This window comes from Siniperca chuatsi, linkage group LG5, assembly GCF_020085105.1.
Source record: "Siniperca chuatsi isolate FFG_IHB_CAS linkage group LG5, ASM2008510v1, whole genome shotgun sequence".
Taxonomy (NCBI): Eukaryota; Metazoa; Chordata; class Actinopteri; order Centrarchiformes; family Sinipercidae; genus Siniperca; species Siniperca chuatsi.
The window spans coordinates 6,709,880-6,970,749 of NC_058046.1; the positions used below are offsets into that span (position 1 = coordinate 6,709,880).

Consider the following 260,870-nt stretch of genomic DNA (forward strand, 5'->3'; position numbering starts at 1 on the left):
CAAAATACATTTGTAAGGTAAAACGCTGCCCACTTTTCACACAACAAAACTTAAAATTTTGTTGTTGGAAAAATTTTAAAATTTAAAATAGAACTTCATGGATTGCTTGAGAGCAACTAGCGTAGCATCTTTTACTTTGTCTTCTTTAGAAGGCAGATGAGCCTTATATTACTGTGAACAGAGCTCTGGCTGATCCAAAGTATGAGAAAGCAGCATCTTACTGTAAGCTGGAATGATGAGGGAAATGATCAAAGGCAGTCTCACATACCATCATATTCTGGCTTCCTTTCAGCATCATTAAAACTAATGACACAGGAGTGACAATCTTTACTGTCAATCTTGACAATCTTTATCTTACTACCCAAGATGTTTTTTCATGGTGTGTAAATTGTTTCAAGGGTGTTTTTTATTTTTTATTTTTTTAAAGACAAGAAATGTTCCTTATGAAGAAATAAGTTTGCATTTATTGGACAAACCAAACATAGGCAAACTCACACATAGTGTAAAGATGGAACATGTCATGGGGTGAAAAATAAATGAAGGGTTTCATTCCAAAATGTCATACATCCATTTGGAAAAAATACCTGAAAAACAAAGTGCATATCCATTCTCAGAAATGTTATTACTTCAGACAACAGAATTTTACAATTCCCCCAATTGGATCTTTCCTGTCAACCTTATTTTATAGGATTTCAGTGACATTGTTTCCACATGGTGTATATATAATTTTTGGAACAAAGATCTTCAAAAGTATAGATTTATTTATATACTTTATACATTCTTTTCTTGCTGTACATTTAAGTTTCATGCTTTGCTTGAAACTGTGCTTTCAGCATTTATCCTCAATCACATGACAAGAGACAAAAAAAAAAGAACATACAGTATTCAGGATCAATGCTGCATAGTTTCAACTTTGGAATATCAAATATCATTTCTTTGTAAACCAACAGAGTTTAACCATATGTGTATGGGAGATGGAAACTATGAAATCTGTCAGTTGTCAAAACATGTCTAAAAATACACATTTCTCTTAGATGCAAAAATGCTTCACTTATTTGAAACATTTTGGTGATGCAATTTATGGAAGATACTGCACGTCATCTCCGTCTATCATGAGCAGGCAATTTGAGGCATTGGACAAAAGAAATAGCACATGAAAAGTTTAGCAGTTCATATCACCACGTAACATGTCCTTAAAAGCAGTGGAAGTAAACCATTGTAGGATGTATTACAGGAAATAGTTAGGAAATGGGAACAACTGTAACCCATAAAAAGCTGCATCATGTGTTTGACCATTGAGGACAGTTTCAGCACAAATCACACAAACAAAATCCTGACATTTAGCAACAAAACAAAATAGAAGCAATAAATAACAAGGATAAAACAATGAGAAAATCTTGGAAATGTTACTTACAGAGAAATATTAACATAAGTCCATAATACTCCTTTATAAGAATGGTGTTTTGCTGTTCAATCAAACAAAAACAAAAGACAAGCAAATGTACTGATTCACTGCAATCTTATAACAGGTTTTAAGGATGATATAGATTGTTTCACCAATAAAAAGCAAGGACAACATTCTGAACCCAACCCAGCTACCTAACACTTTACAATAAGAACACTTAAAAATGGTTCATGAGGATAGCGGCACATCATTCCCTTGTAGTAACCTCCATTAAGGCAATTGCAGAAAACAAAAAGAGAATTTGTATGTAGCCTACACGCTGAAGCAGAGAAAGGTGGCCGTTAAATTAGTTGTGCTAACAGGGCAGGAAAGTAACTTGTACCAGCTATTTTGACCAATGGATGAAATCATAAAATCACCAGTGATGACTTGCCAAAGTGGCTTTAGGGGGTGACAAAAGCCAACACTGAGGTAGTGGCTGTCAGTTTCACACCAAGACTACGTCCACACTAAAACGGCAATTTTTTAAAAAAAATGCTGTGAAAACGACATGCTTCCACACTGGGATTTTTGTGAAGATCTCCATCCTCACTGAAAAGCCAGGGAAATGGGTAATGCTGGGATCAGATTAAACAATATTGTTGCCTTTCCAAGATGGTCATTGTCAGATTAGGCAATCAGTCATACATTCTTGCTGAGACATGGCAGACTACAGTGCACATTTGACCCAGACGCACAGCATTATGTGCAGATCGGTAAAGTGCCAGGGACCGACTCCCTGTTGCCATCACAAACAACAAATGTTTGCGTATGTAAACACAGTTTTGGGAATGAAAGTGAAACTGGAACAATTCATGGTCACTGGGCAGTGAAGGTGGGCTGTCTTTTTCCTTCCCAGTAAGTAGAAAGAGGGTGAGTGTGTGGGTGAGCAGCAGACATATGTATGCAAAGGGTGACATCACACCCACAGGTATGATTAATTCTATGTAATGCACCTAGCTTGAAGGTGATAGTCAAATGGTTATAGGTTCACAGAAATAAAATAAAGCATAATTTCTCTCTCTTCTCCATGTTTACAGTTGTGTGTGAACGCTCTGTGCACCTATGGGTAAACATCATGGAACACGTCATAAAGGCTGTGAGAATAGGCAAAACAAATTCTGACATGCTAGTGTTTTTTTTTTTTTTTTCCAGAAGTTGTGAGGCGTCCCAGATGCCGAATCGGTTGTCTTCCACTATGACACACCCCATGGGATAAAAAGTGCAACTGTCGTGGCCAAGGCTAATTTTCACTCCTGACGCCATTATACTGTGGTCTAATCTTGGCATATAGCTCATGTTCTTTGTCCTCTTTTTGCCAGCAAACAACAAAACTGCCACACAGCCTACATCTGGTGAGACGGACACAGTCCGGCTACTCTGCTGAGTCTCAGCTGGTTCTGTCCTCTGTTTGACAAATTCAACATTCATACAGGTTAATGACAACCCCTGTATTGAGTGTTCAGCTATATTGAGACTGAAAATGACTGATCACAGAAATGTTCTTCTTAACTTTGCTGCCACACAGCCAGGTTTACATTGTTTTCCAAAAGCTTAGTTTTCCTGGTCCACCCTGAGACGCGCAGCCAGGATTTTAAGACTTCTCCACTCTTCAGAACGTTTTTGAAAAGATCTGTTTTCAGGTAAAGTGTGGCTGGAGGCCAAAACAAAGCGAAGATGTTTTCAAATTTAGCTGGCTTAGTGTGGACGTATTCCAAGAGTGAAAAGGGGGTAGTCATTTCCTTTGTTGGTGATGGGCAAAATTCTTAAGTCAACTCACTCTGAATTCTTCTTCAGTGTTCCTAATTAGAGACACAAGACTAAATGTATTCATTTAAGCCAACAAGTAGGAAAGAAAGAAAAGACAACACTATGGAGTCTCTAAGGAGCAAGTCTTCACTTTTAGCATGCTCGCGATTATTACACCCACCAAACAAACATTCAGACAAAATGGTAACCCTATTTACAGCAGCTGATTCGTGGTGGATCATTTGCAGTGTATCAAATAGAAGAAAATATTAAACCAACATATTCAATTATGTCAAAGTACAAAGAGCCAATTTGTAGCTACACCAATCATCAAATTTTAATGTCACGACTTACTACAGTACATGTGGGTCTCCTCGCCGTTTCTTGGTTGAAATGGAAGTGACAGCAGTAGTGCAGATGGGGAAATCAATCAGAAGGAACATACAGGTACCACAGTCCTTGGTTATTTTTTTTTTTACCTGGGTGTCATTGGTAGCCTTGTGTATTGCGTATGGCTTGGAGATGCTGTTTTATGCACATACAAGTCAAGGAACCAGGAGGTTTTTGAACGACCACGCGCCTCGCTGCTGTTCTGCGGCTCCATTTCCTAATAAAACAGGAGCTTTTATAGTTCTTCATAATCACCGTCATCTCTTTTGATCGATCCTGCTCCTCCGCCCAGAAAGTCCTCCAACTCGTCCACTTCTGTTTTCTTGGTCCTGGATTTCTTTTTCTTTTTTTCATCTACTGCTGCAGCTTCGTCTTTTTCCTTTTTCTTGTTTTTGTGTTTCTTCTTGCTTTTTTCATCCTCCTGTAAAACGGAAGGACACAATATATTGTATTGATATTAGTTTTTTAGACATGTTACTACTACTTATGTAATATGAACAACAACAACTTTACCTCTTTGCTTTTCTTCTTCTTTTTCTTCTTTTCTTTGGAGGAGTGTTTGCTTTCTTTCTCTGAAAGAGGAGCACATACATACAGTAGTACAGATGTACGACTGAAGTGGTCAACAGCTGGTAGATTAATCCCCTTTTAAAATATGTTAAAATCAAGTCTTTTAATGAGTCTAAAAAAACCCATTTGACTAAAACAATATAAAAGTTTAAACTTTACATGTTGTTTATTGAACAGTCAATGATTCAAAACATAAAATATTAAAAAAATGCATTCAAATCCAGGCATCACACTGCCAATGTCATTTTGAATATGTAACTGTGGTTCTATTAATTCTGGATGATCACTAGAGACAGTATGTAATACCTGAATAATCACCATTTCTTTGAGTGAGCGTGATGTTGCGGTTACCTTTCACAGTTTTTTGGCCTAGAGGACAGAATTTTTTTTGTGGAAAAACCCAAGGCACTGCTGTTGCAGTGAACATTATAGACTGGGACCGGAATCAATTGATAGTATAATAGAGTGAGGAAAAAACGATTCACATATCACAACTCTTATCATCTACAATTCTGAATCAATTCGATTCCAAAACACATAGACCAACTTCTGGTTCTAAAAAAAGACATTTAGCCAGTGGTGGTGGCCAGTAAATTACACTTTGACTTCATTATTTACATACAGACAGAAGACTGTATGTTTTCAAATGAACTTTTTTAAAATAAAAAGCTGTGCACGCCCACACACTTTTCTCTGCTTTTTTCCTCTGTTCGGTCAGACAGTGACCTTCATCAAGACCAGTTAGCTGAAATTAGTGCCAACGTTTCTATTTGTTAAATCAAGAATCAATTTAAAATCGAGAATCGATACTGAATAGAGACACCAAGACACGACAACACTGATCGAAATCAAATCGTGAGATTCCCCAAGATTCTCACTCCTACATTTGATTTACTAACTCAGAAAAGCAGATATAATGTTAAGTTACTCATCAGAACAATAGCAACAGCTCATTTGTGGATACTTATGTATACTTAGTATGAATTCTAATCAAAATGTCAATTGAGTTACACAGTTAGAAAGACACATCGACAGATATTTCATGACTTGCCTTCCTGCTCCTCGCTGCTGTCCTTGGCTGCGGGAGCCTCTTCTTGGATGCCGAGGCCAAACAGGTCGGTATCGTCCTTGTGTTTGAAAGAGATCACAGTGGGCTTCAGAGGTTCTGGCACCTTGGCTAACTGCATGTCATCATCAGAGAGGTCAGACAGAAACTCATCTCTGACTGGAAATGTATCCTGGGAAGAACACGGCAGCCAAAAACAAATGTTTTGTTTTTTCCAAAAAAGGCTTCTGACGTGGCAGTGTGACATTTTTCAATTAAAATGTCTACTACTAGCCAATATGTTAGTATTCGGTCTGATTTGTATCATGCTGTGAATTTGACTGAATGACTGACACACACACACACAAAAAAAAAAAACCTGACTCAAATCCAACAATTATGCTAAAAGCTCAGGCTTTCAGCAGTAAAAAGAGTTGTGAACTGAGTTAACCTCACAGTGAATCTGCTGGGATGGTAAATCTGTTCTACTTTACCTTCGCTATTTTTGGTGTGTCTGATGCTTCAGACTCAAAGTCGGGGTCATCCATGACAAACGAGAGCATCTGCTGGGCTACAGGAGCCTCAGGGTCTGTATCGGAGTCGTCAGCTTTGGGTGTGCTTCCCTTCTTCTTGCCTTGGTGTCGGGCTGGCTGCTCTGCTGCTGGAGTTAAAGTGAGGGAGATGGGTGCTGTGGTCTGGCCTCTGGGCTCTGGAGCTTTCGATGCCACCTTTGGTTTTGTGATGTGGATCACAGGCCTGAAACAGAGTGATATGGAATATTTGTTTACCTTTTATAATATATTAGTATTTCTTTTGATATATATTGTATACATTTTTACATGTCTTTCACTTATTTTTTCACGTTCTTAACTCGTCAACTTCTGCTTGAAATGTCCTATTCTAATCTGTATGCTCAATGTCACTTTGATCTTTTGCTGCAGCAGTGGTGAACATTCAAGTTTCTTATCTAAAAATCACAGAAACCACAGGAACTCAGCAACCATTAAGGTTACATTGGCCTTTACAGTGTGATTACGTAAAATTATCTAGCACTTTCTGTGTCAGATCTAAATGATTCACAGCTCAGGCTATGCATTTGCATTGTAATACGCTAAAGTGTACAGTAAATTGTGTTTGGGAGTCTATATAATCTGGGCACTATCCAGTCACAAAGACAGAAATAATCACTAATAATCACTGCATCTTAACATAAGACCCGGTTGTTAATGTGGGGAGTGATTGAAAAGAGCGCAACCTGTAGGTCTGACTGGGCGATTTCTTATCTTGTTTTTCATGTAGACCAGCAATGAAAAAGACAGCTCACACAGTTATGATATCGGGAACAGCAATCAAACACTAATTCCGCAATCTGACAGTAATGGATATCTGTGTCTCTAGAGCCGTAAGCCAAGTAACATTCAGTGAATTTAGTTGATTGGCTAGCTCAGATTCAGTCCTCTCAGACTTAGAGCACCAAGATTTATCAACATTTGTTTTAAGCTCTATTTACAGTGACAAATCTTTCCATTGCTGCTCTGATGGTTGCTATTTTTGTGTCACGAGCCGGTAAAGCAGCAACCATACATACACATACATATATGGCTTTTTAATATGGTGCAGGGCTCAACACTAACTTTTAAAAGTGGTTGCCAGGCTGGCAACTAGGCATCAGCTTTTGGTTGCCAAAACTGAAAATATAGTTGCCATTTTTAGTCACCTTATATTTTGAGTAATTAAGTTACTATGCAGTAATGTTAGCTTTATTACAGTAACTGCTGTCCCTATTTTATATATGTTAAAAACGGCCCGGACGATGAATGGATGGTTAGCGGGTAAATGGCATGGTGGGTGAAGAGCCAAACGGCAGACTTTTTGTATTCGCTGCCAGGCATTCTCAGGCTAGTGTCTCGAAAAGTGCAGCTGCAGGCTACCGGTAAGCAATGCTGTGTCTCTTTGAAGTGTTGTTCTGTTTTTCTTCAGATGTGAGCCGGGTGTGTGCAAGTAGGCGTGGGTGGAGAGAAAAAAAATTCTGGAAAAATCGTCAATCCTGCTTTTGTTTTCGAAGCTTGAAATCGAAAAGTGGTTGCCACTGATGGCAACCAAAGACCAAGAATTTCTCAAAATAGCTGCCAATGGCAATCGTTACTGTTGAACCCTGTGGTGATTCCAATGTTTATTACTTATTTCTTCTGTTTTGATAGGGTTGAAAACATAACTAACATAATAAATGTAGTTAATGTAAATGTTGCCCCAATTTTACTACAGTACGGTTCCCATGCCAAAATATGTCATAAGCCAAAATAGGATTTATTCCTTCCCTAATACTGGCGGAATTCAATCAGCAGAACTTGCAATTAAACGCCTTTACATTTTGAATGTTCCCTTTACAAGCTCTAAAATCCCTGCAGGGGTTGCCAACATGGACATCAACCCTCACTAACACAACATGAATATATTTTAGATTCTATGAACTGCTAAATTCTGGGAGTTCAAGGCCATATCATTCTAAGAAAGGACTTACGTTTTCAGCTCAGGTTCACTGTCCAGGTCTTGTGTGATAGTGGGGGCTGCTAGTACTCCCTCCTCCTCGTCACTGGTCAGAGTGATATCTTTACTGAGGGGCAGGGTCTTAGGTTGGGGAAGACTGGGCTCAGTGTCGTCAGGATCGAGCTCATCCTGGAAGCCAGACACCATGGGGTTTCCTCTTTCTTCACCATCACTGGGACAGAGAAAGAACAGGAAAACTGTCCTTTTACCTTTACTCATTGAGAGAGGATCTACTATTGTGGGCTACTGTGCAGCTCTGCTGGAAGAGCTGGGGTGGTTGAAACCAGAACCTCAGTGACACTGAATGTATATATGCATCTTTTTAAATGCACAGAACTCTGATAAATATAACTCGTATATTTTGTCAGATCAAAAAAGTTTTAAGTAAACACATTTTATTCTAAAAAAGAATTCACATTAAGGTTAATTTCAAAATGTAAAAAAGATAAAAATGTAGGACATCAACAAATAGTAACTTTGGCCAAAAGGATTAACAAGCTAACTCAAAAGTATTCGTAAACATCATACCTGTCGCTGTCCACAGCCGGAGCTGGTGCAGGCTGAGGCACCTTGGTCTTCGAGGGCAGGCTGTCCTCCAGGAAGCTTTTATCCAGTCTCTCATCTGGCACAAAATCATCCACACTCTGAACCTTAGCAGGGCACACTGATGCAGACACTTCCTCTGGGAAAAACATGGAGCCCAATTTATGTGATTAACTATCAAATAAAATACTTTCTTAAAATCTACACTTAAACATTAAAAAGCTCCCATCACAGCACTGCCATGTGTTGCCTTGTTAATAACACAAAAAATCCAATGAAACAGTGAAATCACATGACATTCCAATACCAGCCAGTCCTTTGATCATTTTAAAAGCTCTGCATTTCTCAACTTCTAAGCCTTGAATCTTGTGACTACTTACTATGGACTTGGTACGTTTCAGTTATGGCTGAATAATCCATTCGAAAGCTCATCTAAATATAAAGTTTACTATTTACAATTATACAATTTTGATCAGAAAACAATAACTATTGGCTAACCCCCTAACTGCTTTAGAAGAAATTGTGTCAAAAAACATGGGCAACCACTTTGCTGCAATCTCTCTAACTGGCTGAGTCATGCTGAATCATTTGTGACATTGTAGTAAATGTCCACCACTACTCCTCTCTTATAAAAAGAACCCACTTAACTGTGAATTTACAACAGATAAGAGCTGAGTTAGGGCCTCTGTATGGACCAATCGCAAACCACTGCAACCTATGCACCAATCGCAAACCACTGCAACCTATGCACCAATCGCAAACCACTGCAATTACATGCATGTCTGTCCATCCCTATAGCATGTCTGTCTGTCCTGGGAGAGAGATCCTTCCTCTGCTGCGCTTTCTGAGGTTTCTTCCATATTTCATAATGAGTTTTTCCTCATTCAAATCAAGGGTCTAAGGACAGAGGGTGTCGTATGTTGTTCAGATTGTAAAGCCACTTCAGACAAATTGTGATTTGTGATATTGGGCTATATAAATAAAATTGACTTGATTGGAATTACAATCCAATGATTGGCTCCTGGTCTGTGTGACCAACAGCTGTAATCAGCTGGTGGTCACACAAAACAATATTATTTTGTCCACTGAACAACTCTTGATATTGCTTTATCTACTTCCCATTGGATGACAATGTGGAGGTCCACTATAGGAACTAAGGTTGTCAAAAGTATCGATACTTTTTTGATACCATGTGTTTAAAACGATACGATCTCCGTCAATTATACATTTGAACTTATAAAAAAAAAAAAAAAAAAAAAAAAAAAAAAGGCAGACCAGAGTACTAGGACGGAAGCTAAGCAATGCACTGCTGTGGACCTGGGTAGCAACAAAATGTATTTTAGCCACAAAAAAGAGCCACCTAAAAAAGTGCACACTGTATTTAATATTTAGTTTTTGTGAGTGGGGTCTGGTGGCTTTGAAGAGAGCTTATATGGATGAAACGGCTTCAGTTTCTGTTGGAAAGGCTGTCTGGCAGCAAGGTAAAGCGGCAAAAATATTCTAAATATAGCCTACACTAAGACTGATACTGACTTTTTTAGGTGGCTAAAATACGTTCTGTTGCTGCCCAGATCCACAGCAGTGCATTGCTTGGCTTCCGTGCTGGTACTCCTGTCTGCTTCTCCAAACTGGGGGGCGTGCCGACCGTCGTCTACTGTAGGTATTTATACAGGGGAACCCACGGAGACCATTGTACTGTGTTTACAAGTGAAGCAACATTAGAGGAAAAAGAAATAATAAGAACAAGAATGTGTAGGCCTACAAGGTAGAGAAAACATTTAAGAATAGTAATGATAATGTTAATTACTATTAACATTACTATTAACATTATTATAAATGTGTTGTATGTGTTCAGTGACTTTCCGTACCAGCACTATGTGCAGGTTGTTAATAAAAAAAAGAAGACAAAAATTATACTATTTTGTGTGCCTAGGACTTTTCTTTCATTTTGCCGTGGTATGTTCCATCTCTGCTAAGGCCATGCTGAAATAAACACTGCAGTGAACACTTAAGTTTTTTAAATGTATTTATTTAAAAAACTTAAGTGTTGGGCCAATGTCCATCGCCGATGGCTGACAGTTATCGACCACTGAGCCCTCTACCATCATAACATGTGTGATTTAAAAGCCGCTGCCCATTCTCTCCGAGGAACCTACATTTCAAAAAGGTAGGAGTCGGACTACTACGCCTACCAAACATGAAGCAAAGTGCTACACCTGTCTTAAACAAATAATTCCTAATCATTATATTGTTATTAAGCCCTTTTTTCCACCATGTCTCACCCTGCACATTTAACTGAGAATATTTCATGTTTAGGAAAAATATAATCAATGAACTATTAATATCCGCTCACGTCCACTGGGCTGACTGACTTAAAAAAAAAATTCACTGGTATATTCTACAGTTACAACACTGTGACTAGTATTTAAAATATTTTTTAAAATCATTTGATCTGCTTAATGAGGTATCTTAAGCATAGGCTATAGGGAGGAAATGTAAAGAAAGACTGGGTGAGTAACTACTGCTTACTGCTGTTACTGCTTGACTAATCTGTAGAATCTTGAGTAATTTCACCTGGTCCAGAAGCAGAAGCCTCAGCAGCAGGAGATGAACCAAACCAACGGGAGATGAAGCTGCGTTTCTGGGGGGCTGACGCCCCAGATGCAGCTGAGGACTGAAGGTGTTCGGGAGACTGGGCCGATGGCTTTGACTCAACAACAGGTGAAGCTGTCATGCTAACCACTGTCGAGGGAGGCGGAGGGGAAGAAGTGGACACAGACGGTGACTGTGGAAGCACTTGGGAGGGAATGGGTGGCTGAGGGGTGCTGGGGCTGGAGCTGCCCGTGGAGGCCCCACTGGGAGGGATGATGGGGGACTGGGAGCCCGAGGAGGGACTCTGACCGTTGGCTGGACCAGGAGAGCCGTAGCCCTTACTGCGAGATTCCAAGTTCTCGAGGAAACTGCAGAAATGACAACAGGGATGGTTAATAAACTATGATTCATCTGCTACAATATCTATAGAGTGTGAATGCTGCTCTTGATTCAGTAAAAGTCATCATAAATACTTCAATTGTCTTGACATTGTCTTGTGCTATAAGCTAGTTAATCACCCAAAAAAAAATCTATTAGCTATATTCTGGGATACAAAGAAAAACAGAACACGCAGAAAACAAATTCTGTTTGTCAAGAGGAACTCATGACAAGAACTTACAAGAAATTTGCAATGGAAGTTTCCGTCGTTAGTTAAATTATTTTGCAGACTCAGCATTTACTGCCTAGACAAATGTGCATTTGTACTTCTAAGTAAATGTAACTCTATCCACTACCATCTTTACATGTTTGAATTGTTTTGTCTTCTGACAACATCTAGCCAAAATTTGCAAAATTAGTCAGGAACAATAAATTGTCCTGTACTAACAAATTCTTGAGGGGAAAAAAAACTAATCTTTTTTTTAACAATAAGAATTAAAAACTTGAAAAGTACCCAAATGGCACAACATTTCATAAATCGGTGTAAAATTCAACAGCTGAACTACAGCAGGATGGAAGCACAGGTACAGTCTATAGTGTGTAACCAGCCTCAGCACTACGGAAGCCCCTGAGTGGACAATATGCAAAAACTTTGTTTTCAAGTTTCGGGTGCTCACCAGAAAGTATCACGTGCACACAGTATACTATCTGGTGTGCACAGAAACTTGTGGGAGAAAACGATTTTGCTCACGTCCCTCTAGGGGATTTGTACAACAGTACACTGGCAGAGAGAAAAATCAGACAGTACATCTCGTAGTTTTGATCTTCAGTCTCCTGCTGGACAGAAAGCTCCTCCAAGGTGGCATCCATGTCCAGCTGGTTGGTCTCCAGCTGCCTAAGGAGGGTCTCTCTCTGCACACACAAACTTGACATGAATGACTGAACAGAGCTCAGATTAAGTCTTCATATTGACGCTGTACGAAAGCCTGATCGGAAAGAACGATACACAGGCCAAACAATACAGCAATCTTATTATCTCCACTTAAGTTCAAATTCTGTTAACCAGTACAGGATGGAAAAACTAAATAAAAATAAAATAATTATAATTATAATGATGACAAATGAGGGGTAAAAAAAATTACCTGTAGCTGCAGGAAGGGGATGTTGAAAAATCTGTGCAGATATTTCAAGCCAAACCCATTCTTCATTGAGGACTCAGCATAGTGGATGTAAGATGATCCCATTGGTCTATAAAACACAAGTATTACTAGTTATCTGACAATTTCCAATATATGCAGTATATTTGTATGTCCCTAGTAATCATCTTTATTATGTCAAGGTTAAGATTGTAAACATGTTAAAGTTTAGACCACTTGGGTGCAGCACATCAAGCTTTAAAAACATCTGACATATCATCACTTATTAAGTTGGCGAATGTGTTAACAAACAATTTTCTTTTTACACATCCAGCAGACACAGAGCAACATTAGCATTCATCATTAGGAGTCATGTTTGTGTCCACTTGATAAAAGATGATAGATTTAGCTGTTTTGGTCTCCACCAACTCCAAGGGGGAAAAAATCTGGTTCTGGTTAAATTCTACCCTATGTTTACCAGCTAGTATCTAACTTTGTCTGCTGTTTGGTGAGTTTTTAAGAGCTTTTTTTAGAGCTGGTAACGAGGTTGATGACAGCTGAGTTTGTAGGCAGTTAAACCAAAACAATTGGCTAAAAACTACTGTATACTAATAATAAATAAGTTAATTAACTTAATTATCTGTGGGTTCATCACTACAGAGTGACCCCTTTTAACATTACACAGTAATTTGAATTAAATTAAATATTTTTATTTGGATATGATCAACATGACACAGCTGCACAGCTCCTGGAGTTTAAGAAGCAGCGATTTTTTGGCCTTTTACAGAGATTTTTTTATTTTATTAATCTACTAATCTGGGGAAATAAATTGATTGATCTGAGGGGGTGAATAATGCAATCTGAAACACAAATTATTGATTTGCAGTGTAAAGGATTTGTGTCAGAAAGACTATTGAGTGGATAAGGACAAAAACATGAAGATAATCAAACTATTAAGTTGACAGAATTAATTAAAGTGAGGACACCTCATCAAGGACCACAGAGAATGTGAGTTGTTTTTTCTTGAGCTATGGCTGGATAAATGTTTCCTCTTCTTCACGATCAAAGAAGTTTCTCTGAGTGACTCATTTTGTTCTCGTTTTTGTGGTTCCTCCAAAACATTTTCTTTAATTGTGTAACTCTTCCATTTCTCACACTTGCTAGATTTTCCACTTCCACCACCTCTCACTGTGCACACATGGTGTAATGCAGTCTTGTCATTTGCTGATGCAACCTATAGGGAAATTAGGTGGGCGCTGTAGAATCATCACGTACGAACTGTGAAGCCTTAATGATGCTTTACACGATCACTTTCAAATTCAAAATCCACCTTTAAATCACATTCCACAGATATACCAGGCCCAAGAAATGACTTTCAAATACAATAACTTCCACGTTAACCATCGCAGTGAGAGTTTTTGTTTTCGTTCCTAACATTTGACCATTTAGCTAAGTGCTGATCTTTACCTGTTAAGTCCAGCAATCAGGTCTCTTATATCATCAGGGAGGATGACACGATGCTCGCCCATGTCCCTGTGGTTTCCCAACACACACACCGGCACATGGGTGGGTACTTTGGGCAATTCCCTCAGGATGTAGTTAAAAGTCCTGCAATTGACAAAAATCACACAGATCATCACAACAGTGATCTGTGGGTGGGTGAAGAAAACTTAAAGGAAGCTTAGACCAATAAAATTGAATTAGTGAAGGCTCAGTTCAGTGGAGGTTGAAATGGAGGGATTTCACATCACTTTTACAGAGGAGCATTAGTTTTCCAAGACATTAACAGGTACAAACATATATCAAAAATGAACGACACCAATGAACAGGTTACTGTGTTATTACAAACAACAAAACAAGTTCTAATGTTTCAGAAAGGTATATTAAAAGCCTATTTAGATGGTCAGATTGAACGCATGTAAAAATGTCACCCAGGTCAGAAACAGGAAATCATGAAAGTAAAATAATAACTTTACAAATCATATCATGAGTTATGACACAGTCCCATCAATGGGTATAATTAAGAATCATGTTTATAAAAATGTTGAATTTATTTCTGAATTCAGACCCAGATATATACTACTAAGGCATCAAATTTGAAAATCTAATAGGTTTCCCTTTAATGTTTGTTTAAATGTGCACATCAAAATGTAGCTACTGAAAATAATGTTTTTGATCAAATTGCACAATTTCAAGTTCATTAAGTGATTACATGTCAGACGTTTGAAGTCAATCAGTCTTCAATGTTGAGGGCTTTTGTTATAATGCTTCCAAGATAAGGCTGGTGCTATATTTTTATTATTGTCAACAAATCCCACGGAAAGACCAAAACTAACAATATGTTAGTCTATCTCTCAATACTGTCTGACTTCCCTAACCTGTCTGTGACTCTCATTGATGCCTAATGAAGACATAAATCTTTAAAAAACTCACACTCACTGATGTATTCTTTCATTTTAAAATGAGACTAAATAATTTCCAGCAGCTGGTTACTGCAGTTTTTAGCAAACGTTACTTAAACAGGAAGACATCATGCATTTGATGGACACTATTTTCATCTGCGGATTAATCCACATTTGGTGCTCAAGTGAGTATTTTTGGGAGCAGGACAGTATATGTGGGACTGAGTCAAAATAAACTACAGTGTGTGTTCATGGTAACAGTGTGGCTCACTGATGTTTTGGACAACAATGGGGCTCTATGGCACAGTAGAATAAGATATATAAGGCTTTGGATACACACACAATACTTAGTAGGATACATTCATTGCTGGTTTTGGTGTTTTCATGGGATTTGTTGACTATAAAAAAATAAAAAATAGAATATCACCAGACTCCTTTAAGTGTCAAAGCAGCAAGTATTTACTGTTTCAAAACGCCTGAGAGATGAATGGCATGAATAAATACGGAAAGTGATACCAATACTGTTACTACAAAGAAAGTAACAGGTTATCAGCATGACACAACAAACAAACAAACAAACAATACCTATTGGTGCATCATGTCCCTTGTGGCAAGACATGCTAGTATTAAAAAACAACAAATCTATCTATTCCCTCAGACATGATGCCCAAAATAGCAATGTCAAAATGTCTTTGAAGGTTTTTGCCTTTGAAGCTGAACAACATCCACCAGTGGAAACTCTCAGCTTCACAGCCACATGCAAACTGACTGAAACCTAATCTGTCCATGCAAATTGTAACATTAGAGTTCACTGATGAGACAGTGTTAGGACAACAACTCAGACAGACGGCTCTTACCACTGCTTGGTAATGTCAAACATCATGATGACTCCATTACAGTTCTTGTACACATCCAGGAACTCTGCATCCAGGGCCACTTCATCTGACTACAGCACGCATATATTCATATTAAAACAAATGTATTAATCACACAAGAGAGGAAAGCAACACATTACTTATATGATGACAACTTATATTTTTGATCATTTACACTCTGTAAGACATTTAGCCAATTCCATCACCGACTCACATACTATAAGTGAGCCTTTTTTCCTGAACACATGACAGTCATGTGATAATCACCTCTTGGGGCTCATTCTCCAGTTTCAAATTGTCTCCACGCCTTTTGCCTTTGCCTGAAAGAACAAGAAATTGCAAACGTTAGATGAGCTGAAAAGAAAAGACAAACATCACAATCTACAGCTTAGTTAACTGCTTTACGTTATTTTATGATGAGTAAAGCAAGCAGAGCAGCACAGCCGCTTTTCTTATGGAAAAGCCTAATTTTAACACACATTATCCTTTAAATACACACGCTCCTGGCATTAAGTCATGGCTCACACGGTGCAGACGCTCAGGCTCTAGCTATACACAGCAGAAGACTCAGCCAAACTCTGAAATGTAGCCACGCAGCAAACCTGGGAATAGCCAAACCTTGAGAATACTGACATTCAGATAAGAGTGGAACAAGGCTGGGCAAACCCATGGCACATAAGCGAGTTCAACTTCTACACACTATAGTGGTGCTCACCTACACCTTCAGGAAGAGGATATTTTTGGCCTGAGATGAGTGCGAGAGAGGTGCAAAAAAGACAACATCAACAATGAGGACAGAAAAACAAACAAGCAACCAACCATCCGTCTATTTCACTTGTCAAGAAATACTGTAGCAGCTTTACTGCAGTAGATAGAAAAGGCTGTAACTTCTTATAGCCAGGTCAGCCACAGTAGAAAGTCTGGTTCTATAACTGGCATGTGTGTCAACACTCACCTTTGTCTACCACGTCCCACACCTCTACCTTGACCACATCATCAGTAGCTGTGAGAAACAGAAAGGGTGTTTTTATTATTCATGTTCTTTGGCCACAGAGGAAAATAACTCAAATGTACAGGCTGTTAAGTGAGTCTAATATGGATCCAGTAACTAACACAGCGGAAGAAGCAGCAGTGGAAAAAGTTTTGCTTGGTATGGAATGACTAACACAAATACAGGACACCTACTCTAAAAATTGGTTCGCTGAAGCCAAATCTAAATGCACAATCTCTTGTTTTACCTTGATATGGAGCCACTGAAATAAATCACCAAGGCACAAACAGCAGATGTCAAATATTCACCAGAATAGAAACATGGTTGGTGATAACATAAAATAAGCTGTAATGTTCAGTGATGACATGAGTTGGCTTGACTTACTTTTGTAATTCCAATGGATACTTGTGGCTTGGATCTCCTGAGTGGGTAGGTACTCCTCCACAAACTTCTTACCCTGTAGTCGATGCCATAAAGTGCTCTTTCCAGTGTTTCTATCTCCCCGGATGACTATTTTCACTTAAGTGGGAAAGAGATTGTACATTAAGTTCGTCAAAAAAAGAAGCAGCATTTAATATTTATAAATGGGACAGACATATTTGACTGCAGAAGCCTATTCACCTGACTGACTACATTACTTACTATTATACTGCACCCCTTTGGCGAAGCGTCTCTGCAAACTTTGGTTCATCGACTGCAGGCCAGCGGGGATGTTCTTGTCCCTGAGCTGCCCTGGCTCAGATCCCACCAGCTTCTTAAGAGCTGAAAACATCTTGACGAAGCTTCACGAGCTTGTACAGTAAAACGCGGTAGTACAGTGGAACTCCCCTGACAATTCGTCACACAACAACTGAAGGAAAAGTGTAACTGTGTATCCTGTTGGCTGTGGAAGCTAAGGGCCCATGCTTACAAGCAAATATGATGCCAAATTAATAAATATTGACTCTGAATTTAGTGGTTCTCTTAAAACTGACTAGATGTTCTTACTTGCCAGTCAGAGGTGAAGGTTACTACCATGCTGTTTTGAGCCTCATCTGTGAAAAAACAGAGGGATACAGAAGTTATGGTTGTGAATTGTCTACTATTCTCTTTCAAGGTGTAGGCATGGTAAAAAGGCAGGTTTGTCAAACACATAAACGCATACAATATCATGTCTTCAATACACGGTGTGATAGAAATGTGCAGCCAGATCTGGTAACTTAAAAGGAAATACAACCATACATAAAATATTCGAGTTATTTTAGCTAATACATCAAGAGACACAGACAACCTCAGATGGAAAAAATACCATTAAGATCCAATTTTGTGTAGCTCCAGGTTGCGCCTCTCATGTTTTGTCATTACATTCGAGTCACAATGCTAAGTCTCCATTTTTCTGCAAAATACCAGGTAATCGCTGAAAAACCCAGAAGGTTGTTTATCGCCGTTCTGATTTTGAATGTATTTTGTGAAACCTCAAAAACTCTTCGAACCATCTGGATGGAACAATATTCCATCCACTGCCCGATAAAAAAAGATTTTTAACGCGTTTCCCAAGTTGCGCCACTGTTTCTTAAGCCACAAAAAGATGGTAGCCAGAAATGACATATGTTTGTGTTCAATTTGTACAACATGAAACAAGATTGAAAAGTTTTATCATCAGTTATATTTGTCTGTACTGATGTTTCATTGTATTAGGGCTGAGTCGATTAACAGAAAATTAACCGGCAACAATTTTCATAATCGATTAATCGTTCAAGTAATGAATGTGAATATTTTCTTAGTCTTCTTTGATAGTAAACTGAATATCTATCTTCAAAACAAGGCATTTGGAGATGTCACCTTTGGCTCTGGGAAATAGTGATGGACATTTTCGCTACTCTCCGACATTTCTTTTTTTTAGACCAAACGACTCATCGAGAAAATATTCAGCAGGTTAATCGATAATGAAAATTATCGTTAGTTGTATTATTTTATATTTTCGTACAAAACGAATGTGTTTATAGTTTTCTTGTGTCATACAGAACAAACAATGCCAATACATAAAAGGCACAAATTAGGGCTAGATTAGATTATGTGGTCAGATGACACTTTTTTCAGTAGGTACATTTAAAGGTGAAATATTAGTGATACATGAAAGAAGAGCTTACAGCAGTGTATCAGAGCACGTCTCCATGTCTTTGAAATCCTAATGGGAGCTGTCACGGTGTCCCAGGAGGTATTTCATTATTCACTATCAAGATCAGCTTCGGGATTTGTCTCCTGTTTAGCTTCAGGGGAGACTAGCTCAAATGCAAAGCCGAACTGTGTAATATTGTAATAATAACACAGTGAATCAATTATTTCATTATTAATTTTCCCTTTAACGTTATCCACCTAGCATTAGCCGACCAGGCTGTTAGCTCGGTTAAGAGAGGGCTGAACCGCATTTTTTGAAGAAGTTATGCTTAAAAACGTTAAGCCAAAATAATCTAAAGGGTATGTCAAGGTTAACACGGGTTCAAACAGTGATGAGGCAACCCGGTTTGTTACCTACCCTGGCTAAAAGGTAACATTATCCTTTGGCTCTGTTTTAGCTAGTTAGCTATCCAGCCGATATTAGCGTAGCTTTTCCCCTTGTACGCTCAGTGACATTAAACGGCAGCTAGACTGGATGTTTTCTTCCAGGTGGTATCAGCAACAAATACTCACGGTCATTTAATAAGATAAGGAAGTGCAGTCCCGACATCTTTTTCTCAAAACATCTGTCAGACCTCCATCCCGACAGAGATATAGCAGCGACATTCCTTTGCAAAGAAAGCAGCTACATCGACCCAGCGTCAAGCGTGACACAAATATGTACAACTTCCGTTAAAACTTTCAAAATAAGCTTATGTTTAAGAAATAAAAAATAAAAACGTTAACTGGAGAAATCAGTAAAAACGACAACTACTACTGCCTATTTCCAGATTACATCAAGTGATTCCATGACTTTATGGAATATTATTCCAGTCATATAGGTATACTTGAAAACTGATGCTATTACTTGTCATCTCCACAATTGCCCTACTAGATATAGGCCTACTGTATAAAATAAAGGGTCAGTTCACCCAAATTACAAAATCACATATTTTCTCTCTTAACCCCTGTGGTGTCTGGCCATGCAGATAGTTTCAGTTTTAGGTGGCAAGGTTCTTAGAGATCAACCTCTGAAACCTGTGTGGCCACCACAATACAAATAAATGGAAATTTGTTTTGTGCTCATGGCAGCATTGAAAAATTATCTTTGACAACCAAGAAGTTCATTCTTGACCTTAGAAACAGAGGTTGAGACACCTATCTCACCACTAGGTCCATTCAGTAGCTATTCCTGTGCTTTCCATTATATTACACAAACTTCTTCAGCAAATGGAGTTTCCAAGGTCATGAACTTGAACTTTGAACCTCAGCTGTTGAGGCAACATGGATGAGAAATCCCAAAAATTTAAAAATCTAAATTTTAACATCTGTAATTCCATTACTGGACAAACTCCATCTGCCGACGAAGATCATGTGATATGACGAAAAGCTCCAGAACAGCTACTAAATGAACATTGTGAGATTATTTTCTCTACATTTGAAAAAGTCAACAGCAATGTGTTTTCCAGAAAACAATGGCCCTGTTATTCAGGATATTGACATTTTGAAGGACTATCTACTCAGCATAAAGTACTTATTGTGAAAATTGGAGCGGTGGCAAAAATCTCAGAGGAGATATCTGAAAACCTGGACACATAATAGCAAAACTATCTGCAGTGATACCACCACTAGGGGTAAGTGCACAAATATATATATTTTTTGTAATTTGGATTAACAGACCCTTTCATTTATTTTTCACATAATTGCAGTGGGAACTGCTCAATTCTACCACAGTCTCCTGGTGATCAATAGGTAACTTTATTGCAACAGCAGGTGCGCATCCGGGTACTTTACTCCTGCTTCAAGCCCCCGCCCCCTTTTGGGTGAAAGCAGCCCCTTTAATTTGACTGGCGGCAAAAGCAAAGTCTGAGGCCTTTGCCAATTTAATAGCATAAAATAAGAATACTTTATTGCTTTTTTAGCTATTAGGAGCCCACATCCTATGGCCAGTAAGGCAAGCAATTATGTTAAGTCGTTGCCAATCAATCAATCAATCATCGTCGTTGTATAGAAAGAAATAGGGGTTGATGAGTGTCCTTTCACTAACCTGATCGTATTGAATCTCCAGGTAATGTATTTCTGACATCTGTCACTTTTTATGTCGTTAAGACACTTTATGTTTTGCTATTGTTGTAGTCTGTCCAATGTGAAGTTACTGTAAACTAATTACATCACTGTGGCGAAGCGACCGCTGTCTCTATTTTGATAGCCGTTTGAGTTTATCACGCAACCTTTAACTACGTGCGGAGAAGTAGAGAACAGGTCAGTTTTTAGCCCCACTTCCTACAAGGGTCACTATTAGAACTTCAGTTCAATTTATGTTAATTATTAACGTCTTTAACATCATTAACTAACCTGTGATGAAGTGTTTACCACAGATGTACACGTACTGAACGGCCAGAGAGAGAACACGGAGCGCTCACATTTCTCATTTGCAACGTTCACTACCAGATTAAACTGGTCTGCTTTAAATTTCAGACATCTTTAGAATTACATACATGAGCACACACAATGCCATTATCTACATTATTCTCTGCACATCCTAAAACTGCTGAATACAAATACTTAGCTCTTTTTTTTTTTTTTTTTTTTTTTTTTTTTTTTTTTTTTAATTTAAAGACAAATGACAACGCTTACGAGATTATAATGGTTAAATGAAGCTAACTTCCCGCAGCTGTGGTGGTGGTCCAACCTGTACTGTCCAATCCGGCGCAGCCTGCTTCCTGATGATGCTCTTCTCTCGGGCTTGCGGCGCCTAGCGGTAGACGTAGTAATTTACAACTGCATCATCAGCTGTCACTTTTATCATGTGAATTTTGTCTATGCATATGAAGATCAAATATCGTTATGCGTTCTTAACATAAGCAGGGATACATATTTTAAGAAATTGTCACAGAGCAATGAGTCGTTGCTGGCGATTATTTTTGAAATATTCAGCTGTGTTTGCTGTCTTGAACACACCCCGCTGAGTACCCCGATATTGTTCAAGGGGAATAATGGCTGCACAGGAGCCGTCTCCACCATCTTCCCTGGAAGGCAACAAACCGGGCTTCCCAAAGAAAATTTTGGCCAACAACCACGAAGACAAGCATTTGTGCAATTCATGTCAGAAAATCTTGAGAAGGCCTTTGCAAGCTCAATGTGGTCATCGCTTTTGTTCGTTCTGTTTCAACAAAATTGTGAGGTGAGTAGTGTCATGGTTGCTAGCGAGCTAGCTAGATGTGTAGCCTATATGAGCAATCAGAGCTTGTCACCAACCCTCCTTCCAATATCTTTCAATTTAATACTGCCCTGCTTATTGTCACAGGTAACGCCATATACCACTACAAAGACAAGTTGCGATATATAGATTGCAAAGACCCACAGAAAAATTCGGCGTACAGGTAATTCACCAATCACCACTTGATCCCAGTTAAATCTCAGTTTGTGTGATGGGTTGGCCAGGTGTCCTCGTAGTCTAGTCCCGCTAGCCAATGTTGTGGCTGACCGGCGCAACCAGTGTCGAAGAGTTGAGCTCGACAGTGTATTGTAAGGTAATATCAGGTCGATATTTATGCCGAATTTACTAGAAGGTCCGGTTCTGTTAAAGTCTTACAATATATTCCACTCAGTGTGTATCTTTGTCGATAAGCGAGCCAACATTAAACTGGACATTTTTTGATCGGAGTTTAGCATGACCTTTATCTATAAAGTCGATAACGTGACCTGACAAGGGTCTATCCGGTTCCAATCCATGTACTACTTGTAATTGTCAATAGTTTTGACAGTAGTGGGAACGAAAATACGACTAATTTTCTTTCATGATACAAGAATAGGGTAAACGTCCCTATTAAGCCCACCAAATCCGCTTTTCAGACATTTTTAATATATACTTCCCCAATTTAAGTGAGAACATTTTAGTTAAAATGAAAGTCTAATCTCTCATTTGAAGTGTCAATAATTAATTTACACCAATTTCTAATGTTTTCATTGTTTTGTTTTGTCAAAATATGTTAAAAGTCTGGCATGGGTTTAATGGGTACGTAACTGCCCTTGAAGCCCATGGGTGTTCCAAATAAGCCCACTTCATGATTTGTTGATAAATATATATATTTAAAAAATCTCAACAATACAGACTTTTCTATTCAAATCTGTAACCTCTTAGCTGTCAATAGCTATTTTCATTTTGTCTCCACTCCTATCCTATGGCCTGTAAATGGCATTTGAAATAGGCGTGACAAGCCTTTTTGCTGTATTGTCAACGCAGACAAAGCTAAACCTACAACATGTCTTCTTTGGAATATAGCCAAAAACTATTTCGAACAAAATCAAAACTATAGTGGAAATTAGTCTCCAATACTTCATCTTTCAATATGTGTTGTCCATTTTGTCTGTATCTCTGTCCTATGGTGTGCTGTTGGCGCTTGAAACTGGCCAAAATTTCTGGTCCAGACAGCTGGTTGAAAGTGCAGATGTTTTTCTGAAGATTTCTGAAGGCCGACTGACTGAAAGAAAAACGGTTTGCAGGTTCAATACTAATGTTCTAAGGATAGTAAATGAGTTAATGTCAGGATTTACAATTGAACAATAACTTAACTTGATTTTCAAATGTTAATTTTAAACATTGAGGCTAGTAGTTTGAAAGCATTGTAAAACAAATTTTAAAACCATCCAGTTCATTGTGGAGTAAGATTAAAACATACAGTTGGTTGTGAGGAGACATCAGTCACAGCATCTTGAAGCTCATGTATCATTAGCCTATAACTTAAACAAAATAAACAAGAAAGATGTCAACATTTCTGCAATTTCTACTTTCTCCTAGGCTAAACGTAGACCTATGCACTTTGAGGTGATCACATATATCATATCTGAATAAATATGGGTATTAAATATCTGAATTATGGAGCTGATTCATCAGGTGAGGAGGAAAAAAGTAGGGAGGAAAATGGTTCAAAGGTCAAAATGGAGAAAATCCCCATTGAAACACAGTCAAGTGGGCTTAATGGGAGCAGGTGGGCTTAAAGGGAACATCAGTGAATTTTTGGTTCAAAGACAGAATATTTTATTCTTAATATTTAATTCATAATATGCTTATTATGTTTTTATATCATTGTAATGTACCATATTATGCAGCTACTGTATTGATGCAGCATGTGGTCTGTTTGCTGGCCTGCTAAAACTCATATTTTCATTTCAAAAGAAACAATATTTCTAATTCAAGTCAGATTCTAACGTTTGTCTTATTCAAAACACCAATCATGTAAATTTTGATAACAAATGAGTACTTATCAAAAACAGGAGTAGAAATATATATGCAAAAAATGTTATCTTCTGAGGGTACCAAAAGTTTATTTGCAACTTCTTCAGGGATCAGCAGGCACTCTCCACATATGTGCTACGATAACTCAATATCAACAAATCTGATTGGCTTACAGTAAAAAGTGTCATTTATGTAACAAGCAGCTTCATTGGAAGGAACATCCCAGCAAAAATGATGATGTCGTTTCTTTTTTATTTTACTCAGAAGTTGCAAATAGGCTTATATGGTACGTGGGCTTAATAGGGATGTTTACCCCATTTAAAAAATAGTATTTTTGTTTTCGGCTCTTTGGACTAACGGCGCAGTGAGAAGACACGCTTGGTAGTGAGATCACCATAGACTGGAGATCACTGATTCTGTTTTCTTACAGTATTATCTTGTTATGTTAGTTTAATCATTTTTGGTGCAAGCACCCCCAAGAGTATTATGATGATGATTGCTGCCACAGCAAGATATAACCATGTCTGAAATCTTCGTTTAGCACGTGCCACCGTACCTGATGGGAACTTGTCAAGGTACATATACAATGACACAGTGGGTGGTTGTGGATATCAATAGGGGCCCCCTGATAAGAATCTGGTCATGCATTTGCAGCAGTATGGTAACTGATTACTGACCAGCTGCATGTAAACAGGGTTTTACAGTAATCAGACTACTGCAGCCAATATAAACATGTTATTCTTGTCTTGTTATCACATTTCTCACATGTTTCTCGTGTGTGTATGTGTGTGTGTGTGTGTGTGTGTGTAAATGTAAACAGCATTTGCTACAATAGAACAACTTGGGGCTTTAACATGTTTTTTTTTTATGTTTAAGTTTAAGTTCTTCAGTATCTTCAATAAAATGACAAACCAGACTATAGTATGTGTGTAGGGCTGCAACTAACGATTATTTTCATTTATGATTAATCTGCCGATATTTTTCTCAATTAATTGGTTAATTGATTTGTCTGTGAAATGTCAGAAATTTGTGAAAAATGGCCATCACATTTACCCAGAGCCGAAATTGACATATTCAAATTAGTAGTTTTGTTCGAGCAACAGTCCAATGCCAAAGATATTCAATTTAGAATTATATAAAACAGAGAGAAACAGCAAATCTTTACATTTGAGAAGCTGGAACCAGTAAACATTTGTCAATTTTGCTTAAAAAATGACAAAACCGATTAATCGAAAAATACAGTTTTGAAGACCATGAGATGTAGTTGAAAGCTCAGACAAAACCTTGAGTTGAGATTTTATTGTCACACGCACTGAACCCAGGGTCAAGTGTGAACTCGACGGACTCTAACCGTATTTGGATAGCGGTGATGGTAAAATCAAGTATCTCTCTTGTGTATATTGTCTATATTGACACATGGTAATTTAATATTGGCACTGAATCCATGCTAATGTAAATACTTTTTCCTTTCTTCAAGTTCTGGACCACAGAAATGCAGTGCTTGCATCAAAGAAGACTTGTTTGAGGAACCCACCTCCATTCTCAAGCAAGGTGGTGTAAGTAAAAAAAATGTTTACCCTACATTGCATCTTTTTTTGTCATCGTTTTTCACGGTTATATTAAATACAGCATTTTCAGTATTATTTTCAATAATAATAATCCTGACAGTCAGCACTTTAACGTCACAGTCATTGTTTGATTTCAGATCCAATGTGCTGGAGTATAGAGCCAACACAACAAAAACTTCTCTAAAATTCTTGGCAGTGTAGACAGTAGATGGAGCAACTATAGTCCTGTGTCCCTAGAATGACCATATATGCTGGAGAAATTAGAGCCAGAAGAGAAAAGTGAGCTCCAAGTATCCTGATCCTCAGTAAACTGATGCAGAGTGTTTGTAACACTACCCTTAAGACTGTAACTAAAGACACAAACCAGCTCGCAACTGACAACAACCTCCGCTTCTCCATGCAGGCTTTCCCTGATAATGCAGCTCGGAGAGAAGTGGAGGCCTTGGCAGCTGTCTGTCCCAATGAAGGATGCACGTGGACGGGAACTATCAAAGAATTTGAGGTGCACACTAATGCAAAGCAGGCTGGGAATTGAACACCCGCTCCCAGTCAAATGTCCATTTAATTTTGATCGTGGCTGGTGTGTTTGTTTGCTCTACCAGCCACTTAACTGGGACTGTGGAGTGGTGTGTGCCGTTGTTTCTTGTACTATCTTGAATACTGTCTCTGCCACTGATCACATTTTGATAGAAATTCTACATTTACAAAATTGTACTGTTTACTTTTCACTCTCTTCACACCATATCAGAGCAGTATGAAGTTACTGCTAATGTAAACACAACATCCTTCTGCTGCCTTCAACTGGCGAAACACAGGGTGGCCTTTATTGTAAAGCAGCCACAGGAAAGACAACGGTCATGTTTGGTATTTTTTGGTCAGAGGAACGGTCAGGAGCAGCCACAGTGAGCTGTTAGATGAAGAGCTGCAGGTGACAGGCTGCACACCTCTAACTTTCACTTCTTGCTGTTATGTGAAAAACTACTTGTGCCGTGTGCAGCAAGAAATCGGCTCATGGTTGCTCATTGCATGATGGGAAAAAGGATGATTATTGACTTTCTTCTTCTTAATTAAAATAATGTGAGTTTGTTTGATTGCACTGTAAACAGATACACCAGCTGCTCTTCTGTTGTATTTCTCACAAAGTAGTTGCTTAAAGATTCACACTTGCCATTACCACGGTAACCATCAGTGTTGCTAAATTAACCAGGACTGAAATCTTAAGGATCAAATGGCTTCATTTGTGCTTTCAAATCAATACTTTGTGTGCAAATGAATGGAACATAGTTGACATTTTAACAGATGTTTAAGGGATGTCAAAGATAACGCAACATTGTTCAACTGGCAAACAGGCTAAGTCTGGAGTGTATATACACATATCTCTGTCCGAAATAAAAACAAAACTGCATAAAATGCAAGCAGTTCATTAAGAATACATTGTCCATGGGCTGACTACTGTCATTGTGCTCATCTAAATATTGCTCTATAGCACCACTAGTGGTCAAAAACTACATAGGGTACATTTAAAAAAAATAAAAAACAAGACTAAGGCTACGTTCAGACTGACAGTAGCCCTGCGTGGAAAAACACACCCCTCTCTTTCATTTGAACGGAGCCAGTCCGTTGATACAGCGGGGGTGCCAACGCAGAGGGCTCTGGCAAAAAATTGGATCCTGGCTCAACTTTTGCCACAACACAACGCAACGTCATCTGGCAAGGCACTGTGTTGGCCAATCCAATACATGCACACCCACATTCTAGATAGATTGCTTTGTAACATGAATGCTGTATTTCTGCTGTTCACCTCCTGATCATCGCTTCATAAAAGCCATAATATCATAAGCTGCTGTGCAGCGTTCTGGCGTCCGATAAGCCTTCTAATCATGGGTCTGTTACTCAAACCTCCTCGATCATATTCCATCAAGTCACTGGTACCTAAAACAACGCGCCACCACCAACATATTTTGCATATTTTTAACGCTGGGCTGTATTCGGTCTAAACGACAGCTGATGTAGAATAATTTGCCCCCACCATAAAATACAAAAATGCTAAGGGATTGTACCAAATTTATTGGGAAGGATACTAAGGATTTAAAATAAATAAATAAATAAATAAAAATAAAACCTTCTAAACAAATCAAAACAAAAAAAGGCCCTCCCCTGTGTTATTAATATTTTCTTTGGATCACAAATAATGACTGAAGAGGCAAAGCATAAGAATTAAAGATGATGAGATGGAGACCTTTCCTGGAGACTGCTGTTCATAGAGCACAGCATGAAATATGAAAACACAAATTAAAGTCCAGTGCTCAGTGACATGCGAAAAAGACCGAGAGAAAGCTGTGTCAGCATGTGCTCTCGTTTTACAGTACCAATGAACTCTTTTATACACAGTGTATATGGGTTTTACACATAATATATAATATTCACATATTTTACATATTCATGTATAAACAAAGAGTCTTGGTTACTGTTTGACTAACTGGTGTTTTCAGATCACAGTGGACGGAAGGAACATGTGTACTACATGATATGTACCAAACTAATTTCCTCATTTCCAAATTCCAAAACATTCATAAGAATTGCTCTTTTTGCATTACTGAGCCTGAATTATTACCTTGCTTATTTTATGAATGTAGTCGAGTGTCCATCTTTTACTTCATTTTTTACTGTGCACTCAAGAAATACTAAAGATGTTATTTTTCCATTTTGAAATCAATTTGAATCAATTGTATTGTTTTATTAGGAAAATTCTATATACATGTTTGTAAATGTGATGCAGCTCCCAATTTCTCCTCTTTTAATCACAAGATAGTTTTTTTTTTTCTACTAAATGTCTTAAAATTAAACAACAAAAAAAAGACCGTTGACCACTATGAAATAATTTTCCTCAATCATTTATTATTTTGTAATATCACTTATGTGCAATTCTTACACAAATCTGGGTTCTTCGTCGTCTTCTTTGTCTTTGTCGTCTTCTTCGTTTTCTTCTTCTTCAGGCAAGTTTAACCCAATTGTCAGATACGTCCTTATATGTACATACACTACCTGGTGGCAATCTACAATCACTGACATCATCAAGTCAAAGGTACACCCAAGTTCATCAAACAATAATTGAACATTATGTCAAAATGTTGAAAAGTTTATTGTTGGTCACCTGCAGGCCAGCCATGAGGGCAACTGTGACTTCATGATCATCCTGTGTCCTTCCTGTAAAGAGCTGATGAGAGCCAATGAACAGGAGCGCCACAACGAGAGAGAATGTCCAGAGAGGACGCTCAACTGCAAATACTGCAAAGAACCCTTCCTGTTAAAGAACATCAAGGTCAGGCTTCTCTGTATTACTATAACCAAACACTGTTCAAGTATGGCTTTATTCAGGGAGGTGTTGCTTCAGGGATACGAATACCTTTTTAATGTCACTCTACATGTACGAGTTTCAGATATGAGTATATTGTATTGTAATATTGTAACATGATATCTGCAGGCCTTTTTAGTCTAGGCATATAGATACTTATTTATGATTATGAGGTTATGATCAATGTATGTTGTTAAATGTCTGTAATTAAATATTCTAAACTCAAGGTTCACTTATTAGCTTTCCTAGAGCATTCAACCATGTCTCATGGCCATCTTCAGAAAATGTGACTTTCTCAGTTATAATGTGATGCAAGTACAGAACTTTGGTCACGTGATAGCAGGTGGTATATGATCTTTCTCCAGTCGCCACTGACTCCTGCTGAATGACCAAAGGGAGCTCCTGTCTTTTAGGGTTTTTTGAATTGTTTGCGCTGACTCTTTGTGACTTGAAACAAAGTAGATTTTCATTATCCACATTGCACCCCTCGTCCACTATCGAAAGAGGGTTTCAAACTGTGAGGTGGGAGAGTTGGAGAGGGGGTATGAAGGGAGAGAGCTGAAGCAGATACTGTGTGAGGTGAAAGGGACAGGTTCATGTTGGTGTTCTAAAAACAACGGGAAGTTAGTTATTGTAGTTTGGCTGCTCATTTGGCCGCATATAAACACGGTCAACAGTTAGAGCTGCAGCAGTGGCTGTGACACACAGTTCATGGAGGATCTTAAGGTACTTTTAAAACCCTTAGCACCTGATTGCCGCAATTTGCGTCAAAATTCGTACTCCTCCTTTGAGTCATAACTCAGTCAAATCTGAACACAGACATAATACACATATTTTTAGATTCAGTGTGACTTGCACTTCCTGATGTTGTCCTTATCTCTCTCATTATCGTTATCTCTTTCATCTCACTTAGAAATGTCCACAAATCCACTTAGAAATCATAGGAAAAAGAAGCTCCTCATAACTCCAGAACTTGCCTTAGAATCATCATGTTTTTAAGTTTTTTTTTTTCAGTATCAAAGTAATCCAGTGATAATTGCATGCAAACTGGAACTGCTCCATCTAATTTAGCACTGTTTTAATAGTGTTGTTCCACAAAATGTGAACAAATAAAACGGAGCTATAACCCACGTTGTAACTCACTGAATCATGGCAACATTATACTTCCTGTTTACATCCCCCAAATTATGTTGTTCCCAAACTTAGAGCAGGATTTCACCAAATAGAAGTAAGACAAAGAATAATAATAATAGGAGTTAGAAAATCGGGGTGTCTCGATTTTTCTTTATTTTATTTTTTACTGACCTGAGGGCCCAGAGTGTCAGACCTTGACCTGAGCAGGCTCCATTCTCTGAAGAAGGTTGTGAGATATAGTCAAACTCTGGAAAAAAAAAAAGGTAGTAAGTGAACCTTGAATTTAGAATAGTTTATCACAGATATGTGTTTAGTAAAATTGTTCTCATAAAAAAGCTGCCTTTGATGTCTTAAAATATCTCATATTTATAACTTATATAGAGATTTTTGTTATTGGGAACTAACTTCACCTACTTTTTTTTTTTTTAGGCTCATGATGAGATCTGTCCAAAGTACCCGATGATTTGTGAAGGTTGTGCAAAGAAAAAGATCCCCAGAGAAAAGGTATCCCAGATATTGATTTTCAAGTGATTTTTCATAATTCTGTTTGATCTGTTGATCTCATTTACCATTTAGTTCGGGATCAAATTCTACAACGTATTCTATAGATCATTTGCTTCTTTCGTTTTATTTGTTTTGCAGTATGTGGACCATATTAAGTTCTGCAGTAAATTTAAAGCACCATGCAGATTTCATGTTGTTGGCTGCGATACGTCTGTAAGTAGACATTTTTGTCATAATTTGCTATATGTGTAACAATGGCTAATGTAGTAACTACTGGATCATGTAATAATTTCAGAATCAGAAAATTCAACAAGTTGATAATGGATAGAAAGAGTTTAGAAATTGACTATACAGACTGATGATTTAACTAAAAAGGTACAAATAACATGATTTTTTCCCAGTACATTAACTAAAATATGAGAAAATAAGATTATTTTATGTTGATAAACCAACAGTCTTTATAACATTTATAACATTTCCTTAGTTTGCCAAGGTATTACATTATTCAACAGTTATTACAAAATTTGTTGCCACATGCCTGTAAATGAATCCTGTGTTGTTGTGTGTGTGTGTGTGTGTGTGTGTGTGTGTGTGTGTGTGTATGTACAGTGCCTATATGAAGTATTCACCTCCCTTGGACTTCTTCATGTGTTATTATAAAAGAGTAATAGTATGGGTGTGTTTAGGCTCTTTTACACTGATCAACAGAGTGAAAACAATTTAGTTCCATTTGTGAAGACTTAAATAGAAAGAAATCTAAAACATAAATTTGATTGCAGTGTTCACATCAGTATTCAATATAAGCACCTTTGGCAGCCATAACAGCCTTGAAGGAGTACTCATTGCAATCCTATAACATTGTTGGACTCTTGATGGACAGTAAGAGGAAAAAAAGTACCAATATCGATGCAGTAGAACCAGAGATATCGTCTTTTTTATTCCATACATTCTTCTTCCTTGTTAAAACCTGGCTTCTACATTACCCATAATGTAACTCAATCACCAACAGTTCAGTCAGAGATTGAGGTGTGTTATGCTAATAGCAGCTAATGTAACCTCAAGTCGCTAGCTTCAAGCAGAGATGAGGAGCGGGCTACAGAGGTGTGGTTAAAAGCCCCGGGAAAAGCTTGTAAATGCAACTTTTTTTGGTCAAACTACTGTTTCCAAGGTCAACAATGAATTTTCATACAAACCGTGTGGAGACCATGTGGGAACAGCAGTTTTCAAGCCCTGCCACAAATACTAGATTGGTTTGAGATCTGGACTCTGCCACTCCACTATTTCCTTCTCATGTAGCTTTGGCTTTATGTTTGACATTAGTGTAATACTGAAAAATAAATCTTGTCCCAAGTAGCAGTTCTCTTGCAGCAGGTTGTCCTCCAGGATCATTTGATCTTTCTTTTCACAATCTGCCACGTTTGGCTGACATGACAGAAGCAGTGTTCTTTTCGTCTACGAAATTCAATTAGAAAAATATTTGACCACATCCTTTTTTCACACAATGAAAACGAGACTAAAACTAAATGAAAAGTAACCTTTGAAAACGAGAACTATGACGGAATGTGCCGATAATGTGAAAGTGGGCAAATGAAGTGATTACAGTTTTAATGTGGTACTCAACAGCCTGCATTCAGCAATGTCTCAGTCAGTAATGTTATCTGATGTAACTGGTTCTTAGAGGGACAGAATTAGATTTAAACAGATTTTTGACTGATATTCATCTACAATCCCAGGGAAAATTAGACAAGAAGCAGCAACAAAACAGCTGGAACAAACCGGACTAAACTACACTAAAACAAACAAAAATCAAGTGGACTAAAATTTGACTAAAACTAATATACATTTTCATCAAAAGGCTAAATCTAAATGAGGTAGTAAAATTAACCCTCGCTAGAAGGCATGTGGAAGACTGAAAGGAATACTAGCCCAGATGTCATTTGAGTTTTTTCAGCAGCCATAAAGCTGCGACTGGTGAAGCACCAAGGCAACAGTGTCCACAGACCTCATAAAGCGCCGCGCCAGTTTACTCCAACGGAAGTGCTTCTTGGATCGTCGAACACCTTTGTAAACCCCTACCCCCACACCTTTCCAGTTGTACCACATTTTTGCAGTTTTCTTTACGATTGACCTTACTGTACTCAGAGGGATGCCTTGTACATTTTCTTGGATCCTTCCCTTGAATGGTCCTTTTCATCTGTCATGATTTTGGATTAGTTTGGAATCTGTTTTTGTCTTCACCCTGTAGTTTTTGACAGGAAACTGACTATTCACCTATTGATACAGATACAGGTGTATTTAATCTAAGATCAATTGCACACCTTCATTACACGTCATAGTAAATGGTGTAAATGTTATGTTTTATATTTGTACTCAATTCGTGAGATCACTTTGACGTCAAAGCATTTTTTGTGGTTAAACAATGAAACATGAAAAATTGCTGGGATGAATACTTTGTATAGTGTATATATCCATTATTAGCTCCATTATTTCATTGCTGTATGCTTTTACTATTTTCTTCTTCTGTGGTACAATTTCACATACATCATTAAAATACAATTTTTGTTAGTATGTAATGGATGAGGACTATTTGTGTTTTTTAATGTTTCCGCTTGTGTCTTTCTTTGACACAAAGGTGGAGAAAGAGAAGATCCATGACCACGAGCGGCAGTGTTCGTATGAACACCTCAACCTACTCCTGCATTTCATCATGGGCATCAAGGTGAGTTTGGAGAGCCTGCAGCCCCAGAGCCTGGATGTGGCCAGCCACAAGCTGCAGGAGCTCCACCAGTCCCTCAGGGACCTGGAGCTGAAGATGAGCCAGCTGGGGGGTGGTGGTGCAGCTCCCGTGCAGGGTGCATGCGCCCCGACCCTGGCCACCTCCTTCACACCGCTGCCCAGTGCCATGGGCGCTGCCCTGGAGCTGCAGCTCCAGAGTGAAAAAACCAAGGTGGCCGAGCTGAGCCGGCGTTGCCAGGAGCTGGAGCTCAAAGTGAGCACGTTCGAGAACATCGTCTGCGTCCTCAACCGAGAGATGGAGCGCTCCTGCACCACCATGGAGGCCTACAACCGTCAACACCGACTGGATCAGGACAAGATTGAGATCCTCAGCAACAAGGTGACAAAATGACACATGACTTCTGCAGTCCAGCTATGATTTCGACTAGATTGAGTTGAAATCTTAATGAAGGGAAATTAGAGGCACCAGAAATTAAAAGAGAATTAGAAAGGATCATTCCAACCACAAATAAAAATGATCATTATCTGCAAATCTCAGTCAAAGGTGCAATGGAGTTCAGTGACACTGTCCTTGTAGTTCCATCTTGGGTTTTCTCTAAAAGGGCAGGAATACAGGAAAGGAAATTTCTCAAAACATTTACTGCAACGTAATGCAAATGTTTTGTAAATGATTGCACTATAATTCTATATAGTTCTATATTAACACAATTATACCTATATTTAGTTCAGTTGAGTCATTGCTAAAAGCTTGATCAGGTGGTTGCTCATCATATTGGTTACATTACTCCACAGTACTCTACTTAACAAGCTTTGAGTCTTCAGTGAGACCAAAACTCATGCTCCCTGATAAGTAAACTGTCTGTTCATGTGTTGCAGGTTCGTCAGCTAGAGAGGACGGTGAGTCTGAGGGATCTGTCCATCGTGGAGATGGATGGGAAAATGAGGGAGATGTCTGCAGCCACATACGACGGCATCTTTGTCTGGAAGATCTCGGATTTCACCAAGAAGAGGCAGGACGCTGTAGCCGGCCGTGCCCCTGCTATGTTCTCTCCTGGTAACTTCTTAAGATGACTAACATCTGAGTAATAATCCAGATAATGATTAGGCGTCTGTCTGATTTAAGGATTTCCACTTCTTGCAGTGAGTAAAATACATCATTACACTTTACTGGTGTATTATGTTTTCCAGCCTTTTATACCAGTAAATACGGCTATAAGATGTGCCTGCGGATCTACCTGAATGGGGACGGGACGGGCCGCGGCACCCACTTGTCTCTGTTCTTTGTGGTGATGAGAGGACACAGCGACGCGCTCCTGAAATGGCCTTTTAATCAGAAGGTAACACTCATTCAGGGGTCTCCACCCTGTAGACAAAAATAATGCTGCTGTACAATGGTAATTATTTTGAACAAAATAAACGTGTGTATGTATACATAGATAGATACTTACAGACACACACATTTATTTTGTTCAAAATAACACACACACACACACGTTTGTTTCACTATCCCCGTGGGGGACAGTCATAATGCTTTCCCTAGCCCCTTACCCTAACCTTAACAATCACAACTAAGTGCCTAACCCTTACCCTAACCCTAACCTAATTGTAACCTGTACCCTAAACCTAGTCTCTACCCATGGGGACCTCAATTTTTGTCCCCATGGGTTAGTGTGCATTCAGCTCAGTCCCCACCGGGATATAAGAACATGAAAACACACACACACACACACACACACACGGTGGACGATATGACCAAAAGTTTATTATTCAATTTAGTTTCATGTACTGTCTATATCATGAAATAAGTAAGTTAAAGGAAGAATTCTGCATTTTGGGAAATATGCTTATTTGCTTTCTTTCTGAGAGTGATATGAGAGGATCGATACTAATCTCATATCTGTGTTTTTCAAGTTGTGCCTGTGTTCATTGTCCTCGTATCTCTTATTATATGCTAAATACACTCACCGGCAACTTTATTAGGTACACCTATTCAGCTGCTCGTTAACACAAATATGTAATCGGTCAATCACGTAGCAGCAACTCGATACATTTAGGCATGTAGACATGTAGAAAAGGTTCCCGGAACTAGCAAGGTGTACCTAATAAACTGGCCGGTCAAATACTCAAAAAGGACTACTTTGACATACACTCGTATGTCAAAGTAGTCCTTTTTGAGTATTTTTATTTTAAATTAATTCATTCAATCAAATGTGATTTTGGGAGACCAGCTAACCCCACTCTTCTTATACAGTGGTGTGAAAAAGAGTTTGCCCCCTTCCTGATTTCTTATTTTTGTTTGTCACACTTAAATGTTTCAGATCATCAAACTAATTTAAATGTTAGTCAAAGATAACACAAGTAAACACATACCACTTTTTTTTACCACTAGATTGTCATCTTCTCATTTATCTCTCAAGAAGCAAATAAGTGTATAAGATGCACAGTATTTTATGAACACTGGGTATTTTGAATATATATATGTTTATATTTGCCAGTTAATTTTGGCCACTTTTGGCTAGCTATGTTTTTAAATGACTATGAAATCCAAAAGCACCAACATTGTTTTTGTATTGATTTTGAATACACTGTTAATCATATTATAACTAGCACCTTAGTGTGTCATCATGCAATAGACTGGAACTGCATTAGTGAGTCAGCTCCAGTTTTTCCCGTCAGAGCAGATGTAAGGCTAGACTCCTAACATCTGTACCCAGGTCACCCTAATGCTGCTCGACCAGAACAACAGGGAGCACATCATCGATGCCTTCCGGCCCGACATCTCCTCCTCATCTTTCCAGAGGCCCGTCAGCGATATGAACATCGCCAGCGGCTGCCCACTCTTCTGTCCGCTCTCCAAGCTGGACTCTAAAAACTCCTACATACGCGACGACACCATCTTCATCAAGGCTATTGTAGACCTCACTGGGCTCTAGGCAAATGATGACGGCATAAATCCAGCTCTGCCTTTTGTTGCTACTAAGCTGTTCACCAGGCTTCTGTATCACCAGTAACTGGCATTTCTCTTCTACGGATTGTTGACAGCAATATGCAAGACCAGAGCAGGAAACACTGGCCACAGTGGCTGGTGGTTTATTAAAACGTCCTTAGCCACTGTAACTCGTTTACCAATCAAACTGAGTTTTTATTTGACAAAAACATTGATTACCTACCAAAGTGATCGGAGGAGTGAACACAATATATATGCCAGTATTTGGCTGGTTAATTTCCCACCCTGCAGAAGACCCTCAAACAACATTTGAACTGATAGAAGCATTCCAAGACCTAGGTAGAATATGCTTGTGAAGTAAGTAGACAACTAAGATGACATTGTCTCTAATCTCCTTTGATCATCCTATGGCTTCTTGTACCATAGATGAGGCTCACCATTTTCAGTTTTATGCAGAAAAATAACCAGATTTAAAAAAAAAAAAAAAAAAAAAAAAAAAAAAAAAAAAAAGGAGCAGATAGGTTTAAACTGAGTTTTACGTTCACATTCAAACATTGTTTCCTGCTGCAGTGTAAATAAGGTCCTCTTGTGACAAAAGTCAGTTATCGCTGCTAGCTGCTAGTTATGTCCCACAATAATTGGGCCTTAACTAATTGCTATCATAACGTCCCTCAAAATAATTAAAGCTGCATTAATCTTTTTTGGCCACTTGGGGCTGAACTCCACAACAAGCTCAAAATGACACATTTGACATATTATGGCAAAACATGTTAGCAAACTATTACTTATTTACACATCCAGCAGATACAGAGTAACATTAGCATTCGTTGGGTCAATATTCAGTGTCAATGTTGAGTCCAATATTCTCTCCTTTTAGTCTCCACCAACTCCTGAGAAAAATATCTGGCTCTTTAGCTTGCTAGATGCTTTACTATGTTCTCCAGCTTTTGGTAACTTTGTCTGTCTGCAGGTAGTTTACAGTGGGCTTATCAGAGCTTTTTCACTGGAAATGGCTGCGGGCTGCTGCTAGGAACAAACTGGATGAGAGTGGTGAACCAAAACCGTAAAATTGTGAGTCTTAAAATCAAAACAGTTAGCCTGTCTTAAAATCAAAACAGTTAGCTAAAAGACGCTAAAGCGCTGTGTAGAGCTGTGGGGAACTGCAGAATTGGGTTATATTTCTCTAGGTATGTCACTATGAGTGACCCCTTTCATTTTACCAGTAGTCATTTGGCCCATTGTTAATATGAAAACACTGTTAAATCTGTTAAAGTGCTTATGATGCACAGTATTTTTGTTATCTGATTTTCACCTGGGTTTTTGTATTGTATTTTTGTATTTTAAAGCTTGAAATTTCAAACACAAATACATTTCCAGATTTGTTTTAAAATAATGAGCCTTAGACCAGTGACACCGTAGCTATGTAGATTCAACAGCCTATAAACAAAGCGATAGATCAAGCAGGTCTAGGCGCTTCATTGTTTGTGTGTACTGCTTGACATTTGTTTTTGTTTTTTTTATTTCATTTTTTGCATTTACAGATGTAGAATTCCAATAACAGTGTGACGCCCATGTAGCCTTCAGAGTATTGCTCAGCTTTGCACACAGTTTGTAGTGCAGTTGGACTTTTACACTGGTTTACTGTTTCTTAACGTCTATGCCTCCAACTCTGAAGTCCTGTGTTAATGGTAATCATTTGTGGTGGTGGACATTGTTTGAATTCCATGAAGTGTGTGTGTGTGTGTGTGTGTGTGTGTGTGTGTGTTCCATTTTTAGCTGTTAGTTACAGTGTTAGTTTGCATGTTGGATCTGTGGAAGATGCACCGTAGCTTGCAACAGTTTCTGGGCTGTTTGTCCAGGAAACTGATGGTGAAGCTGATTTTCCCAAATGGAAATATGACGTATTTTATTAAAAATAAAACATATTTGCATACAAGTTCTGATAGATCCAATAAATATCTTTTGATATTAAACTTTGGCTTTTTTCAGTATTTGTTGTCTGCATGTTTACAGTGTCTTTGACCTGAGGGTGTATTCAGTTTCATTTGAGCAATTTTGAATATTTAATAACATGCATATGTACAAATATTGAAATAGCCAAAATAGAATATTGAATATAGCTGTGCAATGTGTTTGTACATATTTACCTACATGAGGTATATCAAAAATATGTCCACTGCAGTGTCTTCACAAAGTATTCATTTCCATTTTTTTCTACATTTTGTGGTGTTGCCTAAAGTTCTCCAAACTTATTCGTAATGGCTGAACAGCAAACATTTTCGTGCCCCAATAGCAAGAGACTGGGGCTATAAAAATGGTCATTTGGGTGTGTTGATAATTTGGCGGTGCTTCTAGCTAAAACCTCTTGTTTAGCTAAAAAAAACCCCACTAACTGTACCGTTGTAATCATGCATGATGGGCTATTTACATCGCACTGCTGTACCATAAATAAAGAGTTCACTGTGTGATGGTGCATAGGGAAGCGGACTCATCAGACCAGACAACTATTTCCCATTCAAGTGTTTAATGGTGGACTGGCGAAGAATTGTTATGTTGTGAGACACTTGATGTGAATGCTTTTGATGTAAGGGCCACCTCCAACATGGCAAACATTTTGTTTATTCTGGGCCCTGTTTCCCAATAACGATTGATCTCAGAAGTTAAGCGTGTTTTCTACGAGTGTTTCTATGATTGCTCATTTTCATCACGCGTTTCCCTAAGCCGCACTTAGGAGCGAGCGTATGCCCTTAAGAGCTTCTTAACGTTGTCTGTGGTGCTCAAGATGATGCTGAATGCACTTTAAAGAAACTTCACATATTTAATTGTCTGTAAGCCATGCTATATAACACAAACAAATGTTTTATACTTGGAATTGTTCGGTATGATAATGATTTGAGCTTACTGCCCTTTATAATTCATGTTCCTGGGTAGAAGTAAGTTTAAGAAATTATACTGAGATTGATTTAGCTGTTGCTCGAGGCAGACCTTACTCTTAAACTCATATTAAACCTAAAATGAAGCAGTGGCAGTCCAATAGTTTCATGAATATGCAGGTCATCTATTGTGAATGTCATTCTGTCATCAGTTGTGTTCATGACAGAAGGTCTATTGTATTAGAATAGTTGTTGAATTCATTTGTGTGTTTGTTAGTTTAATTTTATTTCTAATTTAAACAGTATCACTAATTTTACATCAAACGTCACTTAATAAAGAACATCGGTGTTCATCGTAAAAACGCTTATGTTCCTGCTGTAGGTTCTGGAGCTTCTTAAGATGCACTTAGCCTACGGCGAGTGGGTAGTAGATGACTTTTTGGAAAGATTGCGCTATCAGCCTCTGCTGGTCACTGCATCTGACACTTTCAAGACAACTTTAGGACGCTCAGAGTGATTTCTGCCTGGCTAATGAAAATGCACAGATCTGGTATTTTGGTATCCTGGGGTCCATGCTCAGGTGTTGGGCGGAGTTTGAATGTGCTTGGTCAAAGGGCCTGCAACATCAAAACACTGCAGCAGTTGTCAGTTGTTACCGGTGAACAATTGAAAGCAATTGTTTCTGTGGGTTACTCCTCAGAAGAACTTGTGTTACAGTTCCCAGGTCTTCAGGTATCATGTTTTTGTTGTGACATGCAGTTATATCTGTGAGGCAGATGATCACTACATGAATCGCAGTGTTTCTTTCTATAATCACAACCTCATTTCATTTGGAGACACATCAAAAGACATTATGAGTGATGGATACATCACTATACTGCATTTCAGCTTTTAAATTTTAATATAAGTGCATACTTAGAATTTGTCAGTTGTGTGTGGATATGTGTATTATTTAACCTTGATGCTGTAATATTACTAAATGCAGAAAACATCAGGGTTGTTGAGCACTTTGAGAAGACACTGAGTTATATTTCCATATGGGAGTAGCCTTTGGTCGAGCTTAGACACACAGACATGTAAAGGCTGGAACTGAGATGTGAAGGCCTCAGGATGGAAGCAGAGCTGAGGTATCAAAAGAGGAAATGGTTGATGTTATTGTAAAATTGTCCTATTTTTGGCTTTCCTTACAGCTTTGAACTGACCTACTTTTTACAGAAAAATAAGTGCCTGTACTTTTTTTTTTTTTTTTTTTATGTTTCATGTTTCATGAGCCCTGAGTTGTGGATGTACTTTCGTGCGAGTGTCAACCTATACCAAAATGTGAAACTTTTCATTTTGCGCTGTGTATTTTTTTTATTTGTATCTTTTAATTTTGTATTGTTGGCCTTTTATGAAGCCCCCTTTACTTGACCCTTTGATGTGATAAAATCTAAGTGACTAAGAATGTTTCCATTTGCATACATAAAACTAGTGAATGTTACAGTCTTACTTTATTTAATCATAGATTAAAAATGAGGTCAGAATATAATTTTACACCAAGCTTTTGGCATCTTCATCTAAACACATCCAGCATGTTTTTAAACCTCTCAACAAATACTGAAACCTCTCTGTGCATGAGAAGTTTCAGTAGGAAAAAAATACATATATCAAACACTGGTTCATATTGTAGACCAGCATTTTATTTGTTTTATGATTTTATGATCTATACATACAGCATATGAGTGTGTGAAATGATTTTTCGGTACAAACTGTGATTAAGTTTGAGGAGGTGTGTGCTGCTGTGAGAAAGTTAAACATATCTAAATAATATATAGATTGTACTTATTAAAGTTATACTGTATGTTGAGACCGTTTAAAAGCACGCTTTGGTTCGTCTGGCTGATTGTGAAAAGGTGCATCTGCAGTCTGACCTCAATAGGTTGCAGCTAATGTTTTCTGGCTCTTTCGGCAGAAGTTGTCAACTTTTGCTTTCTTGTTATTACAGAAACATGTGTCCTCTTTTTTTCCCTCTTAAGAATATGTTGTTATTGTTGCACATATGTAGACTACATTTTGCATGCATGACTGCGGCCTCAAATAAATTAGCTGCTACATTTGTTCTGCCCTATGTGCTGATTTGTGCTCGTAGATGCAGCCTAGCAGCACTGTATGTATGTTTGTCTTTGCTCTTTCTTGTATGATAAGTTACCTGATGTGGGCTGGGAATTATTCAAAGCTGGTGAACATAACAAAAGGGCTTCACATTTCATTTCCATCTGCTGAATGTCACAAAAAGGCGTACGTACACATTTGTCTGTTTTTTCGCCGGCTGTAGCTTGATCTGTTGAATGGATCCGACAGAATCTTCTCTAGACTCCAGCTGGGGAGCGATATCACATTTGAGCCGGTTGATGTTATGCTGTATCAGCGATATTGACTTGTAGGAAATGCCACACTGCCTCACTGTTATTGCAACAGAATAAACAATATGTCAATGTGATGTATGTATTTTAAATAACACTTCAGAACTGTCAAACTGAAACAGGTCAGTTGATGTTTATTTACATATCTATTTCTCTGTTTATGGATCTCTAAAGCCCATGTTGAGATTAAGATGAAGTGCTTTCATCTGTAGCAATGACATCAAACTGCAATCTACTTGTTGTTCTCTCTGCTACATTGTGTGGATAGTGACTTGTGTGTTAGTAAACTCTTTGTACTACAGGAAATTTGTTCCATATTTGTATTTACTTTTGTTTTATTAAAGGTTTTAAGATGCCCTCTATGCAAAGAAGTGCAATGTTTTCTCAATTTTGTAATGTGAACATTTACACATGTGCTGCAAGTGGGAAAACTCAACGACAGCACCTTGGAGCTTTGATTGACATTGTGTTACCACATGGGGGCGCACAGTACAAATACATACACACAAAGCAGCAGCATTCCAGTGTTGTGTCATTTTAGAGAACATTTTGAGATGTCACAGTAGGCAAAGCACAGGTGTAAATAAAACATTTAGCTGCTTCAGTTTCAGGCTCCTGGGACACTTGAATAGGACAGGTCCATCGTTAATGTAATTAATGTCAGATACACTTGTGCTTGAAATGGATTCCTTCTCTTGTGGAAAAAATCAAGGTACACTGTTTCATTAAAGTACAAAACTGAAAAGCCTTCATTATCGTTGCTACATGATTACAAACAATACACACCAGTCTTCCTTTGAGTCAAACAACCACATGGACAAATAAATACTTTAAGTACAAGTTTCCATCAGACACCATTCACAGGCACATACCTCAATGAATGAACACTGTCACAGATAATAGTAATAACATATGTAAACAAAGTGTATGTGTATGCAAGTCTCTTAAATTACGAGATTCAGCCTTTCAATGGCCACAGGAATAAAAGAGAGTCAAAGTGTCTTTGTTTTGAGCATCCTGAAGAAGTGGGTGATCAAGACTGTTAAGAATCAGTGGACCCTTACTGATAATTATTTTACTGGAAATGTCCTGAAGCTGGGCTTGCTGCACACAGATCACCTTAGCCAGCCTGTTTTTATTTACCAGACTAAGGCAACCAAACCCAGACACAGTGCAGTCAGTAAGAACAGATTCAATAAAATAAAGTCATAAAAGCACACGTGGCTCTAAAGTGTCCCAAGATAAATCTGAGTTGTGACATGACTTACAGGGAAAGAAAGAAAGAAAGAAGAAGAAAAAACAAAGTTCTGATACAAATAATTGGTTATTGGATCATTTTACCTCTTTAGGCCTTAAACGGTTATTTAGATGAAACCATGTAAGAAGTTTAGAGGGGAATCTCTCTTCAGACAAAAGAAATGTGACAAAGGACCCCAACTAGACACTGTTTTTCTGTAAGAGGTCACAAGCTAAAGGGGTTGGGAACCACTGGTTTAATATATAACAATGGAGTGCATTTTCAAGTTTATCATATAATTGTTTTATGAAAAATCTGAAAAGTAACAAGTAGCTATAGCTGTCAAATAAATACAGTGGAGTACAGTATTTGAGTAAAAGTACTTAGTTACTTTCCACCACTCTAAGAGCATTGCACAATTCTTAAAATAATTCATCTTTCTTAGAACAAATGCTGCTGGACCTCTTTACAGACAGCATCAGTGACTCAAAACACATCTTGTTATCAATTACAGTACCCAAGTATTTGTGCTCAGGAACAATATCGCTGTCCTTATTGTGGATGGTTGTGTTAGTAATACTGGGCTGTGTTCCTCTAAAGTCACTGACCATGACTTTGGTTTTTGCGACATTTATGTTGAGATAAAACACATTACACCAAGATGCAAAATCATCAACAGCTAGTCAACGTCAACCCCAGCTTAGGGAACCACTGATATAAGATCTACTGGAGGATCAACTCACCTAAACTCAGTTTATCTTTTCAAGCTTTTATAATTGTAAAAGACATGGTAAACGCTTGAGTAAAATGTTTCAGGGATGTGTAACATTTAGCAATATAAATAATAAATGTATAATGAAAGTCTGTTAAATGCAAGTATAGATTCATATTGTTTTACGAATGTATTCTGTACAGACACAGTAAAGGGCCATTTACTTAACTCCATCTTTATTTTACTGCTGATCACTCAATGTGAATGCCAAAATGGTAACACAGACTTATTTACAAAGCTCTTCCTGATCTCATCCAAGATTGTAGAGGGCTAACGTCAGTTAGTAATTGATATGCATCACTGATCCCTTATTACATCATCCTGCAGTGGTTTTTAGTCAGTTCTCTGGAACTCCTGCAAGCTAACGTCTTCCGCACATCTGGTAAAGATCTCCCTGTGTCCCACTGACAGACTTCCTCCTGCATGTGTAATTGAAGATCAGGCAGTAAATCATATTCTGTGGCAGTGAGCATGAATAGGAATGACATCCATTAATAAATAATATGTTGGATGGTTTATGGTTTATTTGGATGATCTCTCCATGTTAAGACTAAAAGGTAACTTATTGGTACTGTCACATGCTTATATCTTTAAGAAACAAGAAATAAGAAAAGCAGGTTTAGGGTCATGAAACTTGCTCCACACATGAGGTACCATGGAAATCTTTGAGGTTAAACATGAAAGTAGAGCTCCTCAAAAAAATATCATCATTGCTGTGCTCATTTTCTTCACAATGTAGTATAGAAAGAAACTTTGCTTTAAGTAGTTCAGCAAGAAGTAGTCTTTACAAAGACCCATTTTATGGTTTCTTCTTGGGCAGGTTGGAAACTGTATTGAATGCATAGCTTCAAAGACAGAGATCATGTGGAGGAGCCAGCACCATTGGGATAGAGGAAATGACCAGTGACAGGCACTCAGGAATACAGTGAGTTTGTCTTAAGGATGAGGAAACATTACCTGCCATTTCTATGAATGAAGCCTTGGTTGTCCAAACAGGCTGATCTTTGTGAGATGTGCCCTTGAGTTTCCCCCTGATCCAGGTTAATATGCTGCCTTAAACCATACACGCTGGAAAGAGATTTGAGAAAGGCCTTCTCAGGGTGCAGACCTCATTAAAAGAATATAGGCACAGTTGTTGAAATTTGGTGTAAGTGTAAGTCTGGAATAGAGATTCTTCTTCAGCAGATACTTCCTTGCCAATGTCACTGTGTTTTTATTGTACTTGGCAGTTAAAGTATTTCTAAATTAAACCTCTGATTCACTAAAAAAAGGAATAAAAGGGGCAGTGTGCTTCAAATGAAGTGTTGTGGAACAGCGCCTAAAACCCCCTCACACCACACCTTTTCAAATTCACAATTGCGCGCAACACTTTTTGTAACTTTCCAAAACTGACGAATCAACACGCAGGCTCCATGCAGGGATTGGCCAGGTGTGTGGAGGTGTGAAAGTAAGGCAGGATTTGAACCTCTCACTAAAGGTTTCTTTTCATTCTTCACACGGTGACCTCCATCACTTTTTGTGTGTACAAATGAAGGCAACACCATGAATGTCTTTGAGAAAATATTGTACAAAAGTGTGCGCCATTATCCCTATTTGAGCTAAATGCTAGCATGCTCAGAATGACAATGATAACATGCTGATGTTTAGCTGGTATAATGTTTACCATTGTTACCATTATAGTTTAGCATGTTAGCATGCTGCCATTTGCGAATTATCCCCAAACACAAAGTACCGCTGAGGCCAATGCAAATGTCATTAGTTTGGGAGTAGAAAAGGTTTTAGTCGTAGTCATCTGGACACTGTTTTCAGAATGAAGACGTTTCGGCTCCCATCCGGAAGTCATTCTCAGTTGTGGAAATGGTCTGAGAACTCAGAAATTGGAGATGGTTCCTGTGGTCTGCTAATTTCCTGGCTGTGTTGTCGAGTTCCTGCCCAAAATTCTTAATTTCTAAATTTCTGAGTTCTCAGACCATTTCCACTAGTTTGGGAGCTATTTGGTCGTAAACCAAAATACTGGATAACTTCAAATTTTGAACTGATGACAATGCTAGATAAAAGGTCAGAGGATCACCACAGTGATTACAATTCTTTTTTTTTTTTTGGTCCTGACTTGGTCTCAACCTCCATTGGATCTGGCCTTGACCATAACATGACTGGACATGGTGCTGGAATTGACTTTGACATAGCTGAGATAATAGTGACAACAGTCCAGGCTGTGCAGTTAGTCTGGCAAGTCATAACCCAGCAGGTCGGAGCATCACTAACTGTTACCAGCGTAATGGCACAGTGTACGTGATTGGAATCTTAATAATGCCTTCTGAAGCCAGTGAGCTGAGCTGGGACATGTGGTCTAATATGTGGATTAGCACAAGGAATATACTAGAGGGAGAATTTCCTCTATATACCCAGAAGTATTGTGGGACATGTTGAAGGATAATTCCGGTTTATTACGACTTAGGTCTTAGGTCTTGGCTATCGTTCCTATCAGCAATAATAACATTATACTCACCAAGTGCAGAGATCTGAGGAGGTGGTGACATTGCTAAAAAGAATTAAAACCGGGCGAGAATCAGACAGGTTGGAAAGAAATCCCAGGTTAGCCAAATTTATGTGGAAGAGAAAATGGCAAACAGTAAAATTAAAAGGTACAATTATTATTTTGGGACACTAATTTTTTTGGACTTCGATGTGGCCACATTCCCAGACTTCAGCAATTACTTTGCTGAGTATAATTTTATAGTATCATAACCAATAGGAGGGATGACCAAAACTACAAAAATAGACCAAAGCCATAATAAACTGTAATTATCCTTCATAAGGACTGGAAACTCCTGCTGATACCACAGATGAGCAGTATAATGATGAGATCTTGATGTGGAGGTAATTGAGTCCGTTTACATGCACATTAGTGGTTTTGAGTCTTATTCCGGGTTTGATCATATCCCGAATATGGCGTTTACATGGAACATGAGAAACCTGGTTATTCATATCCCTGTTTACATCATCATAACAGTATCCAGGTTTCTGATCGTCAGTGAATACTGAGCATCTCAGCCACTTATTTCTGCACTGACTGTGTTACTTCAACAGTTGGTTTCTGGCTGTCTAAACTGGATTTTGCTTTTTCAAATGCCACAGTATCCCGGTTTCTATCGGATTACTCCAGCTAGCATTTCCAGGTTTCCCAAAACAGGGATAGGGGCTTATCCAGGTTTCTGAAACCAGGATATGGTGTTTAAATGAGCAGCACATGACCTGGATACTCCACAAACATCATTTAACGGTGCTGGGAAACACTATTTCTTAAAAATGTTAATCTATTTTAACTGGAATTAAAGATGAGAGAATGAATGCTCTATGATTAATTATTGGCTGAAAGTTTTTTTCACTATTTCTTTATTGATTTATTGAACTTATGGAAAAAAGATTTGATCCCAACATTACATTACATTTTGTATGATTTGCCTCTGTGCTGTGTCTCAGGAGGAGATTTGTATCATGTTGCTCACTAGAGGGCAGGCTTGTCTCAGTTTCCACTGGAACACCTACTCAAATATAAGTGATAATATATAATATTGCTTTTTTGTGTGTTTTTGTACTATAAACCTTATCCTGTTTCATGTATGATTACCAGAACTGTTGTTCTTCCAGTGTATTGTTATCTGTTGATACACCCACTGTCACAATATGCGATTCGCTATACCTATGTGTGTTTCACTAGAGATGCAAAGGGGAAAGATAGAGTGACAGGTGAGGAGAATGATTAATGTTGACATTTTCTTCCATCCATACATCTGTCCATCCTCCCTCCTATCACCTCCTCAGCATGGTCACTAACCCAGCGTGATCAGGCATTGTGGGTAGCAACCTTCATCCTTCATTTCTCTCAATGATATCATTTTAACCACTTCCCCTCATCCTCTGGGTCTGTAGTTTCCAAATCACTGTCAGATTTCTCTCCAAGCCCAGTGTTGGTGAAGAGGTTTACAAGGAGGACTCTTGTATTTCCTGTGTTAGGTACACAAGCAGCATTCTCCATCTCAAAGGTAAACAGTGGGTGGCCACTGAGGAATCTCCCGGCTGAGTTAATTTACACTGCAGGACGGGGGAGAAATACAGCCACAAGTTCTATCAGGACACAATAACTCTTGCTACTTTGTACTTGCACTGTGTTTAGTACTAATGTTCCTTTTACTTTACAGTGTTTTGAATTAAGAATTTAACTTGGCTGCATTTGGTTTTTCTTCAGTTAGAGAGTAGCCTACACATTTTAGGCTGTCCATAAATACCATGAATCATCAAGCATGAGAAAAAAATCTGGGTTAGCTACCTGTTACATGCTTAAATGTAAACATGACATTTGTCATTAGCAAATAAAAATGTAATTATATTGACATTATTACTGGAGCCTCATTAACCTGGTGTTCTAGCCATGTTGGCGTGTTGTTCGCTGGTTCCCTAGCCCTGCTAGCCAGTCTTTTAGCTAGTAACAAAATTAACATCGGTTTGGCAACAATTTTACAGTGAATTACAAGTTACAATATCCCAATAAGGATTGATTTGAAGGTCAAACAGCATCTAAATGTATCAGTTTTAACTGAGCTGGTTGAAAAATGTAACATTCTCAGCTGTCTAGGCTACAGTTATTTCAACTTTTAAATGACTACATTTCAATGTGAAGCAGGCCCTATTTCGACAACATGTTGAAACAGGGCCTGCAACTGTCATAGTTGCCAGTGTAGTTACACCTAGCTAAAACTTGTTGTCTAATGCAGCCCTTCTGTAAAGCCTACCTTTATAAAGGTTATAATGTTCAGTTTTTGTTGAAACAATTTTAGAGACATGTTGATTACATTTTATGGTTATTTGCTTTGTACTTTGTGGTGATGTTGAATTACATCACGCTATACTAATTTGTCCACCCCATTTCTATCAGTGAGGGTAGACTAAATACTAGAAACAGCTCTCAGTATAACATTATAACCTTCAGGATGTATTGCAGGACTGTTGTATTAGACTGCATTAGTTTTAGTTTGCCAATAAACTGGTAACTGAGCTAGTTATTGAAATATTGAAGTTCTTTTGGAACTTTTTAACCAAATCAAGACAAGATTTAATCTAGATTATGTTTTCTTCATCTGAAAATCTACATATTAGTGCTAACTTGAATTACTGTATATTGTCTCTGTTGTTATCCATTTTCAAATGTCAAATGAGCTACATTTTTACACCATCATCATAAGCCAAGTTTCCATCTAAATTTAGTGCAAGAAAAATTGGCAAAAGAAAATGCGAATTAATCCATGTTTCAATCCACTACTGTTATGCAGATATTAAGAGTGGGGCGCATCGAGATAAACAATTGGTGGCGCTAATTCTCGAGTCATGTCATAAACCACTGCAGAAGAAGAGGACACAACAAGATGACGTGATTAAAAGAGTGAAAGTCAACTCCAACATTTGACTTGCAATATTTTCTGTTTCCACTCAGGGCTTTTTATGTGCAAACTGAATATGAATCAGCTTTATCCTGGGACCTACTATGAAATATTATCAATACATTTTATCTGCAGTCAGAGTTTTGCTATTAGTTCTTTGAAAAAGTTGTATTATGAAGTTTTTGGGAGAGAAGTCCTTTTTTAAGAGGCTATATACGTATATTGAGTTTTACTATCTTATTCCCCCCCTGGTATCTGTCTTGGCAGAGATATACTGGACTGTACTCAGTTCTTATATTTGTCTTAGATCACTCTGCCTCAGACAATCACTTATTGTTATTGCTTTTAGGGGCCCTCGAGAAGACACACCGTACTGTGTGTTCTCTGGTCTATTTGTCTTTTGGCCAGCAGCTGTTTTACTACTCAATGGAAATAGTGAATCGCATTCAGGAGATGCCACTGGGCTCTCAGAGTTTCTACCTGCTGTGTTGTTCATCATTACAGTAAAGAGTTACCTGCTGAGCGGCTGGGCTGTCTCTGAACGCTCCCCCATCAGCCCTTACTTTGAACTAAACCTTGATATGTCTGTTAACCCAAAAGCACAATTCTTTTCCAGCTACGATGGAAAAGTTGTAAGTGTTCACCTTCTTTTAGCTCTGACTCACCAGAGACACATCAGGTAGTTCACAACTTAGCTTATGGGTCAACATGCCAAAGTTAATGTCGGCTGACAGATCAAGTACGCACATATAATTTTCAAACTAATGAGTGAGTCATCCTCACCCCTACACTTGTCTGTCAATTATAGAATCACTTCTTCAATGTGGTCATTGCAAAGTCTACAGAGGTACGTCAATATACAGTTAAATGAACAGTAGCTGATTAGCCATGTTCATGCATCACTCAGCAACACTCTTTAACCCCTGATTAACATGGGGCCCATGGCTGGAAAACTCCTGCAGTGGTGGAAAAAAATCATGGATTCCCACAAAACCCAGAGGAGCCCCTTTCATGTGGTGTTTTAACAGTGTAACCCACATTCTGGTGGCCTGAGCTCACTTCCAGACTTCATCGCATGATTCTGCTTCCCCTGCTGATGTGGTGAATACACACATTCTCACAATGTCCTTCATTAGTCCTTGCAAATACACACAGATGCAAACTTTGAAACAGATGTATGCAGTCAGTGGCTAGTGGGAATGGAACAAACTAGAGATGACAGGAGGTCGGACTCCTTCCACACCTCGAAAATCTGCCTGTTCCTGGTGCCATAGCAACACCATCAGCAATGTTGAGAAAGCTTCCTAGGTTCCTTAGTGAATTACTTTTTCCATAAACACTGTACAGACAGGCGTTTCTCAAACATCTGGATGCAGGCTGTCAGATACAAATGTGCTGTGTTTATTTAGTTTTTCCTCATATCTCCATGACATGTAGGCAACTATCAGATCTCCTTTACCTCTTAGCTGCGGTTATTCTGGTCTTGTGTGGCTCAGTGTTGTACATCATGGCTCTACCACTACCAGAATTTCCCATTTGGGCCACCCAGGCTAAAAAATGCATGCACTCATGGTGCTGTAAGCCACTTTAGATAAAAGCATCCACCAAAACATTCAGATTTCAATGGCCTGCTTCATACTGTCAGCTTGTGATCACCTCGAGATGGAAGCATGTGGCTGGCCTGTTGAAGCAGATGCTGAAACGTTATGCCAGGGTCAGCAGAGTTGTGGAGAAACTGTGAAATACCCCTGACAGGGCCTGGTGAACACAGCTATCATCAGCACAGATGCATGAGTAGGAAACCACATGTGGTATTGGCCTTTCCCCAAGTCATTGTTTCTCCAGGCTGGGTTGTTGTGGGCAACATCATGATGGGGAGAAGATGAGTTTCAGAGATGGAAGTTGGTTAGAGTTGGATATAGGCATCCCATCTCTTGGGAATTGGGATGATAAAGCAGCTGTCTGAAGACACTCGGTAGAAGCAATTTTTCATTTATAACAAGAAACGTTCTCCAGAGTGTTGGTGTTGACAGCTTGCAACTTACAGTATTTTTTTTTAGAAATGCAACAATATTCCTCAAATATTACATCTACAAGAGCTTTGTAATCACGACCACAGTATGTGTGGTGACGACATTGACTTTTAGGAGCATACTGTTTCTTTACATCAGGAAACTGAGACGGATGAATTAAAACAAATGGAGGGTTGGGTGTTTTTGATTTGTGGTTAGAGAGTTTTTTAAAATGGGAATTGGTCTTGGATGAAGCAAACAAATGTTCCTTTGTCAAATGGAAGTATTTTCTTTTCTGCATATTAATAGCCTCCAAAGTGTAGGAAAATACAATCATATCTACCCAAAATGCCCTATCCATACTCATAATTCATTGTGAGTCAACACTTAGGAAGGTTTATGCATGGCACTTATTCTTAAATGTAACAATAAAAGCAAAATTACGTCATTCTTAGAATCTTAGAGTTTTTTTTTAACTACACAACGTTTAGTAGATAATATACTGTATATGTGCATTTTGGACTTCTTGTCAAAAACAAAATATGAGCGTTAGGGTCATAATTCCTTGCACCTTTATATGATTAACTGTAATGGATTTCCAGGACAAGGATCTACAATTCAAAGTTTCCTTTAATAAAACAACCAGCTCCACACTCAAATGTGATTATGGCCATGTCCTTGGGCTGGATTGAATTTGACAAACGGAGTCAGCCAAGTCCTACTACGACAAAGAAAAGTCTCAGGTATGCTTTGCAACGGTAAAAAAAATTAATAGGGCATTTGTAAAGACACTTTTCTGTGAAAAGCAACAGAGAATCTATAGTTGTGCCAAAGAGCTATTCAGCCCTAACTTCAGAGGAAGTGATTCTAGAGTCTGGATTGTGAACAACTGTAGATTGAAACAGGATATAAGCTGTTCACTCACAGTAACTGAAGGGCTGACGCTCCACATTTATTTTGGCAGACTTATTGCAATGGAATATTTAGGCCAATGTCAACCTTTCAAGAGATTTAAAGCAAAAAACAAAACAAAACATGAATAGTAAAACAAAAATTGTGAGCACCTGCAAGAGAATACATCATAAACAGATATGTGAAGTGAAACCAGTTCAAAGAAACGGCACAAGATCCAAAATGGTGACTTTAATGGTGATTACTTCAAGAAAGAGCGTTTCTAAATGTGTATGCTTGTAAAGCAGCAATAATTTACAGAAAAAGCTGGCATATCATTGTCTTAAAAAGATGTTGCCACGAACATGTTGGCAAACTTTACACATCCAGCAGACACGGAGCAACATTAGCATTCATTTGGAGTTCTGTTTTTTTCAACCAAAGTCCAATATTCACACTCCTCCTGGCTCTGTTTTGGTCTCAACCAACTCCTGAGAAAAATATCTGCCTCTTTAGCTTGCTAGATGCTTTACTATGTTCACCAGCTAGTTGCTAACTCTGTCGTCTGTTCCTCTCTGAACAGCTGCTTGCTGCTGTTGGAAACGAGGATGATGAGAGCGGTGAGATTGAACCAAAACAGTAAAGTTGTGGGCTGTGAAACCAAAACACTGAGCTGAAGGAGGCTAAAATGTTCTGTAGGGCTGAGGGGAACTGCAAATTACATAATAATTCTCTGTGGGTTTATGACTACACCACAAGCGACACCTTTCACATTACACATAGTCATTTCATCTATTGTTAATATACAAATATTTTATGAAGCAACAGGATTATTTTATCTAAACTAACCCTGTGGTACAGTAGGTACAAGAGTTCCACCGGTGTGATAGAGATTTCCTGTGAATGTACAGACTCAGTTGCCTAACACGTGAAATAAGAGACTTGACAATCAGTAATATTGTACTAATTCAACCCAGGTCCTCTGTGTGCTTTAAAGACAAAGGCCCCTCATTCTGAACCACTCTACTATTCCACAGATATGTTCTTAAAGCCATAATGTACATTGTCTGCATGCTGGTGGTGCGCTGGCAGTGATGTTCTTATAAAGCCTCTATTCTTCGGATGGTTTTATAACCATCAGAACATTCATCCCTTTCAGATCGCCTTGCGGTTGGCTTCTGAGAGGCTTGGGTCTGTCTGTCTCTAGATTGTCTGGACTTACAGGAGGCTTTATTTTCAATGCTGGAAGCAGTATCCTTTAAAGCACCGGGGCCTCTCGCCGGGGCTGTGTTTTCCTTGTCAACGGCTACTGTTTTCTTTAGAGGCCTCATGCTCTCACTGATAGCGCTGCAGTAGCTTAAGGTGAAGCATTTTCCCCACTGAGTGACATTTGTGGAGCAAAACAAAAAAAATTCCTCATCGAAAAAGAAAACCCCTGTATGGTTCTCATTATCACACATTCTGTACTAAAAGTTCAATTTATGAGCCCAGCTTAGCTCTGAATGGACTGCTACACAGATGTTGCTGTTTTGTGAATTGAATGCCTGTTGCATGTGATTTAGAGGGATGTAAATCATGTTCGGTGGCCTAAGTCATCTAATTTAGACTCTGCCTTCTAACTGTGGCACTTCAGTGGCACAGCGGTGTGTTTAATATCCTGCAGATGTGTGCAACCTATTTTAAAAATTAAAATACATGTCTTCATTGAAGCAGGAAAATGGGTCACAAAGTCTTCCACCCCTGTACCCACTACTTATTTTACTCCCATTCAGGCTGTAACTGCCTTTTCATGGAATTGCACCTTTTTGTTAGGGACTGTATGAAAATGACTGGGATGGAGGGGGGGGGGGGGGAGAACCCTTATGTTTCACTTTTAGAAAATGCACGGCCCTCTCCAGCTTTATTAATATTTTTCTATGGACCCTCACTTTGTCTCTGCAATATAACAATATTGGTACAGAAGGATTTAAGATGCTAAATGATGTACTCCAATTTCAACATTAATATCTGCTTAATGGAATAATTATTCTCGCAATACCCACAATGCACACATAAGCAGAGGTGAAATCCCAAAATGTTTGACAGACACAAACGCACACATTCCTCCTGCTGATGGCTATAGGTATTTAACTGAAGAAAAATAACTTTATACATTCTTACAACAGGTTTAAATGGTATATGGACTGTAGTTGTAGAGCGCCTTTCTAGTCTTCTGACCACTCAAAGCGCTTCACACTACATATCACATTCACCCTCTGATGGCAGGTGCCAACTGCTCATCAGTACAAAGAAACTAACTCATTCACTCACACACCAAAGACACAGCCCTTGGGAGCAATTCGGGGTTCAGCATCTTGCCCAAGGACACTTCGACATTCCAATTAGAGGACGACCCCCTTTACCTCTAAGCCACAGCTGTACAATGTGGCTGACGTTGTATTGTGGTGATTTTTGGTGTAGTGCCGGAAAGTTCGAGTGTAATGTTTCTTAGGTATACGTGAGTCTGGACCTCTAAATGAGTGAGTATTATTTTTGGAGTATTGGGTGCTGGCCACCTTTCAGGCCACAAGAGTGCAGGGCACAATGACATGACATGCTGGTTTCGAGTGTAAGTTAAGCAATATGCTTCATTATACTCTCAAAATATTAGGCTGTAGGCTACATAAATCTGAAAACTTATGAAATCAAGAAGTGTTTATACCACTTATTGTGATAATTGTGTTGATGCTACATGTGAATTTTTACAGTAAATAAACAAAAATCTACCAACTCGTATGTACGTTGTATCATGACAGTAGCAGAAATAAGAAATTAAATTTAAATCAAAATGCAATGTTAAGATTGTAATGCTTCCATTTATTTGGCTGGCAGTTAGTTTGGTAACATATAAAAGCCGAGCAGGCGGGAGAAGGCGAGATACTTTGTCAGTGTCTGACTTTAAAGTTACAGCATATGGCTACTTCCTGGAGGAAGCACGTCTGCCCTCTGCATGTGGCAAAAAGCACTTTTATAATCAGTCGTGCAGATGAAAACTACCTTTTTGATATAATTAGATTTTTTAAATAAATCTTTAAAGGGAAGGCTGAAATAAAATATAAATCTGAGGTGAGAAAAAATAAAATCTCTCAGACTCTCCCTCCAGCAAAACAAATGAAATATATAATTGTCCCCCTCTTCTGAAATAATTTTCACACTGTTCCTTACATTTCTGGAGCAGGAGGCCATTGACCTTTGTGGAAGGATTCTTGAGATAGGTGGTTTCCCCAGACAGATGCTTGGAGACAGGTAGCTTGCTGGGTTATGTAGCGAAAGAAAGTGAATGATAGAGTTAAGAGCTGCAAAACTGAAAACGGCTGGTTCCCTGCCTCTAAATCACTGTCTTGACACTAACACCTTCCCTAAAGATGCCTGGATGAGCTGTGGCCTTCCAGCTCGCTTTAACTAGCCATTCATTAGACAAGCCACCACTACTTAGCTAACTTTTACCTCTCAATGTCACATGTAGGCTACCGTTTTAAACAATGTAGAGAACCAAATATCCAGTCTTTTTTTTGCTGCTGCTTTGAATACAAAAGACAGTGTTTGTGCATTACAAGCCCTCCCCTGAGGCTTTGATCGTTCATGTTCAAAGACTGGTGCACTACGAACACCTGGATCTTGGTTTACAAGGTGCAACTATGTGGCAGAAATGATAATAATAGTTATTATTTCCATCTACTTCTATTTGAAAGGTGGGTGTTAACATGGAATTGGGGCATCTCATGACATGACTATTAAGTTACAAAACAGAAATGGTGGAGAGGAGTCACAGGAGGTTAAGAAGAAGGTGATGTGAAACAACTTATAAACTGTTCATTTACATTGCATTTTAGCAAAGAAATTTCAGCAGTACACCTGGCTATGGATGTACATGCTACTGTTATGACCTTCCGGTGGCAGTGTGCTGACTGAGACTGTGCTACTTTTAAACCTACTGCTATTTACACAAACTGTCAGAGTACTTTCCTTTTTTCGTGCATTTTCTGTCCTGTCAGAAAATTAATTTAGGAACTCAGTGGCTATGGCAACTCACCTGACTAAACAAATGCCGGCAACTCCGGTAGTCAAAGCGTCAGCAGCATTATATTGGCTTCCTGCCTTTTTTTTCTGTACTGAAATGGTAAAACCTTGCAACTTGGCTGAGCTTTCTCAGTGTACATGTATCACAGGCTGATGGATATGAAGTTATGTTGAACAAATTACTGGCACAGATTCAGGGAGTCGACCAAGTTCAAAGTACCTTTTCTCCTTTTTTCTATCAAACTTTGCTGTATGGCAGTTTTGTAAGAGCGGCCCGTCCGGATGCTTTTTATTGCTGCTGTAAAGTCGTTGCAGCTTGGGCTAATGCCATTTAACCAGTGCAGAGAAACATATTTCAATCAGGGGGGACACCACACATGATGTTTATTTCAGTAATTAAAAGATCTTTGACATTGACCCCATCAGTGAAATCAATTCATAGGGGTGAGACCCTGTAAATTGCAGTCATTCCAGAGATCCCATTGGGAGCCATAGATGGGGCTCTGACACTGGTGGTGGAGAGGAGAAAAAGCATACACTGCAGTGACAGCAGAGAGACACAACAGCAAGGCTGCATTACCAACGAGGCACCAGGTTCAAGGCCTTAATGCGATACCTGCATTATTACAGCGTCTCGGGGCCCTGGGTTGTAGATGGGACCAGTTCAATTTAGATTTTTAGTATAATGGGTTTTTAGAGCTTTTTGCTGAAAATAGCTGTCTGCTGTAGCCAAAAATTATGCTGATGAGAGCGGTGAGAGTGAACCAAAACAGATTGCAGTTGTGGGCCGTAAAACCTAAACAATGCCCTGAAAAATGCCCAAAATGCCCCGTAGAGCTGAGTGCGACTGCAGAGTTGGTGAGCATTCTCTGTGGGTTTATCACTACAAGCAGCCTCTTTCACAATACACATAGTGATTTAATCCTTTGTTAACATAAAAAATATTGATTATAGTAGCTTTAATAACAGCTACATGAAAACATTTTTCACAACCTGCTATTTTCCTCTCTAAATGAACTCTCAATCTAAAAGTGTAAATCCATCTTCCCTACAGTTGATTAGATTCGGTTGTTTCCCTTGCCCTATAGAGGTGCCGATCCACATAAAATGATTTAATTAGCTTTTAATGGAAAACAGTTTTAGTGCAGTCTAAATGCTGTTTCAGCAGATTTTCCACCCCACAAAGACCATAACTGGGTAAAAACACTGTATACATCAGGCATGTAAATGGAAAAACATGCAGCTATTGGCAGAAAATGTCTAATATTCTCAGCATCAGTCCAGTAGTACTGTTTTCAGCTTTAATGTACACAACTTCAAACATGAGAAGAACATTGGTAAATGGATGATTTATGGTTGCAGTGGAACTAAAAGTGACATGGCACACTCCTTTCCATAAACAGTGTGAGTGGCAGCGGGGGTGAACTCACCTCATGTTAATGCTACTGGATTTTCTTCATTTCTGCGGCACACCACAGAACTATGCGGTCGGTAGTGTGACTTCTCTGTTCTTTGAGGTCTTCTATCCTGGCGACCAAGAACAACCTCTACAGGTCCGAGACTCTGACTGCTGACTGCTCAGGGATCCTCTGGCCCGGCCCTGCTGGGGAAGGGGGGTCTATTATACGCTTACAGAGAGACAGTTTGCTGGTTGTCACATTTGCTACTTGAACCGTACTACTCATAAACTGTGACACACACACAGAGTAACCACCCCTCAGGGACACATCACTTTCCTAACACAATGCCCCTTTTGAAATCTAGAGGCCAAAATTCAAAGGTCACTGCTGCAAATGAAGTGTGGGAGGTAGTCATAATAACAAACTGTCCAAAGAGAGGCATGTGGTTCAGTGGGGAGGCATGAACAAGCAGACTGGAGGTTTTGCGTTGGCGAGTCATCAGACTCCCCAAAGCTAATGGGAAATGTGGGTGGGGGAAGTGACTAATAATTTCCCATCCCTCAACAACTACTGTTGAGGTGCCCTTGAGCAAGTAACCCTCAACTGCTCTGGTGGGGCTGCTCAGAGGCCACGAGTAGAAATCTTATTGTAGTGGAAAGCTGTGTAAATGTGTCTGTGTGAATATGAAGCATGATCATTTTGGCAACATCTAGGAGCTCATTGCCAGTGTTTTTTCACTACACTTCAATAACCAGTCTGTTCTTATGATGTCATTTTCTTTCGATTTTTCTTTGATGAAGTTTGAGTTTCCTGTGTCTGGTCAGCCACAGTGTTTTGCTCATGCTCATTAACCAGATCCATTTATTTCCCACAAAGTAGAAATGACATGTAATTTTCTTGGGAACCAGAAACCAAATCTGTGTGCAATTGCATACTGCAATGTATATGTATTTGAAGGGCCTGGTCAGATTCACCATATCGCTTAAATATTTGATCCATAATCAACTATTCAAATTAAAAGTTCTCAGTGTATAAGCGCAGCAAGCTATTGTTGTGGTATTTGCTAAAGCAAAATGAAGAAACCTAGTGAGCCATGCTGATGTTCATGACACCAAACCAACTGAGAAGTAATGCGAGGAAACATTTTGGATTCAACAACATAGATGAAAATCGTAGATAAAGCTGAGGCTGTTTGCTGACTTTGTAAAATATAACTACCTTCTAGTAATGCTAGCTTGTTACTGAAGTGAGACAACGGAGGCACCTCGAATGAACATAACGTCAATTCTGCAATGTAGTTTAGGATTAGGCTATGCCAGTTGCATTTGAATTAATGTGATTAATGTGATTAATTATGTGTTTGTTTGAATTTGTTCAAATTATTATTTTTTAAATCGTGATTGCCCTAGTGGCCACTGCAAGTAATCACTATGTCGTCAAGCTCTACGTATTTCCCGGTGCCACTTCTGGTGTAACCAGACACTAACCCTGTTTTAAGTATGATGTTCACGCAAAAATTTACTGGCTATAAGTTGAATGATTATTGTGTTATGGAAATCAATGAGTAATAAAAGAAACACATGAAAATTAAGCAGCTTACTACTTTATTTTAACAGCCTAGATATTCTGTTGAATAAAATTATATGACACTGTATCTAGTCAGTGTAAATTCTAGTAGCTCATTAGCTGACATCATTGTTTAATGATGCTGATGACCCTGATGAACTGCTCCTGGTGGGCTGAAGGAGCTGAGGTAACTTCTGGCATCTTGCTTCCTCCAGCAGAGGCCCTGCGAGGTGACCTGTAGCTGGCCCAGAGTTTGTCTGGGGAGGAGAGCACATGCAGTAAAAGCAGACACACAGACCAACACGATGACTGATGAATTCTATCTATTCTAACACAGTCATCTTAACGTAGGGATATTTTCCCATTGCATCAAGAGCCCCCGGGAAAAGGGTTAATCATCTCTGAAGATTGATATGGCTCTGGTTTCCTCTGCTTCCTCTGCTTTTCAGTTCAAAGAACCACTGAGTTATTGCCAGTGACATTCAGTTAAACATTAAATCTATTATGTACTATGTTCCTATGACATCATCACTTTTATTGTCAGCTATTCAACAAATTTTTCTTAGCACACAAATTGAGTTCTCATCAAGATCAATTAAGTCAACATATGGCAATTATTACAGATTAGTATCTCCCATTGGCCAGGCTAATTGGGGAGGTCTGATGGCATTCTGTGTTGGCCATTAGTGTTGAATAGGGTTTAATAGGACTAAAGCCTAACTTAAGCCTTTGTGGTGATTTATGTTATCAAATTAGGAGCGTCAGGCACTGGGACCAGTTTCAGAGCCTCCCTCTACTCTCCTGACCAAAGGCTGATAGATTAATTAGGCGTCCACTTCTTTTCATCTGTTTAATTGCCACCATTAATCAAAATTAAAATTCCCCCTTGCACCACTGAGCGGAACCAGAAAGTGATGGCGCTCACTTACTGCTTTTACACCCTCTGTAACAGTCTCCGGTCTCAGCTCACCTACAGTGGCCAAGGCTTCAGTTGTGCTTTACCTTGCCCATAATTGTTCCCACTAGATTCAGCAGAAGTTGCTAATGATCAGATAAGTATTCGAATGTGGCTCTAGAGAGTGAAGTCATTTGTTTTCTTTGTGCTCCAGAGGTCAAGCCAACGGGGGGTCTGCAATCCAATCCTCTGGCCCCTCTGTCTCCCCACGTCTGCGATTGAGTTTTGTGAGTATTGTGAAATTGAGATACATTTACAGCCGGCTGCTTGTGAGTGGATTTTCTTTATGTCTGCTGGGAACACAGTCTTGAAAAGTAATAATGGTGCAGAAGGCTGTACTAAGTTGTAAGTGTGTAGCTGATTGTCTTAGAGTAGTGTTTTTTGATTACAAAACAATGTTGACTGATGATATCTGACATCTTCTATCTGCTGACGAAAATGTTCCAACAAGTACCTACCTAAATGACGAATACAGAAGGTCGTTATTGCCTTCCAAAATGACCCATAGTGTTTTCTGATCGGTCACCTCTATGGTTAAGTTTTGGCAACTAAAACTATTTGGTTTAGGGAAAGATCCAGGTCATGGTTAAGAACCTACTGTTGCCTGTTGACTGGATGCGAACTGTGGTCAAATGCAGACAATTTATACGACCAACCCTATCGTCAGACAAGAACAATGATGCTTTTGCATTTGGCAAAACCCTGGATAACGTTCAATGACAATATTATTTACGTCCAGTGTAGGGCTGCAATTAATGCTAACTAAAACTTACATTGTTTCTATAAAATGTCATAAATAATGACAACTACACATTTAAAGTTCCCAGAGCCCAAGGTGAAGTCTTCAGATGTCTTGTTTTATCTGACAAATAGTCCAAAACCACTAAATATTCAATTTACAATGATAAAATAGACAAAGCAGCAAATCCTTACATTGGAGAAGCTGGAACTAAAAAAATGTGGGCTTTTTTAACTGATTATCAAAATAGTTGTTAGGGAAATAGGTTGGGGAAATATCACGGTTACATTAACATGAATGTTAATTGCAGTTTTGTAACGGGAGTAAAATTCTGGGCTGATTTCCAACCATCCACGCCAAAATGGTAAATGGTAAATGGACTGCCTTTAAATAGCGCTTTTTTACCTTGACGGACAAAGCGCTTTTCTATTTTGCCTCTCATTCACACACACAGTCACACACCGATGGTGGCGGAGCTGCCATGCAAGGCGCTGACCTGCCCATCGGGAGCAACTTGGAGTTCAGTGTGTTGCTCAAGGATACTTCGACACCAACCCTGGAATTAATGGATGACCTGCTTTGCGTCAAGAGCCACAGCCGCCCCGAACCTCATCCCTCCTCATCGTTAATATGTTCTGTGGCTCTTCAACAACGTCATGCTACTTCCACCTTTGCTTTGGAGAGACAACCGTCATTATTCACAAGTGTTTGAACAAATAATGCAGTTGCTTTTCTCCAGCCATGCCAGTGGCTCTGTGAGGCTGTACTTGAGCTAAATGCTCACATCAGAATGCTAACATGCTCACAATGATAATGCTAGCATGTTGATGTTTAGCAGTTATAATGTTTACCATGTTCCCCCTGTTAGTTTAGCGCATTAGCATTCTAACATTTACTAAGTAGCACTAACTACAGCTGAGGATGATGCAGTGTTATTAGTTTTGCAGGTATTTGGTCATAAACCAAAGTATTGGACAAAAGTAAAAATTTTGACTAGATGATAGCTCTATGAAAGGTCAGGGGATCAATTACTGTTCATCATCTGGGGAATATGAATATCTGTTCAAAATGTCAAGGCAGTCCATCCAACAGTCAGTGACTGTCACAATAAAATACAAACAATGTGAACCTCATGGTGGTGCTAGAGGAAAAGTCAGAGGATCACTATCATCATTAGAATCAATCCTCTAGGGATCTTGAATATCTGTAGCAAATTTCACTTGTCAAGATATGAAACATGTAATTTTCTATATATATTCAAGATCCCTACAAGATGATTTCTAATGACTTTGGTGATTGTCTCACTTTTTCCTCTATAGCGCCACCAGCAGGTTGACATTTTTGGCTGACTGTGTTTCTTTTATAAAAATTGTCCCTTCAGGCTACAGGTGTTTCTAATACGGCAGTCTCCCTTTGGATATCAGCAAATCCTATTTTGGCCGTTCTCCTCTTTCTATGGTTTGCAATACAGTGTTTGGCCTGAAGGTCCAGCACAAATGACTGGCAGTGGAATCATAACACTCATTCACGGGTTATAAATAGAAGGCATCCTTTTTTGCAGGATCTTTTGTGCTTCCTATCAGCTGGGCAGTGATGTCAGAGGGTTTGGGGAAGCCCTGGGTCTGCCGCGGTCTAAGCTAGTGGAACAAAGCCACGTCGGTGGGGACTAGTGGGGAGGAGAGAGGGGGTGGAAACCCAGCTGTCTGCCTCACAGTGCCACTATTGTCTCCCTGCCACTGTACCAGGACCTGCGCTCAGCCCCTCAGCTAGCATGAACAGGATTACTGAGTTTGGTCTGTCTCAGAGCTTCTGGCCACAAACTCAGCATCCTGTTGAACCTCTTAAACACTGACTTTGGCAATGAAGGTCACTTCTGCCCACTTCTAGATCTTCAAAAACAGCCATCATGAGATTAAAGGTATATTGTGTAGAGATTTGCACATAACACACATTTTTGAGATATTTTTTCTGGATCACACACACACACACACACACACACACACACACACACACACACACACTCATTCTCACTCTGTTTCAGTTTATTGCTTGATTTTCTTGCCAACAGTGAGTAGTTTCAGTGTTTGCTGATATGAATAACCAGGCTGGATCTGTTTGGTCTTTAGGATTTTTGTCATCCGTCATATTTTAACAACCTTTGCCAAGCCCACCCAGTGTTTCTCAAATAAAGTGAAGGTACCAACAGTGTGCCCCCAGCAAAATGAAGAATATCATGAGCCTATTTTTTTTTTAGTCATGCTAGCACCACTTGAGCACCACTGATGATCCTCTGACTTTTCCTCTAGCGCCATCGTTAGGTCAAAATTGAAATTTGTCCATTTGGATACCTGCAAAACTAATGACATTCCCATAATTCTCACCTTTACTTTGTGTTTTGTGCTAATTAGCAATTGTTAACATGCTAACATAGATGGAGAACATGGTAAACATTATACCCAGTAAACATCAGTCATTGTGAACATGTTAGCATGCTGACATTAGCATTTAGCTCAGAGCACAACTGTGCCTAAGTACAGTCTCACAAAGCTGCTAACATTGCTGTAGACTCTTACTGTAGTCTTGTTTCTAGAAATTAGCCCATAGAACTCTTTTAATCAGTTGTCACTCTTTCATTCTTTACTATTATTTTCATTTCATAAACATTAGTGCCCAAAAGTTGTGCATAGAGAGTTCAAAATCAACAATAACACAGATCTTCCTAAATCTAGATCTTCCTGGGACATAAAATGTTGAAAGAAAAGTTGTATATTGAACCACCATTGGCTTCCAAACTAGCTGTGATGTCACAATCATGCTAATGACTTAGTTTAATCAAAATACCACCTTATTTGGCAATGGCCAAACCTGAAACCGGGTAGTATTCTAGAATAGGAGCACTTGTTGGTATCTGGGACTCCAGGAAAAATATAATGAATCTGACGTGTAGTCTGCTATGTGTACTGCACCCGATAGCCCCTTGAAGGTGACTTGGTACATCAATAATGCACAGAGAGTGGAAGGAACTGGGAGGTCAATGGGGCCCACAGATAATTTTGGTGAAAATTGGCTATATTACCTCATGCTACTTTGGGTCTCATTTTTGGGTTTCTAACATAATGCTGTCTTTGTTTTTTGGTACCAGTCCCAGTCTTATGTTTGCCTGATACTTATTTGTGAACCAGTACTTGATCTGTATACCAGTGCACCTCAGCTTCCACCCCTCTGGCTTTGGTCCTGGCCTAGTAGGAAGTTGTTGGCTTGTGTCCTGCCAGAGGTCTGGTCCAGTTATTATCCCGGCAGAGAGAACAGAGCGCTGTAAATCATTTCCCCACCTCACCTCCAGACGCCAGTTCCTGCTACTGTACATTCAGTCCTTCATGTATGTCTGGGCTGCGGAAGAGGCAAAAGTGCGGGACAGCCATCAAGGGAGTCGCCACTGTTATGTAAGACCTCTTCTCAGCGTTCTGACTGTAAGGCAATTGTAAATACACATGGAACAGATGTTTTTACACTTTGTACCTGCAGATATAGAATTGGCAACACACTGCACTGCACAGATGGCATTAGAAATGTAATTTCAGAGATGTAATTGCCCAGCTGTGCAGTCTATGTTTGTGATTAATGAGTTACAAACAGTGGTTCTGCTATAGTATTCATGTGGAAATGACAATATTATGATGCAAGTTTCTGTATATCTGGCTATTAGATATTTCTGAATTTTATTTAAAGCAAAGATCTATAAATGGTTGTATCTGTCATCATTTGATATTACGCACCACTTTATGGCTTTACTTTAGGTTGCTCTGTACTGTGGAGATGTTCCCCATTTTGAATGTGATATTTGTAAAACACGTGTAGTATACACAATTACAGTCAACTAAAATTTGTTATCTTTGCTTTTTCGTCTTGATTCAAACACATTATGAATGCATATCCCTACAAATTTAGGATTAAGTGCTACATTCAAAATGTTACCGAAGTAAAAGTATACAAATCTTATCAGCTAAATGTACTTCAGCACACTACAAGTACTCATCAAACTGGGATGATTGCTGCTGTCAGTGTTTTGTTTTCAATCACACTAGCAGCATGGCTCTAGGGATGGTCAGCCAGTCTACCACTTTGGTCCTGACTGAAATATCTTGACAACTAGTAGATTGATTGTCATGAAATTTTGTACAGACATTCTTGGTCACCAGAAGATGAAACCAAAAAATGTTCTTGATGATCCACTGACGTTTCCTTGAGCGCAATCATCAGATTGAAATTCCAATTTGTCCAATATTTTGGTTTAGATAGATAGATAGATAGATAGATAGATAGATAGATAGATAGATAGTGTGCCTTATTAATAAAAAAATGTTTAATTGCAGTGACCAAATGCCAGCAAAACTAATGACATCAGCCACAGTTATTTAACAAATGTTAGCATGCTAAAACGCTAAACTAAGATGGTGAACATGGTAATTATTAAATTAATCTGCAAAGTGACAACTAACTAAACTCTCAAATAAATGTAGTGGAGTAAAAAGTACAATATTTTCTTCTGAAATGTAGTGAAATAGAAGTATAAAGTAGCATAAAATGGAAATACTCAAGTAAAGCACTAGTAGTCTAAACTATGCATAAGTATACAGTACTTGAGTAAATGTACAGAATGTTGTTACTTTCTACCAATGGCAGATCAATTGAAAAGTCTATCATTGAAGTATGTTATGTTCATGTGGTAATGAGAGACTCTGAAATGTGAGCGAGACCGCTGCACTCAAGTGCTGTTACTGGAAAAACAAACTCATGTATAATGAACTTTCGAAACATGGAGAGGATAATGTGAATTTGACACCTGTACTATATATAACATCAGTTGCATTCATTGTTGTTGGTGCTTTTATCAGCCAGCTGTGAGGCTTAGTCCTTGCCAGTACTGTATATAACAAAAGTTGACTGTTAACATGCGCTCGTTGATCAGAATTTATGGCTCTTCGCCCTCACAGTTTAGATGAGTCCAACAGAAACGTGCTGTAATCTTTTGGAGATTTCCACACTGGTGTAGGTAGCTTATGATGCTGGATCGCAGCAATAATCTGACCCTTCTTATTGTAAATCACGGACCCGTAGCTAATAGGATTCCCGCTATCAGAGGATTATGATGATCTAGCTCCCTTTGTACACCAGTGCTGCCATTTTACATACATTCTTTATCAATTTGACGCACACTTTGTCAGCAGCAGTTGATAATGTGCCTCCCTAACTCCCCTAAAAAAAAAAAATCTAAACTACAGAATAAGGAACATAATATGATTAATGGTGAGAAAAGTAAGGGGATTTGAGGTGTCAGAGTTTTTCTTCTCTTTGAAGATAGTCTCATCAATGAGAATATTACTTTGTGGAATGCTTCAGAGGATTGCCGTCCATTACCCTTTCCCAACAATGACAGGGGATTAGTCCAAATGACAGGCAGTGGGATAGGCAGGGGGTCGCCTGCAGTCTGGACAATTTATTTCTTGATTACACATCCAGTCTTCAGTGCAGGAATAACGGGGTGCTTCATCACGAACATTGCCATATGACTGAGGAATGATGAGGCTTTCAAACAAAGAAAGGCGCTCACACACTTCACTTGTATGGAGTCTTTTTCTTCAGTAAATCACTTCATATTTCATCTCATGACAGGCTGGTGCTAGATATGATGACATTGTGTGAGTGTGTGTAAGTGGTACTCACAGAGATAAAGCCCACTCAATCACACAATGTCCTTTAACTTACAGCAGAAGAAGGTTGTGCTTCCTGCCTCGCTAGATTTGATTTTCACAACACATCCCTTACAGCTGGGCAGACCTATGATAATGAAGCCAGGTGTGACGGACTACACTGACTCCTCTCTCACATGAGTCTTCTCATGCTGCCATTATCAAGCTGATGGTTCCTTCTGCTCACTTCCATGTCCGTCCTTTTGCATCTTTTGGAAGTCAATGAATGCAGCGATGAGTGAAGGGAAGCAGAAGGCAGTGGCTAGAGATGGAGGCAGAGTGGCGCACTGGGAAGCTCAATGAGAATTAGGTCATTACCCGGGGCAAGTTCAATAGATGATTAGAAAGAAATGCCAAAAAGTGATGCCACCGCTGTGAACCCACACTCATGCCTCTAATAAAAATTCTCTTGAGGGTCCCTGCTGAGTACACACCAGAGATACTTTAAAGGCTCATATTTTACTCAGCAATTTTCTTTGGGAGAATTTTCAACTGTCTAACAGGTCAGAGCCCAAAGGAAATTACAAATCTTTTGTGCCTTATTTAACTATCCTTTTTTTTCAGTTTGAACTACTTCAACTCCTTTTGAAAACCATCTACACACTCGTTCCCATAACAACAGTCTCAGTTCTTTCAGCCATTCCAGGAAGTTGACTGTCGGCTTCCTAAACGGTCAGAGCAAGATGAGAGTATTGACCATTTTCTTCCTCGCACAAGATAAACAGTGCAGCTTAATGAGCAATGAGAACTACGTTTAGATACCTTCAGTAATGCTGTCTTAATAAATGAGTCTCCATCTACTCATTGCCATGGCTTGCTTTAACTGAACATACAGAGAGACATGCCAATTGATTCTCCACATGGCTTATGTGTTTCACCACACCTGTGATGTATTTTTCTTGAGTCTGGGTTTAAGTGAGGAGGGAGGTAGCAGATCTTTTGCAGAGTTTTGTGCTTTCTCGTTTCTCTCCTCTCTCCTTCTGTCGCTTTCAGCAGGTATTTCTGCCTCCAGAGCTGCAGAGACTGGATCTGTGGTTGTGGGTCACCTGCTGCCCCCGTGTTCCTACTCGACAACTGCTACTACAGTTGTTGTTATTGGCTCTGTTACTGATGCTGACATTATTTTTCCTATAGCTGTCATTCCTATTATTATTCATTTATTAATATTAACACTACAATTACTATTCTACTATTCAAAAAAATAATAATTCTACGTGGTCTTTGCATTGCCTTGCCACTGTCACCAAATGCTTGCTCATGGTGGGATTTGATGGGTCTCTGTAATTAATATTATAAAGAGTATGGTCTAGACCTGCTCTATAGGAAAAGTGCAATGAGATAACTTCTGTTATGAATTGGCGCTATATAAATAAAATTGAATTGAATTGAATCTTAGTAGCATAGAGTACAAAGCACTTCTTTTCTTTGCTCCATCCTATCTGATCATCAGAATGATTCTGTGCATGGTGCTCTCTTTACATGCTGACCTTGTGCTGTAATAGATTTTTCATGGAAACTTCATAAAGGTACCAAACGTTCCACAGCATACTGATATTTTGTTGGAATAGGCAGTTTGTATTCCAGGATTATGGACTGTATTGCATTGTTGTTTCTTACCACACCAAACTGCAAAGGCACTTATCAGTAAAAATGTCACATTTTTGTAATTTTATCATTGTTAGTTTAATTAGTTATAGGAAAAGCACAGCTGTTACTTATAACATTAATGCTGTTCTATTCAAGTGTCCCAGTAAACCATGACAGTGTGACAGTGAGCCAGCATGCACAATAGACCTTTTCACAGTGGACATTTTGATATCATGTCATCGCAGGAAAAGCACAGGTGTAATTAATAATATAAATAAGTGCATTCCTGGTATTGTGCGTGCTGGCTCACTGGCACATACCTGCCAACATTTAGGTTTTTTTGGCAACAGCTAACCTTAACTTAACTGGCCCGTCTGCCTGCACACACGCCCCTTGGATTGGGTTGTGGGTTACCAGGTTGCCAGGTTGCTTTGACAGATGGGTTGAAATTGTATGTGTGTGGATTGTGTGTGTAGATTGTGTTTCACGGGCCATCTGGCAACTTGGGTGACGACAGACAAACATACAAAACTTGGATTTGTGTATGACGATTTTTCATAATAAATGTGAGGACCATGCAAATCACGGGAGTTTCCCGGGAGAAACAACAAAATGAGAGTGTGCCGGGAAATGGCCTTGAAATACGGGATAAACCTGGGAAAAATGGAGTGTTGGCAGGTATGGCTGGCATGGCTTACTAGAACACTTGATGGAACAGAGCCATCATCAAAGAGTTTGTCTCACCTGCACTTTCCCTGCTATGACAAGTCAAAATGTCTGCCATCAAAAAGGTTGATACAAGGACCATGAAACTGAAGCAGCTAAATGGAATTCAGCCATTAATTTATTATTTACGCCTGTGCTTTTTGTGACGTGAAAATAGCTTTCGTCAAAAACGGCCTATTGGTATGTTCACTAAAACACATTGTCTGAGTTTAGCTTTAGATAAGCAGCTAAAATGTCTGATAACATTCAAGGAATAAATGTTTCACTTTCTTGGGGAGAGTAAGATAAGGAGATTGATCCCACTCTCGTGTCTGAAATCCAGAGCTAGAGCCAGGAGCCTGATCAGCCTAGTTAGCATAAAGACTAAAAGCAGAGGGGGAAACAGCTAGCCTGGCTCTGTCCAAAATTTAATATAGTTTAAAAGCACAACTTATTGTTTTGACTTTTCTGTTTGTGTACAGATTAAACAAATACCCCACCTTTAATGCAGTAATGTAGTGGACACCAAGGGGAAGAGTTAGATGACTTCACCAATCCTGCACTCATTGCTACCAGTAGCCTACAAATACAACAGATTGAAGCCAATTGAAAGTAACACTAACATTACATCCACATCCACAGCACTTGATAATGGTCTGCTATCGTCATCTTACCTTTTTACAAATGTGGTTGACCTGCTGACCTGCCTGTTTTTGTGGTTTGTCCCAATTGTTTTGTTGCAGCTTCTTGTCCAATTTTCACTGAGATTGTGTTTGAATTTGGTACATAAATCTGTTAATCTTTCCTTTCAAGAATCGGTAATATTAGCTAACATTACATAACATCACTGAAATGCTGCTTATTAGCTCAACAGGTCAAGTAGCTAAATCAGTTTCTGAAGAGATAGTGTTGGGCAGTGAAGGATACTGCTGAGATTCTGCAGTGGTACGCAAGTCGTTGAATAGGACTTTGCATTACAACAGTAATTAATTAATTTGTCCATTTGTTTCTTTCACATTGTTATTTTGTTTTTATCCATTGATGATGGAAAAAATGTAGTCAACATATATTTGGGTCAACAAAGGGTTGCATGCCTCAACATATAATGTGATCATTGTTCTAGTTGAGCCAAGTTTTGGTGAGAGTATAATCACAGAAGAGAGCTTTAACATTTGCTTTGGTGTTAATAACAGCAATAACCTCTGGGGAATGCAAGGCATACTAATTAGAAATGTTGTCTTATACATTATAGAAAACCTCTCTCACAGATGCAGGACAAGTCAGTAATCGGGTTATGCTAATCCATCCCTTCACCAGTGTATCAGAATGCTAAATGAAAGCTTAGTTGAATGACAAAGCTTTGAAATTCACAAATCTGAAGGATTAGATGACTTTCAAGAATCAGACATTTTGAGTGCAGGGATACAGTATCTGCAAATGTGGATCTTAGTTTCATAAAGAATATTATATAAAAGGGCTGACACCAGGGGAAAATGGACGGAAAAACCTAACAGGGAGCAAGACAAAAAGAAGCCGTGTCTTTTGCTGACTTTGTCGTTACATAAATGCACTGAGGTGGGGGATCCATGAGATGGTTTCCTCTAATGACTAGCAGCACTCTTAGGTGGTCTGAAAAACTGTTAAAGACAGAAAGGGTCTATGGAGAGACATTTATTTTGAAGTTTGCCATCTTTTTCTAGAGAATGGAAACTCAAATTGCTCTCTCAAGGGATCTCCTATGTTCCCATATGTGCCTATAATGCAACTTTGCAGAACAGGCAGTCTGTGTTGAACTCACATATCACAGTTCATTCCACAGCGTTCCTTCTCGTTCTGTGAGACAGTCTGATTACAGGCTAGTGGATCAAATCCAGGAGAAGTAAAAATAGGCCTGTATGTGCAATGACATTCAAGGTTTGCTTCATATTCAACCAACTGCCAGACAGTTTTTCTTGCTGTAGATAACATGTACAACCTTACAAAGTGTTACAAAATGTACAGGAAGAATTTTATTATCAGTTTGGTTTTGTACAGTTGTTAAACATAATTCATTAAACAGACTCTGCAAGTGGAGCCTTGGGAGGTATTATAGTATTATAGGTATTATTAAATATTGAGTAACCTATAGATGGCCCAATTGGGTAAAATGTGTGGGACACTATACAAATCATTTCCTGGAGGTATTAAAACCAATTATCTGCTGCATAACAGTGCGTTCAGGTATAGTTATATGGCTTTTGGTACACAGATTCTTGTTAAACTACATTTCAGTTTAGACCAAGACTTGGTCTCGTGTTGTAATGTCAACCTAAACTATCTCTATCGTTGTTCAAGGATGTATCGGACAAGGAAAGAGAGGACAGCTGCACGGGATTCACAGTGATGCAAGTCACCCTTCTGCAGCCAAACCTGCGCTCTAACAACGGAAACAAATGACTATTAAATCAATCAATAAATAAAAACATATAGATGAAACATGAACCAGTGCTTTGTTTACACACACACACACACACACTAACCCTAACCCATATCTGCAGACTCGAGCCAATGTTGGAATTTACAGTAAAACTATATCAGGTGTAATCATCAGACTCTCCGAATATAGATCATAGTGAGAAAATACCCCGACGTCTATGCCAATAATATCTAAGCTGGTGGAAAATGGCTTATGCCGCTGGATCAGGAGTGGTATGTCGGTAGAAAATGGAATATGCTGCTGGATCAGAGGTGTTTCACATAGCCATAGTTACATGTACCTTAGAGAACTTAGTGTTTCTCCATTGTGTGATAAATGACAGGAGTTGTGTTTAAAGGAGCTGAAAGTGACATTCACTGCCACTAAATGTCATACTAGAGCACCAGCATCTCAGACCAAAACAAAAATAATTTTATGTTGCAGATCATTGTAAAACAAACTTCATTCAAACTGGACAGAAACAAAATATAACTCACCAAAACCATCTTTGTTAGTCTTTTCACTGTTCCAACAATCACCAACTCTGGTTTGGTCGAAATAAACCCCTAACTCACCGTGTCAGATGAGAAAAGAACCAGCTTATACCGCTCTCCTCACAGACGAAGAGTTTCACACGGAGGGACTCACGCACTAACATGCACGCGCGGCCGGTGCGGCTGTAAAAACAAAGCACAGAGAGGCCCCGATAGCAACACGTGATTCCCTGCTCAGGACGCCATTACTCCACTATATCTTTACATAGCAAATAGTTGTTTGCTGCTATATTAATATTCAGAATCTCATATACAGAACCTTAACATCTGGCAGGAGGACTTGGAACTGGGGGAAACCTGGAGAGGAACAGGGTCAAAAAGTAGCTACAAATTATCATGCTTGTTTTACATCCTCTCCCAATTTAGAATGGCTATGGTCACAAATTAGTTACAGCCACACATGTTTGATGAATCGTGAGGGCAGGTGAGACATGAGTCGCACAACGTCTGGTTTCCATTGATGGAGGCTGAGAATTACCTGCTCAGAATGGAAACCTCCTTTATATTTTCTCTAGACACCCTTCAGTAAACATGCAGTCATCTACTCATAAAGAGACAGAGAAAGAAGAAACGACAAATAGTTGATTAGCAAGTTTCTGTTCTGTGTTCTGTTCTGTTCTGTTCTAGGAACCATGCAGAGCTGGCCAGATATGACCCTGGCTTGCTCTCAGTTTGTCCACTGAAAAGACTGCATTACAGGTTGAATCATTCATAGAACACAATCTCCCTAACATTCAATAACTATATATATATACATATATAAAATTATTATTATTATTTTTTAAAAAACAAATACACATAACATAAACAAAAATTAGGACCCTTAAATCTGGTTATTAAGCTGCATTAATTGATTATTTTTGGCCACCTGCAGGAGAAATTGATACCTTATAAAGTTGTTATTACAAACGTGTTGCCTATTTAAACAGAGCAACTTATTCAGATTAGCATTCATTTGGAGTTGTGTTTATGCCCACCTGACAAATGTAAGTGCAATATTTACCCTACTTTTAGCTTTAGAGTGTTCTTCAGGTCTTGAGATTTTTTTTTTTCTAATCTGTTTTTTCCCCCAAAGTATATATTTTGAGACAAATGTTGTCTCCAGGTGCCAATTTTCTGTAACTGTGTACAGACTGAAACAGGAGGAAGCATATTAGGTTTGGTTTGTTTATTGACTTAAATAGCATGTGACTGACAGAATGAAAGTCACATTTTATTCATTGCTACTACTTTTACTGTTTGAAAGCTTCAGTTCAACAGAGTCTTTTTCTGTTCCTGTCAGTTCTCCAGCCTCTGTCTCACTCTTCAACCCTCTCTGGCTTCCTCTATCTCTGGCTTTAATCAGCCTCTCTGTGTCCAAACTGAGAGTTATGTTCAGCTCGGTAACCTGAGGATGACGGCTTCCCCAGGGCCTTCCTTGGGCTTTCCGCTCTGGCTTGACGGTCTTCTTTTTGCACTCTCTGGCAGGTGGGCGCAGTAAATGAGAAAACCATCTGACACAGAGACAGACATTAGGTGGGCAGGGAAACTTTTTCATGGGATTTTTACAGAGGGGAGGATAGTCTAAGGGCTTCTCTAGTAATACATGACAAGTCTGAAGTGATTACTCCCAGTGTGACATCAACGATTAAGCAAAAAGTGATGCTTACTTATATGTATGCTTAATAGCACAACACTAATATAAAGAGTTAAGTCATTGGTTGACAGAAATAATGACTAAAACAGATGTTGTGTGTGCTGTGGGGTTCAACCATTTTAATTTGAGGTTGATATATCATAATCTCTACCAAGAAGTTATGTTTTTTGTCTTGTTTGTTTGTTTGTTGCTTTGTTTCTGTTTGTAAGATATTTAAAAAACAGATTTGTATGAAATGTGTTGATAGATAGAGTATGGTCAAAGGACCAAAGAGCTGATTTTTGTTTTTTCAACAGTGACACCATGTTGCCATTTGTAAAGCACTTTATGTTTTGGCTAATAACTCCTGAAACATATAGGCTACTGTACAAGCATTCTGTTGGGAAAGCCACTATGCTCCATTTTTTCCATATTCATACCATTTTCAGAATAATTTAGTTTAGTTCAAAGATCCATAGTTAGTTACACTGTTTTTTTTAACATAAGTCACTGAATTACTGTTCAAACACATCAGTATGCACAGTGTTTACTGATTGTCTTCGGTTCAGTCTTGGATTCTAAGGATGTTCAATCTCTTGTTGGTTCAAATTGTTTCAGTCAGTTCCGACTAAAACTAAGCCCACGTAAGTACAGTTTGATTCTTGTACGGGCCTGTAGATACATACATGCTAATAAGATAGTGACTGTGCAACCACCTATCAGCAAAAGAGTTACTGCATCATGATTGTTTTTGTAGCCTTCATGGTTTTCATTAAGCTTTCAACCAGAAAGTAACATACTGTATATCATGAGTGGATCTCCATAGCAAAAAGCAACACTAACAATTCAGTTCACTCAATTCGGTTTGAGGATTCAGTGTTAAAAATATGTCTGTTCACATACTGAACACCTCCATTGTGACCTATTTTATGTTATTTCACTACGGGCTGCTCTACAGCAACGTGATATATTTAAATGGCCATAACGCTGTGGTAATGCTGACTCCCTTCAAAGTCAGTTCATTCTTGTGCAAAGTCCTAATGTATTACCAGACAGTAAGTTTTCTCTGAAATTATGGCCAATAGCCAACCAGGATAATTGTGTATCACTGTGTATTTTGATGCCGATCCAGATGCAAATTTTGAAGCACTTGACAATTGTCTATTATTAAAATAAGAAATTTGGCATACTGTGCAGCCTTTGGTGAGGTAACAAAACCTCAAAAAGCTGGAAGCTATAAATTCTATTGGTTTAACTTCAGGGAGAAACATGTCATGCACATTGCAAGTTCATGACGTGCACATGTATTTTTAGGCAAAGGCATATAGTCAATCTGTCTTTACAAAGGAAAGTTTCAATGTGCATGGTCTTTCTGCATGGTTGGAAAAAGCATGAATGATTTTGAAATATGAGCTGTGTTTGGTGGTTGGACATGTCTGCTGTGTGTGAGTCAGACTATGCAGTCACCATACATGAATCACACTGTCTAAGAGCTGAATTACAGCAGAGCTGCTAAGGCAAGTGTATCAGGCAACTTTGACCAAGCAGATGGGAAGCTTGAGCGTCATATTACCTGTTGAAAGACTGAATAGAGAAAAAGAAGCCCACATGGATTCATCATTTCAAAAGTTTGACCTAATTCCCCAGTCTTACACATCTCCATGACAATGACGCTTTTGTTTTTAAGTGTTTTGATGGACTTTGCTGGAGGTTGTCTTTTTATTGCGGGGCCTTTGATTTTGAGTTTCACTGTTCAGAAAATCTCCCATAATCTGATCTCACTGGTTAATCCAATTGTTGTAAGAATAAAACATCTTAAACTACATCTCTCTATAGTGACATATAACACTTTTCTTTTCTAAGTTTGGGAGTATAAATATACCCACATGTCAGTGATAAGGAATTTTATGTGCTGTGTAAATGTGCTCATTTTGCATGGTATAGAATAATATGATATGTATTTTACATTATTCTTTAATAAATTATTTTATTGTTAGACTTTTGATGACTTTTACCATTACATTAACTATGGTCAGCAATAAACAACATTGAATTGAACAGAATTTGGTGCCCACGTTGGAGGTCCAAAGTGCAATGATAGCTATATCAGTTTTTTTATTCCCTAATTTACAGTATATGTGTTCTCTAATGTTTCATTTCTGTGTTGTTTTAAACTAGGAACCGATTGCACCACTAATATTTGGTCGTGTAATCATTGCTTCTGTCTATTCTGGCACTTCCTTACACTACTGTCTGGGTCCTCTCTATTCATAACACTTGACACAGTTTCATAGTCAATGCAACAGTTTACATAAAGTTTTTGTAATTAGAGACAGATGCATTACATGCATATTGATGAGATGATATCAGCTTGACAAAGCATGCTTGATTAAAAAAGCATAACCAACATACCAACAAAAACAACATATCACTGATAGGCCCACCTGACAGGTCAGCTTATTCCATGGTCAGATCAGACAGATACATCTGTCATAAAAAAAATACTCCAAAAAATATGCCAAAAACCAAGTGTGTGTTTAAGAAAGCTGTGCTTATTCTTCTGTAGCTTCAACTTGCAGTGCTTTGATATTGAAAATACAAACCTCAAGGGACTACAGCTAAAGACAAGACAGTTTCCTGTGTCCCAGTAACCTAAATTTAAAAAAAGTTACCTTACTATATTTAGACTATATTCATATTCATTTGCAATGTTAATGAATTGATCAACACCCCACATCACAACAATCCTTTTCAGGTATGTTTTCTTTGTTTGAGTACTGCATATAGTGTGTAGATTTCTAGCTATTTAACTATATATAGCTTCAGAGTGAATCTGAAAAGGATAATATGCACATTAAGGGTGAATGCCATGGACACAAACCCCACCATGGACTGTGATTGACCGCAGAGACTTTATTTTTAAAGTATAGGTCTAATGGAGAGAGTAATAATTATCTCAGGTGTTTTTCATTCAGGATCATTGAGCATTAGTCATATTTAATTAGAGTTATTAAGAGCAGCTATATACATAGGGTCTAACAGAGGTCAACAATGATGCACAATGTAGAACCTGATAAGTATGGACAAAGGGAAAAAATGCTGAGCCTATTTTTTATTGATAACCATTATTTGTCTCCAGCCCTCTTGTCCTCTGGGGTGCTGAGAAATAGAACAACTTCTATAAATCATTGTCTTTCTGTGGACCATGACTGAATGCTGCCCTTTTAATTTTGTTTTAAGAATAAGTAACAAAGGGCTTAATATCTATGAATGAAAATGAAATTTCTGGTGTCAGCAAAGCCAGCAGTGAGGTGTCTATCAAAGACACAAAATGCCAATAATTTTCATTTGAACCTCCCGTTCTCTGAGCATGTTCAATCAATTTGAAATTCCCATTGGCTACAGATAAAAACATTTGACCCCATCTAGTGTTCCTCATTCATTTTAATGAGTTTCTGAAATGATACTCCTCTGTGAGCATCTGTCACCGCTCATTTCTCCTTTCCACATAGCCATCTTGTTTGGCAGTGAACAACGAATGGCATTGCTTTCTTTTCAATACAATTTCATCTCATCTGGAAGGCAATTAGGAAAAAAAAATCACATTCATTGTGGGTTTGTTCTACAATATTTCTGTTTGCAGGTCTAATCGCTACATTACAAGCAAGTGAGAACTTCATGTTTTCATTGCACCCCACAAATACTAACCTTCACTTTCAGAGAACAAAGCTTGGAAGTCTGAAACCTAATGTTTGATCTTATGATGGCTATAAAGCATGGGGTATATTTAAAGAAACTCCAGATGCTTATTTATGCTCTAGCTATTTTAATTGTTCCCGATATGATGATACTCAGGTTTTATAAACAGAAAAGTTTTACTGACATATTGGGCAAACACTGTTGTTTTTCTCAGTGTGTTAATATTCATTTTAAAGCTGCTCTAATCAATATGTTTGTATCAACAATGGGTCAAATCGCTATGTGTATTATGAAGGGGGTCACTCATAATGACAAAGCCATGGACAATTATCACCTGTGTTCCTGTAGGTTCTATGGAGCCTTTTAGCGTCCTCATTGTTTTGGTTTTACGGCTTGCAACTTTAATGTTTGTTTCAGTCTTACCACTCTCACCAATCCTATTTTGAGCAGCAGCAACCAGCTGTTTTCAATTTAAAAAGCTCTTACAAACCCAGTGTAAACCCTGACAGGGATGTCGTTGCTCGTAGCAAGAGAGGGCAGTGCACACCTCCTAACCACGACATCCAGCTGGAAAATAGATTTGACATCCTCGACCTGCGTGATTTTCCTCTTCTAGCTAGGGAATACCGGCCTCCTCCATCTCCCCTGCCATCACATGGATCCCACAGCTCACTATCGCCTCCAAACCCTCAACCGACCAAACCTGGACGCTCCTCCTGCCTCAGGGCTCGCCGCTCCATACAGCACTTTACACCAGTGCCATGAGGGGCTCCTGCTCCCCTCTCTGTCCATCCTTCTCCATCTAACCACGCTCATTAATGGAGACTCAATCGTGAGGTACAGTATGCTTAAGACCTACTACCTTCTTAGGTATATGTTACTCTTCAACACCTCACCAGTTCTTATCCACAATAATTGGGTATAGGCCTTTTCTCAATTATAAGAAAGTTTAATGTTCACATTACCAGAAAACTCAGATACTTATGTAGCGGAGTAAATGCTGCAAATCGTTAAATTCGTTAAAAGTCATCCCTAGCCTTGACCCCAATGACCATAACAATTGCAGGCCCATCTCCAAGCTACCAATTATTTCTAACATTTTGGAAAAAGTTGTCTTCTAGGTCTCCTCCTATTTGAACTTATTCAACATCTTTGACAAATTCCAAACTGGTTTTAGAGCTCTGCATAGCAAAGAATGCGCTCTGTTGAAAGTACATAACAACATCCTTCTCTCTGTCGTCTCTGGTTCCTGTGCCATTTTAGTCATGCTTGATCTCAGAGCAGCATTTGACACAATTGACCATAACATTCTTTTAAAACACCTGGAGGGCGAAGTCGGTCTGCAGGGCCCTGTGTTAAAATGGTTTACCTCCCACATATTTCAGTCGTAATAGGAAACTGCTCTGCATCTCCTGCTCACATTAAATGTGGTATTCCCCAAGTCTTAATTTTAGGCCCTTTTTTATTCTTATTATACATTGGCTTGCCTTGCCTTGGCTCTATCTTTGAGAAATACAATATTCTGTATCACTGTTATGCGGATGACACACAATTTTACCTACAGCACCTGCTCACTGAAGAACCTCTTTAACTGTCTTAACGACATCAAATGCTGGAAGGCGAGGAACTTCCTTCAACTAAATGAAAACAAAACTGAGGTAATCATGTTTGGCCCTCCTAGCTCTATCACCAGCCTAAGGAATGTGCTCGGGCCCCTGTCTGCAAATTTGCACAATGAAGTTAAAAATCTTGGTGTTTTCTTGGGCACGTCATTGAATTTTAATAAACAAGTCAGTTGTGTTGTGAAGGGCAGCTTTTATCAGCTTATACTTTTAGCCAAATTAAAGCCATTTTTATTTCATAAACATCTGGAAACAGTTATCCATGCTTTTATCTCTTTTCAGCTCGATTACTGTAATTCCCTGTATATGGGGTTGACCCATTCCATCCTTTCTCCACTCCAAATGGTTCAAAAAGGAAGCTACTAGACTTTTAACTGGAACAAAGAAAAGACAACACATCACTCCTGTTCTGGCTGACCTGTATTGGTTACTGGTGAAATACAGAATTGATTTTAAAATCTTACTATTTGTTTTTAAAGCCTTAAGGATTAGCTCCACAATACATTACTGATCTGCTAACTCTATATTCTGTCCCCAGGTAGGTCATCCTCACAACAACTCCTCTATGCATGTAGGATTTAGTGGCATCTAGCAGGGAAATTGCAATTTGCAACGTTTGAATACCGCTTGCCTCACCCTCCCCGTTTGCCTCTCGCTTGGCGTGTAGGAGAAACTAGGGTGGCCGTGAAACTCGTGCAAAACGCAAAAGGCCCAATCTAGAGCCAGTGATTGTTTTTTTCCGTTCTGGGCTACTGTAGAAACATAGCGGTGCAACGGTGGAAAGGGACCCGCTCCCTCTGTAGATAAAAATGGCTTATTCTAAGGCAATGAAAACACAACAATTCTTATTTTCAGGCGATTATACACTAATGAAAACATACTTATGAATATTATATTCAATTTCTGCCAATAGCTCCTCCTAAATGTTACATACTGGACCTTTAACTTATTTCTAACGTCATCTTACTGTGTTTTAATCTGTTGCTGGTTTTATTTCTCCTAACTTCTTATATTTTTTTATTTCAAAATGTATTTTGATCCAACTTGTTCCTCAGACAATGAAAATCAGGATTTATCACAACTTGGGTTTAATAGCTCTGGACATCACTTGTATCATTTATGGCAGCAATGTCCCTACCAAAGTAATTGCTGAGCTATGGAGACGTGATAATACCGCTAAAAATCATCTGACGCTGACTGCTTGTGTTTCTTACCCTGTCTGGCATATTTATAGCTATGTCACCCTAGTCCGAGATATCAGCAATTACTTTGGTGAATTCAGTGTTATCATAACCAATGACCAGGGCTACGAAAATAAAACCCAATAATAAACTGTAGTTTTTCTTTTTTAAGGTTGAACAAAGTGCTGTACTGGCATAAATTGTCAGCTATCAGCAGTTTACACCCAGACACACTGGCATCGGTGTTAGTCTTCAAAGTCCCTTATAACCTGAACCGTACTGATTGTAAAAAGCTTTTATAGTTGCTTTGTGTAGCTTCTTTGAAGTTTTATATTTGAGCTACAACTGTTCTCACACACGGTATTGATATACCATGGCCTTGTTCACACCGTATGTGTGTATAGGGTAAATACAGGCGTGAATGCATCCAATTACACACGGCATATTCACAGGTATGTAGTTTAATGTAAGTGCAAATGCATCCTAGACTACATTAAATGATCAGCTAGTTATTGAGTGCTGCATGGCAAACCCGATGATTAGTGTACGTCTAACAAGTTGAACAAGGTTTTGAAGTCTGTTCTCAACTCAAGGTACCAAACAAAAACCACAGTCCTCTTCTCAGCACAGAAGTGTCTTATTTATGATTAGCAGTCGTTGCAGTTTCCCACGTAAAGGGAAGACTTAGTTTGATGCATATGAGATGTATTCTAGTGTAGGCTGATAAATCTGGATATATCTGAACACAAAACAGAGATTTTCATCCGCACTGTAAACTTGAAATAATATGCAGCATGTTGTAATTTTCGTTATAATTAGGCTTTTATGTTTTATTAATGAAGCATTTAGCATAATTCTGAAACATGTTAGACTCAGCATAGACAAAGACTGTCTGATAGAATATTGCCACAGTTATAAGTCAGTGGTTCCCAACCTTTTTTCTCTGATGTATGCAATCACAGCATTAGAGATGAACTCAAGTACCCCTTCATGAACACCCATCATATTCCAAAAATTCCAAATTTGAACTAACTTTATGCTGTTTAACACTGTTAATTATATAAAGGTGTATATTGTTAAAATAATTGTTTCATACAATTTAACTGTCAATGTTTAGTTCAGTTTGGGCAGGTTTGCATTTGTCTATTTCAAATGTTTATCCATTACATTTACCTAGTCACCGTTTATCCATTACTTTTAGCTTTCTATTTTGAACATTTATCCATTAATTTTAGCTAACTATTTGGACTGCTTATTCATAATACTGTTTCAACTTCTCTGCTCACTTGCTAACTAGTTTTCATGCACTCTCAATTGCAATAGTGATTGCCTGAGATTCAGAAGACAATCCAGAAAGATTTGGTATCGAAAATGGCCCTTAAGGGTTGAGAGAGGCCAAACAAAAACTTATTTTTTATTTCTCTGATGCCCCATGATGCTCCTCTGTGATGCCTTCAGATATGTGTGACAGGAGATTTATGAGGTAAAGCCTCAGTTGAACCAGAAGTAGAGGTCTCAGCATTACAGATTAGAACTGTAGACTGATAAATGTTAAATAAATGTTAATATTTTTATTACTGGACCTAACCTGACACTATCTCCTGATGCCAGATACAGCTCTTACATTAAAATCAATGTACACACAACTGTATGCTTTTTCTTAATATTCAAACAATGTGTGGGACTTCAACACAACTAACATTTAATTAATTTAACAAATAATTAATAACACAAGATGTGTCTGTGAAATTTGTGAGGGATATGACTGAGGTTTTGACCTTGCTTTATTAATAACTGAGAAAAACACTGAATAAACTCAAACAAAATTTTCCCGAGGCACCACAAGTCCTCTCTATCAAGCATTTTAAACAGGCTCATAAACTGAACAGCAGACCTCTTGCATGACAAAATCTCTCTCTCCTATTTACACCATCCCAGTATGGGAGATTCATGGTTGGCAATTTATTTTAACAAATGACCATCTGCTTAGCCAGTTTGGGTGAGGACACCAATGACCTACAGTCCTAAGGTTGAGCAGCAAAGTGTGCTGGGTCTTAGACATCTTATGACTTCTCAGAATTGATTTATCATTTTAGGACTGTCAGTGAATATTACTGAAAATCCCACATTTGGTTTTATAAATTTAATCTTTACATGCATCTTTAAAGAGGGCTTTATTTATGTGAACTAATGGTGCGTAGCTCAATTTCAGTCAAAGGCACACAGCACAAGGGCATAGTGTCTGACTTTTAAGTTTATTGCCAGAGTCGTGCTGTGCATGTGTGGTGCAGATGGAAATGGGAGGAATACATTCTCACTAGGTGTTGTGAGCCTGACATCAGTCATGATTGATCAAATCACCTCTTTTCCCTCCCATTAAAAGCAATGCACGCAATGCCACAATGATCTGACAACTTCAAGATGGAAGAGAGAAATCACAAACACAGTCGCAAACAGAAAAGACACAAAAGCTTTGTGTGGCAGGTACAAAATTGCCATAAGGCAATATAGGACACATTCGAGTATCCTATATTGAGTCAGGGTCCTTCCACCCATAACTATTTAAGGCTGTAGCTACATGAGTGTGACGACATAGGCAAATATATGAAGAAAAAAGCTGAAAAAGTGATGCAAATGTTGTCATGGATATTGGAAAATGACTAAAAACCAGACAGAACCTACAAAGGTAGACCAAGAGGCTGAAGCACAATCAGCAACTCCTGCTGTATTTGCAACAGAAGCAGAAATGTAACTTGGCAATGCCTTTCTTTTCTTTTTATTAAAGTTATATATCTGTATTGCTGTAGGCTACAGCCAACATATGGAGTAGGCCTAGGTTTGATAGCGGAATTCAAAGTACCGATTTATTGTGTCCTCCTCCAAAAATCTGACATGAACCCTGGTTTTGGCTGGGTTCATGTGCTTTGTATCCACCCATACTTCCTTCTTGTGACTTCTGTGCAGGGTTTGGGTAAGGGGTTAGTGGAAAAAATGCCTTCAAGTAACAGACATTCAAGCCTTTAAGACATAGACAAAGTTAGTGGAGCAACTGTGAATATTTCCACAAAGGGTGGCATTGTAGCCTGGCTCCACACCTTTGAATTGTTGCCCAAAGTGGCAATGCAGTCTGATTGGCCCACATACATCCAGCTTTTGCTTAAATCATTAAAGCAATGCTAGCTTTTTGTTTTTGGTAAATCAATTAATAATTCAAGTGAATCTACATTCCAAACAAATGGAATTGGAAATTGAAGCTCATTTGAGACAGAATGTTAAGGTAAAAAGACAGTAAATTACCTTTTAAGATGAAATTTGTACAGTGTACTTATATGCCATATGTGGTGAGGTCTTGGCATGTGTTATTGATTGATTAGTGGTTAAAATGGTCTACAACTGTGCACCCCACTATTTTGAAGGATAAGGTTTAAGTAAACTGCACCTCTGCAGCTTATTTCTGTCCTTGGCCTCTTGCAATGGACTGGGTGCAGAAAGAGTCTTAAAATACCAGTGACTTTAAGCTAGCTGTTTTTCCGTGTGTGTGTGTGCACGCTCCAGAGTAAAATCTGACCTTGCTTTTATGGTGAAGAATGGCAGCACAGGTGTGTAATGTGATAGATGCGATCCCCTTACCAGTTTGCCCACAGATTAGCCCGGCCTTTTGGACAGCCAGATTTCTGTTGTAATGACTGTGGAGATGAATGAACCAGTTTAGTCATTTGTCACATCAAAGAAAAAAAAGCACTATGAGGTTTACTATGATCCACAGGCTGAGTCACAAAAGGTGGGTAAAAGGCAACAGAAACTCAACCACATCAAAGTTTCAGACGTATTGTCTTACAACAATGTGATTTTCTAACTTTGTTACCCACTCTACTTATTCTATTTCTAGGTTTAACGTGCTTTTTTTATTATGTAAGTGACTCCCCCTGCTCAAGGACACACAAGGGAAGTACATTAGAAAATGCATCTAGAATGTAGTTCTCTTAGCAGGGGGAGACAGCTAGCCTGGCTCTGTCCAATGTGATAAAACACACCCTGAAGCTGAATAATTAACATGTTGTTTGTTTAACCCGTTCAGAAAAAGACATTTAAAAAACAATTTTTCGTTTTAGGAAGAGTTAACAGTTAACAACAGTGGGGCGCAATGACAGTGTTGGACTGGGATGGACTATCAATACTTGCTAAACCTTGCTAAAAGTTTAGGTAGGCCTAAATTCAAAAGAGCTGGACTGGATTAATCCCCTAGGGGGCCAAGCAGCACAAAATAGGTAATAGGTCAGGTAATATTTAGTTAATAATGCAGTTGTTTTCATTTCAGTTCTTTTTAGGGATACATCTAATGATTTTATACGGTATATACTGTATATATATATCAATTACTCTGTCAATTATTTTCTCTATTAATCAATTAATTGTTTTGTTTATAAAATGTCAGAAAATAGTAACAAAATGCCCATCACAAGTCCCCATAGCTCATGGGGGACTCATAGATGACAAGAAAACCAACAAATCCCCACATTTGAGAAACTGAAAGCAGTGAATGTTTGGCATTATTGGTAATTGTCATCCAGGCACAAAGCAGCATTACATTTTAGACTATTATGTGTAATTACACAGAACACATTCTCAGATAGTTGCTGCTGTAGAAGCTGTGAATGTCTGAGCCGTGTGGCGTGCAGCAGTAATGACTAAAGAATGAGCATATACTACTACTCTGCAGCAAAGACACTGGGGACATCTGTCATTCAGATGAAGATGAATGTAGGTCACTGTTCCTCGTGTCTTTGCAGAGCAGGGCCTGATTAAAGCAGCAACCTATGGCCTAAGATCTCTGCCCAGCCGTCACTGCCAAGTTACACAACATTTGGCTTTTTTTTGCAGTTGTGAAGGCTGCGTGATTTGATATCCTTCGTCACCGAGAATCATTGCCCCACGCCTCCCCGACTCCCACTTTGACCAGCAAAGATTGGATTACCCAGCTGTCAATCAATCATACGGGTGCTGATGCAAGCCCACCATGAAACATACCAAACAGATGGCCAGCCACTACCACACGCTTGCACCCCCACCCAGCCCTAACCCGGACCTAGTCCCTTAGTAAGAGACTGTAAGCTCCTTAGAATTTTTTTCATGCTTATCACCAATTTAGGTCTTTTCATCAAAGCGATCACAGTCATATTTTAGCACCAATAAGGACACTCATCCCTTTTCCTTATAAGTTAACAGCAATCATTCTCTTAATTTACAACATTTAATGGTCATGCAACAGAAGAGAAATGTGTGAAAATGTCTTAATGAGTTCATAAATCCAAGGCTCTGCTTAAGACAATAGCATGCCAGGGGGCTGAGCGATGGGTGTATTTTGGGGCAGGGTGGCCCCCGACACCCGGGCCGGCAGGCAGCGGAGGAGGAGGCTGAGGCAGAGCAGTTGTCTCTGCTGACATCTGCTTCAGTTCACTGGGGAAACACAAGCACCCTGCAGCTACAGCACTGACAATGCCACTGAAGTGCCCTGGCTCCATATAAACAAGGTAGACTTTTTCCACTTCTTCTTATGGCTCTGGAATAATCAGGCTGAGGGGTGAAGCCTCATTTCTTTTGCAGGACTCTGTTAAGGATTGCTGTTTGTGGCTTTTATTCTTTTAAAAAAGGGTTGTTTTTAAAATTTTGCTCTTTTATATAAAATTAATGATTCTTATGGTGAAAGTGTGCTGTTGTATCAGCAAAGTGATAGCACATGGCTTTGCATTGGGAAACTCACATTTCAGATTTTGTGGTTAACTTTGGTTTTCCTTTATTACTATTATCCTGCTTTTGACACTTTCTATGTTCCATGTTAATTTTCAATGTGGCAGCTTAATCCATGAAAAAAAAAAAAAAGTTTTCATTTCAGAGTATTAAGAGGATTCAACCCAGATCTCTTACAGACATTAAAGAAAGAAATCGTTGGATGTTCAGTCTCATGCAATATTGATGCTGTCATGTTTACTCATCAACCCACTTTCCTCCTGAATCTAATCAAGCTGACAAGACAAACCCACACGGCTGTTCATTCAGATGCGCATCGATCCAAGTTTGCGTTCCATTGACCCGAGTGCATTTTTAAAGACTTTGTAGTGTAATCAAAGGCTCTGTGGACCCCCTCGCTTCTCCCTGACCTGTGCTCACCAGATATAGCAGATGTAGCCTATATATTTGTTGCAGCTTGTATACAGCTCTGAGAGGCTTTCACATTACAACGCCTTACTTTGTGTGTTTGCTATAATCAGACATTGATCTTCCTCTGCGCTCCTCAAACAATGGATCATAATAGGACAATGATATGATGGCAAGTGTGGAGGTGGTGGCAGGAGGATGATGTGTTGAGATAGAGGACTGAGGACGAAGGAAGGGGGGTGGCTGACAGGAGTACCTGATAGAAATTCTGAGCATGCACTGGGGTGGCGGTGAATCCCAATCCATATGTGTCCTTTAAAATAAGAAGCCATTGTCTTACCACTGTAATCTGACCTATTTCAAAACCTAGAGAGAACAGAGGAAGTCTACAATGAAGAAGGCCTTCCGTTTGATTTTAAGAAGAACAAGTGTGCAGCATTTCTGATTTCTACTGCTCCTTCAGATATACCTGAAGGTTATAATGCACGATAGAAATGGTATTGACTGGGGCAGTTTGCGATTTCCCTTTCCAGTGGTTTGCTTTTTTGCACTTGTGTTCAAGACATAATTATATTTTGCTCTCACACACTGTTTTTCTAGTAAAGTGCCACTGCTTATGTCTTAGCAGCCAATAAATGCCTATAAAAACCAAATGTCAGGAGGTGAAATTGATCCTGGGTTGCAGACAGCTTTGTGTGTGCTTTGACAGATTCAGGTGTCTTTCAGGTGATGAGTTATGGGTGTTATGCGGAACAGAGCGACAGCAAGCTGTCCCCTGGGCAAACCTGAGAAGCATATGGACATGTCCAATGTTAGCCTGTAGATTAGTGAAGCAGGTTTGGTGTGTGGAAGGTTGCATGGTTGAATCAATGAATGGAAAGGGGAACAGTGAATGACATCAACTTACCTCTAAGTAAGGCATTTCAAACCTGAAAATGAAATGTGTGAAAGTGAAAGAAAGTGATAGTCCTTATGAAGTAGGTGATGTTATATTTATATAGCGCCAATTCATAACAGAATTTATCTCATTGCACTTTTCCTACAGAGCAGGTCTAGACCGTACTCTTTATAATATTATTTACAGAGGCCCAACAAATCCCACCATGATCAAGCATTGGATGACAGTGGCAAGGAAAAACTTCCTTTAAGAGGGCAGAAACCTTGGACAGAACCAGACTCAATGGTGGGCGGCCATCCGCCGCTGCTGTGTTAGGTTTTGAGAGAGAGAGAGAGCTTTTGGGGGTTTTGGGGGAGGGGGAGAGGGAGGCACAATGCAAATACCACGTAGAATTATTATTATTATTATTTTTTAATATATATATTTAAAAAAATAGTAGAATAGTAATTGTAGTGTTAATATTAATAAATTAACAATAATAGGAATGACAGCTATAGGAAAAATAATGTCAGTATTAGTAACAGAGCCAATAACAACAACTGTAGTAGCAGTTGTCGAGTAGGAACACAGGGGCAGCAGGTGGCTCACAACCACAGATCCAGTCTCTGCAGCTCTGGAGGCAGAAATACCTGCTGAAAGCAACAGAAGGAGAGAGGAGAGAAACGAGAGAGCACAAAACTATGATTTATAACATATGTTATTACTTCATTTGAAAAAGACTGCAGCTCCATTTCTTCCTAGTTTATTTTTTCCAAAGATAATGCAGTGCATTTTTCAAACAGCTCAACACATATACATATAGTACATGGAATGAATAGTAAAAAAGATTTAGCTATTGCACCATACATGACTGTATGGCTGCAATCCTGGTCAATTTTTTTGCTGAAAATCATCGGTAATGGTTTATTTTATGGGTCTGTAATTTCCTAATAATTTTCAAGTTTCTACAAATTATAAGACAAATAAAGACATTGTTCAGTCGATACACTTGCAATAAATTAATACCAGTAAGCGGCTAGGGTAATCCTTGGAGTCTCTTAATCAGTGCCCAGCAGGTCAGCTGAACATGCAAAAAATGTGAAATCTGTCTAAAGACAAGCACACAATTCATGTTTACTTGGGGTTTAAATGGTGCTGCTTATGAGGAAATTTCTATTTTAAATATCAAAATTAGTACCAAATTACATAGTTATTCCCAGGAAACTTCCTTAGAGACTATTTAGAAGCTATTGGGAAATTATGGGCCCATAAAACAAATTGTTACCAAATCTAAAATTATGTTCACTATATAATCATCTGCATTTGAGAAGAGTATTTTGGAGTTAGCTAAAAATATTTATATTTAGAGATACAATTTCACTACCTTTTTTAAATGATGTACTGTACTGCTCAATAAATGCAGACTTGTAGAAAATTATTATGATTTAGTCTGATGATGCACAGATATAAAGACATAATGTAGTTTTATAGCTTTCAGGTGTAGAGCAGTTAAGTGCCTCACCCACACCTTGACAAATAAACATTACAGTGGTACAGTGGCTTATTTGTCCCTCGAGCCTGTAGTCATTGCTGATCTGGCATCAGCCTGTCTGGGGACAGGATTAGGGGGTGAGCGTGGAGGTGAGGACTTGCAGATAGATAAACGGCCACTGACTGAGCCACACATGCAAACAAGCGTATTATCAACAGGACTAATTTACCTAACATTGCTGAACACATGTCCACTGTAGATCGATCTGCTGCTTAATCCCCTGAGCGCAGATCCTAGAATATGATGTGATTACTGCAAGCAGGACAGTGTAGTCCCTCATTCGTCCAGGAGTGTTCTATCGTAGAAAAGGTTTCAGTCGTAGTCATCTGGACACTGTTTTCAGAATCAAGACGTTTCGGCTCCCATCCGGAAGTCATTCTCAATTACTGCAAGCATGTGAATTGTATGAGCTCAAACCATGCAAGTCATGCGCTACAATAGACAGTTGAGCTCTCTCATTGGAGATTGGATTCTATAGTTATTCCCTAGATCTCTTTAACCAGATGTGGTTATATTGAAGATAATACACTTAACTTGGTTAACCTGTCCTGTTTAACCCAATACATTTTGTTCATTTATGGTATTATTACTGTTCATTCTAGAGTTAGTCCATGTCATTATCATTTTGTTGGTACAGAGGGCCAGGTTAGCCCTCATCCTTCTCATGAGAAATCCAAATTAGATTGCTGGGATAAAGTGTAATTGGATGGGCTAATGAGCATGTATACACCTTATCCCATTTAGGGGTGGATTTAGCCGTCTTTGTTACTTGAGTTTCTGTGGCAATAGTCAGAATGTCTGTAAAGCTAGTTGGTAACTAATTAACTAAATAAATGAGTGGACTGTTGTCTGGAGCGCTTTGTGCAAGCACTGCAAAGCATTGGCAAGTGTAGGTTGTGTATGTGTTTAGTGTGTAACATTAAAAGGCAATTTCAGCAATATTTAATGTTGACAAGCTGTTTAATAAATACAATTAGATTAGATTAACTGCAAATAACTAAAATAAGCGGTATTTTTTTTGTAAATAATTTGTCAGTGAAATGAAATGTTTTTTTTTATGTTTAGCCCAGCCACCTTTACCTTGTAAATAGCAGTCCTGCTGCACTGAATTTGAAAATTTAAGGAGTTAACAAATAATCTGAAAGATCCACAATGTAGCAAATTTGCCATATCACTGCAATATGTAAATGTGATTCCAGATTTAAATGTAATTCCTGTCCAGTTCCTGTGGAGTTCCTTAAAAACATGTAGTATATAATTTATTTCAGTTTCATTAAATATTAAAGCAGCACCAATTGATTTATTTGGCCTCTTGGGGGTAGCTGAATACAATGTAAACACTAGACAATGTGTTAGCAAACAATTGCCTATTTAAACATCTAGCAGACACGGAGCAATATTAGCATTCACTTGGAGCGGTCTTTCTAGCAAAACGACAAATGTACATGCAATATTCACTCTCCTTTTAGCTCTGGTTTGGTCTCCTCCAACTCCTGAGGGAAATATCTTGATCTTAAGCTGCTAAATGTTATTCACTAACTTTGTCTGTCTGTTGTTTGGTGCTGGGCAGGTAGTGTACAGTTGGTTCATCAGAGCTTTTTAGCTGAAAACATCTTGATGAGAGAGGTGAGAATGAACCAAAATAGCAAAGTCTAAAACCAAAACAATTAGTGGAAGGATGCTAAAACACTCCATAGAAGTGATGGGAAGTGCCGTGTTGGGTGATCATTTTCTGTGGGTATGTCACTCCAAATATTACATATAGTCATTTGATCCACTGTGAATATAAAAATATTGATTAGTGCAGCTTTAATTAAACTCTGGGTTTGTCAGATCATGTCCAAGTCCCATTCTGAACACTGGAAATTGCCTTTACACAATGTATGCCAGCAAATTTCAAAAGATTTGATCTTTGACCCCTCAATCAGTTATCTCAATCTCTTCATACCCAGATACTGCTATGTCCTTTGGGCACACATGGTGGTTAGAGCCTTGCCACTGTGTTACACACCCACTCACACACACACACACACACACACACACACACACACACACACACACACATCTTTCTATCTCGACACATCTTTAGCTGTGTATCAGCAGCTACTTCGTTTTAGCTCATCGCCAGAGAATCCACAAAGTAAAGTTTCGAGTCAAACTGCTTCCCCAAGTCTTTGAGCATGAGTGGATGTGAACAAGGGTAAGGATGAAAGGGGAAGGTTAAATGGGGGGTGAAAATGTTGTTATCAGAGTGTTTGAGGATGGTGGAGGAGGCTGATGCACACACACTCACACACGGATGCATGCATACAAACACACATGCACATGCCCCTCCAGCGAGCAGATATGCAGGAGATTTAGTTCTCTTTTGAATATGTAATGAGTTTAACATGCATGATGAGCTGGTGGTTGATTCCTGGCAAGGCAGCTGTGATCTATGCAGCACATTCAGGATTATCTGCTGCCAAAGATAACGTGCAGAACAAAGCTGGGGAGAGTGCTGCAGGCAGAGGAAGCCCTCGCCGCTCAGCAGCGCTAGGCCCTCACAGCTATTTGAATGGAGAATTCCCCCTACATTACCTTTGCATGCCTCCAGGCTCCACTCCAGTTTGGGGGTGGGCGGCCTTGGGGGAGACAGTTTTAGCTCAGGAGGCGACAAAGCATTAGCTAATATTGTGTTTAGAAAGAGTCTCTGGAGTATAGGACGCAACTTCTTAAAGCGCTTATTTCCATCAACTCAGCTTTGATCACAGTCAGGTATCTGATAAACTGAGGGGGCAAGTAGCTCAGCTGGTGGAATAATGATTTGTGATGTGCATGACATCAAGATAAGGACATATTTAGAAATGTGCCATTTACTTTCATCGTATAGTTGTATCATTATGGGTACCACATTGTGACTAATACTTGAATAATCTATTTGCAAAAAAAGAACAGTCAAAATCGAAGCAGCAGAGGAGGTTACTCTGCAGTATTCAAAATAAAAATGACCAAATTAATTAGTTTGGTTCGTACAGTACAGTAACACAAAACAAGGGATACAAGAAATCTTACAAGAAATCTTAAGTGAAAGAAAATTAATTTCATTTGCATGTCTGTGATTGATAAGGCAATGTATACGTTCTGAATTTGTCTGATGCAGTAAAAATCAACCATCTGGTACTCAGAAAGGTTAAAAAGCAAGAAGTATATTAAAAAAATTCAAAGAAGAAATAACACATTCCTCTAACAAATTAAACGTTCATTAACAGTAGTTCATGATGGCTAATGTTAGTTAACTTGAGGTACATATGACCCAATGCAAATTACATTTAGTCAACTTTCTTTTCTCTACTTGTGCTTCTGTTACACTGTGCTTTAGCTTTAGCATTATCCTATAATTGCTACTAGTGGCCCAGTGACAGCTGTTCAGCAAATGTTACATAGTCTCTCTATAAAGTCTTAGTCACAAGTGACTTCTGTCACTTAAAGCAACGCTAAGTGACAATTAAGGGATAAGATACGGGATTGGATTTTAGCTAAATGTCTTCCTTTGAATCAATAGAAAACGCACAATGCAAAACTGCCTGAACTTTCAGATGAAACATAATGATATCAACTCACTGCAGACAACCCTGCCAGGGTAAATTTGACTAAACTTTAACTGGACTAAACTAAACTTGGATTGACTTAAACTTTATGAAAATATAAAATGGCAATTGTTAAACAGAATGTAATTAACATTTGAAACATTTTTGTCACTAACGAATGTTACAGTGTATTATACAATCATATACGATGAACATTACAGACTGTACCAACAATACTATGACTGAAACCACAATGTGAGTACTAGAAGGTGATGTAACACATACTAAATGGAAATTTTCTGCTGCAGCAAGACCATCAGTGTAGATATTTCATATGGACAATTAAAACTCTGTGTCAAGTCAGGAAAAATACAGATTCCATCCTATTGATGGTAACATGGGCAGTGTTTCAGAGGAAAAGCAAATGAAAGATTTCCTACATAAAGCCTATAGCAAAGAAACAAAAATCCTTTCACTTCACTGCCCCTGTACTTCTTACCAGAGTCATTTTGAAAGTTTAATGGCTCTGCAGGTGCCCTCATTTTCAGCTGGAGTCTCTCATTTTAACCTCAAGCCACTGTGGTGTAAGATGATCGCTGCAGAAGTCATTGAGAGTCACACCGTTTAAGTTGAGAGGGACCTTATTACAGGCAATTCAGCGCTTCTTTTCAGATCCAACGGCACCTTGAGCGGCAGCCGCTGACTGAGGTTGTCCAAAGTTGAGTCGGCTGTTTCTGAAGAGGCGTATTTTCTATCATGAATGTTTCAAATGAAAAACCTGGGGGCTTCTTGACTGGCATGTTGACGACCGCTAAGACTAATGATTTGGCTTTTGGCTCCCGACTCCAGATGAGGCTCTCGACAGTGGCAGCCATCGGATACATTTCTGTAATGATCCTCAGCCTGACGACAGCGTGTCAAGAGAATACTAACTTTAAAAAGTTTGAAAGAGCCCAAACAGCATATCAGTTTAAAGATTTATATAATGGTGAAATTGACAGTTGCTATTATTCCTGTTACACATACTGGGCTCAGTGGATAAACTGTAATCAAAAAATGGAAAGTGCTAAATCAGTCAAGGCTTCTTGAATATTACACTTGTTTGTTCTAGAAATGAAATTATGGTTGTTCCATTTTTCCTCTCTTAGTTTTCTGTGGCATCTTTTAACAAGATCTCCAGCGGTGTGTGAGGGGGAGTTTAAACATTCAGCCTTCTGTTGCTTCCAGTCTCCTGCTGGACTTGAATAACACAGTGACCTAGTTAGGAGGAAGCTGATGATCTCCCCCACCTTGCCATCAGTGGCCTGAGACTAAGGGATGAAATCATTTCCTCCTATACATGACGCAAAGAAAGAGTAGACCTAAGCTTAGCCCAGGCTTGTGTGACACATAACGGCTATCTAATCACGCCAAATGCAAACGTTCCGACTCCCTGGCGGCTTGGCGCTGGGAGCTGGCAAAACCCTCCACTCATCTGGCCCCCGGCTTTCTCTGGACCGAGCTAAACACCTACCGAGAGGGAGGCCTCAACTCGCTACAGTCAAGTGCTGTTGGCAACCAATTAATGTTAGCAAAAGGGGAAAAGAAGGGTAGGAAAAAGCACCTTGCACAGCACTTTTCACAGGCTCCAGTTTCCATGGGCACAAGCTCTCCGGGGGGGGCTGATGTCAGATAGTAACAGGTAGCTACACCACAGTGCAACCTCGTCTAAGCTCAATTACATCTTTGTAGAATTTTTTTTTTACCTATTAGCCTCAAACTTTGTGACCTCAAGACTGCTGGAATGTGTGATTTCTTTCACCCTCAGGTCTGGTGGTTATGTGAAGGCGGATTCTGTTCGAGAACTATTTTTTTCACCCCCTCTCCTCTCCCTGAGAGAGGGCGGCACTCTGCCACCGGATCATCTGCCAGCAGAGCTACCCCAGTGCCAACTCCTTTTCACTCAAACAGAACAAACGCCTGCATTATTCAGGCTGCCATCTCTCTAGAATGGATTGCTTATCGCTCTGCCAGGCCGCTGGGCTACACGCTTACCAACAGATATGTTTGCTGTTCGCGTTAGAAGATATATCTTTTCAGCAGAGACCGTTTCGGGCGCTACTTTACTGCGCAAATCCAAAGGTGCAATGTGCCAGAAAGCATACCAGAGGATCACTCTCAGAGCTTAAGTGTGGGATGTGTTCTGCTGATTTATTAGACAGTGATGAGCCTGAACGATATCTGAGTGCTGCTGTTAAGTGTTGATGCACTCACTTTACCACCAACACCAGCAAACTGCCAGAGAAGTAGATTTAAGCATGTCCACACTCCACACGTCCCAGGATAAATGTGTTTACATAGCATGCTCAGCTCCACAGTGCACTCTCACTAAGTGGCTGTTAAAAAACTACTCTTCTCCTCCCCTCCGCTTGGTTAATGGCCAAGTGATGATGTGCCGAAGGTCAGACGGTAGGCTGCCATACCAGTGGCCTAGTGAGTCTGTGTGACCAGACTGCCTGCTGCTCAGTGTCATTCTACCCACTGTTGTACTGCCTTAAGCACTAATGTTGGGGGAAGTGCTGCATTCCAAGATGTAATCAGAGTGTCTGTAACAAATAGGATTTTGCTTTATTTCTGCTGTAACAAAGCAGTCAAGACGGCTCCTAGGTGCTGGCAAACTGCATTGATGAGGTCATTATCCTCCAGGGCTGCTTTTAACTGGTCTGACAGGTCAAGTCATATAATAAGATTTAGACTACTAGCTACTGGATTCAGACATGGTTTCAGTGTCTGTGAATCCACACTTTTTTTGAAAACTGTGTATTTTATTAACCAAACTTAGTGACTGAGCTCAAACCTGGCTTTGATAATAACAATACTGCGGTCTCATCAGACTACATGCAGATGTGTCTGTTCTGCAGCTGCATGACTCATCTACTTCGAGAGTCAAAATCTAAAACTGCTATTAAATCTTCTGATGTCATCATTGAGCCTAACTTGGACATGTGGAGAGATTCTCTTCAGCAGAAAGCAGAGCTCCCACATGTTTATATCCTTGTGGTCATCTAATATAATAAATGTGTAATATAATTGTTGCAGGAGGCAGGAAAAGATCTCTGTGCCTCCACATACCTGCAGTGTGACATCAGATTGTTGTTGTAATTGTAATTTATGGCACCCGTCACACAGAGCTTTTTAAAGCTCATCCAAACCCAGAGTGTTTATAGACTGCCAGTGTGTCATATTGTATAATGATTTTGCCTTAAGGAGCTGTTACTGATCGTTTCCTTGTAGTACATCTCCACTCAGTGCTGAAGTATCAATTATAAAGACAGTTATAGGTGTCTGTGTGTGTAATTTAGGAGTACAACATAACTTTTTCATCATGAGCTCTGAAGTGTTGAGGACACAAAAAAAACCAGGCAGTTGACCTGGTGTACCTTCACCCAAATTACAATTTTTTTTTCTCATGTACCTCTAGTGGTATCTAACCATGCAGCCCTGCAAGTTTTGAGATATCAGAATCAGAATCAGAAATCAGAAATACTTTATTGATCCCTGAGGGGAAACTCTTTTGCTACAGCAGCTCACTATCACGTCAGTGCACACAGGAATAGAAGTACTAAGCAAAAAAAAAAAAAATAAAAAATTATATATATAATACACTATAATACAGGTCAGAAAATAAATTAAGTGGGTATATCTGTCTCTGAGGTTTCTGCCTCCACCCCAATACAATAGAGGTTAATAGAATTTTGTTTGTGGTGCTTTCACCATTAAAATATGATCATCAGAAGCAGTGTCCTGTTAGTGTTACTTTGGATAATCCAAAGAATGCACTGTCAACAGTTTTCATAGGGACTATTTCTTCTGTAGAAAGTCAGTCCTGGAAACAAGTGAATTTTTCTTGTGTTTTTAAATGTTGTCGGCTCTAAATTAAATTCACCTTTACTGTATCAAGGTGGAAACAAGAATCTCAGAGACAAATATCTCAAAACTTGGGGCCAGAAAACTGCATAAAAATGTAAGCAGTGACTTGAATCACGAGACACAATGTGACTTAACATTTAACCAAAACCACAGTCTTTTCCTAACCTTTCCTAAGTGCTTTTGTTGCCTAAACCTAACCACAGATGGGACTCAGGATGTGAACCCCAGTCTCTGCTTTGTACGGCCGCCATCCACCCTGACTGCCTCCCAGCGACTCCGGTGTGGTAGATAAATGTAGCGCTTCATTCACTCAAAAAAAAAAAATGTTGTCTCTAAACATAATCCAGGCAGCAATTACGTTTGTCAGCACTAATTGGGAAAACAATTTAATACTATATAAATGTAATCTTAGGAGACAGGGTTGCCGTAGACAAGTAGGCACAGTGGGAAAAGCACAGGTGTAAATAATAAAATGAATGATGTCTGAATTCCATTTACCTGCTTCAGTTTCAGGGTCCTGGTAATGTGCATGCTGGCTAACTGTCACGTTGTCATGACTTACACCTGCGCTTTTCCTTCATGACAAGTCAAAATGTCTACTGTGAAAAAAAACTATTGTTTTGGCACTGAATTTGTGAATACTGTCCTTACAGTAACACAATATACTAGAGACATTTCAGAATCAGCTTTATTGGCCAACTATGTGAACACATACAAGGAATTTGACTCTGGTTTTAAGTTGCTCTCAATGTTACACACAGTTCCAAGAACAATTTACTTATGTGACTTATCTAATAGAAACCTGTGGTTATAAATATGCATTTGTCTACCTGATTTATATTAGAAACCGCTGTAAGAACCAAAGACCGAAAGAGCTAGGTTGGCTCAGCAAGCTTGGACTGCTACGCCAAGCCAGCATAGACAAGAACAAGAACAGAACAATTCGTCATCAAGTTAGACACAAATCTAACCGGCATGCATTGTGCAGCAATCACTGGTGATCTCAAACAAGGCTAGGTAGTAGGAAGTCGCGTGATGTAAGTGACGTGACTTCTAAGTCATGTGTTGGTTAGGTTTAGGCAACAAAACTACTAGGTTAGGTAGTAGGAAGTCATGATGTGATGTAAGTCGTGTGACTTGTAATGTAACGTAACTTCAAATAACTCAACATTAACTTTTGGTTTCACACGGGACATCAACCCAGGTCTCCTCCCAAAGGAGTGAAGGAAGCCAGAGAAAGGGCGACTTGTAGGAGGTGAGTGAGAATAGTGTGATTTTTGGAAACTATGATAGAATACAATGGAGTAAAAATATATTATTACTCGTTTTGGGCACCTTATATAGATCAATAGAAAACACAATCACTGACAATCTCATATTTGCTCCAGATGATTCAGGGAGAGAAGGAAGGAGAAGACAGCGCAGTAACAGGTGACTTGGAGGAGGTGAGTGAGAATAGACACCTTCTCGGAAACCATGACAGAATACAATAAAGTATTAGACTTTGCTTACTTTGCAATATATTGCCTAAACCTAGACCAAACATTTTGGGGATTTGTTCAGGTGTTAATGTCCTGATCTCAAGGTGGACAAGGTCCGCACCCTTGTCAGACTCAATAGAGTAAGGTATATTTTCGTTAATAGAATTTTAAAAATAAATATTACACATTATTATTACTTAATTAATCTAATTTCCAGACCGCCCCTGGAGGGTTGGGTCGCAGAACACGTACATTGAAAATGGTCCCCGTCTATGTTAAATAAGTGATTACGGCCCTGATATGTGAATATTTAAGGAGGTCTAGGTGATGGCTCTGCCAGGACACATGCTAAATCTTTGGCCAAGAACTGCAGCTTTCAATCACTGGTTATATATATATATATATATATATATATATATATATATATATATATATATATATATATATATATATATATATATATATATATATATATATATCTTTATACCTTTAATTCTCAAAAGAGAAGCTTTCAATCACTGGTTATATATATATATATATCTTTATACCTTTAATTCTCAAAAGAGGATTATATAAACCAGATAGGTTGGATTTTAATACCTAATATACACTCCATAGGCCAATAAAGCTAAATGTAAATATTGGTATGTTATTTCCCTCCATTTCTGTTAGAATGGCTTGGAATTTATAGCTTAGTTTGACATGTTTGTAGGTGTACATTGGCTGTACAAAATGCTAGGAATCATTACAACACATATATAAACACCAAACATGTACAAAACAGAAATTGGTGGTTAAGCAGTCACAGGCCTGTAGCCAGGCTGTTTATTTGATTTCAGTTGGATAAATGGTCAGAGCAGCACTGATACAATAATAGCTTTAGGGTTCCAATAGCTTTATATGTCCACACATGCTGAGTCCAGACAGGCCATTACAGCCATGCGCCAGTCCAGAGGGACTTCCTCTGGTATAAATGTGTCTGAGAGTCCGAGAGGGAGTAGTGCTAGTCCTCCATCACTTCAATTCTTCTCACTATGATGAAGGAAAAGATGAGTAGGCATGTGCAGGAGGAAACACACAACGTAGCTCAATATTTCAGCTCCTGTGCCACGGCTTGGATTGCAAACTCTCATAAATGCTTTCACTATACTTGCTTGAGGTTGGGGCTGCAAAAAGATGATCCAGTGTTATGGTTATGGACACTGAGGAGACTTTGGGTGATCAATCTGGGCTCAGGTTGACATGTCATCACAGAGGATCAGTCCCCCGGAAAAAGGCCCTTCGCTTAGTCGGTGAAGAGCCCCTCAATCAGGCTACGGCTTGGTGCTCACAGCAATTTGATTGGAAATCCCACTTTCATACAGCTGCTGTCGAACTACTAGAGATCTACCTGGGACTCACTGCAGTCAAAGAGTGTGTGTTTAGATTTCCATGTGATTCCTAAACATGAAGAAATTTAAAGCTGCACTTATCAGTATTAACAATTAATCAAATGACTATGTGTAATGTAGGTAATGGTGTCACTTGTAATGACAAACGCAGAGAACTATCACACAACTGTGCAGTTCTTCTCAACTCTACAGAGCCTTTTAGCCTGTATTAGATCATTTTTTTCACCATGCAAATTCAGCTGTCATCAGTCTTGTTTCCAGATGGCAGCTGTTGTCAACAAAAAAGATCTCATAACCCTACTGTACACTACCTGCTGAAATGGCAACAGACAAGGTTAGTGACTAGCTGGTGAACATAGTGGAGCATTTAGCACTAAAATGCCAGAGATATTTCTCAGGAGTTGGTGAAGAACAAAATAATACTTAAAAGAGAATAAATATTGGATTAAGTTAATGAGGTGGAGAGGAACATGACTCCAAATGAATGCTTTTGCTGCTCCATTTCTGCAGGCAATTATGATCTAACAAATTAGCCATAACAACATTATAAGGAGATAATACAGTGGATCTTGTTTGATTCTGTTAATTTGATGATTTTTTTTTTTTTTTGCTGTAAGCTGTAAACACAACAGTGCTCTATTATCACCTTATACATTTGTTATGGATAACAGGTTAGCAAACAGTTGCCTATTTACAAATCCAGTGGACATGGAGCAACGTTAGCTTTCATTTGAGTCATGTTTCTGGTCACTCAATGAATGTAAGTCCAATATTCACTCTAGCTTTGTTATGGTGTCCACGAATTCCTGAGGGAAATATTTTGCTCTTTAGCTGCTAAACGCTCCACTATGGTCACCAGCTAGTCGTTAACTTTGTCTGTTTGTCGTTTGGTGCTGGGCAGGTAGTAGTAGTGTACAGATGATTTGACGGTGTAGTCCCTCATTCGTCCAGGAGTGTTCTATCATAGAAAAGGTTTCAGTCGTAGTCATCTGGATACTGTTTTCAAAAAACAGTGGATACAGATGGTTTATCAGAGCTTTTTCGGCAAAAACAGCTGCCTGCTGCTGCTGAAAATGAGGTTGATGAGAGTGGTGAGACTGAACCAAAACATTAAAGTTGTAGGCTGTAAACCAAAAAAATGAACTGAAAGACAGTAAAAAAGCTCAGTAGAGCTGAGGGGAACTTCAGAGTCTGGTGATAATCCTCTGTAGGCATGTCACTGTAAGCGGCCCCTTTCACATTACACATAGTAATTTGATCCATTGTTAATATAAAAATATTTATTAGAACATCTAAGTTAGGGATAAATGTATCTGAATGTAATCTTCATGAAAAAAAGTCAGCTTTCCTTCCTCTCCTTCAGCTGGAAAACCTGCAAGTTTAGGGCAACAGTATCCACATCTTAGCCAACATCTGATTCTCAAGATTAGAATGAGTGTATATAGGTTTTGGCAGTCATTCAGGTCATCTTGTAGTGTGTAAAGGTTCAAGGTTCAAGTCTCTTAACCCTTCTTTCCTAATGCACTTGAGACCAATGCATTTATTTCAAACATGTTTGGTTTTCACAAGTTGTCTTGCTATCTCTATCTGTAGTATAAACTGGTCACAGACTTAAATCAGTTTGTTTTGGTTTGGTTAAGCGTAAAGCGATTTATTGGAGAGATTTGCAGGTTCCACAGGGTCAGAACTTGGGTAGTTATGTAATCCTCAAATGCAACTAATCATCAAGTGTGTGTTCACTAAATCCAACAGCCCTGAAATCCAATGCTGCAACATGACAAAAATCTCAAAATCTCTCAAAAAAGCTAGTAGCTGGGAGTGTATTGTGGAGTGTTAAGTCTTTTCACCATCTGTTTAGTCATGTGTCCTCGTGTTTAGAGTGTCTGTGTTTAGCTTTGACACGAACCTACTGTATTCCTGTCCCTCTTTTCTCCACCTAGACATTCACACACTGAACTCTTTGTATCACTCCCCGTCAGGCACTAGCACAGTTGTATAGTATAGAAGGCAAAATCACAGCAAGGAAACCACTGGTCTCCGTCCATTCTGTCCTGGGACTCTCCTAGCATGTCAATGTAAAGTCCTTATTCTGTTTGACTCCACAGATCGTGCCAGTCAGCCATGCAATGAGATTACAGAAGCAGCAGCGCATGCCAATCACACAACAGGAACCGCAGTGATACCCAAGCCTCCTGGGCTCTAGTGATGAAAAGGCAAAAGATGTTTCTCCACATTTCAATGAAATATGCAGACTTGTCGAAGCGTATACCTCAGAACACACACACACACGCGCGCATGCACACAAAGACATGAATATTAAAGGATGATTTAAGCACAAGCTTGGTCATCTAAGGGCAGCGGTTTGGAAAGCCAAGATCGACATGCAGCACTGTGCTATCTTTAATGTGCTGAAGTTGAGGGAAAAGTTATGTTTTGCCTCTGCGGGGTTTTGCAGAAGTTCTCTCAAGTTTATGCTTTCAACTGTTGCTGTGGCCCAGTGGGGTGAGATCACGCTGCGAGGCTCCAAAGCCCATCACAGACTCAGTTTGCCAAACTGAACTCCTGAAAATATTTGGATTCAACAAATCCCTCCTGGTTTCATGCTATACCCAATTTTGCTGCAGTGTTCTGGTTTTCAAGCCCTTTCCAGTCTCAGTGCTAACAGTAGTCATAGTGATTGACGGATTGATACATTGCTTCTCCAAAGCAAGTTAGGTCAAAGCCAAATTTATTTGCAATGCGTTTGTTTACATGCTCATCCCAAAGTGCTTTACAGAGGGTATAAATGTATATACGTATAAGTGAGTTTGTGAGTGTGTGTAGGCTCTCAGACTCTCCTCCTCTATGCAGGCATTGATCAGTATGGACCCTCTGGATATAGAAAGTGAGAAGAGTCAGGAGAGTCAAGGAGTTGTGTCTGCAGCTGGGCTTTAGTCCTGAACAAATAAGAGTGCTGCTGAAAGCTGAGACGAGCTGTGGGCTGCCTTCAGTGTTTTACATTCACATCAGTGTCTCTCATAAATCCCTCATACGAGTGCTGAACCCGATCTCCTTCATCCTCACCAGGCTTTGGCCTAACCTGTGTGGATCTTTGTTTCACTGCCCTCCCTGTCTTTTTGGAGTAGAGCAATAGAATACGATTTACTGCCATACATACTGAGGATCCTGATGTATAACCAGTTTTGTGCTGGGTTGGTGAAATGGTCCAGGGTCAGAGTGGGTAGGATCGAGGTCACTGTCTGTTGTTTTATTGCTCACACAGCTCAAAGGTCTCTGCTTGTAATTCAAGACAAAGCCAGCTGAGTGGTTGTGTGTTTGCACAAATGAGCACCCAAGAGGGGCTTCCTCAAGGTGTGTGTGTGTTCATGTTTGTTCTGTACATGTTTTATGGAACATACCCTATACACAGCTCTCATAGATACTCCCTCACAGGGATGCAGACCATAAATCAGTTTGAGGAACCATAAGGTATTTCATTTTTAGGACTTTTTTATGGTTGGACATTTGATTCATAAGTATAGAAATTTGTTCTTTTTCGAAGTTTTAGGACATATTATTAAACATTTACTTTGAATAATAGGCTGTGTATTTTTGTCATGCATCTGAAACAAGATATCTTTAAAGGGTTTGCCACCAATTTTAAGTATGAAGGTCGGTTAACTACCTCTAAGTCATCCAAGACATCTGGACTACCCTGCTTAACCTGCTGCCACCGCGACACGGCCCCGGATAAGTAGAAGAAAATGGATGATTGGATGGATTGGTTAACTCGTGAGAGGCACAATGTGAAGTGCTGCATAAATGATACAAGGCTACACAAATGCAGTCCATTATTACCGTTTGAAAGTCTGAGGCAATAACCCAGAGGACTTTATCAGGCTGAAGAAGTATCCAGATCTTATACTTCAGTGCCAATACAACAACGTAAAAGAATTCTGTTATAAGTAAAAGTCCCGCATTCAAGTTTCTAGTGAATCTTATCAGCAAAATGTATCTAATGTATCATTCTGCTGATTTCAGGTCAAATATGTGTTTCCCTTGTGAAGAAAGTCAAACTGTGTGTACATGACTTGTACGACATGCCTGGTCCAGCCATGAATTTTGTTCATACCTAAGTGAAATTTCTAAACATGAGAAAATTGGTGAATACCACAAATTCTCTTAACTCACTCCTACATGCCACTCAAGAATGAATGTGGTTCTTGCATGAGGCCCATTTTTTGGACTTTTTTCTCAAATTTGTTTTTTCTTGAAACTATCGGAGTTTAGAGGGGAAATCTTTCTGGTGCAACTGTTAAAAACTGGCCCCAACCAGACACTACTTTTTTGTACGGGGTCACAAGACAAAAATATTGGGTTTAATTTTTACCAATGCATTTTATTTCATATGCTTATCATACAGTATATTTTAAATGTAAAATCTTAATCTTAAAAGTAACTAGTACCTCAGCTGTCATATAAATGTACTGGAGTAAAAATTACAATATTTCTATCTGAAATGTGATGGAGTAGAAGTATTAAGTCACATAAAATTAAAACACTCAAGGACAGAAAAGGATCTAATGAAGGAGTTGCATTATGGAATTGTAGGATCCAACATTACAGAGCTTGACCCATTCTAGGGACTAAAAATCAGGATATCTCAGCCTCTGCTGTTTCAGTTTCAACTCTTATTAAATCTATTTTGAAGTCCACCAAATTATGGATCACTGGAGTACTTTGATGACAAAGTCCCAAAACTGTATTGGAAGTTGTATTGACAGTCGGCAGCAAAACTGTACGGCATTCACGTACATTATTACAGATTAGAAAGTTTTTTCAGTCAATACGACTGCATTTGAATTCAGCCAGACCTTTCAATCAATCAGCAATTTAAACAGCGTTTTCCAAGCACAATTATGAAAGGAAGACATAATAACTACAAAAAAATAAAAAAATATTTTTGGGTGGGGTGCCCAAAACATTCGGTACATAGGAAACACTAAAGTATAGCCTATACATATATTTCCCCAAATGTACATTTCCAGTATATAGTACATGACCTCTTTGAGGTGTATAGAGGTATTCTTGAGAGGAAATACGGAGGCACAGCCAATATGACCTATTTTAACTGGATGCTCTATATCAGTTGAAGAGATGTCATCTTCCTCCATAAAAACCCAACTAACATATTACAGATGGCTGTGTTTTTGCTTTATGACTAGCTCTGCTCTGATAGCGCCTCTAATATGTCACAATGAGCTGTTGGCTGTTTGAGCTGGTTGTATATTTGAGAAAGCAGACTTCACTTGCAGTAAATTGTCAGTTCCCTGAGACACGGCAGCAGTCCTCTGCCTGCCGCTGGGATCCTAAGGGATGTCTCAGATTTTACTGGCTTGCCAAAGCACGCTTGTGTGTCAGTGTGTATATGCATTTCGCCCTGTGCTGTTATTAACTGTCCAGCATCATTTGAAGAGGCCACACCAGATGGACGAGGCAGACTGATTTGTGTTGCATGATCAGGATGTCATGAACACAAAGGGAAATCAAACCATATGTCAAATTCACTTTTCATTCATCTTCATTTGTTTTCTAGTCATATATTTTAACCACAGTGTGTTTGCCATTAGTGTTGATATTGGTATAGATACATTCAGTACATGCTACCCAGGTGTACTATTAAGTAATTCAGAGATATTTGTTGCCAGATTGATATCTGAATGGAGACAACCAATATATAAATTGCTTACCTTTGTTTACTGCAATCTCCCTACATGAAATAGTTTGGCATTAAAGGGTAAGTTTACCAATTTTGCACATAGAGGTCAGTTTACTTGTCACAAGGGGTACTGCTCAGGCTGTTGTTTAAAGTCTTTTGAGGCTCCTGAGGGAGGTTTCCAAAGTCTGAAAAAATAACCCTGATGATGTCATCAGGCTTGTGCTTGGAGATGACAAATTCATTACAGAAAGCCTGCATCACAAATTAGGGGCATGGAATTTGAAAGATGAGGGAGGGTTTAACACTGTGTCCTAACTGAAAGCGTCACGTCACATCAGCTCTCTGAATCTGTTAAATGTGCACGTCTGTTGTCATGTATACAAACCGTGTACCTATCAGCTGTGCGCTCGAGACTGGAGACATTAACCACTCAAGTAAAAGATGGTGAGTACTTGCTAACTAGTTAGTAGGCCTACTTTTTAAACATATTGTGATATTTAAATGTTTCTTTACTGCAAGCTAGCAAGCTCTGCTGAGCATCCTGACAGAAAACACACAAAAATAAATCTTCATACTAGAAACGTCCAGCTGCCTGGCGATCTCCCTCCAATCAGCTGCCACCTTATTTAGGTTAACTCCTCATTTAAACTTCATGAATCAACCGTTCCTGGTCCATGTTGCAGTGCTTTTAACGCGAGCGGCAGGAATAAATAGAAACAAGGTGTCCGACAAAAGTTCAGCTCAAAACGGCATGCCGCGCTGCGTTGCTTGCAGCCAGTTAGGACATTCCAATAGAAAACAATGCAATTAAACTGATATTGTCACCGACGCTCGCTCGCGTCGCCTTCAGTTAAGACATGGTGTAATAAAGAGATGCTATTGCATTGTGGGAATTGTAGGATGCAGCATTTCTAGAGTTGAACTTTATGTGGGACTAAAAGTCAGGATAACTCGTCCTCTGCTGCTTGACCATTGTTTTTTAAAATCTGTCTATAGTTATGGAAGTGCAATACTAAATGGCTTTCTCACTGAACATTATTTCTTACTTAATGTCAGCTAGTGTTAAATGAGCGTGAAGGTTCATGCTTGATGTTGGAAATTGTAGACTGATAAAGTGTGGTTTGTTCATTTGTCATGAAGCTGTACACTTAAACATGTGTCCTAAGTACGTAATTTTGCTAATGTGATAGAAGGGATCAAGGGACAAAGGCGTGACCCAATTCCACATTACACATTTTTTGGGGTTTTGAGTGTGCTGTTGATGGACACTATTCTCCCACAATGAAATGCACAGAGGAAATAGAGGAGCTACTCACAGCTGTAGAAATTTAAAATAAATTGTGGGTGGTGGTGACACTGCTCCAGAATAATCTTGGTAAACAAAACAAAACTATTCTTAATTCTTAAGAAAAACATTTTGATGTCAGTTTGTGAAGATTAAGTGGCAGTGATGTTCTAAAGTCACATCCAATGTCACACATATTGCATCATTTCCTGTAAGTATTAAATTGTAAAGTACTGTATGTTGATATTTTGTATACTAAATATACTCTAACATGGTTGTACTCTAATATATCAACTATATTGATAGTCCTCATACCTAAACAACAGAATAGGTCGATTGCAATTGATCCCAAAATGACATATATGACCCTTCCCTAAAATTATATAAACATTCCCCAAAACAGTGACAGGCATGACGTTAAACACATGGTTAACGTTGTGAAATGGTCGCAGTTTGGTTAGGTTTAGGCAACAAAACTACTTGGTTAGGTTTAAGAAAAGATCATGGTTTGGGTCAAAATAAGTACGTTACATGATGTGACGTAAGTGACGTACTTTTGGTTTCACACAGGACACAAACCCTGGCCACCTGGGTGAAAATTCCTGTGTTTGTTTGACTCATCCATCCATCCCAACTGTCTCCATATGCGGACTACTCTAGTCATAATTACTACTGCCACTAGAGGATACCGCCTAACAATAAACGTAAATATGGGTCGTAATCATAGAATGTATAAAAGGTTGGCTTGCACACATGACTTATACAGCCGTTTTTCTGGTGAGGACAGGCTGAATAGTCATATGACATATGCTGTAGAATTATTCCGATACATCTTACTTCAGCTAAAAATACTCAGATACCAACCAAGCTCTTATGTATCTATATCCCATTTCTCACTGGATGTTGTCATGACAATTCAGTCTCTTATACAGTCCACATCTAGCAGTAGTTTATTAAGTAGTCATTATTGTGCTTTTATAAAGGAGACTCATGCTGACTTTTTTCTACCACTGCAATCAGTCTCGCAGGGCTGCCGGCATATGAGTTTTTTTGGCCCTGCTCAATTTCTGGAATGGCTCGAGTTGATCCATTTGAATAAGTGCTGGATGTAAAGGAGCCATACTTCCTCTGGTGCTCTTAGTGGCAATTACCCAGCAGGCTCTCTGCTCTCACACTGATGTTGCCTCTGTAATTATAGGCTGCTGGTACCGAGGCTATAGCTTCGCCTCTTAGCAGACCAGACTTGTGTAAGCAACATCGACATGCACACACAGATGTCCATGCACGTATACACAGAGCTGAGGAATGTGAAGAAAACTATGGAGACACCATCTGCGCACACAAACTCTACATGCACAAAAGCAGTGTATATTAGTTGCAAGTGTGAACATAAAGGAGAAAAAAAGACATGGCTGAGAGTGATGAGTGCTCAGTGTGTTCAGACAGCAGCAGCAGCGGTGGCACGTTACACATGCACATGGAAGCCATTACATTCCCCTGCAACTGTTCCAAAGAGTGCATCTCAGCAGTGTGTGATTATTACCCTGAACGGGTAGCACAGAAACCTTCAGCTATTCTCTGTGTTCCTTCCAGGATGCATTCACTGTGTTTCAGGCCAGCAGTGCTGGTGGCATACAGATGTGCAGTATAGCTGCTGAGATCCAGGTCAGACAAGGGTAGAACAAAACAACACAACTTATTGGAGGGTATACTAGAGTAGAATCAAACTGAATGTAGGATTGCTAGATTTTACCCAGAAATCCTGTGCTGGGAGTGCCATCATGCGATGTCTGTAAACTGAAGGGAAATGGCCAAATGTTCAGGACTCCTACTGAGGCCTGAATATTTAGTCCAATTGCTACTACTACGACTGCAGGTAGTAGCAACTAAAACTTACTTATTTTATCTTACCAAAGGCTGAAATGACTATGTGTAATGTGAAAGTTGTCAAGCGAACCTACTGACAACCCAATGACTGCAGTTTTCCTCAGCACTCCAGAGCTTTTTAGCATCTTTCAGCTTATTGTTTTGGTTTTACGGTCTACGTATTGTCTGTGCGCTCTCAACCGCAGTTGGTAGCTGTTTTCATCAAAAAAGCATTGATAAACCCAATGTATGATGCCTTCCCAGCACCAAATGGCATCCAGAAACACAACGCCAAATCAATGCTAATGTTGCTACGTGTCCGTGTGTAAATAGGCAACTGTTTGCTAACATGTCAGCCATATCAACAATATAACAAATTAATATGGCAGTGTTGTGTTTCCAGTTTGTTCCGCTGACTCCAAGTGGCCAAAAAATAAAAAATTAAATTAATACATTTTGCGTTAAGATTAGAGAAAGGTTATGATCATGATTAAAAGGCACCAGTGTCAAAGCTGCACCCAACTTTCCATCCCAAGAGTCCCCATAAGACTTTTTGCAATGGTATAACAAACGCCTGCCTTTGATACTTAGAGACGACAGTAATTACTCTCATGACCGCATGAGGTCACATAAACATTAAAACACTAACAACTGTTTTTTATTTCCTGAAAGGTCAGTGTCATTACTCAGGATCATTTACTGTCAGTCCTGGCCCTCAGGACTCATGCTGCTTTTCATTGTAGCCATGCAATCAAGGACTGATTTATGCTTGGGATGTAATTAATAACCTGTTGGGACAGAAAATCAGTGGCACTTTGGTTCCTGAGAACCAAGGTTTAGAACCACTGCTGTGGATAATGCTATTATTCAATTTACTAAGAACACATGCATGATTTTGTTGTCTTATTTTCTTGACCAATAGGCTCCTTTCCCAGGAACATGGCATATTTCTATAACCACTAACCCCACCATTATAACTGAAAGCCTGCATTCTTCTTCCTCTTCTTCACTCTGTGTTTCCATCCATAATTTGAATCCATTAGAATTCAAACAGACCTGCCATCATTAAAGAAAAGCTCTAGGGTAAATTTGGATGTAATTCATGTTTGGGAGACATTTGCAAGGCTCCATAAGTGAGCACAGCAGGGCTCCAGATATATTTTCTCTTTGTTTCAAATGGCTGACAGGTTGTGAGAATAAATAGAGCAGACTCTACACCTCGGGAGATCGCTGAGCCCTCTGGAGTCTCTGAAGCTAGTTTATCATTAATAAACACTTAGTAGTCCCCATTTCCCTCCATCCTTCCCTCTGCATCTGTACCTCCATTTCTCCATCCCTGCACAGGAGAAGATGAATCATTAACAGTGTTTTTACAGATGAGCATGCCTACGAGCTGAGAGAGAAAAGAGAATGCTTATACACTTCTATACTGCAAAGGCAACATTTTTTCGTTGTGTTGAACAATAGGAAGAATACGGTTTGTAATCTGCAAAAAATATCACATCCTAACACGTAATTTAAGCTAGGTAAAGAAAGTTTATTTGTTGAGCACATTTCATACACAAAGGCAATTTAAAGTACTTTACATAATGTGTTACAAACATTAAAAAACAACTACAGCATAAAACATTACAAGGCAAATTAAAACATTCTAGACATTTTTAAAGTAAATGAAAAAGATAACAGAGAAATAGATAGGTGAAGATCTACGTGCAATGTGGGCGATCATGCAGGCTAAAGGTTCAGTCAGTGGCAGTGGAGAACATGACAGTTAACCTGGATTTAAACGTAGACAAAGTTGGGGCAGCTATTGATTTCATTTATGACTTTTAATGCGGCTATAATCAATATTTAAAAAAAACCCCCAACAGAATCATTTCAGCAAGTGCCCCAAAACGTTCAAATGACAAAGCCCTCCAGCGACCATAGGATTATAACTCTCATCCTTTGGGATCAAAGGAAGAAGTCAGGTGGTGTTATTATGCAATGACAATGTCCGCACACAGGAGACCGCAGTTTGTTTCCCATTGAGCCAACGTAGGTTTCTTTTAACCACAACCACGATTGTTCCATAGCCACGCCATGTGGTTATTATTGTAGCCATGACAACGAATTACCCTTCGCTCGTGAACATAGTGGAGCATTTAGCAGCTATAGAGCCACATACTGCCATCTGTGATACTGTCTATCAGGTGTGCTTTAGTAGCTGCTCAGGGACACCTTAGCAGTTGATGGGCTGCTGTGAAGGTTTAAACTGTGACCTTTCAGTAGCACAATTTGTGTCTGCAGCCAGTCTGTTGCTACATATGCCACAATATCTGCATGGAAATTATTTTGGCTGGACACTGTGCCATGAAACAACTACTAGTGGGCTGAGATAACTTTACTTGTTTCCAAAGCAGTTTCACTAAAAACTGCATAAAACTGTGTTTTGTGGTGAAAACAGTGTCTAACAGGACTTTTACACCTAAAGCACAACTTCGACATTGTGCAGGGCTAGGCCATTATTTCCAATTGAGAGAGCGGCTGAGCTCAGGCGGCTGATTTTTCACCAGGTATAGTGGTCGAAGTTTAACTAAATTGAACATTGACCCCAAATACGCTTACCCCCACAATGGATCCAATGGGATTCTTTCACTGACAGGAGACCGACGTTACGATGGCAATAATTTTGCTGTAGAGAAAAATGGTGGAAAAGTTTATTTTGTGCATCGCAATTCCTGCAAAACTCTCAAGCATTGCAAGAAAAAAAATCTGAGAGGAGGGGATACTAGGTCAGAATATTACACACGCTCAACTTTTATGGTGTGCTATTGACTGAGGCAAACCCACATAATGTTGGTTATGTACCGTTAGCGATTGAAAATATCTGTCCCTTTACAAGATTCAAAATTTTGGAATCCATACTGCTGTTAGATTTGTATAACCCTATTTTTAATGCCTGCCCACACAGATGTTACACCAATCAAATTACCAGTACCTACATTGTCAGTCAAAACCAAAAATGTATGCCCACTGCAGAGCACTAATGTAGGAGGAGCTATCATGGCAGAAAAATAAATACAACTTGTACAGTACTGTATTATTTTACAAATCATGGTCTGCAGTGTCAAAGTCAGGCAGTTCCAAAACAACCCATATTACCATTACAAACATGCAATTTAGAGGCTCATGAGAAGCTAATTACCACCATTTAGAGCGCATCACTCTGGCGTTTTCCTGAGGAGGACAATGGTGACATAGAGAATAGCATCCTATTGGCTCATCCTTGAAGCTGATTGAGAAAATATAATGGATGTGGGGAGCAGAGCGGCACTCGAATCTCTTACCAGCTGCTTAATGTGATTTGTCCAAAGCTGCCTCTTAAGGCCAAGCTCTCCGCTCTATTGTCCGGTGGACCTTCTGCTCTCGGCTGACCGGCCTGCCCTCACCTCTCACCTCTATCCATCACAGCTGCTGCGGTGTTATGATGGACGGGTGTTTTCTCCAGAGGTACAGGCTCCCTTCTTTGGCTTGCAGGTGCTTTTTTTGAGATGGGTAGTGGTAAATAACATAGCGCTTTGAAATATTATAAAGTCTGGCTCGTACTCGTTTCACTGCTTGACAAAAGCAAAGAGAGAAAAGATGGTTATGTAAAGGTACGAAAGGAGAAAGTAAGGATGGGAGAAAGAAGAGAAGGAGGTAGATAATATAAACAGTGGAGATAAGCTGTAAAAGTTAACATCCCCATGCCTCAGTTTCCATTAGAAACACCTTTTTCATTGAATTTCTAAGAGAATGGGACTCATTAAAATTCATTGCACCACAGTTTCTCTAACAGATATCCTCACAGAGCTTAAATAGATTTGCAAAACATGGCATTTTTTATGCCTTTGTCACTGTAGCAAATAAAGACATTGTGGATGGCTGTAGCATTGTGACATGACTGAAACAAGAGCTACATTTCATTCACATTCAGGGACCACCAACAGCCTATCAGAGCCCAGTCCCGAGGTGGGCATCAATCATGGGAGCCCGGGCTGCGCTGCCTTGTGTGCTAGCTCCTCTAAAGTAGTGGAAAAGGCTTTGACAAGGGCCCATTATTCAGCAGCTCATCTCCTGTCGCTTCACACATCATCTGTCAGCCTGTCGGCCGGCCTCGTACCCAGAGGTCGCCGTCGGTCATCATTCACGTCACTGACATCATTACAACCGGCTCTAGACTGTGTTTTCATCTGTTTAACAAGGTGCTATTAAATGTCACTCAGGAGTGCAGGACAGTAAGAGAGTATCAATTAACACCAGAGACACCAGTGGATTTTACTGGTTTCACAAAGAACCTTTAATGAAATATAAATTAAAAACTAAATGTTTGGCTTTTGAGATATGATTTTTCTTCATGTCTAAAAAACGTATACCTCTATAACTTATCCTCATACTTAAATAATAAAATAGGTAATTTTTCAGTGAACAACCCATGTGTCATCTCAATAATTAAGATTTGGTTATGTTTAGGCAACTGAAACTACTTGGAAATAAGAGCAGCCCACTGATTTTACACATGAAGGTCAGTTTGCTTGTCATGAGGAGTACCACGCAGCATGCAAAAGCAGTCGTATAGTGTCTTCTGGGGCTCTGGTTTCTAAAGTCTGCAAAAACAACCCTTATGATGTCATCAGATTTATCTCAGCTTGGTCTTGGACACTGTGTTACAAACTGGTGGCATGAATTTTGAAAGACATGGGCAGTTGCTAGTCAGAAGAGGTCCAGTGAAAGATGCTATCAAGTTGCATTACAGGAGGACTAAAAGTTAGGATATCTCAGCCTCTGCTGCTTAAATTTGGACCATTTTTAAAAAATCTGTCCCCCATCTTTATCGAAGTGCAATATTAAATCACCTCTTAGTTAGGGAAAGATTGTGGTCACAGGGAAAAGAAACCAACGATGACCAACCTTGACTGTTGGTCATCGTTGGTAGGAGACCGGAAACGAACTGTGGCCCGCGATGCATTTAGGCAGCGTTCAGAGCCCAACAAACAATTACTGTAGTTTTGTGTGTAAAATGGAAGAAAATAGATTTGAAGTGTAAAAACATGTTTCCGGTTGTGTTTATGAGCATATAGAGGGAGTGAAATGCAAACCGCGTGTTAGACAACACAACTGAAATGCCTCCTGTGTAGAAACACTGTAAGAGGTTTTGTTGCTCTTTAACATCACGCTGTTTCTGTCATTACATCTGAAAGAAGACAGTTATTAATCGCACTACCACAAGAGGACAGGAAAGCTTCCTTGTCAGGAAGCCCATGAAATGCAGTTGAAAGCCAAGATAAAGCTAGTAAGTAGACCTTGAGTTAAAAATTTCTATTTTGTATTTTTTGTGAAAGCATTTGAACAAATGACCCATGCTGTAATTTTTCTGGTGAGGAAACACTCTGAAGTCTACTTCTGCTTCTACTTTATGTACTTATGTAGATCTGCTTGGGATGCTTAATTAAAATCTGTTCAGGTTAAATGTTGCCTATAGAAAAGCCAGTGGAAAAACAATTCAGTTTTTCTTTTCCTTCATAATTTTCTTCTTGTTCTACTATAAACAGCCAATGTTTCCGCTCACATAGGCTGTGGTCTGCAGTATAACTTGCTTTCTGTGTGGCTGTCTGCAGGATTAGTGACGCAGGAGAAGGGGTTAAAGGCAAGCAGCAGCAGACAAGGAAAACCACAAGGGAGTTGGGGGGAATGACATGGGGACGGTGAGGAGTGTGTGTGTATGGGAAGAGTAGGGGTGTGCACAAAGAAATGTTTTTTACAAAAAAAATGAAAGTGTGAAGCAGCAAAGGCGGGTGGAAGAGTGGAATTCAAATGGCATTTGTGATAAGGTGACATTTAGAGAAATCTCAACTCCATCTCCTTTGAACGAAAAGGTCTTATCTTGATCCCAGAAAATATTCTGGCTGTTGCTCACAAGTTGTAGTGGTAAAGGAATATAAAACAGCATATGAGATATTTTAAAATTTGTATAATTTAATTGTCAAAAGAAGCAATTCATAAGCAGATTACACTTTGATGTGTATGGCCTTTATGGAGGGTAAACCTAAACCTAAATTCAGTTTCCCCACTTTATTGTTTTTGGAATAAGAATGTTATTACTTTTTAAGACAAAACTCTGTGCCATAAACTTGTAGCATCCATAATTACATAGTAGTAGTAGTTATTAGTGAGTGTAATGGTATATAAGATTCGGGTGTAAAAAAAGGCAGAAATGTGCCTGTGAACTATGTAATACATCTTGTTGTAATGATCACCAGCCAGAGGTCATAGCTCACCCTTCTTTTTATTAGGACTGCATCACTGATCAGAGCTAACAGTTACCATGGAGAAACATGCAATCAGAATCAGCTGGTGTTTCTCACCCTTTCACCACCCATACCTCCGTCTCGCTCCCTCCCTCCGCCTGTAGACAGTATGGGCCCTGTTGTTGTCAGATAGTGACGGAGCATGTGCAGTGTGGGAAGGAGGATCTCAGCTGTTCATCCTGGAGAACTCATCTCCCCTCCTGTTCCGGTCCTAGGTGAGGCTCAATACTTCCCCAGACCTCCCTTTCCTTTTGGCTGACATTACCCAAACTAAGCCCATTTGTCCCCCCCAATAGACCCATGATCTGCCTTTTGTTCGGGCCCCAACCTCCTATTCATGTCCCCCAGGAGAGCAGACAAAAGAGGAAAAGACACTGGCCTGAACCCTTTGCCCAGACAGACTGTGGTAAAGCGACCATAAAGAGATGCTGGGCTTGAATGGAGCTGTGCTGTGACAGGGAACTCTCTAGCTTTAACTATAACCTCTGTCTGTGAGGATGTCCTCCCCTGTCCATATCTGCAATGTGTGTTGAAGGGAGCTTCAGTTATTGTGTGCATCTTCATATTTCTTTAACTTCTAATGTAAACTACGCAGGCCATGAGAGCTGAACGCACTAAAGAAAACACACACAAATAGACAAAAGACAATCAAATGAAGAAATCCTCTTCACCAATTTGATAACACAAATGGAGCAATGTTTGGTTGTGTTGTCTGTTTGGTTGTGTTGTCTGTTTGGTTGTGTTGTCTGTTTGGTTGTATTGTCTTTGTTTGGTTGTGTTGTCTGTGTCTGGTTGTGTTGTCTGTGTTTGGTTGTGTTGTCTGTGTTTGGTTGTGTTGCCTGTCTGGTTTTATTGTCTGTGTTTGCAGTGTGGTGTCTGTTTGGTTGTGTTGTCTGTGTTTGCAGTGTGGTGTTTGTTTGGTTGTGTTGTCTGTTTGGTTGTGTTGTCTGTCTTTGGTTGTGTTGTCTGTGTTTGGATGTGTTGTCTTTGTTTGGTTGTGTTGTCTGTGTTTGCAGTGTGGTGTCTGTTTGGTTGTGTTGTCTATTTGGTTGTGTTGTCTGTGTCTGGTTGTGTTGTCTGTGTTTGGTTGTTTTGTCTGTGTTTTGCTTGTGTTGTCTGATAGATATTTTCTTCATTTGCCTGTGATTTGTCTATTTACATGTATTTTCTTAAGCTGCAGTGTGTTGAGCTTTCAGGGCCACCACAGAAAGAGTGATGAGTGTGTGAGCGCTGTGTTAGTATGCTGAGGAAGCAAAATACAGGAATTTCTTTTTGCAAAGGTGCAACTTTTCTGTGATGGTAAAATATCAACTCTGGATCCTTGTTGTCAGATTGAATCCTGCAGCTTACGCTTCTGTTATGGTTTGCGGCACAAATCACATCATATTTAAACCATAAGCTATATTACTGTAGCTTAGGCTTTATAGGCTTGTCGGAATACTCTGAACTCCCCGACATGTTAATCTACAAAGCAATAAAGTCTGACATATACAGAAGCTGTGTATCTGTCTCCACCTGTGTGATGTTAAATATGAGCTCGGGTTCAGCTAGGAGACAACGGGTGGGATCTGCCATACTGTTCTATAGGGGCTCCTCTGCATGGCTTAAAATAGAAGAGATAAGGGGAGGAATTCATGCTGTTACATATTATTACAAAAAAAAAATGGTGCAGGCTGATATGTGTTTCCACAAAGAAATGAGGTGTGCAGAATTGCAAACTGATAATAAAAGGTTTTAAAATTAGATATCCATTATCTCCTAAAGATAATGCATGCTCATACAAAATAATGTTGGCATGGAAGAAAAAAACCAACAACAGGTAAATAACATCCTGGTGTAGCCCTTTTGTGATAAATAGAGCCCTATTTTACATCAAAGTATGAAAGAAAATTCACCAATTAGCAGTAAATAAAATGAATTCCCAGTCCAGTCAGGCATGGCAAGTGGCTGAACATCTGCCCACAGGAAATAACCAACTTATGAGTGAAATAATAAGCTGTTTCATAAACTAGTGAAGTAAATTCTCTTCCCACACCAACAATGGTTCATCCTACTCATCACCATTTTCACTTATGAATTTAATAAACAAACTGCATTACCTGCCTTTTCTAATGACATCTAATTACACTGGTGGATTCCTGCAGTTTGTGGCTTGTGTTGACATACCTCCAACATTTGTGCTGTCAATGGGAGATATCAGAGCCGACAGAAAAATTTCCCCAGCTGACAGTTTGTACAGTAAATGTGACATGGGATTAATATGGCATGGGAAGAAGACATGCACTTAACTGGCAGCATCTTACACGATTTCTGTATTTGACATTTCCATTGATCAGTTGAAGTAGTTACATTTCGATATAACCTAGGCCAACATGTCATGCTGCTGAATGCAGACTTGCATGCTGCTAAAGGCCAGGGTACGCTAGAAAATAACTAGTTTGACGAAGTGTTGTCAGTTGTCTGAAGGCAAAAGTGTTTATAGCTGTTCTGAATGGCCGCACTCGAAGGCGGGTGAAAAGCTTGCTGTCATAGAGAGCGGTAAGAGATGTGATATTCGTTGAAATGGGAATAGAAATAGTTGTGTTAGCAAATTGTGACTTTAACTAACATACTGATATTCACTGCTTCAGTGCTTCAGTGTTCTGCAATGGCTGAATATGGCTAGAAAACAGCTCTCTTCTAAAGCTAAAGTATGGTAAGATTTTAATTTGGGGGCACTAGTTAAATTATGTTTTTATGTTTTTATCTTTACAACTTTTAGTTTTTCACAGAAACGTGTAAACAGTTGTTTCTCAGGTTCAGAAAAGCAGTTGCATCACTTAAGGTAAAATACATATTTTAATGGAAAACACATTGTCTTGAAGATAATTTGTTTATTGTCTGTCAGTGCATGATGTAGTGCAGTTCACTATCGTCTCCACCCCTTCCACCTTCATTTTTGAGCTCTCTTGGCCCTGTGTTAACCTGCAGGAGGCCGGAGGAGTTGAAAGATGAGAGTCTTGTAACCTGGGATCACTTGTGTGTCCCAGTTGGGTTTGTGTGGCATTGCTTTCTCCTTGTCACTCCTGGGTGAGGTCAGGTCTCAGGGGGTCATTTCACCCAGGAGGTCCCCAGCTCTTACTAAACACATTCCACTCTGTACTGTCTGGGAATAGGCAGGACAGCTATTTTCATCAGTTACACTAGCTATCAATTCCACTTTCAAAACGCCAATTATTTCCCGCCAGCACAGATCATGGATCATTTCTGCTATTCAAAGTATTTGGGGTTTTTAAAGAAGAATATTTGATCATTTTATTTTGTCATCACTAGTTGAATAGTGTTCCTTCACCCAACCTTTCAAACTAGACAGGACTTGCATTTTCATGATTTGGATGGTTTAAACATTTAACATTGGCTTCCTGTAGCTTAGTCAGGTTCCTGGTAATAAAATTCTCATTCCACCTAAAACCCAGTCTTTTGTGGACAGCCAGTCAGGAGGAAATGGTTTACTTGTCTTGACATGTTCTGTTAAACCTCTGTTTGTTTATAGAAGGATGGTGGTGTTCACTGGTTAAAATGGGCCATTTATTATAAAAAAACACAAATATACAAGAATGGAATAATTTAGGGATTGGTGTTTATTGCGTAACATGTGGGCTGTAAATCTGTCACGTCTGAAAGAGTTGCTTTTATTCTGTCAACTTGTAGCATTAAATGTCTTGTGTATCAAACAGATCCAGAGAGTAAAAGTATCGAATGTGCACGGTCAGCTTGGATGACTGAAGCAGCTGTCAAATGCAAGCGGAGTCAGAGGGAACCGGGTGCCAACTGTAGCAACACAAAAGGTGGGTGGGGAATGGTTATAAGGCCAAAGGTCAGAGACCACAGCACAGATACAAGGTCCTGACACTGTGTTGAGGACATTTATTGGCTATTTATATAGATAAGTGCAGCAGTTGTGACTGTGTGTGGCCTAAAACAGTATGAACAAAGAACTGAATACACTATATATTTTATGACCACAGTGTGCAAAGCTTGGCTGGCTTTAGCATGGTTTGCAAGATACAGATAGTCACTTGCACAGGTTTTGTTTAGTTCTGGCAAAAAATAAATGAATAAATATTTTCTACTTTTTTTTCCAGTACCAGGGCTGCAATACATACTGCTTTCAGGAAATAGCTATAGCCTTGCAGTGCGTCATGAGTTCATCGTTGAAAAAAATAAAGCTTGCGTCTTCTCCTGCCTACTCGGATTTTATATATTATCAAGCTAACTTCCAGCAATCAAAATAGAACCGTTACAACCTTAAACAGTGTTACAAACTCACTTGAGCACTGTGATAAAGTTTAGCTTGTTGTAATCAGTCCAGATGGTGACTGATTGACACATTCCCTCCTCAGGGCTTACCGTAGATGCATGCGCTCGCCGCTGATATCGTTCAGTACCACAAACCTGTGTACTCAACTTGATCTGACTCGGCTCGACTGCTGCCAATACCAGCTCTCGTACATACTCTCTGCCCTCGCCACTTCCTGTACATGTTGAACTGCTCCCAGTATGCCAAAGAATACCGAAGATGCCACTTAGAGGCTTCAGACCAGCCAGATTTGTTTACGTCCCAGTGTCAGACATAGACTCAGTGCTCCTTAGCCTGTGGATACTATAATCTGTATATTGCTTCACTACCACTCAATATCAGCACTCAAAAACTCAGAAGTTAGATATATTTACAGGTCCAGACAAGGTTTGTACTGAAGCAACTCAAACTTTGCTCTAAACCTGGCAAAGTCTCTGTGCCCTGCTGAAATAGGTCCAGAATATAACGCACAATCACAAATTATTGTGTTTACATTTCTCTTTATGTGCAGATTAAACAGCTTTAGAGGTATTGGTAGGCATATTTTCCACTTCTTATCTCACTCTTTGAAAGAAAGCAAATCAATTAGTTTCACAAAATATTGGGAATGGCAATGTGGGATTCTTGACTTCTTTCTCTTTCTAGTTTCTCCAGTCAGAGATTCTACCTAGTGACCTTCAGATCTTAGGCCCGTTTCTCTGACCTCTAAATTACAATCCCTCTTAGATTAAACAATTTATTTTGCAAATATGATGCAAATAGCTATGTAAACAGCTGCAGAACAGCAAAACAGAAAACTTGGTTTCTCTGTGCCTCCAGGTCTCATGAAAGCTATCGTCGGGCCTATCTACTCCCTGCGTTATGAATTATGGATCACTGCTAATAGGCTGTTTCTCCCTTGTTTAACTTATTGTGGCCACAGGCTTATCGCTGATGGCTGCTTCTGCTTGGACTCCCTACCTCAATGCTCATCACCTACATTATGCTTCCCATCACTGTGTTATTGTCTCATTATTGCATTACAGAGGCAGGGCTTCAGTAGCTTTGGGAGGAGGAGGCAGACTGGGTCTCTGTCCAAGTGACCCTCCCTAAGGACTTAACCTGCGCCGTCCCACCTTGCTGCTGCATAATGGATGAAGGACAGACATTGGGAGGGAGGGGAGGAATGGGAGCGGGGCCCTTATTACCTTGTGATTAATTTTTAATGAGGTAAACAGGTCTTTCCAGGTCACCTGCAAGCTCACACACGCCCATGGCGGGTGGTGTGTCTTCCCCATCGGCTGCCTTATTGCTGCCCGCTTTGACATCCTCCATGGCTGCAGGGGCTCCATAGTATAATTAGGTCTCACTGTCATTGACAGAACGTGTCTCACTTCCCACAGAGTCCCTTTCCTTTCCTTCAAGTTAGATGCCACCAATTATACAGTGGCAAGAAGACCTTATTATAAGTGCTCCAGGCAACCTTTGCCTCATTTTTCCTCTTGCTGCCACTAGATTTTTCAGCAGTGAGTTATACGCTGTGAATACCAGCACCACAATTAAGTTACTGTATATTGTTTCATAATTGATTACATTGCACACTGCAGCTCATAAATTGAATTTAAATAGGTTGTGTAGTGGAAACCTGTTTTTGAAAATAGCCTGTCCTTTTGCAGTCCCTGGCGATGTTTCCAACCTTATACAACATCAATCCTGTAACATTCAGTGCAGGTAGTCGTTCTCTCTCTTTGCTTGGCATGTTTTTGTAGCATTTCTCTGTCTGTGTATATGTTAAATGACAGCCGATAAAACTGAACATTGTTGTGCTCTAATGGAAATAAAATGGGCTCCCTCAAGCAGACGTCTGGTAGAAATTGGATGACAGGCGAGGATGCACGTACAGGGTGTCATCTGGGAAATCAAACCCGCTCAGTTCACTTGCTCTGAAAGTCGGTGAACAGGTACGCCTTCACAAACAGGGAGGTGGAGAACTCCCACAGCAATTCTCTGCGAAACCTGGTGAGGCTGTGAAGGAAGGAGAGAGAAAGAGAGAGAGAGAAGGTGAGAACAGGAACAGATGGAGAAACGCAGGGAATCTACATTTACAGTCATTTAAAACAAGTGCTATACATAGCCAAGCTTTTAACCCATCATCTCATCTAAATGATATCATTACAGCCAGAAGTCATTAAAAAAAATATCTTTGCCCCCGGATTGTATAGATTTCCTCCCTCTCCCTGGGGAGCGGGGATGAAAATGAATTTAGGGCCCCTCAAGTCATTGAATTTGCTTTTTATCACTCGATAGCCATGCTACATATGTGCCATTGTGCTGTATATAGGATTAGAGAAGATCTTTTCTGCCTGACTGGCTACCGGCTCTCAGCAACAAGATGAGGATCATTTCCCCTGCTGGGAAAAGCTCCACTCAGCCTGGACGAAACCCTCAGCACATACACCCCACCGATGTTCGGTATGGATATTCACTCACATACCACCAATCTTTATAAACATGTGGGGCATTTGAGTTTGGACATTTCCCCGTATTTTCGGGGAAATATTTTCCCCATATTTCCCCGAAAGGCTGTTTTACACAAGTTTGAATAAGATATATTTATTTAGCTTCAAAATGACTTGGACCCTCGTCATTAGCACCTTTCAAAGTTTGCACAAGAAATGATACATCAAGCAAAAAAGAAAACCTATATTTGTGAAGGTCTTATCCCACCATCATCCCCACCAGCAAAGCCCTGTATGATCAGTCTGAGAGGTCATATTCTGACTTAATGAGTGTCACGCCATCCTCCACACTGGCTCTCTGGCTTTGAAGTGTGCGTTTTTTTCCTCAGAACGAGGGGCTGATAGGAGCTGTGTGGCACAGGATCCTCCTGAGCTCTTTGTTTCTGTGTTTATTTGAAGCGCTGCCTGTTTACATCACATTCTTGAGAGCAGAACGACTGGTAATTGCAACCAGCGTACGTTTGGTACCCTGAGCAAACTCTAATCAAGAGATGGTTACTGACACGACTGTTTCATCCAGCGTGTCAGGTTTCTACTTGGTGGTCTTCGCCTGAGCAGTTAAATGGATGAGTCGGTGGCAAAGAAGCCACTGTTCCACCATTCCATCAACATAATCACATCTGAATTTGTTACTTCTGAGCTGACTAAGGTCAGTGACAGCCATACAAGTATGCAATTTCCAGAAAATACTGTAACTCAAACTCAAAGATTAAGACAAAAGTCCTAATCTTTGAGATTTTCATTATATCAAACCACATGTTTGATACCATTTATGGTCAACATTTTGTCAGCTATCACCATCCTATGCATTTTCTTTCTCTAGTTGCTCTTCTACATATTAGTTTTCATTGTGACTCACAGAATCCACCTTTTCCAAATTCCGTACCCAAGGGATTCAAAGGAAGTGATGCATCCATGTTTTGGATGTTATGCAGTAGACAACAACTAGTGCTGGACATTTGAATAAGGGTGTTGTAGATGTTGACTGTCTTCTTTATGCCAGCATCAGAGTAGTAACCTGATAGTGGCACGTCCAGACAAGATGGGAGTCAAGATGTGAGCATCCAATGCTACAATTGCTTATTTTAGTGTGTCATAGGTAGTGGATGATTTACAGCATCTCAACAAAATGCATGTCAACATTTTTTTGGCCTTGACCACGAGTTCTGTGACACAACCCTTAGGCGGACATGGCGCTCTTCCTTGCATTATTATTTTTAATATTATTAATTATTAACATGGCGAAGTGAAAGAGGAAGGATGTTGTTGCTCAGCCCATGGTAAGTTTGACTGTGCTGTAAACCGTGTGAACACAAGTTGGTCTTCTTCTGTTGCATTTCTGATAGACTCAAGGTGTGTTTGTTGCGTCCAGTGGTCGATACACATGCCTTTTTCGAACTAAACTCTTTGTACCTGTATTATAGAGGTCTTCTCAAGTCCACTCGGTTCCTAAAACCCGAGACCTGACCCAGTACTCATGTCCAGTGGAGGGTCCAAATTATGTTTAGTCCAATGGGAAGGTTTGGTATCAGGGTAGATTCCCATTGTATGGCCGTGGCTCTTGGATCTAAGTGACAATATGTCTAATACCCGAATGCAAACTTGAAAACATTTGAACCCATAAAGACCTCTACTATATTATTAAAATGCACTTGTCATTACCATCAGTAACCACAAGTATCGCCAAATCCACCAGGACTGAAATCTTTAGGATTATAACTTTAATGTCCTTATTAAGGCCCAGCCATCACAGCATTTAAAATCGTTACATTTTGTGCCAAAATCAATTTGTTGCAATTGAATGGTGAAATAACTGGATTTGCTTGCCAGGGTGAAATAAATCCGTGTGATTAGTTTTAGCCGAGTTAAACTTTGGTCAGCATTGACACACAAATTCACACCGTTAGCAAACCATCTTAACAGTGCTATAACCTTTGAGGGAATGAAGAGTCCAAAATGGAGGAAGGTATAATTTCTTTATAAACTGTGTTGCACCATCCACTGTGATTTAATCCTCCTCTGTCAGAGTATAAAGTGCACCACAAAGTAGTCATGGTCTGCAGACAGATATGAGATGTGGTGATGTTACAAATCACAAATCTTTTTGAATAAACTGTGAACTCATTTCCGTCAGCATCCGAGCTAACTAGCATGCTAGACATTAGCTCGTCAGCTACAGTAGTTCACCGACTAGCCCTGCGAGTAGCCACTACATTATGCGACTTTCTGGTGTAACAGGACTTTTATACAAAAGGACCACAAATAGAAGCAACTCAACATTTTCAGATCTTTTATTTTGGTACCATATTTTCAACATTGGTCCAGTACATCATTTTAATATATATTTAATATATATTTAGTGTTTACTGGGATCATCAGTCTCACAAATGGAACTGGCTGCAATTTGCTGCTAATGGTCGAACCCCTCCCCCCATCAACCCCCCATCTCCCACCCCCCATTTCCTCTCCTACCATCTTTCTCCCAGTCACTCTCTCACTCTCTCTCTTTCCAGCCTTGAGGCGTCCCGTTTCAGCTCCTTCGCTTTCAGTCACAATGCTGTTGAGAGGCTGAATGGGTGGGGGGCATTTAAGAGAGCAGTAGGTGGGAGTGGAGTCTGACTGCAGAGGGTCTACTGTTTAAGAGAAAGGGAATTCTCTCTTTCACTCACTCTCTCCCTCTCCCTCTCTCTGCCACTCTCCGTCTCTCTACCTCTCTCTCTCACCCTCTCTCTCTCCTCACTGGCTGCACAACATCAGCCGGCTCTCTAGGTAGACTCGAGTAAACACTCTAAGAGAAGAGAGAGAAGAGGGAAGATGACAGAGCTGTCAGCGCTCTGAAAGATACAGACTGGTGAGAACATTTGTCAGGGCTGGCTGATAAGGCTCTCTTCAACACTGCTTCTGCTTTAATTTTCTAATCAGTGGAGAGGCTGTGAGCATTGTGTGTGAGGTAAGTCACCTTCTTTACCGGCATGCAGCCGGTGTGTTTGAATGGGAGCAGAATGAATGGGCTGATTGGTTTGCCTGTTTAAGATAACTCAGAAAATTGAATTGCAGAGCTTGACAACTCAATAACTTCAACCACAGTCCCTCAGATTTTTTCCACTTTTATATAAGTTGACATTAAAACTTTCTGGAGGAAATATTTTCAGTTTTATTTTTATATTTTCATTTTTATGAAATGAACTGTAGGGCTACATCTAAGAATTATTTCCAGTAGCAATTTTTCTGTCCATTATCAATTGTTTAGTCTATGAAATGTCAAAAATTGTGAAAAATACTAACCACAAGTTCTGAGTGTGACATCTTCAAATTACTTGTTTTGTCCAAAACCCAAAAATATTCAGTTTACAATGATAGACATATGAGAAAACCTGCAAATCCTCCCATTTGAAAAGCTAAAACCAACCAACATTTGACATTTTTGCGCAACATAATGACTATTAATTGTTTATTACAATTGCTGTCAATTAATTTTCTGTCAATTAATCAACTAATTGTTTCATAGCTAACCAAGCTGAATGCTACATTCTCACTTCCCGTAAAGAATGAGGGTGTGTGTTAACAATAAAAAGACAATTTCCATTCATCAAAGCAGCTTCTGTAATTCTTCCTCATGTTTTACTAGTGAAGACTTCAGAGACTGGCTTAATTTTGCTTTTTACTGCATGCACCTGGGTGCCAATTATGTTTTACTGTGAAAGTGTTTCCTCTTGCTGGCTATTTTCTATTTATTACCAGAGCAGGTAAAAAAGAGTAATGTCTTCAGAGATGGAAGTCTGTGATGATCTCCTGAATTATTCTGCTTGCATTAAGGCTGATGATGAGTTGTGGTTTGATGGGATAGCGGAGGAGACATGGGTAGGGTTAGTGTGTGTGTGTGTGTGTGTGTGTGTGTGTGTGTGTGTGTGCTGCTTGCCGGAGTAGGTCCAGTTGTACACTTTATGGTTGACAGCAGACAGTAGGCTTGTGTAACCCAAAAGACAGACAGCTGCTCTGTATTAGAAGCTGCTGGTTGGTTCCTCTCCCAGATCTCCAGCATACACACTGCACACACACACACACTCACACACACACATTTGTTTGTCAGTAGTGTCGCACAAAGAGATTGCAGAATGAGAAACAGACGATATAAAGGATAAGATGTTTGATGGATTAGTAAATAAACTGGTATTCACTGATATGGCTTGATTTCTGGATTGTTGCCAATTGCTTTCATTTTTTACTATCCATCAATTGATTTATGCTTAAAAAAATTTAAGAATTAAAGCTAGACTATGCAACTTTTGCAAAACAGCGGCCTCTGTGGCCACAAGTGTCAATTACGGGATAATGGTAAAAGCTCAAATATAGTGTAACAGTGGCACAAGTACAGAAGAGTCATAACTAATGTCACTGAGTCAGCAAACTGACTCAGGAGTATCAGTTACACAGCCCAATTTGTAGTTCACTAACATTAGCAACCATTAGCCACCATAAACTCTGGTCATACCAGACCAAGTAAGGCTGTGGTACGAAAACCCCAGAGTGTGAAAGGGTGTGTTTTACTGCTTATGATTTCAACTTTTCCTTTGTAAGAGAATTTCTGCTTTCAAAATGTACATAGTCTCTTTAAAGTTTTTAGTGTCAAATCTTATTCTTGCCAGAGTGAGCAAGCCTCCAAAACTGTATCTAGACCACAGTGGGATTCTCCACTAAAAGCCAGTGAAGTACTTCAAGGCAGGGTAAGACAGGTTTTATTGCAGGTTTCTCAGAATTACACTGTATAACCCTGAAGCTGTTTGAGAAAAATAGTATTCTCATGGTGCCTGTCTGATATTGGAACTCCTAAGTACATCTTAGCAAGAGTGGGTTAGAGGGAGGGAGAGGGCTTAATAGGCAAGTCAGTGAGGAGAGCGAGAAGAGGGTGTGCATGGAGATATGAGGTGGGCTGTGATGGAGGAGACCCACAGGATACCAGGGCAACGCCTGCTGGATGGTAATTGTGTATGATGAAGAGATGTGGACACAATGAATGTACCTCACTGTATTTCTATGGCTGCGACTTCAGGTTCACTGCTGGCTTGACAACCCATGTCAAAAATCTATTGATTTTTGTCTAATTTTGATTTATTTTCACAACTTAATGATATACAAACATGTCGAACATGAGTTTCTGCTCACATACAGACTACTTCTGCATACCAGGCGTGCTATCCGATCGTAGGTGGCAGCCCAGGCTCGGTGCATTAATGTTTCATGATGCTTTGGCTACGCATATGAGTAGCCACTGCTGACACTCGTCATAACGATGAGTGGGAAACGGGCCTTTGTTTGGACAGCTGTTAGCTCCCAACGCTCCGTTTCCATACAAAGCTCTCTGGGAGGGTGACTGTCTTTAACCCCACTTAGCTCCTCCACTGATGATTGAGAGCAAACAGTAATCGTGGGTATTCAAGATGACCCACACTGGGTAAGACTCAGGAGATAGGCAGAGATGTTTTGGGTGGACTAAATGAATGTCATCTTTTTGTCATCTTCCCTTTGTCTCTCTTCAACATTGTCACTGGTTTCTGGTGAAATGTCTTGCTGGCTCTAGATATTGTGGTGTTCAATGAAATTTTGCCACATTTGACATACAGTACAGTGCATCTGGAGAATTTCACCTGGACAATGCTGCTCAGTGCATATGACCACCTGTGGTCCAGATGGTTCTCAATACCTTGAATCTAGCAAACCAAAAGACACATTCAGCACAGTGAACATGAAGATCTAATGTTAAGAGAGGAGAACACTAACATGTTAAACTGAGATGGTAAACTTTATATGTGCTCAACATCAGCAATTGAGCATGTTAGCCTGCTGACATTAGCATTTAGCTCAAAGCACTGCCGTGCCCAAGTACCATGGATGTATTAAGAAAATGCCTCACAGCCTCACAGAGCTGCTAGCATAGATTCAAAACATTGAGAATCCAACCTTTAAGACAAAGTATTATCTGATTTGTCAACTAGTTACTTGGGGTATCTGCTATCCTTTCCAAAAGGGCATCAATCATATTTGGAATACCACTCATTTTATAAGGGAAGATGTCACTTTTTTTACATGATGTATACCAAATTTCTGAATTAAGCTAATTTTAGGAATATCTGGTTATAGTTAGATTTGTGGCTGAACTTGAAGGATTGCATCAAAAAGAAGTGTGTCTTTTTTCTCCACTGGCTTTGTGTTCAAATAAATGTTTGTAAGGGTCGGAATTTGCACCAATGTGTATATTATGACCACAAAAGTCACCACAGTCTTTTCCTGTGTCCCACTCAGGCCCAGTCAGATTAGTCATCAACACAGACAAAGACCCCCCTCAAAGAAATCCAGTGGTTTAAGCATCCCAGATGGTTTTTAATGTTCCTCCGATGCTAATGTGTGACAGGAAAGGAGTGGAAGTCTTGGAGCTGTGGGATCCAGGATGCCTTTGTATTGCTCAGCCCTCCATTGGAGGCATCCAATAGACGAACACATGTGGTAGACACTTTGCTCTAACACTTTGCCTCCACCAGTGACCTCGCACATTGGAATGCATGAGCCATAATGTTCTTGGAACAAGATGGGGGCCCTTTTGAGAGGGGCAGACAATTTAAATTGGGGAAAATGGTAAAAAACGGGGGATGCCAATGAAGAGCCGACCCCGGGGACCAGGGTCATTAGGCTCATACAAGTATCTGAATGGAAGGCACTCCCAATTTGGACATGCAACACGCTTCAGGCTTTCATCACAGACAAGGACAAACAGATGTCCGGGTATCACAGCCAACATGCTCGCTTCCATTTCTAGTGGAGAGAGAAAAAAAAAACCTTCCCATCCTGTCTGAATGGAAGTAACCAATAAACCTCCAGTGTAAAGTGCTGAAATATGCAGTCTTTGAAAGGCCTTGCAAAGTCCTCTTACATGTTTACTCAGCATTCTTTCTACTTTATTGAAAAAATCTCTCCCTCCAATGTCTGAATTTACCATTCTAGTCACTCCACACCTCAAATGTCCAAGATATTCCACATAGAAAGGGAGGATTTTCTATTCTCTGGATTAAAAATAGTTTCATTTGGTACAAAAAAAGACAGTTCTGGGTCACTAAGTATGTTCGTTGGTAGTATCTTTCAGTCTGTAGGTCAATTGACGCATGCTGTCTGAAAAATGTCTACACTCCTCTATGTTATGTCACAAGAAGTGACAATCATGCAAAATAAGCCTAGCATAAAGCTCTTTTGCGATTGTGTTCTCACCTTGCAGCTGATTACCTGAGAGGGAAGGTGTTAGTTTCATGGTAAGTTTAGATGAGTCCCAGAAGTTGACATCAATACTTTTGTGCAGCATTACAACATAGGCAGCAGCCAGGTACTAGCCAGATTTTATAGTAATTGCAGTGCAGTGTGAAAGCTGAGGAGAGGATGTAAGTAGAACAGAGGGCTACGCAATTACAAGTGTCTGGTGAAACCAGCAGGTGGATGTGCTGTAAAAGCTGCGAATGAGGCTGCCAAGCCTCCACACCACACAGGGGTTAGGCTAATAAACAGTAGGTCACCAGCACCCAGCATGTTAAAAAGCTCATGAACAATGACTAGCATCCAGCCTCTCCATCTGGACCCAGCAAGAACAGCAGCACAAGAAGGAGACACCGCAGGGAAAGAGCCATAAAGAATATTGATGGGCCTCACTGCGAGCCGCGAGTCAAATCACAATGCAGTAAAAGGTAAATTAAGATTTGACTGTTGTACGATTGACCCAGCGAGCACTCTCGTTTGCTCAACATTCGTTTTTCCTCCGTATCTTAGTGTCAAAGTAGGAAATTGGTTTTGGTTGAAGAAATAGACTTTTTTGGGGTGGTATCAGTCAGACATGTCAACTCTGGCTCCAAATCACTCTGGCAGTTCTGTGAGCGCGATAGGCCTCAGCCTTGGCAGAGTGCTCTCTCCGAGTATTCAGATAAGTGTTTCTGCTGGTATCTCAGATCCAGCCTCCCCGTCCGCCTTATCAGCCATGAACACACTAACCCCCACCACTCCCCCGCTATCTGTGTCATCGGATCCAATGGGGTCACAGCGGAGAGCCAGTGAACACAGTCTTGGTTTGATGAAACCAGTCTTCTTTTCATTCATCAAAAGCAGCTTATGGCCCATTTCATTTCTGTTTAGCAAGTCAAATTGTTATTCATTTTTACCATTTGGGAAATAATGATAGAGTGTTGTAGCGAAAATACTGATATGCTTTATTAATTTCATATCAGATTTGTTCGGTGTGAGAACCTTTGAGCAGAACCTTTGTCAAAAGTTGAATATAATTATAGTTATTACATACATACACACTCATCAATACAACCACATTGGCCTGGCTATCTTAGTGTCATCAGGACCTCAGGGAAAATAATCCACTAATTCTATTGGGCATCCCAAGTAGTTGCATTTACAGTACAGTATGAAAATCTGTATTATTGCAAATATTTGAAACAGTTTCCAATTACATTATTTTCCTGCTTATTTCATAAAGGGGTTGTAGATGACATGTAGAGGGCTGATTATTTTCATTCATTTAATTTGATTGATTAATCTGCCAATTATTTTCCCAATTATTCAATTAAGGTTTGGTCAATAACAGATCATAAAATAGTGATTGCACTAACAGCTTGTAATGCAGCTGACACATTAACACATTAAAATTCCTTGTTTGGTCTGACCAACAGTCTAAAAACCAAATATATTCAGTTTACTATCATGAAAAACAAAGAAAAGCAGCAGGTATTCACATTTACGAATTTCACAAATTTTTGTATGAAAAATTAATTGCTGCAGATTCATTTTTTGTCCATCGACTAATCAGTTAATCGACTAATCAATTCGGCTTTAAACGTGTTAGCCAACAGGTGCCTATTTACACATTCAATAGACACAGAGCAAGGCATCTGATGAATGTAAATTCAGTCTGCTTTTAGGTTTTCTTTTCTCCACCAAATCCTGGGGAAAAATATCTGTAATCTGTAATCTGATTTTTGAGCTCAGATCATATTTGTTATGTCCACTCATGTTGTTCTGTGAAGCGTGCGGTGATCTGCTGAACTTGCCTTTGAAATATGCATCTGTCAGACAAGACAGAAGCTGGAAGATTTTCCACAGGAGCAGACTGAGAGGAGGCTCAACTTTACCCAATTAGCTGTCTCCTAATGTCATGGGCTGACCACATCACTGCCATATTTGAACCAAATCCATTTCATCTCATTTCCCTCACATGAAATGAGTCGAAACTGATTGCTTCTTTGTCTTTTTTTCTAACACTGCCTGTCTTTAGCCATTAAGCGAGCAGTTTGCTTCTTTATTCTGCCGTCTGCGTTTTGTGCAGTTCAGCACAACATTGATGGCCACAAGGCAGAAAGAGAAAGACGGCATGTGTCTTCCAGAGCGTGAGGTGATAAAATTTGAAAAACCTTTTCTGAGAAGCAGCAACAACTGTGCCATCGATCACGCGTCGAGCAGTCAACCCAAGCTATGCCTCTTCCTTGAAATTCATTTCTGTGTTTGATGATTATAACTCACAGCCATAGTACTGTCCTCAGCAACTCGCTATCTCTCTGGCTATGACCTTGGTGGAGATCCAGGATCCAAATCAATATTTACCTGCTCTAGCTCACGTCATATGTGGGAGGCTTCTTCCACCTTGCAGGCAAGTTGATTGTGATAAATATGTTTATCAGCAGATTTCAGTTCTAGTGAATGTGTGGGTCTTTAATGCGGGATTAGAAAAAGACCTTTATTTCATGATTCTTGACATGGCACTGAGTGTCCATGACTGAGGCCCATTTCCTGGTCATTTTCCACTGTTCGAGTGTGGCAGTGTCTCAAGGTGAAAAGAGCCCCAGACAATAACCCTTCATTAAGTCCTTATACCAGCGACCCAGATTTGGATTCTGTACCAAAGAAGGCAAGCTGTGTTTTTGTCACGAGTGACCTACAAAACTAGGCAAGCTTGATAAATTCTTCAGAAATGAAAAGAAAGCATGTACATCCTATCAGACCTGTTTAACATACAGTCCTGGGACTTGAGTTGTAGTTGTAGTCATTGAATATTTACAGCTTTTACACACCAAGTGGGGCACGCTGCTTCATTATTCAGTTTGTTTGTTGTCAAGTTATCAGACAGATGCAGCATTGTCTGTTCACACTGCTGCCATTATCCACAAATCTTTCTTTTTCCCTCACAAAAAGCACTGACTGCACTTCCATGTTTGTCTGCCTGAAATTTCAGAGCGGCTGTACAGATAATCGCTGCTGAATGCTTGCTGCGTAATAGTTTTCTTTTCTGATTTATCTTGGACCTTCCATATGGTACAGTCTCAGCAAAGGTGGACTACACAGTGACGATTAAGTTTGTCAGCATGGGGCCCTGGCTGAGTTTGAAAGAAATGCGTATGATGTCTGCAGTCCTCCCCAGACAGAAAGTCTGCTCATCAATCTCTCAACCAATTGGAAGTAAAACTTATATCTAAAAAATGGGAAACAGTAGGAGGAAAAGGACACTGGTAAAGTAATCATCCACAGGGACGGGGGTTTATTTATTTCCATTGAATCAGCTGTCTGACTGGAAACAAGATCAATGTTAAGTGATAGACTATAGTGTCACTATAATGAGACAGGTCTTTGCATGCCATGTTGGGCTGGGGGTATACAGTAGCTTATGGGGATTTGTGCTGACTGGACTGTCCTGGTTTTACTCTTATCTTTATCCCCTTGGTCTTCCTTTGCGTAAAATAAATGCATTTTCTAATGTATTCCTGACAGGAGTTGGATCAATGAATCAGCTTGTTTGATGCTCAGGTCTGCAAGTTGATTTGTTGAGATTTTGGAGGTAACACTTTTCTCTGTGTAGACATTTACAGTACATGTATCTTTGGAGAACCAGAATTTTAACCATGTGGCGGTGCAAATAATAAAGTAGTTGTAGACGTTGTTATAAAGCCACAGTACCTTCAGCCACAGACATTGACACTTCTTTTATCAATGACAGTGATTTTTCCCCTGACCTTAACTGAATGGTTTTAATTACTTAAACCTAACCTAACCATAGAAGTGGTAGATCAATAAAAAACAATCATATCAACCATTTCTGTAGTAATCAAATGCATTTTGGAAGGCAGTGAAAAATTGGGGCACCAAATCAGAAAACACTCATATATTTTTGGTTTTAATGCATATTGAGTGAATTTGGTTCATATCAAGACCACAATGCATTATTTTTAAGGAGTGGAGGCAGGTCAGGGTCAGGGTCAGGGTTGTGGTTTAGGGTTGGCTGTTTGATTGGCGCACCCCTTCAGTTTAATCCCAAAACAACAATACCGTTAAATTAATTTAACATTCCTGACAGTGAGAGACCTAATCACTTGTGAAATGGACCCCAACTGGATCTTTAAAGCATTTCCAGCTCTCCGCTGTGTGTTTCCCTTGCACTCATTCACAACAGGATAATTTAGATCAGTTGCACCAAATTTATGTGTACCAGCAGGTCTCCCCTGGTAAAATTCGCCTCACATTCGACCACAAGGCGGGCAACAAGCTTTGTTGCTGTCTGAGAAGCTAACTATAGAGCAAAACCAAGTGAGGGAATAACAAAGCAGCAGCAGTCATATTGTATCAAGTTCATGTCTGCAGTGCCAGCAACCAGCTGTATTAGTATAGTGCCAGGGCCACAGGGTGCTCATGAAGGAAGTCCAAACAGAGAGATCGGTGCTGTGTTTCTCAGGGTCACACTCAGATTCTCTTATTGTGATTGTTCTGCTTCATATTAAAGAGTAGTAGATGGCAGCTAAGAGCAGATCTTTCTCCGACTGGAAGTCTCTTCTCTTCATCTATTTCTGAATAAAGCCGAGTTTTGCCAGAGCCACAGATCCTCACACAAAGCCCGCTTTGGTCTCTCAGGGTTGCCTCGCTCAGAGGTCCATGTGGAGAGCAGCCAGCCTTCAAAGTGAGAAAGCCAACCATCCGCCCAGAACTAAAACCTTAGCAGCAACTCAAAGCAATTTTCTGGCTATTTTGTTGATTTAATCCCTAGTTTGTGATGCTTGGGCACAGCGGTGTGACAGTATTGGTGTGTGTGGACATGCATGTGTGACATAGTGTGTTAGAGAGTGAGACAGGGGGGGACCTCTGAGGGCCCAGATCCACAGAGCTCCTATCAGCAAGCTACATTAGCACTTTTACAATCTACCCATCATGGAGGCACTCATCCCTGCCTGTCTAATCAGGGGCTGGTGAGGGCTGGGGGGTGGGGTGGGGGTGGGGGTGGGGGTGGGGGGGTTGGGGGTGCTGGTGAAGCCGTGGGATTCCTCCAAGCTGAGCTCATCTGTCAGCTTGCCTAATCACACGTCAGGCTGGGATGAGGAGACCAAGCACTTCTTCCTGGAATATTACCTGCTGACTGTCAGCCTCCCTGTTCCTGCACACATGGCCTGCAAAGGTGTCTTGTGTTTTTTTTACCTGTGTGCGACTAAGTCAGGTGTAACTCCTTTATACATATTCCATTCCACCACAGGGTTGGAATACGCCATGTATGCCTGCCATTGTGCATTTTCATGTCTGCTTATTAATGACATTTTCATGTTGGCTGCTAACAGCTGCTATTAACCTCTAGGGCAGCCAAGGCACTGGCACTGGTTTTATTAGAGGTAGGAAATTATCTGTATCAGCATCTCTGACCAGGTGTGGTAAAAAGTGCAACTATATAAACTCAGGTTGAGCCAGACACTTTAAAAAACAGGAAGTCTGTTGCTCTACACGGAATCTATATTCATAATTTTGTTCTCTCTTTTGGTTCCAACACTGACAGGCCAATAATTTTACTCCATGTCCCTCATCATCTTCCAGGATATGAATAACTAGAAACCTGATTATTAGAGAAACAAAATGCTTTCAGAATGAATCTTCTTTTTCAAAAATATCACCTAATATTAGATGTAACAGACCCAGACTTGCATGCAGCAAGGGGCATACCTTAAACCAACCTGTATATTTAATTTAACACTAAGATCAAAGAGCAAGAAAAAAAGATTTTAAGGTTACCACAACCTCAGCACATTTTTCCAGCAGACCTTTTAAAAGAATTATGTCTCAGAAGTGTTGATGAAGGTGAAAGCAATAAAAATCATGTTACAGAAATAAAAGTAAACCCAGTGGCTGTCAGGAGGGCAATCCGGGAAAGCTGACCTACTGGTTTGCTGGTAGCAGGGAAGTTTCTGCAGACCTCTGTGCTTTACAGGAAGCCCACAGATGGTCTAACCATACACTGGTATTAACCTGTCAGCTTGGGTTATGGTCTGGACTGCGGAGAAAAGTGGAGGCTCTCCACCATGCAGGTGTTGCCGGGCTGTTTGTGGCAGCCTGTCTCTATGTGGTCAGAAAAAGAAAGCTCCAGATCCCCAAGGTCACACACTGCTCCTGCAGTAATTGCTGCTCTTGGTCCTCGGAGGAATTCTGAAAAGAATGCCCCTATGTCATCCGCTAAGTGTGTGTCTCCTCCACTGTGAGCAGAGGGGCTAAAATGGGTCAGAGGCAGCAACAGGATTGGAAGTATTCTTTTGTTGGGGCAACAGAACAAGGTTAATTGCTTTTTAGTTGGATACTATAATATTTCAGTCCAGCTATGGTCCCCAGTGTGGATGTATGTGTGTGTATGGTGGGACTATGTTAATGAATCTATCCCGAATGGCAAGGGCAAACCAGAAAAGTGAATATCCAACAGAATTCTGTGTGGATTGCTCTGTGTACACGTGTTCCTCATAAAAAAAGAACTATGTGACAAAGTTATGTGCCTGGAAAGTAAATTCTCAAAATGAATCAATTTTGCTCATCTTTCCCTTCTGTCTGTACTTTCTTTTATGCTAGGACTCAAGACGAAAACACCTATTTAATACCTGAATAGACTGCACTCAGCCGCTATTTCCTCAGAAGCTGCAGTGCCAGTGTGTCATCATGGGAATGAAAGGCTTCCTCTTAGGCTGCGTGACCGTGGTTCTGCTCCTCGAACTCTCCACCGCCGGCCTGGTCAAGAAGGTCATCCGCCACCGTAGAGAGGCTCTGATGCCTAAGAAAGCCCAGGAGAACCTCACCCTACCCCACCCCGACCAGCCGGTAGTGTTCAACCACGTCTACAACATCAACGTTCCCTCCACGTCCCTCTGCTCCGTGGACCTGGACTCACCCGGAGGCACCGAGCTCAAGCACAAGACCGCCCCGATGGACATGCAGAACACCGAGCACATGGAGCACACAGAGGACGGTGACAATCAGATCGTTTTCACACACCGCATAAGTATCCCCAAACAGGCATGTGGCTGCAACAACCAGCTGCCAGACATCAAGGATATCCTGAACAGGCTGGAGATGCTGGAGTCTGAGCTGTCTAGTCTGAGAGAACAGTGCAGCAGTGGGGCAGGCTGCTGTGGCGCTCCAGTTACAGGTAATTCTTTATCTTTCACTGTAGGTGCTGTTGTACTGTAATTGTGTTACAATGGCAGAGTGTTTATAGTTTACCATACATGTAATAACTCCAGTAAAATCTGTTTCTAAAGTGCTTCCAGCAAAATGTGTTTGAGAGTAGAAAGGTCATGAATATGGATTTCAAATAAGGGAACAAATGCAACACAATTTTAAAATCTGCCTCATGAAATCATTTTTAAAAGACCATAGCAATGGCTTTGCATCTTTTAGCAAATTAACCACAAATTGGCTGTATCTTACATGACTGCCATCCCCTTTCCAAAGCATGGATAAGTTCATAGATTTAGTTTCGTTTTCCATTCATTTTACTACAGTATGGAAATCAATATGTAAAGACATGAAAATAGATTGAGATGATTAATTCAATACAGTGAATATTCTGTCATTATTATTTATTGTCAGTTACATTATTGTCAAATGGTAATGCAGTTAACATGCTGTTTCTGCATTAAAGTACCTGATATCTGATTTAACAGAATCCAGCGGTGACCAGCACACTTTTTAATGCAAACAAATTCTCCTTTTCAGGATGTCTAAGTTTGCTTACTGTTTGTCTCCTGTCATGACTTGAATTTGAATAATATTGTCAATGCAAAGTTTCTTAGCAGCAGGCTATTAGTTATGGGTTGTCAGAGCATCCTTGCGTGTACCACCAAAGAGAGTTTAGAAACTTGTAACTGCAATACCACATGGCCAAAGTGTAACTCTGCCAAAGTATAAGGGAGGCAAATTGTTCACTCTAACTACATTCACTCTGTTAAGAAAATTTCAGGTCTCTGTAAACGCATTTTCATAGTTTGTTGAAATGGACTGAAACCAATGGCCACCTGGAAGTTAAGAATGCAGACAAAAACATTTATACTTTTCAGAAAGGGTGGCAATAAAACCATTTGTAGTTAATGGGCTAAAACATTTAAGATTAGTGGTCTGGTCCTTTAAGTAAAACTGAACATATCAACATGCATTACAAAGTGCAACTAGAGAAACAGAGAAGAGTGCCACATATCCACTATTGCTATGGATTCACCCAGTTTGCATTAACAATGTCTCTCATTCATATGTAATTCTCACCTTTGAAGGGACGGTTGTCCTTTTGGTATCCTTCAAGTTGCATAATGCAGCTCTTAGATATGAGGTTAGAGTTTGTGTATGCATTGCACACGTTGTTTTACTGAACAATTTGTGATCACATTGGACTAGTTTCAAAATACTTCCTTTCCCTTTTTTGCCTTCCCCCAGGTGAAGTGTCCACAAAGCCCTACTGTAATGGCCGTGGGAACTGGAGCATTGACACCTGCAGCTGCGTATGTGAGCCTGGATGGAAGGGCCCCAACTGCACCGAACCTGAGTGCCCCAACGACTGCCAGGACCAGGGCCGCTGTGTGGATGGCAAATGTGAATGCTTTGAGGGCTTTAGTGGGGACGACTGCAGTATTGAGCTCTGCCTGCTGGATTGCGGTGACTACGGGCACTGTGTCGACGGCTCCTGCATCTGTGAAGAGGGCTTCGTTGGTGAGGACTGCACCCAGACCAACTGCCTCAACAACTGCCTGGGCCGTGGACGCTGCGTTGATGATGAGTGTGTTTGCGATGAGCCGTGGACTGGCTTCGACTGCTCCGAACTCATCTGTCCAAACGATTGCTATGACCGCGGACGCTGCATCAACGGCACCTGCTACTGTGAAGAGGGCTACACTGGAGAAGACTGCGGTGAGCTCACATGTCCTGGCAACTGTAACAACCGTGGCATGTGTGTGAATGGCCAGTGTGTGTGCCAGACCGGCTACAGTGGAGAGGATTGCTCGAAGCTCACCTGTCCCAAGAACTGCAATGAGAGAGGCCACTGCTTCAATGGGAAGTGCATCTGTGATCCAGGATTTGAGGGTGAAGATTGCTCCATCCTCTCGTGCCCTGACAACTGCAGCCACAGGGGCCAGTGCATTAATGGAGAATGTGTATGCGACGTAGGCTACCAAGGCGAAGACTGTAGCGAGCTCTCCTGCCCTAACAATTGCCAAGACCGCGGCCGCTGCGTTAATGGACAGTGCATATGCGACAAAGGCTACGCTGGGGAGGACTGCAGCATCAAGACCTGTCCAAAAGACTGCATGGGACGTGGAGAGTGTGTGGATGGCAAGTGCGTATGCTTTGTCGGCTTCAAGGGGAAAGACTGCGGCGAGCTGACCTGCCCCAATGACTGCCTGGGCCGTGGTAACTGTGTGAACGGACAATGTGTTTGTCATAAGGGTTTCACTGGTGAGGACTGCAGTGAGAAGACATGTCCCATGAACTGTCTTGATAGAGGTTACTGCGCGGATGGGAACTGTGTGTGTTACGAAGGTTTCACCGGGCCGGACTGCTCCATACTGACCTGCCCAGAAGACTGCCAGAACCAGGGACAATGTGAGAACGGAGTGTGTGTTTGTGATGAGGGCTTCATCGGGGAGGACTGCTCTGAGGGTAAGATAGACCATGCATACATACTGTGCAGCTTTCCACAGGTTCATTGCAGAGTTTTAATAGAATTAATTCTTAGACATGTGCTACTTAGGCCCTATACGGTCTACAGGATTTTATTCCATGCTGTTTGTCACAGTGTCATTTGTAGTCCAACATTTGCTCTGCTTTTAGCTCTGTTTTGGTCTCCACCAACTCCTGAAGAAAACATCTGCCTCTTTAGCTGCTAAATACTCCACTATGTTCACAAGCTAGTCGCGAACTAACAAGTCATTTGGTGCTGGCAGGCAGTGTACAGTGGGTTTTCAGAGCTTTTTTGCTGAAAAGCTGCAGCTGCCCGCTGCACCTGGAAACAGGGTTTGTGAGAGCAGACTGAACCAAAACATTAAAGTTGTTGGGTGTAAAAATCCAAACAATTAGCTAAAAGAGGCTAAAAAAATTCTGTAGCGCTGTGAGGGACTGCAGAATTCTCTGTGGATTTGTAACTATGAGCAGCTCGTTTCACATTACACAGTCGTTTGACCCACTGTTCCTATAAAAACATGGCTCGTGCAGCTTTTAAGTAAAACAACATACAGTACACATTGCTTGATTTCAAGTCAGACACAAACCAGGCTCCTGTGGTGATGAGCTACACTGTTCATAATGTTACTATTACTTTTTTGTCTTTTAACTTACTTATAAATTCCTACAATGTGTATTTGCAACATCACAGACGCACAAAGTTGACTTGGGTGAACATTTAGCAAAATCTAACATATGTTTTTTTTTTAATTTCATTTAGATTGAAATCTAAACATGTACACTAGGGTGTTACTTGTTGTTCCTTCCTCATCCACAGATGTACCATTTTATATAATTTCTTTACATTGACAAATATATCGTAGGAACATTTTCACTTGATAGTACAATTAAGGTGGGTTTCCATTTCCACATGTGAATGAAAAAGCTAACTATTTTCTGTAAAATCACATGGAAAAATGTTAAATTGTAGTTTTGTTCACCGCTGATTGGAAAACTGCCCTTGTGAGGCGTGACTCTGCACCTAGTCAACAGTCAACAAGTTCCAAAGATATTGGGTTGCGCTACACCTTATAGGGAACAAATTGTGTTCAGCATAGGGCCCAGGGTCCAGATCAAGCAATGCATGAAAATGTCTATGAAAACAACCCTTTTTTCACGTGTCAAATGTTATATAAATGTTGCATATCATTCAACTTGCATATCACTGAACATGGTTTAAGGGTTAAATTTATGTATGAATTTTGTCCCTCCAGAATTTCCCACAGCTTAGATTAATGAAAAAAAAAAATACTGAAAATCTTTAATAGTCTATATTATGTAACATCAGCCTTCAGTGACATTTACAAAAATGCCATCATGGCTCTGAATCCTGTACTCAGTCTTCTGGTTATATTTATATTTTCTGTAAAATCACCAAATTCTAGAGGCATCAACTTGATGTTATCTTATCTTTTCTTTTAAGATGTCCCTTCAAATGTCACACAAAATGTTCAGCAAGTCACTTTATTTTCCCATTGGCACATTTCTTACCATACAGTACTTGGAGAAAACAACCATTGCTATATTACTAACATTTTAAAACTCTCAATACAGATCACTGATTTTCAGTGTCTCTCCACAGTCTCACCACCCACGGACCTAAAAGTGATGGAGGTCACCCCAGAGACAGTGGACCTGTCCTGGGAGAATGAAATGCGTGTGACAGAGTACCTGATCACCTACGTCCCCACGGCCCCTGGAGGTCTGGAGCTGGACATGCAAGTGCCTGGGGACCAGAAGATGGCCACTATTCGGGAGCTTGAGCCTGGCGTGGAGTATCTGATCAGCGTCTATGCTGTGCTCAACAACAAGAGGAGTGTTCCTGTCAGTGCTAGGGTGGCTACACGTATGTCAATCCTCTGTGACAGTTTATAAAATGCAGTGTATAAATCTAGATGAGATGTAGTCAGAGTTTTGTTCTTTGCCTCCCAGATCTGCCTGAGCCTGAGGGACTCAAGTTCAAGTCCGTACGGGAGACGTCAGTGGAGGTGCAGTGGGACCCATTGGACATTTCCTTCGATGGCTGGAACCTCATCTTCAGAAACACAGTGAGTCCTGCTACCCAATATGTTAATGGGGCTTCTGTATTTCAGGAGGTGGTTGATCTCTAGAGCCTACCTCAGTCTCTGTCATTATCCACATTTTCCTATACGACCCACTGCAGACCCCCTACTTCAAATTCAGTAATTGCCTAATGTGCATACATGAGGATCAGGGTGGGTATCCTGTGGAAAATAGTCTAGCCAAGCCAGAATGCAAAAACATAGCAGTTAAAACTGTTAGCATGACAGCTCCAATGACCATGCAGCACAGAGCGAATGTTACTTTTTTTAAAGATTTATTTTCCTTTTTGAGTGCTCATAGAAACTTTTCCAAACAGTTCTACTGGGATCTACTCAAAGCCACACTCTATTAAAGTGAGTCCCCTGTCAACTCTTAAGTCTAAACGCCACCCAGAGTGCCATATTGTATGATTTGGCTGTTTTCCCCCCTTCCCACTCCACACATTATGCCAGGACTAGTCTTTGATGACTGGTGTTTTTCGGTGCTGGCAGAAAGAAGAGGATGGTGAGATTCGTAACCCCCTCAGCCGTCCAGAGACCACCTTTGAGCAGTCGGGCCTGGGCCCTGGCCAGGAGTACGAGGTCAAACTGGTGGTGGTAAAGAACAACAACCATGGACCGCCTGCCTCCAAGAACGTCATCACAAGTAAGTGTACACATTCACGCTGCTAACTGGCTTATCATTCTTTTGTCTCAGACTTAATGGAATGGTTTCATTGCAGCAGGGTGTACATATACTCAGTTTGCAATGGGTTCTCTAACTTAACCCTCCACTGCATGAATTAAACCCCATAAAAAAAAACAAAAAAGCATAATGTGTCCCATTGCCTCAGGGCACAAAATGCAGAGTGGAAATCTTCAGGTAAACCAGAGGAAAAAGAGATGGGGATGAGATAATGGGACAGATTAGAATCTACAACATTGTGAATAAACGGTATGTCCTCGACTGCTGGTCTGCCCTAGCTTATTAGTTTTGATGCATATTTTGCCTTTTATGACCCTTATAAACACAAGATTTGACTGGTGGATTCTAGAAAAGCAAGTAAAGATGCTCTCTCTTGGTATTAACCCTAACCATTGTATTTAAAACACACGGAGAATAAGCCTAAACTCCTTATTCACCATTCTGACCCATGGCTGCAGATTGAAGGGGTGTCATTTTCCAGAAATAGAGGTTATTGTGGAATAAATTGTCACTAAGCTCTATCAAAGTTAAATGCAAACAGGTTGTCACCTTCATACTTTGCATAGGTTCATTGATTTCTGTATCTGGGCTATCCATCTTGCAGCCCCCAACAGAGTATTGAAAATAGCCTGACTTGTCAACCCTGAGTGATACACTCATTAGATTTCATTGCATTGTTGTGATTTAGCGGGAATAGTAAAAAGAGATATGGATTTCCAGCCCTATTGGCAGGTTATGAGATATCGTCATAGCTCCATCAGGCTATAAAGCCCAGTGGCTTGTAACACACTGAGGAACTCGGGGCTAGGGATCAATATAAAGAGAGAAAACTCTTGAATTTGTGACTTCACCTTCCAGACCAAGGCACCAGGCTTTTTAGATGTCTTTTAGGTGTCTTGACTGGGGGGAAGGTAAAAAAAACACTGCTCCAACGCTGAAGTTGGTAAATGTGTATTTTCTTTAAATGTAAGACTCAATGGCTGGCTTCCCAGGCTGAAATTTAAACCTGGACTCAAACTGTGCTAGCTGTTGCCCCTGGGAGACTTCTGTTTCAACAAAGCAGATTCAACAGGCGCAGCAATGTTCACCACATTCAGCGCTAAGTTTAATAAATGGCAGCTCTGCCTAGCAGTGGGTCAGGCCACTTCTCTGCTTATTTATGATGTGAAAATGGTCTACACTTTGCCAGGATAAACAGAAGTATGCATGAAAATACCATTAGAGGCCCATCATAACCTTTTCTTATAATACCCCCAGCAGTAAGAGCAGGGCTGGTAAATTACAGCGATAACTCAGTATAGAGCACATTAAGGTGGTTTTTGTTCAATTTCTTCAGTGTCATCTATAGATAAATCACATAAAAGGAAGTGCAGTGATAATGCCTGTTCTGTAGTTTTATTGTATTTTGATGGCAGGATACCTTATTCTTACACACTTCTCTGCATTCTAAGGGAAAATGCACCCTACACTCTAAATCCCCTTCCCATGAACTGAATAACCTGGAAGATGACTTACCTGGAAAGTAAAAATTAAGGACTTTTTGAAAAGAAAATCCTTTACAATTGTACGGCAGCATATTGCTGCCACCATGATAAAAACTTATTGGATTAAGAAAATGTTCTCGTTGATGATGCTATATAAATCCTTTTCATGTTAACACAAAATATATAGCCTCAGAGAGGTACGTTGCGTGGTCAGGAAGGTCTTCACTGCTGACAGAGAGGGGGGGATACTTGGTAGGGATGCTGATGAGAGAGAGGCTGATAGACTGAATGCACATTTAAAGAAATAGTTTTTGAGAAGATTGATAGCACTCTCATATCTGCACACTAAATAAAATATGAAGCTGGAGCCAAGAGACTCTTAGCTTAGCATAAAGACTGGAAACGGGGGGAACTTGTGACTCGTCACAATGAGATTGCTAGGCAACCTGCGGAAAGGCCCCCGGGCCCGGTCAAAAAGTGCCCCAGCACATAACCCACCATAAAACCACAACTTGTCATTTTTATGGTTTAAATTAACAAGATACAGCATGTTAATTAGCCTTAGAGGTTCTGGTAGGCAGATTTTAATACCTTTGGACAGAGCCAGACTAGCTGTTTCCCCCTGTTTCCAGTCTTTGTGCTAAGCTAATCATCTCCTGCCTCCAGCTTCAAATTAAACAGACGAATATAAGAGTGGTATTGATTTTCTCTAACTCTCAGCAGGAAAGCGAATAAGTGTATTTCTCAAAATGTCCAACTATTCCTTTAGGAACATCGTCATTCCTAATGTCTAATAATTTGGCCTGGAGGTGATGGCAGCATGTCTTCATCTAGGCTACAGTGTCTCTCTTAAGGCACTGACTGGATCTTTTTCTTCTTTTAACAACATCTGGAAGTTTCTTGTCATAACTACGTACCAACTTATCATGTTATACTTAATTGTTTCTAATGTTCTAATGAAATACATTGATTTTGTGTAATAACAAGAGCGTTTTGTGATATAACAAGTAAAAGTGTGATGGTGTTATATCATTGCTGATCTGCTGGAAAGAAATGTATGCTATTAGTGTGTGTGTGAAAAAGGATTTGCACATTGACATTCGACATTGATGGAAAAATAGGGCAATTTCTCTTCATTAGTTAAATTCTTTCTGTACATTTTTGACCAAAACTTCCAAATGGATGTCTTTTGAAGAAACTTTGTAATGCAAGAGAAAGTCAAAGGGGATGAATGTTTCTTCTATCCACTTCTATGCATGCACTCATGCACACACATATGTATGCCCATGTGTCAGCACTACTTGGATTATGAGGTTCAGAGTTCTCCGTGTCACTCAGGCTCTCTTAATGTCTCCCATTACACCGGCTTGCGGGTGCGTACTGTGGGATTTGCATGCTGTGGGGCTAATTGTGTGAAGCGAGTCCCTCCACCCTCCCCTCTCTCCTCCCCCTCCAACCCAACCCACCATGTGTGGGAGGCACCAGTCAATCAAGCAGCCAGGCTCAGAGGGACGCCGGTCTCCCAGGAGAATGGTATCGTGACACCCGAACGACACACTCGAAGCCTCCTCAGAAGACAAATCTGTGTTAAGCTCAAATACAGATTCTTCATTTTATCAGCGCTGCGCAGAGGGTTGACTTTCCTAAAGTTGCTTGCGTGTGACAAATCAATTTCAGCGGCTGTGAAAAGGCGCCCTTCATGGCGTGGGGATTTGATCTGTAAATAGTTTGAATAGCCTCATAAATGCAAGGGGGTTGTCACATTTTTCAGCACCTGCATTGCTGAAATGACTGTATTCACCCTGACACGTTCTACCTCCACCCCACACCAACCCTCCTTCCTACCTACATGGTCTATGGTCAGGGTTCAGTTTCATCCATGAGTAGAGCAAGGCACCAACACTAACAGTGATACAACCATGATGATGTCTACTTCTGCTAAAACACAAATTCTAGCTGGAAAGAAATACATTTGAGACACAAACACAAGTTTGACTGTAAATCTACTGTATCCATCAGCATTCTAGCTGACCATGAGCATAAACAACTTCTCAACTTGCAGATATCTGACAGATATTTCCACTTTTTTTATATCAGTCCTCTAATGCAAAGATGAACAATTCAATGACCTGAACTGTAATGTCTGCCATGTTACTGTGTTAACTAGAGCATGACCCTTATTTCACACTATGTGATGCAACCAGTAGCTATATTCAGCAAATTTTGGTGGTTGTCTTGAAACTGCTTAAAATAAGAAAGCGGATACTCACTGAGACAGGACATGAAGCGAATTTTTGCCTCCGCAATTTGACCGCTGGACTGTCTGTGTTTATTTACCCCAAGCAGCCATTGTATACTGACTGTACAAACCTTAACTGTTGCAAGCTAGCAACATATACACGTAACGCATCGACCGTGTTTTCAGCTTGTTTAAAAGCAGTGTTGATTTTGGCAACTATTTTAGATTTGGTCTTAGTCTTTAGACGAAAATGCTCATTAGTTATAGTCACATTTAATCATTTTCATCCTTCATAGTTTTAGTCTAGTTTTAGTTAATGAAAAGTCTTTATATTTTAGTCAACTTTTAGTGAGAGGGTTTTCTCTCTTTAAACTAAACTAATTCATTACCATTAAAATCACACTAACGCTGAAACAGTTACTTTTTTGTGAGTCAAACTGGCTTCCAGCCAGGCTAAGCCAACATGGCTTGCTAGCAAATTTGCCATAAGTTGACATAGCCAACTGCCCAGTAACGTTGGCTTAACGTTAGTAAATTTATATGCTTAGTTAAAGGTGGAGTGCAAAACTTTTGTCTCCCCATTCTGACAGTGAGAGTAATTACACAAACACAGACGGTGCATGCTTATGATGTATGCCTATAGCCTATGAGCTCCCCCCAGGCTCTTGTTCAGAAATAGTTACAAAAATACAAATAGAAATTTCCACAGTTCCAAGACAATAATCCATTATTTAGGTAGAGTAAATGTAATAGCTACATAGCCTACTCCAAATATTTTACCAACCTGTCCAAGAGCAGCATTATCTGTGTCTGCCCTCAGTCCCTTCTCTCAGCACTTTCCAACAAAGAAAAGCTAAAGCTACACCAGTGATTATCCATGTTTGTCCTCGCCATCGATTGCTTTCTTGTTTTAACTGTAATTCTTCCTCTGAACGCTGAGTTTCTTTTTGATCTGGAGCATCAGAAACATTTCTTGGACGCTTCTTAGCTTTTACTCCTAGTTGCTGTAGCCTACTCCGTCGCTACGGTTACTCCAGAGACATGTAGAGAGAGAGTTGCGTCAACTCGATTCAATTTCAATTCAAGTGGCTCTGTTGGCGTGACTGCATACAATGCAACGTTGCCAAAGCATATTAACTTAAAAAATTAACAATAAATAATGCTGAATAATAAACATTCTTTCCAATGGACCTTTTTTTCTCAGCAATGGCGGATCATGGAGCTCTCTACATGGCTCTGGGTTCCTCCCTGCTTCCGCTCTGGCAAACCGGTCATTGCTGGTTGGCGTAAAACGCGGGAATGTCGCCACAGACACCAGATTTAAGAACTCCGTATACTGCTTCTTTTATTCCGATGTTGTCATTAACTTGCTGTCGGTTTGGGACAGCATCTGCACACCTCACATCAGTCTGCACCACACGTCAATCAATGACAGGGATGCATTGTTTATATTTTGACAAAGAGACTAGACGCACAACTAGGGGAAAATATCATGCATTTTGTGAATGTCCGATAGCCCACCACTAACATTTTAGTCCCATCTCATCTTGTCAACGAAAACAAAACATACATTTTGTCATAATTTTTATTGTCAAAGATCTTTTTTTGGCTTGTCACCATCTCGTCTTTGTCATGGAAAAAAGGTTGTTGACAAACATTTTCTGTCATAGTTTTCGTTAACGATATGATCACTGTTTAAAAGTTGATCGACCTAAAAGACACACACAGAAGACTAAATGGCAGACAGCAACAGCAGCACCTCTTAATACCTGCTGAGTGGACACTTTTCAGTTCAAATCCTGCAAAAGGCAGAATGACTTTGAACTGCTCAAACAAATCAATTTTAACAGTCTTTCATCAAATACCTTTGATCATATGTATGCAAATAGAAAGACTTTGGAATTTTAACAATAAGGGTCCTTTAACAGCCTTCACTATGTTATACCCCTACCTCTCCAGTGATTGATGCCCCCAGCCAGGTGAACGTGCGTGACGTGACAGACACCACAGCGCTGGTGACCTGGTTCCAGCCCGTGGCTGAGGTGGACGGGGTCAGCATCTCCTACGGGCCCAGCTCGGACCCTGCTGATCACAATGTGGTGAAGCTGTCCTCCACTGACACCCAGTACCACCTGGGAGGCCTCACCCCCGACACGCAGTACAAGGTGTCTCTGATGGCTCGGAAGGGAGAACGGACCAGCATTCCTGTCTATGAGTCTTTCCTCACAGGTACTGTTACACTGAAATAACAATTTGATGCGCTGTGTTTTTAGGCCAAAAAATAGATCTACCTGAACTATTTACATAAAATATTACAACCTTCTTCCCAGATGAAAAATAGTCACAGCCATTAACTGTTTATTATAGCCAAGTTTAATGAGCTGTGTGTCAGCTGGGGGGGACTGGACCACACATACTTTACTTATGGTTATATGTTTACGAGGGAGGATATCCTGCTGATGTGTGTATGTGGATGTGTGTCTTCCTTGAAGGACCAAATGTCCTCCCAAGTATAGAATAATGAGGAAATGTCAGTCTTGGCTTCTAAAAGGAACTACTTAAGGTTTGGGCCTAGATTAGAAGTACAGTTAAATTTAGGCTAAGTTTGGTACATCTATCTAAAGTCCATTTCTATGTTGTAGACCTGGACGCCCCCAGAGACCTGCAGATGGTGGAGCTGACGGACGAGAGCATCACTCTTGAGTGGAAGAACAGCCAAGCTCAGGTGGACAACTACCGCATCAAGTATGGACCTCTGTCTGGAGGCGAGCACGGAGAGCTTCTCTTCCCCCCGGGACCCAAGGACACCACCCAGGCCAAGATCACTGGTACTAGATCCCAGAGCGCGCACACACACACACACACACACACACACACACACACACACACACACACACACACACACACACACACACACACACACAAACATCCATTCAGGATAATTTTACTACTATCAGCATGCAAGATACTTATACAGACTGTGTTTTGTAACCCTTTACCAAGTACAATAACCTTAACTCAAGGTACGCTAGTTTTCCCAAGCTTTCAACCACATCTCAGGGTCTTCATCAGCAGATGGAGTTGTCATGGATATTTATACAATATATATCATGGCGTTATATATTTATATACAGATATACACTCAGTGGACACTTTATTAGGTTCTGCCAAAAAGTCTACTTTTATGATGCCTATGGTAAATGGACTGTACTTATATAGCGCCTTTCTAGTCTTTTCCGACTACTCAAAGTGCGTCAACTACATATCACATTCACCCCATTCACACACTGATGGCAGGTGCCATCAGTTCAAAGAAAGTAAATCATTCACACACACAGCCCTAGGGAGCAATTTGGGGTTCAGTGTCTTGCCCAAGGATAGAACCTAATAAAGTGGCCAAGGACACTTCGACATGTGGGCTGGGGGAAACCAGGATTGAACCACCAACCTTCCGATTGGTGGACGACCCGCTCTACCATTAAGCCTATAATGTTCAGTGTTTGGTGACACTGTCATAGAGGTGTCAATTATATGTTGCAGCATTGAGGTCACAGTTAGTGGTGGTGTTTTACTGGTCTGCATTATATTCAGAGGTGTTTCTAATACTCTGCCCCTCATGTATGTAAATAGGGAAGACAAAATTGAATTTACACATTCCCGAGAATTATGAGCTTCGTAAAGGTAGAATCTATGGCAGAGCAGTTGTATTGAACTGCATCAGATTGTACAGGTGTAAGGGGCCACTGAGTGTATACTGTATATAGATACTACATAGTGCAAAATATGCTGATTATTTTATCTGTAACACTTTCTAATAGGGAACCCTTTATCAAGAGTTTATAAGTTGTTACTAATTGCTTTGTTAATGTTAAATAATTTACTTATCATTTATAGACCATTTATAAGCCATTAAAAACTTCTGGGTTGCCAGGTTCTGAAAATTCTAATATGCTACCACTTTCTAATAACTCATCCTTTATTAAGGGTTTATAAGTTGTAACTAATGACTGTTTTAAGGCTGTAAACTGAATTTACAAATTCTTTATAGATTAGTTATAAGCCATTAATCAGAACAACTTTTGCGTTGCCAGGTTGTGAAAAATCTATTTGGCTGGTGATCCTCTCCCCGCAAGACACTGCTTTGTCTCCATGTTTGCAAGCGTTGCTAATGGCTTATATCGTATCTATAAGTAAATCTATTCGTAAATGATTTATTAACCATTAATAAAGCCATTAGTTAAAACCTGTAAATACTTAATAAAGGGTGCTTTATTAGAAAGTGGTATCAAGGATTTTTCGCAACCTGGCAACCCAGAAGTTGTCCTTATTAATGGCTTATAACCAAAATATAGAGAGCATTAGTAAATGTTTATTAAACATTGTGTGTGTGTGTGTGTGTGTGTCAACATTTCTGATTATCTAAGACATTTCATTAGGAGAGCATACACAACCAGTGGTCAGAAAAGTTTGATATTGGTATGTTTCAGAGTTCAAGGGTTAAGGGATTTTGCAGTAACTTAGAGTTTAATTAATTTATGACCCAGCACCCACTCACCATGTCAGAGCAATTAGGCTACGACTAGCACTGATCGCAGCTACAGTAAAAAAAAAACAACTACATCCTGCTCAGCAAAATGAATGGGCTGTTTCACAGCGTACATATTCAGTGTTTTCATTCTTTTGTCTGCTTTGAGTTCACATTAGCCCATTACCACTTTGCATCCAAATGACACAGCTGAAAAGCTCCTGTGGGAAAAAAAATGATACCGTGTGAAGTGTTTATTCTCCTAATTCTTCGGGCAAGTGTTTGTGGCGCTCTCTGTTAAATGGTCAGTGTTATATTCAGCCTGCTCATTTCCAAAATGGGTTGCCTTTGTTTTGTGTTGTGAAATGTTTGCCCGTCTACAAAAGGCCCACTTTATTAGAAAACCACCCAGGGGGGTTTGGCATTCAGACTTTAAATGGAATAACACTGCTGCTTGTTTCACTGTGAGATCTTGCTCAAACAAGAAAAGCGGGTGCGTTTTCATCTATCTGCACCGCTGACATTATAAAGCCATGCTTTGAGGTGGATGTGGGTTTTTCTGTTTGTTTCTACACTGTGTGCTGCAGCATGGCAGGATTAAACACCATGAGAAACAAAAAAAAAAAAAGCTTCCAAAAACGCTAATAGTGTCTTTGTCTGGCCCAATTCTTTGTCCTTGGGAGGCCCATCCCATGGAAATAAAGCACTGTGTCTATTCAGCCGACGTCCCTCTACTCCACACACACCTCAGCACTTCTTTCACACAGTTATTATCTGTAATTGCCTTCACGCTCGTGATTTTATTGATAATGAGTTTCCTGGGCATTAGGTGTAATTTCATGCTGCAAGACTCTGTGTGTGATGACCTCTGTGGGAGTTAATAAAGGAATTAGAGGCGATCAGGCCGAGAGAGGGCTTAATTGTAGAGACCAAAGGGCCTCCAGAGCCTGCTGTATCATAGCAAGTAGTGTTTCTGCTCTGCGACAAGGGCTCTATAGATCCATCAATGCAAATACAACACTGATGTTCCACAGTGAGCACAGGCTTACCATGAAATGCAATTAGGCTCCAATCTATTGTGCAATCGAGCCACATGAGAGCGTTTTTGTGTTTGCCATAAGCACTGGAGCCATTAGCCAAAACAGCTGGCCACTTGACTACAGAGCTTCCCCATCGTTCATTTGGTGACACCACAGTGGATTTGTACAAACTAAACATGACATTGCTTTTAATTTTTGTATCACAGTGTTTTTATTTTGCCCCGTTATGTAGGCCTGAGACCTGGCACAGAGTATGGGATGGGTGTGACGGCGGTGAAAGATGAGCGGGAGAGTCTGCCAACGACCACCAACGCAGTGACTGGTAAAGATGCTTTCACTTACACAATACCTATATAATCACATTATATATGTGCCTTTTACTTAATCCACACTCATTTGATGTTGCCAAATATCTTCATACTACACAGAATATCTTTTTTGTGATTTAGATTTTATTGATGTTGCTATGTAGACTAATGCAGGCATTCTCTAAGCAGCAAACAATAAAAAACAAAATAATATATAGACCAAAAAAAAGTGTATTAATAGTGTATGTATTTATTCGCCCCAAACAGCCAATGTACTGTAACAGCTGAGTTCATCTCAGCCTCTGACTAAACTCACCAGAGACTCTGGTTCTTCCTCCATTTCCCTCCAGTCTATCTCCTTTTTCCTCTGGTCTCTGTAAGTTTGTGAAGTAGATTCATAAAGCCCAGGCTTTTGCACAAGTTTTTCGCTCAAGCTGAATCATTTTCAACAGGTGGGATGCGTCGTCCCATCAGTTTGCACCACCCCACGCAAAGTTGCATCTAATGGCGTCTTACTATTGACTTTGCCTGCAATCGTGCCACCTCTAAAAGTAGCTTCACGTTCTGTCTGAAAACACAATCACCATTTTGCTGCTGCAGCAATCAAATTTCAGCCATGGATCAAGCGGTAAACAATTATACTGCATGTGTGCCAGAGGAGGCGCAACAGTTTCATAAGATGGCTATTGTTTGAATTAATGTTGTGTTATTGTATGTGAATTGGCACTCAAGAGAAATTCATATAAAATGTCTCAGATAATGGCCTCAGTTGCTCTGTAGTGGTAAAACTTAAACCTCCATTCACAACCTCTCCTCTACCTCTCTAAACAGCCCTGGATGCTCCCAAGGACCTGACTGTTGCAGAGGTGACAGAGACCACCATGATGTTGGAGTGGAAACGCCCCCTGGCCAAACTGGACTCCTTCAGACTGGTTTATGTATCTGCGGATGGCCACAGGGCTGAGGACGTGGTCCCAGGCAGCTCTGAGTCTCACACCATGAGGGGCCTTACACCTGGCATGCTGTACACCATCAGCATCACTGCTGAGAGGGGCCGCAGGACCAGTGCACCCGCCACCATCTCAGCACCCACAGGTCAGCACTGCAAAAAACACACCTTCCATCTTGAAAAGCAATGTTCCTGTCTAAGGGGTAGTGCCTTATTTGACATTACAGAGTGTCTGAAATGTCTGGGAGGAAACAGTGGAAGACGGAGGAAGCTTTTTTGGCACAAATGTCTGGAGGAAATAGTTATCAGGTTGGCATTTATTCCAACATGAAAACACTGACATTTCAGATACTTCACTCTGTATTATTACTCAGATAATGTTTCTGGCAGTGGCCGGTTTTTGTACAATCTCAGCACATCCCTAATTTTAAAGGTTTGATTCATCCAAACTACAAACACCTTATTTTCCCATTCACCTCAAGTGGTAGCCATGCATATAGTTTTGGTTTTCCAGAAACATTGTAGTGGTTATTCTAACCCAAAGACCTCACCTCTGACAGTATTCAGTGGAAGGGGAACTCGTCCCGATGAGAACTAATGAAAGTGTGGTCTGTGGCTTATGTAGATTTTTCGATTTAAAAAAAGAAGCTGCACTCATATCTTTACTATATGGGTCACATGACTACATATAATATGGACTCAATTGTTTTAGTTTTAATACAACAAAAATAATGTTGTTCGCTACCCGCCCAACACCAAACAGCAGACAAAGTTAGCAACTAGCTGGTGAACCCCCCCCTGAAAACTGACAAATACAACTGTAGATGTAATTTTTCAATGTTTTCAATGTTGAACTGGGTTGAGAAATGTTAGCAGCCAACAGAGCAGTGAAAAGAAGTGGTCTTTTCTACCTTCAAGACATGGTCAACTCCTACACTCAGACACGACCATTGTGTTCCTTTGCCTCTGGATGGTGGACGCTTATCTCGGTCAAGGCACTTGCAGAACTCATTGCAAGTCCCTTTGAATATTATGTAGAAATATCTTAAAATCTGGGCAGATAAAAGCAAAACTATTGGCATGGCTATACACCACTAGAAGTAAGTGAGAATGTTTATTATTTGGGTGAGCTGACCTCTAAAGACAAAGTAGAGAGGTGGTAAAGTTTTGCCTTTGACTACAGTAGTAGCTAGGCTCAGACTTGGCATGCAGGATGCTCAGTATTTATAAAATGTGTCTGAGACAGAGCTTCCTCTGAATGTAGCCCACTGTTTCCATGAAGTTTCTAGCTGGTGGCACGGGGTTAGAGAATAAGAGAAGTTCTCATTAACCACAGGTTCATTTTTTTTGTTCTTCAGTACTGCAGCCAAACCGAGGCAATGAATTGAATTCATTGTTAGCTTCTCAATGTAAGTCACTCTGTCTTTACCCCCCTCCCCCTCCTCAAGGCTCATTTATAGCATGTGGGATTATTTTTCTTTTTTCCCTGTTTTTTTAACCAAAACAAGAAAAGACAAATGAGGTGATTGTGGCATATTTTTCGTGCTGCGGTCAGGGTGCCTCCAGACATTTCACAAGTAAATCTTCCAGTTATGCAACGAGTGCCCATTAAATGCATGGCTAGGGGCAAAAATCGATATGGCATGAGGGAAACGTTGGTAAGCATTGGAATATCTCTCTTTTGTTGCATTTTTTGGATTGTGCGCTGCCAAGAAGAACAGAATACAAACATACTGTGTGTGTTAGTGTGTGTGTGTGTGGATGTGGGTGGGTGAGTGTGCACGTGCATGTGTCAACTCCTTATGTCCACTTGTCTGTGTGGTCATGTGTGGCACGTATGATTGAGAGACTGAGTGGCTAAAAAGACTGAGATAAAGTGAACCTGAGGGGGGTGTGTGTGTGGGAGGCTGGGGGTTTGTATGGACATGTGTGCGCTCTGCACAATGTTCATTCATGTGATAATTGTTGACGTGAGCCCCGCTCCCCTCTGGTTTTGTGCGATTTGACCACGATGAACTGTGGGTCTGTCAGATAAAAGGCCACATGCTGGGACTCCTGTTAAAACATTGTCTCCGAAATCAGCAGCCCTCTAATCCACAGCCCGGCCAATCTGCAGCCTTTATCGTCTCCAGACATGAAGTACAAACACAGATCACACTCGTTTTACAGAAGGGATTGAAGGAAAGAGGAGGGGTGGAGCGAGGTGAGACGAGGTTTGGAGGGAGGTTGGGGGTTCTACTTGTGCCTGACAATCATCGAAAGGATTACAAGAATTTGTTTTTGAGTGTTTCAGAAAAGCTGCTTAACTGACCTGCTGAGAATCAATACTAAGCCAAAATGTGCTTCTAAAAATCAAGATACTTTTAGAAGCAGAATGAAAGATGTAGAAACAAACGGATGTAAATAAAAGAGGAAAATCAGGAGACAAAAGCCATGATTATCATAATTTAAACTAAGAGAACCACAGACTGGAAGAGTTGCGCTCTGGGAACAATGACAGCAGACATGTGGAAATGATAATAACTTCAGTAGTCCCAACATCCAATGCCCATATTTGTACAAATGACAAAAAATGAACCATTGTACATTATATTGTTAAATACCCAGATGAGTCTTAAACTGATCAGCTGTCCAAAGAGTCGTATATATGCTGTATGTTTGATCACCAGCACAAAACACCAGCATTGTCTTAAAAAGCCATGACAACTTGAAACACAATGGCCAGTTTATACATCTATTGTCATCATTTTGGGCATCATGTTGTATTACTTCATATGATGATAGTGCACGAGCAGCTGATTCTATGCAGAGAAAAACTGAGAACATAAAGCATGAAAAAAGCAAGCTCATGTCCTGCATGCTCTGACATGATCTGTGCAGTAGTGTCTGAAAGCACAGACAGCACCTGGGTTAGAGGCTCGATCTCATCCTGAAGACAAGTACACTTGTAATGCTGTAGTATGATATGACTAAAGTGAGTGTATCAAATGGCAGATATCAGAATGAGAAGGTGATATCTCAGGAGACCATTTGATTTAGTCATGACACACATATTCAACTGCATGTGACAACCAGAACTGAAGCTGAACTTAAAGGTTGGTTCACTTAAAATACAAAAAAGAAAATCCCATAAATTCTGATTACCCCTGATGGTATCTAGACTCTGAGATTTCTGCCTTCACCTCAGTACAATAGAGATGAATCAACATTTAAAAAATTTAACAGCAGCATCTCCTACTAGAAACAGTGTCCCTTTTACTCTGGATAACCCATAGAAGTGCTGTTATCTAAACTACTTTCTACTGAATAAAAGGTTCCCATGAAAATTCTTGACAGCATGTCTCTGGACAGAGAGGTTGCTGTTGAATTTTTTAAATGTAATTTTTTTAATGTTGTAAGAACTGCAAATTAAATTCCATTCACCTCCATTGTACTGGGGCAGAAGCTGAAATCTCAGCAGAGCTCACTAAACCTGGACTAATAAAACCAAAACATAAAATAAAAATCAACATGGCTAGATACTTCTAGGTAAGTGCAAAATATGTTTTGTGTAGTTTGGGTTAACTGAGCCTTTAAAGTGGAGAAGGGGCTGTAAAAACACCCGTTTGATATTACGTGAAAATGTGTTTTCTCAAATGGATATACTGTCATAATTCAAATTGAAAAACTAGCTAAAAGGACATTTTAGCTTTTTTAAGGTAGCTTTTAGCTAGCTTCCTTAACAAGAGTGTTTCTACGTTTCCCTTCACTTTCCCCAAATTGTAGCTTAGAAGTTCTTAAAAATGTAAGAGGTCTCTTGAAAACAATTATAGCTAAATTTTTGTCTTAAGGGTAACAACACTTTTTTGCATTTGTAAGCAGTATACAAACATTTAATAAATGGTTTATAACACACTATAATGTAGTTGGCTAGTTAGTTAGGCTAAGGCATTCACTTACAAATTCTAATTAACACTTATATCTGCTTATAACTACATTATAATGTGTTATAAACCATTTATTAAATGTTGTATATATATATACCTCATTATATATAATACACTGCTTATAACTGCTAAATAAGGGAACTTAAAGTATTAAGTATAGCTGTATTAAGTATTTTTTCCTACTCCTGTTTATCTCAGAAAAATCAGAGCAACATTGTTGCAACTTCTGGAGAAAAGTTTGCAGCTATGAACACAACGCTGACTCAAATCCTCCCCACATTACAAGGCCAGAAACTGATCAGACTGATCATATGATCATACAGTAAATGCCTTTTCCTTGTCCATGTAGGCTCTCAAAAGCAATGATCAGCTGATTCCAGAAAAGCCCCCCCCCCGCAACCCATTCCTATTGTCTACCAACCCATTTGCGCTGAACTCTGCCACACAGTGAAAAGAGGATAATGGAAGCCTTGATGTTTACCTGAGCCATCTATCTCCATCTCTTTCTAATCTACTCTCTGAATGCTTCCACACTCAATGGACTCCTATTACAGGCTGCTGCGCGTGGCTCTGCATGGCCTCCCCATAGGTTTGAAGTGAACAGCGTACTTCTGCCATTCTGGCAGGGCTATGCTGCACCTTCAAATGTTAATGGCTCATTCACAGCCATTAATGCGCACAAGCTGCATCAGCATGTATGCCTGCTGCTTTCTATCTTTAAGTCTTCCCACTTATATGGTAATATAGAGGAGATGGTTATAGGCAGCCATTGATAATGAGGCAGTTTTTCCCTCTGGCCTTTTGTAGTGGAAATAAGGGAATATTTCCACTCCAGACAAAGTAAAGGCCTTTTCTCTTTTTTATCTTGACAGAAAAATTAAATGATTGAAATACAAATGAGAGGTCATCAATGTCACCCCCTTTTTTGCAGCTGATATTGTCAAGGAGGACTCATCCACTGTTGAGAAGAAGCTCTGTCTGTTTTATATGTTTCACAACGTACATTGTTGTCAACAGGAAAGGATCAAATAGAACCCAAGGATTTTCTGGATCTGTGTATGTTTGTGTGTTGTAAGGTTGGATCGAAATATGGAGCCAATTCTGGATTTTCAAAAATTTGAAATCTACTGTGTACTCCTAGTCAGCCAAAAAATTGGCTTTAAAAAATCTGCATCAGTCTAACCTTTTGTCTTCATTCTGTATGTCTGTACCAGTCCTGTAACTCCATGTGTTTGTCATCACCCAGAGGAGAAGAAGCCTGTGGTGACCAACGTCACTGTCAGCGACGTATCGTGGGACAGCTTCCTCCTGTCCTGGTCTGCTGAGGACGGGGTGTTCGAGGCCTTTTTGATCGAGGTTACCGACGCAGAGACGGGCGCTGAGTGGCAAAACCACACTGTGCCCGCCGATGCTCGCAGCCTCGCCATCTCTGGCCTCTCCCCCACCACCTGGTACAGGGCCAATCTGTACGGGGTGTACAGGGGGGCCCTCTTAGACCCTGTCTTTGCAGACACCATTACAGGTATCAACGCCGTCAACGCTGGGGCCTCGCTCTCTCCTTTGCTTCCTTCTTCTTCTGCTGAACACTGAGTTAATCAGTGTTTTTCCATGTGTACTTTTTAAATGACAGTTACTTGCAGTTGTCAAATGGTGTTTGTCTATTTATAGAGCTCTGGTGTGGCTGTTCAGCACTGTCTTAAAGTGTTACATTGACTCTGATATTTGTTATAGAAACAATTTTTCATGTTTTTGCATTGTCAGACTTAAATTAGCACTGTCGATTTTCCCATGCCCTTCAAAAAATGTCAGTCTTAATAAATCTTAATAATCTGCCACTTTCATTGGCTTCAACAGAAGTTCAATTGATTTCAAGAATGTTCAAGAAAAAAAGTGATCCAGCAAAAGTGGAAGCAAAATAATTGGAAGCAAAGTGATTAACTGTGCCTGGCATTTTTGCATGTGATCACAAAGATCTTAAAGGTAGAATGAGTAGGATTTGTCGGCTGCTGTTTGTAAAGACATGATTCAAAGTTGCCCCCTCCTCCCGACTCAACGAGCTAGAGAGAGAGAGAGAGAGCAGCGGTGGTCGAGGGAGCAAGAGAGTGAGAACAAAGCAGTGAAACAGATAAATAAAACTTTATTTTCTGTTTCACAGCGGTTATGTTTTAAAGCACAAATAAAAATGTCCACACCTCCGCCCTTCCCTGCAGGAAGGATTTTGAGCAGAGAGCAGAGGAGAGATAGAGACAGGGATGTAACCTGGTCCCTACGTTTTTACAGAGGCCCGACCTCAAAGCCTGCACACTGTTATTGGCTGGAGGCTACACACCACTGCCCAAAGTTTAACGCCAAAAAACGTCCCAAACACAGCAAAATAAGAAGAAAATAAGAAAATACAGGCAGAGGGCAGGGTGTCTGCAGATACAGACACCGCCACACACACAAATCTACACATTGTTTTTTAGGAAAATCCTACTCATTCTACCTTTAATTTGACACATCTTTGTGAGTGAAGCCTTCTTAATGCTGTACCTGTAGAGATGGAGGCTTGTTTTGTTCATCCCCATGGACATATTTTAAGGCAACAACTCAGCTCCCATTTGCTTTGCAAAAAACTGTTTACCTTCAGCGTTGGAAGTACATTTCAAAAAGGTGTATAGACCATCTACCTATCAGCCTCTGTGATGGAAGTTATTCTTAATGGGGTAAACAAAATCTCCTTGCCATTCAGATGGCATGCACAATCCTAGTCCCGAAACAACACCCCCTCATCAGCCATCCATCATGTTCCTTTGATGCAGGGATTGTGAAATGGGCTAACACTTCACCACAGCACCCACACAAAACTCATTCAATCTATATTAGCCCAGCCGCAGATCCGTGTTTGATCCACCTTCAAGCTGTCAGTCTGCCTGTTGGTACGAGCCCAACCTGAAACAGCACCTGGTCTGTTATGTGAACAGGCAGAAACACATAAAAAAGGTCAACGTGCTGTTTAACCGAGGCACAACAGGTGCGCTTGTTTCCCCACCCACTACACCAATTACAGTCATTACCAATGATTAACATGCTGTGAATTACAGTATGTGCCTAATAAGTGGGCTGTAAACACTGAAACCAAAATCTGCTAATGATGCCTTGTAATGGCCTCTGAGCACCTTTACAAATAAAGCGTAACCAAAACAACCTTTTGAGGACTAACATCATCGCCGTCACTTTATAAAACAATTTTGACTAGACTAGAAGGTCAAAAATAACCAGTTTCGGGTTGGTTGACAATTTTTTTATGTCAGCATCTATTCCGACATTATCTTTCAGTATTTCACTGATGAGGATCAGTCAAGTGGAAGAAAGATGGGAGGACTGACAGAGGACAAAAAAAACCCTGAGGCGCTTTTGTCACTTTGTGAGAGGCCTCTCTTCTGTATGCATCCCCAGTTCTCCCAAGCCTGGACCGCTCTTCATTCTCATGCTGCCATTGCCCCTGGGCTCTGGTGCTAGGGTGCCAGGGGCTTCTGGGGCCACGCAGAATATGGCATGCACTCAACACAGCCCATTGTCTGCATGCTAATGGCTGGTGAAACCATCTTAACATTTTTCATTAGCATCACTTAATCCATAAAACATTCCAACTTGTGAATACAAGCACTGACTAATTTGATTATGTTATGCACGGTGGTCATCGTCGGTCTACTGGAGGAAGACGTCACAGGGAAAATAAAGTCCTTCTCTGAAAAGGGAGTGAGGACTTTGATTAACGGAGGGGGAGTTTTATACAATGAATGATTGATGGAACCACAAAGAGATGTGGACAGTGCCCAGAACAAGCTAGACTCAGTTGTGATTCGTATCACCACAAACTGCTCTCGTAAAGTTATCAGGCGAGACTGGAACCAGCTCTGGGCTTCTGCTTGCAGACCCCCTTTTCAGCAGGTTAGCTGGCACCAGCGCGTACCTCCTCCAATAACAGACTCCCTTTTGTGAGTGGGGATTGTGTTCCCTCAGGTCTTGGGGGGTGTGGAGGGATATGGGGTAGAGGGGTAGAAGTGGTGGTGGTGGGAGGGTGAAATCAGTAGCAAGCTAGCACATGTTAGCTGATGGATGTGGCCCTCCCTCTCCTCCACTGACCAGCTAAAGCTGCCCAGAGGCTAATGAAGAGTGACAGCTCCCTGGGATTTGTCTGCTCTGCTTCTCATTTCCACCGCTTCTTCTCACAACAAATGCCTCATGCGTTTTCCCTCACAATAAAAAAAAGGGGTTTCAGGCTAGTTCAAGGACCCCTGAGACCCTTACATTTGGTGTAGTGTTTTAATGAGCAGTGGCACTGGGCTTTATTGAGGCTTTCCTGAGCCCACTTATATCTGCTTCTATGCAGGCTGCTTTAAAAGCTCTGTCCGGTCCGTGTATCCATCTGTGCTGCTACCGGAAGTTTCTCCAGCTAATTACCTTCAGCGGACTCATCCTCTGGAGAACCAGAGTTTTTTCTCCAGCAGCTGTAGAGTCCTGCTGTCTCTCAACCTCTATTCCTATCACTGCCATTATTAGTTGCTGCTAATGACTGCTACCAGCTTTTACAGCACCACATGCATGCACTCCCATCTGTATGCACATAGTTATATGTCTGCACTGTACTGTATTTGAGCACTATTCTAAGAGAAGCAGCTGTTGGTTGACAAAGCTTCTTTACTTTGAAATCCCTTGGAATTGCGCAAGAATGAGATGGGTTAGACCAGAGCTGTCACTTAATGAATGAATGAATTTGAAGAATCATGTAATTTATTTAATTTGATTTATTTCAAGTGCAATCCACATAGTCTATCCTAAAATGTGTTGCAGAAATAAGGCCTGGACACACCAGCATATAAAATGGCGAGATTTTGCAGTGAAATCAACTAATTAAAAGGGAAATGCTGTGTTAATGAATTTGCTTGTGGGTGCTGACTAAGTCTGCACAAATTTTTACAGCAACCATTGACCAATATGAAGCCGTCTTAGCAGTGCTGACCTTTGAGTGAACAAAATGGAGGAAGCTATCGTAGCTTTTTAGCTGTGTGGCAGTATCCGCTTTTATTTAATCTCCTCTGTTAGAGTGTAAAGGGCTCCACAAAAGAGGAATGGTTTTCAGACAGTTATGAGACAGGAGCTGATGGTACTAACTAACTGTATTTCCTATCTTGAATAACTTAAATAATATACAAAATGCCAAGAAGGAGTAAAGGGCCCAGTACCTGAGAGAGGCTCAGAGAACCATTGTGACTGACTAGCGCTAGCCAGACTGGTTAGCCGTTAGCTCACCAGCTACAGAAGTACAGCTACTAGCTCTCTGAGTAGTAGTAGTAGATCTTTTAGAATTCAATTCAATTCAATTTCATTTATATAGTGCCAATTCACAACAGAAGTTATCCCATTGCACTTTTCCTATAGAGCAGGTCTAGACCATACTCTTTATAATATTATTTACAGAGACCAAGCAGTTCCCACCATGAGCAAGCACTTGGCAATAGTGGCAAGGAAAAACTCCCTTTTAAGAGGCAGAAACCAAAAGCAGAACCAGACTCAATGTTGGCGGCCATTATAGTTATGGGAATTTTAAAATAATAATAATGTAATGGTAGTGGTTATGTTAATATTAATAAAATAATACTAGTAATAATAATGATAATAATAGTAATAAGACTAATAATAATAACTGTAGTAGCGGTTGTCAAGCAGGAACAGAAGGTGCCTTGCAATCATACCAGACACTGAGATACAGAGAATACAGAGATACCTACTGAAACCGACTGAAGGAGAGGAGAGAGACGAGAAAGCACAAAAACAAAAGATATTTTGCAAAGATGTGCAGATTAATTCCACGGTGCCACTTTCTGGTGTGACCTGGGCTTTAAAGTTGGTATCTTTATTTGCAGCGCCTCTGCTGACTCACTTGAGTGACAAGCTAATGTTAATGTAAATCATCAAAAAACTACCTTACCTTTGTTCACAATTTTTCCATCAATTGTGTTGAATCCAAAATGCTACCACACATTACTTCTCAGATGGTTTGGTGTCCGTTAAGTTATCCGTTAAGCACAGCTCGCTAATTTTCTCCATTTTGCATTAGTTAAGAGAACAACAATAACCTAGCTCATTGGATATGCAGTGAATTAGGCAGACATAGAAATGGCCGCTGCTGGAGTACAAGGCATGGCCTGATACACTGTGAATTTTTAATTCAAACAGATCATTACAGATTGGATATTACATTTTTTCCCCATGTTAAAACGGTAGTTTGAATTCTGAAGAAAAAGTGGCAGCCTTCGTCAGAATAATGCTTTGCTTTACTAAAATTTCCTGAATATGAATTCTGTTTTTTCATCTTACTAACCACAGCTGCTTTGATAGGTCAGTTAACTAAGCCTAAAAAGAATGCAGCTGGATACTGGATACTTTTGTTTGGCTCAACAACCTACCCCCTGTTGTCTGAAGCTAATTTTTTCCTTCTGTGTTTTTCACCGGATTGCAGTAAAACTCTCATCTTTCCGCTCTTCATACTTAAGCTCTTTATTTGTTGACTGATGCTGAACTTCCATATAACCAAAGCTTGCATTTGCACATAGACTGATTCACTCTCTTTCGCTGCCATGTTCCTCAAATGTCAAAGCACTCTTAAGTTCCACAGAGGACGAAAACTGACTTTCCCCTGTCACTTAGAGACCGAACCAGAGGTGCAGGCTCTCCTAGTCTCCGACGTCACCCCTGAGAGCTTTAGGCTGTCCTGGATGGCTGAAGAGGATGCCTTGGACACCTTTGTCATAATGGTCAGCCAGGCTGAGGGCCCAGGCCACCCAAGAGAGCTGGTGTTGGGTGGTGAGGAGCGAAGCGCAGCCATCACAGATCTCACAGAGGACACCGAGTACAAAATCGAAATCTTTGGGCTCATTTTTGGAAGACGCTCCAAGTCTGTAATTGAGGGGGTGAGAACAGGTACACGGTGAAAGGATGGAAACGAGAAATCAGAGCTGTGAACTGAAACTCTGCACTGGTCTCATCAGCGTAGTCAATGTTTCGTCTTTTATGGTGACAGCATGAAAACATGGTCATTAACACCTGTGTTCTAACGTTTGTCTTTTATGTCACAGATCTTTTTGTCTACTAACTTGGTAACAAAACGTCACAGTATTCGTCCAAGGCACTTAACGCTGCAATTTGACAAAATAAAAAAGGTTATCTTTGGAAATTTTTATTTGAATTGATTATTGAATTTCAATGATGATGATTTTTCATGATGACCAGCTCTGGCTTCATTGTGTGCCTTGTGTCAGCAGCTCTGTGTTTGGGTGTTCAGTGTTTCAGTCGTCTGTCAGTGCTCCTGAGTGGTTCCAGAACATAGCAGCAGAGAGCCTTTCGTCACAACCCAGGGTTACAGCAATATCCGAGAACACACACTTTGGGTTCAGACGGACCGCATGGTGGCTTATGGGCTTCTGATCTCAGGGCTCCAGACTGCTGCTGGATCAGAATTATGATCCAGAATGGGTTTACTGATCTGAACCTTCTATTAAAAATGGGTCTTGGCCAGTCTGATATGAAGCAGCTATATTGATGATGCATAATTATTGTACAGTAGTATTGTCCTAGTTGTAATGGAGAATTTAGTGTCCCATGATGGTCTAAATGCAGTTTCGGATGTTTACTCATCTTTTAATGAATATAATTCTGTGTAAAATAATGGTCCAATTTAAAGATACTGAATATCTACACACAATTGGCATATCAGCATAGCAGCTTCAACCCAAAACTATTAAAAAATACCTTGAAAACTCATATCAGTCGACCCCCACTCAGGACATGTACTCAGTCCTTTACTCGGCTCCTTTCATTGTGTCGTCTCCGTCCGGTCGTCCTACCAAATGTTGTGTTTGACTGCCTGGCCCCATGTGTCGGAGTCGCTCTTTGTAAAATGAAGGGGGGGGGCAGTTGTCTGTGTCACATAGAACGGGTGTCTATGGCTGTATCCCCTGTCCTCCCTGGGGGTAAGGCTTTACTCTTGGGTTGCGTGGCGCATGTTTCACTTTTGTGTTGCCATGAAATGGGGGCAAGTTAATCTCCTCAGGTCTGTCACGCAAGATACTGTGGCTCGCCGTTCACTGGGAAGGGTCTCTCCGTGAGCCCGGGCCTCCCCAGGCCCCCTTTGTCTGTCTACCTCACTCTCTCTTACGCACTCTGTCTTTCGCTCCACTCTAAAACGAGTGCCTTTCAGTGGTGGATCTGCCCTGGCCACAATAACAGAATACTTGTGTGTCTTTTCTTGTCTGCTGCTTAATTCTAAAGCAGAAAATACTGACTCGTATATGTCTGTTTTGTGGATTTATTGATTTTCAGTGACACACATACTGTGTGTTCTGTTTTTCAGTCCTTAGTAGTCTAAGAAAGCAGTATACATATTGACTAAACCTTCTGTTTTTTGTCTGTTTTTGTCCCCACTTGCTGTTTCTGTTTTATTTGTGTCAGACCTGGGCTCACCCAAGGGCATCCGCTTCTCTGATGTCACCGACACGTCCACCACCGTTCACTGGGTGGTTCCAAGAGCTCGGGTGGACAGCTACAGGGTCACTTATGTGCCTGCTCATGGAGGTCAGTGTCCTTATGTGAGAATAATTCACTACTGAAACAGGGAAGATCTGGCCACAGCACTGTCACTTGATTCAGGAAAATCCCACAAAGTTGAACTAATCTGGAAAAAAACTGAAATAAAGTAAGCATATATAACATAAATTAGATTAAGATTTAGCACCAAACAAGCTCGGAGCTCTAATAGTTTTACTCAACTAAACTACATCCCTGCTTACATGAAGATAAAGAGATTTTAAGATTTAATGCTTAGACTTCATATAATCAGCATATATTCCAGGTTATGAATGACTTTACTGCCAGTATGGACATTCTCACTGCTCTATCATCGCTGACTTATCAATCAGTTTAATCCTCCATCAGCTGCGACTCTTTTCTCCAATGATAGACTGATTCTGCCCCCTAGTGACTCGTTATAGGTATTTCTACTGAATGAGGGATTCAGAGGGCCAGAGCAAAAACTAAAATCTAATATAATAATTTTTCATCAAACTGAAAAAAAGTTGATCATCACCATTATAATGTGATTGCCGCACATGCCATTAATGGATATCATGTAACTAAGTAGATTCTATTTAACCCATAAATATCAAGTTTTCCGCTATAAGTTGCCAGATAACAGAGAAAGGTATGACACAAAACAAGAGTGAAATACAGATGAAACAGGAAGTGGAGTAAGATTCTTTTTTCACCTTTGAAATGTCAGTTTCTATCCATGCAGACAGCACTTTTCTGAACACTCTGAACACTCTGAAGATACAAAAGTCATCATAAGTTAATGTGCATATATGGAGAACTCAGGAAAGTGACATAAAAAGGCAGCTGATAACATTAACCTGATGGTTTATGAAAAAATAAAATCCTTTAAGTTATAAAACATGTTTCTTATACAACAAATAATAATTTAAGACGATATCAAGTTAATATTTGATTTATCAAGTTAATTCCTTGATATTTCAGTTTTGGAATATAAAGCTATTTAGCTTTGTAGTCATTGTCATCGGCCATTTACAACCATGTATTCAACATTTGAGATACCTCTGAACCAATGTGAATGATTTTTGACATTTTGATGACCAACACATCTGCTCTATAGGTTTCGAAAAACTCTGCTTGGAGGATATCAGAACCCTAATTGGCCTAAAAATGGCTGTAAAATAAAATACAGAAGTTATCTCATTGCACTTTTCCTATAGAGCAGATCTAGACTGTACTATTTATATTATTATTTACAGAGACCACTTGGTGACAGTGGCAAGGAAGAGAGAGAGAGAGAAGGAGGAAAGAGAGCATACAGTAGCACAATGCAAATTCCACATAGAATTTGAAAATAATAATAATGTAATGATAGTGGTAATATAATATTACTAACATAATAAGAGTAATAGTAATGATAAGAAAAATAATGATAATCAATGAATAATGAAAGCACAAAACTACAGGAGAGAAGCTGTCGAGTTAGAAACATGCATTAATGGGATAAGAATGCACACAGATGGAGAGGGAGAGGAGGAGAGTGGTGCATCATGGGAAGTCTCCCGGCAGTCTAGGCCTATAGCAGCATAACTAAGGGATGGTTCAGGACTCACCCAAGCCAGCCCTAACTATAAGCTTTATCAAAGAGGAAAGTCTTAACCCTACTCTTAAATGTGAGAGTCTGCCTCCCGAACCCAAACTGGGACCTGATTCCACAGGAGAGGAGCTTGATAACTGAAGGCTCTGGCTCCCATTCTATTTTTGGAGACTCTAGGAACCACAAGTAACCCTGCATCCCGGGAGCGCAGTGTTCTAGTGGGGTAATAAGGTATTATGAGCTCTTTAAGATACGATGGTGCCAGACCATTAAGAGCTTTGTAGGTGAGGAGAAGGATTTTAAATTATGGATTTTACAGGGAGTCAGTGCAGAGAAGCTAATATGGGAGAAATATGATCTCAGTAGAGACAAAACTGCTAAAATGTCTTAAAATAACAAAATGGTTAAAACAATCATTAATAGGAAAATCCATTATAATGTTTAAAATATTGTATATTGTGTCTCTTGACTGTAATGAACTTTCCAAAAATATAGTAAGGACAGAAATTGACACAAAATGTTTGATTTAGCCAGAGAAGATTCTTCTGAGTGGAAATAAATCATGTCTGAAGGCAGTTAAATCATCAGGTTATACTGTGAAATTTGAGAGAATGTCATTATCTAAATACTTCAGCCAAGCTTCTACTATCTTAACTTTATTCACCCAAAGGTTGTTGTTGTTTTGACTCCCAGGTAATGCTAAGACGCTGACAGTGGACGGCTCTGAGTCTCAGACTGTGCTGCCCAACCTGACCCCCGGGGTCACCTATGAGGTCACTGTCGTCGCTGTCAAGGGCCAAAGGGAGAGTGAGCCTGGATCAGACAGTGTCACCACAGGTAAGACTTATGTGGAACTAACACTATAACACATACACACATTAATTATCTTAAGGCTGGATATAAAAATGTATATTTTGCCTGGATTTGTCAGTTTTGTGATAAGGTAATAATTTGCTTGTATAGCTACTGTTGAATAAAATTTACAGTCACAGCCATCATTAAGAAAAATTAAAATAATACATTGCACTGATAAGTCATAACAACTAATGGAAAAAAAATTGATGGTTTGTCTAACAAGTAACAAGTACAAAAGCAACTAGTTAGTTAAAATGAATCAGTAGTTGATTGTTTTTTTTTTTTTTTAATCAAACACATTTACAGTAATTTGCATTCAAGCAGCAGCATGTCTAAAGATGGAGAGGTGTCGCTACCCAACACAATAGTCTGTCCATAGAGAGATATTTGATTGTGATCAACTCATGCTGACTGCGTGTGTGTGTGTGTGTGTGTGTTACAGCTCTGGACAAGCCTCGTGGTCTGACTGCAGTCAACATCACAGACACGGAGGCTCTACTGCTCTGGCAGCCCGCCATCGCTACTGTAGACGGCTACGTCATCACTTACAGTGCAGACTCAGGTATCTAGTGTTTACACATACATGTACACACAATCTAACACAGACAGTACTTATAGATATATGAATAAATACACATACCGTACATAAAAACATTTTATTGAAAAAATGTTTTTACTTGACAACAGTTGGTTCCATTTTTTTATTCTTCTCCCACCATCCATTATTGAATCATGACTGAGATGCTGAAAAACAATAATCATTATATGACCATAACTGCCTTTCAGTGAAGAACTGATGAGAATTGCTTCTTACCGCAAAGAATTTGTTCAGATGTGCAAAGGCAAGTTTTCTTTCGATCATATCTGAGTGAGACAACATGACATGAATGTTCCAATATTGAGTTTTAAATAAAAGAGCCATATCTGTCTGACACATCAGTCCAAACCAAGTTTGCTTCATTTTATACAATCAGCCTCTTATCCTGCATGTTTGTCCTTGATGTGCTAACTTAAAGCCTGCTTGTTTGTGTCGTTCCAGTGGCCCCAGTGATGGAGCGTGTGTCAGGAAATGTGGTGGAGTTTGAGATGAGCTCTCTGACGCCGGCGACACATTACACTGTGAAGGTCTATGCTGTGAGGGACTTGGCCAAGAGTGCAGCCACTACAACTGAGTTTACCACTGGTGAGCATTCCTGCTTAAAAGTTTATCTATTTCCTTCTTGAGACCGGAATTGTTAGCTTTACTGATTCAAACAAAATCAAAAATGGACATTTGCCAAGTACAGTTAAAGTAGCAGTCAAGTGGACTTTTCATTGTAATTACAAACTGTATTTTAATCTGAAACAGTGCATGATGTCAAAATATGGAGGAACTCATTCATAAAAGAATATACTGTTGTTTGTTTGAACACAAACGGGATTAATGACTGCAGTGATGTCATGTAGAAGCATGTGAATAAAAGATTCAGATTAATTAAAACATAAATGACATCACAAAAAGAGCTGAGACAAAGAGCAGCTGACACAGTTGAAACAGTAAAATATGAAATTATTGATTCGGCTGTTGTGTTTTTAGATGTGGACGCCCCTCAGGACCTGGCAGCCAGTAACATCCAGACAGAGAACGGCATGCTGACCTGGAAGCCGCCTCGCGCTGACATCACAGGATACATCCTCAGCTTCGAGTCTGCAGACGGCACCGTCCGGGTGAGTAGACACCAGAGCTCCACAGATGCTTGTCTAACTGGTCAATAGTACATTAAATCTATAAAATGTGTCCGGGAATAAAATGTTTGAATATGTTTCCTCCTTCAGGAAGTGGTCCTCAGTCCCACTGCTGTCTCCTATAACATGGCTCAGCTCAGCGCCTCCACAGAATATTCAGTCAAGCTGCAGGCCATTGCTGGTCCTAAGAGAAGCAGAGTCATCACTACTGTCTTCATCACCAGTGAGTGGACTCATATACACACTGTACAGGTTTCAGCCATTGTGGGCTGTGTGTCTGTTGCAAGATATCTCAAAAATTATCAAACAGATTCCAGTAGGTGTATTTTTTTATATTATTAATAATGCAGTGGAAGGGCAAATCCCCCCATTTCAAATTCGCAACTCCTGAACTATGTAAAACTCCACTAGAAACAAGATCCTTAAAGATCATTAAGGGCTCTGTCTTCGTGCAGCAGAGAAGTGGCATTTATCTGTGTTATGTCTACTTTGGTAGTAGTAGTGACTCTATTGTTGGGCAGCAGGTTCAGTGGTAGCACTGGCGCCTCATGTCAAGAAGGTCCTGGGTTGGTCCAAGGGCCGGTTGCCTCCAGGTGGTTCAATTTCCTCCCACAGTCCAAAGACATGCATTTTAGGTTAACTGGAAACTAGCAGGTGTGATCGTGAATGAGTGAGATTGTGTTCACTTACCTACAATGTCATCCTTGTGATTGGCTGGTGATGTGTCCAACGTGTACCCTGCCTCTCCTCCAATGCATGCTGGGTTGCCCCAGGTGAGTCACGGTGCCTGCAGCCATATAAATATCAAAAGTGATCTGCCACTCCCTCTGTGCACTGTGCTTAACGCATTGCACCTTGATTCACAAAACCCTAAAAGTTAGCTTAGACTAGACATCCATATTAGCAGTATAAGGATGTTTCTGCAGTCCCTTTCACTTTTAGTCTACTATTCCTTGTTGCAGTCTGTTTATTCCACTTTGTTGATTATTCCATCATATCATCTGTTTTGTGTGTGTGTGTGTGTGTGTGTGTGTAGCTGGTGTGCTGTACAGATACCCCAAGGACTGCTCCCAGGCCCTACTGAATGGCGACACCTCATCAGACCTGTACACCATCTATCTGGGTGGAGATGAAAGCCAGCCAATTCAGGTCTACTGTGACATGAGCACTGATGGAGGCGGATGGATCGTAAGTCACTGGCTAACAGGGACAAACACACACACACACACATATAGTCTATATGGTAGACTTACATTCATTGGATGGCCAGAAACACAACTTCAAATGATCATGTTCATAGGCTCTAACATTTTCCCCATAACAAGATAATATGTCAGTGTTATGTTTATAGCTTGTTCCACTGTACCCAAGTGGACAGAAAAAATAAATAAATTAAGCTTTAATATTAGTTAAGAATGAGTTCATAGAGAAATAATAATAATATTGTGATTGTGATTAATTTCTCTGGTGATGAAGTCTATATTCAGCTGTACCTCTATGTGCCAATTGAGTTTTGATGAACTTTAAAAAAATAAAGATCTCATTTTGATTTGAAAACCGATATATAAAAGTGGTAATTGTCAGATATTTCACATACAACTAATTTGCAGTGGGAATGCCTGGTGATCAGTAAAATCTCACATTATTAATTTCTTATTGTCTTTCTTTTTGCAGGTTTTCCTCAGACGCCAGAGTGGTAGACTGGAGTTTTTCCGCAACTGGAAGAATTATACAGCTGGCTTCGGTGACATGAATGATGAATTCTGGCTGGGTAATTTCTAGCAAACATCAGAGCACAACACAGTATTCCACAACACATAAGGATATGTGGGTTATTCATACAAAATGAACAGCATCCAGTGTTTTCAGTGTCATCCATTACTGATGTGTTGATATATTGTGTGTTATTATATATTCCAAAATTTTGCAACACAGCCCCATGGACTGAATTTGAGCAGACTCTACAAAAGTATTATAATAATTGTTATTATGAAGTTCTGTTTCTGTGGGAGACACAAAACACTTAGCCTACATGAAAAATTAAACATATTAACTAATGGAATAAAATAGATACACTTTGAAGCTTGAATCCAACTAGAGGTATCAGCCTTCACATATTATTTATCCTTATTAATAATATATATTTTTACTTATTTAAATGTAAAATAATAATATCTTCTGAATTGCTATTGCTGTCTGTCCAGTTTATATATAATCTCCTCTGTCACTCAGGTCTTTCCAACCTGCATAAGATCACAGCTGGAGGTCAGTACGAGCTGCGAGTTGACCTGAGAGATAAGGGAGAAACGGCCTACGCTCAGTACGACAAGTTTTCTGTCTCTGAACCTCGGACCCGCTACAAAGTCCACGTAGGAGGATACAGTGGAACAGCAGGTAAAGCTGACATCTGTAACCTGCAGCCAAACATGTACACGGTGATTTAGTCTGTCTCTCAGTACTTTCTGACGTCTGTTCTGTCAGTGGCACTCAGCCCCAAACCCATTGGTTCCCACTGAAAGCATTTATACGCGTTTTCACAAATAAATACACGATGAGCTAAGCTACCAGTTACTCTACATTAAATGAAGCTTCACTACACTGAAGCTACCCCCCCCTACCTCCAGAGAAATGTAGCAAGCTAAGCTACAGCAACATGCCATAAAACAGCATACTACATAGAAGCTAGGGCTGGGCGATATATCAAATATATTTGAATATTAAGTAATGCGTCATATTTGAGTGTCTGCGCTGGTCGCCGCTAAGGGGTACTCACGTTACTTTAGTCAGTGTTGCAGTATAAAAGTTACTGAAAGGCTGTGTGTTTGCCTGATTCGAAGCTCCTAACTAGCTAGGCGTCCACAGTCTGGAGCAACTCCGCTGTGAAGAGCAACGTTACATAAACAGGGACTTTTTATTTATTTTCTGTGGCAGCAAACACAGCCGTCCAGTAACTATTATACTGCAACCTCAGCTCAGCTACACACTTCATTGCTGACTAAAGTAACGTAAGGGAAAGGCTCACTTTCACAACAACACCTGTGGGTGTGCTAACCAGAGGTGGAAGAAGTATTCAGGTCCATTACTTCAGCAAAAGTACGTATACAAACCCCACTGTGAAAGTAACGTTACTCCACTACAAGTAAAAGTTCTGCAAGTAGTCACTGCGCAGTGAAACGGTCCCTGTCAGTGTTTTAATATTATATATGATGTTTCTGGATTAATATTACTGCTGCATTAATGTGTTGCATTTTACTGCTGTAGATGTTTAAGGTTGAAAAAATTTTTTTATTTTTGTTTAGGCTGAAACTTGTCAGTGTTGAGCCTTTCATTAGGAATCAAGCCACTAAATGAAGGCTCACTGTTGTTTCAGTATTCAGTGAAAGACAGGTACACTTCCTCTGGGTGGATTGGTATGCTACTGAAGTGACAAGAACATTAGGCTTGAGATAGCAGCACTCAAAAAACATAAAAAAATCCAACTTGTCCATCAGAACACCTCCTCCTTTTATGGAGAATAAGCAATCTTCCCCAAATGTGAAGGGGCGGTATTAACTTTTATTACCAAAATTTATAATAATATACAAACAAAACTTTTCATGATAGGGATGCAAACATACATTGCACACTGGCATTAAATCCCACCCTCTGAAACCACAACATCTTTTGAACAAATTCTGTACACAAACTTCAAATGTAAAACCACTAGGATTAAAATATGATTTTATTATTCAAATTCTTTCTATAGTTAAGGCTGTTTGAGAGACATACATACTGTATAGTAAATTATTTTCCCCTGTTTTGGTTGTGTCTGGTGACAGGCTCCCTCAAGCTTACCTTCTACTATCTTGTAATATGTTTGTGTCCATAAGTGATTAAGAAGATCCTTACATGCATATGTTTGAACTGCATACAGAATTTATTTTATAGGATTCAGAGTGGAATTTGATGTCATGATGCAACGTGTGTTTGCCAAAATGTGTCAGTATAAGAAAATATAATGGTAAACTGAAGCCAAAGTATTGAGGTGTATTTGTGTATTTGAAGTGCTTTGTCAATGTTGTCCAATTTGGTCAATTTTTATATTATTTGTATGACATTTATTTTGAGTTTCTTATTATTTAGACTGTATAAATGTATGGGGGAGCACTTTTCAAAAGGTTTTCTTTCGAGTTTTCTTATAACACTTTCTCATTTTGTCACTGAATAAAAAATGTGAAAATAATGAATCAAATTATGTTCAAACAAACTAGAATTGAATACTGTATAAGAGTTAATTTCAGTTAATTTCGTCGACTCTCTCTCTGTTGTGTGTCTTTGTAGGTGACTCGATGACCTACCACCATGGTCGTCCATTTTCCACTTATGACCATGACAACGACATCGCTGTCACTAACTGTGCCCTGTCCTATAAGGGAGCCTTCTGGTATAAAAACTGCCACCGTGTCAATCTCATGGGACGATATGGAGATAACAGCCACAGCAAGGTACAGTATGGCTGCATACAGCACAACTCACAGTGCAGTTACTGTATGGCCTGCCGTTAACCCCTTGTGTCAAGTATAAATCCAGCTTAACCACACATAGTTTATTTTACCTAACCATATCCATACTATTGTTGCCATGTGCAGATATAGAAAGTCAGAATTTTAGAAATGTTGGCATCAGACGTAATCTGGGGTTTCCAGAATTGTCCAGTATCGATGTTCTTGTGTGGTGATAAGTTTGCTTTGGCAGGAACATGGGTAAGGACCGCTACATTATTTCTACTTCAACTTCTGTTTTGACTAACATAATTCGTCCATCTACTCCTCTCCAGGGTGTGAACTGGTTCCACTGGAAAGGCCACGAGCACTCAATCGAGTTTGCCGAGATGAAGATCAGGCCTTCCAATTTCAGAAACCTGGAGGGAAGGAGGAAACGATCATAAATGATCCACCACCACCACCACCACCACCACCAACAACAACAACAACAACAACAACAACAACAACAACAACAACAACAACACTGCTACTACTTTGTCTGGACTCCCCATATACCACCTCGACCCCTACACCCACACACCCTGCAGCGACCAAAGCCACTGCCATGAGCCCTGCTGCCTCCACACAAAACCAACACGCCTTCCCTCCTCCCATTCACGCGCAGATCAGCCTCGACTCCTTAGCCCCCCTTTCCCTGTGATACGTTTGTGGAGATGCTGCCAGTGCGGAAATTGATGTGCATGTTACAAACTGGACTTAAATCAAGCCCACATAGATTCTACTCACGCACCAAAGAGAGCAAAAACAACTCCATCTCACCTGATTCTGATCCTTTCTCTTGTGTTGAAGCATTTGTGGGGAGGCGAGTGTGCAGCTTGGGCATTATGTTGTGTACAGTTATTAATACAGTTCCCTATTTCACATCTAGGCCACGTTTGGAGTTTTACAGAACAACAGGCTGTTTATAGTACAATGTGGTCTTGTTTAGGTTCAGGGCCTCTTTGCTAAAACCGATAATACAGTGATAATTCAACTGGATTGTCATAGACATTCTATTCCTTGTACAATACTGTACATGTACGTATACATCTGATTTAAACATTTGAAAAGGGATATTCCTAAGATGGCACTGCTCAGATGTCAGATATCTCCATCTAACTTGCCATTTGTTTGTCTTTGTGCGACTTAACGTGTGTCAGTGTCACTTTATCCTCCCCAGGTTCCCTCATCTCTCGCAACGCAAGCCAACATCTGATGTGATAGCGATGGAAATGAAAAGAAAAAAAATTTGTATGGAAAAGTATTTTACCCACCACATCCCATGTCCACATGGATGGCAATGTTTCCATTCATTATGTGAGCCCCTGAAGGCATCATGCTACAGCCACAGTATTGTGTTTTAAAAAGCTAAAGAACAGAGAAAAGAAAAGCTGACGTGTTTTGATTTGTTTTGTTTCTCTTATGAATCCGAGGCAGGACCTGTTATTCAGTATATAATGAAATGCGGTGATATTTTTTTCTTTCTTTTTGCAAAATGTGAATACAGTACATATATGTGGAACAAGAGAATGTTATGTGTTGTTGACACAAAAGATGTCGATGCTCAAAACATAAAAAGGTCAATTCCAATTGAATTCCATTTGACATAGTAAGGTCTCTATGCTTATGTTGATGACAATAGTGTTTGAACAGGCCAAATTTAGAGAACTAGTTACTGTTTCTACCCTCCCTACCCCCAAACCCCCATCCCCTGCTAAAGCAGCATACTAAACCACTGACCTTCTAAAGAATGCCTGTGTAAATTAAGTTTGTTTTTATTGTTTTGTTTGTTTATAACTGGGTGAACAACAGGTGTTTCTCTGTAAACTGTATTACAATAAAACAGTTTGTTTTAAGGGACAATGTTCAGGCGTTTTATTTTTTGATGTCAGCGAATCTTGACTCAAGGTCCACTTTCTAGCTTCTTCCAATCCCATCTCATGATCTTCCTCACTGGATAGAATTTGCTGTCATGGAGATTCTTCAAGTCACAATGAGTCTTACTTACCCCCCTCAAGTAAAGTGATACATCATACTGAGTAGTTACTAAGAAATCCCTCATTACTTACTTACCTGACCATTACTTACCCTTTTAAAGTACAGTGCACCCCACAAAACTAACAAGTAGCTACTGAGGTTTTACTGAGCAATTTTAAATTAATTCCTGAATAACAAAACAGAGACAGCAGGATTCTCAACAATTCTTTTAATCGTCATATTCAGACCACATATTCAGTATATTGCTGTTCACATCCATGTCATTTTCTGTAGCCTTAGTGATGCTGACATGTAATAACCCAGTGTATGTACCAGTGTAAGTAAGCTTAAAGATTTGACCATGGAGCTGTGTGCAAAGGCCGTAACTCCAAACCCAAACTGCTTTCACAAAGTGTATTGAGTATTTCCATATTGTTGTTGTTTTTTTTTTTGCTATCCATAAACTTAAGTGTCCCATTCAACCTGAACCCACCCTATTATATCTATATATTATTATTATTATTAGTAGTAGTAGTAGTAGTATTCATTGTTGTGTTGTTTAAATTCACCACAAACTCAATCATGGAAAAATACAAGTCACTATCATTATAACTAGGGAATTTTTACTGGAGAAAAATAATCTGACAGCTCTACTTGAAGTCCCGCCTTACGTCATAAAATCAACCAATCTCAATGAGGCTCTTAAAACACCGAGTAGACCTATCTCTGTTGCCCGCTGGGTTTGGTTCAGACCGATGATGTCACACCGCTTCGCCGTCTTTGGGAGAAATCCATTTCCTGGTTCGCCCTGCTGAGTGGGCGTGGCGTCTGCCCTCCCGACGGACATGCTGTGTGACGACCTGACTTCCCGGATTTGACAGTTTCATTTCGGACTTATACCAGCACTACAGAGTGAATAGGAGACGTTGAGGCAATGAGGATAACTTATTCCTGGAGGTTAGTGAAGTTACTCACCGTTTCCGCTGTGCTCGTCCTGTCCGCTCAGATCTTAGTGAGTAGACTAACACTGAGGAAACATCCGCCAAAGCCAAATCCCCTTCCTGTGGAGGAGTACAGGGTAATATCCCCTGAAACATACCAGTATATTCTCAATCAGCCTGCTGTATGCAAGGACAGAAGCCCCTTCCTGGTTTTTATGGTCCCAGTTGCCCCTCTAGAGGCTGTAGCGAGGGATGCCATCAGGAAAACATGGGGCGCTTCAGGTCAGGACACCCTGACTCTGTTCTATGTGGGGCTCCCTGAGGGGGGGCAGGTGTCAAGTATCCAGGACAAGCTGGAGGAGGAGAGCAGGAAACATTCAGACATCATCCAGATGAACTTCCAGGACAGTTACCAGAACCTGACAATTAAGACCATGGTGATGATGAACTGGCTGGCGACCCACTGCCCGAACGCCTCCTATGCCATGAAGGTGGACGCTGACATCTTTGTGAACGTGTTCTACCTCATCAGACGGCTGAGAAGCTCCCCCAGGCAGGGCTTCATCACAGGGTCAGTGATAAGTGATGGCAGGCCAAGGAGGGACAGTAACAGCAAATGGCATGTGTCAGAGGACCTGTACCCCGAGGACAGCTTCCCCCCATATGTGTCTGGAGCCGGGTATGTCTTCTCTGCAGACCTGGCTGCCAGGATCTCCTGGGCATCCAGGTTTATCCGGATGATCCCCCTGGAGGACGTGTACGTGGGGTTGTGTTTGCGTGTGCTGGGCGTCCGGCCGGTGTACTCCCGCAGCCTGCTGACCCTCAGGAACCTGTTTGAAGTTGGAAAGTTGGAGTACGACAGGTGCACTTTTGCCAAACAGGTCATTGTCAACGGGTTTAAGCCATCACAACTGCTGCACATTTGGCAGGACTTCTCCAAAGGCCACACTAGCTGCTGACAGCAAAGATGGCCAAGCATGAGCGCTTGAAACAAGGTTTCAAATAATAAGAAGTAGCCTGTTGTAAAGGAAGGAAAGCCATTAGACACAGCCATTAGGGTGCTCAGGTTAAAGGGTGATGGGGCAGTGGGTTTAGTTGTAAGAAGACATTAATTATCAGGAAATGGGGCATTTTACAGAGATATAAAAGAATGTAGTTCTGAAACAATTTTGTGAATGAATCGATTAGTCAATCTGCAAACAATTAATTGACAACAATTTTGATAATCAATTAATCCTTGAAGTCAGTGGTTCCCATCATGGGGTCTGGACCCCCCTAGGCATCGCGAGACAGGAAATAGACATTTTTCACAAGACATTTGACATGTCACAGTAGGAAAAGCACATTTGAAAAAAAAAAAAAAAAAAAAAATCATATGAAAGCCTGCTGAATTCCATTTAGCTGCTTCAGTTTCAGGGTCCTGGTATTGTGCATGCCGGTTCAGTGTATAGAACAGAGCCATCATCAATGTTATTAGTAATACCTGTGCTTTTCCTACTGTGATAAGTTAAAATGTCTACAAGAAAAAAAACACACATTTCTGCTAAACAAAATTTTCTCTAATCTTTTTTTTCTGCAAAATACTGGTTTAATTAAACTGCTCTTAATCATAGACATGTGCAACCGGTTACATGGGACTCTTGAGCAAATTACTTGTTTTTTTTCTGACCAACACTCCAAACCAAAAGAAAACTTGCTGGTTCCAACTTCTCAGATATGAGAATTTGCTGCTTTTCTCTGTTTTACACAATATCATCGCAAATTGAGTATCTTTGGGTTTTGGACTGTTGGTTGGATACGAATCTGGCAAATAGTGATATAATTTTTCATTAATTTCTGACATTTTATAGACTAAACAATTAATAAAAATATAGAATATCAGAAAAATGTGGAAAATTGCCATCATAGTTTACCAGAGTCCAATGCTTGTTTTGTCTGACCAACAGTCCAAAACCCAAACACACTCAGGCTACAATCACATCAGCAACACCAACATATGTTTGTCCAACATATGTTTTATATTTTATGTGCACCCGTGAAGCACCTTGTAACTCTGGTTGCATTAAATGGATTTTAGCCCGAGAGGAAGCAACACTCTTGTAGTCCTTTAAAGAGACAAGCTATTTACTGCAGGCAGTCAAGGTGCTTCAACTTCTTTATCCAAAGTGCTGGAAAAGTCATATTACTTTAACTTCTGGAGGTCTGTCCGAGAGGTGGGCAGATGACTCTCATCACTCTCAGAATTTGCAGTTTACACCAAAGACTGTTTGACAATCGATCCATTTTACTGCCTCGCACTTATTCCTCAGTTAGTGCCGGATGGGTTTGGGGTCCACGTGCACAGTAAATTACATGGAGCCACATTACCCAGCAAACATTATGTTAAAAAATAAAGATAAAAAATTGACTTGCTACATTGAACTGCTACTATATAATATAAAGGGCTTCACATAATGTATACTTTATAAAATAACCTGCATCTTCTTTATCAGGTTGCTGTGCCTATTTATTTATAGTATGTATCTTATGACAGTGTGCCTATTTATGTATTAGTTGTAGTTACACATGACAACCAGCTGGTGGCAGTATGTGCCAGCAGATGACGTGTAGTTATGCTTAATAGTGCAAATGGATATTGCTGGTGATTCAGTGCCTAATGCAGTTGGACTGTGGCCTTTAGACAGTGATAATTATGAAGAAAATAATTCATTTTGCTCTCATATAGCATTTAATTATATATTTTTCAGTATTTACCAAAATGCCTCATCTATTTTATACATCATCACTGGATATTGAAGCTATAGTTTTTACTGCATTTTTATGAGAAAATATACTGCATCCATTATGATTTATCAGTGTAATTCAGTCCATCACCGTGTTGTTACTGCTGCTATTGTTTTGCTATTACTACTGCTGCTGCTACCTTGGGATCACTGGAGAGTTTTAGTTTGTCATGCTGGCATAAATGCTGTTTCCATCCAGACAAAATAAAAGTCTTGGGCAAATATTGAACACATTTTATTTTATTTGTTTAACCACTTTTACATTTAAAGATGTATTCATTACATACACAATCATACACAGTACAGTATGCATTGAAATGCTTACTTACTTTGTTATTTTTGTAAATTGGGGCATTATCAAGAGCAACCTTTGGCAAAAGAAAAACAAGGAACAAAAACAAAGTATACATTGCATTAGGAAGTAGGTTGAAAACTACAGGTGTAAGTAAGTAGTTAACATGTGGATATGAGATATGAAAATATGCAGTGATGGAAGAAATATTTAGATAATTTACTTAGGTAATAATAATAATAATAATAATAATAATAATACAATTAAAAAAATATTTTGCTACAAGTAAAGGTCCTGCATTAAAATTTCTACTTCAGTAAGATTGCAGTATTATCAGCAAAATGTACTTCAAGTAGCAAAAGTTAAAGTACTTGTTATGCAAAATGCCCCTTTTATAGTGTTAAAGGGCCTCAAAGTCCCCAAAAGATTTTTTTGTGCAAGATATTATCTTGTGCACTAAAGATTTTTGTTGTTTTTGTTTATATATATATATATATATTATATATATATATATATATATATATATATATACAGTAGATAAAAAATAAATACATTTTGTTACTTTGGGGGCTCTGTATTAAATATATGACATTAGCAGATTATTGTTATTGATACATTCAAATGTAAGCAGCTTTTTAAGCTAGCCAGCTGAGTTGGAGCTGATTTGAATCATTTTATAAACTGCCTTGAGTTCGAAGTCTCTGCACACACATGGTTCACCCCTACAGGTGTTTTCACTTATTCTGCCTGATTAGAACTTTTCTCCAGACTGTGTGGGCACACTGCCCCCCCCCCGTGCCTTAAAAAATACACAGTTTGCTTCAAAGCTTACTGCACTCTGTAAGTCCATATCTGTAGAGTAAGAAATACATTGCACATGTTGAAATATGATGAACCTAGTATATTTCTCATGTTTTTCACTAAACTGTAGGGATGATTCAAAGGGCCAGTACAAAAAACATTCATCATGGGCCAGGGCTACCAGTTTAGGAGCCTGACTATAGAGATAAATGACATTTTTTGTAACTTTTGTTTATCAGTTTTGCACAGGCATACCCACATAGGAGAATGGACCTGTAATTGTATACTAGAAAGCAAAGGGCAACACACAACAGACACAGTCATAATCAAGTTGAATAGATACTCCACTGAGATGGTTTAGAAAAGAAAACTTCACCATTCTTATTAGTACATGAAGTTTGGTGTGTGCACTTGTGTAATGTAATGTACTTAATCAAATATGGAGCAATGTGGGACTTGAGAATGCAGACCAAAATGAGAATATGGACATTTTCAAAATGATAAAAATTATAGAGGTGAGTGCTTGAGTGTAATTGGTGCTACACTGTTTTTCAAAAGGTGTTCAAAAAGTCCTATCTTTCTGATTTAAAAAAAAGTTGCATATTAACAGATTGGATGATGATGGTGAACTAGAGAGAGCAGGAGGTAATAGCATTAGATGCTGTGTAATGACTGGCCTGCTGCCTGATGCCTGCTGCTTCATGATTCACCAGTGTGGCTGAGCGTCAGCAGATGGCAGCCTCAAAGCTGCAACCTGCAACACCTACAGCTGCCTCACAAGTCCACAACGCTCTACAGAAACCAAACCACAGCTAACGTCTGCACGTGTTTTTCTTCTTCTGGGTTGGCCGCAAACCAAACAGATCTCTATGTCTTTATCACAGGGAGGAGAAGACAGATACTATATGTTGTGCCAGTGTTGGCCCTTCAAAAAAATCAGATCAAACCCTGTCAGAAAAAAACACACACACCCGCTTGTGGTCAAGTTGAGTTTGTAACTTTAATGTGAATACATTTTAAAGGCCTTTTTGTCTAAAGAAACTGATTTCAAATTAGGTTTGGTTAGGGCACCAACAACACTGATCTTTTGACATTTGACTATTTGCAAGGCTTTCTTTAAAGCAGTGGTTGCCAACCTGGAGGCCGTGATCCCACAAGGGGTCCAAAGAAAAATTTGAGGGCTCACCAGATATTATTGTTACACAAAATAATGTATGTTTGTTCTAATTTTTGTAAAATACTGGATACTTCCAAATACTTACCTCTTCTGGACTTTAAAAATCCTTCAAATGAAACAATCTGAGCATGAAAATCATATTTCAATTGAACTGCACATAAACTTGTGATGTGGGGTCAAGTAGACACTACTTTTACTTTGAGGGGTCACAAGCCAAAAAAGTGTAGGAACCCCCACCTTATAGAATCATAAGTGCATATTCTTATGCAACGTTAGTAAACAATATACAAAATGTGTTGGTAAACTCCAGCATGCTGAGGAGTGCTCACAAGCATGCCTGCATTTTGTGATTTACATAGTAAAGGAACATAAACCTCCAGCTCAACAGCCTGAATTAACCTGTATTGTTGTGTTCCTCTTCCCATTTCACCATGAAAAACTCTTCTCCATTCTCCATAGAGTGTCCATTTGTCTGTTATTCGTGTGCCTTCTGTTCGAGTCTATTCATTTCCCACACGGACTGAGTGGGAGTTTATGCTTTGGGCCAGAGCTCTACATTGTTCAAAACACTCCCACCTCTGTACTGTGCTGTATCTAGATACTTCTGATCAGCACAAACAGCTTTCAGAAGAGACTCCATTTCATATAGTCATTATAAGGCATTATACACTGTTTTGCCTATAGTAAAGACTCAATGCTGTTATTATGAGCTGTTCCTAAAGTGTGGCTGGGGGCCTGTAGGGGTCTTGAAAGGGTTCAGAGGGTATCTATTAAAAAAATGAAGACATAAAACATCTGCTATCAACAAAAAATAAAATAGAACTAAATGAAAATCTACATCAGTTCAGCACTGTTCTCCTGACAACACCACCACCACCAGACTCTGCCAAGCTGCCTGTCTGCTGCTCCTCTCCTCGTGGGTGGAGTTACATCCACCGACGTGCTGGTAAGGCTGGTTCCTAAGACAACCCATAAAACATGCATTTGCATTAGCGAGGTTTGTTTTCACCATCGCGATTGCATTGAGTGAGCTGCAGGAAACTGATTGCAACGCCTGGACGCTGCAAGAGACGCGAAAAGTGTTAAAACAACCGGGACTCCCTGCACAGACAACTGACTAGAACGGAACTATGATGCATAATACTTCACCGAGCATATAAACCTTCTGCCTTTTACCGATAACGACGCTGGGACTGAATCTATGTAAGTAGACTTTTGCTAGTCTTTGTTATCTTCTGTTTGTAGAAAGTTTGAAGCTGACTACAACAAAACTAAAGATTTGTAATGCCTGATTTATATAAAAAATTGTAGGAAGATTTTATGTAAATATGAGACAAACATATTACAAGAATAACTCCAGGTACATAAAGCTTATTAGAGTAGTGCAAACGTCCTATTGACTAAAATAGACACTTACACACAAACAGTGATACCATGCAGTGGTTCTCAACCCAGGGAGGACTCCCCAAAGGGGTCCCAAAATAAAATATGGAGGGTTACCAGCTATTTTAAAGACAGAAAAAGTATATATTTTATATATTTCGAACTTGGCAATCCAGTTTCCCTGAAACTGCTTTTTAGCGTCTTTTAGCTCATTGTTTTTACGGCCAACTACTTTGTTTTGGTTCTCACTGCTCCGATCAACGTAGTTTCCAGCAGGCAGTTGTTCTCTGTGAAAAAGTGTTAAAAATCCACAAATGCTACCTGGCTAGCATCAAACAGCTAACAGACAAAGTTAGCAACTAGCTGGTGAACATAGTGGAGCATCTAGCAGCCAAAGAGCTTGATATTTCTCCCCAGGAGTTGGTGGAAATCAAAACAGAGCTAAAAGGAGAGTGAATATTAGACTTACATTCATCAGGTGACCATAAACACAACTTCAAATTAATGCTAATGTTGCTCTGTGTCTGCTGGATGTGTATATAGACTATTTGCTGACACATTTGCCACATCAACAACAATGTGACAATATGTCAGTGTTGTATTTTCAGTTGGTTGTGCTGCAACCAAGTCACCAAAAAAATAGATGAATGCCTGTTTAAAAAAATTTGTGTTTGACTAACAAATAGCAAACATGCGGCCAGGTAGTATTCCAGCGTAGAAATACGGATGGTTTCTGAGCCACATTGGTTGTGGAAAAGTGTGTGTGGGGTTCATTAGGGGTCCACAGCTCATTTTTGGCCCTGAGGCCCTCTAATCAATTCTAATCCAATCCCTAATCTAACCCATTAGAGTCTAATGGGTTAATCCAGCCCTATCTTTGTCACAAAATTTCTTGGACCAAGATTAGCTTTTTTCTTGTAAAAGTACTGGATACTTGACCTCTTTAGACCTCTAAGATCCCTCTAAAAAACAATCTGAGAAGGAAAAATAACTCTTTGGTTGAATTTGGTTGAGAACCACTTCCATAGTGCAAACAAATCTGTGAAGTGCAATCACTGTACGGTTATTTTATTGTGCTGTATGTATTTTAAACAAGGAATTTGTGGATTTGCATTTTTTTCTTTGAAGACATCAACTTAGTTTGATTGCACAAACCTTAGGGAGAGGTCAGTGTCTTGTCCAAAGTATTATCACTGCCGTCTGTCACCAGGAAATAAACTCATCTGTGACTAATTTGAAAGAAACGTGTCTGATGTCTGGCATTTCATGTCTTCATGTTAGTATTCAGTGTTGCTTGCTTGACAGCCCATATGTGTTATTTTTGTGGAAAGTCCTGTGTCTTTGCTTTTTTCTCATTTGATGTTGCATGTATGTGGTTCCTCCTCAGTTTCTGCACAGAGACTTCTGGGGTTTGTTCCACCATCAGCAAGATGCATATGAATAGCTTATTAAATCAATGGAGTAAGTATTGAGAGATTCAAATACTTTTTCAACTCTTCTTCATAGTGTTTACATTGCATTTCTGACAGTAAATGCATACATTTCATGGATTGTGTATTTACCAAGAGGAAGTGATTTTGATGACTTATGTGTCACATGTAGACTCAAAAGTAAGTAGGTGACAAAGTAAAGTTCTCTGACACTGAACTGAGAATCCACAACTTTGTCACTTGTCTTGAGCTGTGATCTGTGTGTGCAGTGCTGCACTGCTTGATGTCAGTGTCTCACATCCATTACAGCAGTTACTGTATGTGTTAAATCATTATGTTTCCTGTATGTTATTGTGTCTTAGATGAACTGGGGCTTTAAGCAGTTGAATCTGCCATATAGTAATCGTGTTTAGCTCTGCATCGCTCTGAAATAGAAAGACCTTTGCTCAGCATCCTGCCCTTCTAAACATGTTCAAAGATGGTGTATCAGAGAGGTGTCCTGTTACCTGCCACACACTGTACAGGCTATAGCTTTTCTTTCTTTTTTACCTCTTACAAATGTCTTCTTGTTTAGAGAATCTATTTTATGCTTGAGCTCAAGTAAAATAATATTTCTAAGTAGTAGATAAATATGGAAGCCCAAAGTCTTCAATATTAAATAAATAAAAAAGACATTATGAAAGAAAATAATCATATGAATAAACTGTGTAAAATGTATAAATGAACCAAAGATTTGTGAAATAATTGAAGAAATTATTAAAACTCAATTCATTATTATGAAATGTTATTTCACCATTCATTTTCATAATAACAGTTTTATTGGATATCGTTTTTATTTCAAAATGCTCTTTTTCAAAAGTCTGTTTTTTGGCATTTTTTCCCCCAGTAACAAGTATTAATTCATAATGACACATTTTATTTCATAATGCTTTCATGACAGCTGTGTTGTCACCGCCCTCGCACTTTTCAGCCAATCACGAACATCCTGCCTCTCTTAAGCTAGCAAGCTCAACAACTGCTGCCAAATTTAGCTAGTTAGTTCCTGTTATCTAGAGCAACAACAATGCTAAAGTTATTCAGAATCAACCAGCTAGAGGCTGCTGCTGTAAATACACACAGTACACAGACACAGTAACTAAACCTTTAAACCTTAGCTTAACAAGGCTGCACATGCACAAAGACTACTTATTTATAATTACCTATTTATTTATTTAATATTGAACACTTTGGGGCTCCATAGATAAATGATAGATTGTTGTTTTTCTTGAGGGATTGTTCTCGATTGCTGTGTGATTTAGAAATACAGCCACAGCAGTAGTACAAAAGGTATCAGATTGTGCTGATCCCAGGCCAAAACAAACACCTGCATCTGAGAATTTCCATTCAATATGTAGGACCACATGTAAATGTAATAAATCAAACCAAAACAAAAAGAATTGTTGCTGCTTCTGCACACAAAGGACACTGTTTTTATTTATTATGTGAAATGGTCTGGATCAGTAGTCCATGATATTGTTTAGCCATTTAGCCTAGGTCAAATTAAAGGTGGGGTATGTGATTCTGGAAAAATCCAATACCATGACAAATACCATGATATAGAGCGAACAACAACACAGCAAGTAGCTAGGTTGTGGGTTAGCTTAGCTAGGATGTGGGTGAACAAACTGTTGCTACAGTTGCTGCTGCGAAGCTAACAGCCAGAGAGGACGTGATGGTTTCCCAGAGCCTGCACAGCAGCTCCAGACAGCGATACTCACAACTCTCCTGCTACTATAGCAAACATCACAACAACAGCATATCTTGACAGACTAGAAAGTCAGCTGAATTTCCGTGGGCAAGTCATTTAACGTTACCTGACACACAAATCATGGCTGGAATAGTGCTGTGTGGCTCGGTCTGAGCCACTTTGTTTATTTCCCATTTACAGAGCCAGAGCTGTGTACAAACACCGTTTTTTTTTTTTTCAGCGCACACACAGAACAGACAGCTAGCGGACTGTGAGGAGATATTCACAGAATTTGACAAAAAGACGTGTATTGGATTAGAATCATATACCACACCTTTTAAGTACATTCAAAGTATGTATAATAGTACGTAATATCAAACTGGTGTAAATTACTTGAGACTATGAAAAAAAAAATGTTTTTGTGAAAATATAACTGATTTTTATCTCTGTCGGTAGCTGTTTGCATTGTAATTAGCACTGGCTGAAGGTCATAATTTACCAACTTTTTATTTACATTCACCAACTGTTACATGCCTGAGAAGCTTGGCTACAAGATTCATGTTTGCACTGGCTGTGTAGGTTGCAGTAGGCCTTTGAAAACAGTTCTTAGCAAGCCATCTGTGTCGTCTACGTCCTCCCTCACCAAGGACAGGCGGTTGTGTTTATATGCAGACTTGTTGTGAAAGTATGTGCATTGGAGGGATGCTGGGAGGAATACAGAGGGAATCCTATTCAATCCTCTCTGCACTTCTCCTGCTTTTGATGCTGATGCACAAATTTGACCGGGATTCCCTCTGGCTGGATCACAGTGATCATCACCAGTGTCGTATCCTCTCAGCCCTAAACCCTCACCTCGCAGATGGTAAACGCAGATAATCTCACCATTAAGTATAGACGAATACTGTGAACTTCACATCTTAGCACCACACTCATCAAAGACATACTGTAGCATTAAAGGAATAGGTCAATATTTTTGGAAATACACTTATTCACTTTCTTTTTGAGAGTGAGATGAGAAGATAAATAGCATGCTAACATTTGCTAATTAGTCCAAAATACAAGGTACAGATAAGGCTGATGGGAATGTAATTAGTTTTGCAGGTATTTGGTCATAAACCAAAGTATTGGACAAATTGAAATGTTGACATGATGATGGTGCTAGATAAAAAAGTTCAGGGATCACCAAAGTCATTACAAATCATCCTGAGGGGAACATGACCAAACTTCATCACAATTCATCGCTCACATTTATGTACTGTTGCCTCAGTTTCTTTTACCGGTCAAATCCCCTCTCCTTCAGCCGCAGACTGAATATTTTGAACACTGTTTGTAGAAGCTGGCAGATGTAGTCATCTACCCAAATATCAAGAAGGCAATGTTCTTTTTTGCTAGTCCATGTCAGACCTTGATTCATTCTCGCACCTGATGATTTCGCTCATCTGCATCCCAGTATGCATAGTGCACCTGGCTACAGGAGTCGCTAAGTTCAAACCTGCAGAGTACGCCTTGTAGTTGGGTCACAGAATTTGTTTGGAACGAGACCAGAGACTCGGTGCGGTTGTTTTGGTCTACACCCATCTGTCCAAACAAATTGTACCAAGGGGGGAAATGAACCAGAGACAGATTCAACCAGACTCAACAATGCAGTTTTGAAAACCCCCCCTATTCTCATAATTGTGTTCTTGGCGAACTTCTGGATAATTCTGAGAAAGCTTCCAGTAGCTGATATCTTGGATGGATATTAACAATCTTTGCATCTGGCAGAAAAACAAATGTTTATCATCATTTAAATCTTGTCAGGGTGTAATTTAGGCCATCATGGAAACTAAAACTCTACTGGAAGCCAGAATCATAATACCTGGCTTCAGCTACTTCCACCACTACTACTGTGCTACCTGTCATTGGATGTTGACTTTGCCATGCTTCAAATGTTGCATTCAGGAATGTTGGTTATCTTTGGGGCCACTTCCACATTTTTCCTACATAGCATGAACTGTACAAACATTGAGGGTTTGCTCAAACACTGGATGAGTTCAGTGTTGTGGTGGTGGTGGGAGGCAGTAGAAAGGGGCAGAGATACATTGTGCTGTTTCCAGCCCACTCGCCCATCTCTACAAGTGGCATGTTGTTCTCAAACGTGATTTTTCTTCGCAGGAAAATATAGAGCAAAGCATCTTACTCTACCAGCGTTTCCACAAGTGTACAGGGTGTCACTCTGTTGTGGGATAAAATCAGCACTGTTTGGGTGCCATGCAAAACCACAGAGGGAGATACTGGCTGATATGAGGAGACGTTCAAATTCCCAGATGGCCTAAATTCATTTGGAGAAAGTCCAGTCATTTAAGTCGTTTACAACCATGACCATCACAAGTTTTTAATGATGGTGTGATGGTTTTTAATGTAGTTGAGCTTGAGGCAGACCTGAATTAATGCCTTTTGAATTAGTCACTGATTCAAGGAGGAACAAGCATTTTTGAATAACTTTAATAGACATTATCAAGGGCTGTAAATGTGATGTAATTGCTACTATGTGATCTAATAGGTGTATATAGCATCTACAAATTGGACAAGCTATTGATGTTAGACTTTACCATGTCTTTAATGACATGTCCACATGACCAACATCACTTTAAGAGACAGCTGGTCTTACTATATCTGAACACTCCTATTTTAAGATGTCATATTAATATACAGTAGCCCTTAGGACGTTATGCTGTATGTTGGTATTTCCAGTGCTGTTCTGGTAGCTCAGCAAAAAGTTAAATGCATGCCATGTATTCTTTTAAAGTTTTGAGCATTAATGCAATTACATCTGCCTCTAATATTGTTAAATATAGATCCTCACACCAGTACTGTTTTTATCCAGTCCACAGAGCGGACCCGAAACAAGGTATATGAAGGCTAGTAAAGAATGTAGGCTACATTAATTATGGCTATATGTAATGGCTAGTTAACAGTGTGTGTGGATATTATGATGTCCCTAAGTTAGCTAGGTTTTGTTCAAGATATTAACCACAGAAAATACAATGCTGCAGTCAATTTGTGAATACTTGAGCTTCATTCGTGTTATTTATTATTATGATAGTCACAGGTCCTGTCCACTTGTTTTTGCCTCCTACAAATGCCACAAAGAAGACAGTAAAGGTGTTTGTTTTTGCATTTCAGAACATGTTTTCTTTAAAACCCAACATGTAATATGGCACTTAATGCACTAAATGGGTTTAGTTTTGACAGATAATATTATTGTATGCAATTTAAGCAATAAAAATGTAGATTTTTCTGAAAAGGAAACCAATTAGTTCTTAATTTTAAGAGACCTGTCTTATTTTCTCTTTTGCATATTTACTATTGCTCCTTAATAAAGCAAAAGTATTTCTTATCCGACTACTAAATTAATCGCTGGAATAATCGGTAGAATACTCAATTACTAAAATAATCGATAGCTGCAGCCCTAGTTAGCATTTAGCTCAATGCACAGCTATGCTTAAGTACTGCCTCATAGAGCCTCTAGGACAGTGTGAGTTAGCTGATGTGGCTCATGAGTTGACCACAGAAATAGTTTCCAGGTAAAAACAAAACAAAACAGTGTAACCTGAGTTTAAGCAAGGTAAATGGAGATAGTGAATGAGGTCAGCGGAGTGGAAAGACACAGAATAAAAAATTAACAATGTATCATTTTCTGAGTGACAAGGGATTGTTCCAAGGAAAGACCTCCAAGTGAGCCAGTGTTAAAAAGCTTTCATGAACTGGCTGAATCACTGCTGTGAACTTCAATCAGTGACATTTTATTTATGCGATAATTTAATTAACTGATGAAAAGATTTGCAAGAAAGTGATATTGTTGTTTTTATATTGGATCTTTACTCAGGCCATATGTTGCTTTTGCACGTAAATTCTCTGTAAACATCTGCACGTCAACGCATGATGCTGAACTAAAAATGTCCCGTGTTAATTAGATCCGTTATACTCAGACTGCAGCTTTTTAAGTGAGGCTTATTTGCAGCAGCAGGCCCAGGCCTAGCATCGGTATATAACTTCAGGCTGACAGACGCAAGAAATCTTTGAGAATGACACATCAATAACTACCAAATCTCCTATCCCAACATCAGCCAGAATCCCTGTCTTCTCTTGATGTTGACAGTGAAATCCATGTGAAGAATTGTTTCAACAATATCGTTTAAACAAGTGTCACTTTTTAGAGTGTTAGCAACATATAAAACCTATGAAATTTCAAATAAATTGTGCACTGAATTGAAGAAGAAAGGAAGAATCCTGATAAAGACCTTTTTTCCTCATCCCCTCAGACTTTATCCAAGTAACTTGCTAATTCAAATTTTTCATATCTAAATAGCTAAATCAATCTTTGTTTTAAAAAATCTATTTCTGTTTTTATCTTACTAAACAATAGTTTGCATGGTTCCCAGTAACAAGGACAGCAGAAAACAAGATGGAACTAATTTTCTCTCTTTGAAATGGCACACTGAACCACTCTCATATCTGTACGAGAAATATGAAGTTACTGCTAGCAGCCGCTTAGCTTAACATTAAGATTGAGACTAAGTCTTACATGTTATATCTTGTTTTTTTTGCCATTTCCACTCTTTATGCTAAGCTAAGCTAACAGGCTGCTGGCAGTAGCTTCATTTTAACAATACAGACACGAGAGTGGTATCGATCTTCTCATGTAACTCAAGAAAACAAGAAGCAAGAAAGCGAAAAAGCGTATTTATTTGACCACATCGCTTTGATTTGTTTATCCCAAATGAATATCCTTAACTGATTCCATAATAAGCTACACATATGTTTCAGCAAACCTTGTTCCCATCCCATATACCCCATTATAGCCCACTTTGGTGCATGTTTGTGCCCACCCAAAAATATCTAATAGCACTATTTTGCACTGGTTTATACATAGAAAGATTTCTAAGGCACCAAACTCCAGCTGAACAAGTACGGAACACACACAGGCCTGAAAGCCATTTACAGACTACATGATTGTTTTTAATCTACTTGAATACTGAGTTTAGAAGACTTTCCCATGGAGGCTTCTTACAGTATGCTCTAGTGGTACATTGGTTATTATAGCAGCAGCCTTTCTGACAGAGTACACTTAACCACATACAGTAAGTCATTCATGGTGAGTGCTGATTGCATTACCTATGACTGCATCATGCTCTATTCATTATCTGAAATGAAAATTTGCTTCCACACCTCTAAATTACAGAACATTAACCTAACTGGAGTTCTGTGGAAGGACAGGAACAGTGCTTTGATCTCACCTGCATGTATTAGATTGGAGTTATACTGTTATTGTCACTCCAGTTTGACCAAGTCAGTACTGCATTAGTTGGGAATGGATTTATAGTGAATGATCTGCAGTGTTAGCTCCTGTAGATCCTCATACATACTGTTGGATACTGCCTCAGGCTTATAGCACAAAGCATGAGGATTGCTATTTTTAAAGCTTTCACCCAAATTAGTAATGCAGTATGATTTTTGGATGACATCAGCATGGAGGTCTAGCATGCCAAATGGCTTCACCTACGTAATGTTGCGTGTCATTGATACAGGTATGTAGCCTGTTGAAGCTGTTGCTCCTGTGGGCAAATTTACTTTTTACACCAGCAGAAAAGAAGATGAAAAAGTGCTGTAGTTAAAACAAAATTGCACAAACTAAACAGTTACTATTTACTTTACAGATATGTAAAGTAGTTGACAGTAAACCCATCTCGAAAAGCTACAAAAAGACCTAGTTACACTTTAGTAAATTAGTAAAAATAATTCAATAATATAACGTATAATATAACATTCTTTAAGGGGCCATTATGCGTAATTCCTACTTTTACTTTTGATACTTAAAGCTGCACTAATCAATATTTTTATATTAACAATGGATGAAATGACTATGTTTGATGTGAAAGGTCTTCCTCATAGTGACAAACCCACAGAGAATTATGACGTGACTCACAGTTTCCCTCAACTCTACACAATGTTTTAGCCTCTTTTAGCTCATTATTTTGGTTTTATGGCCCACTTAATTGTTTTGGTTCACTGTCACCGCTCTCATCTACCTCGTTTCCAGCAGCACCAGACTGCTGTTTTCAATGACAAGCTCTGATAAACTCACTGTACGCTACCTGCCCAGCACCAAACAGCTAACGAGACAAAGTTAGTGACTAGTTGGTGAACATAGTGGAGCATTTAGCGGGTAAAGAACCAGATATTTTTCTCAGAAGTTGGTAGAGAACAAATCAGAGCTAAAAGGAGAGTGAATATTGGACTTACATTTGTCAGGTGACTAAAAACAAAACTCTGAATGCATGAATGTTGCTCCATGTCTGCTTGATGTGTAAATAGGCAACAGCTTCCATATGGCCAAAAAAAAAAAAAAAAAAATATAACAATGCAGCTTTGAGCACATTTTGCTGCTAATACTTAACAAGCTGTTACATTGTGTGTAATATTACCATGGCCTAATCAGTTCTCCTATGAAGTGTTAGTACCTGTTTTTTGCATGAAGGCCTAGAGTGTATTCTTTTTCATGCCGTGCTTATGTATGATCCTCATTGTAGTATTTAGTGTGCACTGATTGTGCTTATGGCTCGAGATGCCTAATAACACCTAGAATCACTTTAATTATAGAGTCAAGTACGAATTGCTAAATCTGCATTTTCTTTATCTTTACTGAATAGACTTGCATATGTTGTGCATTTAAACATGGAACTGCTTTCAGAGGGACAGTGCTATAACTTATAAAGTATTATGAAGTATGTGCCCCATTGTGTAAATACATAGTTCATGTTCTGCAACAGTGGCGTAACTCATCATTGCTGCATCCACCACCAAGTGCAGTTGACGCCAGTGAGGAGCCACAGCTATGTGTGGTCTAGCTCTGTCCATCCCTTATTGATCTGATGTCGACCCATCCGACACTGATCCCCGCCTGCCATCTCTGCCTTCAAAAACCTGCAGACAAAGGCAGAGCTCCAGGGCTGCTGTGGCTCTGAGATGAGCGTCACTTCGCTTTGGAAAATCCATGAACCAATTAACAGCTACTGTGGCTTGGCTCAGGCCAGTTTAAGTGCTTGGCTTTAATGCATGAGGCTGCAGCCAAAAATGTCATGACTAGAAGGCTGTTAAAAGCAGATTAATGCTCTGCTGTGGTGCAGTTGCCCGCGTCGTCTACATACTTAACGCCTGAAGTCACTGGGGCTCAGAGGATGCTGTTATCCACACCCTGAGTCTGAATAGAATCTCAATTATAGATTTGGTTGGCATTAATTTTCTTGTTCTACTATGGAGAGCACATGGGAATTACCCATTTTTGTGTGTGTGCTTGCACATTTTAAGGGCTCTCAGGCAGTGTATGTCCCCTGGGATGTTAGATTGTCATCAAGTTCATTAACACTCATTTGGTGTAAAAACAAGCAGATTGAGCCATCTTTTTTACATGGTGTGACTTGTATCATTTTGGCTTCAAGTGTGAACCCTTCAGTGAGTCACCAACTTGACGTCATCTAATGACGTCAATCTCCCTGTTCAGGGGGTGACACGGTTCTTCATGGCTGCTCAGAAGTCATTGGTCTAAGTGTATAAACACACACACACACACACACACACACACACACACACACTCTGCTTTGAGCTAACATGACATCCCAGTCTGATCTTTTGGGCATTCCTCAGAGAGAATCTTTGTGTTGATAGGCAGAGCTCTGGGGAAAAATCTCGTTTTGGTGTTAACTGACTTTTACTGTGAAACTTTTATGGGCGGCATTCCTTATCAGCTGGGAGGACGTCAGTGTGGCGATGGCCAGACCTGATATTCCTGTTGATGGTGTGTGTGTGGTCAGACGCAGGTCAAATTCACAGCGGGTTGTGATAATGGCCCTTCACCGCAGACAGACATATTTCCTGCAAGTTGATTGTGTAACCTTCCCATTCGGTATCGGGAAAAAAAACACAAAGCTCGAGCTGTTGAAGAATCACATCTTGGCTCACATGCAGGATGTCTGAATCAGAACTGACAACACAACAGTCAAATTAATCGTTGTTGATGGTACATACTGCTTTAAATCCTTATAGTAGTCTAGAGCTGTTGATATGTTGACCAGATTATTAGTTCATGGTCTAAATGTGGATTTACTTGCTCGTGAAAGTTCACGACAAGCAGTCAACCCAAACTGCAGGCTTGAAAATGTTCCGAATGACGCATCAGATGGGATATCCATGTTTTTCTATTTTTCTTCTGTGGTCATTATGGGACCCGTGTGCTGGTTTGGATGGAGCTAACAGTGAATGGGGAAAAGAGAGAGCGAAAGAGAGAAAAGCAGACAAAGTGGGAAAATGGAATGTGGAATAGAGAGGTAGAGAGAGAGAAACTGGAAAGGAGACGCAAACTGCAGAATGTGTCTATCTTCAGCTCTAAGTTTAATTTGTTTATGAGATGTGATATACAGACATATATTTTATTTGCATTGATGTCACTCAATTTCAGATTTAACTTAACTGTAAAAAGATATTAAAGCTGCATTAATCAATATTGTTAACAATAAATTGAAATGACTATGTATAATATGAAAAGGTCGAAGGTTGTTGTGTCAAATCCAGAGAGAATTATGACCCAACGTTTCAGTTCTCCTCAATTCTAGCATCAAGTGTTCTAGCATCATTCGGCTCTTTTGTTTTTTTTTTTTTGGTTTTACAGCCCGCAACCCTATTGTTTTAGTTCAGTCTCAACGCTCTCATGAACATTGTTTCCAGAGGCAGCAGACAGCTTCTTTCCGCAACAGCTCTAAAACCCCACTGAACCCTGCCTAGCACCAAATGGCAGACAGACAAAGTTAGCAACTAGCTGGTGACCACATGTAATGTATTTCAGAAGCATTTTTGTTATATTTGTTGAAATTCTCTTTACATCCTGACAGCAATCAACAAATCAAATGCTCTGAATTAAAAAAAAAAAAAAAAAAAAAAAAATGCGATGTCTGTGGCTGTCGCCTGTAAAAATTCCATCCAATCATTTCATTTGGGAATGGCTGGCCTCCCTGCCTGTCTACCTACCTACCTGCATGCACTCTGAACATGCAGTCATTGCGCATGAAAATGTGTGGCTTTGAAGGGAGGCCTGAAGGGAGGGGGTGGGATTTTTTTCAAAATCTAGCTGTCTCTTGCTCGTTTTCCAACGCTACCTACCCTAACTTTAAATGTTGGTAAAAGCTTAAAGGATAAGGCTGGATTAGTATTTTCAAGAAATCTTATCAAAAGTCCAACCAACAATGTGGTGGCCCGTTTCTGAATACTTTCCCAACCTGTCTGTGGCACTCCCAAGCCCATTGGTTCCTGCTTTAGTTGCAAGTCTTTAAATACAAACATTAATGAAACAGAATTTAATAGTACATTTGTTGGGAACTATATTCAGTGGCTGATTAAAGGTATCCCGTGGAGTTTAGTCTTTTCATTGGATTTTTTGGCAACAAGAAAAAAATATTGAATATTTCCTCCCTTGACCTTTAAAACAATGCTTCCTAATGAGCTATTGCAGGTGTGGTGCATATGACTAGGGACAAAACTGGGAAAACAACTAAAGTTGTATAGACTTTTTTCACATTAGACAAATGCAGGTGTTACAGTAATTAACTGCTTCTGCATTGAATGATGCTTGAATTGTGTGCATTGGGCTTTTCCTACAATGACAATATGTCAAAATGTTCTGTGAATCTGATCATTTGGGGGCGATAATGAAACAAGAGTCCTGATACTAGCAAGGATAGCAAGATTCAGGTTAACAAGATTTATTCAGACAGCAAAACAACATGTAAAGAACAGGCGACTGCCAGTATAGGAGACATTAGTTACTAGTTTCTCAAATATTGTTACCGGTTGATGAAAATGCAGTCATTTTACGTTTGGGGGCATGATGTTTTTTTAGCTTCCAAAGTGGGGCGTGACAAAAACAAGTTTGGGAACCACTGCTTTAGAACATGTAAAGGCCTACTGAGAAAGAGAAAAGAAGGAGAAATAAAGGATTGAGACAGTAGAAAGTAGACAGCAGAGAGACGAGAGAGTGACAGCTAGATGATAGGGCTGCACTGTAAGCGTTTCTCTCTGACAGAGTTGGAGCTGAAAGTGTAGTGATTGTTTAGGCTGAAGCCGAATGAACAAAAGCAGCATGAATAGCTGGGGTTGATTTCGCCGGCTTGATTGACAAAACCCTGCCAATTGTGTTAGCGTGTCAGCGTGTGCTTTCCACCGGCGTCATCGTAAAGGCGAGAGAGGCTGTTGTCGTAGAATAAACAAACTCTGACCTTCAGTGTTGTCACACCAGTCCTCTGTGGCTGAAATTAGGTCAGGACTACCCCCTTTGTGAGGAGCGGAGAGTAATGAAATGGTCTCACTGTGGGAAGTGAAGTTTATTCCACATGGCTGTTTAAACCCAGCCACATTTCACTCACTCCACCCTTAAACAAGTGTGGCCCCTTATGTGCCCAATATGTGACAAAAGAACTGGTGCATGTATGTAGATTATGTGAAGTAATTTTGGAATTCTTGTTGAATATATATTATGAGTGAATGAAGGCCAAGTTCTTCCCTGCGTGCACTTTTTCCTAATTGCAATTAGAATATCAGGTGACAATTTGTGTTGTCATTTGCCTATAATGCAAATATACTCAGCTTTCTATGAAGCCACAAGCTCAGTAAGCAAACAATTTTTATTTGTAGTCAGTGACAGATGTGATCTTGGCATATGAGGAACAAAAATATATTTAAAGTTAAAGGCTGGTGATTTTCTATTTATTTTTTTTATTGCCAAGAAATCCCATGAAAAGAGCAAAACCAAAAATGCATTAGTCCCCTTATCAATACTTTCTGACTTCCCTACCTGTTTGGGGCTCTGAGCTCCAAACCCATTGGTTCCTACTGAAGATGTACATTTTTAAAGGTATATATACGAATGTATAGTTTCATCTTTTAAAAAGGCTCAGTCATTTCCTGAAACAGCTGGCCACTGTAGTATTAGCAAGCATTACTCAAACAGGAGGAAGTGTGCTTTGTGTGGGATTAATTTCAGCTGTGGATTAATACACACTTAGCACTCTAGTATGTAACCCAGTGCAACGGTGTGGCTCATTGATGTGTTTTTAATAGTTTTTGGACAACAATGGAGCTCTATGGCACAGAGGAATTAAATATATCAGGCTTTGGATACGCACACAATACTTGTTAGTAGATAACATTTATTGTTGGTTTGGGTCTTTTTCATGGGATTTATTGACCAGAAGATGTTCACAAGTATATTGAACACAACCAGACTTATCGAAGGTCGCCATGTTGCACCGCCATGTTTCTACAGTAGCCCAGAATGGACAAACCAAACACTGGCTCTAGATAGGGCCACCGTAGTTTCTCCTACATGCTTGGAAGGGGAGGGTAAGGCGAGTCGTATCCAGATGGTTGCAATCTGCAATTTCACCGCTAGATGCCACTAAATCCTACACACTGCTTCTTTAAATCCAGTGTAAACCTGACTTTAAGAAGCTGATCTGCCTCATTTTAATACAGCTGTCGTGTGTCTTTTAGAGAGCTTCATTACTTCAGGGAGGTGTCTCATCCTAGTCCCTGTTATTCTGACTGAACAGTTCATGCGAAAGAGTGCAAAGTGGAACAAAAACTCACAGAAAACTAGGAATTCATGGAGCAGAGACCAGGCCATGGCAAAGATATTATTTTGGGTAGAAATATGCTAATCATCGCTTTAAGAAAAATGCTGTCTTAAGACTGAATATGAGAGTGAAGTCTTGTCACGAGGATAGACTTTGATAGACCTGACATTTTTGTTTAGTGTGTTTGAGATGAACTGCATAGTTGATTGTGAGCTACCACTATGCATGAACCATGCATTATCAGCTGCACTGCACTCAGTTTCAATTCTGAATTTTTTTGTATTTTTGCTCACTTCCACTTCCTGCAGATATTTAATTGCTGTAGTCTCCTGTAAGTACTGTAGATGTGCAATAAAGGACTTCACAAAATGTATATAATTTGAACAGCCACAATATGAGAAACTACATATATATATCATGGAGTGGTATTAAATGTGTACAATAATGTAGTAGATGTGTAGATTATATGAAAACGAACATTGCACATTTACTTTAATACGCATATATGTCATTCTGTCTACACAATACAGTATGTGTTTTGTATTAGAGCTTGCCAGAGATGAGGTACCTTCTCTTGAGGACAAACAGCTCTCTTAACCATTCTGGAAAGTGTCTGTGTTCAGTGACCAGCCCTGTTATCCATCATAACTGTTATCCATGATCAGTCCTCTATTTTAAGCCTCACATTATTCACTGTCTTTGTTTCACTCGGTAAAGTGGAGGCACTTTCCCTCATCCATGCAGCTAATAAGTGGGAGAGTGAAATGAGACCTTTTGTGAGCCTCTCTTTCATCCAGGGTCCCTTTCATACTGTTAAATGCATAAATTGCCTTTTTGGTTGTTAAATAGTCTTTTGTGTTCGTGTGATCAGCAGTGTGCAATGAAATTAGTTTAAATATCGTTGGGCTGATATAACAGTATATAGATATAAATGTAGTATGTGGCAAGTTGTTGCTGGTGCAATGGCTTTTCCATCTTGACAATAACTGTAATTTTTTAGTAGCATTATGAGCTGCATGATCTTAAGCTCTGAGTGAATAAAAGTCAATCTCATTAATACATGATGGTACAGATAGCCCTTCATCAGATTCAATTTGAAACATTTTACTCAGTGTTGCACCTCATTATCCCCCTCAATTTAAAAGGTTGGTTCACAAAATTACACAAAACATATTTTCTTATTTCTAGTGGTACTCTACCTAGTGGGGCTGTCGCTTTTTCAAAAAATCAAGTTGTAACTAATTCTAACTAACATGGAATTAGTTTGAATTAATTCAACCACGTAGTCTTAAAGCACATTGGAGAATTAAAGTTCTCTTCATTCACATTGCCTCTGCTGCCTCAGTTGAGTGACAAGCTAACGTTACTACTGTATAAGGCAGTAAGTTAGCATTTTACAAGTCATCAAATAGCTGTGCCTTTATCTATGATTTTCCATCTATAGTATCAAATCCAAAATGCTTCCACACATTATGTCTCAGATGGTTTGGTGTCATGATTACCCTACACTAGTTTTTTCCATTTTGCATTAGCATAGCGGACAACAATAGGCTAGTTTACTGCTGTTATGAAAAGGGTGCATTTGATATATGTTACAGTGAAAATAGTGTGTCATGCTGCCAGTGTAGCGGCGGACTCGGGTTGACTGGTTGAAGTAGCTTGCAAGCTTTGCTTCATTAACCAGGACATTTCTGCTGATTTGTAATTTTTAAAATTCCATTTACCTCCTTATATTGTGATGGAGGTAGAAATCTTAGAGAGAGACAGATTTTTTTAAAGCCCAGGAAAGAAGTCCAAAAGTGTCTGCAGGACTATGTACTGGGACTGTCACTTCTTATTTGAAATATGAGCTATTTTTGAACATGGGTAAAAAAATATGAAGTGTTCAATCTTTAATGATCTGTGGGGACAAATGAGGCAAATCAAAACCAAACAATCTGCCTGGCTAAATTCCACTAGATAAAGGAAGAAAAACAGACTTTTCTTTAAAAAACTTTTTTGGGTGAACTGACTGTTTAAGATTGTGCCTCTCTGTGCTTTCTTGAGCGATCCTTTTCTACAACTTGTATTGTTTTGTCATGAAAATGGACTAAATGAATAATTCCAGCACAAACAAATATAACCTTTTAGCAGCTTCAGCCTAACCTGTGTCTATGTGTCTCTACTTTCCCAGCAGACATCTCCAGGATGTGTGACGTGGACGTGTCCTCGGAGCCCACCAGTCCCACCCTGTACGGTGAGTCTTCAGACAAGTACTACCATGTGGACCGCTGGCAGAAGCTCCGCACCGCCGTCCGCAAACTGGAGTTCTGGGAAAACTTTACAGCTGAGCTAATCGGGAGTGGCTTCTTCTCCAAAGTCTATAAGGTATTCCTTCTGTCCTCCCCCCATTTTGCCTTGTTGCCGGCCTACGTGTGAGCTGCAATCAAAGCTTGCTTTGTTCCAGCCACTAACTGGGACATTCTTGTCATTCCGTGATTGGCCCACCGGCTATGGGGACCATGGGGGCGCAATATTCATCCCCAGCTGAGACCTTACATAACTTCTAATGTGACACCAGTGCTTGAGTGGAGCTACAGGAAAAGCTGATTTTCATACATTTAGGCTTTGTCCCTGATGAAATGAGCTAGAAAGAGGCCACAGGATGGATGAGTGATAGGGGAAGTCAGAGCTTTGATGCGTCCAGATTGAGCGAGATTGAGAAAGCTATCTTTTGCTCTCTGATTTTGGACTGATGTTCAAATTGAATCAACATAGAAAACCCATATCGGTTCTTGATTTCCTTTTATACACTTTCAGAATCTTCCTTTAAAAACTGCTGTCACGCTGTCTCCACTGTAAATCTGCTAGCCTCCCCATCACTACTGCTACAACTACCACTGCTATATACCACTGCTTCTACAGCCACTGTGTGCTACTAACACAAAATGTCCTTCAGGTGATGCACAACACCAGTCGGAAGGTGATGGTGGTGAAGATCTACAAAAACGACGTGGACCAAGACAGCATCGTCCGAGAGATCAGCCTGCTGCAGAAACTCTCCCACCCCAACATCGTCAGGTGACAGTCCACTCATGTCTCACTTCGTACTGAAACCTTTGTGGTTCGTCCAATGGGTTAAATTCTACCAAAGCAAAAGAAACTGCTTGAGGATTGCCCTCACAGCACATTCAGTCTCTCTTCTCCGTCTCTACAGGCTCTACACCCTCCCACACATCACGCTCTCACTTTCACTCTTTTTTTCCCTACATCTCAACTTCACAATCTGTAGTTTGGTAGCAGCATTTATGGCTACCATAGTTATAGAGCAGTATAATGGCAGTACCTTTTTAACTTATTTTTACTTATACTATTTAAATAATTATACTATGGTTCATACTTTTATGTTGATAATAATGAAAACACTTTACAGCGCACATATTTCTGCCAAATCCATACAACCCTCTAAATTTAGTTCTGCGTTTAAAAGATTAAAATCTGCTTTATGGCCAATATAAATCTCTGTAAGAGACATACCAGTGGTTTTGCAGGTTTTAGCTTATTTACTGCAAATCAGAGATACTTTCTATTACATCTAATCATTTTGCAAACCATGTCGGTGTGATTTATATTTCCAGATGTATTTTTCCCACCTTTCAAGGCAGCCATTACATTCCGTACTATATGAAAATCCATCACAGTGAACATTAAGTCTATATGGATTTTTGTCCATATAGACAATTGTTGTTATCCATATACTTACATAATTGTTGTTACACAGTGATGCAGTTCAATTCCAGATTGATTTGAAGTCTTCACTGCTGTACTCCACAAGTATGACTTTGACAAAACTCAGCACAGACTTGGTGTTCACTGTGATGGATTGTACAACTCTAGCAAGTTTCAGGAGCCATTTGATAGAAACAGAAATAGAAACCAAAGGCTGCCTGGAATGGTTGGAAACATATATTAATACATATACAGTGGATAGCAAAGCATAAATATACATGATTTGTAGTTGAAGGCAGAATAAGTAAGATTTTCTGAAAAAAAAACATTGTAGAGACAAAAAGAATCCCTCTCAGTCATCACTTTTGACCCACTGGGAGTGTGTAGCGGTGTCTGTATCTGCAGAGACGCTGCCCTCTGCCTGTATTTTCTGTGTTCGGGACGTTTCTGGGCGTCAACCTTTGGTCAGTGGTGTGCAGCCTCCAGCCAATTAACAGCGCGCAGGCTGTGAGGTCAGACTCTATAAAAACGTAACGAGCATGTTACATCGCTGTCTCCGTCTCTCTCCTCTGCTCTCTGTGTCATAGATGTATCTCCGGCGCTGACACAGCGCTAAAACGAAGTGTGGAGCTAGGTCGGGCCATGCAGACTATGGATGTATAAAAAGCTGCAGGTCTGTGTGTCTGTTTGGCTGAGAGCGGGGCTGAGCTGCACACACGCAGAGCAGAGAGTGGCAGACAGCATAAAGCTGCCTCCTTCCCGCAGGGTTGTGCGGAGGTGTGGGCGATTTTTATTTGTGCTTTAACGGCGGTTACGTTTCATCGAAAATAACGTTTTATTTCTCTGATTCACTGTTTTGTTCTCGCAATGCCGCTTCCTCTCTTTATTCGTTCTCTAGCGCTCTCTCTCTCGCTCGGAGCTGGGAGGAGGGGCCGACTTTGAATCGTGTGTTTACAAACAGCAACTGACAAATCCTACTGCCTTTAAGGAGTTAAAAACACTGATATGGTTCTTTAAGTTATTGTACATAGCATCATAAGTCTTTATAAGTGTGTCCTTATTATCATATAAAGCTAATCCAATAATGTCATTAAAGCAGCATTTATTCATTTATTTGGCTACTTGGGGGCAGTGGAACAAGTTGTGAGCTGAAAGAGGCTGAGCTGAAGAAATGCTCTGTAATGCTGAGGGGAACTGCAGAGTCGGGGGATAATTCTCGAGTTGCGAGTTAATCGTTAAGAGTGACTCCCTTTCACATTACATGTAGTCATCTGAGAGCAACTTAAAAAATTCCATAAAAAACGGAATGGTGTGTGTAGTGGTACCAAAAATTTAAAACTTGCATGTACAGTGTTGCTTACTGTATTTAGTTTGGTAGTTGTAACATGACTGAAGCACAGCCTTGCTGTAGTTGTCAGTAAGTGCTGCAGCAGCAGCAGTCAACACAAATGAAGCCTTGGTGCTATTTAACACTGACCCTGTCATCTACAGCAGTTACATAAGGTGTGAGGCCAGGCAGATATAATGTTTGCCTAAGCAATCTTATTTTAGCCATTTAGCAAGGTCACAGCGGTAAGGTTATCAGAGTGCAGCTTATCTGCTTACAGTACAGCAGGCTGTGATGAAAGCAGTGCCCACCTGGTACACACCAACCAGCTCACACTGTGTAGCCTGAAACCAAACGCGAATTGTGTGTGTATTATTTGTGTATATGTATATGTTTGTTGAAGCCATTGTTCGCAGGACCCAACGCAAAGTTATTGCTCATTTGTTCTTCTTTTAAATATCAGCTTTGATAATAAACTGTGACCAGGTCTAAACCTGTCTGAATGATATAAATAAATGGGTTTAAATAATTTTTCATTTAATATTTCATTACATTTTTCATTTTCATTAAATATTTAAATATTTCTTAACTCAGTTACACATTTAAATGCATGTTATTAATTGTTTCTCTACACTATTGTAGATGGCTCTGTCTGTGTATGTTGCATCATGGTAGTGAAGACAATGACTTAAGAATACTTTGCAATAAAAACTAAATCCATAGCCAGGGGGCGCCCTAGTAGCTCACCTGGTATCAAGGCGGAGTCCTTACCGCAGCGGCCCAGGTTCAAGTCCAGCCCGGGCCCTTTGCTGCAAGTCATCCCTTCTCTCTCCCCTGCCTTTTCTGTCTCTCTGTACTGTAACTATCACAAAATAAAGAGGAAAACACCAAAGCAGATTCAACCTTTATAGCAGCTGATCTAAGTGAATGTTCAATCATCTGAATGTATCTACTAACAAATATTGTGTGTGTATCAAAGCCTGATATATCTTATTCCTCTGTGCCACAGAGCTCCATTGTTGTCCAAAAACAATTAAAAACACATCAGTGAGCCACACTGTAGTTTTTCAGTGCTAGATAAAAAGTGAAGGGATCGCCAAATTGTTACAATTCATTCTGAGCACATGAAACATAAAAGTCTACACCAAATTTCATAATAATACATATTAGATTTCTTTGGGAAAATCAACTAATAAGGACTCATAAGGAAGATGAACAAGGAATAAACATTTTTCCTCTTATTCTAGATATCTGGGTATCTGTGTCAAAGAAGACAAACTCTATCCGATCTTAGAGGTGAGAGTCCTATTCTTTTTTTTGTTTTTGCACCTTGTGAGTCATCGTTACCGTGTTTGTTCACAGGCTGGCTTATGATATGAGCTGATAATGAAATGGTGAGCGAGTTGAGTCAGGCGCTTATTGTGTAACCAGACCTGGATTCATTGTTTCAGAGTAATATCAGAATGCATATGAGAGGAAATTATATTTTCACATAATCTAATATTTTTGTATTGTCCACCTGTATGAACTATATATTAGTAAATGAAATTCAACACATGCTTTGTTACTATTTTATTATTATCCTAATTTCTGCTTATTTTTATGAGTCTTTTATTATGACACTCTGTATATCTTGGTATATGTTGACTGTTTCAGTATGTAAATGGGGGCTGTCTGGAGGAGCTTCTGGTCAGGAAAGATGTTCCCCTGTGCTGGAGAGAGAAGGTGGACCTGGCCTGTGATATAAGCAGAGGAATGATCTACCTGCACTACAAGAACATTTACCACAGGGACCTCAACTCAAAGGTAAGACCCTCAGTCTCTGTCCCACTCTGTCCTGTTATTTAGCTGCAGCAACAGTTCTGTGTGCCCACAGGGATCATTCAAGTTTCATCTTATCTCTCATCAGCTACTATCACAACTACCACCACAGAGACCTCACAGGGGATGCACTGTTAGTTGATACTTGTTTGCCATAGCTCAACAGCTAAAATATAAGACCAATGGGATAGATCAAGAACTTGAGAATAGAGAACTTCTCAGTGCTAAAATTCCAAAAACAAAGTGCACCATCAGAGCCTTTAGTTAAACCATCACTGATCTGTAACCGGCGTCCAGGCGTGGTCCTTTGCTGCATGTCTTTCCCCATCTCTCTCTCTCACCTCATTTCCTGTCATCTCTCTTCTGTCACTATCTAATAAAGGCATAAAAATACCCCCAAAATAATAATAACAATCATCCAATGGAGTTCCGTCACATGTAATGGTATTAATCCCCTGTGAATTGATAACTTAATGCAGTAAGTTTTTTTCTTTTAGATGTTCCTTCCTAATGAAAATGATTTTTTGTCTTTGTTTTATTTATGAGGTTTTCATCAGGTTTATAACAACGTCTTGATACCTTTTATGGCAGACACATAGCACAACACTTAAACAAAGAAACTACAAGTTCCAAATAATAAACATTAATAACAAGGAATGAATAAAAAAGAAATGTAAATGAAAAACAAATAAGTAGAATAGGAAACATAAAATACAATTATATTATCATTTTGAAAATAAATTCAGCAGTCAGTTACACAATATTTATTAAGGATAACATTTCAAATATTTATTTCATGTATCCATATGCTAATACACATACTCATGTCCATCTTTGTATATCTACAAAATCAGTCACTCTTGGCTCCCCAAGACAGGCCCAAAACTAATGACTGTGATTTCTCAGGTCCAGTTAAAGGATGCCATATTTTTTAAATACAGCATCATTAAAGCTAATGATATCTTTAGCAGCATTTGGGTGCAAAATCAGCAGGCTCATCTAGCTACTCACCATGTGAAGACCCATTCAAGGTAGCAGCATGCTCAAATCAGTAAGTCATCAATAAGTCTGTAAATTTAATTTAAATACACACGTTGTTTTGTGTAGTGCCCTGCATGAAATCCTGACATGGAGGTAAATTCTTTCATCACATGAGGTGACAGGTAAATAAATGAATCGCTGAAAGTCGCTGTTCTGCGACTCTCACTCAGCGAGCACAAAGAGGACAGCAACGGCGGAGAGAGGCAGCGGGAAAAACAGCTGTAGAGCCAGAATATTGTCGCATCTGACTCTGTGAATTAACTGTAAGGATTTCTTTCGATCAAACCAGAGTTAGCGATTGTTGGAACAGTGGAAAGACTAACCAAGACGGTTTTGGTGAGTTTTATTTTGTTTCTGTCGAGTTTGAATAATGTGTGTTATGATGAGTTAACGAGGCAGTTAAGCTGCTCTTAGTTTGGTGAAACTTGAATTCAGAAAGTGTAACGTCACGGCTGTATTTTTCTGTTTAAAATAAAATAGGTGTAAGAATATTTCCTTTCTTTAGCCACACTTCATCCTGTCTGCTGCTGTCCGTGTGTGTGTGTGTGTGTGTGTGTGTGTGCGCGCGTTTGTGTGTGGTACATTGAAATGTGTTGGACAATAAAACAGACCAGCTCAGCAATTAGAGCACCAGTCATAAGCCTCTAATGGCTTTAGTTTGTTAGACGGAAGTTTGAGGCATCTCCTAATACTAGAGATTCTGTGGATTGCATAAATAGGCCTACTACTAATACCTCCATGGTGAATACCAGTTTTGTGGTGCACTGGGTGTCTGCCATTTATGCATCTCCCTGTTTGTCAACAGATAAGCATAGACCATTTGATTGGTAACTGAGCCATCTTTGGTAACAGTTCCCCTGTACTGTAATGACCTTATCTGTAGTGTGTAGTATACAGTATAGCCTAGATGTTGTGTTAGGTTTAGGAAGTAGTCTTTAGTGTAGTAATACAAGTGTTATGTTTTTTCTGTCATTGACCACCACAAAATATACTGCAAATTAAATAGCACACTAGTAAGTAATAGAACTGTAGTCAAGAGCAGACTCTAGGTCTTGAGAAAAGTAGCTAGTATATATTAAATTTCATTATTAATGTTAGTATCTGTTTTTAACTTCTCAGGTCAGCCAGCAACACGAGAGAACAGGCATCCAACACAGCAAACAGCAGTAGTCTAACAATGCAGAAAAATTAAATGAAATTTAGGCAGTAGTGTTCCAGACAGAACAGCAGGGACGACCCAAATTTATTTCGGTTCACACACACCCAGTCCTCAGCCCCAGATGGTCTGGGCTTAACCTTGTCAACTCGAAGAAACGCCCCTGCTGAACATGCAAAGGATATGCTGGTTATGCTGAGTTTCTCAGCAGCATTTGAAAGAGCTTTGGAATGGGAGCTTTGTCAGCTGTACTATGTTTTTAGTCTTAAAATTCTAACTTTGTACTCCAAAACAGAATCCAGCCTTGTAGGACTGATGATAAGGGATGATTGACATCCAGCATTGAAATACATAAATACATGCATACATATTACATAAGAAAAACTTATGTAATATGTTTTCTGTAGTGTTAGCTGAATAGCATTCTAATAGCTTAACCAGTCATTTACAAAAGCTAGTTGAGCCTCTCTTTAGATGCACACCTGTATCTTTTTTTACCCAACAAAATATCTTTCCAAAGAAAACCAAAGTGACTAAGTTCTCACTGTGAATTTGAAAGGCCTGATGGCATAGCTGGAAGAAGACCGTGGGTTAAGAGAGTCCCTCCCAGGACATGTTTTTTCCCCACAAATGTAATTTGCAGTTTGTTTTTAGTCTCTTTAACTACCAAATGCCTTGGGCTTGTCCCATAGGAAAGCCAAATGAGCGCCAGAGTGTACACAGTCACAGTAAAATAAGGAAAAGTCAAAGTATTAGAGCAACGCAATTACCTGATACAGTGTGTATGGGTGTGGTAACCCTCAACCATCTTGAAAAAAACCCAAAACAAACACAATGAATGAAAACCGATTTCTGTATCTTATTAGACATTACGTTTTGTAAAAGTGTTTTACCTTTTTATTGTCATCTTGAAAATACAATAAACTGAAAAATACTATATTTTTTAACAACATACGCAAGCTCAAAGATGACCTTTTATAAAAACACAAATGTTAAGATAAGAAAAAAAAAGACAAGTCACCAGGCAAGACATGATATATTGTATATAAAAAAAACAAACGAACAAAAAAAAACAAAATAAATTGGTGATGCCAAAAGTCCAATACACATTAATTTCTTATGTCAGAGATTGAATTATTATGTTTTACGTTCAGGCCCATTTGTTTGTCACGATGAAACATTTTCTTCTGTCTTCTTTCATGTAATTCTAAGTTCCTCCTTAAAGCTAGAGTGCGGGCTTTTACATATAAATGAACGTGCGTTACATTCGATGGCAAAGGAATTCACACAATGCTGATTAAGCCTGTCTCCGTCAGGTAAATCTCTCTGTATTTCGCAGTATATGGAGTTCTTAAATCTGGTGTCTGTGGCGACAATCCCGCGCCGGCGCACCGGTAATGATGCGTTTTACGCCAACCAGCAATGACTGGTTTGCCAGAGCGGAAGCAGGGAGCAACCCAGAGCCATGTAGAGAGCTCCGCAATCCGCCATTGCTGAGAAAAAAAGGTCTGTTGGAGAAAATGTTTATTTTTGAGAATTGTTTATTGTTTATTTTGTTTATTACGATTGTATAGTGTGTGTTAGTATGCTTTGACAATGTTGTATGCAGTCACGCCAACAGAGCCACTTGAATTGAAATTGAATCGAGTTGACGCAACTCTCTCTCTACATGTCTCTGGAGCAACCGTAGCAACGGAGTAGGCTACAGCAACTAGGAGTAATAGCTAAGAAGCTTCCAAGAAATGTTTCTGATGCTCCAGATCAAAAAGAAACTCAGCGTTCAGAGGAAGAATTACAGTTAAAACAAGAAAGCAATCGACGGCGAGGACAAACATGGATAATCATTGGTGTAGCTTTAGCTTTTCTTTGTTGGAAAGTGCTGAGAGAAGGGACTGAGGGCAGACACAGATAATGCTGCTCTTGGACAGGCTGGTAAAATATTTGGAGTAGGCTATGTAGCTATTACATTTACTCTACCTAAATAATGGATTATTGTCTTGGAACTGTGGAAATTTCTCTGTATTGTTGTTTTTTTGTTTTGCTTTGGATTTGAACCCGGGCCGCTGCAGTAAGGACTCAGCCTTGTACATGGGGTATGTGCTCTACCAGGTGAACTACCGGCGCCCCATTTCTCTGTATTTTTTTTAACTATTTCTGAACACAAGCCTGGGGCGAGCTCACTGTAGGTATACCTCATAAGCATGCAACAGTGTTTGTGTAATTACTCTCACTGCCAGAAGGGGGAGACAAAAGTTCCGCACTCCAGCTTTAACTTAAATGTACTTTGTTTCAGGTTTGAATTTTCCTCATTATAAATAAATAATATATAAATTAAATATGTATCATCCCTACACAAAAATGTTGTTGGTATTCTACCAAGTAATACAAGTTCTACATCAGAAATGGTTTTAGGTTTACAATACTTTTTTCAATTTCTGTAATAATTTTTTTCTTTAAATCTGCAATAATTGATATTCTTGGCCACTTGGTGGCAGCGAAAACAAGTTGTGAACACAACACTGACCTAATTAGCCTAAATTCTGACCCCTGCTTTATACTAATAGGAGCTAGAGTGCTTTTCAACAGTGAGAAACATGTTTTTTCAGCCATTAACTTCACATCATAAATTAAAATTTAAACCTGCAATAACTGATTCTTTTTGGCCACTTGGGGGCAGTGGGAAACAAGGTGTGAACGCACCATTTACATATCATCACCTTTTAAGTTGACATGACGAACTTAGCAAACAGTTGCTTATATACACATTCAGCAGTTACAGAGCAACATTATCATTCATTTGGAGTTGTGTTTTGGCCACCTGGTGAATATAAGTCCAATATTCGCTCTCCCTTTAGCTCTGTATTTGGTCTCTACCAACTCTTGAGGGAAATATCTGGCTCTTTAGCTGCTAAATACTCCACTATTTTCATCAGTTAGTCTCTAACTGTGTCTGTCTGCTGTTTGGTCCTGGGCAGGTCGTGTACAGTGAGTTTTAAGAGCTTTTTCAATTAAAACAGCTGCCTGCTGCAGTTGAAATTGATGCTATGCGAGCGGTGAGAGTGAACGCAGTAAAAGTTGTGGGCTGGACAGCTAAACAATGAGTTGAAACTCACTAGCCGAGTGGAGCTGCAGATTCAGGTGATAATTCTCTGTAGGTTCATCACTACGAGCCCCTGTTTCACATTGTCACATTGTTTCACATTGTCATTTAATACAATATTATAAAAATATAAATTATTGCCGCTTTAATCTCTTTTCTCTAATCCTCTCCAACATTTTGATGTCACTAATAAATTATATTAAACGTTTTGAATCAGTGTGATAAAATATCTGTATTTTCCTGCATATTATAACTGTGTCCTTTTCATATTGATTTTCTATTGTTCCCAATAGTTTTTTAATCTGTCCGTAAAATATTAATGTCTTTATTAAGTTTTTTTTCTTGTAGCTCAACTAATCTACATCTTGTCTGGGACTGCGACTCATTACACATTACAGTAAAATCACATTTTACTTTCTAAGACATTCCTGTTTTCTTAGTTATTAACTGTAACAATCATGTTGTAAGAGCCATTGCAGTTCCTCATCCACATTCCCATGCGTGGGTACGCTTGTATGTCTGTGTGTATGTGTGTGTGTGTGTGTGTGTGTGTGTACACTGTGTAGGTGCTGTGTGTCTCCCCTGGTTGCCAGGCTTCACAGAAGAAACAGTCAGTAATGCAAAGGCAACTTGACAGTCACTCTATTGTCATGTTAATAGATTGTTGCTAACTAAGTGCTGTTGCTACACCATGGGGGCCTCTTCCCCTGCACCAAACTATCCCACCACGCACGTCACCCTGAGTCAACTCATTTGGCTCTGTCCCAATTCACTTTATTCACACAGCGGCCATAGTTGATTTACGTCATGCTCTGGCTACAAAAACTGGATTGGTCCATCCATAATACTGATCCATGGTGAATGGTCATAATTGAATGAGTTGTCCTGATTTAGAGATACAGTTAAAGCTGCACTAATCAATAATTATTATATCAACAATAGTTGGTTAGTTAAGCGTTATTTATTCAGGAAATTGAGATAATTGAGATCAAGATCTATTTTACAAGAGAGACCTTACATATACACAAGACCACAACAAGACAATTCATTCAGTCAAAACAACCATCACTCACACACACGTCCCTCAGAGGGTTGACTGTCTCTGATTCAAGCTGCGTTGCAGTTTACTCCAGTACCAATTCAGAGTTGGTGTGTGGTGTGACTTAAAGCTAACCTATCCTGTGATCTGGTTATTAGCTGTTTAACCAAATTCCTAAGTACTTATAATGCTGTACTGTATCAATTAGATCTCCATTTACAGCATGTATAGGTTTGGGAACATCAGTGGTTCATGCTGTTGTGAAATGCACACATTTTGTCTTTTTGGAGTTTAGAACAAGCTTTAAATGAAATAGAGAGGCCTGGTTTGCACTGGGGCCGATGGAATACAAGATCGTATCATCAGCAGAAAAACTGACTGCATGATTACATTTGTGAGCTGAAAAATAAATATTATTTATGTAGAGATTAAACAGATCAAATGACCATGTGTAATTGAAACGCAATGCTCTCTCCAACCCACTGACTTCCTGCACAGCGTGGAAGCCCTTTCTGCCTCGGCATGCTCTCGTTCTCAAGGATCAGTTTCCTCTTCTCATTATCCCAACTGATCCTTGTGCTGTTAATCTCAGTCTTCAACTTCAGGGTTATATTTTCTGAGAACATGTTCTTGATGTGCTCCTCAGCTGAGATAAGAGCTTGTCTCAGAGCGTGGATGTCCACACTAGGAGCCACTGGTGCAGCTGACCTGTTTGGGTGAGCGGGAGCATCAACGCGCTCCTAAATGCCTGAAAGACACAAATAGCAACTTTAAGGTTATGGTAAGATTTTGACATTGGTTTTGGTATTTAAAAAAAAAAACGTCCAGGTTTGTTTGTTGTTTATTAACATTTATTTTCATCCAAATAAGTACAAATTTCCAGTGAGATCAGGCTGAAGTCGTTATGAAAACAGCCTTGGTTGGTTATGTTACAATGCATCTGACTTTTGCTAATTTATGCTCTAGTCTGAATAGAAATCCTGCTGAAGTCAATCCTACAAATTGTATGTTTAGTAAAACATATCTACCAGTATGTCTTCCTGCAGTTTTTCCCTCTACCTGTTAAAAACTGTCCTATCTGAAGCAGGTACTTACAGATCCAGCTCACTGGATACAAGAAATAATTACAATTTTTTCAGAAAACTAATTCATGTATCAAACTGTATGACAAATGCATTTGCTTTCTATAAAATTGACTAATTGTGTTTGTGGAGGCTTTAGATAAAATATTTGGAGAAAGCAGGCTTACCTAGATGAGTGCAGTGCTAAGTAAAACGTTTCTCCTGGTCAGATGAGGAAATCGTACCCTGTTCCTCTGTTTCTAATACATGGATAGATTAGACAGAGATACTTCAGTATGTAACAGGTGTTTCTATTATTTTGTCCACCCAATTTATATCAGTTAGGGTAAGCTAAATAAAAGAAACACCTCTCTGTAGAAAACAATACAGTTCAACAGCACCACAAACTACAGCCTCCAAAATGACCATACAGTTGAATTGACACCTCTCTGAAACCGTTTCAACAAAAACTGAACATTATAACCTTCATGAAGTTAGGATTTATTACTGGACTGTTGTATAAGACTGCAGTAGTTTTAGCTAGGTGTACCTAATAAACTGTCAACTCAGTATATGTATAATGTGAAAGGGTCGCTCCCACAGATAATTATCACCTGACTCTGTAGTTCCCCTCAGCTAAAACATTTGCGTTTTAGCATCTTTTAGCTCATTATTTTGGTTTACTGTTTTCGTCACTCTCACCGCTCTCATTAACCTGGTTTCCAGCCACAGCAGGCAGCTGTTTTCAGCAAAAACAAAAGCTTCGACAATCCCACTGTACACAGCCTGCCCAGTTCCAAACAGCAAACAAAGTTAGTGGCTAGCTGTTGAAGAAAGTCAAACAACTTGCAGCTGAAGAGCCAAATATGTTTTTTACAGGAGTTGGTGGAGACTAAAGCTAAAAGGAGAGTAAATATTGTACTTTGGAATTGCCAGGTCAGAAACACAACTCCAAATAAATGCTAATGTTGCCATTTGTTTAAAAAAATCAATTAATGTAGCTTTAACAACATGAAGTACAACAGACTACTAACATTAGCTATTCATTTTTGTCAAAAGACCATATCTGCACCCATTCCCAGCTAGGCTCATTTCTCACCCTGAATATGAACATATATCCAGTATGGCTGCTGTGTGAATAAAATAAATTTTAGTAGCTCACATTATTATTGGCTTGTTACTCCCCTGATCCTTCACTGATCTCATTAGGTTTGGCACAGTGAGGCAGCTATCCGCCATCATGCTATCAAAGCTTAGTGCTAATATTTGCTACAAACAATGTTTGGCAAGAATGTGTCACAGTAATATCATTACCTTTACTGATAATATGTCAACCAGCATATAAAATTATCAATCAAAAAATGGCCAAACAGCCACCTACATTAACAGAATTCTGATCAGAAAAACAGGAATTTGTACTTTGTTTCTTTTTAAGACCATGTCAGATTTATCCCAGCCTAAAAGTAGGAAGAACTCTGTTTTACACTTCATATTTGCGTGAAGAAAGTTTAACTGGGATTAAGTCATCCACTGCAAATCCAGTTAAGAGATGTGAAGCTTCTGATGGCAATCTTTTAGGATGTCCAAAAGGCAAATTACATTCCAAAGCCCCCTAAACAAATGCAGTCATTGTGAATACGCCTCAGTAACTCTGCAAGTTAACTTGAATCAGAGTTTAAGCTCCCAGAAAAGTTGAGGCCCCTTTTAATTAGTGCTTACAAGCTGCTTTTTTCTCTCTCTGTATCTACTAAAGCTTTCCATTTTTGTTCCCCAAACTGTTCCTTTCTTTGGAAAGAGGCTAAATTTAGAGGTGAAGTCTTTTCCCTGACTGAAGACTGAAGTTTTTCCCTGGAGAGCCTCGTAATGACAGGCTACTGGATGGAAAAGGCTTCTGGTGCAATGGGAGCCAGATGCTGAGATGTCACTTCCACACACACCCAGTCATACATATACACACACACACACACACACACAGACCCTTACAAACAGAAACGGAAACTCACGAGATTTATGTACATGCAAACACACAAATTGCATTTTCATATTTGCATTTTCTATCAGACGCATGAATCATCATCACACATATACATTACACACATATACACTCATACACACACTTCGGCCCTCCCACTGTTGTTATGCAACTACAGCTCTCCCACTTTCTGCCTCTCATCACACCTCCAGTTCTCAGCCTGTAAAATCAATGAACAATGATTTGTTTTTTTCTACAGAGATTATTAACTTTTTATTAAAAATCAGCCTGTCAGTGTGATGGAGACTATCCTGTACAGTACCACACAGACAGCCACACTGAGTCTTTGTTGTGTACGGAGTCTCTTCACATGGGGTCCGGGTGAATTATTTAGTGTACTGGAAAGGTGCTGACAACAGACCTTATTGAGTCTATTGATAAGTGGAGAGGCTAAAGAGAGACTGTTTGTCTGGCAGCTGAATGTTCACTTTCCAGGGAACACATGCTTACTCAATGAAAGCAATTCAAAGATCAAGACTTTTTTAAATTAAAGACAAAGTGGACAAAAGAAACAGTTGATGCTGCCTGCTTCTTCGGATATCAACCTTACACTGCCCTCTGCTGGCAAAATATCACACTGCAGTTGTATTAACCTGTGTTACCAATATTCTTTTCTTGTATCCCCTGTTTGTTTTTCTCAGAACTGTCTGATCCGGGTGACGTCTCGGGGTCGGGAGGCCCTGGTGACTGACTTCGGCCTGGCCAGGGAAGTGGTGGAGCTGCCAGTCAAAGACCCCGGCAGGAAGCTCTCACTAGTGGGCTCAGCCTTTTGGATGGCCCCCGAGATGCTCAGAGGAGAGCCATATGACCGCAAGGTAACAGACGAAGGCCTGCTTGTACTATATACACTCCTGTTTCTACTACACACACTCCTTTTTCGCTGATTATTTTCTCGTTTAATCTATTAATCAGTCTATAAGATGTCAGAAAACAGTGAAAATACAATTTTTTTTTAAAGCCCAAGGTGGCATCTCAAAGCTTGTTTTTCTGACCAACAGTCCAAAACCCAAAATGATCAATCCACTATCACATAAGACAAAGAAAAGCAGAAAATCCTCACAAGTGAGAAGCTTAGTAATGTTTGGTGTTTGAAAAGTTATTAATGGATTATCAAAATAGTTGCTGATTAAATCAATTGTCTAAAAAATCTTAAGACTAAGTGTTACATGTCTGATTAGGTATATTATTCTTTAAAAGTATATTTTTGGGCGGTTTGTTGCTTTTCAAAACAACAAATACGATTGGGATTTCTTGGTATCAGCTTCAATTATTGCATCACATCTTTCTTGTTCCAGGTGGATGTTTTCTCCTTTGGCATTGTGCTGTGTGAAATCCTGGCCAGGATCCCTGCTGACCCAGAGATACTACCAAGAACACAGGTAGAGCTCAATAAGAACCCCATTATCACATCAGGCTTCTTCCAATGGGAAAACAATTATACACACACACACACACAATCTTGAAAAGGATGTCATATCAGTGGTTGGCAATATATTTACCTGATACTAAGTTTGCACTGGTTATATTCACTTAATTGTTTTGTATAGAACATGACAATCCCCATCACAGTTTCCCAGACCTCAAGGTGATGTAAATTGCTTGCTACAGTTCATAACTAAAACAATGATATAAAATTGAGGAAAAAAGCAAATCTTCACATTTTAGAAGCTGGGACCAGTGAATGTTTGGCATTTTTGATTGATCTGTGCTAAAATAGCCATGAATACTTATAAAATCATTCAGAGCTTTTGATCATATTCACCTTCAGCGAATGGAAGTTGCTCATGAGTTACATGACCTAAGTACAGAACTTCAGTCACTTGATAACAAGTGGTTGAATATGTGGGGGACATTTTAATGTTCCAATCTCTAATGTTACGGCCAAAAGCCCTGGAAGAAAGCTAGTAAGTGAACCTTGAGTTAAGAACAATTTTTCACAGATTAAAATAGTTTTTCTTAAGTTTCTGTTAATCAGTTAATCAACTAATCATTTCAGTGCTAGATTAAATTCCCCCTAAAAGAAATATATTTAATTTAATGCTTTCTTTCTGCTTCTGATATGAGACCATTCGCTTGTAGAAGACTCTTGTTTACCAAGAAATGATTATAGCTCCACCATGCAACCACAAATTGTTGTTTTTACATTTTATTTCATTTTGTTTGTGCACAGCTTAAGCAAACAAGATTCAACATGTTAATACAGTAAGTGAGCTTTAGAGACGTTGGTAGGCATATTGTTGAACTTTGCGGTAAGCCGGGCTAGCTGTTTCCAGTCTTTATGTTAAGCTCCATACAGTACTTAACCCACAGACATGAGAGTGGTATTGATCTTCTCATCTCACATCTCAAGAAAATTAACATGCGTATTTCTCAAAATGTCAATCTACTGCTTGAGTTTTACTTGATTTAAGGACATGGAAATGGTAATGTATGAATATTCAATACTGGCATAAAGTATCAGCCATTAGCAATTTTTAATGGTAGGTATTGACCTAAAAAACGAGTCAATGTGAGTCCATGAGTCTCAAACCTTATCTTATGTATCATGTATAAGCCACGACAAATTAGTGTTCCTCTTGCAAACAGCATGTGACTAGCAGCATATGTTATGTTAATATGTGTTGTTATCAAGTTATCCCAGGGTGTGAAAAAGATACAAATGTTCATTGTTACAGTACATGGATGTGTTGCACATGACACATCCTTGGTAAGTGTAGTAAAATGTGTACAGTGTGTACAATGTGTGCCCATGCTGCAGTGACTGTTGATGTTAATGTATTTCAGGACTATGGGCTGAATGTGAATGCATTCAGGGAGCTGGTGACTGACTGTCCTCAGCGTCTCCTGGAGTTAGCAGCCAGCTGCTGTATGGTAGGTAGATAGAAGGGTTTACATATAAAAATACAGTAGTAATACAAAAACAAGGTTACAGCATTGTTTTAGCCTCGTTGAACAGAAAAAGCAATATTAATAAAAAGGTCTAAGACTGGTGTGTTTTATCGTACTATTAGATGGGTTATTACAGGTGAATTTTAATCTGATCAAAATCAAAGCAGCAGAGGCTGAGATGTCCTGACTCTTTTCCCCTAGGAGTCAAGCTCCAAAAACACTGGATCCTACAGTTTCCATAATGCTTAATAATAATCTTTCATTAGACCCCAATTGCCTCCCAACTGCCAACTTCTTGCAAACTCAGACAGGCTTTCTGTTAAAAATTTTGAGTGTCAAGACTAAAACAAGATAACCCTGATAACTTAATAAGGGTTTTTTTTTTTTTTTTTTTCAAACTTTGGAAAGCTCCTTCTAGAACCTCAGAAGACATTATACCACTTTTTTCTTAGGTGTACTACTCATGACTGAACCCCATGTGTAAAATCATTGGAGTGCCCCTTTAAGATGAAGGCTAATTATGTGTGGCTCTTGCACTTACCATTAAAAGAAAACCATATCATACAGATATTGTTTAACTTTTATCTGGTTAATTTATATCTTTTCTTCCACCTCTTCGAAACAGTTTCAACAAAAACTCAACATTATGAACATTAGCAGCATGTTGTATTAGACTGCATTAATTAGTTAGCCAGGTGGACCTAACAAACTGGCAACTGAGGTTAAATTGGATGTTACTTTACCTTATATTATCATATTAATAATGTGGATAATCAAATTCTGCTTATTGCCGCAAACTTTAGCCGGCCACGCTGAAGTGTAGTACACCCGATAGAAACAAAGAGGACTGTCTGCATCATGTATAGGTTAAGGTGCCCAATGACCCACTGGGACAAACTCCTAAAACCTGACATGAATGATCTTATTCAGTGAACATCCTACTACTCTGGCATCTCATTACTCATCACACATCATCACATCATCATTATATGCTCACATAATGATTTTATAGAAAATGCAAAAATAAAACAAAACAAAAGGAAGGAAATGTCCTTAAAGACTGAAATCATGGCAGAAAAATGTTTAGACCTTTTACTTGTGTTGTGTTCATTTAGGGGTCCCCTGGTGGACACAGGGCTCTACTGTAGTTCAAATGTGCCTCAGACCGGCAACTGTTGCTGCTTAAAGAAAATGAGAAATTGTAGTGACTTTAACGTTTGAAAGTTACTTAATGAAAAAGTAAAACTTTCAGGACTGTTAGGCAATTGATGATATAAATAACATATGGTTTAAAAGTAAAAGCATTACATTATAAGTCTTTCTGCAAGACTTTGAGTATAAGTTTTTATTCGGTCAGTAAACATGCTGCACATTAACATGTCTGCATTCAAAACATTACCAATGATTGAAATGTTGGAAATGATGGACCAATGGTGGAGTAACTATGTGCATTCACTCAACTACAGTACTGAGATGCTTTTTGAGGTACTTGTACTTTAATTGAATATTTTAACTATACTTGCATTTTGCTACATTACAGATTAAGATTTCACATACAAAACATATAATAAGCTTATAAAATATGATGCATTGTTATTGCTTAAACTACACAACTATATATAAAGTGGTCAAAATGACCACAATCAATGATATCAATGATAACAACTGATTAATGTAACAATATAATAATCAAATACTATATAACACTCACAGAGGGCATTTTTCTGCATTCAGAGGTATTTTACTTTTGATAGTTTAAGGAAAATATGTATTTTGTCATAAGTAAGAGTTTGAACAGAAGGGCAGTATTTTCACATTGTGCTATTGCTACTTTTACTTAAGTAAAGAATCTGAATATTTCTGCCACCACTGAGTGATACCAATGAAATACTGATCAATAAGTCAAACTCCCAGAAGTAGACATAGCCTCACAGAGCCACTCTCTTCTCCTCCAATCTAAGCTGGAGTCCTTCAGACGGCCAGCGTTCACAGAGCTGCTGGATGAGTTGGGAGAAGTCGCTGAGAGTCTGGAGCCGCCGCCAAAATCTGATCTGACCACGAGCTGAGTCGTCCGTCATCCAGCAACAGGACCGGAGCATCTGGGATTATTCGGCAATGTCTGGACAGGAAGCTGGACTGAACCCGAACAAAAAACCCAAAATATTTCAACCCTCTGTGGCATCACTCTCCTCCACTGCACAACACATGACCATGGCTGAACTTGTCTTAACTGAGGTGGTGCAGATATACTAGATGTGTTTTTGGAGGGCAGTGGAAACTCTCCTGACTTCTCATGGACACTTTGCTTTGACACATTTGTGTACAGATGAATAGTAGTTTGACTTATAGAAGTGAATATACAGTATGGTCTGTTATATATATATATATATTTTTTTTTTTTTTTGCTGCACGTCTTACTTGACTAAAAGGTCTTATCCTCTCTTCCTGTTCTTTGTGAGTGGTTTGTTTGTAACCAACGACACAGATGATCAAGTCTGTTGATGTATTTTCTGCCTCTTCTATCTGCTTGCCCGTCCCTTTTGATTCTGCAGGCCTGGACTCTGCTTCAGCACTTCTCCAACAGGAAATTGCATTGGTTAACTGAGCGAGAATGGTCTGCTCTCTAACAAACAGATCGCCAGACATCATTTCACATTAGATGGGACAGAAGACTGTTTCAGAAAGCAGAGCAGTCATGGATGCACGCAACAAATATATGACAAATAAATCTGGAGCTGAAGAGATTTTAAGTTGTCGTGTAGACTTTGAAGAGTTGAACAGAAACAAAAGTTGACAGAAACCGCAAACATGCGTGTTCAGGTTCACGGTTCACATTCATGGTCATATTAAATGTTGGTCTCATTTTAAGCTATTTATTATTTCCGTAAAATTATATTTGTCTTGAATAACACTGAAAACCTCCGACATATCAGCTTTTCAGTAACAACGAAAACATGTTTTAGGACTTTAGTCTTTATTCAGCATAATGACTTTGCATTTTTGATTTAACCGGTGGATTTTGCTCAAAAGAACCATACATTTCTCAACAATGACATCACAAAAAGTGGTTCTCTTTTTGCTTTGTCATATTTTGTCGTTATTTTTCTGAGTTTATTAAGTTACTGAATTGAATATAAGCGTGTAAATATTTAAGCTTTTCTCTTTTGCTCACATTTTTTAAAAATTCTGCCATCTTTTTTGAGATTGAAAGGGTCCACATTCTTTTAAGTTTACCAGTATTTACTACTTTCTGGTTTGTGTGTGGTCTCAATGATTTTTCAGGCAGCTACAACAAAACTCTCACAAAAGCCACATTTGGTTTCTATCCTATTAAAGGTCCAGTGTGTAGGATTTAGTCGCATCTGGCAGTGAAATTGCAGTTTGCAACCATTTGAATACCGCTTGCCTCCCCCTCCACTTCCAAGTGTGTAGGAGAAGCTACAGTGGCCTCTCGAAAAAACATGAAAGGCCCTATCTAGAGTTAGTGATTGGTTTGTCCGTTCTGGACTACTGTAGAAACATGGCGGTGCAACATGTCGACCTCCGTGGAAGGGGACCCGCCCCCTATGTAGATAAAAACTGCTTATTCTAAGGTAATGAAAACGCAACAATTCTTATTTTCAGGCGATTATACACTAATGAAAACATACTTAATATTATATTCCATTTCTGCCAATAGCTCCTCTTGTTTTACACACTGGACCTTTAAATTGATTGAAGGAAACAGTTCCGTAAGTTAGTTCTCAAACTTCAGAAATACAGGTTTAGTTTTCTTGCACATACACGCAAGTGATAAAATAGTGGAAAAAAAGAATAATGAAATACAAGTGAACACATACAGAAATTGTGAAACAGAGAGAAGGAAAACAATGTCTGAAAAGGGAAAAAGCTTTTTAGACATTCTGCTCAGAGTGACTATAAATATCAATCTGCATTCAGAGTGTTTTTCAGAGCTCGCTGTTTCATTTTTCACATTCCATTGTGGAAAACTAATGGAACCCTTTTCATTTAATTTTCTTAAATAACAGTTGAAAAATAAAGTTTCAGTCCCATTTTACATGAATATCTGTGTGCAATTTATTGGGAGACTTTCTTCATTCAATTAACTGACAATCAATAATAAAGCTGTTTATATTTTGAACTGGATCAAAAGTAAGAAAGGAAACATTACTCAGCAAATATTTTAAAGAATATGTATTTTCTTTTACACGTTAATATTGCCTCTTAATATACATTCAATATCATAATGTGCACTCTATCTGATTCTAATATTCATACAAGATTATTTGTGTTATTGTGTATTGTTGAAAGGCAGGACCCTGTGGGACTGTGAGGCTTCCCTCGTGGCAGGCAGGGGGTAAAATTTAATACAACCCCAGGTGGAGCTGTTGTCAAGAGACCCATAGTGTCAAGCATTGCCTCCAACTGGGAGAAGGGAGAGCGATCTGTCCAGTCACAAAATCTCAAGTCTTTGCATTTTTTTAATAGAATGAATCTGTCTATATTTGCTCTTTCCTACAGTAGCTGTGTCCATATCAGAAATAAACTGGCCAAAGGAATATGATATATGACCTAGTGATATTGAGCTGTCAAGTGAAATTAGCATGTCATCCACTTTTTACATAGGTACAATAATCACAGTTGCTCCTCACTACCACTGGGTGGCAAAATAAATCCCTACGGTTACTGAGTGTGTGAAGTCTACTGGAGGGATGAACAGCATTCTTCTAAAGAATATTCCCTCATTTGGTGTTGTGACGGTGGTGTAGAGCACAGTCTAACATGTTGCTCCCATAGGTGTTGAGTTGGATCGAGATCTGATGACTGTAAAGGCCATAGCATACGATTCACATCATTTACATCAAACATTCGGTGAGCCCTTGTGCCCTGTGTGGTAGCATCTGCATACAATACATTATGTTTCTCCACTCATTTATTCAGGTTTTTCCATTAATTTGTCACCAATATGTACATTTATTTATTTCTATATTTATAACAATATGTAGATGGGTGACTATGAGGGATGGAGCTGGCAGGCATGTGGAGTCACTGGTGGATTTAAAAAAGGGGGGTTTTATTTAAAGACAAACCAAACAACAAATACAACAACACAGTTGGAAATATACTGACAAATGATTAACCAAAACAAGAGCATCACAAAAGTAATATCTTCCAAAGAAATAAACATAATCTATAATCTATTCAACCCTCCCTCCCAAATACTAAATAAACTACGAGTATGATGTATGAAACAAAAGGTATATGTCATTTATCTGTTGTCTTATGCATGTGTAATCTGAAACATTCAAATCAGTTGCGTTGCAGCAGGTGTGGCCATCACAGTGGCAAATATACTATATATACTATCTACACGAGGCTTGGCACCAGAGAAGTAACATTACGTATTTAACCAAACCAAACAGTGAAATGCTTACTGTGCCTGCATCCATTTAGTATGATAAATGATGCATTACTTAGCAATTGTTATTTGTGCTCCACAGCACTTTTTTCAGCACAAACCCAGACCCCATCCATCATGTCTGAAGGTATTGTAACACCTTCCAGCTTTGGCCTCAGCTGGACAATAGACAACAAGTAACAACCCTTAACAATTAATTTAAAAGACTATGGACAACTCTGTCAAAGATATTCTTAGTTTTGACAACAGAGCTAAAACGAAATCCAGTTAATCAAGGGCAGGAAGCTATATCTTCAAACGTGTTTGTGACCTGATTGGGACACAAGTGCTGACCAGAGGAACACATCCAGTGAAGCTCCAGAGCATCCCATCATTTCAATGAACCACCCGGAAGACCACTATGTCCAAATCTAGCCATGTTAATGGATAATGCTTGTTAATTTTTATGTTGCTGTTTCTTTCCTTTTACCCCTCAGACTCTCATATCCACAGCTTCATTCATGCATGAGACACAAGCACAAAGAACACAGACATTACAAGTAAGAGAAATAAATACACAATACGTAAGAAAAATAGACAAAGACGAGAAAAATGACAAGCTGACAATACATACACACAAAACTGTATGTGAAGAAATATCGTTCAAGATCCTCTTAAACCTTGCCTGTAAAAAACCCACCATATATTTTATTTCATTATAAAGTGGAAGTCACCCAACTACCCAGCTGTGACTGTGAAGATTTATGAGAATAATTTGCATCTGTGAAGGAAAGAAGGTTTCAGTAGGAGTGGTGGTGTAAGCCTTTTTAAGTTCTCTGATTTGTACTTCCAATTCAAGTTAAGTTTGTTGTTCCTTTTTCTTTTTATAAGATGAATATGAGATGACCATGCCCCTTAAAACGGCTTTCCCTGTTTCCCAGAGAGGTGATGGAGAGATGTATTTGAAGAATCATATATTTCCATGAAGAATGCCCATTCTCTTTTGATGTAACTATCAAAGGCATTGTATTTAAGCAGAGATGTGTTGAATCGCCATCTAGAAAATGGTTTCTGTACAAGTGATCTGTTGAGCCTGGTGCATGCTCACTTATAGTGATCAGGTGAATTTGAGAATTTCTAAAAAAAAAAGTGTTTTGCTAGTTAAAAAGAAGCCAAGTTGTGAATGGGAGTGGTGTACTTGAGAGAAGAAGGATCAAGTATCACCAATACCATAATCCTTCATATACTGTTTTAATGTTTCAGTGGAATGCCATGACAGAGAGTGACTTGTGTTACCAGATTTGTTCATTAAAGGATCTATGATAGGAGGTCATAGAGAGATGCAAATAAGGTGTTTGGAAGAGGGTGTGGAGTTGGGAGTGTACCCATCGTGTACTAGTCTACAGCCATGCTAGCAGCTTTGTGAGGCTGAACTTAGGCACAGACATGCTTTGAGCAAAAAGCTGATGTCAACATACTAACATGCTCACAATGACAATGCTAACATGCAGATGTTTAGGAGGTAATGTTTGCCATGTTCATCATCTTAGTTTCACGTGTTAGCATGCTAATATTTGCTACTTACCACTAAACCCAAAGTATGACTGAGGCTGATGGGAATGTCATTAATTTTGCAGCTGTTTGGTCATAAACCAAAGTATGGCACAAATTGAAATGTTCACCTGATGGTGGCACTAGAGAAAAATTAAGGGATCACCAAAGTTATTTCAATTGATCCTGAGGGGGACATGAATGTCAGTACAAATTTTCATGGCAATCCATCCAACAGTTGTGGACCCGTTTCACTAAAAACAAAAACGTCAAACCTTCATTAATCCTTAATAATTGCTGAGTTATATGTTGAACTATGTTTGCTATTTAATCTTAAATTGGGATCTAACAAACATCTGTTGCAGGGGCTGTCGCCAAATTGCTTTGATGTCTGCTTCCTGGAGCACTTCATACCTTTCTGGGATCTGTTGACCATGTTAATTACGTGTCTTTGAAGCAAAGCTTTTTAGCATAATCAGTGTGGAAACATAATGGAAATATTACCAATTAATGGACCAAAGCGAGGTGTCCCTTTGAAACACCTAGTTGTCCAGACTTTCTCCTGCTGCCGTGGTTGTCTTTGGCGCCTACCTGACATAAAGGCAACGCACAAACACATCAAAAGATCATAAAAGATTCATCAGCACCTTTCACGGTTTACACAACACGCTCCTTCTGCCCTCCACCTCTCCCACAACATCAGAATATAAAGAATAGGCTTGATGAGGATGAATTATACAGACACTGATCTGTTTTTCTGTGGGTGTGTTTCATCTCATGAGGATGATGATAGGCTGTGTAGCTCTCTGACTGTGTAAGGTTAGACAGGGCAAGAAGAAGGGAAGGTTTCAAATGGAAGCTGTTGCACATTACCGCTATAATGCGTTAGGACCATATTTGGCTATAAAACGACAGGATCATGAGCTTTATAATGTAGTTGGACAACTTTGGCATTATTTTGCCTCCAGAAATAATTCCAAAAACTTTGCAAGTTAATCGCTTTAATTCAACAGAACCTTCTGGTAAAAATGGAATCTTGTCCTCGGCCTCAGTAGCTTTAAAAACCAGGAAATAAATACATATCATAATTCAGTACAGTGCACAAAGTAAAGATACAATTGTTAAAGTACCTTTAAAATGATTAACAAAAGTATTGCCAGGAAAGTGAGGTGCAAGTCAGCTGTATATGATGTGAAGTGTCCTTGGTATTGAGCTGAGCTTTTGTAGTGGGTATAAAAATGTTTTTAAAACAGTTCCTTTTAGCCTGTCATACTTTGAATCTGTGACCTTTGAAGAAACCTTACAGGAACAGTGAAGGGCCCTTCACAATCTTACTTTCCACTCTGCTGACTGCCTTCAGACAGTGGTGAGTCAGAGGAGCTTGTTGTTGTTGTCCAAAAATGTCCAGCTTTACAGAGAAAAATCTGGGGAATAGTGTTTTGAGTGCATTGATTGACTTTGGTGCAAAGAGCTTATAAACAAGTTCAAACATTTGACTAAATCCTTTATACTCTACACATAATCATCAAAATTGTGTGACGGATTGTATCTGTAAAAGTAGAAACTGTTTGTGTTTCAAATACAATATTTACTCCTAGTGGATACAGACATTTACAAGAGAAATATCCATAATTACAAAACACACAACATTGCAACCAACTTGAATCTGCAAGTTTTCCAGTGGATTACAAAATGGCTTTAAGTCTAATATCTCATTTAACTCTCTCAGACTTGAAATGCCCAATTTACAAATCCAAAATGCCTCCCTTTTACGGAGCAACTTCTCTAAATCTACCCCTCTCTTTGACCACGATACCAAATTGTGTGAAGCAGTGGTGTCACTGGTGTCGGTCTAAAAGAATTCTGATTATGTATAAAATCATGTTTAGAATGATCTAAACAGAAAGTGCAGTCTATCTTACCAGACTCCCTGTAATACTTACAGTAAATAGTGAACTGCATTTGCCTCCTTCAGGTTTGCCTTCCCAGAGGTGGCACTATTAGTAATTATAGGACATTGTTCAATCAGTCATTGGCTTTTTAAAAACAGTATAATTTTGCCTGCCACCTCCTATTCTGAAAACAGCAGGTTCTTGTTGCTTATTTTATATCTAATGGTCATGGTGGCACTGATGATAACTGTGTGTGGTCTATTATGTGTCTTGTTTGTGAGGCCCTTATTTGTGCTCTTTTTTTAGTTTTTGACTAGTGTTTGTTCACAAAACTGCCTCTTAAACCCATCTCACCAACCAGCAGGCCACTCATTGCAAACTCATGCTGTGCAGCCAAACATTTTTCAAAGATACCAAATATGTCATGGTGAATTTGGAGGAAATGTGCATAAAATAATACACAAAACACCTGGAATATTTCTATTTGTCAATACAGAATATATGATACCGTCAGACCGTGTGGAATAAGATCATTTTAACCATTAAGCTTCTCAAGGCTGACAAAGGGGGAACCTGTATGTTGAGAGGTTAAAGTCAACTACTAAACTCTGCTACTCTAAAGCAAGTACAAGACTCTATAATCTCTATATCTCTATAATCTCTAAAACTATAATCTGTGCTGTTGCCAGGCATTACACTGACTGTCCACAGAGTGGCAGTGTTTGCTCAACCAAGACTCTCTCTGCCGCTTATTCCACAGCTTGAATTGCTGTGGATGGAGGCTTCTGGATAAACTATCTTAATGCTAAGAACACATACTGTAAATGACAGGTTAAGGAGAACTTCAGTGTCATCGACCGCATCTGGACCTTTCAAAGAGCACCAAGCAGCATAATTTGCTCAATGCTATAAAACAGCCAGACTTTCTGCCCTACAGCAGAACAACAGATTTCCCACCAAACCCAACATGCTAGCCCACAAAGAAAACTGCAGAGTGCCAAGCTTCCTAATTGTTTGTGCTAATCAAACAAATGTCTCCAAATCAGTTTAGTAGTATTGTTTTGGTACTCTAGACTACAAACTGAAAGAGTGGTTGAAAAATATTTGGAAATGCTGCAAAATGATTCTAAAGACAGAGGGAAAGAAGGACACAAGAAATAAAAGGCATTAACATTAAATCAAAAAAACATTAAAGCTGCACCAATAAATATTTTTATATCAACAATGGGTAAAATGACTATGTGTAATGTGAAAAGTATAGCTCATAGTGAAAAACCCAGAGAGATTTATCACCTAACTGCAGCCCCCCTGAGCTCTATGGAACATTTTAGCATCTTTTTGCTAATTGTTTAGTTTGGTTCTGTCTCAAGTGCTCTCATCAACCTCCTGCAGCAGCAGGCACTGTACACTACCTACCCAGCACCAAACAGCAGACGGACAAAGTTAGCAACTGAACATAACAAGCAGCTAAAGAGCCAGATATTTCCCTCAGGAGTTGGTAGAGACCAAAATAAGAGTTAAAAGAGAGTGAATACTGGACTACATTTATAAGGCGGACACAAACACAACTCCAAATGAATGATAATGTTGCTCCGTGACTGCTGGATGTGTAATTAAGCAAGTGTTCGCCATATCAACTTTAAAGGTGATGATATGTCAATGTTTCTGTTGTAAGTGGCCAAAAATGATCTGTTCTTGCAGAATTAAAAAAATATTTGTACTCTTCCTGTGTTTTCATGTGATATAGAAGACCCTCACAATGACAACTTACAAAAAGTGAAACATTAAACCCTTTTTTTGGAATTGCAGGCCTGCAGCTGCCTTCACTTCACATTTGCTGATACACACAACCAACCTCTTGCAGGGTGAATAAATGTCTATGTTTAGTGTGTGTGTGTCTCCACTTTGATTGTAAGACATGAGCACTGCTCATATTTTGCCTTCGTGACGTCTGTCGTAGTTATTACCTACAAGAAGATCTGGCCTTTGTCACATTTGGGTGTTTGAGGTGGTTAAGGTTCGCAAAGCAAATATCTTTGTGTGTGATTCTGTGTGTACATGTCTATGTGTGTGTAGGTAAAGGTGTGTATGCACCGCCTTCTTGACACATGGATTTAAATGTGATGAGCCCACACCTGGCGAGATAATGAGTTTCTGGACTTGTGGGCGAGACTATGAAGATTAATCTCTCCTCTGTCTCACTGAGCTCATGCTAAAAACCGTAAATACCCAGAGTGATTCAACAGTGTGCACACACATTAAAAGGGTTTCCGTGTGTATGTTTGTAAGGATATGTGTGTTTGTGTAACCTCAATAAATGTGTAGCTTTGTGAGTGAGTACAGTATGTACTGTATGTACCGGTCTGTGTGTGAGCTATTTATGCATGCATGCATGTATTTGAGTCTGTGATATACAGTATATTCATATGCCTAAGTGCATGCTTTTCCGCACCTGCTAGGGTGTTAATGCGTGCCATAAGGACCTAGAATTGAAGTTAGATTGCTATATAAAAGGCACTGTTGAGGTTTTTATGAGTCTTCCTGCTCTGGGATGATATCAGCACAGTAATCACTGCAGGCCAGACAGAACGTCTTCCAGTTTAATGTTGTGTGTAGAATGGAGGCGATAACGGGAGTCTGGAGGCGAGGAGCAGATGATTTTACTCTTGGAGGACAAAGATGCGTTCACGCTGACCTTCAGTTTACACCTCAAAAACCTACACTGTACCCCTCCTCTACACAAAGTTTGCATGTGGCTAGTAATTACAGAGATAAGACAAAAGCCTAGATTCTCACATCACATAACATACTGTAAGCCAAAGGCAAATTATGCACAAGAAACCAGGTTACCAGGAAAAATTAGGTTAAGGCAGGAAATCAGTGAATGAGTTAACATGTACTGCAATAACCTGGTCATATACTTTGGTTTACATTCTGCTGTTAAATAATCAGATGTTCCCCTATTAACATGTTTTTTTTTTTTTTTTTTTTTTTTAAACTATGGCTGGCATATTTGCAGTGTTTTGTTATTCTGCGCGTTCAAGAATCGTTGGAACCTTTGGAAGATTAAAAAAAGTTATAAAATGACTTTTTGTGTTTATTGTTGGATTTAATTTCTACAACCAATTTTGTTAAATAATTTGCTATGTTTGACTTTTGACTGAATTTGCAGATACCGATATTGATATTTGAGAGTTTAAAAAATCTGGTAAAAATACAGTATACGGGCCGATATTCTGTACTCTTTTAACACGAGCAAACATTTTGATAACAATACCGTAAACCTGCATTACTGGATTTTTTGGCCACCTGGGGGCAGTGCAACAAGCTGTGAACACAACACTGACATATTATCACTTTACAAGGTTGATATGCCTAACGTGTTAGCAAACAGTTGCTTATTTATCATCCGGCAAATGTGGATTAACATTGGCATTCATTTGAAGTTGTGTCTCAGGCCACCTGGTGAATCCAATATTCACACTCCCTTTAGCTCTGTTTTGGTCTCCACCAACTTCTGTGAGAAATATCTGGCTCTTTAGTTGCTAAATGGTCTGCTATGTTCACCAGCTACTGTAGTCGCCAACTTTGTCTATAGCGCAAATTGGGTTTATGAAGGCTTTTTGTCCAGCTGCCTGCTGTGGCTGGAAATAAGGTCTATGTGAGCAGTGAGACTGAACCAAAACAGTTAAGTTGTGGGCCATAAAATCAAAACAATGAGCTGATATAAAATATCAATATTTTTATCAATATAAAAATATTGATTAGCGGAGCTTTAAAGTTTGTTATTAAAGATTTGGGACAAAGATATGTACTGAGTGGGACATTTTGCAGTTGCAAACTTGTCAGTGCTCTCTGGTAGACAAACTATGTAATGATGACACTGTTTCTAATTTAACTCAAAAATATCTTTGCCATTTCTCTATTACAGTTTCTTGTTACTTATTACTAACATATATGCAGATACTGATATATCTGTTATAAGCTAATATAGGTTGATAATATCGGTCCGCAAATTTCTCAGTTGAGCTCTTCTTTAGTATATGAACACTGAATACAGCCAAAACAAACCTTAAAGATTTTCAGTGCATAATGTTTATCATCTGAGCTGTAACACCACAGACCTGAGAGAACTATTGCAGTAACAGCTGCCATAGCTATGGTAATTTAAATTTCACAAAGGGTATAACAGGACAAATCCTGCCTTCTCTTTGAAGAGAAGCACAGCAGCCTTTAATAAAGCAAACACACTATTATCTTTTGTCAATCTCAAGTGGTCCACTAGTTTAGGTGTAACTCAGGAAGTTTCATATACAGTGTATAACCCATATCCATTCCGAGCTTTGATGTATACCACAGCTGATACAATACACTAACAAGGTGCAAAGAGACGGACACCCTCAAGAATCCAACATTTTGTTCAACACATTCTCTTTTATGAAGAGGAAGCAGTAAACAATCAGAGCTGACATGTTTCCAGCTGTGTTTCTGAGTTACATCACAACCAGAAGAACCTTTATTTCAACATACCACTTTGCTTTCACTGTCTCTGTCAAAGCAGATTAACTTTGTTTTTCACTGTTTTCACTTCGTAGTCTATTGTAACATTCATTTTCAGTGCTAGCAAAATGTGAAGCTGGTAGATTTTTCCCTTTTGTTTGTGGCCATCATTATATGACAACAAACAAGGGCTACACAATTGGAATCAATATTTTTAAAATCTGATAAACCCACTGTACACTACCTGCTGCACCAAACAGCAGACAGACAAAGTTAGCGACTAGCTGGTGAATATAGTAGAGCATTTAGCAGCTAAAGAGCGAGATATTTCCCTCAGGAATAGGTAGAGACCAAAAGAGAGCTAAATGGAAGGTGAAATGTATACTTACATTCCTTGGGTGGCCAGGCTCCAAGCAAATGCTATGTTGTGCTGTGTCTCTGGATTTGGAAACAGGCAATTATTTGCTAATCTGCATAATATGTCAGTGTTGTATTTACAGCTTGCTCTGCTGCCCACAAGTGGCCAAAAATCAACCAATGCTTCTTTAACCTCATCCTTCTTCTTCATATATCTCTTAAGATGATTAAAAGTTACAAAAACCTTATTTCACTTTGTATGTTACATATTCTTTTTCTGCTGAAGTTAACGAAGATTGTTTTTAGTAGCTGCACTGTTAACCTTAGCAACCCTGATTTTTACCTTAAGTAACTTTAAAGTTAGATATACAATTATTGTTCCACACTATATGACACCACATACTGTATTCATGAATACGAACACGTTATTGAAGATGAGTGAAATATACATACCCATGATGCCAACACCAAGTGGAAATATTCTAGATACTGTATCTTGTGCATCATTTCATACACAATTTCCCATTTAGCCTAACATACTGGTTTATTTGGACTTTTCAATGTGGAATTTACCAACATACACTGCCAAAATTGACAAAACTCAGCATTAGCAGGTACAGTAAATTCACCAACATATCCCTGTATTCCTTTAACACAATTTGAACTTTATTCTCTCACAGACTTCATATTTCAGTAGTCTTTGGTCCTCTGCCAATATATGCCTCGCTCTTTCAACATATAAATTAACACACGGTGCCTTTGATCGATGACCAGCCTGGAAATGTCAGACCCCAGGCATGGAAAAAGCAGGCCAGAGGGATACAGCGGGAATCAGCACGGCATCAGATCAGTTCCCTGCAGATTCACAGTGAATGGCCTGCATGATTCAATCAGATGGGGTGTCTGTGAAATAGTGCATGAAGGTGTGTTGTGGGTTATGGCTTTTTAGATCAATAGTTGGTGGTAAAAAAAGAGGGTTATGTCAGTGATGTGTGCAGTGTGACCATAAGTCACTGGCTGATTAGAATGTCCTGTAATGTTGGTCTATGTGTCCTTCTTATGTACTGATTTGTTTCAAGTATAAAAGTAAAATTGTGACAGGAACATGTCACACACTATTTCATGTTTTGTTCCCTGACTAAACAGCCCAGATAGCAGAGTAATGTTTTCATTTTCAGGTTTTTCAGGCCAAAGATAAGTCACAAATTGCAATTGTGTGTGTGTGTGTGTGACTGAAATAGGCCAGGAGGAGACTCTCTGTTCTGCAGAGAAGGGATCAGCAAAGGTGACCTAATATCAAAGAATGAAGCACAAATTGATTTTGGAGGATGGATTTTTGGAAGGACATTTGTGTCTGGCTGAGGCGACTCACAGGCCAGCAGTGTGTGCATTTTTGTGTAACCCTAAATCCCGCTGGACAGGGAACCAGTCCACCATGAGGGCCAACTCCCTATCCATCTAAATTGGCAAGTGCCAAGCGCACTTGGCATGTGGTCCCAACCCTCCAAACTCTTGCACTTTTTTCCACAGGGATGCAGTATATGATTGGAATCTCTACGAACTACCAAGTATAAATTCCTAAAAATTTTAGACAAGAGACATTCTGCTCATGCAACGCTACTGCAACTAGTGCTCCCTTTGTCAATACCGATCGGTGCCGATACTGACCCTAATAAGCGGATTGAGTATCAGCCAAATGTCATGATCCACATTAAATACTGTTCCACTGAGTTTATTTACAGCGGTAAACTAACATGCGCATATCTACAGCTGATACTTCGACACTTCCTGCATGTGAAGCTCTAAAAAAGGCACACTGTTGCTAAAACGTCAGCTATGAAATAAATTCTACGCTGCATAACCATGATTCTAAAGTGCTCCTGCCTTCTTTGCAAGTTATTTTACTTTTTTACCATAAAGTTTTGTAAGACATTTGAACAGTAGAGCACACCTTCCTTGATTTTTTGAGAGCATAAGCTAGGACTTCCTGCATGTGCAGGAAATGCTCAGGCTGAGGAAATGAGAGCTCACGTTACATCTCATTAAAAACTAACTTGAAGCATCAGGAGTGAATTGTAGTTACAGCCTCACGATAGCTTACACATATCATAATATGTTTGACACAGAGATTTTACATTTTGCAAAAAAAGAGTCCTGGTATCAGATAGGTACTCTGTATCAGCCAATACACTGACTTTGGGTTTCTGAATCTGTATCTGGGGAGGAAACGTCGTATTTAAAATCACATAAAATAGCAATTCCAACAAACCAAATGTGACCATACATTTGTTGCCGTCACATAGTCACATATCTGTAGAACTAATTTCAACTACTTCTCACCGCACACACCTGTAATCAGCAACTGTCAGCTCAATCAGAGTTAATGATAGCTGGAAGGAGATATCTATAAAGCTTACAATAGTGTAAGGGAGGGAGGGGAGGGCAAACAGGGAGTCTGGCCAATCCTGGAGGTTGTACAGTACAGATGACACCCCCGCCCCCTAAACCCCACCTCCCTAACCCCCAACACAAGAGCTTCATCAATATTCTGGAAAAGTTCTCCCTCTACTTTCAGTAGGTGTAAACAGGGTTGTACATTATTGTTGTTTTCTGTAATTGGAGTGCACCCGCTGATGGAGGATTTACTGGTGTGCCAATAGCGATGACTGAAGATTGATCGGGACTGGCAGAGCGGCAGCAGATTGTTGTTGGGCCTCGGTGACAGCTGTTTGTTATCCGCTGACCACTAGCCAAAGCTGGCTCGATGCCGGCATGAGGATTCCAGCAAAGAAAATGTGAGCAAACAGTGATGAAATGAAGGCAAGTGGCTGCAGCAAGAAGAAGATGGTGGGGTGGGTGGTGGTGTTTTTATCCATCATTTATGGTTGGGGCTTGTGGATACTCATACACTGCACATACAAACACACACACATAAAATAACCCATAATGCCACTGTCTTAAGGTGTTAATAAAGGGGAGATTAACTCTTAAGTAGAATTCACTTTCATGCATGTTATTTAATCTGCTGCAGCTCAGTTCTAACTTGTGATTTTGAACAAGTCTCTCCTTTAACTGGACAGCAAGGAGAGACTGTAGTAACAATGCGATCCAGAGACAAATCAAGCTGATCCATAAACAGTGAATAACAGGACAACTCCACGGACACAGAGACAGCAGCTGTTGTGATTTTACTAGGACACAGGGACATTATCTGATTCAGAGTCAGTCACTAGTTCAGGATAATAAACAAACTAAAAAAAGTGCCATGTAATGACATCATAAATTCAGTCTCAATGCTCTGATTTCCAGCTGAGGAAGACAGTTTGTGTTTGTAGATATGTGTCATATTGTCATTGTCGCAGGAAAAGCATAGTTTAAATTCAGTTTTAGGGTGGAGTTTCCCTTTAAAGGACCACAGCACACAATGGCAGGACAACCTTTTACCAGACAAGAATGTCATACCATGATTAAGGTTAGGGAATGATTGTGGTTGCCATTAATAAAAAAGGTGAATATTAATTCCAGCTTTGTGACAAGACGCCCATCCACCACCCTGACCTCAACACCCTTACTTTCTGGCTTACTACAAAAAGGGTACACCACTTACTGTGTTGGCACTGAATGTAAATTGTGAGGTGTGGAATACTCCAATGTGATGTGATGTAATTCCTAGAGATACTGGGCTGGCCTTGAGCAGGAGTTCGTGCCTACGATGGGGGTTACTGCTTTGACCAACACTACTGGCTGTGTTCACGGGTGGGAAGCCAGTGAGGGATCTCGTGTGCACTGCACTCATGACTCCTACTGGTTGGTCAGGGCATCAACTAAGGTATCAAATTGCCGGTATCAAATTTTCGTGCTACGATTATTTTACTCAAAAATATCAGGGTAAGCGTATTATCACGATATTCATTCAACTTTACTGAATTACTATTTTAAATGGTAAAATATAGTAGATTTACTTCGCACCATCATCACCTTGGATAGGCCTATTTCACAATATCGCAAGCACAAACTGGATGTTGGGAAAATCCTCATCTGGTTACAGTGCTATCTTAACTCACAGATGAAACAATAGCGTCCAAAGTCCAGAACCAGTCAGGCATGTAGTGTGCCTTTTTGTTCAAATTCAAAAAAGAAACTGCATTTGTCATTCCATAGCTTTCCCACTAACGAACATTTAAAAAGGAGATGGATTTTTCCCATAAGAATTGTGTGCTTTGCACTTTAAGGAGGATGATGTCTAGTCACAAATATTTGAAACCGCAGGCTGTCCCTTCTAGATTTCTTTATATAACTGGGGAGAAAATAAGTGAGGTGTAGTATGCTCAACACGTGAACGCACAGTGACCACAGCACCTTACAGTATTAGGCACAGCAGCAATGAAGAGCAGTAAGTACAATAAAAACAACGGACTAACTATTCATTACACCTGTATGGTAGTATGATTATGGTGTTTGAAAATATTAGCTAGTGTCCTACTGGCTAGATAGATAGATAGATAGCAATGGCTGGATAAAACACAGCTTGATAGCCAACTTGTCAGCAAGTTGTCAATCATCCAAGCTATAAAGCTGCAGTGTTAAATAAGAACTTTGCAAAGATTTGATTGGTGCAAGTAACTTTGTTATAATTTTCTATCACAGTTCACATCAAGCAGACCAACCAAGAGGACATGGTCGGGGAAGAGGGAGAGTTGCTGCCCGAGGGTATTATGGTTATGGTAGTGGGAGAGTGTTTATGGAGGAAGCACTACGTGTGCAAGGCAACCAGGTTGTGATCCCCAGTTGTTGCGTCTTGGCGATTTGGGAGTGTTTTCCAGATCCTCACGGCCAATACGTAGGCTTTAGCCCAAGTAGGGTGTGGGCCTAACTGACACTACACTACTGGCTGACACTACTGTCACTTGTGTTTACATTTTTTTTTACTTAGTTTTATTGTAATTGTGTATATTGTAATATTTCAGAATGTATATAATATATAAAACATTTTTTTTTACATTCACCCCATTGTCGGTTTGGTTCGTTTTATGATACAGGAATGACAAGGTTGAGACTATTATAATGCTTTATTTTTAAAAAATCCAATATAAAATATATTTTTTTATAAATCACAATATTTACACAATTGGTATTTCAATGTATTCTGCTGAGGCCCTGGGTCTGTTAGATGAAGCAGGAACTCAGTGTTGCTGCTGTGGAAGGGATTTAATAGAGAGCATCATGGTTTGAAGCGCATCACAGGTCAGGATCAGTTTATTCATCACTAACAATAAATAAACATACTGAGTAATTATTTTAGGCTGTGGGGTTTTTTGGCAGTAAAGTATGGAGCTCTTTTGGACAATATTGGAGATATTACTAAATACAAGTTTTAGAGACTGTTTTTGTATATCTTGTCTGACTTTCTGCAGACAGATTTGTGTGCAAATGACTCTCAACACTAACCCCAGGGTCCCTATTCGCCTAAATAAAAAAGTCTCCCCATTTTATGTCTAATACATTTTCTCTTATGTTTGGGGTAAAGACACATTCCATTACACATTTCAGTTATTCATTTTCACCTAAGGCAAGTTGTGTGACTCATCTATTCCTCTTGTGTCTGCTCAACAAAGATGATGGGTGCACGGTTACTTTCCTCCAAGCTTGAAGAGTGTTGATGGGGCGCAGTCTTTCTCATAATTAGGTAAAGAAAAGAAGGACATTATTATCTAATGTTTCATTTCTCAGTCATCCACTTGGCTGTAAAGTTAGCTAGAATTACTGAGTTCTTTTTCCGCTATGCTATAATGAAGCACACGTATAACTTCATAACTACAGCTCATATTAGCTAGCTACCCAGCTAACAACAAGCTGTGCTGCTATCGTTACACAGCGAACCTGGTGTGAGCCGTTCCTGGGAGTGCTGAAAAGGTAGCTTCGCCTGTTCAGGCATGGTCAGTCACACTGTAGCTCCGCTGGCTGCTCGTGAACGCGCAGAGAGGGCTGCATCTTTGTAAAGCTCTCTCTCCTGATTGGATAAAGTGGGAACAGGACACCAGAAATTTTTTTCTGTTTACTGCACACTGCAGGGACTCGTTACTGATCACTCTATTTTAGTGATGGCTGTTGGAATGTAGAGCTATTTAACACTTATTTGAACAAAACAATTACGCTTGCAGTACCTTCATTTATTTAAATCCATCACATCACGGATGTATTTACAGTGATATCCTAACTGGTTTTAATATAAATAAATAGATAATCATTTAAGTAATTTACCAAATAAATCAGCTGACTATGTAAGATTTACAACTTTGAACTTCTATCCCTAAATATTAGTGTAATTTCTTAAAAAACACATTTTTTTTACTATTTGCTTTTATTTAATTAGGTACACTTGATGAGGCACTGGAAAAAATACAGGAGTTGGGGAACTGGTGTCAAGCCTTACTCTCTCGGGACCCCTACTGGATAGATGGTGTCTGTCTGATGATGACTTTTATGTATTTCACAATGGTTCTCATCCAGACACATCTTTTTTTGTTTTCTGGAGATCAGTTGAGGCCTCTGCATCCGGGATTGTGTACTGGTCCAAAGCAAGGTCGATTGGAATTGCCACTGTCGAGAAAGAGGTGATTAGGCCAAGCCCCAGGCATTAGCTGCAGCTAAGTTCTTCATGTTTTGCCTGCATGTCACTGCTAGCCTTATGGAATCACATGACCAAATTACTTGTACCTTGAATTGGGATCCATTCAAATTTGGATGCCGCGGGAGCAGGTGAGGCTAACAATGTCTGTGAAAGTCCATCAGTACAGCCCAATGAGAGGGTCATTGTTGACTGCACAGAGTTCAGATACGAGAGGCCAGAGGCAATTAACTGCCACTCTGAAACATTCTCCACATATAATAGCTACACCACCTTCAAAGCTTTAATTGGAGTCGGACAATGTGGTGCAATCCCTTTTGCATCCAAATTATTCACTGGCTCAATCTCTGACAAGGAGTTGACAAGGCAGTCAGGAATTTTTTAATTACTGGAGCCAGGGGATGAGATTATGGCAGACAAGGGCCTCCTCATTGAGAAGCTACTGGAGGATGTTTAGGCCAAATTGATCATTCCACCTTTTAAGCACCAAAGCCAGTTCAGCAGAGAGGAAACTGAGAGAACCCAGGCCATAGCCATGCTCTGTATTCGAGTTGAACGAGCAATTAGGCAAGTAAAAGAGTACCACATTTGGGATTCACCAGTTCCCCTCACCTTGGCAGGCACAGTAGATCAAACATGGTCCTGCTCCTGAAAGCCTCCTTTCTTCACCAGTCACTGCTGGCCTTAGGGAAAGTTTTGGCAGAGATATTTAGCATAAGCACTTCAACAGTGAGTCAGGTTTTAATCACATGGCCAAATTACTTGTATCTTGAATTGGGATCCATTCAAATTTGGATGCCACGGGAGCAGGTGAGGCGAACAATGTCTGTGAAAGTACTTAACATCAGACGGCTCCTCTTTTCACCAGTCAGTAACATCAGATGCCTTCTCCCCCCTCATCTAAAGCCTCCTTTCCTCACCAGACAGTAACATCAGACGCCTCATCTCTTCACCAGTCAGTAACATTAGACACCTCCTCTTTTCGCCAGTGAACAACAGCAGGTAGAGCCTCCCAAAGAGGTTAGGGAGTGAAGCCAGGAGCCTGTCTCATACGACAAGCCCCGTGTTATATCAGATCATTGTTTTAATACCTTTAAATACTTCTGTGCTCTTCAACTAACTTCAATTGACAATCATTGGAAGAAAATGATGTCTCTTCATTTTGTGTAACTGAATGGCAACAAGTGTTCTTTTCCTCAACAGCAACAAGTAGTTATATCTCTCTGAGCTATTAAAAAACCTCAGGTCGTCATTTTCACTCATCAGTATGCAGTGGTGGAAAGTAACATACAGTAAGTACATTTACTGAAGTACTGTCCTTCATTCTTCATTCGAGTTTTTCAATTTTATGCTACTTTATACTTTTAATCAATGACATTTCAGAGGGAAGCATAGGATTTTGAATGCAGTCTATTTTATCTCTAGAAAAACACAAATGTAAATGTAGTACTGCCAAAGTAGAATTCATCAACCTTGGCCTTTATTTTTTGATTCTTTGATGAGCTCATCATTGAGGGTTTCTGCATACCGTCGAAGATCGTGTGGCTCAAGTAAGTGCTCGCAGTAAGCTGGGGGCAACGCATGCTAACCCAGAGTGGACTTTTTGATTGATCCTGCGTTCCCTCTTCAATAATCCCTGACATTTCAGGTGACACCTCCAGTCTCTTGCACATGCAATAGTTCAGCCCAGCTACCAGGAACAAAATGGTATGGTGGAAGGATGTATTGTGGGGCAGGTAATGGGGGAAATTTTGGGGCATTTGGATGGGTAAGTACATCCTCGGGTAGCACAGTTGGACACTGATAGGACAGTAGTGAAACTATGGGACATTTCCAAACCACCATAGTTAGAGCAGACATTCCATTAACAATCTTTGCTATTACTCTCACTGTCAGGCAACGGTCCTAAAACATGTTCATGTCTCAGTGTATTTGTTGTCACCTTATGTGAAGATATATTTTTATTAGAATTTGGAGATTAAAATTACCTCTTTATACTTTGAATAGAGTAGACTGCACTCACCAGAGGCTTTAGGCCATATGCACTACAAGCTCATCCACTGATTCTGAAGTTATGCCTTGACAAAATATGATATACATTTTGCACTAGATTGAAATCTGTTTTGCAACTGTCATGCACTTTTAAATGAATTTTGTTGGTAAATGTTATCAAATTAAAACTGTATAAAGAATGAGTTACCTGGGTGCAGGGCCTGTGTCAGGCCTGCTGTTTGCTTGTGCAAGCAAGGGCAGCTGGAACATTTTTGGTTTCCAGTGTACTAAAATAAGCTGACTGGTAATAATACAACCAAATGGTTGCACAAACAGCAGCACAAGAGCATGTTTATGCTGTCATCTCAGGTGGTATGTTTGTAGTTTCAAAGGTGATGTCAAGTCTTTCATATATTTCACAACTTTAGTTAAATAACATTAATCATTTTATATAAAAACAGAGATCATAAAAGCTGTTATGTGTCAGTTTCATGATAGGCACAATAAATATGCATTTGGAATCACATGCTATGTACTGTGTGTAGTAAGCATCACATTAAACTGGCAATAAATAAATAAATCAATAAATTCATGAAGACTTGAATGTCAGGCATTCATTTTATAATACATCAATAATAATGTCTGCGTGTACTGTGAATATTATCCAACTGTATAGCTACTGTTGCTATGGACACTGAGACAACTAATACCTTTTGAGCACAGGTAGAAAATGAAAACCACCTGGTTAACAGGAACAATGTACCATTTAACATTAACTGTTTACATATATTTACCTCAAGTTGATGTGGCTCCTCACTCTTTCTTAATGATCTATAGCCCTAATTATCACTTTCCCTGCAATAACATTTGAGACCAGACAAGTGTACAAAGAAATTTTATGTTAAATCATGCTTTAAATATCATCAAGACTTATCAACAGGTAAGTTCTGAACTAGAAGTAAGTTTACATGTCAGCTAGCCTAGTACATACCTTGAGCATCAAAAATGAATTGCTCAAAAAAATTATTTATATCCCTTGTTCAACTTTTCACATCACCTTGAAATTTGTCAACAAAACGTCTGCAATGGTGGCCGGAAGTAACGTTTCCTTACTTCTGGTCTCTGTTGCCATACTGTGAAAGAGGCCTATTTAAACAAACTGAATAAAGAACTGTGTATTGCAGCTTTGTTAGACTTTGCAAATGAACATCACATACACTAAAAACTTCATAAAGGTTTGACAGACGGTTGACTGAAAATTACTTTAAATCAGCATCAGTTTCTGTGTCTCTGTGCCAACCTGTCTACAAGACTTTCTGGAGTGCAAAAACTTTGTAGTAAGTGTTTCTTGCTGGGTGTTAATCAGAGGTAGGTAGTAACCATAGACTATAAAATAGGTAGTAACAAGTTACATTTTCTTGGTTACATGTAGGCTACTTATGTCACTTTTTTGAGTAAATTGTCGGAGTAGTTTTAATGCAGCATACTTTTTACTCGAGTAGATTTTTAGAGAAAAATCATTACTTTTACTCCGTTACATTTGGATACATTCATCGTGCTACTTTTATTTATTTTATGCATTCATGAACATTCCGTTAAGAGGCAGGTGGTCAGCTGGTCCCAGATCTGCTGGCGCTCTGTTATCCTAACGCAGCCACGCCTCCATATGACTCTGTTCAAAGCAGCATAATGGCTGAAACTGTCAAATAGCACTATCAGCTAATATTTACAGACAAATTAATGGTGCAGCGGACTCCGGTTATGAATGCTGGTCTGAAGTCAGTTCTGACACTGAGATGACAGAGAGCATTAAGTGTGTCTGTTAGTGTGTAGTAAGGAACAAAGGACTCAGAAATGCAGACACCAACACGCCAGGAAGTAAGTTAACAATTGTCTTTTACTTTCCAAAATGCAGGTTCGATACACAGGCAGGCAGTCAGGAGATAGCAAACAAATCCAACAGGAATAAGCAGAGGCAAAGTCCAAAACACACACACAGGCAGGGTCCAAATACCAGGAAAACAGAGACAGAATGCTGTAACTGAGACATGAATATACAACAACGAACTGGCAGAGTATCTGAAGGCAGCAGACTATATTCACAGGTGGATGCAGACAGTGGGGCACAGGTGCAAGTCATTAGGGCATAGCATGTAATCAAGACTGGTGGGAAACACACAAGGGGCAGGAAGTGAAGTGGTCTGTAACGAGAGGAGAGATGGGTTACCAGGATGAAACAGGAAATACCAATAATATAACTGACAGAAAGGTAACACTTGACCTAAGAAGCATAGTGGGATGTGTCAAATAAGTTTAATAATATATACACACAGTATATCATGTTTCAAAACTACTACTACTCCTGCTTTCTGCTGTAATGTAAATATTCAAGCTAACGATGTGCGAGCGGTGTGCCTTTAACTAGTCACGCTCATTGTTGTGGCCTGTTGAAGATAGAAATGGCATTTGGACTCAAGACCCACTTCAACTGCATTTATGGCATGAGGCTGTTTCAAGAGTGGGCTTTAAGGATTGTGGCAGCATGTGTGTTTCTGTTCCATACTGCCACCTTCAAGACATAGAGAAACCCTCCCATAACCCCTATCCTTTCACCACTGCTGATTCCTCTGGCAGGGCTGTTAGAGACAATGTAACACAGTGTTTAAAACACTAAAACACTACATTTTTATTAATTTCAGATTTTGGTTTTGTAGCCATGCTAGCTCTATGGATGGCAATGTCGACTGATTGGTCAGTCCACCACTTTGGTCCAGACTAATATATCTCAACAACTATTGGCTGAATTACCTTGACATCTGAACGTTCATGGTCTCGAGAGTATGAATCCTAATAACTTTGATGATCCACTGACTTTTCTTCTAGCAGGACAGAGTTTTCAATTGTCTAGTGACATCTCAATTTCCACTCAGTGGAGTGGCACAAAATTTGGTACAGACATTCATGGTTCCCAGATGATGTATCCTAATGACTTTGCCTTTAGCGTCACCATGGGTTAACATTCTTTGTTTTGAGTGAAAGGTCTCAACAACGTTTGGATGGATTGTCATGAAATTTAGTTTAGGCATTTGTTTCCATCAGGATGAATTAATTTGATTAATGTGTCCAATACTTTGGTTTATGACATAATACCTGCAAAACTAATGACCCAGATGTACTTTGTGTTTAGTGCTACTTAGAAAATGTTAACGCTGAACTAAGATGGCGAACATGGTAAACATCATACCTACTAAATGTCAGCATTGTCATTGTGAGCATGCTGATGTTAGCATTAAAAGATTATTATTATTATTACGTTTTTTAATAGGACAGTTGATAGTGCCGAGGCGGACAGGAAACAAGGAGAGAGAGGAGGGTATGACAAGCAACAAAAGGTCTCCGGCCAGAATCAAACCGGGAATGCTGCGGTAATGTGGCACATGCTGTAACCATTCATCTACTAGGCACTACAGTCTCACAGTGCTGCTAGTGTGGCTGTAGACTGTAAGTTTTTTTTTTTTTTTAATGCATGAAGCATGTGAAATGATATGTGAAACACCAAACTCTACCTATTCATCTCCACTCTGACTTACAAAAGGTTGCATTTATCCTAATGAACTCTCTGAGCAAATAAATAGTTTCTTCATCATCAAAATGTCCTCAACTTCAGAAAATGTGTAAAATTCATGAAGTTAAGTGAAGTTGCAAGACATCATCACCAAACACCAGTTATATTGTTGCATGTAACAAACTGCTTTGACATGTTTCCCCACCTCCTATTGACCAATGAAGCTGGTCAAACAATTTCACAGAATCTCCTTTAGATTACTGTAAGAACCTTTAACACTAGTGGTCTTTTTCTTGAATGTAGTTTTCAAGCACAACTGTTGCTGTGTACAATGTTATTATTACATGTTATCAAAGTGTTACATTGTAATTAATGGAAGACAAAGCTAATCTTGGTATCAAGTGCAGGAAGAGAAGAAAAATGGATTAATTACTGCTACAGCTTTGAGAAAAATGTGTCAGGTCGCCTTAAAGGAATGTCAGGGAGAGGATGTGGAGGTCCCCTGGGTGTACTTAACACACATATCCACACACAAAGACATGGAAAAAATATATAAACAAGCACAAAAGCCTACATGCAGGCAGATACCTGGAAAGTTTAACTTTGTCTCCTACACATTAAGTATAAAGATAATTTTTTGGGCTTTTTGCAGGAATAGCTGAAGACAGACAGGAAATATAGGAAAGAGAGGGGATGACATGCAGCAAAGGGCCACACACAAAAAAGTTGAAATACTACTAATTTGCAAGACCAAAGAAATGTTATGCTGCCCAGATTATGTTTTTTGTCAACATACTAAGGACACGCTTGTAGTGAAATTAATAAAATTAAAGTAATATTATCCGTTGCACATATAAAAATATCAATTAGAGCATCTTTAACAAAAAAGTCCTGTAAATAATCTGTTGAAAATTTTGGAATTGCAACATGTTTTTGCAGTCCTCCAAAATCAACTTTAGCCAGCACAGAGTCAATTTAGAGGTGGTTAGCTTTTTCTAATAAATTATATTGGAAATACAAAGTGGAAATAGTCATCATGAGTCAACATCATCTTCCTCTCAAGAAATTTGATACTTGGAAAACATGGAAGGCTAGAGATAGGGCAATAATTATTAAATGATCTCTGATCCCCATATTTAAAGAGGGACTACTTACAAAATACCTATTAAAAGCACAAGAAATTTCAAATGGATCTGCATGTGTTTTATAGTCATCAATAAATTGTTAAGAGATAATTGGAAATGTCTTTTTCTTATTAATGTCAGAATTATTTATTATTTACAGAAAACAACTTTGACCCTGTGTTGTAACACCAACTATTTTTTGACACTTAAATTGTCATGACGGCTGCCTCAGTTGTTTTTATTTTGCTCAGTCTAGCCCTTTGTCCCTATCTCCAGCTATTTCTCACTTCCCCAGGCCCATGCATTTCTGAGGAACTTTCCAGCACAACACACCTGCCTCTTATTATCTCATCAGTCCTTCAGGGCATATAAAGTGCTCACCAGCTCTTTCCCTTTGCCGGATTGTCATGTTGTCAATGTTGTGCACTTGCGGGCAACCTATTTGTGCCTGTTTCTCTGCTCCTCTGTTTCTGATTTTCTGCTTGATATATGTGTTTTGACCTGCTACCTGTTTATGGGCTGCCTGCCTTGACTCTCTGGATTTGTTGCTTGTTTGGACCGTCTTCTCGTATTGACAGTATGCCCATTAATGTGAACATTGATTTAGTCCTTTTTCTTTGACCTGTGCTGCTCAGTATCTGCATTTGGGTTCTAAATCCTATTGCCTCGTACACACATCCATGATATAAATCAAACCAGTTCCACTAAAATCATAGTTAAATTAATAAAAGTTCTCGTCAACACCAGAAATTTAACTCTTGACTATTAGGGACAGGGTGTTCTATACTGGAATAACAATTAGATGAAAATTAACATATAGCATTTTGGATTACAACCCAATTGACCTAACAAGAAGTGTTCATGTAAGAACCCAGTTATAATTACCTCTGCACCTCACACAGTGGAGTCTCCATTGTGGATTGATTGTTGGTGTGGTTAAAAGGTCAAATGCTCTACAGATGAAATTATGTTATGTAATCTGGTTCTGAAATATTAATTGGGACCTTGACCAAGCAACCGCCCACTACTTTTGGTGCTGATGAATAGGATGCTGGAACCGTACAAGAAGATAAATATTTTCCAATAGAATGTCTTATACAGTCAGTCAATAAGTGTTTTCTCTCCAGAGTGGATTTGAATTTATTATGGCAATTATTTGTGCATTTTTCATCCTCTTTTCATCAGTTTTAATATAATTTATAAAAAAGATGGTTATCTAAATGCTATAAAATTTGAAGTTTTGGAACCTGAAAATGTTGTTCAAGGAGACCTAACTGAATAAAGTAAGTTCTGAGTTGGTATGACTGATGTACCTGCAGTCTGACAACTGGAGATTCAAGCTGTTTGTCCATTTGTTGCGCCAAAACCTGTCCCATTGGATTTTTTGAAACTAGAGATTCAACTCAAGTATTATAATATACAATATATATTGTAATGTACTTAAAACCCCTTCAAATCCAGCATCAATTATAATGGACATCAAAGATGTATTGGTCTCAGCAAACAAAATGCAAAAAGTACAAAAGTAGACTCTAACTAACAGATAAATATCTGGTTTTGAGATATAAGGCATGAAAACGAGACCAGAATGGCGGACAGGAATTGTTTTTTTTTTCACCTTTTTAAATATTAATAAACATGCAGACCTCACTGGGTATAATATTACTGTACTAAATTCATCAAATAAAATGTCAATTTGCAGATTTGTTTAATGTAGAGAACACAGCATGTTTCCAAATTGAATGTATATCCCAGCAGACATGTTTTTTTAAATTATTTTCTTTTTTAGTAATAGTCATTTCAGATGATATCAAGGCAATATTCAAGTTATAAAGTTAATTCCATAATACTTTTAGAGTATACAGGTACAGATATGGTTTAGCATTTTTGCACTTCCTGTTAGCATGTTTGCATTTTCGGTACCCCGGTCTCAAAGAGATTTTCACGTTTTATTCTAAAATATGTCAATAAATACCTCACTTGTGAATTTTGAAGCTTTTACGTGTCTTAAAAAAGGCGGTTGCTAACAAATGGCTAAATGGGACTACAGAGGTTGTCGGTGACATTAAACGTCATCCCGCCAAACACGAAAACGTATCAACTAGTCTGCCTTTACAGCCTCATTGTGTTCTCACTCCTGCAAACTATTTCGAACTCACGCTAAGACGAAAGGCTTTTATATCAGAGATGAGCACGGAAAATCAAATTACAGGTTGGAAGCTTTGTGGTGGTAATGCTGAAGTCATGCGACCGCGGTGTAATTAGCTTTTTACTTCTGGTGATTTCATTTACACTTCAAAAATCATAAAAGTGGTGTGCATTTGTGAAGATTATGTTGCTGAACAAAACGTATAAGTATCATCAGCTTTGGTGCCTGATCCGTTGGCTTTTCTGGACGATATTCTCTATGAGTGTTATAGATTCTCTGCTGAGGGAATACGTTACATATGCAAACTTGTTGAACCATATGTTGGTAATGCCACCAAAAGAAGCTGTCCAATGTAGTAGACATGCAAAAAAATAATAGAGACAAGAGTTTCCGTTAAAGTGGGAGTAGGATAAAAAACTGGAAAAACAACAGTTATTATTAGCGGAAATGTGGGATCCTTGAAATCCTTCAACCTGCATTAACAGGGTTTTTTTGGCCACTTAGGGGCAGCAGAAATGAGCTGGGAACACAACACTGACATATCATCACCTTTTAAGTTGATATGACAAACATATTAGCAAACAGTTGCTAAATTACACATCCATCAGTTACTGAGCAACATTATGCATTTGGAATTTTGTTTCCACCTGACCAATATAAGTACAATATTCACTCTCTTTTAGCTCTGTTTTTGGTCTCTGCCAATTCCAAAGTGAAATATCTTGCTCTTTAGCAGCTAAATGCTATATGTTCACCAGCTAGTCGCTAACTTTGTCTGTCTGCCCTTTGGTTTTTTGGAGTTTTTATAGCTTTTGTGCTGAAAATTGGTGCCTACTGCATCAAATGACGCTGACAAGATCACTGAGTGAACCACAACAATAAAACAGTGACCTGAAAGATGCTATATCGCTCCATTAAGCTGAGGAGAACTGCAATTGGTGATCATTTTCTGTGGGTTCATCACTTCAAGCAGACCCTTTCACATAGAAGTCATTCCATCAATTGTTAATATAAAAATATTGACTATAGCAGCTTACTACATACAGCCGTGCATATAAAGCACTCATCTGTATTTGTCATTCTATCTAAAAAAGTTATAGATTAATTTTCGTTGCCCTGTTTCTCTGGCAAGTCCATATAGTTTCAAAGATACATAACTTGAACTCCCAAAGAACAAATACAGCAACACTAATTTCCCTGTTCTGATTTTATACCCCAGCATCCTAAAAACACTACAGACACACTATCCCCAATTTTAACACATTAAATTGATATATGAGCAATCATGAGTAATCCATTCAAGTGTCCAAAGGGGATAGGGTTAGGGAGGCACAATGCAAAGACCACGTAGAATTTTTATTTTCTTTATATTGTAGAATAGTAATTATAGCGTTAATATTAATAAATTAGTAATAATAGGAATGACAGCTATAGGAAGAATAATGTCAGCACCAGTAACAGAGCCAATAACAACAACTGAGCAGGAACACAGGGGCAGCAGGTGGCCCACAACCACAGATCCAGTCTCTGCAGCTCTGGAGGCAGAAATACCTGCTGAAAGCGACAGAAGGAGAGAGGAGAGAAACGAGAAAGCACAGAACTACAGGAGAGAGAAGCTGTCGAGTTAGTAACATGCAGTAATGGGGTAAAAATGCATACAGATGGAGAGGGAGAGAAGGAGAGAGGAAAGAGGCGCATCATGGGAAGTCTCCCGGCAGTCTAGGCCTATAGCAGCATAAGTAAGGGATGGTTCAGGACTCACCCAAGCCAGCCCTAACTATAAACTTTATCAAAGAGGAAAGTCTTATATTGCATAAGTGTATGAAAACACTTTGGATTGCTCACTAGAGTGCATGGTAATTTTGTTTTCCCAGCTTGCCCTACTTTTTGTACAATGAGTCCCTAATGAGCCCCAGCTAGAAATGAGAAGCTGTTAGAAAGTGATTTTCTGGCTTCAACCGGTTTCTGATTATTCTTGAGAGGAGTCATTTCAGTGATACATTAGTCAAAACTGAGTTTACAAGAATTGTATTTCTGTATCTCTGTGAAAAACCTGCGAGGCAGACAGCGAACTCAGACAGCAATAAAAATACCAGAGGCTGATGAGTAGAAAGTGTCTCTTCCCGCTACTACCATCCCCACAGTCACGACCAAACCATCTCTGTCACAGTTAGAGGTCATTTTATATGGCAGCACTGAAAGCAAGAAAGGGAAGAGGAGAGAAAGAAAGAAGAGCTAGAAAACAGGGAAACAAGAGGACAAAAACAGAGTTGAATATGACTCAAACTTTTAAAAATCATGCAATGACAAGTGAGTAAACCGTCATAAAAAGGTGAGTAAATGCTATTTTGTATTTACGTAAACAGCGTTTATGTGCGTTTACCCCACTACAGCCCTGCTTACTATTATGTACATAGTTAGAAGGAGATTGTGGATTCTACTGCTGCTTCTACTTATGTTACCCGTTGATGTACAATCATGTTTTTGTTAATTTTTTCAGATTTTTTCATCAGTATTTCATGCATTTGTATATTTCAAGATTACTTCTTCTTCTTCCTCTATATCTATCTATAGGAAGATGAGGAGGATGAGGACATTAAAGATGATGAAGAAGAAGTGGAGGCAGTTGAAGATGATGAGGAGGATGTCTTTATCATCGTCCTCTTCCCAGGTTTCTCTGAATGAAAATTTATGGGAGCCTATAATGGACTATATTCAAATGATAATGTAAACTTGAAAATGAAAATGTAATTCCACAATAGCATTATAATTTTCCACATATGTATGTGTTATTTGAATAAAAATTTTAATTAAAATGAAATGCAATAATCCAATTTTCATTTTTACATACTTATATGGGCATTCTATAACTATATTAAAATGAAAAAGGAAAAGCTGACATTTAATTTGTTTTTAATTAAGTTGTAACCCGCTGTACAGTGGACAATATTCAAATGTTAATTCAAATTTTAAAATGAAATATAAATAATGCAACTTCATTTTCCATTTATGCCAGAAATATTTAAGTCAACAATTTGAAAATGAAAACGACATTTGACATTTCATTTTCAAAGAGCCGCGGTACTGTATTCCATGTCTGCCCTGAAAACCTCCTTCTCTCGGCGGTCCAACGCTCCTGTGCTAACAATGGTGTGAGGCAGAGCACCCGGAGAACGTCAGAAAACCCCATAAAATATGATCTCTGTGATGTTGCAAATGCCTGGAGCTGCTGTGATACAAGAAACATTTCAGACTCGATCTGACAATAAAGTATCATCATCATCATCATCATCCAGTTTCACCAAAATCAGTGAATAAAGTTATAAAAGTTGTGTGTTTTTGTAGGCTACAGTAATCTGTGATGCGGTGTCTATTGTTTTTCAAACTTAATTCTTGTCTCATTTGTGGTCTGATAAACAGTTAATTCATCAAATTCAGTGCCCCATATCACTAGTTTCACCAAAATCAGTGAATACAAGTGGTGTTTTTGTACAGTAATCCTGTAGTCAGTGAGGCCCAGCGGCCTTCTCACCTTTCTGCCTCATGCGGACTACGCACATAAGCAGTGTTGCCAACTCTTTCCCAATGAAAGTAGCTAGCACTAGCTCCAAAAGTCTCCAGATGAAGTCATACACTAATTTACATGATGATGAAATCATCACGCATTCATTTGCATTAATTGTAGTGCAGTGAGGGAGCAATCACCTTAATTTAAAACATATAAAATGTAGATAGAAAAATCTTTGTCCAAATAATCCCAAACTCACAACGGAAGTAAATTAGAAGTAAAAAAGTAAAAAATGACAGCACTGTCTATTGACTTTAGACAGTGTGTTATGGAAGCGTTATTCCCAGCTGATTTAGATAAGTGCCATGTACAAATGATGACTGTGATTCTAGGTGTTTTCTAGAAACGAATGAAATCAAACACGTTTCTCTTTCTACATGTTTACATGTTTAGGCCTATGCTTGTTGACCAGGTGTATTGATGAAGTATTGGCTTTTTACTCACAAAGGTTTTATTGCACTTACAGTAATGAGCGTAGCCGCCTCTCTCCTTGAGTGTTTGTGTGTGTGTGTGTGTGCTCAGCCCTGACACAGAGCAAGTGAGAGGCTGCAGCCTGATAATAAATTACACCAAGTTTTCTGACAGCAAGGTTTCTTTAGTTTATTTCTATGATTTCAACATGTATTTGTTGTTCAAATTAAAAGTCCTGACCAACACAGGTGAAATATGTTTTACTCTGCAGCACAAACACATAAATGGACAGCAGACAATCCACATATAATCACGAGTTCAGAGTCCTGATAGCTAAAGGAAAAAAGCTGTTTGTGAAGCTGTTATGTGTGAAAGCACCTCTGACATAATAAGAAAAATATGATCCAAACAAATAGTTCAGCTAAGAACTCTTTCCTTCTCTTCTATGTTTAGGCTTTCTAGTTTCATAAAACATGGTTTGTTCGTTTTCGGGACAAAATTATCCTGTGGGATCCACTGTCTTTAAACAATGTGTTTTTGTCCTTCATTTACTTTTCATACAATGTTTGTAATGTAGCTACTTGTCAACCCTCCAGATTCTCCCGAGAGTCCCATTTTTTAAAGCCCCCTTCACCCCTGTCCTCTATAAATTCACTAGAATGCAGGAAAAGACTCTCTGAAACTAACAAATTTCTGGGGGAAGATGCCCAGATACTGTTAGGTTTGGTCTCCTGATTAGGCTATGACATCTGGAGGTTGGTAAGTTTGCTGATCAACCATACTTATTCATCATTGATCATGATCATTGACTTAGCTTTTCATCTAAATTGTGAATTTGGCTGCTGAACTTTTTAAACAAAATTCCTGGGGGTTGAGGGGTGATGACCCCGACCCCTGTGATGGGTAATATCACAGAAAAAAATGCACCAACTTCCCCGATACCAAATCTCACTCCAAACAATATTGAAAGCTTGGCAGCCTTACCAAACCTTATCAGTTATTTGACACCTTGCATAATCACACATAGTATCATTGGACATCACTGGCTATTTTTACTGTTGTAATCTTTACATGTGTAATCTTGTCTCCACCTGCGCACAATGTAAACATTTTGCCCGTGTAATATTTAAACAATGGCATCTCATTCAGATTTGCACATATCCAGCTATGACAAAGGGATTTGTGACATGTTGTTGTAGTGTTCTACATGGCACTATTTTCTGGTCATGGATTGCAGCTGATAGTTACATGCAGTTTGGTCTGCCAGTCTTAACCAATCAATTTGTCTTGCTATGTACCTTATTTTGTTATAATGTCTGTTACAATGTTACCCTAGGTTGTCCACCTAGTAATTTTAAATCAACTGAAAACTACCAGATTTGGGGTTTGTGATAGTTCAGCCAATCACAATGACGCATGACGACAACAGCAAACAAATAAAAAAAACTGCTTCTTCAGGAAATCATTTTCACTTCTAATCACTTAATCACTTTTTTGAACAGTTAATCAGATAAAAGCAAATAACAAGAAATAGTTTGGTGAAGCAGTTTATATGATTGTCATAATCCTACTGTATTTCACGATGCAGCATTTGCTTTGTCATGCATTTCAAAAATAAAACATGAACCACTGAATAAAAAAAGCACAGGATTAATGAGTCCTGGTGACAGGGACAATACCAAGTTATAATCAATTGGTCTGATGTGTGTGTTTATTTTCTAGCAGCCTGGTGTTGTTTGCATGTGATTTAATGAAGGTAAACAGTGTACGCAGTGTAATGTCACTGCGCTCTAGTTTGGCACATCTCAAATTGAAATACCAACAACTCTCTTTGCACTGCCTCATTTGAAAGAACCTTCCACCTGTTTGTGCCTCTCCTCCCACCTGTGCACCATGCAATATGCGCTGGGCACCAAAATATTACACAAAATGAATTTCAAAAAGATCAGGAAAACACCAAACCGTCAGAGTGCTGCTTGCGCTGGTTGTTTTGTTGCCACGAATATAGAGCCCTCAGTATAAAGGATGAGACATCTGTTCAGAAGTGCAACTGCAACAAAGAACTAAGCTCAAATAATAGGTGAAATTGTAGTCAGCATTTGAAAAACTTTTTATTCTGTGTCCCTCTAATAAAATGTTAGCACACACAACTATGTTTATCAAATTAAGGTCTTGGCGTAGACAAATAATAGCTCCTTACTGTGCATGATTTTGCACTTATTTATCAGTCTGATTCAGATGACACAACCTTGTACTTGTTGGACTCTGCAGGTGGTGCAACAATGTTTAGCACCCTTTTATTACTCTCCAGGGGTCTATTCCAGAAAGCAGGTTCAACAAACTCTGAGTTTTCGGTTCCAGAACAGCTGATCAGCTGATGCATGAGGACTGTAAAAAGCCGTCATCAATGGAGCTCTGATACTACAATTCACCATGGCAACAGGTGAAAAAAAGGCAGAGCCTTCATTTTAATCCAGTGGACGTAGAGATATTAATGCATGTATATGCAGACTGTGCACATTTATCTTTAAAAAAAAAAAGACAGAGTCAGAGCAGGGAAAAGTGTCAATGAGTTAACACAATAACGTTTTATTGAGCGTTGTCCATTAATTCATCATTGACTTACATTTCCTTATTGGATGATAAGGTGGTGGAATCTGACTGTATTAGGCTGTAGCCTACATTATGTTTTAAATATATTTGTTCAGCTTTAATCTGACAAAACACAGGGGCCAGCAACTGTAGATGAAAAATACAGTTGAAGATTTAAAAAATAGACAGAGATATGATTGTAAGCTCACAATCTGATCCAGTAATAATGTCTTTGGTGGTTTGTTCTTAAAAAGGCATTGAGGTTAAAATACAGTAGATTTAAAATTTTAGATGTTTTGCCTCAAAAGCATTCAGCTTTATTTTATCTTCAACAAATGTAGTCAATTTAAACACAGAGGTTTTATTCTGAGTGACTTGATGCTGTGTAATATTTGAATGTGAGGGCAAAATCAGAATCAGAATCAGAAATACTTTATTGATCCCCGAAGGGAAACTCTTTGTTACAGCAGCTCGCCTTTACATCAGTGCACACAGGAGAAAGTACTATCAAAAAATATAATACAATACACTATAAAAACAGGTCAGAAAATAAATTAAGTACCAGGTGGGTAAAAGTATAAAATAAAATAAAATAAGTGTGAAGTACCAAGTGGGTTTACCGGTTGATGATGATAATACAGTATAATAATACAATGTAATAATATAAGTAATAAGTAGTGGTGCATGTACTGTCGAGTTAAGTGTAGCTTATTGAGATTATTAAGATATTGCACAGCAGTAATGGAGGTATGAATAATATCAATATCAATAAATAGGAAAAACTAAAATATTTATTGATAAGTTTTTATTCACAAACTAATGGCAGATGCTAACTGCTCATCAGTCAAAAGAAACTAACTACTCATTCACACACACACACCGAAGGCACGGGCCACCCGCTCTACCACTAAGCCAACTATTTCATGTGTCACAAGAAAATCAAACACAAAGAAAATAGGGGGGCGGGGGGGAAACAATGGACTCAGCACTCAGCAGAGGTGTAACAGACCAGCAGGTGCACAAGTTCAGCTGATTTTCACTTTCCACCATCTCTGTATTTTCCCTCCGTGCTCCCCAGGGTCGAGTGAGGTAGTGTGCTGCTGATGCAGGTTTCACCGCAAAGACAGGTGGCGTGCTGACAGTGCAGAGGAGCTGAAGAGTGCTGAAACAGTTCTATGAAAACCATGTATCTCTAAAATGTCATATTTCTATGAACTAAGAACAACAGTGTTGTTTTAAGCATCATGACAATCCAAAAGACTTTTGTTAGCCAAAGATATGGGGAAATGTTCTCAAGTCATAAAGAAGCATCTCCAAGGTTATCCAGGTTAAAATGCTAGCGCTTTATTTTATGGGTGCTGTAATTTTTCGGTACCACTTTCTAATGAGCCAGCTTCGTAGGGGTTAATAAGTTAGTAACTAATGGTTTTGGCAATGGTTGATAAATCATTGATGATTTGGTGACACTGGTTTGGTTTCTGGTGATAACAGCAAATGTGGTTTAATACTACAATTCCCAGAATTCTGAGAGCAGCAAGCACTGGTTGAGCAGCTACTTTGTCAGAAAGTACAGGTCAGGTCTGTACAGGAACAGAAGAGCAATTGGTGTAGCTCTTTACACTGCAGCCAAACAGTCATGTTGTTTTAATGAAGGAAAAAAAAACTTTTAGATGCTTTTTTGATGAAATGCTAACGTCTGTGGCAAACACATTGTTTTCTGTGGCTGCTTCACAATAAAAGCCACCCTGTGGTTTGCCAGTTGAAGAAGAAGCACCATCATGGCCTTTTGTAAAAGTTTCTGTGTGGTACCTGTGTTGTAGCTGAGCTAACGTTAGCAGCTCGCTGGTGTGTGTGTCTGTGGGGGAGTGTCAGTACATAGCCATAGCCCTGCTGTTTATCAAATTCATCAAGGGAAAGAATGCAGTCCGGTAGGTGCTTCTAAAGCACAAGTCCGAACCATTGCGCCAAAACTGAAAAATACTAAGTAGAGGGTTAGCAAAAACAGAGTAAACTTTGCAGCCAGGAAAGCAACAGTGCTGACCCATTCTGGCCACTAGCTAACAAAGACTAACAGTGTGTAGAGTCGGAAGATGTCCTGCCTCCAGATCAACCAACAGCAAAATTGCAATAGCTGGGTTTCAACCTGTAGAGGGCAGTTGCTATGCATATTTATAATACAATATGTAGAATTCAAATACTTCGCACTAAAATGTCAAGATTTGGACCCAAATCCACCAACAACACTACTAAATACCAATATACATTGGTTTTCAGATGAAAAACCTGGTTTATGGGTTTAGTTACTCTTTAAACACTTATCACACATTTCTTTGAGTAATTTCAAAAGCCTTTCGTGTATCGATATCTGTTTAGTTCTGACAGCATTCCCCCTTTGACACATGGTCCACACCATGTGTCAATTTTACATAGAAGGGAAAGAGGTATTTAGGTAGGCATGGGTTACCATATGGCCCTATCCAAACACTATCATGGTTGTTTACCCTTGCTTTCTTCCACTCACATTTCATGTCTAAATCTTAATTTATGCAGCCTATGTAGGCCTATGTATGCATTCATTTATCTTCTAACGTTTCCCTGGTAGGCTATAGATCATGTGCTTGCATAATGTTACACTTTTATAAAATGGCCAGTCTATCCTCTTGGCTTTTATTTTGATATATTTAGTTTTACTTCCGGGTCACCTGTCTTGCTTTTCTTCATGTCCCTCTTCAAAAGGAAACACGAAAAAAGAAATTTGCAAAACTCCAAATTGGGATGTTTGTGACTGTAATTAACAACTACACAGAAAAACAAATTTTACATTCTACCAAATTACACAATCCCATCAGGAGCCTCCCTAAGACGTTACAGTTACATATCAGTTCCATTCTTGTAAATTATTGGTAAACTATGGGACCCAGAAAATAAAGTACTACCCTAAAAGCTTAAAAAAATTAGAAGATTTACTAAGTCACATATGTAGAGACACGTGGTTTTCACTGGACAGTGATGCAGTAACTGCATACTTTACATTTCATTTCCTCAGTTCTCACTGTCAAACTGTAACACAGAACTATCTGCCTGTGCAGAAAGTTGAAGTACCAGCAGAACATGTTTTAAGATGCAGGCCCACAGGACTTCAAAGAAAAACTGCAGTAATCACTCAGAGCAGCAAATCTCATTCATAATTTAAGCATCATAATGTACACTCACATTAGTAGTGTTTTTATCACATCCTTGCAGACAGCTCATAAAAATACTGTAAAGATAAACAGCACAACGGAGGAGGTACAGTACCACAGTAAAGGAATGCAATATTCTTCTCTTACTCTACAATCAAATAACCACAGAGCCCTATTTGTGTTGTTCACCAGCAACCAGTAATCAGCATCCAGCACAGTGCACCACCCACAGAGGCCACTTGGGTGGACCTCATTTCTAGAATATACACCAGGTGTTCCTCCTGGACCTTCAACTCCATTTAACAGGCCTCATGTGGCACGATGGTCTTATTAACATCCTAATGGTGGTGGAATGAGCTGACTGCCCCCCCATCACCACCTTGTCTTGTCCTAACTAATCAAGATGGATGCCCAGTTGAGTGCCTGAACGCCCACCATGGGATAAGTTCCTCAAAATAGAAAGAAAAAGGCGACAGAAGGTGAGAATGCTGTGCATGTGTGTGCATGCACAGAGGTGTTCAGGTGTGTGAGTGTGAAATAATGCCACCCTAGCAGCGTAGCTCCAGGGATGGCAATGTCGGTTGAATTGTTGGTCGGTTGGTCCACCATTTTGGTCCAGACTGAAATATCTTGATGGCTAATGGATGGATTACTGCAGAATTTCATACAGATGCTCTAGAGAAGATGAATGACTTTGGGGATGTTTAGTGCCACCAGCTGGTCAAAGTCTTCATTTATCTGCTGAAATATCTCAACATCTATAAGATATATTGGTACAAAATTTGGCACAGACATAAATGGTTTCCAGACAATGTATCCTAATAAGGTCGGTGATCCCCTGGCTTTTATAATCTAGCCATCAACCCATTAAAATTGAAATTTGTCCAGTACTTTAGTTAATAGTTCAGCTGTACTTTGTGTGCAAATGAAGGAGTTGGCATTGTGGCCACAGTCAGAGCTGCGGGTCACATGATGCCCACTGGCCCAAAACACTTTTTCACATACACAATCCTTGCAAAACAAACTGCTGTAAAACGGTATGCATTTTTCTGAGCATCACAGACACTCTGATCTGACTCTTTTGTATTGTCAAAATGTGAGCTATTTGGTCCAATGCATAACCTTTATTTAATCAATAACTATGAGGCTTTAACTCACAGATTAACTCTCTGCTCAAGATCTGATCCGGCTCAGCGTGACATTTGAAGAGCCGATCATGATCTTGCAAATGATTGCACGCCTTTTCCAATCTGCTGTTTTTGCATCTCTCCAGTGTATTTTTCACATTTTTGTTCACCTAACACTGCAAATGATATCAAAAAATCTCACAAATGGCTAATTAGCTTTCTGTTTGCACCATCCTCACACACAAAAAACTGAAATACTGCCACTGCCAGATTCCTGATGATGCTAAAGAGGTCAGGCCGAGGCCAATGATGAAGTTGCAGATGAGGTTTGCGTTGATGTGATAATGATGTCATGACGCCGGTGATGAGTCTGATGATGAAACTGGTGCTGAAGCTGATAATGAGGTTGATGATGTTGCAAATGAGCACAGAGGGCAGCTGTGAGGAGCACGAGAATGATGGTGCTGTGGACAGAGTCAATATCAACCTCTCACAAAAACACTTCTGAAACCCTGTCCATTTCTTTTCTGTCTCTTCGTTCACACACACACACACACACACACACACGTACAGGTCTAATGATGTAAAAGTTACCTGACTGATCTTATCTCTATGATCTATACCTGGGGTTGATCCCAATTGACCTTCAAACAAAGGATGAGTGTCAGGAGGTGTGTATGTGTGTGTGCTTGTGTGTGTGTGTGTGTGTGCAGGGAAAAGAGAGCGTGAGGAACAAAGAGAGAGAGGCTCAAGGAAAACTGCAGAGAGAGAGAGATGGCTGATATGGCTGGGATTGGACAGCAGAAACACGGTGTGAGGGTAACAAACAAGGCAAAGGTTAATCACACTGAGAGCATTCATAATTCTTCTCCTATCTTACAGTCAGACCTGCAGAGAAGGTCAGCTCAGCTTGAAACTGGAACTAGGAGGCTCAGTTGGATTACATGGATCAATTACTGTATCTATCTGGCTAAATGTATCTCTATTTCAAAATAATTTATTTAAACGGCTGAAATAAATGTGAAAAAATTCAAAGGTAGTCAAGGAAAGTGGAGATGTCATCGTGAGTGAACATTGTTTGTGCATGCTCACTGATTTTTGTTTGTTTCAAAATGGCTGCTGGGTCTTTGTTCTCTCAAACAACACAATCAAATTTGTATTTGTAGCAGTTGAAGATATTGAGTGCTCCATATTGCCCCTGTATTTCATCTTTCCCTCCTGCAACACAGCTTCATATCATTTTACTATGTATATTTTTGTACATGACCTTTGGCATGCACGACATCTCTGTCGCCAGCACCTTTCCAGGTACAGTATAACAGATCATTTTTAATACATTTTCATTAAGCATTGTAAACTGTATATATAGCTGTGAGTCTACTGTTATCAATATCCTCTCGTGCAGCCAAACATGTTCAAACCCACAGAAATAACCCACAAAGTGCAGGACTGTGACACCAGAATCCAGGGTTGGCATCCAACAACAAAAGCACTTTTGTTAAGGTTAGGGAAAGATTGCAATTTCGCTTAAATGTTCATAAAAATCTCAAGTCACTGCTGACTTTTTCTGTTTTAGTGCCAGTGCTTAAACATAACCATAAATAAGTTGAATAATGCTTTAGTCACTACGAGTGGCTAGTGTATTGCAAGATTGCCTTTTTTGGTGGAAAACAAATGAAATACATTGTCAGTGAACGTTTTACTGATACGTTTAGTATCACTATTTTTGCGACTTGCCATGCATGTTAATTAACAACATTTCCTCATTGTGTATAAAACGTAATTTGGTCGGCATTATGTTTCTCTCAAAACGTATTTGCTGTTGAAAATTAATTGTATATAAAAATAATTTCTAAGAGACAGGGCTGCACACAGACATCAGGGTGTCAATCTTCTCATCTCACTCACAAGAAAGAAATATATCTATTTACCAAAATGTTGAACTATTCATTGAAAGCTACTACTAAGTGGAAATTAAAGTGGAATAATGTGTTATAAGGAGTTAAACAATCATAAAGAATACACCAGTGCATCTGATGATACTATCCTTTGTGTTATTTTAGATGTGTGCTTATACAGGATCTTTGAATCTGAATTAGATGTGAGATGAAAGTGACTTTGAATAAGAGCAGGTATGTGATTGGACTTAACAATGAAAACATTCACATTTAAAATTCAACTAAGACTTGACACTTGCTTCAAAGAAATAGTAACAAACTTACCCGAATGCCTGAAACACATTGGTTCTACTGACTATTATGAATTACATTTTTACATCAAGTCAGTTAACTGTAATATTCACGGATAGTCATGTTTTTCTTTGTCCTTCTCTCAAATCAATGCCTAGCCCCTGGGCAAAATGTTGATTGTGGAATTCTGCCATTGTATTGATTTTCTTTTTTTCACACAAATCTAGATTCAGAGCAGAATGCATTCAGCTTGCAGACTGAACTAATCATTTTATAACTCAGTCACAGTGAAGTTATTTTGAAATATTGCATTGCAAGAAATTACCCAGTGGTAGTAGCTGTTGATGGTTATTTCTCCTTAGAATACAAATATGAGGATTTGTGTTTCTCTGTTGTGTTTATTAGACTCTGAAGTCTAATAAAAACAACACTTTCACAGACAATGAAATTATCTATTCTGAAACTATCCATATGAAGATTACATTCATTAAAATTGGTGATGTACCACTACCTCATCCAGTCTGTGGAAATTCGATTCGAGAAGCGCTGTAGGGCAAACAGCAGCAGGATTTAAAGCCTGTGTTAAGCCTGTGTAAAGGCCTATAAAATCTGTTCTGTGACCAACTTCCAGGAATGAGAGTTGCCAGTGAAGAGGAGGGGGCTGACAGGGGGGTTGAAGGTCAGGGCTGCAGTAAAGTGTGTTGTACTTTACTACAGCCCGTGGCACCCATCTGCAGCAGGGTGTCAACTCCCCCAATCAGGAAGATACACAGGTTAGTGTCAGTTTCATTCATCTGGAGATCTGGAGACTTATCATCAAGTGTGGGATAACAACACCTTGCTGAGGAAAGCCACTCAGAAATCTCCCTCAAACCTTAGTGGTATTGGGATCCAGTGTGTGTGTTATTCGCCTGTTAAACAAACTAGTATCTATTTAAAGAGTTTCCCCTCGGGGATCAATAAAGTATTTCTGATTTCTGATCTACTGGTTCCTTTGATCAATGGTTGCATATGTCTATGTGCTGTTATTAGTTAAGCCCCCCCTCTGACAAAACTGGAATTGGCGCCATTAACAGTATACCAAATTAGCTGACTAAAAGTCAGGATATCTCAGTTTCTGCTGCATTGATTTTGACCATTTCACCCATCTCTCCCAAGAATCCCAACTTTATGGAAGTGCAATATTAAATTGCTGGAGTACCCCTTTTAATCACAGTTTTACATTCATATACTAGCTGCATAATTAAAAACTAACCTGTGCATCAACAAGCCCAGCATAAGAATGACACAGAAACTAAAGATAAAAATGGGTCTCTATATGGGAATAAAGCATGTTTCTGTCTTGAGGACAGGAAAATGATTGTACATGACCTGATTTTTTTGTTTTTTTTTTGTTAATCCGTATTTGTCAGTGTGGGAAATGTGAAACTTTAGGGCTGAATCATAGACTGTATAAAAGAAGTGGACGTAGCAACAATGTCACCCATTGGTTTGCGGATTACTGTTTTGAAGCCTTGAGTTTAGCATTTTGGCATCTTGGTTTTTTGGAACCAGAAATGGCCATATTTGGATGAGAGGGGGAGCTAGCTAGCTTGGTTAGCAAGATGCATCTGTAATTCACGTTAACTGATTCACGATATTAATTGGGATGCTAATTTTGGCTAGCAAAAAACACGCTTAAAACAAAATGTACTTACCAGAAAAAATTTACAGACGAGTGTCTTTTAGTACAACTGAACGTTGAACAAGACATTTTTAGGCGACCAAAATGTTCCAATTAGCTTTCATGAACTGAAAACACACTGTGAAAGGGTCAAAGTTCTAAAACAAAAACACGACAACAACCAAAACAAGTTCACGGCTGTTTAAATGTACTGTACTTTACTGAGGTAATAAATCAAGTGAGAAGTAGAGTCATTTTCTCATTGACTTCTATACAGTCAGACTTCTTTTTGCAACCAGTTCCGCATTGGCTTCACTTTTCAGAACAGGAGGTTGCCGCTTGGGCTGAATACACAGAGACAGAGATGGTCAGAATTTCTTCCAAAACTCTTTCCCTGCTCCTTCTCTCATTCACACAAACCCTCCTAACCCTCCTCTCTCACACGCTCACACATCAGATGGTCCTCACTCACTCCTCAGTCTCTCTCTGGCTGCAGCTCGTCCCCGGAGTGTTGGGCACTAACTTTGTTCTTGCACTGGTGTGATCTGGTTCACTCAATCCTCTCTTCAATTATTCATCACATGCTGGTGACTGTAAGGCTGCCGAATTCTGTATGCTACTATGTCCCTGTATGTCTGTGTGTCAGTGTGTGTGTGTGTGTGTGTGTGGTGTAGTACTGTATAAAAGCACACAGTGAAATCATACAGCTTATACAGTCAAGTGTTTTTGTTTGGTTTTCATCTTCACCTCCTCCATCTGGACATTGTGCTGCACTCCTGCAGCCTCTGCACATGTGTCCCCTCCATCTGTTTAGCTAATAATTACATTTGTTACTCACAGTGGAGTGACAACGTGCAACAACATTTGCACTCCAGGAACCAATTACATTATGGACTGCAAAAATCTTTATCTTAAAAAACAATTATTTATTATTAATTATTATTATTATCAGTTGTGACATGTTATCCGATCAGTTTTATTTATTTTTTTGTCAACACAAGAAAACGTCTGCAATTGTGGATACTTTATATATTTTTATTTCGGAAAATAATAATTACCTTGTTTTCATAAATTTTGTTCAGCATGTTATTACCCTATTTTAAATTACCCATATCTGTTTTAAAATGTTCTGTAGTTTTTATACAACTATGAATGGCTTCATTTTTAGATTTTTATAGATGATCCTCATTGGCGTTTAATATCCAAGAGATAATAGGCTAAATAAAAGTCAACTTCTAAATTTTCAAAAGTAATGATTTAATAGAAAAAACACTTTTTTCTTTATTAACTAAAAAACTCCATCTGACAGAGTTAACAAGGCACAGATGGTGTTAAAGTTATGTATAAGAAGAA

At 39.4% G+C, this 260,870-nt stretch overlaps 5 protein-coding genes across 23 annotated transcripts; 4 read left to right on the forward strand and 1 right to left on the reverse strand.

Annotated features, from left to right (window-relative positions):
• Nucleotides 1–441: 441 nt before the first annotated feature.
• rabl6b (RAB, member RAS oncogene family-like 6b) lies at nt 442–21,554 on the reverse strand. Of its 7 annotated transcripts, none has more exons than XM_044196443.1 (17): nt 21,436–21,554; nt 17,305–17,696; nt 17,047–17,181; nt 16,627–16,674; nt 16,387–16,416; nt 15,939–15,991; nt 15,654–15,742; nt 13,862–14,002; nt 12,401–12,506; nt 12,067–12,170; nt 10,863–11,248; nt 8,274–8,427; nt 7,720–7,917; nt 5,693–5,954; nt 5,205–5,391; nt 4,097–4,155; nt 442–4,004 (listed from the first exon to the last, which is right to left on the reverse strand). In XM_044196443.1, exons 2-17 carry the CDS (start codon nt 17,432–17,434, stop codon nt 3,819–3,821), a joined length of 2,268 nt encoding a protein of 755 aa, XP_044052378.1. In that variant the 5' UTR covers nt 17,435–17,696; nt 21,436–21,554; the 3' UTR covers nt 442–3,818. The 7 variants fall into 7 exon arrangements, with proteins under 7 accessions (XP_044052378.1, XP_044052382.1, XP_044052377.1 ...); XM_044196447.1 differs by lacking the exon at nt 21,436–21,554 and adding an exon at nt 19,333–19,488 and having other exon boundaries at nt 5,205–5,280; XM_044196442.1 differs by lacking the exon at nt 21,436–21,554 and adding an exon at nt 19,333–19,488.
• On the forward strand, nt 20,530–41,918 carry traf2a (Tnf receptor-associated factor 2a). 3 transcript variants are annotated; one of them, XM_044196454.1, is made up of 12 exons: nt 21,841–21,982; nt 22,106–22,181; nt 24,579–24,612; nt 25,515–25,588; nt 26,009–26,107; nt 28,766–28,927; nt 30,524–30,598; nt 30,737–30,811; nt 33,231–33,713; nt 34,211–34,388; nt 34,523–34,671; nt 36,049–41,918. In XM_044196454.1, the coding sequence occupies exons 3-12, from the start codon at nt 24,597–24,599 to the stop codon at nt 36,265–36,267; spliced, it is 1,530 nt and encodes a 509-aa protein (XP_044052389.1). In that variant the 5' UTR covers nt 21,841–21,982; nt 22,106–22,181; nt 24,579–24,596; the 3' UTR covers nt 36,268–41,918. The 3 variants fall into 3 exon arrangements, with proteins under 3 accessions (XP_044052387.1, XP_044052388.1, XP_044052389.1); XM_044196452.1 differs by lacking the exons at nt 22,106–22,181; nt 24,579–24,612 and adding an exon at nt 20,530–20,866 and having other exon boundaries at nt 21,788–21,982; nt 25,515–25,593; XM_044196453.1 differs by lacking the exons at nt 22,106–22,181; nt 24,579–24,612; nt 30,737–30,811 and having other exon boundaries at nt 21,578–21,982; nt 25,515–25,593.
• Nucleotides 41,919–85,183: 43,265 nt separating this feature from the next.
• Nucleotides 85,184–174,142, forward strand: tncb (tenascin Cb). 8 transcript variants are annotated; one of them, XM_044196383.1, is made up of 25 exons: nt 85,242–85,324; nt 97,061–97,111; nt 97,245–97,301; nt 134,640–135,213; nt 136,494–137,714; nt 139,357–139,620; nt 139,707–139,822; nt 140,330–140,483; nt 146,205–146,474; nt 146,888–147,073; nt 150,043–150,132; nt 150,950–151,213; nt 156,240–156,515; nt 161,687–161,959; nt 163,487–163,609; nt 165,873–166,016; nt 166,477–166,596; nt 167,074–167,217; nt 167,611–167,741; nt 167,850–167,982; nt 168,796–168,947; nt 169,434–169,530; nt 169,992–170,153; nt 172,080–172,243; nt 172,576–174,142. In XM_044196383.1, exons 4-25 carry the CDS (start codon nt 134,727–134,729, stop codon nt 172,684–172,686), a joined length of 5,082 nt encoding a protein of 1,693 aa, XP_044052318.1. In that variant the 5' UTR covers nt 85,242–85,324; nt 97,061–97,111; nt 97,245–97,301; nt 134,640–134,726; the 3' UTR covers nt 172,687–174,142. The 8 variants fall into 8 exon arrangements, with proteins under 8 accessions (XP_044052319.1, XP_044052318.1, XP_044052321.1 ...); XM_044196386.1 differs by lacking the exons at nt 97,061–97,111; nt 97,245–97,301 and adding an exon at nt 117,623–117,733 and having other exon boundaries at nt 85,309–85,324; XM_044196384.1 differs by lacking the exons at nt 97,061–97,111; nt 97,245–97,301 and having other exon boundaries at nt 85,184–85,324.
• An 851-nt stretch (nt 174,143–174,993) lies between these two features.
• b3galt8 (beta-1,3-galactosyltransferase 8) lies at nt 174,994–178,212 on the forward strand. Its single transcript, XM_044197084.1, has one exon. The coding sequence runs from the start codon at nt 175,194–175,196 to the stop codon at nt 176,157–176,159; it is 966 nt and encodes a 321-aa protein (XP_044053019.1). The 5' UTR covers nt 174,994–175,193; the 3' UTR covers nt 176,160–178,212.
• A 2,962-nt stretch (nt 178,213–181,174) lies between these two features.
• Nucleotides 181,175–219,692, forward strand: zgc:162952 (PKc_LIMK_like_unk domain-containing protein). 4 transcript variants are annotated; one of them, XM_044196931.1, is made up of 10 exons: nt 181,175–181,456; nt 183,024–183,097; nt 198,632–198,822; nt 199,394–199,515; nt 202,738–202,786; nt 203,147–203,296; nt 213,382–213,555; nt 214,036–214,119; nt 215,525–215,611; nt 217,591–219,692. In XM_044196931.1, the coding sequence occupies exons 2-10, from the start codon at nt 183,067–183,069 to the stop codon at nt 217,693–217,695; spliced, it is 993 nt and encodes a 330-aa protein (XP_044052866.1). In that variant the 5' UTR covers nt 181,175–181,456; nt 183,024–183,066; the 3' UTR covers nt 217,696–219,692. The 4 variants fall into 4 exon arrangements, with proteins under 4 accessions (XP_044052866.1, XP_044052865.1, XP_044052867.1 ...); XM_044196930.1 differs by having other exon boundaries at nt 181,178–181,456; nt 198,629–198,822; XM_044196932.1 differs by lacking the exon at nt 183,024–183,097 and having other exon boundaries at nt 181,179–181,456; nt 198,629–198,822.
• Nucleotides 219,693–260,870: the final 41,178 nt, after the last annotated feature.

Bases quoted from the DNA above. Each gene is read 5' to 3' on its own strand.
- tncb (XM_044196384.1), top strand. From the start codon at position 134,727: ATGGGAATGAAAGGCTTCCTCTTAGGCTGCGTGACCGTGGTTCTGCTC. The intron at 147,074-150,042 runs GTACTAGATCCC...CCCGTTATGTAG, and splicing joins CACCCAGGCCAAGATCACTG to GCCTGAGACCTGGCACAGAG. The intron at 151,214-156,239 runs GTCAGCACTGCA...GTCATCACCCAG, and splicing joins CACCATCTCAGCACCCACAG to AGGAGAAGAAGCCTGTGGTG.
- traf2a (XM_044196452.1), top strand. From the start codon at position 21,795: ATGGCTGCACAGGAGCCGTCTCCACCATCTTCCCTGGAAGGCAACAAA. The intron at 30,599-30,736 runs GTATCCCAGATA...TTTGTTTTGCAG, and splicing joins AAAAGATCCCCAGAGAAAAG to TATGTGGACCATATTAAGTT. The intron at 34,389-34,522 runs GTAACTTCTTAA...TATGTTTTCCAG, and splicing joins CCCTGCTATGTTCTCTCCTG to CCTTTTATACCAGTAAATAC.
- b3galt8 (XM_044197084.1), top strand. From the start codon at position 175,194: ATGAGGATAACTTATTCCTGGAGGTTAGTGAAGTTACTCACCGTTTCC.
- rabl6b (XM_044196443.1), bottom strand. From the start codon at position 17,434: ATGTTTTCAGCTCTTAAGAAGCTGGTGGGATCTGAGCCAGGGCAGCTC. The intron at 17,182-17,304 runs GTAAGTAATGTA...TTCCCACTTAAG, and splicing joins CAAAGGGGTGCAGTATAATA to TGAAAATAGTCATCCGGGGA. The intron at 14,003-15,653 runs GTAAGAGCCGTC...TGTCAATTGCAG, and splicing joins TTTGACATTACCAAGCAGTG to GACTTTTAACTACATCCTGA.
- zgc:162952 (XM_044196930.1), top strand. From the start codon at position 183,067: ATGCATATGAATAGCTTATTAAATCAATGGA. The intron at 198,823-199,393 runs GTATTCCTTCTG...AATGTCCTTCAG, and splicing joins TCTTCTCCAAAGTCTATAAG to GTGATGCACAACACCAGTCG. The intron at 215,612-217,590 runs GTAGGTAGATAG...CTCCAATCTAAG, and splicing joins TAGCAGCCAGCTGCTGTATG to CTGGAGTCCTTCAGACGGCC.